Source organism: Mchenga conophoros, linkage group LG3, assembly GCF_057382185.1.
Source record: "Mchenga conophoros isolate Kocher_MC1m ecotype Shallow Benthic linkage group LG3, M_conophoros_male_GT1.1, whole genome shotgun sequence".
NCBI classification, from domain to species: Eukaryota; Metazoa; Chordata; class Actinopteri; order Cichliformes; family Cichlidae; genus Mchenga; species Mchenga conophoros.
In genome coordinates, this window is record NC_140528.1 from 79,425,769 (window position 1) to 79,645,195 (window position 219,427).

A 219,427-nucleotide genomic window follows, 5' to 3' on the forward strand; every position below is an offset into this window, starting at 1 on the left:
CCACTACCAGCTCCACCACCATCATCAAGTTTGCTGACGACACCGTCGTGGTGGGCCTGATCTCTGATAACAACGAGTCGGCCTACCTGAAGGAGATTAGGAATCTGGAGAACTGGTGCCAGAGGAACAACCTCCTTCTAAACGTCAGTAAGACAAAGGAGCTGATAGTGGACTTCAGCACTAAGCAGGAGAGGAACTACCAGACCCCCGTCATCAACGAGTGCCCAGTGGAGAGAGTGGACAGCTTCAAATACCTCGGAGTTCACATCACGCAGGACCTGTCATGGTCCTGTCACATCAACACCGTGGTGAAAAAGGCCCGACAGCGTCTCTACCACCTCAGACGCTTGAGAGACTTCCAACTGCCCTCCAAGGTGCTCAGGAACTTTTACTCGTGCACCATAGAGAGCATCCTGGCGGGAAACATCTTAACCTGGTTCGGGAACAGCACCATGCAGGACAGACGAGCTCTACAGAGGGTTGTGCGGTCAGCTGAGCGCACCATCCGCTCCGAGCTCCCTGACCTTCACTCAATCTACAGCAGGCGGTGCTGGACCAAGGCCAGGAAGATCGTGAAGGACCTCAGCCATCCCAACAACAGACTGTTCTCTCTGTTGAGGTCAGGAAAGCGATTCCGCTCCCTGAAGACCAACACAGAGAGACTGAGGAGGAGCTTCTTCCCGCAGGCGATACGGTCTCTCAATCATACCACCACACAGTACTGACCCACACATATGGTTCTTACACACACACTGGACTTTCTGGACTTTGGTTTTGCACAACACTGGTCACTATATTCTTCATTTCCAGTTAATACTTGTACAGCTGCTGTTATTGTGTATATATTTATTTATATTTAGATTTCTTCATACATTCTTATATAGTTCTATATTGTGTATTGTGTATTTTGTTGTACAGTTATTTTATTTTCAACTTTAATTTATATATTTATCTTTATCTTATTCTTCCCAGTTAAATTTACCCTTCATTCTAATTTGTGTTGTACAGTTATTTCATTTTTAACCTTAATTTATATTCTATTCCTTCCTAGTTAAATTTACCCTTTTTAATTTTTCATATTTATTTCCTATCTTATTCATAGCCTTTTCCTTTTTTTGTTTTCTTTAGGTCACGAGCAGTTGTCCAAGCATTTCACTACATATCGTACTGTGTATGACTGTGTACGTGACAAATAAAATTTGAATTTGAATTTGAATTTGATTTCTGCCCCCCGCTGTTGGGGACTTCTCAAGCTAAATTAGTAGCAAATAGCAACTGTTTCGGCCCATTTTTGTCACAACAATGAAGCATGTAATTGTTCTGTACACATGCACGAAGGCCAACCGCAATATTTATCCTGCAAACACCTCTCCCTCACAAGTCTTTCATGCATGCAGGCACATTTATTCAGGGCTCTCTTATCGGGTGCCACAAAACAGGCAGGTTTTGTGCCACCGTTGTTCTGTGTAATTGTTTGCGCACTGCTGGCGTGCACTTCACAGACCTATCTCGGACATGCTCCTGTTCAAGCGGGTTAGTTGTGAAATCAAGTGAGAGGACGGTTGATTTGCTGCTTTTTTTTTTCAATGTAACACTGTAGGCCTGTCAAAAACAACCAAGAACAGCGGCCAATTTGGCACAGAGACAGGTGCGGCATGTTGAGACGAATTGCAAAATGAATTAGTGATCGGAAAGAAGCCACTGCAGCAAACATCGTCACCTCAAGGATGTCTGAAGTGATCCTCATATTCTAATATGTGTTTGCTTTCACAGTGCTCATGCAAATATGGTGGCTTTTTTTCACGCTGACGTTTTTCTGTCTTTGATAATAACTCATGGACTCAAGACTGAGTAATATTTGAACTCTGAATACATTTCCATAAATACCTTTTGTCTGTAATTTCCATGATCTCAATCTGTCAATCAGCTCTCTTCAGTTACATGTGCAGTTCTGTGCAGTGGGAGGGCCCTTCTCTCCCTATAAACATCATTAGTCAGCCCCAACTGTGGAGAGTTATTTCTGAAAGTAGCTCGTCAAAAGGGCTCCTGATGAGAGAGAAAAAAGGGAAACACATGCTCAGCCTCTGACCTGATGCACTGTTGATATAAAATTCCCGGCAGTGTTAAGATGGGGAAACCACGGTGGCAAAATGGCAGACTGTGAGAACACAGAATAGATTAGAAGTCTCATGCAATCATGTGCTGGAGTAGCAGCACTTACACATTGCCCTCTGGTGGCCAGATCAGCACAAACATGACTGAGTGGATCCTTGGCCTGGTAAATGCATTAGGGAGGGGATTTATCTTTTTACATTCAGGGCTCAGCTCAGTCTGTTTGGTTTAAGAGATATGACATTTGTATTAGCATTAGCAGAGATCTATACAGCATAATAGGCAGCCACATTAATCTATTAGCTAATAGGGGCTAAATTTGGTCTGTGTTATCCTCATCTTGATATGTCTCGGTTTTCCATTATTGCAGCATTGTTCCAGCATGAATTTGCTCTAAACCAATCTTATTATGCTACTGTTTTTCCACTCTTCTGGCTTACCCACTACCCTCAGTAGAACTTTGCATGATTTGGCTGCTGGAGCGCACAGGCTGGAGAAACAATAGACACTATGTTTTTAGGTATAGCTCTCCTACACATTGCTTAGGGGTTGTTCTTTTTCAAAATAACGCTCACACACAGAGCCAGTGGTTTTAGTTTTCAAATTTCACTGGGGATTATGTGTCGATCCTACAGATTTTATGAGATACACATCAGAGATAAAAAGGTAATAGCACATAAGATAATGCTGACAGTTCAAAAATACACATACACACACTTTGGCTAGCTGACTGCTTAGCCCTAGGATACGGGAAAGAATCACTCTTAATGCTCAAATGGCTCATTCAGCACCATCACCGGGGTGGTCGTGGCTCAAGAGTTGGGAGGTCGCCTTGTAATCGGAAGGTTGCCGGTTCGAGCCCCGGCTTGGACAGTCTCGGTCGTTGTGTCCTTGGGCAAGACACTTCACCCGTTGCCTACTGGTGGTGGTCAGAGGGCCCGGTGGCGCCAGTGTCCGGCAGCCTCGCCTCTGTCAGTGCGCCCCAGGGTGGCTGTGGCTACAATGTAGCTTGCCATCACCAGTGTGTGAATGGGTGGATGACTGGATATGTAAAGCGCTTTGGGGTCCTTAGGGACTAGTAAAGCGCTATATAAATACAGGCCATTTACCATCATCAGTTTTCTTACCCAAGGAAACTCCTCAGTTGGATCCAAAATGATGACGCAAATGTTAATTTTGCCATTTTCAATTCAGGAAAAAGCAGCTCAGCCTCAGCAGCCATAAAAAAACATTTGTGAACCTGATTAGAACCTTTTCAAATGTTTTTGTATTTAACACGAGCTGGCTGATTGGATTAACACCGCCTACATTTGTGAGTTTGTGACCTTATGAAAATTACCTGCATTCCTGCTGGAAACACTTTACTGAGGAAACTGTATGAGCACAGAGAGCCTTAGCTTGAAAAATAAAAGGTGAAGCTTTAAATATCAGGTCCAAGCATGAAAGGACAGTTTTCTGTTCACTGACACTTCACAGGGACGTTTTGCATTCAGGGCTCATTTTAGGTCATGACACAGCAGCGGGGGCTGTGGGAATTGGAGGCCAAGCAGCGTAGTTGAGTCGGTACCCAGAGAGCTTCTACCCTTTATCATCTTTATTCATCTTCTTCCTCCTCCTTCTGCTGTTTGGGCTTACTGCAGCCCCTAGGACCAGATAGTAAAATGTTGTGAAATTTGGCACACTGGCTGCGGACAGTCCCCTGATTCTTTGCACCAACTTTCATGTCTACATCTAAAGTTTACTTTAAACAAATAGTCTTTTGCTGCCGTGCTGCCTCTTTACTTTGTGTTTAAAGTAGACCTGTTGTTCTTATGACTTTTATACACTGTTACACTAATGTCACATAACAATGACGGTATTGACAAGGATTCACTGGAGGATTTTCTATGAAGAGAAAATCTGCCCTCTTAGATGAGGGTGTAGGGGTTCCTGAAGTGCCAGTCCACAGCTCTGCCAGTGGTGAGGCTGGACCAGGTATGGAGGTTGCTACAACACCAGGCAGCAGGACCTCCAATGGCTGGTAGGCTGGAAAGCTGTGAAGCGAAACCAGATGAAGCTCTTGTTCTATTAGTCCCAGGGCCTGGGTCCAGCAGAACTGATGTCAGCTGGTGTAGGTGTTGTTCCTAACAATGTCAAACCACTGCTGGTCCAGGATCAACATACCAACTGCCCGATCAAAGCATCTGAGCATTAGGCAAGAATTTAGCTAATTTAGCTAATGCTATTAAAAACTATTACTACAGTTTTATTTATATATCCCCAAATCACAACACAACAACAGCCACCTAAAGGCACTTTACATTATGAGGTAAATATCCTACGATAATATAAAAATACAAGAGTCACCTAAATTTGGTTAACAGCAAATCTTGTGTAAAACCTGTGTAAATTAATAATAAATTAATAACAAAAACACATCCTTACCATATGTTCCAGAAGACATTTTTACATAAACAAAGACTGGTCAGTTGCGATGTTATTATCATTATGATGGTGCAGGAACAGCAGCAACACAGGAATATCAGATGCACCTACTTGCTATTCAGGTGCTGATTAACCGAGTAATAAAAATAATAGGGAATAAAACTTAAACACAAATTTCATTTATTGTTGGCAACACAGAGAGACTTTTATGTGCCATGAATCCATGTTGTTTGGGTACAAAATTCAATTTAAAACATGCCAAACAGTAAATGGAGTGCTTCTTATACAGCCCTCTTCTACTCTACTGGGACACTTTTTTTGCAGAGCTATATCCAGATGGATGAATAATATTTATTTTGAAATCAGCCCTCTCATGTTGTTTTGAAGTGAGAAAATATCCACAGATAGGTTGTAAAACACGAGTTTCATTTCTGTAAAGATAGACATCTTATAGGGATTGACTAACTTCTGGAGTCAGCCTCCAGTGGCTGCAAGAGGAACTACAGTTTTTGGTACTTTCTGTGTCACCTGTAATCCTTATAACAGGTCAGGAGAAGTAATATGAAATGAAATATTGCAAAAACAGTGAGCGATAAAATAAAATACATCATCTTAGTCACATCCATGCTGTTTTTATATTAAAAGCACACAAACAAGACACAGTCAGAGGAACAACTTCAAGCCTCAGAGAATAGACCCGTCCAAGAGGCACATAAATGCAGGACAGGTCACTGGATGAGAGCCTGGTGCTGCTTGAGATTTCTTCTTGCTTGAAGGGAGTTTTTCCTTCCCACTTTTGCCACGTGCTCACTCAAAGAGGGTCATCTGATTTATGGGGCTTTCTCTTTATTATTGTAGGGTACAATAGGGTACAATATAAAGGGACTTGAGGCAACTGTTGTTGGGATTTGGCGCTATATAAATAAAATTGTTCTTCAATTGAATGAGTGGATTTGGGGGTCCTAGGGCAGAGGCCATGGCACGTCTCTCCTCACAACTTGCTTTATTTTTCTTATCTTCCGATGTTCCTTCAGGATTTACTGCTTTATTTTGGTCATTGGTTGCTCAGTTTCAAAACAGCTCCAAACCTTCATTCTCCCCCCCGCCTCACACTTTTCTGCCTGAATGAGTTTGGACAGAAATCCATAGTTTCTTCTTACTCTGATAACAACGTCATTTTTCTTTGCCAAATGTTCAGCTTTGGCTCATGGCAGTGTTCGCTGGGATAAATCCAGGAGCACTTTTGTTCAATGGCTGTCTCTCTGTGGACTCTGTGACAGCAGATGTTTGTACGTGCAGAATATTGCGAGACTTACACAACTTAGACATTCACATTATTCACACTCTCATTACACATACATATAGGATCTTGGGGGTGGGCACAATCACGGAGTCCAAATCACCATCAGGGTGTATACCTCACCCCTGACGTCGTTGCCCACCTCTCAATTTTAAATACACTTAGTCATTGAGGGCTAGCAGGAGGGACTATGCGCTTACCTGCTGCTCCTTGGCAGGTAGCTCCATGCCCTCCTGGGTTTTAATTGCACCTTAGAACACATATGCATCAACACTACAATGAGCGGGTGGAGGGAGGTTTGGAGTCTTCTCCCACCCCCATTCTCTGCGGCCTGCTGGAGCGGGAGGGCTAGTAGGAGGAGTTGGCCGTCCGACTGCGGTCTGGGGTGTGGGGCCTCCCTGCTGCTGCGGAGTCGGGGTGGTCTGCCTCTCCCCACCGCAGGGAAAAGGGTAAACCACCTGGGTCTGGGTGCAATTCCCCCCTCCAGGGGCAAGGGTACCTAGACCCGGTTTGTAGAGTACGCTTGGGGAGTGTGATTGTGTGTACAGCGTCTCTTTATGTCTGTCTCCATGTTGGTTGAGTGTGGAGTAAGTGCATATGAGAGCATGAGGGTGGGAATGGATGTTTATCTGTGTGTGCCTGTATGTCTGTGTCTATATGTCAGGTTGGGTATCAGACGCCACCTCTCTGGGGACACCTCAGGCCCTCCAAGGTTTGGAGGCCTATCTCCACCCACCACCACTTCCCCTGCCGGTGGCGGACTCCCTCAGGTGTCGGTGTGTTGGTGGTTCTTTGTGTCTGGGGGTGGGCGTCCGGGTACACACCGGCTCACTCCTTGGCGGCCGCTTGTCGGGGCCTGGGGCCTGGGGCTCGCTCGGGCCCCTTTGGAGGTGGGGTGCCCCCGGCCTCTCGGCCTGGGGCTCGGTCACTCAGGCGCAGCTGGGGGCCGGCGGAGCTCACGGGCGCGTCACTGCAACTCCCCCTGACTTCTGCTCCGCGGCTGCTGGGCGAGCCCTCATCTGGGACTCTCCTCAGCTCTTACTGGAACAGTGGCGCGGCTGCCCCTCTGTTGGTCTTCCATGGTCTCTTGTGTTCTGGGGGCCTCTGGATGTCTGGAGTTTTGATCTCCTCCATACCCGCTTCACACCCTGGAGGACGGGGCTGTGGCCCCCCCACACTCCCTAGCAGATCATTACATGGAGAAACCTTTGGAATGCAAGCATGCTGATCCACACAGGTATGCACACATGGGTATTCACAGACGCGGACTAAAGCTTTCTTGGCTGCTGCCTCAAAGCACACTGTGCGCTGTCTATCTTGCGTGCTGCACAATATCGTTTATTATTTAGTAAATATTGATATCTATGACTAGCTAGTTTATTGTGATGGTGCTTTGTTTTCTCTATTATTATGTTACTCTTTGTTGTTTGCTGTTTCCTCTGTTTGTTTTTTTTGTTTGTTTGTTTTTTTTTCTCCATACAGGTGACCCAGGAGTTCTTTTTTTTTTTTTCTCTCTCTTCCCCCCCCTTCTCACTGTCTCTTCTCCCCTTTGGTTTTCTTTCTTTCTCTCCCCCTCTTTCTCTCATTCATTCCCCCTGTCCTATTTATTAAAAAAAAAAAAAAAAAAAAAAAAGACAAAGGATGAACTGAAGCTCTGCCATCACGTAATGTCGCATACTGCTGTTTCTGATGTTATTTAAAAAAAAAAAAAAGAAAAGAAAAAAAAAAAGAATATTGCGAGACTGCAATTGCGAACGACATGCTGCTGAATTTCCTGTTTGTTCGTGTGACTTCATTGAAATCTGTGCAGAAATCTCCTTTCTGTTGAGAGCACGTTTACTCTCTCGGTACATTTAATAGACAAGATGGCCTTCAGCTCATTTCTAAATAGTATTACTACGTAATGACTGGATTTGCTTGACATCAAGTAGCTGCTTTCATTTAAAAAATGTCCTATTGCCATAGCTACAACCGTCCATCTGTTCTTTACACATCTTGGTGAAGATGAAGGTCAGAAGATATTAATTCAGAGATACGAGCATTCAATGTATCATCAACATTTTTATAGCTGCATAAATGTACTGATATTAATAAAAGTTTTCTTCATTTGCTATGGGTGGAATGATTTAGCACAACCCCGGGCTAAATGTAACCATTCCTCTTTTGTTTGCCTCGTGTCTAATCGATTTGCGACAGATAATGAATAGTTATCGAGCTGACAGTGCTCTGATGGAGAGAGATAAAAGTGCACAAAATAATTATCATCGCTCCAGCTTCATGGAGTAATGAACATCTGAAACACTCATCTTCACTCCTTCAAGCAGCAGAATCACGTTCAATCGGCTCTTGTGGAAACATCAGGGTTTGTTTCTTTTTATTTTATTTTGCTTCACTGCCAGACCGAATAGTTTCACTTCAAAGACAGCTGAGCAGAGAGAGACAGAGAGAAGTTCATTCCCACTGTTCATTAACGCTGATAAGACATTTTCTTTTGGGGAAATAGGAGACCCTGAATAGTGGGAGACTGATTTGATTACAGAATTGAAAAATTACAACATCTGACACCCAGCTGGGGCTGGCATCTGGATGATGCTGAAAGGGATGCTTGGAGCTCTAAAGAGAAAAACAGAAAGTTAACAGTTTTATACTGAACATACAGAGGAGCTGACACAGGCACGTGACTGTTTCATGTATAATTCATATTAGAATATTTTGTTTATTTCTTTTTTATGAAGAGTTTGAATGGTTAATAGGAGGCAGAAAAAATAGAGCTGCATTATTACATTTTTGACCACACGGGGGCAACAAAACAAGAAGTGATATGAAAAAGAAAGTTTCTTTAGGACTCTATTCAGTCCTGCTTAGATGGACTCACACTTGACTCTAGAATACTTTGGACAGAGGACTTCATGCCTGACTGTGATGTGTTCGGGTCCTGTGGATCCAAAATAAGTCCAAGACATCATCGGTCCACGACCGTGCTAGACAGCTGGTATGAGATGTTTGCACGGATGCTGTGTTTGGGTTTCACCAAACGTGGTGCTGAATATTGTTCCAAAAGTCTTTGTTGCTTGCTCAGATGCAACTTTCTATATAACCGTTGAGTGTGACCTTGAATCCTCCCTTAATTATGCTCCAATAAGTCTAGGCTGTTGGACGCTCTATTTCACGCACCTTTTTTCGCTCACTATGTGTTGATACACCACTCTGCTTTTAATTTGGCTATTATTCATCTCTGGCTCACTTCCACAGCTTGTCTTTGTATTGTTTTTCTCCCCTCACATCCAAACAGTCGCAGCAGATGACTGTGCCTCCCTGAGCTTGGTTCTGCTGGAGATTTCTTCCTGTTAAGAGGGAGTTTTTTCTTCCCACAGTCACCAAAGTGCTTGATCATGGGGGGGTCATCTGATTATTGGAGGTTTCTCTGTTTTCTCTGTACAATTCTCCTATTAGGCTCTCGATCTTACAATATAAAGTGCTTTGAAACAACTGCTGTTGTGGTTTCTGTTATATAAATAAAATTAAACTGAACTGACCTGAACTGAATTGAAGAATAAATTGTATTTGAAATTTTAGACTATGATAATTAAAATGATGCAGTGGTTAACACTGGCACCTCATAGCAAGAAGGTCCTGGATTCAGATCAGTTGGCTGACATGCATAGGTAAGGTCAGAGGTCAGCAACCTGCGGCATGTGACTCACAAAACATGGGTTAGAATTAGGGTTAATGATGGTTAATGCATAAACAACATTTATTATTTTATCCTATCGTAAGTGCATCTGTCATCCGCCCGTCTGTCAGCCAATATTTTTAGATATTATTTAGCTGATGAAAAAGTCGATGTTTCCCTTGAGAGATGATGGAGAGCAGAAACCTGACTGGGGTTAAGAGGCAAATCAATATTGGACATATTAAGCAATAAATGAATGAATTAAGTCTTGATGATTATGCTGCTCAGTGTCTGCTGTAAATATGAAATTGTTTGGAAGCACAGCTCTGCTTTGCAAAGAGGCCGGAAAAAATACAGAATACATTACTGCATGTTTTTATTAAATGTTCCATTATGTTTTATTTGTGTATACATATACGTGTGTGTGTGTGCGTGTGTGTATAAAGAAGTGGAAAGGGATAGCAGAGCCACACCAATGCACTTTACAAACTCTCACTCACAGTGTCCATGGCAACAAGAGCCTTGGAGACTTGCGCCGGGATAGAGGAGGGTCAGCCATTGCAGAGTTTCTCTGTCATGTCCTCGCTGATGCTGATTCTACATTCTCTCTGTTTTTCAGTTGACTGACAGTCTTGATGAGAAGTGAGAGAGTCGTCATAAAGGGCGGCCCATCTCACCATGTCCATCCACCCAACCTGTCAACCACCCAATGCCGCTCCTCCCGCTCTCTTCAAACAGATTCATATTGGAGATGATGACCTCTCTCAGGAGACATCTGATATTTGAAGTTGGCAGTGTACACTTGCTGCTATGTTGAATTGGTTATAATCTCCTCACAGCCCTTTTCAATTCCTGACATTTTAACACAAACAAGGACGTATATCTGACAAAGACTTGCTGCAGTCTGTGCACATAAACACACCTGCAGCTTTGCAAATACTATTAAGAGTCCCTGAGTCCATGAACATCCCCTGACAAAATGATGAATAGCTTCGCTAGGCCCGTATTAGGCTTGACCTTCACCATCATAACCAATAAAAAAAGATTAGATTAGAGGCCATAGAGTTCTAAAAATAGTTTTACTTGAGGTCAAAAACATCAGAAACACTCTCATTATGCATATCCATTTTGTCTTTATGTCACATGGCACATCACATGCTATAAAAGGCAGAAAAAAGTGCATGATTAGCCCAAAATTTGTGTTGTTTAGGAAAACATATACACACACTAACCTGTGCTGTCCTCACCCTATTGTGACTTTGTAAAACCAGAATATTTCCTTCTGTTTCTGGGCCAGGATTGGCATTATTTTGCCCAAACCCAAGAATGGACATTTTCTAACCTGAAAGATTTTACCAGGTTTGTCCACAACTTTATTCCTCAGTGAAATATATCTGCAACTATGTGGAACCAAAGTTCATGCAGAGATTCATTGTCCACAGGGGATGAACCTGTTTGACTTTAGTGATGCTCTGACAGTAATATTTTTAAATGTAAAGCAACTTAACTTCATGTAACTTAGTAACTATCTAGGTGACAGTCAGAGCATAGGTGGTATTGAACCTCAACAATGAATGCTATGACACCAAAGGGCACCGACAACAAAAACACAATGGAGAGTTTAAATTCCACGCCGTCTGGTAGCAGAGTTGAGTCCGTGTTGTCCGTACAGCTGTCCATGGCAGTCTTCCACGTTAAAGCACCCAACTTTACAGCATTAAAAAGCACATTTACAGCCTGGATACCTGGATAAAGTATGGGGTCACGTCTGCTTTGACTGGCATGTATCCTAACACGGACAGCTGTAGCCTCAACTCTGCTAATTGACAGTTGAGGCTGGTGGTGGTTGTGTAATGACATGGGGGTTATTTTCCAAGTGAGGATTATTTACATACAGCCTACCTGAGTATTGTTCCTGACCATGTCTGGCTTATTATGACCACACTGTGCCAGCTCCTGATGGCTGCTGTCCAAAAGTCTTGTTGCCAGGAAAATAGGAAATAGGTGCAGGGATTTACTGGAATGTGTAAAAGAAATACAGTGTATATGGCAAAAACAGTACAGTACAGTTCTAATGAGGTCAATGTGTGTATTTGGATGTTTGTTTCCTGATCCAGGCGTGTTTTTACTGAATTGACTGTGTATTTGAGATTATTGCCATGCTGAAATATGAAGCTGCTGATGATCAGATGCTTTCCATATGGTCTGCATCACGGATCGAAATCTTCCTGCACTTTCCTGCATTCATAATTCCAGAATTTTCTGCGAGATCATCAACACCATGGCTGAAAAATGCAACCCCCAAACCATAGCAGAGCCTCCAACGTTTTACAGATGGCTGCACACACTTGCTGTTGTACTTCCTTTGTCCATATTGACAATTAATCACTCCATAATATCTGTTGCCAGTGATTTTCAGTGCAGTTGCTGAGTCATTTGGGATACCTTAGCCATTCCTCAAGAATAGCTTTTTGACAGTCGCCTTTCTGCCAAGACCATTTCTAATGAAGTTTTGGCAAACAGTGGATGGATAAACGGATCCGTGTCTGAGGTCCTGTGTCACATCTTTTCTAGATTTTCTTTCTTAAAGACTTGGCTTTTCGATAGCAATCATCTGCTGGAGGTTTTAAGCCTTTAACTTCTTTTTTGGCCCCCAAAAAAGTTGGGTTTCCTCAACTTTTTTGCCTCAAATCTTTCGAAGTCAACTTGTCTGCACAAAAATACAGTTTTATGCCTGTCAGACTGTTTCCTTTGTAGCATTTGTTTTTAGAGTCAACAAAAATGGTAACAAATTATGTGTTTTGGTGACAGGTTACTAGTAAATCTTTTTTTAAAGCCTAAATATAAAATTAATTTATTTAAAATCCCCAGAAAGCCAGGAGAGCTACTGTTAAAAACTGAAAACTCATTGGAAGTAAAGTATAGCAATGAAAGGTGGCGCAAAGATTCACTAGAAAATTATTTTGGTATTTTCTGTTTCTGCCTTGAACCTCGTCCTTCTGGCTAACCACGTGATTTAAATGTGACACTACAGATCTGGTTGCCATCACACACCATTACTGATCATTTAAGATTATAAGTGTGCGCGCCTGTCACCAGGTTTTTTACTATTCTTCTTTGTTCACAAAGAGCTAGAGGAAAGAAAGGTTCAAACACTCCTAAATGGCATCCAGGCAGTGAAGAGAAAGAACACCAAATATAATTGCACAAGAAAAATCACTCAAGTTCAAACATCGTCCACGATTTCACCTGGATGTCTGAACAACAATCATGTTTTTCTCTCATCAAGTTCTCTTTGTCTGTCCTTTGACATGAAAAACACCACAAACACATCACGAGTGTTACATTTTATTTGGTCTTATGTCTTTTTGAGCTTTTTTTCCTTTGTTTTTCTCCACAGGTTAAAACCCATTTTAATAGTCAAGAGAAATAAAAACATTTTCACATAACTGTATACAGAAATAATCCTCTTGTGCACAATAAAAACAGTTGATTAGGCCCAGCCCAGTGCGAGATTTCACAAAAATGCAACAAGAATGAATTTTCAAAGCCCAAGGACTGCAAAACCTCTAACTCGCAGGAGCAGAGAGTTTTGAGAGAGATGTAAAAATGACTGCCAGGGCAATGCAACAGTTGTGTTATCACATCGCCTAGGTTGTAATAAAACACACAATAGACATGGAAATGAATCCAATTACAAAAATAGCAAATAGATACAAAGGCAGAGAGGTGGTTGAGCTTGTCTGCTACCTTAAGGTACTTACAAACATTTCCTCTCCATCTAGCAGTTTTATGCACATAAAAATTCAGTATGGGTGCCCCAAGGGGACATTCGGCTGCAATTTAAGTGTAAGATTTTGCTGCAATGTACATAAGGAAAAGGAAATCGAGCTCTAACAGGCACATTTCTCAAGGCTTTTCAGTAACACAGACAAAGTACTAGGGCTTGCAGAAAAATCAGTTTCGTGCAGATTTGGCCAACTTGGTGAACGGGAACGTAACATTGATCTGTCTCATGTGAAGCACCCATACATCTTAAATACTCCAGTGAAAACCTAGAAAATGCTTTGTTCATATGAAGCAATCAATCCATCATCCTAACGTGGACTGTGTCCCTGACCATCTTGAGAATGAAATAGTTTTAATCCAGTGTGTAAAAAGATGGCCATTTATAAATATCCACATTAACCCCCCTATATAATTTTTATATATATATATATATATATATATATATATATATATATATATATATATATATATATATATATATATATATATAAATTTTGTCAATGTCCTCAGCTGGCTGGCAGGAAACTGTCAGAATGCAAAGTCTTTTTCACAGTACTGTGAAGCTGTGAGTGGGAGAGATTTGACCACTGAGTCATGGGGATTTGTACCATCCAAACCGTTTCAAATTGCCTCTCTGGATCGTTTAGAGTTCAGCCATTTAAGCCCAACCATGAGCACCTGAAAGAGACCACCTACTGTTAAATACCCTCGAGCCTTAGTAAAAGACTTTACCGTCTTATATCTGTCTAAGGAGACGTTAATCAGGTTAAGCCTCGCCAGTTTAGTCACCTATATATCCGTTAATATTGATTTTTTTAAAAATGAAGACGTCTTTGTCACTAAACGTGTCAGTGCTCTGCTAAACCTGCAAACATCCGTGAGCAAACATCAGTTCACTGGAACCGACTCGACCCATCAGTTGATATCACCTCTAGCTAGTGCTCAACTTTAACATTCACGCTACTGCGCATCTTGAAATGATTTATGCTTAGCTGTCCTTAATGAATGCATGATGGGGAAAAGGTGACATTTAAGGGGCTTTACCTGTAGGACTACCCCCATGAATCCAGATATACAGTAAGAGATCACATGACTAAGAAAGATCCCAAAAATATCAGCAAATGTTACAGAGAAGGCCATAAATCAATTCACACTTTCTATATTTAAGAGGGGCTGTTTACTTAACCAACTCACAAGCAGCACAGAAGCATAATTTACAGGTTGCGCAGCTCCTGTCTGAGGAGGATCACGAGGTAATTGTGTGTCAATAGCAAGACGGAACAACAATCACAACCGCAGGGCTGTTGTTTGCTGTTGAGTAGAGGGAAGGCATGAGTATGTGGGCCTTGGACTTTATAACCTCATAGATAAAGTCTGTGTTTACTTTCTGCACTGAGCGGCAGCTTTCTCCAGGAGCCATCACTGAGGTCTTGAACGTGAACTGGTCTTTCTTTCATTTCTCCTATTCACTGGCTTTTTGTTGTTACTGAAAAAGGGACAGCAGATGGTGACCTTGGATGCACAGGCTAAAAAGAATTAGGAATAATATTCACAGTTTCAGAGCCTGAGCGTTAGCTTACACACCGGGCGGCGCCTGTCACAGACACAGCTTTTGTTCCCGTCCCTATTGGGATGTGCCACACCAGTACAGTTGATGAAAGATCATATTTGATCATTCTGTCTCGGCCTATTAAGGCCAAACAAAGGCCCAGGCAGGTGTTTCAATTTAATATGAGCCAGATCGAGCAATAATGCGTGTCTGTCACTGACAGCTAGCTGGGGGACAACTAAACAAGGGTGAAAATCAGGCATATTTGTAACATCCACTTAATTGAACACAAACAAGCAAAAGCAGCAAAGGTAAATGGAGTGAAAGCCGCTGAAATGGCAGGCCATCTATTTTGTTGTTTCAGAGTGTGCTCTACTGACCTGCCAAGGTAAAATTTCATCAATAAAGCAAATACAACACACGTTCAGCCGTAGTTTTTTTCCATCCGGCCTTATTGAACCATTCTCCAATTTGCCTGGTAACCATGAAGGAGAGAAAACATACTTTAACCGCAGCTGCAGCAATTCTTCACTGGACTTCCTGACTTTCTTCAAGTCAAACAGTGTTCTCTGCCACTGTACGTAATCATTTCAATTCAAGCCTTCAGACTGTTAAATGAGTTTCTTTTTCATGCCAGAAAACAAAACAAAACAAAGCTCCCATATTCTCCATTTAGCTTTCTTACTTTAACTAGAACAAAGTGCATTAATAACACTCAGCATTTCCCTCACTGTCACACACTAGTCATAAAAAGACAAAAAGAAGGAACACAAGTAAAGACAATATCAGTTAATATGTCCTAAAGAGTGACCAAAAAAGAGAGTTTATTCCGCAGACTGCTTGGGTGATTTGCTTCATGCCAAAGGTTAGCGTTAGCTATTAGCTACTGACGGCTAAATAGGCTGCTATTTAGTTTGTTTAACCATCTGTGTTATCAGGCTCCACCTAGCTGAGCTCACAGTCTTATCAAAATGAAGACTGAGCAGATAAAACTATTGAAAATTAAAAAGTAAAATAACTTACATTCAGAAATTAATCATTTCAGCAGCTTTTTGTTTTTTCCGAGCTGAGCAGGAGCAACAAACACAAAAAAGCACTTTTATTTCTTTTCAAACTCGAGTTTAATCACTTCTGTCATTTCTGCAATATGTTAAGGTTTGCCAGATCATTTTATCAAGTGCTTTTTAGTGGTTTTACTTTATAACCTCTTGCACAATATATTTGACTATAACTAATTTAGGGATTTTCTGGTTTCCTAATTTTGCCTTAAAGATGACAAATATATTAGCACCTGGCACTATTATTTATAAAGCTATTACAGGTGTCTCGGTCTCCCTGAATAGCATTAGTCCCATGGAAGTCTTTGCATGATTACTGCTACAGCTGAATCAATGGTTTAATCAAGGTAAATCAGATAATAAGTATGCATGTAAACACATCTGCTGCTCACAAAGCAGCCAAATTAAACCTGTGAGTGCAAGTGTAACCTGAACAAACACAAAAACAGCACATTCTACTGTTCCTCTTTCACAAAGGGTTTTGTTTTCTTTTTTTAATCTGGTTAATGGCTCTGATTTTTCACCTTTAAAATTTTAAAACAACACCACCACTCACAGGTGGCCTCTTGGCTTGATGAGGGTCAGGGCCTTAGGGGTTCTCCACGGTGCCATCTCATTAGATTTCATTCATGTAATAGCCAGTTGCCATTCAATGATTAGGGGTAATGGTCTGAGCTTGAACTCTGAATGAAGATCATAGACTCTCGTCTGCTCGCTGCCACCGAGCGGCTCAAAGCAGCTCACTGGTGGCCAGATATAGGGCTCGCCTTTAGAGATTTCAGTTCCTTTCTCCCTGTCAGTTTGTACTCGGGGCAGTGATTTGCAATGACGGATGGGGCGATGCCTGAAAGCGCAGAGCATCACAATCAACTCATCAAGACTTTAGTATTGGAGTGCTGGGTGTCAGCTCCAGCAGATAAATGGCAGCTCTGGTTTCTAAATCTGACAGCCAAAACCGAGAATCGGATGTCTTTGTCCACAAAAGGCTTCCTAAAATGTGTCCCTTTTATCCCCTCAGCGAGCTGACTGTACATCTTTCAGATTACACATTATGAACTGAAGTAGGAGTATTTTGTCTATGAATAACAATCCAATTGCAGCCTAAATAATTCATTACAACAAAGGCTTCTAACCACCTCGAGAAATTACGAGCAGGAGTAAAAACATTGTGTCCCAGGTAATAATGTAATCATTTGTGTAAAGCACTGCAGTTATTGAAAATAATATTTTATGTCACTGTACACACACACACACACTTGATGGAGAAGGCCAAATTGTTCTTGTCATCATCGGGGCTGAGAGAAAATTAAAGTCTGGCTCCCAGAGAACGTGCAGACATGACGTGACTGGCAGGTTGAAGTGGATACTTCACACACGGACAATTTATGACAGAAATAACCTGCCAGACGTTTCAATCATCTCGATTTCCTTCATGTTTTTCTTTTTTTTAATAGTGTGGGGGCTCGCAGAGCATCTGTTGACAATAACAGCTACCCAAGTGTAATTACTATCAGAAGATAGCTGTCGTGACATTGCGTGTCGACGTGAACAGACAAGGCAATAACTCGTCACTTGTCATGTCTTTAAAATGTCGGTGGGGAGCACAAGAGAGCGGAGAAAGGTGGGGAACGCTGCCGAAGGATAAACTATTTTCTATACTCATGTCCACGTCCAGGTGGTGGCAGGTGAGTTGTTCAATTGGAGAACAGGTTGACATCACGACAAGCACGCTGTCAAACACTGCTTGGGTAAACATGTCAGATTTGGAATGGTGGTGGTCTGTATGTAATCGCTTTTACTCGAGTGTTCACTGCAGTGGAACTTTGTAACCCTCCAGGTACATACCAACTACACAGTCATCTACATGACAAACTGCAGCCTTGTTAAAATCAGGCTCAAGGATTTAAAAGAAGCCTTTGTCACCTTGTCTAACAGCACTCATATCCTTCTTAACCGATTCATAATCCAATGGGTTGGTACGACTATTTTCTTTTTATTTCCTAATCAGACAATTTGACATTTACGCCCACTTTCTGCAGCAGTTGCCAGATGTGCGGAGGCGTGACAGTAGGCAGCGTTCTGAACTAGGTCTTATTTCCCTTTTTCCTTTTTTAAAATTCCTGATATGACTACCTCCATCTAATTTCAAATCGCAGAAGAGTTAAAATGTGCACTTGTGCATTTTGCCACATCTCTGTGACAGGAGGCTGTTCACTCAATCTAAAAAAATCTGCTATCAAATATAGTATAGAAGACACCCACACGTTAGCAGCTAGCACATTCAAAGAATTAAAAATGAGATCTTTACAAGCTGGCTATAGCTGGTATACACAGTAGAGGACACACGTACACGTTATTGGGCCAAAGAAGAAGACAATACACCTTTCAATTTCAAACCATAATGCCTTGGTAAAATGAGCACTCTCCTGCAAATGGACTCTGTCCTAGAACAAATGCCATCTCTTCTAGCTGCATAGAAACCTGGCTGTGACTGAACTGAACGCTCTGCTGTCAGGACAAAACTGCCCGCAAGAAAAACTTTCCAGATACGAAAGCAGTGAAGGCAGAACAAAATGAAAGGAGCAGAACTATCTCCCAAATCACCTCAGGGGTTAAGATGCAAAAAATAAAAAAATTGAGCTTTGACCGCGAAGATGAAGTCCGGTCAGGAGCTGTAGCCAGTGGCAACAGAGAGACAAAGAAATGGAAGACAGAAAAGGCGGCTCAACCTGTCTTTGAAACTTTATGCATGTGATAGTGCGCAGCTTAAATCTACACATAAGCCGGAGCGGGGCGCAACTCGATATGCGGGGCATTTTTCTAATGTCGGGGCAAATTAATTAACCAAATATCTCAGCGCTTTGTTATGCTCCCTGCTCTTATCGAGAGGCTAATTATCACTATCAGCTTCCTCTGTACGTCAGTGGGATTATTAGGCTAATCACAAAGCTTTTCCCTTTGGAGACAAGGTTTTCACTCTTCGACAGAACAAAGCTGTTATTGTCCTCCAATGACACGGTGACAGCGATGAAGCGAATCAGCATTTGTACTTGAAATGTTAGAGTAAAGCCATCGTTAACAGGCTCAGAGTTTGTGCTAGGTAGGTGGGTCTCTCAGGTGCTTCCCCTGCACTGGTTTAGTTATGTTGAACCAGTGCTTGAGCTGACTGTCAATTTAAAAAAAGCAAAAACACACCCTCAAAAGCTGTTGTGCATTGGTAGTCTGGAGCTATTTTGTTGCTGCAATTTTCCCACAACCTGTCTCACACCACTACATTCCTCGGGATGATTTTAGAAAATAAACTAATCCCTGAGAAAGTGTGAACATGTTACATTTAGCATGTACACTTATATACCACAACATTAAAACCACCTAATACTGGGTAGTGCTTCCGATTGCTTTCAAGAGTGCATGCAGAAACATGCACGTTTGCATGCGCTGGGAAGTTAGCAGTGGATCGTTTGGGGCTGGTGGGTTGTTCAGGATTGTTGCGGTCCATTTTGCTAATGCGGGTTTTGATCCGAGTCCAAATCAGAGCCTTCGATTTTTGAGAAGAGGGTTCTTGGTCTGAAACAATGCTAAGGCAGGTGATACGTGTCAAAAAAATCCACACATTTTACAGCAGAAAATAGCAATTTAAAAATATTGTCAGTCTTATTCACTTTCCCTCTCTGAGGCTTTAATGTTGTGGCTGATAGGTGTAGAATGTAATGTAATGATAATGAACCATGAGAAAGTTATTGCTGTAGTGCATTCTGGTGTGCTGAGGCTAAAAACATGATGTTGCCACATCTGTACAGTGAGGTTCTCCCTGTATTCCTGTTATTTTTTTTGTTTTTGTTTTTTTACCAAAACAAAAACCATTAAATTGGAGGGACGCTGCTGTTCTCACAACGCTAAAAACATCTGCTGAGCCAGGGAATATTGGACATTGCCGATCAAGAAACTTTAGCAGATATTCTGGAGAGTTAGATGAGAACATCAGTAGCACTTTCATTTCAGTGTGGAATCCATGAAGCCAGGTAAACTAAGCAAAAACAAAATTGCTCCTGTCAAAGGTAACAAGTCCATCTAGAACTTTAAGTGTCAATCAGCATTAAATTCGACTGGAAAAGCACCAAGTTCTTCTTAAGTCATCAGCTGGTAGGTTAACAACCACTGAGTGACCAGACGTCACTGCAGAGGGATAAAACAGAAAATGCTTTTTGTGTGGCCTTCACAGATCTCTGGAATGTTTTCCTTGGACTAACTTTTCCATATTGTTCCATGTTAAGCAATCTGCTTTGCGAATGAATGATAATAAGGATGGTTTCAATCTTCACATGTAACTCTCTAGGGAGGGGGGAAAATGAAGCATCTGGCTCATATTTACTCAGACATTAAATTTTGGTACATGAAGAAACTCAGAATCATGGGTTGTGAGACTGATAACGCCTACAAATTAAGCAGACTTTTTTTGTAAAGTACTTTAAAACACTTTTAAAGTACTTTGTTGAACCTCTTATAGGTGGCGGTGATTAGACAGTATTTCTAACAAAATCTGAGAACCATATGTTCAAATACTCTGTGTGATTGTGTCAGTTTGCTCTGTGTTGTTCTGTTCTGGCACTTTGAGGAGGTAAAAACAATGCATTTGCAAACAGCCTTCGTCCCAGGACTTACACAGTCACAGTGGCATTCTTTGGCATATGACGGGAATGCGGAGGGCACCCCTGTCTTGTTTCCTGTGCTGTGTCGCCTGCCAGCCTGAATGAATCTGCCAATTCCTGGCATTTCCCACAGAATGTGACTGGAATGTTATCTGCTTCCAAGTGGAATGCCTGGGTCACGGTTTCATCTCGGATTTCTTGAGCGACCTAGTATCCACTCAGAGTGCTTTCTCCCATAATGCAACACGCAGACGCAGTTAAAAAAAAAACAAAACAGTAAGCTTTCCTTGAACAATGAGTCTAGACATACATGCAGACGATATTTTTCTTACACTGCAATGCTAAGCTGATTTGCAAATTTAAGCCAGATTCGTAGCATCTTCCCTACACACCAGATTAACCATTCAAAGAGCCTTGAAAAGATATATATTAAAAACACTTCACGAAATAAGGCACTCCAATTTTCCATTGTCCTGAAGGCGTTCAGTCTGCAGAGAGGTAGAGGCAGATGAAGCTGTGCAAGTCGCCTTATCCACCTCTGCATTGTCACAATGCTTCAAAGGTAAGGGGAGATGAAAGCAGTTGATATGAGCAGTCTGATAGAATCTGAAGATGGGGCTAGTGATCTGTATCCTGCTCCTTCAAAGGGATAGAGAAACAGAGGAAAAAAGAGAGAGAATGAAATGGGCACCAGCTATTGGTTCACAGGCAGCTATCCCACAATTCATTGTACCACCTTTCACTGGCTTTCTGGTTTCCAAAGCAGCAGGCTGGTGTATAAATAAGACCTGTGATGATTGGTGCTCCCAAAGGGGAAAACCTCCCTTGGTAGGTTGAGTCATGAGTGTGCATGTTTTTTTTTATTTTTTATATAACATCCGAATCCTTGTTCCGAAGTAGGACATAGTAGTGGAAACGGTCCTGGACTGTGCTCCTGCAATCAAATCCAGGCTCATATCATTGAGAATAAACCCCTTGTCGGGGCAAGGCTGGATTCAGAACCTGTCGTCTTTGAGTTGCGTCGGGGACTTGAATGGCTTGAGCCCCAGTATCCTGCGGGGGTGAGCCCTCTCTTTGGTGCCATCCAGAGGCTTGTTGCAGGCCCCGCAGCCAAAGTCAATAAGGGCCGAGTCAGCTGAGTTAATGGGTGCTATACGGAACGAGGGCAGCGTGGGAGAGCCGTTGGCAGAACATGGGGCAGAACGCGATGTGGGAAAGGGAGCTGAGAAGGGGTCAAAGGGTGAGGCACCATCCGAACCACTTGACGGATCAGCCTTGAGGGCAAAGGGGTCGCAGTCAGGAGAGGGGAAAGGGTCACAGTTGGTGAAGGGGTTGGTGGGTGACGGCTGATAGCTCAGTAAGTTGCTTTCTGAGCGGTGTGGGCTGCGCCCACCACCTGAGTTTCCACCACCTGCTGAGATAAAGCTCCAAGGGTCGATGCGGGGGCGGATGGGAGATGGGCGGGGCCGAGGAATGACGCTGACCTCCAGGCGGCGTGTTTTGGGGCTCCAGAGCGCAGGGTTGGGGTGGAGAGCCTTGTCATCAAAGTCCTGTGTGTCTTGGCACAAAGGCAGGTCTAAAACTGAAAAGCACATAAAAGGAAAGAAAAACATTAACGAGGCACTGAAAGACAGTATCTGTCCGAAAAACACTGGAAACATTTCAAAACACTGTTTTTTGTCAAGTATATGTAAAGTGAATATAATGTGGTGGGGTGTGCAATTTCAACTGTTTGCAACTGGAGTACAACATTTTGACAAGGTGCTAAAAATTCCATGTGCACAGCAAGCTGCTGGCGACGATTCGTCGCTGAGCGCCTGACACTTTTTCAAGGCATTCAGAGTTCATAAGCAGTCAGTACAACACTGTGCTCATTACTGTCCCAGTGGACCCCAACCAACAACACACTTCCTTCACTGTTTGTACAAGTGCTGAACAACAAGTGAGCAGAAGTTAATGCTTGGAGGAACATTTTGTTCACTGTAGGTCTGCCAGTTAAGAAACAATCAGTAGCAAGACCCACTTCAAGAAGGATTTTGACATTACCTCTGTGGATACTCAGTATCGTAGCAACCAGTGTCTCAACTGAAAAAATATTGTTGCAAATCTCTCTGAAAGCTCTGATTTTTCAGAAGAGATGGCAAAACTAAAAACCTTTTGGACCCCGTTGGACAGAGGCCCTAACTTAAGATGACCCTGCTGACATCATGAGCGTTAGTGAATTGAGGAAGTTGCCATTTCCTCATGCGGAGCTGTACTCTCCTTAATGGCTTAACCTTTTCACAAATACACAATATGAGAAAAAGGCTTCATATTCAACATATTAAACATCTTCATCATTTTGTCTTCAACTGTCTTGGTAGAAAAGTTTAATTGTTAATCTGCAAATGACTCTCAGAGTACTGCAGAACTGCCCCAGTGCGCTCTCAAACACTCCTCTCCAACCAAACTCTGCCAAACCGTGTGTGATGAAAGTGATCCAAACAGTAATATGAAATCGGTACATTACTGTTCCAAGAAGAAATGGAACAATTACCAGCACAGAATGCTGATGCAATTAGTTTAAATTAAGTATAACATAGTACAATGTAGCTCTTTGACAAAGCAGCAACAATGGCAAGCAGAGTGTAAATTAGTACCGACAGGAACATTAAACTCAGTATAAATCAGTCTGAATGAACATTTGCTAGTTCCAAATGTGATGTGTCTGCCAAATGGCATTATTTACATCAACAGCAACTCTCCAAGGCTGCTAAGCTATTCAGCTGACAAGAAAAGAGCAATCAAGAGTCACATGAGAGCAGGAACAAAAGTAAAGAAAAAAGCAGAGGAAGGAATCCTCTGAATTTGTCTCTTTCACATGCACATTCTCCGCCAATAACCTTGTGGCAGTGTGTCTATGCATCTGAGCCTGAGTCATTACAGCCAATAAACATAATAAGATGTTTAGCTAAAACACTCGCTGTTTAATTATGTGTGGCTTTTTAGCCGGATATAACGGGCGCACATGTTTCGGGAGATCATGGCTGTTAGCAACGGAGCAGGCGAGGCTCGTCTGCTCAGTACCTGCGGGTAGAACTGGGGAAAAAAACCTCTCTGTGGAGAATCCAAGGCTTTGTGACTCAATCGGACCATATATAGAGTGTGAAATGTTACCCAGGGGCACTCTTAAAGCCTTCCTGAAGCCCACTCGCTCACAGAACAACCAATGCTCATGCCTCCGTCATTACAGATCTGAAGTGTGTCAATGTGTTTCTGATGCATATTAGCCTTCGGAGGGATAAAACAAAACGTGACTATACTGTAAAATTAAAACGCTGATTAAACACAAAGAATTCATTTAAACACAAACCACGACACGTTTCATAATGAAGGATACTAATGCTAACTACCGGCACTACTGGCCAAGCCTGAGAAGCGATGCTGAACTTCAGCCAAATTCCCAATCTACCCGAGCCAGTGAGGTCAAGAATAGATTAGTGGGAATTTTGAATGTGCTGCGACCTCAGCTGTGATGCCTCATGTTTCCCATTCATCTAAAGAAAACTGTCTGTCTTGGAAAGGGGTGGGCAACAAGAGAGGACTGGACGGTAGCTTTGCTTCGCAAGTATTAGCAGTGAAGGATGAAGGGCCAGCTGTTACCTGAGATATGCAAATAGGCAGAAGAAAAAGCTTTGATGTAAATGAAAAAGCTCATACAGCACTGAAGCCTCTGTTGTGCCAGAAAGATCTTGCTAAAGAAAAAATAAAAAGGCACAATAATTCTAAGGAACTGTGAGGGAACATTGTAATGCTGAGGCGGTACATTATTCAAGGCAAAGGCTGGATCAGAATTGCAGGCTGTCCTGTAGACACACTCTGAGGAATGCAGATGAATTATACAGCTAAATTAAAACAACAAACAAATTATTTTACCAATCTGGAGACGACACTGCTTTAAAAACTGCACTTTTATCAAGCAAAAATATGTACAAGATGCAATTTGCTTCCTACATGACCCATAATGAAGCTTTAACGTAAGGTCAATATGGGAGTAATCACATAATGTGTTCGGCTACTTTTCTGTTTACATGTCTAACACTTTCCCACACTGTCCATCTGATTACTGACATCATTACTCGAGTCCAATCATCTTCTCGCCTGCCTTCTTGGAACCAATCAGCCTGGTTTAAATCTGTGCTCTTGGTCATCCTCCCTTTCAGACTGTCTCCTCCCCATCTCCACCTCAGAAACCTCGGCCAGAGCTCTGCTTCAGCCTCAGTCTTCATCTTCACCACCATCAGTGTCTAGACTCCGGGGGGTCCTGTCCTAAATCCTATCACTCCTGGGATTCTATTCTGCCATGATGGGTCATCGGAGTCTAATTGCCAAATAATTAATTTCTCTCTCCCAATAAATTACGTTCAGTTCTTCCAAGTTATCTCTTCTTATTGAAAAGCAACTTAAAGAAGACCAATTATGCTTTTCTGTATTTTCTGAATATGTATAACATTATGACTAGGGATGGGTACCGATTTCACGGTAGTAATCAGACCGAAAAGCTTTATTTATGCTTTATTTCTGTGCTTTTTTTTCCCTGAGATGTCATACACTTTGGATTCTAGCCAATCATTTTACCTTTCCGAGGATAGTAGGCGGGCCCAGGTACGTACGTTCTTTTAGAGCAGAGCTACAGATTAAAAATGCCCAAGGCGAAGCGATCAATGTCTGGCTGTACTTCACAGCAAAAGATGCAAACTCAGCAGCCTGCAACAAGTGCTTTAAGCTGATACTGTGCAAAGGAGGTAACTCCTCGAATCTGATGAAACACCTGGCGACGCATAGCGTTTCTTTAAAAGCCGAGAAATGCACCGCATTTGATAGCTTGCTGCAAGACCTCACACCGAGCGCATCTACTGCGGGTGTGTGGTGCCTGTTACCGGACCCGGAGTTAGCAACATCCCCCAAGAACCCGAAGAGGAGAGTCCTGGCCCCTAGCCCTGCCAGTGTAGCAGAAATGATGAGGATGATGATGGCAGCAGCAGCCATTCTTCTCTGGGTGAGTAGTTTAATGTTGTTCCTGTGTAATTTATGTTGAGTAGGCTAACCACATTATTAAATTAATGCATGTAAGGTGAACTAGCAAACACCGTCGTAGTTACATGCGTCTGCCTTCTTGTTTGATGGCAGATACTCCCTGCACCCTGGCCAAAAAGGCTAAAATGACCAAAGAAAAAGAGGGAAACAGCTGAACATGAGAGGTTTTTGGACAAAGTTTGTGTTTTTTCCATTGTTTAAGCACTGCTTCCAGCCAAGAGTGATACCATTTATGCCCCATAGCTGCAGAAAAGGCTAACATTGTTATCTTTTTACAAAAAAAGAAAACAAAACAGCTAAACAGGAGAGGTTTTTGGACAAAGTTTGTGTTTTCCATTGTTTAAGCACCGGTTCCAACCAAAGGAGGTATCTTGTATCAACAGAAAAGGCTAACTTGGTTATCATTTTGCAGGAAAAAAGAGACTGTTAAAAATAAAAACATAAGAGGTTTTTGGACAAAGTTTATGTTCTCCATTCTTTAAGCACCGGTTCGAGCACAGTTTAAACACCGGCACCGTTTCAAAAGTACCGGTTTGGCACCGATATCGGATAAAACCTAAACGATACCCATCCCTAATTATGACCAGTGACAGGTGAAGTGAATAACACGGATTATCTCTTCGTCATGGCAGCTGTTAGTGGGTTGGATATGTTAGAGAGCAAGTGAACATTCTGATTTCAAAGTTGATGTGTCAGAGACAGAAAAGTATGCAAGGGTAAGGATTTGAGCGAGTCTGACAAGCACCAAACTGTAATGGTTGGACGACTGAGTCAGAGCATCTTCCAAAACTGCAGCTCTTGTGGGCTGTTCTCAATCTGTGGTGGTCAGTGTCTATGAAAAGTGGTCCAAGGAAGGAACAGTGGTGAACCAGAGACTTGGTTACAAGCAGCCAAGGCTCACTGACACAGATGTGGTCCAATGCAACAGATGAGCTGCTGTAGCTCAGATTGCAGAAGAAGTTCATTGTAGATAGAAAGGTGTCAGAATACACAGAGCATCGCAGTTCTTTGCCAATTTTTGAAGCAAAAGGGGACTAATGCAATATTAGACAAGTGGTCCCTTTCCCACCGGCTACTCAAGCCTTTTGTTTTGAAGGCAAGCCAATCAGAAGAAAACAGATAAAAGCAAGGGGGGCTTAAAGGGAGAGGAGCTAAAAGACGGCATACGAAACAAGATAAATATAAATAACATTGATAAATATAATTATATATTAAGTGTCATAAGGACTGTTTTGATCTGTGAATCATACAGCTCTAGTCAAATCAAGAATGCATATAGCAGGTCTCCTTTAATCCAGTTTTGTTCATTCTGTACTTTCTGTCTCACAGTAATAAAAACATCTTCTTTTTTTTTTTACTTTATTTTCTGATGGGGTTGCCTGTGTAAAACAAACTCGGACCAACCTAGCTGAGAAGCGTGCAGGCCTTGGCTGGACCTCCTCCTCCTGTCAGCTCTGTGTTCCCAGGAGTCACTGCTCAGCTCCCCGTTACTGGAACTGTAAGTGGGGGTCCACTCCCCTGGGCTGGTCCTGTCGTGCTGCATGGAGGCACTGCTGGGACTCTGCGGACTGTGTGGCGTCCGGTGGCTGCTCCTCTCGCGGGGGTTTGGTGGAGGCGGTGTCAGGGGTAAAGGCTTTAGTTCTTGGTATTGCAGCGCTAAATCCAACAGGGGTCTGGGGAGCGGCTCCGAGGTGGAGAAGGTGATGAGATCGTCCACTACTGGAGGGTCTGAAATGAGGGGCCTAGGATGAGAAATCTCAAGTTCAGAGAGGCTGCGGCCCTCTAAGCAAGGTGGGTGAGTTCGAGGTGGCACTCTTGGGGGAATATCCAGGCAGCGACCAAGTCCTATGGAGGCAAGCAGGGAGCCGCTGCCCAGCAGGGCTCGGTGGGTGCTGTTAATCAGGCCACCGAGAGGCCCCCTCTCAGGCCTTGGAGAGCTAGCTGGGGAAGAACTCCCTTCCTCACTGCCCGAGTCTCCTTGAGACAGAGGAGGCCACGGGCTATCCTTCACCGATGAGCCTGCGGAAAAAGAAAGGTTTTAAAAAGACACAAGGAGAGCCCAAAATAGAAGAAGAGGAATACTCAATGTATTTATAATTCATTTAGCTTCGATTCATAATTCACGGTCATGGCAGAGAGAATTAGAAAGGAGGCTAAGTGGAAGATAAGGTGGTAAAGCTGGTGGTGAAGGGCAGTGGATACCATTCTGAGCAGGTGTAGGGGTTGGCGTGATGGGTCGGTACTCCTCAAAGTCATCCTTGGAGTCTCCATTCTCATTGCTGTCTGCCTTCAGGAGCTTAGCTCTCATCGACAAGCTGAAAACAGGAAAGATTTCAACTTAAGCATGGTGATGGTTAAGCATATCAAATCCATACACACAGAAGGAATAAGCAATTCTGCCGTACCTGCTTTCCTGGGGACTAAGGCGCAGGACTTTAGGACTTTTGGGACTTTTGGGGCTCTGTGGCCTCCAATGAGGGCTCAACCTGAGGTCTCCGTTGACTTGTTTATGAGAAGAGGTATCCAGGGAGGGCCGGACTGGGCTGAGACCGAAAGTCCTGCTGTTGTCACTGGGTACTGCAGAGAAGAGGGGAGAGAATACAATCAGTATGAGCTCGTTTATTATCAGCTTAGTTGCGTTCTAATCGGGTGAGTACGATCATCTCTAACACAGTTGACTTTAGAGCTACAATTCATGAAACTTGAATTTAAATGAAAGTTTAAGCTCCAGCGGACTTTAAAACAGATCATGTGACCACAGCCTATACCACAATAACAGCCGAACAGTCACAGGGCAGAAAGTGTGAAAAAAGGTGCCAAAGTTATCTGGGGGGTGAGCTCCAATGCAAACTTCTGATTAAAGCTGGCACTGCACCTGCCAGACACTGGCGGCACACCAGCGGGCTCGTGCTGCTAACACAAAGTGTGCGAACAGCGCGTGAACTTTCAGCCAGCCTGGGCTCTACTGTCACAACACATATGGACTCCATCACACCCTTCCTAAGGCCTCGAGGATCCTTCTCAGCATGTCAACACCCAACAAGCCAGAAGAGCTATAAGTGGAATGGGCACCACAGTTACATACTGCACATGTCAAGGTGAAAACTTTGAAGCTGTCAGTTTATTCCATTGAGTTGTGGTTCTGTTTTTATCCCCAGTGTTTTGCGCTACCATTTCATTTCAGCTTCAGAAATGGGAAAAGTAAATATGCTCTCTGATTGGACATGCTGTATTATGTCCTTTGGCCTGTACTGCGGCAGAGGCCTGGCTGATGCACTTTACCGCCCGTCACTCTCCAGCACTATGTTTTCAAAGCAAGCACAGGAGGCAGATGATAGTGCTGGCGTTACGATTTTATAAAGATCACACTGTGGCTCCCCATTCCCAGCCTTTTCCTCTCTGAACTCTTTTCCTTTTTCAGTGTGCCTCTATTAATATCAACATGCTTTCATAGAATATATTTTCTCATCATTTTGTAAAGCTCACAGGTTTTCTCCTCTGCCCCACGCTGATCAAATCTTTCTATTAACAGTGAAAAAAATTAAGAGAAATGCTTCTACTGTTGTTCTGACAGGAAATATATTTTGTTAACGTATTAAAAAAAATCCACACACTCCTCCACACTGATATATTTTTATTTAACAAACAAAAAGGCCAAAAAGGTAAGCCTTTTATGGTTTTTGCACACATTTCTGCAGTGCTTCGGAGCCTAGATGTAAAAGTAAATGATACATTGCTTTCAACACAAGTTGGTGACATTGTGACACCGAGTTGATAACGGAATATTCAGAAATAGAGGTGGTTTTAGGTGTGAAAGTAAAATTGTGGACATCAGGAACTCATCAGAATAGTGAGCAGCTGCCTTTTAAAAGGACACATCTCTACATATGACCGAAAAGGCTCTTTGCCTTTTTCCAGCTTGGGAGGAAAACACAGGGAATGGCGATCGCAGAGGCAACGACGTCTGCCTCGGGTAGATGTTGGAAGATGAAAATGTTTTATTGTTACAGTATATTTAACCTTTGCTACGTTGCACATTTTAAATGCTTTGGGATTTTCAGAAGCTTCTGAAAGGCGTCAGTGTGATCCTGACTGGATGCTATTGTAACAAACGTTAGCTGGTTACAGGCTACAGGGCTGCTGCAACACAGCCAGCACAATCATCTTCATGCTTTTTCCTTATTAACCTGACTTCTATCAATGTTTTGATTTTGCGCAAACGACAGCGTGGCGGCGATTCCCACGCTCTGTAGCATTTAGATCATCAATTAAAAGTCCAAATTTAGCCTGCTGTACCTCAGGTACTGGAACTGGAAGAAGGAAAAGGACTAATAGAACCAAATCTAATCCTGCCCCCGCAGATAGAAAAAATAAATAAATAAATGATGACAGCAGTATCCATAAGCTGCCAACACACATGACACAGCCAACCTACTGAGATGCTAAAAACACAAACTATTACAATCTCAGAGTTCAAAAACTCTCTAAAAATAAGAGGCAGTTTAATTTTCAACATATCTATTCAGTAAAAATATGGCACAGTGGAATCTAGCTCTGTGGACTAATGCAAATCAATTTGGCAGTTCTCTAGACAAATCAGTACGGGAGGCCCTTGCAATAAATCACTGCTTGCTACCGAGAGGGCAAGCATAAATATCCACTAAACACATTTTAATGACAGGCACACTCATGGCTTAGTGACTGCCATTAAGCAGAGTCATTAGGAAGTAAAGAAAACCAGCCCGCTACTTAATGAATAAATGAAGCTGGCAGATGTTTTAGATTGACTAACCACTTTATAGATAAATGTTTCACTGCAATTTGTGCTTTTATGTTAACCCGCGGTGGTAATTGTTTTGTGAAGTCTCTTTTATTGCCTGTTGCTACACCACAAAATTTCCTTTTGGGTTGTATTAAAACGCCCCGTGACCTGCTGGCTACAATTTCCCTCCGAAGGGAAAAATCTCGGGCGTTTGTCTAAGAAGCCGACAAGCAGGCGAGCAATGTAGATCTCTGGCGCTGCTGCAACCCTTTTCTCCTGGAGCAGTGAATTCCTCCCTGCTTATTTTTAATTCAGTAAACCGCACTGTAGCCACTACATGCATATAAAAACTGTAGACGCTTAAGTGCCTGGAAAACATAGCTGAATAGCTCCCCCCACTGCAGCACTGATGTAACTGCAATCAGCAGGGGAGCAGAGCAGGGCAGCGGCGGAAAAAAAAAAAAAGCTGCTGAGAAGTGCTGAGCTGCTGAAAGGAAGTCAGATAATATTTGGACTGGAACACACTATTGAAAAGGGAAAAGGGTGTGTGTGAGAGAGACAGAGCAGTGAGGGGGAGAGAGAGAAAGGGAGCTGGGGCCCACAGGGAAATGGGAAGACAAAAAGATGAGTGGGTGGTTGAGAGCACATAAAAGGAGTAAATTTGGAAATGGAGACGAGTAATGTCGCAACAGAGTCTGTGTGTGCATGCAAGATGGTGAGAGACGTTATTCTTTTGCTTTTCTCAGCGCGTTGAGAAACGCCTCCACATACACTCGATATATATGTACGTAAAAACGACTGCACTCACACTGGATAGCGCGGAACCGCGGTCCAAAGGAAGGTGAGGAGCCCGAACCCAAATCGGGAGAGTTCCGCCTTTTCTCCAGGCCTGGGGATGCCTGCACCGTAATTTTATGTATGAAATCTGAAAGACACACAACAGGATGTAAGACATTCATAAAGTCAAGAAATGTCAGCTGTTTTTGAGGTTGCAACATTTTTTTTAGCTTCCTTATTTCTCTAAAGAAGCCAAGAGTTTGCTTTTGTAGAAATCGAGTGTTACACAAATTGTGATAGCAGTATTTCATTACATATCTATAAAACGCAGGAACTGAAGCAGACTTTAGCTGTCACACCTTCCACAGCCGATTTGTGCACTAATATGAGCCCCAACATGGCATTTCCCCCACGTTCTTTCAAATGCAATTGTATTTATCCTAGTACTCCTCATGTGTTCTTTGCAGTTATTACTGTCATAATAATTCCAAGTGATAACACATCAATTTGAAGTTTTCAGCGTTGAACCAAGCCAACCAGCAATGAAAGGACTCGTGACCATAAAAACATTTGATCTAGATAAAAAATTAATAAAAAAGAAAAGGTCAAAAATGGAAAAGGCACAAGACTGTTGAAATAGTTTTTAAAGTGAAGGAACTATTCATCCCACTGCAACCCACAGCAAATCCCAAATTCCACAGCAAATAACTTCCAACCCTCTTGAACTGAGTCCTTTTCATTAGTTTTGTATAACAGCTTTTAATACACTTTGCAGTTTGTGGTGTGTGTAAAGCTTTGTTACTGATATGGTACAGTGCTTTGTTTGAGACTGCAATCACTGTTCTCACACTTTCTGAATTTTTCCCGCTCACTAAGCAACCTAATATTTGCAGTTTAAACGTTTCCATGGTTACGCCTCCACCAATCAGGGGCATTGCTTTTTTGATTTAGGATTGTGGGTAGAGTAGTTTTTTCGAGAGAGAAAAGAAACAAGGTTGATATCGTAGAGACCTGTGGTTTTTACAGGGGCATATATGGTATCACAGTCTCGCAGCTCACATCAAGTCTACTTTGGGTGCTTACAACATTATGGCTCATAATCAAAATCTCTCTGCAGAACACAAACAGGATTTTTATTTTTAAAATCTCACTGATGAGCTTTGATATAGGCAGATACATAATTGGAGGACTCACGAAAGACCTTACTCTTTCCATGTATCAAGCATTAAGGAAGCTACTAGTGGCAATGGCTGATAATGGCATGCTGATTAAAGTCCGTGTTTAACTACAACACTGATATTACTCAGAAAGGCCTGCAGGCCAATTAACACTATTCTATTCTACAGATAAACTGTAAAATTAATGAAAGACCTACATGTGGTGTCAGAAAGGAACTGCTACTGTTTGCTAAAGTTTGCTAGTGCATGTTGCTATGCTAATAGAGGTTAAACTAGCTAGCTAATTTAGCACATGAGGCAGCTAGCTTTAGCTAGTTAGCAAAAGTAGTGATTTTATGCAGAGTAACTGTTATGCAGTCGATAGACATGGAAGATAGGTGTATATGTTAAAAGCAGGACAAATTATTTACACTGTTACTATCCCAAAAATTTCACATTCATCTAAATTATTGCAAATCAGTCACCAATCTTGCTAGTGCTCAACTTGCTAAGGCAGCCTATCTGTTAAAAGGCCATATATGCAAAGCTTAACGAGTCTTCCTTAGTGAAGATTTTATGTTAAGATTGTATATTTCTGAAATGTTATGATTTAGATGTCTTACTTTTGTGTTTTAACACAGTTACAAAGTATCCCATGCTTTACTTTCTCAGATATTTTTGAATATGTGTGTATGTGGGGAAAAAAATATCCCAAAAAGGACACATAAGTATGTTCCAGCTACTGAACCCCCTCCAAAAAGCCCACAATATATATGTTACTGCAGGGTATAAAGTGCAAGTTTAATATAGGATGGAGAAAAAGACAATAATAATATTGGTGGGAAAAGGGGAAAAAAAGAGAAAGGGATTCAGGCACATACTGTAAGAAGGAAAATAAAACCAGTGGCCAGGGAGCTAAAGAGGAAAAGGAACAAGACAAAATGGGTGAGGAAGGTATGCTTAAAAAGAAAGAGGGAGAGAGAGGCACAGAGTGAGAGCAAGAAAGTGAGAGAGGCCAGCCAGCAGTCTGTCCATGGACAGGAAGTGTCGAGGCGTGGTTGGCTCACTCTCCCCTCTCATCAACCCCCCACCACTACCACCACATCACCGCCCTGCTGCTGCTGGGAAAGGCCTAACCACAACACACACATACACAGCGCGCATTTATGCATGCTTGCTCAGCCCAAAATACATGCTTTGAAACACTTGATGTGAACTGCTGCAGACTGTGTGACTTTGTGATAGCTCAGGACAAGAAACGGCAGTCAGGTGAGTAAGAGAAGAAAAAGAGGAGGGCAAAGTGAATCCTGGTCAGAGTAGATATCAGCAAGTCAGACCTGTGATCCACCTTTAAATTATTTATTTATTTTTAGATGGGGAGGGGAGCTGCTGAAAAAAAGATTTAAAAATGACAAACTTTTTTATAATAGCGCAAAACTGCACCTATCTGCAGCCTCTCTTTCAAAATGTCAATCTTTACATGAGTTCAGCCCTGATAGCAATTTTCCAAGGAGCCGTGCTACAAAAATACCAGTCGTGCCACAAAAACTCTCCCTCACTTCCTTCTCACTGCTCTCTTGCATGTGTTTTTTTGGACTGTTGTTATTTTTTGCTTGTTGAGACTGACCAAGAAATCGAGTCTGATCTCTGACAGAACAAATCAAAGGTAGATAAGATGGATAGATGGATATAAGCCGACGCACCTTGGGGCATGCTGATCTTCTCGCCGTTCTTGGACTTGAGTTTGTGCTTTTTGAAGGTGCCCTTCCTCTTCTTGACATTAGGTTTCTCCTGGTTCTGGTTCAAGTGGAGGATGAGGAGGCTGAGCTCACGCTCGAACACATCCTGCTCCCACTGGGCCAGCTGTTGCTCACGCTGCCGCAGGAACTCTTCGTGAGATTTCTGCTCCAGAGCTGCTCGCTTTAGCTCCTCTTCACGGCATCGCAGCTCCTGATGGAGGGCGAAAGGCAAGTGAAAGAAAGTATTTAGAAGTGAATTAATATCAGCAGGTCTCGTGTGTGTGACTGAGGTTATGCAAATTTACAGTTTAATGAAACAAAATTCTGAGAAAATTGGTAGCAGTGAAAGCTATTATTATGCATGATGACTCACAGCTGCTCTTTGACATTTTATTTGATGGGTTTCTCCTCCTGGGATACTACACTAAATACTCTGTTAAATACTGTGCTGCTAAGAACACGGCTAGAGGGGCTCGGTGACCCCCAGGCCACAGAAATAAGGGAGAATAACAAAGACTGGCAAGACACCTCAGCTGCTGTGGCTCTTAGAGTTAGGGTGCTTTTCCAGAAACCCCTGAAACATACAATATTTGTTGAGGACTTTGGTTGTCCTGAGCTGTGGGATCTGCTCAAGCAGAGGGGATGAAAAGCCCACCTATGATGAGGCTGTGCTTAAAAACCAAAAATCCCACTATAATCCTGTTGTCATAAACAACTGTAGGCCTGACAGCTCCACCCTTCAACATTCATTGTGGAGTATATCCACTATCTCTCCTCTGCACATTTCCAAACCATCTCAACGTGAGCTGTCCGTCTGATGTACTTCTTTCTAATCTTGTCCCTTCTGGTCATCAACATCTTGATCGTCAACATCTTCAACCAGCCACCTCCAGCTCTCGCTCCTGTCGTTTTGTCAGTGCCACATGCCACAGCGGGTCTCACTACCACGTTGTAAACCTTCTTTTTCACTCTTGCTGCCATCCCTTTGTCACAAATCACTGCTGACACTCGTCTCCACCCACTCCACCCTGCCTGCTCTCTCTTTTTCATCCCACTTTTGCAGTGTCCATTCCTTTGGCTGGTTGACTCCAAGTATTTAAACTCACTGAGTGAAGTAACAAACTTACTGCCCCCAAAAGACCAATTCAGAGCCAGAATAAATCTCCAGCTGATGGTGTGTTGAACCATAATAAATCAACGAAACACATTAAAAGAAAAAACTGCACAGAAATGTCAACATGAACATTAACCCGGATCATGTGGTTAATGAAACATGTTCCGTTAAATGTCAGGAGTGGGCTTTGTGGATGACTTCATTTTAATATCAGTACCATCAAGTTGTTATTATTTAAAATGACATTTTCTAAATCAGAAGCTAGCCCTGGCAAGGGCATGGCTTAGTGATTCAGAGTTGAGGGCCTCTTACCTTCTCTTTAGCCCGGAGTTCATCAAACATGTCCTGGATCTCCAGTTTCCAGTCCTCCTGCAAGGAGTGGAACGAATCCTGCGGCATCTCTTCCTTCACCTGCTGCTCCAAGGCCATCAGCTGGGCCAGGATGGAACTGAAATTGGGTCTGCGATGGGGGTCCTGGTCCCAGCACTCTGTCACACATACAGGGGATACAGTGAGTCACAGGGATGCAGTTGGTGCTACACCAAAGTGACGTGCATATGTAGCTGTCCAGAAGTAATGGACCAATCAGAAATACAGAGCGATTAGAAACGTTACAGTTGGGGGAAAAGATCAGAGGTTACTTTAACTGACAATAAGACGACAAATTTACTCATTTCTAGGACAGCTTCACATATTTTGAGCATTTTCTTAAAATCAAGGGACCTGAAAGTCCCTCATTCATTAATTTTAATCCTCAGACAAAATGAAAAAAAAAAAAAAAGAAGAAGAAGAATTTCATCATCCAACTGAATGCCGTCACCTGAGATTTAAAGACTTAAAATTAGGTCAGATAACTACATGAGGCGTATGTCTTTGCACTTATTACATGTAATATTGAACAAGTAACCTGCAAAGCCTCTAACTTTTATTTACACATGTTTCAGGCACTTTGTGTGAGCACAATTTAGAGTCAAGCTGATCACTTATTCAAAGTGTCATGCTTAATTAACTTGCTGCGGGGACTTTTGCATAATTTGCTTCTAAACTTTAGGCATTACAAGAAGATCAAAAACCAATCCAATAATTAATTAATCCTCTGAGGTGGCTACTGGTTGTTTTGTGCACTGATCCTGACTTAGGAAAAAACAAAAAAAACGACAAAATGACATCAAGGGAAAGGGAATCCAAGTGTCTACTTTTCTGGACCAGCTGGTAGCTTGACAGCAAGCACCCAGGTGGCATTTCTTCTTACTTTAAAACCAAAAAACAGAAGATAAATGGGCACAAATGTATTGCATAAGATGGCTTCTGCATAAAACGCTTCCTCTCAATTAGCCACGTTACTGACAACATGCAGGGATTTGGGGAAATGGAAAAGAACGCGTGCTCGGGACAGCAACCTGATGGCACGCTAAAGTCCTGTCACACCACTGAATCGAACGCCAAAATTTCGTTACATTTCTGCAGGAGTGTACCACCTGACATGAGCTGCGCAAAAGGTTCGGGGCACGTGGAAGGGATGGGCAGGGTGAGCTTGTTGACGGCGACTCCATAGGCGACAGCGAGTCCATCGATCCCTCTGTAGGGTGCCTCTCCTGTTAGCAGCTCCCACAGCAGAACACCATAGCTGGAGGGGAAACAAGCCAGACAACGAGGCATGACACAGTGAGCTCGAGCCAAAATTAGACACAGGATGTTGGAACACTTCATTATGTTTACGCTGCATATACCACTTATATTTACATTTCTATGTGATATCAACCAAATTACCGTCGCATTTAAACAGCAAACAAAACCTCTAGGCTTGTGTGTTAGAAAGAAAATGATTTTTTTGCCCCCAAGCTGCCATGTGAGGATGTTTTTCTATCTGGAAGCTGTTAGTGCAAACTACATTTCATTTATTTAACAGTGATAGCGAACAACGATCAAAACAAGAAGAAGATTAAAAAACTCACAGCTAGGGTGTAAATGGACTGGTATTTATGTGCAACCCCAACTCCAAAACAGTTGACATGGTGTGTAAAATATAAATATAATACAGAATGGAGTGATTTGCAAATCTCATAAACCCAGAAAAGAGAAAATACACTAATTTAAGAAGAAAACAGTTTTTAGGATTTTATTTTGAATTTGAGTTGGGACAGAGCCATGTTTCCCACTGTGCCACATATCCTCTTCTTTTAACAACAGTCTGTAAATGCCTGGGAACTGACGAAACCAACTGCTGGACTTTTGGGGGAGGAATGTTGTAATCTTACTCGCAGTGATGACATGAGGAGACCAAACAACTAATGTCGCTGTGAGTTTGGAGTCTATTCATGAGGTAAAAGGCAGACTGACAACCTGTTCAGGGGTAACACATTCCTGCCTACGGCCAATTTAGAACCAGCAGTTTATCAAACATGCATCTATGGACTTCAGAAAGGAGCAAGCAGAGATAACCAGAGAACCCACACAGCAGGCGGGGAACTTTTCACTGCTCTTCCGATGAGCAAATGAGCTGTTCTACAAGTTGAGCTAGACTTACACTAAGTGGGATATGAACATTCAGCATTAAAGACATTTTAATCTCGTGTACCCAGACAAGCTACTCCCTGCTGCAGCCTGGAGTAGACAGGAAGAGGGAGGAGCATGTAAACGGTGTTGTGGATAAAGTGGTATAATTGAGCTATTTCGACCAGCGGTGGATAAAATCAACACACCTTCTGAGAAAACAAAATTATTTAAAGAATAATTGATTAAAATATGTTTCAGCTTCAAGAATTCAATACCAATTCAGTATACAATGACTTGCAAATCAGTGCATTCTGTTTTAATTCACGTCTCAGGAAAGAAGGTAAGAAGAAGGTAAGATGATGACTTTTAAATCCGGGTCATCTTTCATTCCAATTCATGCTTTGTACAGCAAAGATTATCTTTTATACCTTCTCTATGACAGCGGTGACAGAGAACCAAGAGGTCTTTGTGCAGTGGAATATTTCTGCTTGATGAAACACGTGCTTACATAGCACTGTGAACTCATGCATGCAAAACTTGCGCAAACACAAGTACACAAAGACACACACACACACACAGGACTTTTGAGCCCACACAATGGGATCAGCCCTGTGTCCTAAGAAGATGAAGTGTGGCGTAGGACTTGGATCTCCCACACTGTCAATTAGCCCTCGCCCGGACCTGACTGAACACACACTGCAGGCTCACTAAGTGGAGAGCGCAGGCCGCAGCCTTTTTTTATTTAGTTCTTTAATTACAACTTCCACACACTGTGACTATGCAGAAACGCCGCTCGCCGGCTCGCCCCGAAGCGGTCGTCGTCTGCGCATGGTGGCTTTGGAGACGAGCGGCCGTGGACAGATGAGAAAGAATACAAAAACAAAGATTAGCCTTCATTTCTTCAGAGCGGGGCTGCCTGCCTGTTTGCTCGTTTCACCGGTTTCCAGATTCTGCAGTGAAATTTCACTTTGTGTGGGTTTGCAGTTGATGGACAAAGGCTATGGAAACTGCCTGCCTGCTGAGCTGGTTTCATATAGGATCTGTATGTAGAAGTTCACATCTATAGGATTACAATTAAACCACAGCACATTAGAGTTATCATGCTTTTTTTTTAAATAGTTTTATCTGTTGCTCAGTGAAAACATCCCTGCTGCCTTATTCCAAATGCAAATTCATGTACTGTGCACTTCAATCACAAATCCCCTCTCAACAAATCACACAGTTGTTTAAGGCATTATTATAAAACCACAAGCCATAATCAAGGGACTCTGTGTAGATGTGGCCAGACACACACACACACACACACACACACACACACACACACACACACACACACACACACACACAAAGATATTCCCAGATAAAGGGCTGCGGTTAGGTCGGGTGTGTGGCCTCCTTCTCCGTCTATACTGGAGACAATGGGACAGTGTGCAGCACACATGTCCCACAACAAAGCACAGAGCAGCTTTTTGAAGAGACGCCATCACATGGTCGTGGCAGCCTTGCTGCAATCCATCACTCTGTCCCTCCATCTCTTCATCACAGAGTCTCCCACTATCACTTCTCTGTTCTTTCACCCTCTAATTCTAACCCATCACTTTGTCCTTTGGACGACAAGTCTACATACACACAAAGCTTCAAAAGACCAATTTCAAATTCTTCAACAATACCAACAGAAAACACGGACATATATGAGCTCCTTCAGTAAAGTCACCTTGCCGATGATTAAACTGCTAACAATTTTAAGGATTTTGAGATATCTCAAGTCTCCTGATACCTCCCTTTCCTTTTACCAGTAAATTTCTTGCTGAAGCTTGCTTGAAGATTCATTAGCTAAGCTTGGCATGAAGGCTGTAAAAGCGGAAACGGCTAGCCTGGAACAATGCCAATTAATTAACAATAAGCTTTAGCCATGGTGGTGGGTGGATGTTATAAACTTTCCACAAAGCAAGGCTGGGCGCTTCCCTATCCTGTTCTCCTTTATTGCTAAGGTAAGCTAATAGCCTTCAGGCCTTCCTTTATATATACATATATATGAGTGAGAGTGGTTTCCCCTAGACTGGGTGCTTTGGGAGGATGGGTGTTACTCTTCACCTTTAGTTTTAGACAAAACAACACTTGTCAAGAAGCTTTTCTTGCACTTTAAGTTGGCCAACAAGTTGTGGGAGTCATCAACTCCAGTAACACCATCCTCTCCTCAGCTACTCCCTTCCCTGATGTGCTCCTCCCTGCCCTCTCACTGTTTCGCGCAGGGAAACAAGCCTGACAATGACTGATTGCAAAATGCAGAAGAGACTGTGACACTGTATGAAAAAGGTGAACTTTTTGTAGTAAATAAATCACTTTTTAATTTTTTGTGTTGTGTGAGTAGGCTGGATGGCGAAGGCAATGGCGGCAGACAATCTTTTGCTAATTTAATGTCTGCAGGAAAGGAAAGAATCATATTTGCTCAAATGTAAAACTATTCTTGTAAGGTGTTGAGAATTACATCATCTCTTTTCCCAGGCCACAACAGTCTTTTAATAACAAACTGTTTATAAGGACACACATTCACAGACTTACCTCCAGACATCACTGCCTTTGGAGAACGTGGAGGACTTGATGACTTCTGGGGCCATCCAGGCATAGGTGCCAGCGGTGCTCATCTTTGTGGTCTTGTGCCATTCTCTTGCCAGGCCAAAGTCTGTAATCTTCAACGTCAACCCCTCCATACATTCATTTTCTATGGGCTCAGCCAGAAGAACTTCAGGAAGACGATGTAGATGGTAGGTAGAAAGGAAAGGGTGGGGGGGGGGGGGGGAGACAAATTAATAAAAATGTTTACTATGCAAGTCGAGAAATGTGTTTTGGTTAAAAGTCATTGAAATGCATCGCTGCAGAGATGCACTTGTCTTGCTAGTAGCAGGGGAAAAAAAGACAAAACGTCACACTAAACTGAGCAATGTCTTCAATACGCACATTCACACATTGTCAGTTTCTTTTTCACTTCCTCTTCCTCTTATTTTAGGCCTCTAAAATTCAAGTCGACAAACATAATTTGCTTCAATTTGACCAATCGATGGAACTACATAAACCTCTGCCTAGTTAGACTGGCAGTGGTAGGTGATTGGCAGCGTACACAATACGCTATATAGTACGTTAGCACGTCAAGCTGACCTGTGCACGATTGGGAGCTGGGCCAGACTCTGTCTCCACCCTCAGCTGAACTGAGCTGTGCTGTCAGTGAACTGGCTCGACATGTTGGCCACATGAGGAAATATATAGAGGAAGCACCATTTCTAAAACAAATGTGTTCGGTGACTCCAATAAAGAAGTATTTCTTTTAGGAGCTATTATGATACCCAAATTAAAAGTCTTCCAGCCTTTCTGTTTTTAATCATCCCCCCCATTAAATTTTTTATCCTCAAACTAGCCTGTTAGCAAAATCACCACCGCATTTCTTAAGCTAGCTCAATAACTATTCTCAAATTTAGCCAGCTAGCTCCTGTTAGCTAAAGGAGCAGCAATTATATACTATATAGACTGTTTTAATAACAGTTAATGATATACACTTTAAACAATATCAAACCTCTTTAACTGTTAAACCTCGGGCAACTACTAAATGGGTTATCACACAGCCAAATACATTAAAAATACAAAATTGTTCTGTATAACCAGCTAACGTTAGCTACAGCCACTTCACTTTGATACTTAACTAATAAAAATGTTACCTATAGAAATAATTATTGGCTTATTTTATATTTACTGCATTTTATGCAGCTTCTTATTGCCAAATTCAGAATGACTTACATTTTCTGAAATCACTCACTACTCACTGTATAGAGGGCCTGGATGCATGGTTAATATTGCGATACCCTGTTAGAATCACTTATCCCACAGAGACTTCTGAAAATAATAATTTATAAATGAGCAAGGCCTTAATAGTTGCAGTAAAATGTATTTTCAATTCAATTCAAACACCCATTTCTTTTATGCTGGTGCTTTTGCCTGATGTGGATCAGTTTTAAAAGGTGCAGAAAGAAATGATAAAAAATATCTCCTTCAGCCTATTAGATGAAGCGCAGCATTTAAAAATGCCATCGCAAGATATTTATTTGCACAAACTCAACAACTCAAACTCAAAAAAAGAAACATCTTTCATCTTGCTGCCCTTACACACAGAAGAGCATTACAAGAGCTCACAGTGTGCACCCATCTCAACTGCACAAACAAAAAAATATTACTGCAATATTGCAAGTAAAGCTTATTCCTGTATTCTATTTTCATTAGTGACACTCATTTTTCCAGCCTCTTATCTGGCGCCTGCAGACCGCCATCTGACTGCTGAGCTACAAGTATGTTCAAAGCAAGCAGAACCCACAGCTATAAGTCTAAACAGCTCTTTAAAAGATGTAATCTTGTGTTTTTCCTTACTGGCTACATATAGCATTACAGTGTTCATATTAAAGAGAGCCAAAGTAGATTATTGAACGTTTTAGAATTTAAATAATACTCAGACGTAGGACCTGTTCTGATATTTCGTGCTTTAAAAATATGATCTTTTTTTCCCCCCATTTCAGACACACAAAAAATAAACAGATTTCCCTGACATTTATCGTGTGTAGTTATTTATTTACTCATTTATGCTGTGCCCAACTCTGGTCAGATGATTGCTGTGTTTCCAAACACGAGTGCAACCAACAGGGAAGTGGCAACGTGCCCTCTGTTAGGAAAACTGAGCAACATTAATGCTCATAATTTAAGCGGTTTACTTTTTTAATTTTTGCTTTTCAACTGTTGCAAATGCTGATACTGATAGTTCGGAAAAAGCTAATAGCAGCCGATAATATCAGACTGTCAGTAATGTCGGCGCGCTGATAAATTTCTCGGCTCTATTAAAAAATATCTTATCTTTGATTTGGTCAGTTGTAATTTGATACAGAGGAAGCTTCCAGTGGGTTCCTGTTTTTGTCCTCTCAAGTAAATTAGGTAATGCACTTTCCTGTCAATCCAACATTGATTTATTTAATATAAGGCAGCACTACTGTTCCTTATTGCATTTATCATAGTTCTGTTCATATAGCCTGTTTATACTGCGTCTACATACATATCGGCTGACATATCAAAATATCGGAGCATTGGTGTTAAAGGTTCTGGGCGATGTGGGGAATTTCTGTACATGGGTTTTAGGTATTTTCATAATGATGCTAAGGTGTAAGGTTAAAATATTAAATACTTAATTATTATTAGAAAATGGTAAAATGTATATGCTTATTTATTAAAGTATGTGTTGTATATAGATGGTGGAATTGAGGTAAACTCACCTGTGAGTAAATAATGGTTTAGTCCTATAATAGCTGAGAGTATTTAAGGCTGCCATTTGTCATTAGACACCGATTTGTGCTGCTGCTTGAAGGCTTGACCTGGCATTCATTATCCACGGAGTTATATTATATGTGGACAAATAAACACCTCTTGTTTCCAAAGTACTCTGCCTCAGCCTTCATCTCCAGCCACAAAAGGCCACTTTGTTACAATCGGTATTTGTACAGAACCTAAAAACACCCATTTCACTGGGCTCTAATTTTTAAAGCCTAAAATGTCCAGTGAATTGCTTCAATGACACTTTGTTTGATAAATTATCTGAAACTTTGGCTTTCTTTAATATGAACATAATGTAATGGTCTAAAGGTCTTTTAGTTCTCTGTTTCACATAAGTTCCTTTTTTACTTTAGATTTATGCACACCTGACAATGTTGGTAAAAAACTGTCCTTATTGTTAATGCCTGTGTGCTTATAATGACTAGTGTATGTGTGCATATATTAGAGCAGGGCGATATGACCATAAATATTTATCACGATATACATTTGAAAATTTGCGATAACGATAACTGACGATATAATTGACACTAGACAAAATACTTTACAACTCCTCAACTTTATTAGTGCAAAAAAAAAACAAAAAAAAACAAACATAAATGTATTTTCACTTAAACGAGCAGCTGTTTTTTTATGTGCATTAAAGTTATATAAAACTTTAACAGTGCAAATGCAAATTCCTTGCTGACAGTTTAAACAAAAGGCATTTCCAGTGAAAATTGGCCGACATGTCCTCAGCATAACCATGTATAATATCCACAAAACCTAAAAAGGGGTTATGCACACACAACACGGTAATATTATGTTGAAGCACAGTACGTATCACTCCGCGAGGCGCCTGCCTACGGTAGCCATAATGCTCCGACAATCCATCAAGCGGTGCCGTTTTGTAGCTTAGCAAAGTCGTACTAAAACATTTGACAGATTTTCAAGCGCCGTGTACATAAAATCGTTTCGAGGTCAGTAAACACAACCAGAATTCATACATAAGGCACACGGGATTATAAGGGGCACTGTCGATTTTCAGAAAAATCTAAGGATTGATTTTAAGTGTGCTGTATTTTCCAAAAAACACGGTAATAACGACGGCCCGCTAGCATGCTCTACCAAAAATAGTGCTCTGTTGTGTATCTGACAGATGAAAGCCAAACCAGTTCCACACCACTGAAGTTGCAGCATTTTTACAAACCAATTCTGGTTCATCCGTTTCATTTAACGATCCACTTTCGCTCTTCTCATTCTGCGCGTTTCACCCATATTCTATCGCGATATTTAATTTTCCTATCGTTGCCCAATATTACACCGATATTACTGTGTAGCCCAGCCCTAGCATATATCTTCAGTATTGCCAGTATGAGGATATTATATTTTCTACATGCATGAATCTGAGGTATATTTACGCTTCAGGCAGGGAAGAAGGTGCTCAATCATAAGAAAGCAAATGTGTGGCAGGTTCTTATAATTGCATTCGAATGCAATTATAACATGCAGTATAATTGCATGGAGTATAACTAAAATAACATGTAAAACACTCAGTAACGCACAGCTTTTGACCTACACATTACCAGAACTCTTCATACTGGGATTGTGTGAAACTCTAAGCAAAGTCAAAGTATAAAATGCAATAAGTTCTATATTTTGTTAACCAGTCAGTGTCAGGAAATCTTGCAGCACCGAAAGCCTCGCCAGGCAGGTTTCTATGAAAGCAGAATATAAAGCTGAGGATTTCTGTCGCTGCAGTGTGACTCTGTATCACATGTCTCAGTGAGATCGGCAGCCGTGCCTCTCTTCCCCTTTGCTGGCAGAGTGGGCATCGCTTAGGGCAAGGCTGGCTGTCAAACTCAGGGAGGAGAAGCAGCAAAGAATTTCACTTATTATAGGGAAGTAAGACTCCAACTATTTGCAGTCACTTTCCGACTCTCTAGGCTCGGCTCTCTTTCCCTTTTTTTCCTCCCCTCGACTTCACTGAAAAATCTATTTTCTCCTCTCTCTGTTTTCTTTATCCACAAATATATGAATTTTTATCATTTTCCAGATATAAAACCGACTCTCGCCCTCCCTCTCTCCGTCTCTTTTGTTCAGACATCCTGTGCTGTGCCTCGTAGCCCAGAGGCAGCAAGTTTGACGTCACAAAGGAATGCATCACAAGAGGTTGTGTTGTCTGCTCTGTGTGTGAGAACATTGGAGGGAATAGGAGACACGGTTCTTTCATAATGTACTTGCATGACAAATTGTGCTCCCTGGTCATAGAGACACCATCCACAGCCGTGCATATTATTTTGTCCATTCTGTCTGTAAGATGATGGGTAGGTGCAAAGCAAGACGATAAGTTGAGGCTTTTACCTTATATTCTTATAGACCGAAAGCTTTTTAAATGGGGGGGCTTTAAAAGCATGTCGACCACCAACTTTTTTGCTTAATTATCGACTTCTGCCTCACAACGAAGACCCAAACAATGAAGTAGCAAAAGAAGCCAACAGCCAAAACAAAAAAAGCCTCTACTGCTGCACATTTAACCTTTCTGCAGAAAATCAATTTCTGTCCATTCTTTGCCTGAGTCACTGTTTCTGTCAATTCCACAGGCCACAGGGAGGGGTGGGGGTATTTACTGCAACAGGCCCTGATCCCTTGCTCTACTTCTTTTGTCCTACTGCTGGTCAGCGTCTAGTGAAAACAAGCCCTGGTCAGTCACCCCCATTTCCACCAGGATGCTCGATCTCTGTGCCATGACCCTACTTCCGGGCAGTGACGTTGATATCTGTCTATTAGCCTGCTCTAACAAGGATCTGGCTTTTTTTGAAGGGGGGAAAATAAAGTTCCCACCGACGGCTGCTTATTGCTATTTTAGTAAACAGAGGTTAAGAGGGGTCACATGGCTGCAGACACAGAGTGAGACAGAGCAGCGGGAAGTGTTGGTGCTGTGAGGGAGCGAGCAGAGGTGTCACAGAGAGAGAGAGTAGCTGACTGTTGATTGTTATCATATGATAGAGGAACATGGGGCACAGCTGTAAGTGGCTGGGCTAGAAAGCAGAGCTATAGATAACTGTGTACACACACACACACACACACACTACATTTGCAAAACGATGCACACACAGGCACTTAACACACATTTGCCACATTTGATTTTTAGCAATATTCCCAGATGCACACAAGCATTCAAATATGAGAAAAATGTACACACACACACACACAAAAATTAAAAGGAAGGCATGAAAACACACCACTGAACTAGTTCACACAAACAAACCGAGGTGCAGAGTAAATCCCACGGGTGCGCTACGACAGGTGGACCAATCATCAGCCCTTGACACGACACCAGTCCTCAGAGTTGGCGGTCACAGGAATGAAGTCATTTATCCAATGGAAATGAGGGGGAAACGAGATCTATGCAACAGATCATTTATTAATAACTTTTGATGACAAGTAAAGAAATTTTTAAGATTATTCATGCGTCCACAGTTTATGAATTTGATGTCTCACTCTGTGTCACATTCACTTGAAATCACGTAGGAGCAGGTTAGCAGTAATGTTACGACTTTTACTTTACACAAATAAAAGTATAAACTATACATTTCATTCTAGATTCCCAGTAGCAGTGTCACCATTTATTATATATTGTGCAGTAGGGAGAGAAGAAGGCCAAAGAAGTAGTCATTTCCAAAGTCTGCATGTACGTTGCAGCTGCATGGACGATATGTAGAAACTTCTAGACTGTTATTTAGCAAACATTCCATCGATTATGTGATGTTAACAGGTCTGAGCACAGAGGCATTCTGTAGGGGGGGAAAGTAGGCATGAATCCATCACAATCCTGCAGAGATTTACTGCAAAAGCCAACAGGGCCATAAATTAAAAAAATACATAAATAAACAAATAAATAAGTAAATAAACACACACACCAGAGCAGAGGTGATAGACGGTTTCATAACACACACAATAAACAAACAAAACTTATGCACATAAATGTGCTTGCACTTACAGCTATACTCAAACTCACGCGTGCACACATGCAACCACACAGAGAAACAAACACACGAAACAAAGTCTCAGCACATGTACACATGACATCCTTCTTCCACTTCCTGATCTGAGGCAGAGTGCATTCACAGTTTAGCTCCTGTTCGGCCATCCTCCTCTGACCACCACCGTCACACTGACGGCAAATGGCGTGCTAGTCAGCTGCTTACTGGACACCGTGTGGCTAAACTCCGTGTCCAAATCAGCCACTGACCCACATAATAATAATTGTGCTGCTGATATCTTCAAAACTATGTGAAGCAATAAATTCATTAAGAAAGGAAGTCTACAAATAAATTGTACTGAACTAAAATCATAACATGGAGGGATACGGGAGTGCTTTTATCTACCTCCCCTGTTGTCTCCCATATTAATCACATTTTAAGGAGGTGTGTGAACCAAAGAGGTAAAAAGAGCAGGAAATCCAGCTCTCCTTCAAAGGATAACGGCAAATATCACGACTAGATCGGGCTTGCCCAGTCAGAGTGTCTTCCTGATTGAGAGGCACGAAACCAACAATGTCACCACAAAAAACACCATGACTGTTCTCCATGGCAACGGCACTCTGTTTAGCATTGTTTGTTGTTCAGAAACAAGAGTGTGTCAGTTGCAGACATGACTCCTACCAGCGGTGGCCTAGATATGATAGCGGCTGTGGGAGTGAGTCAACTCTGCAACAGAATCCCAGAGTCATGGCTTTTTTTCAGGGGTCTTTCCAGCACTGATTAAACATGTGCTTACCTGACTGATAAAGGCAGCGGTGCCTCATGGACAAATATGGGCTATTATACATTCCCCACATTCTTCACATGGCATTTAAGAAGCAAGGCTTCTTGTTCTGCTCACATTTACTGACATTACCCCAGATTTACTGGCAAATACTAATGGGAAAGGGTCTCTTAATATTCTGTCACAGATTAACCATCAAGCCTATCAAAAAACATGCTTTGACTTTTTGTTGTAGTCCAGTTTTCAGTAGAGATGCACCAGTTGCAGTTTTCTTGGCCAGTAAATTGACAGAGTATACAAACAAACATCTATTTTTATTCAATGCAGCAATATTATTTCAGATTTTTATTTTATTTTTTTAAAGGTATTAAACTTGATAATTTTACCCAAACTGCAACAAGTTATAGTGTCTAGGACTGGAAATAGAGTGCTACTGGACTCTATTACTTTATTACAAAGTTGGTGCAAAGCCTGCTTGCACCAACTTTTAGGTATATTTTACCTTATAGAACAAAAGCAGGTGCAACAAATTTATATAACACAAGAAATGTTGGTCAATTTATATCATTTCGATGGGCATTTATAACTTCACTGGAAAAAAAGGCCACCAAGCCTTTTCTCTTTTTTCTTGTTTTCACTCATCTCCATAATTTTCCTCCTCCCCGTTTTGATCCCTTGCTCATACCGAGGCTGCGGTTTGTGGTTGGCTAAATACACTTGTCTACCATAGCTATATGAAGCAGAATGTGTTATGAAATTTACTTTGTTTTTCATTGACAGTATTGTTTCATTTAGTTCGTTTTTGAATTTTTATTATTACACTCAAATAATGACAAAACAGGATATTATTAGTTATCCTTTATGGATCAAGTGTTTCAAAAACTACTATGAACGGAGCACATTAGATCCACCACAGCTGCTAATGTAAACTGTATTATGCGACGTTTGAAAAAAAGGACGTTTCGCAGGCATAGAAAAATTCGCTAAAGTGGACTTAAACAGTCACTGGCAGGTACTGACATACAAAAAGCAACGTCTGGCTTAGGCTCACGCCCTCGTCAAGGACACTGAACATACAGTGCATGCAGCGACAAAGGCTATAAACTTTCACATCCAAAAGTCTGCCTCTTCACTCTGCACCTCACTTAATTATCTTCTTCCCTATAATTCCAAACTGCAGCTACATCTCCATCTCTCACCACTTGTTCCTATGTATGGTATGATTCCTCACCCCTGTTAGTTTCTGCTAGAGTTGGACTGATAATTACCCGAGGATACTAAGCCGGCATTGACTGAAAACTCGCGCCATACTTGGTGTGCATTTTTTTAAAAGGAATAATAATCTGGACAACACAAAAAAACTAATTCTTTTCAACAAAAAGCAAAAAGGTCAAATGAAAGAGTGCATAGTATCGCTCCATGGCCAAAATTATCTGTGCTGGTCTTTAAATGCCGACATCGGGTCGACCTCTGTGCTCTCTCTACCTTCCTCCCTCTCCCTCCTCCCTGCCCTGCAACCCGTAGGCGAGGGGAGAATTCCAGCAGGGTGGGGGCTTTCCCCAGGAAGAACGGGAGCTTTGTCCCCTGAGGGACGAAGCCATAGCCTGACAGACAGTTTGGCAAGCTCTGACCAGGCAGCGAGCAAAGGAGAGAGAGAGAGAGAGGGAGAGAGATCGGGTACAATCATAGTGCAGATGTCAACTCACGACGAAACTGGCGCTCATGCCACTGGAGTTTCGCCTTAGCTCAGGGGTGCATTCAAAGTTGCTCGCTGAGCGCGAGAGTTAAGCAACGTCAGCAGTTTAAACACTAGGCCACAACTAACCAATGTGTGCTGTCCGTCTGAGGCGGCACATCTTCCTTATTTGATATGTGTAAAGATAAAGTTGTGATTGATGTGCACTTTTGGTTCACACACTGCACCACAGGGCTGTCATTAGTAAAACCTGAATTCCCTGATCAGAATGCACTCATGCTATCACTCTGTATGGCACCTTAAAACATCACCCATTTCCTGTAAGACGCAAATCACGCTCAGCTGCAGAGAAATATTATATATAGTCATGATTAGTTTGACAACCTAACTGCTGTCAGAGCCTTGGTGGGGAGGATGATGTTTGCAGCAGTTTGGGGAAAATCAACCCTCGCGAACTCATCCAAGTAAGTTGGAAGATAATGTTGGTGAACCTGTTGGTTTGCGACATTTGCCCTGTTAGACTTGTTTTATAGGGAGAGTCTTAATAGATAGATGCAAACCCTGAGAGCGGGGTGATGTAACTTCTCAGAGGGAGGCAGCCACGTCCCCTTTAGCATGTTTCTGTTTTTACTACAGGCCATGAGAAGGAGTCAGCCAGTTAGCTAGCTTAATTTGTAGTTTCATATCTAAACTGAAACTTATCCTTGTTTTACATCTGAATTTAAAAACCTTTTAACGTTTCTATTCATTGAAATTACAGAAATAAATTGTCAGAACAAAAATATCACTGCTAGCTAAAATCTTTAAATAAATATAACTTGCATTCATGAAAACTGGGTAAAAACATATCTTTGAGAGATTAAATTTTAAATTCACTAAGCCTAAATAACTTAGAAGTTGGGTTTTTTCTGGCTCACAATGGGCTATTAAGGGGGAAGACTAGGTATCTATCAATGCACCGTAGAAGCAGTAGCGCTACCAGAAATCTATCTGCCGCTACTTTATGTTCCAAGTATTTTGTGACAAATAACTGAGCAATATACAATTATTATTTTACCCATTACACCATATTGGACTGCAGTTTCTGTTCTGCAGTCCAGCCTATGAACCTGGAGTAGCTCCGCTTGCTGTAGCTTCTGGAAGTGGACCTAAAGCATTCAAAGATGGAGTACTGTCAGCAGCTCAAGCCCAAAATGGTGAAGTGTGAGTTCACCCAACAGCAGGAGGAGATCCTCTTTGGGAAAACAGCTAAATTAAACTGTGGTTGGCTGTGACAGCAAAAAATGGCAGGAGGCCAGTCAGTAGGAAAAATAAAAGCTGCAAAAGGTCTGGGGCTAGCTAGTTAGCGGCAACTGAACTTTCTAAATAAGGGCAAATAAATCCTACTAAATGGACTGCGAATGGTGCCAGTCTCTCAGACAAATAAAGAAATTGCTAAAATAAGTAAACAGATATATATATATATATATATATATATAGTCAGGAAGCTGTTAATATACTTAGCCCAACAGAGTAGAGCTGATGTGCTGAAAACAAAACCAATCGACAAAACAGTGTTATGCTTGAGTAAATGAAACCCCCATTAACAAGTCTGCTTTATGCTTTTCTAACAAATGCTGGAAATCATCCACTGGCTCTGGCTAGACCTGTCTGGGAGGCACCAAAATGCATCTATGCAAAAAAATAACTCTAAAAGAACTTCTGAGACAAACTGCTATTAATTATTAAAATGACACACACGCACACACTTTTCTGGGGGGTAAAGAAGAAGAACGCAAAGAACAAAATCTTGCCTGGCTTCTTAAGCATGTCTTTAAGCACATAAGCTAGAAGCGAATCATCATGAGAGTTTCAGTATGAAACACACCCTCCAAAACAAATACAAGGGAGTATTCTGTTTCTGGGCATCCACATTAACGCTGATGAGGGGGGTTTATAAATGATTCCCTGCGCCAGGTAACTGCCTGTGAGTGCCTGAAAGCAGTGACTTATTAACAAGCATCCAGAGGTCCATGGTGTTGAAATTTACCCTACATTACAGCCATTTCATCAGAAGCTTAAATAAGGGGTTGTTATGAGGTTGACCCCAGAGGTTTTCGGGTCAATGTAGGTGGTGGTGGGGGAAAGGAATTATGCTGGTGGTAAATTTGATTAATGAACCAGAGCCAGCTAAAAAATATATATATTATGTGGATTCTACAGTATAGATATGCATATCTATAGAGCCCCTTTTTGAAAATATTTAACAATTTAAGGACTTTTTGTTATCATTTACAGCACACGACCAATCGGAGACAGTAAACACGTCCATTGCCAAAGTATTTTCCAAGCCACAAACTGCCATTAAAGAACCACATTTAAACTGAATTCAAAACCCAAATGTAAAGATTTTGTTTAAGGGAACTAAAAGTTCTTTTAGTTGTTGAACTTTTTTCCTACCAACTATATTTTGACGGCTAGTTTAATCTCCTTTTAATATTCTAAGTATAAACTGTTGAAATTTTAGTTGTTTAAGGGAACTAAAAGTTGTTTAAGGGAACTAAAAGTTCTTTTAGTTGTTTAGTTGTTGAACTTTTTTCCTACCAACTATATTTTGATGGCTAGTTTAATCTCCTTTTAATATTTTAAGTACAAACTGTTGAAATTTTAGTTGTTTAAGGGAACTAAAAGTAGTTAAAAAAATTACTATGAGACAATGAATATAAAATGACACCAGCAGAGTTGACACTGCGACAATAAGAGCTATGGCATAGTGTTGTTCATCCCATCTTCCTGTTTTGCAGATAGAGATAGTATAGCGCAGCTAAAAACTCCAAAATTAAAGCAAGCTAGGTCATTTTAGAGCTTTTGCAAAGATTGGCGGTCAGATGACTGAGACTGTTGGGCTGAAGTGTTGAAGGCTCAAATGTTTTCAGAAGTTAACCCAGTGTTCCTGCCAAGTCCAGTGACCTGGTGTATTACAATACTGGCAACAAATTCTTCAGTGCCTTAGTCACTCACCATTAGGAAAGGGTTACATAGCCTCAAAATTATATGATGATATGAATTTGCAAAAATATTTCTCATGATATAATAATCTGAAGTGTGACTCAACATTGTAGAGCATAGTAGTATATCAAGCATCACAGTATAAGTCAATGGTAAGCACAAAGTAGTCTAGGCAGTTTATTCCTGGAAATATTAAGTAACTGTTTCGCACTTACCAATATCTGAAGAGACCTTGTAAGAGCGCATCGGATGTTAACACAGGGCTCTCAGACATTCCTGGGCTTGACTTGTTTTTGCACACATTAAAGGGATGATATTTTATATCTTGTAAAAATGGTACTAAACAGGCCTTCTGATCACAGGAACAGGGAGTGCTCTGTATAGTGCCTCACAACAGCACTATAGCAGACTGATACTGCTATACTAATTGAGTGCAATGTTGAATTCCATCATGCTGGTCAAAGACAACACAGGTAACGATATTTTAAGTGGAAACCCTGCAACTAATAAGAATTCTTTAGAACTGCAAGCCTAGATTAAAAAAAAGCAAACAACATTTATGTATTATTATAAATTTAATCTTTCAATTCCTTAATTTCTTTTATCATATAAACATGTTTTAACCCATGCATTTGGTTTCTCTTCCACAAACATATCTTATGATCTGTGAGGTGAGAAAGAGGACAAGCTGAAACTATATTTCAGACTGGAGAAGGGGAAAAAACAACAACAGATTTCAGTCTGGCTGAGTGCTGGAAACATCTCTACTTCCTGTGTGTTCTGACCTTCCAGTATCTGCTTTTATTTTCTTTCTGTTTTTTCCTCTTCCTCCCCTGCAGTTCTGTTGTTTGGCCCCCCTCACTCATCCTGCTCGGACTACACACACAGAGACATAACTCTGCAGCCTTCATGACTAAGCGTGGGCGTGCAGTCATTGTGTGGGTCTGTCTTGCTTTGCACCTACAGTACGTAGTGCATAATGCATGTGAATACAGAGGTTATATGGTGCAGATATATACAGTAACAACTAAATACGAAATGCCGAAACAATGCACCGAGCAGCATTTTAATTGAGACACCTAAAACTATCTGCATACTAATTTCATATGCTACCATTCAGACCACCACACCATACAAATCATAACCTGAATATTCTGACTGCAGCTATTTATGTGCACAACATTTATACATAAAATACTAAAAGGAGATTAAACTAGGAGTCAAAATAGTTAGTAAAAAGGTTTTAATGGCAGTTAAAACTGAAGGGCTAAGAAGAACAAAAGAAAACATACTTAATAACTAATAACTCACACAGAACACTTAATTTTAAGAGGTAATTGAACTCAGGATGTGGTTATCCTAGCTTAGCACAATTCTACATCCGTCAAAGTAACAATAAGATATTAGTGGAAGTCAGCAGTGCTAGTACTTTGCTTTTGTCAGAACAAGGCTAGCTGTTTTAATCAATTTCCAGTGTGTATGCTAAGCTAGTCTAATCAGCTCCTGACCTGAGGCCTTTCTCACTCACCATGTGTAAACAGACCTCTCTGCACTGAATCATACTTGTTATTAATCTCTGGCTCACTTCCACAGCATGTCTTTTATCATGTCTTCCTTCTCTCTCCCCAACCGGTCGCAGCAGATGGCCGCCCCTCACTGAGCCTGGTTCTGCTGGAGGTTAAAGGTCCTGTTAAAGGGCGTTTTTCCTTCCCACTGTTGCCAAAATTCTTGTTCAAAGGGGGTCATATGATTGTTGGGTTTTTCTCTGTATGTATTATTGTAGGGTCTACCTTACAATATAAAGTGCCTTGAGGCAACTGTGGTTGTGATTTGGTGTTGTATAAATAAATACATTGAAATAAATTAAAATTTAATTTAATGGATAGGATGGACATTGATAAAAATCTTACGTTGTTACATAAAATGCTCAATACTCCCCAAATAATAAGAGCCTACTTGTGGTGGTCATTTTGAGCTGCAGATCTTCGTGACCCTCTTTTTGCCCGTCATCAGAACAGAATCGCGCCTTAAGTCTTTCAAAATATTTTTCAATATTTATTTGGATGTACCATCAAAGTTAAGGAATAAAAGTTACTGTTATCTACTTTTACAGGAAATTAGCAGTAACTAATTGTTCAAACCCTGTCAACCTAACAAGTGCTTTGTGCAGTTATGTGACCAGATATGTATCAGAGATTGACAGCACAGTGTTAAGAAATGAGACATCTAAGATAATGTGACTGCATCACTTTTGGTAGTTTCATTAGCTGTCAGCGCTAACCATCTGTGAACTCACAATTGACTCCATTCAAAAATTTGACAATTTCTAGCACGCAACTGCAGTCTACAGATTTCTACAGAGTGCCATGTCACATTTGCATATAGTCTCTCTGGTGTGTGTGGGGGGAAAATGAAAGAAAGAGCAGACAAGTGGTTGTTTTAAACAGTAAAGAAAATAGAAAATGTATAAGTGGCAGTGTGTTGTTTTTATGTTGCGGCCCACATATGGTAAACAGTGGCCTGGTCATCAGATATATTTAGGAGTCCGTTAATATACCTGGGCGCCCTGCCCAAGTAAAGTCTGAGTCTGGGAAACACCGTGCCCCAACATGGCATGAATTTATTTTGAATCTCATCCGGAGGACAAGAAAATGGTCAAAATTCAACCTGGAAATGATCAGTTTCTGGAAGCTTTGATCTAAAAAAATATTCGTATTTGCTCTAGCTTGAGAAAAAAAAAAAATTCAGCTCAAGTCTGTCCTCACATGTATGAGTCTCCAGATCCAATCTGCTCTTCATTATAAGCCTCACTGGATTGAGCAAGGCTGTTATTTCCAACAACAGCACAGGAAAACAAAGCAGTCAGGTATCTGCCTAAACTGCGCATCGGGTTAGCCTAGCAAACTCCCCTCTGCCTTATCGCCCACTGACACGCACTCTGAGCCAGCAGCAACACAGCTGAGCTCTACCCCTGGTGACCCCCGCGCCGTTCCCAGTCAGGACGCCCCAGGCGTCCCTCGGATATGCCAGTCAGCAATTGGCACTGAAGAGGCAGCCACGTTTATGGATCCTTCAAAACGAGGCACTTTCTGCTCACTTCTGAGGTTACTCTGTCTGCTGAATAAAAACAGTTAGCATGTGCTAAATTTTCTCTTCTCGGTAAGGCAGTTAAGAGGGTTGAGTGCTAGACTCTGCAAGTAATTAAGTAAAGTTTAAAAACAGACACTGTGCAACTTACTTCACGCTATGTATTTTAATACTGAAATATACTGAAACTAAGCTGATGTGACAGCTTTGCTAAGCATCACAGATAACACACACATTTCTCATTTTTACTTTTAGATGATTATGGTTCATTGCCATTTCTATGCATTTCCCAGAGACTTTGAGAAATGAGATTTATTCTTTTCCCCTGTGTTTTTATACATATACATAAAACACTATAAATCAAATCACTATTTCTGTCAAGCTTTAGGGTTCTTTTTTATACCTGAGATAAACAGGCTATAAACACATTCTGTACATATCCTCAGTACAAATTCAATAAACCTTCAAATGTAAACAAAGAAGAACACAAACAAAACTGAAGTATTCACTGAAATGTGCTCCACTTACGCTCCAAGGGAGGGAACAAAGAAAGAAAGCACAAGAAGTGTCACACTGCTTCAATAAAGTGTGCAGTGGGCTCATACATGGATCAGACTTGCAAATTCACAACGGATCCCGTTTCAATTGTCTTTCTACTCACCGTGCAGAGCCAGGAAAAAACAACTAGGAAAAACAGATGTGGCCAATGAGGGTTAAATAATAATCAGCTGCTTAAGTCCAAAATATTTGGCTGTGGTTACTGGTATCGTTACTTGTCATAGTATTAAAGGTAACTGTGTGACCTTTTTGACTGACATTTGTACTGACACAGGGCATTCTGGGTATGTAGGTTGCGTTTGGCTAAGCCAGGGGTGGGCAACTCCAGGCCTCGAGGGCCGGTGTCCATGCAGGTTTTAGATGTGTCCTTGATCCAACACAGCTGATTTAAATGGCTAAATTAGCTCCTCAACATGTCCTGAAGTTCTCCAGAGGCCTGGTAACGAATGAATCATTGGATTCAGGTGTGTTGACCCAAGGTGAGATCTAAAACCTGCAGGACACCGGCCCTCGAGGCCTGGAACTGCCCACCCCTGGGCTAGGCCTTCATAAGAAATGTACCTGTCCATGATGTTTGTGCTTCAGTACTGCTGAGAGAAGTTCTAGTATTTTATTAGTCTGTGAATTAGTGCGTATCGGCAGGTGGATAATCTGGACATGAAGAATCAAGTTTTTGGATGCAGGTTGTACACATCATTTTATAATACTTGGTGCCCCAGTCACGTATGTAAATACGGTCGTTTCTGGCTCCAAAAAACCAACATGGTACCAACCAAAGGACTAACATCAAAAGGTACAGTCAGCCATTTTTGAGTTTGTTGGAATGTCTTCCAACAAATTGATGCATTTTTCTAAACTGAGAATAGTAGCGGGTGCTGCTTTTCAAAGCTAACCTGTTTCAACGCCATCTTGAATACAGTGGCCAAGATGGACATCACCATTCTACCTAATCGCATTTCACGTGTGTAGCTAAAGACCAAACACATAAGTAGTATGCCCAAAGCAGAGGAGAAGAGAATTCACAGGCATCTACCTGTTGTGTCTGCAATGACAAAAACAGCAGAAATATCCTCAACAACTCACCTCAGTATCATTGTCATCAAACAGAAGTGCGTTTCAATGATTCATTAGGCCTGGATACCTGGCACAGCTGAGACAGCAGACTGACAGCCAACGCTCGCTACAGATGATTGGTGGCCAGAGTTGCTTGTCCTACAATGGCCATCCTATCAATCTGTCAATCCTTTCCGTGTCCGGGCCGGGTGAGGTTTCCCGTGTTGAGTCAAATTAAGCCGCAGGCTCCACTCCTGGATCTGAAGGTATTTTTGTTTTTTAAAACCCTGACGTCTAGCAGTGAGACTTTACGTACTTCAACTTTAAGACTTTAAAAGTGAGAAATCTCGACAAAATCAGATAAATGTCTCCAAGTCTTTTGCTGTGACAAAGTCCATTCATCTGATAGTGTCAGAAATTTTCCCTAGCTTTCTCCATCATCTCTTTCTCACTAGACCGTAAAACACAAACAACACCTCTGTAAATAACATGCAGTAAATATGTGGTAAACACTTACTGCACTCTCACACATCCAAAAGAAGCCAGTTCGCTTCCCTGACCGACCAATCAGAAAATCTAAAGTCAAACCACTGCCACACCGGAGTGTACCGAGGGAAGCATCAAATTATAGCATGCTATTAACATCACTGAGTAACTAGTTTGTGCAACGTTAGCAATACATGGTGGAGATTTGGAATTTAATCAATTATTGATTTTACTGAACTGCAGGTTAAAGTTAAATCTAGTGACAGGTCACCACTAACGGTTGAAATAAAATTGTAGAGGCTTGGTGCCATCATGTTGGCCACTGAACATTTGATTTAGTTTTCAATACTAAGGAAGACTGCACACTAAAAAGCACTAATGAGTAGCTAGCAAGTAATGTAAAACCAGTACGACGTACGTTACAGGTATTTAAGGTACCTAGAAGTGAAAGTGAAACATCAAACAAGTCCTGATTGTGTTCGACATAAATGCTTCTTTTTTAATGAGAGAGCGTGCTGTGTGTCAGTAAACTAGGGCATGGGTTAGATACAGGCATGTGCAAGTGCTGCATGATTCGGTATGACACAGCTTTGTGTGAAATTTAATCTAAATGTAATCTAATTTAATTTAAAAAAATGTATGATGTAACAAAGAAGATATATTTGGTCTTCTCTGCGTGTAATTATAAGATGTGGTAATATTTGAACATGAGGAAGACTGTAAGACTGTAAAACATGTAAATGTATCTGCAATTTTGCAAGTGACAAAGTATTTTTGGAAAACAGGATGCTGGTACCACTTGTGATCTGCATGCAAGTAGCGTGCATCAAGTGCTTTAGTGAAACGGGCAACAGCTCAGAAACAGGCTCTTAGGAGCTCCAGCATCTTTCTGAGAGGATTGCCAAACATGAAAGCAGCAGGAATCACCTGGAAAAAGCACAAAATTTAGGCTCGCTTGGCAGTGAAATTATAGTGAGATTGCTCTGCATTTCAAACAGGGAACTGAGCAGCTAAAGGCAGCAAGACAAGGTGAGCAGGTAGGTGCTCAATGGGATTATCAGCCTAAATTAAAACTGTGTGAAACTGTCCTGCCGTTTTTTCCCCCATTGAACATGTAGCCTGTGGAAGCACGTCTCTGTTCACACATGCCCTACACCATGTGTGGCTCAGCTCAGCTGTGTGTAGTCGAGCAGTGATGTAGAGTGTGAGATGAAAAGGGAATTTGTGCAACAATTTAAGTAACATTTATGACAGATCAACATCAACTCAAGCTGCTACTAATTACTGATTTCAACAGAAGACAACATAAATGTTTTTGCACCCACAGGAAACCCACCGAGGCGCAGCAAGGACATGCCAGTGTCACACAGAGAGGCTGCAAAGTGACAGTGCAAACCACTGCACCTCAGATTCCTCTGTGGTTTCACCAAGAGTCGAAGATTCAAAAGTATTCACTTATCTGTAGTACAGGGGTTCGCACTTAAACCAGGGTAGGGCCTTGCTTTGTGGATCTGGGTGTGTATATGCACTCCTGCATCTCTTTTGCTTTTACATCGCTGTTAAATAACATTAAATAAAACTTTGCACTACTAATGTGTCATATGGTGGATTTGTAGTCAGAAGATGTCAATCGCATTTAAGCATAATTATCTGAAGATCCACTAGCTAAGAGGCCGCTTATAGTCTGTCAAAACTAGATTCTGAAAAATGCATTTAACATTTTTACATTACGCTGCAAAAGTTGTTCAGACCGACGTCAAGAAGGGATTTCCCCATTGAAATTAGTCCGTAGAAATATAACACTGATTAACAGTTTCCTCTGCCTCAGGTTTGTTATTGGACAGTGAGAAATGTGCATACGTGAGCTGTCTCAGTTTCTTGAGTCATAAACAATGTTACTGAAGCCTTGCACACAGATTGCACTGAATGTGTGCAGGCACGTTCCTGTCTTTACCTCTAACATTAATCTAATTTGATAAGCAAAAGCCCTGATGTATTAAAGTGTCACATGGCAAGATGTTACTTTTTTCTCAAGACCACATTTTCCCTTCTACAGCTTGCCTTGGCAGCAAGTCCTAAAATTGCTCCATTAGGAGGCTATTATGCTTTATCAAGGGATAGGTTTCAAGCTGTTTGCTCTGACTGACAGGTTTGCTGGAAGTAGCGTGCTCGTTCCACCTACTGCTCCATTCTGCTGCTGTCCTTGACACAAATTAGGATAGTCTGGCACTCGCTACAGCCAAGAAGGCATCTGTGACTATAGTCTCATGAGCTGAAGTCAACAAGAAATTAAATAGCTCCACAAAATTAGTATAAATTCTTCCCACATTCCCAATAGTGAAGTGACGAGCATGCATTTAGCTAACAAAATATTTGACTGGCAAGCTTTTCTTTTCTTTTTTTTAAAAAAAACAAAACAAAAACACAGGTGCATGTTTGGACTTTATCGCGCGCTCTCATTCCCTCCTCTAAAAATTATCTGCACCATCAGGAAAGCAGACTAAAAAGTCTAAATGGCCCTCATATGCCCTGCAGCCACAAAGAGGAATGGTGATGTGTAAATGCAGTGCTAACAGGAGTGCATTTCACTACATGCATGTAAACGCCATACACCCAGCCACCCAGCTACCCACCCACGCGCACACACACAGAGGATGTTTTGAGTGTGCTGCAGTGTGGGCACCGGGGGCCCTGAATGAAAAACATGCTGGTAGAGGACATGTATCAGAGGTTTGTCCACTTGTGGAAAAAAAAACATGTTGATCAAAGATCCAACTGTGGCTTCTTCCTGAAAACGGGAACTGTGAGTTTTAGCACAGCAAATGATTAGCTTGACACTTTCCTCACCGACTCAGCTAAAGCCTCTGCAGTTTGATGGTGCGTGGTGACTCTTTGGTATATCAGTCCGCGGGTGACACTTTGAATGAGCTTCTTGAAAGCCAACAGATTGAGTTTTACTGTAGATGAAGAAAATATGTTGCTGCTTTGAAATTTTAATCACAGAAATGTTGAAACGAATCAATATTTTTCATAGAATCGGAAAAAAAAGGTTCTATGTGCAGCGTAAAGGATGTCACTCGTAATGATGAGCCCACACCCACACATTTTCGGTTAGCCATCATCCACTCTGTTCCACAAGGGTGTAGTCGTGCGGTGCCATGTTAACACTCATAACATGGTTAAGGTCCGTCTGCTGTCTCTTCTTGATTTGGTTATTATAAATACTGATAAATCAAGAAATAGCCAATATTATCCCATAATATCAACCTGCCAATAACTCGATGGGGCTCTAACTCAACAGTCTAGTAAAACAGAAAAAATGCAATAAAAGCTGCAGTGATATGAGAGGCATTGCGAACAGGGAAATAAACCCTGAAGTAAACCTTATCCAAATGGATAATCTGATAAACTGAGACCTGAATGGGACAAAAGTGTCATCCGCTGTACCGAGAATTGCAAAAATTACGAAACCCTGACACACTCAAGAATTAACATATTTTTACAGGGTTTTTTCTTCCTTTTTTCCAAGAGAAACGGGGAGCAGGAGAGCTAACTGTACTGTTTCCCAAAGGTAAACGGTAAAAATAAGAAAGTACTACTGCTTCCCAGGGGCAAATGCATGAATTTTATTTAGTCATTACCCTGTTTTCCTCTGGAAAAAAAAAGTTGTTGATAAAAGTTACACCTCTGACTGTTTTCTTACCAGTGGTTTTATAACGGGGCAGGTTGCGGTAATGTATCATTAATTGAGTTGTTGGTGGCTAAATAGGCAGGCGTTTTTCAAGACAAAGCTTAGAAGAATGAATAGAGGTCTTAAATTTCTCCTATTCTGTGTTCACATGTACAGGCTGGCAGCCGGGGAACAACAAACACAAACATAAACTTATGGTTCTAATTAGAGATCATGTTAGCAGTGGAAATGCAGAATAAGGAACCCACCATTTAGCAGCTAAAACGACAAATCCTGGCATTAACTAAGTTATTAAGCTGCTTAATGTGCGACTAAGTGACCGATCCAAGCCGCAAGCCGATGTTTTTGGTAGCTTAAGCAGACAATGAAGGTGTGAGACAGAGACAGGTGCTTGTTTGTAGATAAGCAGCATGGATTAGCTATAGAGCAATGTCTGCGGCTTTGAACCACTGTGCTGGTTATTAGCCAGTGATTGCTAAAGATGTCGGTTTTTTCATAAAGACTTGTATACAAAGCCCTTAAACCTAACCACAAGATGCTAAAACACCAAAGTGCAGAAGGTGTGAAAACTCTTCGGACGTGCAGACGCCAGAGTGAGAGACAGGAGATGCTGCTCCACTCTCCGGTCCCCACTTGCATTCAGTGGAATTCCAGTTATGGCCTCTGGCTCTGAGCCAAGCGCCCCACCATGAACTCTGATGCTTCTGTTAAATCAGCACCTTCCACCCTACAATTCACAACAGCGATACAGCTGCTGTTTAGAAGCCCTGCAGAGAAAACGACTATTCACATTAATAATCCGTCACTGTAACAAATGTTAACAATTAACAATATTAAACCTTTTGCCCCCCCTTTACCATGACATCATCGTACAATGAGTTATCCTTTCCTCAGCCCACCTCAGCCTCAGTTCTTTCCTGCGTTCGGTCACTTACAGCGACATTTGGAAGCAGGCTTTTTGCCTCCTCGCTGACAGATTCCTCCCTGTTTGACTGCAGAGCGCTGGCGCAAAATGGCAGCTATAGAAAGAAGAACTTGCACCACTATTCTGAGGAACTGACACTACAATCTGAGGGCAACTGTGGATGATTTAGGACATGCTGTACCTTCAAAGAAACCGCCCCATTAAGATTTTTGGTTTATTTAACCGGCGCTCTTATCTCGGGGTGTTTTTGCACCTGTCCGTTAAACCTGTCAGAGTGGCGCTTCCAGCCATGCACATTACTGTCGAACTGAAAGAATGTCTTTTTCGAATGACCCCACCTCCCTCTCTCTCCCCACAACAGGATATTGCTCAGCGGCACGACAGGAATAAGGTCGTACGGAGACATGTAGAGGCAGGCCACAGACAAAGATTCAGTGAAGAATTAAAAAACAAGAGGCAGGAGAGAGATAGGATCTCTCGGGCACACAGAGAGGGATTGTGTTCGCTCTGGCCTGTCTCCTACACAAACACTACATTAAAATAACTCCTCTGGTTTTTTTTGTGTGTGTGTGTTACAGCAGATGCACTTCCAGCTGGGAAATAACCTGACAAGGCAGATGATACGCAATAGGTGAGGGTGAGGCCATTCTGTGGAGCACTGATGATACCGACAGAAACAAAAGGCACGATGGAAATATTGATATCTTAGGATGTGCTGAATCCACTGCTATCAGCAAACCTTGAATCAAGAATATTGCCCTTTGGATGCTCCCATCCAAGGCCACACCCTAAAAAAAGTGTTGCTAGGTGATCTTTTTCTCTCGGTGTAGTTTGGTGACCGGGATCTCTAACAACACAAAGGATGAGCAGAGGAAGGGTTTTTTTTTTTTAGGCCACAGCAGAGTTGATGGGGATTATATGCTGCGTCACAGGAATGATAATAACAGAGAGCAAGCTGCTGCACAAATTCAGCTGGCTCTCTGTTTGGGTTAAAGCTGCCGTTAGATGCTGAGAAAAGAGCTTCTTATTCTACAGAAGAAGAGGGGGGTGAGACAGAAAGCTTTATCAGTGATACATCTCCCTGCATTGTTGCTTTAATTACAAGGTCCAACCCCTACGTGTCTGCCACGAGGCCCCGAAAACACTGACGCAAGACCTTTGATGCAAGAAGAGGACAGCATTAAAGTCCAAAGTGTGAAATATAACGGTGCCGAGAAGTAAAACTCGTCCACTGCATTCTTTCACTGGAAAAACTTGGTATTCTTGTCCTATGAGCAGTATGCAAACACACACAAGCAGGCACACAAAGATGACAAACAAAAGTAAATTGACCCATGCAGTGAAGGGACCAGGAGTTATCCTGTGAGGGAATTTTGCTGGCAAGGTTCGGGTGCACATCCCCCACAAATCAATACAAAGATGTAATGAGAGCGCCCCGGAGAATGTTTTGGAAGAGTGGTGTGTTCAATCCATTCAGTGGAGCGCTGCAGACTGGTTTGGCACACACTGGCCCTGCATTACCCTAAGACACTTTATGTTAGTTTTTCCTGGTATGCATCAGCCGCCTATAGGTCTGGCCTACCTTATATAGCCCAGGAGTCACATGAAGCCTAGATAAATCTGATCTTCTTATCAATAATGATACAGAATCAGAATGAGAGACGGACTAATCTGGCAATGTGAATGATAGCTTAAAAGGCCCTCTTTGTTCTAGAAAGGCTTTGTAAACACTGAGAGATTCCTTTAGGAGCTTTACAGTACAGCCATGTTCATTAGAGCCATGAGGCTTTCCTAAGTAGAAAGCCCTGTAATTATATCCAAACCTTTGATTTCGTTGAACTAACCCCAACAGACAGACTGAAGCTATGCTGATCTGCGCTGCGGGCTTGAAGGACTTACTGTTGTTGGACTTGAGATCCCGGTGGATGACAGGGACGATGGCTTCACTGTGCAGATACAACATCCCTCTGGCTATCTGCACAGCCCAGTTGACCAGGACGTGCGGCGGTATTCGACGGCCCGCCAGAGCACGGCTCAGCGGCCCACCTGAGGCGTACTCCATGATGAGGCACAGGTTGGGCTCCTGCAGGCACACGCCCTGCAGGGCGATGATGTTGGGGTGGGTGAGCATGGAGAACAGACGGGCCTCCTGCCTCACGTTCTGCGCTGTCACACTGATGTCCTCGTCCGGGTCTTGGCGGGCGGCCTTCACCGCCACCAGCTCTCCTCTCCATGTACCACGATACACTTTTCCAAATCCCCCGACCCCAATGACCTCCTCCAGGCTCAACTCCCGGAAATCTACCTCTTCAGGTTCAAACTCACCCACCACAGCCGGAGCGAGCTCATCCACCACGGCACTGCCCGGAAGTTTTCCATATCCACTCGGCTTGAAGGAGCCGTAGTTGGATGGGAAGATACCCACCTTGTTGTTGACCTTTCCCGCCCACCAGCCCTCATCCCCTGATATCTCCGAGTCCAGAGAGAGGACTTCCACCAGATCGCCTTTACGTAAGGTGAGCTCATCTTTACAGGATGCCTCATAGTCAAATAAGGCTGTCCACACAGGGTTGGTGAAGTTCCCTTTTTGCGATTGTTCCAAATTTTTCCAGTTGGACAGCGGGCCACGGCTGAATATATTCTTCAGTGGCTCCATGGAGCCTCAAGCAGATGTTTTGACTGGATATGATTTAGCACCCCAAGGGTTTGAAAATAAAGTACAAAGGAGTACTTTATTGCGCCTCGCTCCCTTTCCTGTCTTTCTTGTTGGCTCATCAGGGACTAATGAAATGTGTTCAAAAGTTGGACCAACGAGTGGGCTAGAGGAGAGCAGTCAAAGACAACAGAAGCGCAAGTGTCTTTTATTCATCATCGCATTAAACTCGTCTCTCCATCGGATGATTCACTAGAGATTGCTTTTGTTTGATTAAGGCTAAGTGTTTCAAAGCTCAGAAAGACAGCACTGCTTCCACTGAAATTCTCTCTGTTCAAGTGATGTGGTGTGTGGTTTCCCAACACATGGTTTAAGCACAATATCATTTCACCGGCCTGTATTTAAGGGCCTCTCGAATCACCTCATTATGGCTAATTTAGCTCTTCTTCCCCCTCATTCAAAACTGCCACCTGTTGAGTCCTGACTTTGTTTTGTTTTTTTTAGAGAGGGAAAGTGTAAGAAGACGAATGAAAACTACTCCGCTTACTGCGAAACACTCCCAGGTACTGCTATTGCAACTGGTAATAAAGGTTCCCACCACACTTAACTGTCCATTTTGAGTTTTTATGTATTTTTAGCCATTAAGTGCAGTGGCCACCACAAGCAGGAAGCGCTGAAAAGCGGAGAAGAATAGCAGGAAAGGAGCATTCAGTCCAGCCAACCAGTGTTTTACGACAAGTTTCAGAGCTGTCCAGTTCGCATTAAGCCCAAAACTCCAATAACGGCGTCTCACCGCAACTTTGCGGCACTTCCATAGGAAATCCCGCATCCCATTGCGCCAAAGTATCCATGCTCACGGTCTTATGGGAAGCACACGAATAGCCAGCCTTTACCATAACATAAAGCAAACTTGGGGACCGCCGACTTTGTAACAGGAAGAGCTCTCCAAACCTGCTCGGCTCTACTTTCCTCAGAGAAACGCAGTAAAAACAAATCCCGTTAGTTCCTGGTGGGAGTTCAGCGCGTGGCCTGGTCCGGCTCGAGTCCCCCGTTCTTACAGTCGGTATCCAAACAACTCCATCATAACTTCATATCACACTTGTCTTCCTCACGCAGAGTTCACTCGCCAGGTTGTCGAACCACTTCTACGTCTGCGCTTACGGTCAGTGGAGAGGGTGGGGTTTCAAAACTTTTTTTCTCTCCCAACAGGAAAAGAGTCAGATGACAGAGCGTCGTCAAGTTACGGGAAGCGGCGTAACGCGTTCTCTTGAAACTTTCAGAATAAAACTTGTGGGCGCCTTTACGTGGTTGCTCTATAACTTAGTTACTTAGAAGTTAGAAGTGTTTAGCTGCCCAGCTATGCAGCACAATACGCTATAATACTAACTTATATCTACATTTACTGTTACTAGAACTACTACTACTACTACTATTATTATTGTTGTTGTTAATAATCTTGCTTTCCAGTGCAATGAAAACCCTGTACGAAGCCCCGTGTAATGTAATTTCAAGTATCACCCCAATCGAGTCAGTCTATATTATATACCTAATAAAAGTACCCATGTCTGAACGGGATACTATTTTGCAGCAGTAACCTGAGATAAGAAATGGTTATTATGACATGTGAGTAAAGGTAAAAGAATAAAGTTAAAGTGGGTTGTGGCCTCCTTTAAAAACACATAGTTTGTAGTTCTGATACTTTTATTTTAAAAGACTTCCGCAGTTCCGGTATTAGCTAACTTCTTGTTAGCTAACTTCACCAAATTAAGCAGCTACTTAGAAAACAACAACAAAGAGGAAGTTTTTGCCTTCGCATACATTTTTTTTAATCTAGTCCCATTAAAATGAGGTTTGACGAAATGACAATAATAGTCATTTAATGATGTGATTCTGAGATACTTGGTAGAAGAGACACATCTTTTAACCGCAGATGTTGTCTTGATCTTACGGGACAGTTTAATCTGATTTTTATTTTGAAACCACCTGGGGAAAAATAAACTCATAAATGCTGCAGTATAGTTATCAGTATGGTAGAATTTTTGGTAATCCTGGCGATGAGCCAATGGAAGTCCATTAGTGCCAAATAAAGATTATGATTTATGCAGTGAAAAGTTCAAATTGTGAGAACTACTTAAATATAGCATTTCATAATTTGGCTTTCTTTAACATAACATTTTTGATTTTGATTTTTTTTTAAATATATTTTATAATTTAATTCAATATTACATGGAACATTATGTAGTGTAGTACTAGGTCACTGAACACTGTACCAGATATTTTTTCAAGGATGTGTGTGGCAGTCTGCTGTCAGCATGTGTCCTATGGGTGGTATACAGTGAAAGGTTTTTTGCATTGCTGAAAATAAGTCAGACCATTCTTGGGTGTCGGACTTTCCCAGGCTGTCCTTTGTCACCGATTGTGTTCATAATTTCTATGGACAAAATTTCTAGTGTTCATGAGAAACGGCAGAAGGGGAAGGTGTCAGGTTCAGTGGTCTCAGGATCTTGTTTCTGCTGCTGCTGATGTGGATCTCTTGGCTTCAGCAAACCATGAACTCCAGTTTGTGCTGGACAGTTTACAGCAGCACGTGAATGAGAATTAGCACCCCTGAGTCTTGGGTCAAGGCTTTCAGTCACTCTGGGTCGAGGACTTGTTACTGCCCCAAGTAGAGGAATTTTAAGTATCAGTAAGCAGGGTGGGAGGGCGGCATCCACAACCATCCATCTGTTGTGGTGAAAAGAATAAAGTTATGAAGCTCATGATTGACTGGTCCATCTACGTACCCAACTGTGTTTTTTAACATGACGAAAACACCCACACAGGGTGCCCACCATGGTGGTGTAGTCACCTAATGTTTAAGAGTTATTTAAAAATAGCCTTCAGTAAAGACTGGAGCATATTTTAGTAATTGACTGCTGGTGTTCCCACTGATGAAGGTGCATTCTATCCATAAAAACAAAAAGACTTTATCTTGGAAAAGGTCAGGGAATTCCTCTTGGTCATATTTTCCCATGTTTGTAAGTCAGTGGCTTCTCGGGAGGTGACGGGAATCAGAGGGTCACCTCTGTCCCCGCTGGCTCCTGTGTGGAAACAGCACGCTTCCTTCTGTTAGCCCTTTGATGGCTCCCCTCCCCTCCCTCCTTCCCTGCACCACGGCTGCCGTTTGTTTGAACACCAACCTCCTAAAGTCAACTACCGACACCCCATCCCACCTTCCTCCCTCTTTACCCCACATACACACACACTGAGCAAAACCCCTCCCTCCTCACAGTGCGCTGAGTCAACGCTTGTGCAGGAAGGATGCAGTTGTTTTCGTGGTCCCGGCTCTGCACTGCTTGGTCGGCTGTGTTTGGAGGTGGGGGTAAGAGAGGCGGCTGCATTTACACGACAAAGGGGACTGTTTAAAAAAAAAAAAAAATAGAGGCAGGAGGAAGAGGAAAGGGGGCTGGATGAACAGTCAGGGCCAAGTGTGCCAGATACTCTGAACACAACGCAAGCCCATGATAACAATCACATCTCTCACTTTTCCACAAACCTGTACTGTCTTGCACTTTTATCTGATTAAATACCAGAAGGAGACTGCAAAGCTGCGTCTTTCAGGCTGCTTGAGTCACCGGTTGGCAGATGCACAGCATCCAAGGTAAACTGCACAATAGAAAATGCAGAGAATTCCAAAGTGCAAGGATTTGGAACTACAAAGGATGTACTCCACGCCCACGAAGGTAAAAAAAATTTCAGTGGAGGGCTTTTGAAATATTAGTAAGTGTACTTTGGTTTTGCCTTTAAGCCGATATTGAATATGGAAGGTACCTTCAAGCTCTCAATTCCAATGCAGAAATCAAACCAATACAAGGACCATTTTAATTGAAATATGAACTTTATTTTACATACAAAATAAAAAGAATGTTAAAAGTTTACAATACAGTGCCAACTGTCTGTTTGCAACCATTTCATACGGAGACTGACACATAAACGGGCGCCCCAACTCTGCTTCCAATCAACACATTTAAAAGAATCTAAAAAGGGGAGGAAAACAGTCAGGATAAAGGAGCAAGTTACTCAAAATTGGAGGAGAGGCCAGAACAGAAATGAGAGAGGACAATAGAAGGGGGGGAAAAAGCTTTTAAAAACAAACATATGGTCCAAGAGTCACAGTATACTTCAGATGGGCAATTTAAGGGTATTAAATGGTCGAGTAAAGTAATAATAATAATAATAATAACAAGATCCAATTGCCAAAGTAACAGACCTCTGCCAGGGTCATGAACAACAAATAATTAACTCATTAACCTGCTGATATGATTGACTTCAGAGCTGTGAAGGTTTACAGTTCTCTTGATAAAAACGTGACTTAAAAATAGAAACTCATTGAAGGGGGGGGGGAGAAAAAAAAAAAAGAGGTGTAGCTAGCTAATGTATAGTAAAAAATACACCTGCTTCCTTATTTATGTTACAGCCAGACAATTGGGCTGCGAGTTGTGACAAAGCCGGGAAGTAGAGCTCAGAGCTTAAAAGCTGTATATCACAGCCAATCTATAACATAGTCATAACACTTCAGCAGCGAGACACCAACCTTCTCGATGATCATCTTCCAAATACTGTGCTGTTGCCTTGAAAGAAAGCTTCAACAACTACTATGTACGGATTCTTTCAGCCAACCTGAGGATCTGAGTGACGACGACTGATATGTTCAGGTCTACAACAGGAAACTGAGGGAAAAAAAAAGTTCCCAAAAGAAAAGAGAAAGAAAAGAAAAAGCTGCGAGGCCCAAGCTTGTTGTGCCTGCAAAAACGGTGACGACCACCATTTTTCCTAGTCAAAAATCGAGCGACTGACTTGTTAAAAAAGATCCTCGTTGGATTCTTCTCTACAATAAAATAAAAGTTTCTTTATAAAAAAAGAAGAAGAAGAAGAAAAAGAAAATTAAAACACATAATGTACAGGCTTTGTGTCTCTCGCGGTGGTGGTGGCTCTTATAGCTGGCCGCCAAGGGCGTTTTGGTCAGCAGGCTGCAATGAAGAGTCTCTCTCTCCTCTGCTTACAGCAGCTGCCAGAAAAACAACTTAAGAATTTGAAAAATAACATTGACTGTGTGTGTGTGTGTGTGTGTGGTAGAAGAGAATGAGAGAGTGTGTGAGCGGAGTGCTGAGAACGAGCTAAGAGTCATAGTCTTCGTCGTCGTCATCGTCGTCCCCGTTCTTGTGCGGTGCAGGGACTGTGGGAGGTGGTGCCATGCTCATCATGGAGGCGTGTGGGGCGAAGGCCACGGTGCCCGGAGGTTGCGTCGGAGCCATGTTGCCCATTGGGACCATGTTGGCCATGTGCATATACTGAGGGGGGGTGTTGGAGCTGTGGGGGCACAGGAACAGGTGTTAACCTCTGAGGAGTCGTGTGCATTTTATGCACAAACTACCTTTTAAATTGAAACATTATTAGTCAAATTAACTGTGCACTAAAAAAATAATGGACTATTTTAGAGTTAAGTATCCAAAATGAATCTTGATATTTACAGGGAACTCCAGGTACAACTTATTCAACTTGGGGCCAGCAAAGGTTTGTCTATCGATTCTAGTAGGAAAACAGCGCCCTCTTCCTGCTTTTGGCATAATTTCAGCCACCAGATTTCTCTCTCTTAACAAGCTACAGTAATAGTCATATATAAATATGCCTTTATGTGCTCTTAATGTGAGGCAATATAACTTTTTGAGAGAAAAAAAACTTTGCTTGTCTGGAGATTTTCTTACAAATGAAAAGTAAAAATGGCAGCACCTTCATGGGAGGCACAACGAAAACAGAGAGCAGCAGCTGAAAGATTATGCAAAGTAAACTGAGTGTTTATTTCTTAAGAGATCAGACAGCTTTGAACTCGATTTGCCGCTGATGTAATTACTGACCAATTAGTGCTTCTTCAGACAAGTCTTAAAATGCCATCCCAGTCAAGTGAAGAACCTAGCCTGGTGCCAGACGGAGTTCTCTGAGTATTTTGAGAAGCTGCTGATCTACTGGGCTTTTCCTGCACAATTCTCTCCGAGTTTAGAGAACAGTCCAAAATTAGAAGCTGTCCAGTTTGCAGGCAGTTCACTGGACGAAAATGTCTTGTCCAGAGAATAATGGGCAGACTGCTTTGAGCTGATAAGAAGCAACAAGAGCTCAAATAACCACTCGTTATTTGAGCGGACATCTCTGAATGCACAACACATCGAACCTTGAAGCAGATGGGCTCCAGCAGAAGACCACACCAGGTGCTGTCAGCTAGAAAGAGGAAACTGAGGCTACACTTCACACAGCCTCAACAAAATTGTACAATACAAATGGAAAAACGTTGCCCAGTCTGATCAGTCTTGATTTCTGCTGTGATATTTGGATGGCAGAGTCAGAATTTGGTGTAAACATGAAAGCATCCTGCCTTGGATCAGAAGTTCGTTCTGGTGCCATTGTTGTATGGGTGCATGGGTATTATATTGGTACACTTTGTGCTCCTTAGTACCAACTGAGCGTCATTACTAGAGTATTGTCACTAAGCATGTCCATCCCTTTATGGTCACAGCGTACCCATTTCTGATGGCTGCTTCCAGCAGAACAACGCAGCATGTCACAAAGCTCAAATCATCTCAAACTGGATTCTTGAACATGACAATGAGTCCAGTGTACTCAAATGGCCTCTACAGTCACCGCCAGTGGATGTGGGGGAATGGAAGATCACAGATATAGAGCCAAATCTGCAAAGTCGATATCATTCTTTGATGTCAGTTTGGACTAAAATCTTAAGAATGCTTCCAGCATTTTGATGAATCTATGCCACAAAGCATTTAGACTGATCTGAAGGAAAAACGGGGCCCAACCCAGTCATTTATACCTAACAAACTGGCATGTGAGTGTAGAGTTGTATATGAGGGGAGGTCACATTGGGTTTCGAATATTATTATATCTGCTTGTAACAGTGCAATAATGGAATACAGCAATAGAAAACACTTTGAACTGCAGACATCTCAGACTCCACAAGCCTCTTAATTTTATTCTGTGCTGGCAAATTTGACCAAATTAATAAAGACTGAAATAAAACACATTTCCTACATTCTTGGTTACTTTTTCAAGTATGCTATATGGTTATTTACTGTTTTTATTACCATTTTCAATATCATAATCTCAGTTCTCAAGTAAACTCAGCATCACAAAGAGCGATTTGCTCTTCAAGCTCTGTAATCAGCAGACTGCAGAACAGTGTAACCCTAACTGCACCGAGTGAATGGTTGAAGCACAAGTCTCGTGATTTGGCTAGTGGGAAAAGCCTCATACACGTCAGGTCCCTGCTAATCATTTCCCAAATTCATATCGATGGAATTTTTGAATTGTTGTTCCATGTTTAGACGAGTCTTCTGTTTTTATCGGTTGATATAAGAATCAAGTTAAAGTGCTAATTCTGCCAGCTGTGATATCTCACAGCACGTGTGTAGATAAATTGCTGAAAGTGTGCTAGTACAGAATAAATGGGGACAGTGGTGTGAAGAGGTTTGAATACTCAGAATACTGAAAACCAGAGATGTGCTGTATAAATGCCAGTCCACACCACTCCATGTTGTTCCAAAGCAGAGCTCACTCAGGGTGCCAGACCCAACTTGTTTAGTTTATTCTGTAATGTGTAGGTATGTAAACATGTTTATGTTGGACTAAATGTGCCTAAGTAACTACTTGCATCTTTTGCTGTATTGGTTTGCCCTCTTGTGGGCATCATGTAGTGTTTGAATGGCTCAAATGTGTGTGGGTTGTTTATAATGATTCAGCAGTTCTCATGAATTCTATGCCATTTTCTAGGCATCTATCTCCTTTGTCATATGCTGTAAATCATTTTACATCTTTGTATCAGAGAGTCTGTTTTTCAGAGGGAAGAGCAGTGCAAGAGCTTAAAAGAAAACACGCCCTCCCTCTCTCCGAGTCTGCAGTCTGGGAGGATATTTCCAGACACACCGTCTCATGTGGATCTGGACACAAACCTGTGGAACCTGGATGGAGCCTGCAGATGTGTGCTAGACTGAGAGCCGTCCTCGTCGTCCCCGTCTGTCTCGCTGTCTTCACTGTCGTCCTGTTTCCATCACAAGGAAGACAACAGTGAGTCGTCTCCCCTCATACAGACAAACACAGTAGACAGGTTCAGGCCTCTACATGCAAATCATCTCACACCTCCTGCTCCGACTCTGTTCCAGATAACTTCTTGTCCTTGCCTTTGGCGCCAGCACCTCCGTTTTTGCGACCAGACCCTGGTTTTCGACCTCTGAGGAAGAAAAAAGATAACCATGTAAGGAAATGTGATAACAGGTCCTACTTTAAAGTTTCAAAAGAATGTTTACGAGACAACACATGAAACAGAACGTACACTTGGGCTACTGTGGACGAGGGAACCAGAAATCAATTGTTTAACTTAGTGCACAAAAATGTTTTAAATGAAAAACATAGTAGCTAATGTGGCTTTTTTTAAAGCAGAAATTCTCTCCTTGCAACTTTAAGATAACTCCAGAGTAGAACAGTGTGACGCATACTGCTGGTGGAAATTACTCTGAGGCACTTGCTGACACCAAATGTCTAAACATTACAAGTTTTACGACCACTTTGAATTGAATATGAATCCAATCAGCCGCAGTCTGCAGAGAAAAGAAACGTCTAATTCCCCGCCAAGCTCTCTGCTACAAATTAGCTGCGGTGCCGGCGTCTGATCTGACAGTCAATACTGCATTTTCTTGTCTACAATTCCTCAACAATTAATTTTCGCTCTGGCCAGTTCTTTCATTTTCTTCTGATAATCTAGAATCACAAAACTAAAGGAACACGGGAGTACGGTAACACTGCAAGGATTATAGACCAATTTACAGCAGTGCTCATTTCCAGAAGAAGAAAAGATAACGTACACAGATTCTGTCTGTTCGTGGAGCGAATCCTTTTTAGTTTAAACCGATGTGTGTGTGCACTTATCAGAGCTGACTGAATTACAAACTGCTTAATGAAATAAGTCCTAATTATCTGCAGCTGGATTGGCTGCCTCATATCACCCTGGAGTGTTTTGATCGTGTATGTGAAATACTCCTTCCATTTCAAAGCATCATGACTCTTTCTCTACGTGTTTGGGTGTCTGTGTGAGCGAATGTTACCTCCGTGGGACTTTCTCTCCTCCCCCCTCGGTGTGGTTCTCTTCCCCCTCTCCCTGCATGTCTGGCACCGCCGCAACCAGGTCTTTTAAAAAATCAAACTGCTGCTCCAGCTCAATGCACTGCTTTCTGTGAATAAATATGAACAGTTTTCTCCTCAGCCTTACTTGCCAAGTGAAATATAAGCTCGTATCAAAAAGACAGCAAGCTTAATGGTAGTACATACTCATTTTAGCAACACATACAGTCTGAGTCACAGGGAAAAATTGTTTTGGCGGGCTGTCTTACTCAGGCCAGAAATACTTTCAGATACAAGGGATTCAGCAGTGTACTGCAAATGTGCTCCACAGAACTATCAGGCTCCCACCACACAGTAAATCATGCTGTGTAACAGGATGCCATTTTTTTGTAAAGACGGCTCATAATGATTTTCCTTACTTATTTATCTTTTTGCAATGTGTAGGGTTAGTCCTTGTCAGTTCATCAAATGCTTTCCCACCTCACCATCTTACCTGAAAAAACATTCCAGGTGGAGGATACACATCCTAAATAGGAATCGTGGAAAATTTGAGGTTCCGGCTGTCATTAGCTTTCTCAAAAATATTTCAAAGGATGATGGCAGGGCTGTTTTTAGACATTTTCCAACATCATTTTTGAGGGGCTACTTTAAAATGACATTATCTACTTTAAAGTGTTTTAGGCAAATTTTTCTTAGGAAGATGAGAAAGAAAACCATCACAATCATTACTTAAAAAGTCAATTTGGATTTGGTACATGTTGTCATGTAAAAACAAAATTATGCTAGGGAATTATTCAAAAACACTCCTATTTTCAACATTTCACTGAGGATTATTTTTTGAGTAAACTAATGACTGAAGTCCTGAAATTTTGCACAATTCCCATTTTGTGAAATTTGATTAAATGAGATGAAAGAACTGTTAAATGTACTGTTAAAACCAATCAGAAGAAAACTGACTTAAAAGAAGTATGTTGTGTATATTACGAATAGTCGTTATTTTTAAATGTGAATCAAGCAAAGCTACTTTAGTAAAGTCCAAGAATGAAATTATCGAGCTGGAAGTTCATCATGAGTCCACTTTAAAAATAAACAAAATAAAGGCCTGACAGCATTTCAGCTACACTCATTAAAAACAAATACTATATAATATACCAGTGATCTGAACAGCAGATGGCTTTGCCTTCCTAAGACGTTCATCTCCAACACAGTGCAACACAGACAGGGCTCTGAATGAAGACAAACACAGAACTTACAGATGTGCCGTTGTCATTGTCTTTGCATTCCTAGATTGGGTGACTTGACAAGCCTTTGTAAGCAAGGACTCCAAAAAAAGCTCCAGTGCTCTTGCTGATATCTTGGATAAGGGAAGTACAGTGAAGCAGTGGTGTGTTTGTACTTTAAATCATCAAACTACCAAACATGCAATAATAGACAACTTGACACAACAACACAACAGACTAAGGAAGCATTTTTCTCTAATTATTAAACAGTCTTTTACAATTTATAATTCAAGACAGAACTTGCACAGTGACGACTGCAGGCAGGAAGGATACATATAATAACAGGCACTGCTGCAGCCACTTTGCCTATTTCTTCATCTGTCTGCATAATCTTCTTAATCCTTGCCTGAAATGAGAAAAGGTCTATTTTTATGCATGTGTCTACAGCAACGCTTCAAATTTTCATTTTCTTAAAAAACAACAACAAACATTTTCAGTGAAAACGCGCTGAAATTCGGGGACAACCTAGTAAAGAGTTTGCAGTACAGCACATCGAATAACGTGAGGTCCCCACAAAGTAACTGCAATCATTACTATTACACTACTCACGTAGTGTGAGGATTGTAGATACATTATCCAGCTTATTACAATAAAGAATGGATTTATTCACATTTATTTACGTGCCGTTTAGCCTAGCTTGAGATGCTAAAAACAACGTCAATTAGTAGACCAACTTAAATAGCACGCCTGCTATGTGTGTACACCACCAACTAATGACATACAGGGGATGTTTGGTCACTAATTTCATGACATCAACTACTTTTCACTAAGGCACGTGCTTTGTATACTAAATGGTTTGGGAGTGTTAGATGGCTTGTATGCTCTCTAAGCAACAAAAGAGGCCGAATTCCACTTAAGCTAGTTACAGAACTTAGCTTTCCATGTTACACTTTGCTAACGTTAGCTTGCTTTGACACCGGCTCAGCACAGTTTAAACTTACCGGAGGAAATCTGGCGTTGTATTTCTTCTTTTTGCTGGGCATAATTAAATTACCTGGGTGGCTAAACTAAAATAAAATACAATATATGCTATATTCGTATTCTATTTCATACAGAAATTCGCCTCCACCGCGCGCACACCAGATAGTGGTGGCTATCCGGCTAACTAGTTAGCACATCGTCTTCGTCACTCGTTCCTCGGTGCGGTCAGTTTGTTTCCGCAGGGTCTCCGTGCCGTCAGGTTGGAGCGCTTGTCGTTCCGCAAATGCAAAGAAAAGAAATACTTTTATTTAACCATAGTAATGGAACATGTTTATTTTTAAAGCTTAACAAAATACAAATGTGGGAAACTTACATATTTGACTTGTACACATACCGAGGAACATGCAAGTTTTTTAAAAGTCGCTGAATCTAGTACAGCATAACTTATGTTTAAAATTATGTTATAGCAAAACGTAAAAAATATATGTTTATATCATATATTTATATTGTTACATACGGTCGAATTTGTGGACGAGGTACGTAATTTAATTGATGTATAAATAATTATTAGTTAAACTGCCAGCCACCTGAATGGGTTTTGGCTCTTAGATACAGAGGAGCTGCTGCGCTTATGCGGAAGATCAACACTGAACAACAAACTTCGACATCTACGGCTAGAGTAAGCCTTTATGTTCAAAGTTTAACATCGGCGTGCGATTATTTACGTTTTGAATGGGAAAACTGTGAATGTTAAAGAGTCAGTTGTATTCAACAGCTGGCTAGAAATGGCTAGCCAGGACGAGTGTGTACATTTATAAAGACGACTAGCTTGTCGGCTAGCTACAACAATGCTAAAGCAGTCAGAAAGCTGTTCTGCGTGTTCTTTGACATGTCAGCTGTAGGCGGTACGCTGGGGTCGATAGCAACTTTCGTGTGAAACTGAATCAGTGGTAGAGATACGCTAACTTTCGCTGTTGTAGCAGGCTAGCTAGTAGCATTCATAAGCAATTCAGTTGTCCACTTCTGTCGAAGTTAGGCAGGGTTGTAAGCTAATAAATAACAGCAAAAGGGTTGTAAGCTAACACAGAGGCTAAACCAGTGGTTTTTTATTCAAATAATAACTGCATTCTTCAACTCAACAGGCAGGCTTCAGAACTTGTTTACTCGTGTAACTGCTATACCATTATGGAGGAAGAAGAGAGCCCTGTTGATGGCGAGATGAGGACCCCCTTTGCTGCAGAGACCTATGCTGCTGAAGCCATGGCTGCAGACATGGACCCCTGGATTGTTTTTGACTCTAGAAGAACTCCCAGATCCGAGTTTGATGGCTGGTTGGAGAGTAACAGGCCCTCCCAAGTGTCCAGATTTGGAGACGAGGAGGGTGGCGTCAGCCCTGTGGGGTGGATTGCTGTGGTGGGCCCAAACCACTGCCCCAGTGGTGCGGATGTCACAGGACTCCAGGAGAGTTGGGAGAAACTTTTGGCGAGTTCCCGGCCCGTCACCTTCCAGACAGTGAGGGAGCTGGCCCTGAACCATAGAGTACTCTCAGGCAAGTGGCTTATGCACTTGGACACTGGTTTCAAGTTGGACCACGCTTGGGAATGTGTGGCAAGAGCAGCCCTAGATGGCAAGATCTCACTCGTTAAAGTCAGCCCATTTGACCGCAAGGCAGAGGGCAAGCAGGTCATTTGTGCCTATAACCAGAACTTCACTGATGAGAATGAGGTCATGAGGCTGGATTCGGTCATTCGTGCCACAGGGGTCAAATGCCCTCTCTCGTACAAGCCAGATGTGTATACATACCTGGGAATCTATCGGAACAACCGCTGGAATGTTTGCCCCACCATATACGAGAGCAAGTTCGACCTGGAGTGTGTGCCCAGGCGTTCCCACGTCATCAACAAAGTTACCAATCTTGAGGTAACATAAGCCACTCAGACCAAGAGAGGAGTTTTGCTGTAACAGTATGTGAAGAGGTGCGTGATGATCCCAGGAGATGGGTTGGACAGTACAGTCCTCTGACTGCAACTATTTAGAACATCATTGGTTGAACTCCGATCACAAATTCATCCTTTTTTTTTTCTAGAAAAAAAAAATCCAAAACACTAAATTTGTCTCTTCTTTTTGTGTTGTAAAATTTTCTGAATGACCTGAAACACTTTCAGATTTTTTTTATTTTGTATTGAAAATATTGTATACAAGAATAGTAGTACTAACAAGATTCTAACAGGCTCGAGTGCCGGGAAGAAGACTAACATCCTTGATTTGTATGCACATTTTCAGAAGATCCACTGAAGTACTCCTTGTTGCCATTTTACATTTGTCTCTTGCGTTCGCCTTTTTTCCCCCCCCTTTGTACTGTATAACAGTTACAGAGTTGCAAAGTAAAATACTCTTTTGAAAATCGTCTTTATATGTTGTGGTATTTATTGCCAAAACAGTGTTTTGTATGTTGACAAAGTCTCATTCCAAAAAAAAAAAAAAGCACAATTATACTACGATCCACTTTCATAATACACGTAAAAACATAATTACATTTCAGTAAAGCACCTTACTGCAGAGTATAGCAAGTCTGAAACAGCTGAGTTAAAATGCAACCATTACTGATAAAATAAGTGTAGAAAAACTGATTACAGAGCAGTGGAAACTATTACCACAAAAAGCACAATCTCTAGTATAAGCACATATATAGTAATGTTGCTTGTTTGATAAATGTACACCTTCATTTTGTTTCCAAGACATTCAGATAGTTTGTGTTAACCTTCAGAAAACAATGGTGCAATCCAAAGAGATTTTTTTTTTTTAAAAACGGACATAATCTGTGTAGACTTACCTCTAGATCTGATTACATATATATGAACCCTTTTGTATAAAGACAAAAAAAGAGACAAAAGCTGCACATTTTTGTGGCCACAGCTACCAAAATTGTTCAAATGACAGTACAAAAACATGCTTAACATGTTCCAAAAATAATCACCACACCGGATACCTTTATCAAAGTACCCATGCTGTCTGTCTTCGTAAAACATTCGCTGGAGAATCTGTCTCCACCATCAATATGTTGACAGTGACCTAAACGTTTAGTCACAGATGCTGGACATGGGTTTCACAGGGCATGAAATCTGATCACCTACATTATGGGTTTTGTAATTTATCAGACAAACTATATGACTGGGCAAGGCGTCAGACTGAATACCATAAAGTCATTGCTGGTATTTTAAGAAGTGTGTCCACAGTGAGCAGTGCTGCTACATTCGGTCTCCTCTGCCTACTTCCTTTTTTGCCTTACAATAATAAAGAAGTTTTAGTCCTGATGGCCACAGGGGAAGATACAATTGGTCTTTGGAAAAATGAAAGAAACTTTTAAGTCGGGTGTCCTGACACAAACCCAGCTTGGCTTCCACTGTTAAAAATGGAAATAAGACGGTCCTCATCAGCAGACATCAACTCATCGAAGTCTTCGAGCATTTGGTTGTTATTGGGTCTGCTGTCTGTCATGATTTCGTTCTGGAGCAGATGCACAATGCTGTTGGGGTAATTCATCCAAGTGCTTCCTGGGTTGCTGGCAGGGTCAGAAGTGTTCTGAGATGCTGCACTAGTCTGGGCAGCGGTAGAGGAGCCCGAAGGGCCAGTCGGCTGACATGAAGGATGATTTACGATTTGGGGGTTCAGAAGATCCTCCAAGTCATCCATGTTGAGGCTGTCCAGGTTGACTGGGACCTGGCCTTCAGTGAAGCTAGGGAAATCTGGGATATCGTCATCAACAAGTGGTGGCTCTCCCCGGAACTGAGTGCTCTGGAGGGCGAAGGAGTTGCTTGTCTGTGAAGAGGCCAAGTTTACTTGAGAAGCTGAGGGCTCCTGCTGGGTGATAGTCGAGGAAATGTTGGGGAAGAATTCATGAAGATCTGACAGGTTGACCGTTGAGTAGTCCTGATTGGAAGTGGAAGTGATGGTAGAGGTGGCCGGTGATGGGTTCATTGAAAAGCTAGACACTGGGTTTGCTTTTGGTTGGGAGCCCAGGGCTGTCATCTTCCACTGGTTGGTAGGAGCTGCTGACATGTTGGAGGCTTCTACTTTTGTCTGCTCAGAAAATAGCTGGCCTGGTTGGAAGGGGTATTGGGGATGTGATTTTGCCCCAGTGGGACCAGTGGGCACCACAGCTGCTGCAAACACAAGCAAGTGATTTGAGAACTCACTGCAGAAAATCCTTATCACATATTTCACATACACAAAGTTCACCGCTAATGACTCAACTGCTTTAAGACAGGAAGACGAGGAGATTGAAACTAACACCAATCTAAATTACTGTTTTATTATTTAGAGTATTACTTATTATAAGCGGACATTAACTATCATCAAATTACATTTGCCAGAAATGACAATTTTTGAATGAATCCATTTGTTAGTTGGTGTAAAAGATATCAGGAAGTAAAGTAAAATGTCTTCAAATGAGTTCAAATAAGGAAGGAACATCTGCAACAGACTCACCAGCTTGTGGGTTCAGTAATTGAGGCTTGGCTGTCAGCTTTCTCCTTGATGGGTTTAGGTGCTGTCTATCTTGTGGAGTGGTCACTGAAATGTCAGAAGACGTCTTTATAATACCGTGCTTAACAACAGTGTAACCATTATCCAATTATACTATGCTCAGCTGACAGAAAAAAAAATCTTATTAACCTACCACTAGATAGCAAGGGCCCTAGCTTCAGGTTCTGGAACATATCTCCTGTCCGCTTTCTCTTCTCACTCAGCCTGTATTCATCTGCCAGGGTGGAAATGATAAAGAAGTTAAATTTGAGAAAAGTTGCACATATTCAGCACATTTTCTGCATATAATATATTTTACCTGGATCTGACGGCAGGTACTGGAAGTCCATTGGCTCACTGACTTCTCGGTCAGAGGGCCGCCGGAGTTGCATCTTGACTCTCACTGGCTCAGTGAGGTTAGTGTCACGGTAGGGCGGAGTGCGAAACACAATGGCCACCTGCCTGTGGACATCAGCTTGGGAGAAAGTGCCCTTCCCCTCCCAAGAGTCTTGGAAGAAACGCACCTCAATGTCCTCTGCAGGGAAACAGAAAATGGCAAATGTAACAACATACTGCAGCTGGTGAAGAACTCAAAAAGAATAATCAGATAATCGGGCACTAACTCGCCGGCTTCGGTGCAAAAGCAGCTCTGATGTTTTTGATTAACAGAGAAAAGACCCCGGGGGTGTTACATCACATTTGCTGCTACGCAACACTCAAGTCTAACAACAACTCAGAAGGCTCGCAGCCAGCTTCAGTTGTTAAACTTCAACCAAAAGGGTTTAATGTTCAAAGCAGATATGTGACAGCGCCGCTCGTTGTGAAAGTAGCTGTGTGACAGGCTCCCAGAGACAGCAGGACCGAGAGATGAACTAGTACAAAATTCAGCCTTCTCACGATCTTTTTTCGCAATGATGCAATTTGTATCCAGTTTAAGATGTATCAAATGATACTCAGGGGAGCACCCACATCCAAATTACAAAGCATATATGTGTGCCATGATCAAACAGCAGCAGATAAGTGAGGGAAGAAAAAAAAGGCTTGTATAATGAGCATAAAGTGATCACTTTAAAAGAAACTGTTGTACAGAAATGAAAAGAACTGGAAAAGAATGAGAAGAAGAAGAAAGCTTTAACTCAGCACAAAAACAGATTAGGTGACTGCTTTGCATTGTGTTACACACAGCAGCTTCCATGAGATGCAATGAAATCCCACACGTGGAACAAAGGCACAGTCTGAACCCAGAGGTTTCTGAAGTGCATACGTGATGCTTCAGTCAACATTTTTTTTTAAATTTCCATCATCACCTACAGCAGTTTCCTAGCAGCTAACATTAGCACTCCCTTGGAGTCATCTTTGTGTCCACCTAAATCAAGTCCTTGTCACTACTTTTCTCTCATTGCTGCTGAGACCTGCTGCCTGCTGAAAACAACCTCAGTGAGTTCAAAGTTTGCAGACAGGAAAAACCAACACACAATAAAATAATTCCTCTGATCATTTTTGGAGACTGTATTCTAGTGGGGAGGTAGAGCATACAGCCCGATCCGGCGGGGCGGTGTGGGAAGCCAGATCGAGCGCCCCCTTCTGGCTCTCCTCTCTGCACTCTCCTATCTTGTCTCTTTTGTCTTACTTCTCTCTATCACCTTTTCTATCCCTTTGAAGAAGAATCCAAGGTCCACTACTGATAATGTGTCCCAAATCTTAATATGATCATTTAGATCAGATCTCTAATCCCCCCAAAAATGTCAGATTAGCCTGGGTAAAACACCAAAGGTTTCTGGGCTGCCTTTCCTCATAACAGCCATCCCTCAAGCTTCTCGCCATTTAACGCAATGCATTATCAGGGACTACAACATCTAGTCCTTTTACTGAATTAGCAAGTTACACCTTTCCCATTTAAGACAGTCGTTTGATGAATTATTAAAGTGTAACTGTAGTGTATTATAGTGCAATATCATGATTAATGTGGCTTTAAAGTCTATTAATGGGAAGCAGTGACTAGCAAATAGAATGATCTGGGATATAGCACTACATGCTATATTACAATATTAAATCAATAAATAAATAACATAACAACAGCTGGTCGAGTTGCTGGTGTTACTTTCATTATGAGAAAAGTGCTTCATCAATTGACTTTCAAGACCGAGCCGTTATTTATCTTTCCTTGTCTACAGTTGGCCCAGACAAATTTCAGTTTTCCATATCTGTCTGACATTAGCCAACATTAATTAGCAGTCAGTGTGCAGTCATTCAAGAATATTCTCATTGACTGTACAATGGGCAGTGTTGTTGACTGCGCTGTCTAACATCTATAAGCTTAATGTTCACTACATGTTTGCTTAGAATATCTAAGTCACAGCATGCCAAAGAAGACGTAGGAGTAACACACATGGTCAAAGAGACTAGTAAATCTTTTTATTACAGGTGACCTGTATTATAATGTTCAAACAATTTCTGTGTTTATTGCTTGAGGCTTCGAGTATAGATATATCAGTATTGGCATATTTGACCTACGTATGTTCATTAAGTGGCAGCTTTGTTGGCTCTGGCATCAGCTAGCAGCCTATTCTGTATCTGAACAACAACAAAAATGATATCACTGTGTAAACTCACTGCTCTGGACAAACACAATCGTGTTATTCCTTAGTTGTTTCTCTGAAGTGGAATCTGTCAGATAATTTGGCAACAGGAAAGGCAGTGGTAGAAGTAAAACTTCCAGATAAAAAAAGCCTTTTTAAAAACCATTTTAGGGGAATGAGGGTAAAGCTGATTTAGTTCATCTGGAAAGAACAGATTTTTTCAGTGTGACCAGTCGAGAAGTTTTGTTAAGAAATACAGAACATTTTATTTGAATAACAGATCCTGAGGTTGACTGTAAGAAGACACAGTCTTGCTCTACTTAAGGTTGGCTAACCACGTATGTCCAGTAAAAAAGTGGACTTGCTGTAACTTAAAGGGGAAATGAGCACTGAAAGCCTCAGTACGTCTCTCTAACACGTGTTTGTAAGTTGCATTATGATATAGGACGGGTCAGTTTAGTGTGTAATGCCAGGTAGTCTGCATTTTCTTTTTAACTTTTTTAATATATCCATTACATGCATAATTAGCACATCTGCTGTTTTGAAGAAGGAAACTAAGCCATGACAGCTGCTGTAAAAAATGGAAACCCAGTCACCTCATATAGTATATTTTATTAAGTGAGTCACTCTTCTATTTTGAGACCACTTGCTTCTAACTTCTTCTCTTCTCACACAATCTTCTGTGGGTGTAAAGGACTTACACCGTTTCCGCTCTACGTGTATTGCAAGTTTTACATCTGCTTACTCAGTCCTGAGTTCTATTTATGGATTATTCAGTCTGAAAGTGTAGGTTTAGTTGTGCTGTGTGCCGCTGTGCTCTTTCGGTATCTGTACAGTAACACTGTACCTTTTTGCACTTTGTCACACAGCAGAAAGATTTCATCCCCTCCTTTGCAGCTTCCAGAGTTGCGGTTGACTCTGCAGATCTTTAGCTCTGCTGTGTTTGGAGCCCCTGCAAGACAGAACAAAAGCCTTTATGTGCCCATGAACACGATAGTAGTGCAACACTTAAATATCACACAGTGAGGCCCGCTCTGGCTGGCACTTCGATACTTGGGTGGCTAACGTCTCCGTTTTATTTGGCTTACTTTGTCTACTTTTTTTGTTTGTTTGTTTTTTGAAACACAGACAATTGACATTTTTCGAAAGTGAAATTAAACTTTTTCAGCTGTTTGGAGAAACACAGATGTATGTGTTTGATCCACAAGTGAGTCTGTGGTGATGTCTATTTCTTGTAAATACCTTCAAACTGAGAGGAAACATTAATTTGCAAAGAGGAACAGAGAATCACTGAGGGCATGGAAGGCTGCAGGACATTTGGAAGTTTTATAGTCGTGATTATACGTGTGAACGTGCTGGTACAGAGAGCTCAGACTGATACTCGTCTCTCTACAATGGTACAGTACTTACTATAAGCACCTCTTACCTTATATTAACATATAAGAAATATTATAGCTAATAGCTAATTTGGTGCATATGCATTTCTGTTCACGTGTGCTGTGTTCAACTCACTGTTGTCATAGATGGGCTGTGATACCACAGGCTCCAGAGGATAGAGCTCCCCTGTAGAGAGAGTGATGGAGGCCTGGAAGCAAAGCCGGACTGAATTTAGGTCAAACTCTTCCTCCCACACCTTAGCCTCAGGAACTGCATCCAAGAAAGAGAAGGAAAAGGGCGTGGTACGCAACACACAATAAAACACTCAAGCAAACCACTGCATCCTGTCGTACTACTTTTCAGCACACAGCCACCACCCGCTATCGTCTCAGTAACAAACATGAAGTAGAATTTGCTTAGTGTTGTTGATAAGAGTTGACCATACAGAAGTTAACGCATAGCTGTTGCATGAGAAGAAGTCAGTAATCCAAATTAAGCACATGATTACAATTATCCTCCAAAATGATGTTATCATATCCTTTAAGGACAAAGGTAGTTAACATAAACAATCACTAAAATCTGTGGTGGAGACTCATCTCTAACTATGGCCACTTACTGTTAAAGGGGTTATTGTTTGTCTGCAGTCTACAAGTGATGGCCTCATTTACATCCTTCTTCTTCACACATTGTATACCCAGGTTCTGAAAACTGAAAAGACAAAAAACAAAACAACTTTTTAGACATCTAGCAACACAGTTCATGCAATCATCTTTTGACCCAGTTTACTTTTTTGGTTAACGAAATAGTAGGCATTGCACTGCTACTTCCTGAAGTATTTGCTGTTCTTGACTTCTACCCCATATCTACCCTTATTCTGGCTGCACTATAATGACTGTGTTTAACTGCTTGTGTCCAGTACCTGCATTATACCTGCATTATAACCTAACCTAATTATTATTATTATTTTTTTATTATTATTATTGTTGTTGTTAGTCACAGTCAAATATAGTTTAACAATTAAAAGCTTGTTAGCATACAGATTTTTTTATGTACTTTTCTGGGTTATTTAACATGATGTTTCATTAATTTAGACTCCAGGGAGACTATAATTAGAAATAACAGTGTAACGGTTTCCCTTTTATAACTCGTGTGGTGATCTAGAGCAATGATCAGGATATAAACTGTTCAGTGTGAAAAACAATTGCCTAACATAAGCACGTGCAGTTGCTCATGTTGAATCACAGTGCACACATCTGTCTGCAGTACAAGCTGATTTGTTTGACTTTTGTCACTGTTTCAATGAAGACAGAAAAAAACTGTCATGTCTTGCCAGGTATATGGGTTCAGTAGGTTTCAACATATCTTATCAGTCAGTATTTCCACTTCAGAACCAAATTGGGAATGATTTGGGGTTTTTTTCCAACTTGTGGAAATTTTGTTCTGGTTGTAATACAGAGGAAATGTTAACTCTTTTGTGCTAAAAAAAAGTATTCTGTTAAATTTTTGCTCATCTAGACACCAAGCAAGGTGACAGTACACACGTCATTTTCCAGAACCGATCAAGGGCTAATCTAGGTCAGTCACTGCAAAACTTCACTTTGCATTAGCCTGAAACTGTAGTTTTCCTCGAGACACCGTAGCGCTCTGTATTGCTTTTTTTCCTTTAGGTTTCTCTGAAGTGTCTAATTTTATCTTTACATACAAACTAGTCCTACCTGTGTATCCGTCTCTCCTGCAGGTCAGCCTCATAGTAGCCGTGTTTGCAGTCTTTTCCAACCAGCTCATGAGGATGAGGCTTGTAGGGTGAGTTCTTTGTCACCAATGAGATGCGAACACGCAGGGGGCCGCTGTAGTTGTGCACCTGTCCATAAAAAAACAGAGTTTTACTGATAGAAGGTTCAGCCATAAGGGCACTTGCATTGTCTGCAGCTAAAACAAACTCACTGCATGCAACTTGCAGAGAAGAATTACAGGTTCTGATACACAAATGTTCGTCTGATGACTTACTGGTGGTGCTGTTCATTTTAGGGTCTATGACTAAGTTGTTTGCAATGCTTCACCCCTTTAATTCAAGTTAACGAACTGGACATCTCAACTATGTTTATAGTACTGATGCCTTCTAGGACATTTTTAATATAAGTTATCTGCACTAACTGCCTGTCAGACAGGTCCATTCTTCAGTTTGGGTTTATGACTTTGTACTAACAGATGTACCTTGCAAACCAAGCTTGTTAGCGTTAGCTGATAACATCCATTCTTTCATAGTCCAGAATTAATTTTGCCGATATTGTAGGAAAAATGTATTCTTCTGGAAATTACGTTTTCAATTGAAATGATCAACACAAATATATATATGATATTATATAATATATAATATAATATTGGATTTCTTTCTTGCATCATCCATCACGCATACACAGTCTGTGTTCCTAACATTCAACAGGAAAAACAGATGTTTCAGCTGCAGAAAGCATTTTTTCAGCACTGACCTTCTCCACCATAAATGTACAGTTGATGTACATGAGTCACTGTGGAAACAGTTGCTGTGGTTGCATGCACCCGTTTTACCTAAATCTTCACCAATGTGTATATTATCTGTAATGTAAATGATATTTAATGAATCGTCGCTAAAACGCATCAGTAAGTTGTGCCAACTCACCTTGATTGCTGGGTGCGTCTTAGTGGTGTCATTGCTTTTTTCTCCGGGAATGCTGCCAGCAGACCGTCCCTCACACTTGTACCTAAATCTCATCCCCCTTTGCTTTGGCTGCTCGATAATCTCTATGTAGGGAGCTGTTGAGGAAAGCAAAGGCATTGTGTCATTGTGAAATACTGCTTTACTTGTGTCAGTGTGTCAACACAGACAGCCTCATCGATCGTCACTACACCCGAGGGTAGAAATGTTTACTCATGAAATCACTGCAGAGAACATCAGTAATTCTTTTTAAAAAGGAAAGTGTGCTTACCCTGGTTGAGCGGGGTAAGGCTCCATCCATATCCAGCTGTGGTGAACAGAAACAAGAAAGGAATTTAACCAACTTATTGAGGAAAAACTGCAGGTTTTCCATCTACGACTTCCACGAGGAAGCACGCAGTGGTGGTGGAGATGACAAAAATAACAGAAAACAGATTTGTTGCATATTTGAGGTTTAGTCAGAGTTTGTCATTTGTGGTGAGGTCAGGGTGGAATTCTACAGGAGAGTGCAGCGTCCAACGGGGTCGAAGGATGCCGAGATACAAGGGCCTCCCAGCTAAATATAATCTCTGGTTGTCATAAACCACTTGCCTGCAAAGCTACCGAGAAGGAGACGAAGTGCAGAAAAAGGCAAACAATGACAGGCAGGGCTTTTAATATTGGTGTCAGGTTACCAGCTTTGTTGCTGGAAGCCTTTAGTGCAGGGTGCACTCCAGTTTCAGGCAGTAAGTAAGGTGTAACACTGGGTGAGTCGATCAAAGCTCCACCCATCAGCAGGCAGGAAAGGTTCAGCTCAAAAGCTTGAGTAGAGTCCTTTCCATGCTGTAACATGTTCGCTTTCTAGCCTTAGCTCAAAGACATTATTCTTGCTTTTTCTGATCATACCTAAAATGCCAGAATAATACTGAATGAAGAGGCTGTGCAAAGCCCCAAAGTGAAGACTAAAAATAACAAACAAACAAAAGTTGTTGTTTGTTAAAATAAAAGGATGACATGAGTCTGTAATGACTGCATTTTGACCACTTATGTGAAAGACAGTCTTTTCTACTTACTGAGTCTGGATGATGTGAAAGTGAAAGCACATACCCACAATGACCGAAAGATCATTAATGACTGAATTAAGAGCATCACAGCTGAGGCCTTCGATACTGTTGCTAGAATCACTTTCAATTTTACTGACCGAACAAAGGGACATACTTTTATGATGCTCAGTCAGATGTTGGCTGTTTGTCGTGCCAATATCGACAACCAAGACAGAGATAAGTGACACTTATCAACAAACATAATCTATTTTAAGGTTTATAACATTTGCATAAAGTGTGGCTGCACTCTAAACATAGGAAGTCAACAGAACTCCATTATAAAATCTCGTTTGTTTATGGTTTAGCCTAAAGGCAAAGGTATATATGGAATAAAATAGAAACGGAGGCGGCTGTGAAATCTTCACAGTATCTGCATACACGTGTTCTCCTGAACACAGAGCTTATTACCACAATTTCCTATCGGAACCGTTTTTGTCAATTAAAGCCGGAGTGGGCGGTTGCTAAACGCGTCGACCAATTAAATACGACTTTTTTTTATTGAAAAGAACGTTATACGGTGATTTTAACCAGGCCGAATTTCAAATACACTATTCACTGTTACTGACAAGCTTTTGAGTGCGTGATTCACAAAGAATATTTCCACTTACATACAGAAAAACATTAAATGGCGAGAGTTCTGAACGAAGTTTCAGTGGCTAGAAGGAAATCTCTCAAGTGGACAAACCCCACAGGCCTCTTGGCAGCGCGAGACTTGTTTGGTTCGCTCCGCTCGTGCCAGTTGAGTTGTCCACAAGCTGAGAAATTCATTCAGTTAAACATCAAGTTTCTCTCGGCTATTTCACATGTATGCGATAAACCAAAGTTAAGTCAAACTTCTGTCTGTACGTTAGCTTACTATTCGGGAACAGACTCCTCCTGTTGGCGCAAAACCCAATGATAGCGGGGCTTTCCCTTGTGCGCAAAACAACTCCCTGTACAGTTTCGCCTCCCGTGTCTGAGATGAGTAAATAAAAGCAGCTCCACTTACGGTCCATGGCTGTGTCCAAGTCCAGCTCACGCTCCTCGATATCCCCCGCTGTTTCTCAATAATTTGTATCTTATTTTAAGCCAAAAAAGAGCAGGAAACACGGCACTACAGACTCCACGAAGTTCTTGACAGAGCCGCTCTGTCGCCTCCTTCGCTCCACCTACGTCTGTGTACGAGAGTGTACAGTTAGTAAAGCCACAGACATAGTTACGTTCGTGCTCACGGGTTTTCCGGTAAGGAACATCTATTTGGGAAGCGATGTGCTGCAACTTTGTTGTGCAACACGCCTCTCGCCAAGTTGCAGCAACTGCACAGTACGTGCTTTATTCTCTTCATTGTTTGATTTTTTTTTTATTTGATTTGATTTTTATTGATTAGCATTCAAATATCTCAGTGAAAACAGAACAAAGATCTACCACAAAGCAAGAAAGCATGAGACAAGGCTAATCAAAAGGTATTGGCTGAAGCATTTGCTTATTACGCCAACCCTTTTAACAAAAGATCTTTTTGCATGCAGCTCCTGTGCACAGGGCTCGAAGCAAATAATAAAACAAAGCAAAAACAAAACAAACAAACAAGAAAAAAAAACTTTCCACCTTAGATAAGTAACTACATCAAAGCAAAAGAATCAAGAGGGGGTTTTTTTGGTTGTTTTTTTTTTGCTCTTTTCATTCTTGATTTATATATTTTTCTAATACTCTATTTTTAAACATATTTTTAAACAAGGAAAATGAACTACACCTTTTTAAATCACTGTCATAACTATTCCACAGGTTAACTCCTCTAACAGAAACACATCTCTGCTTTATTTTTGTCCTCATCTTTTTTTTTTTTTTAAAGAAATCTGTTCCCCTTAAGTCATTGTGATGTCTTTTTCTCACACAGTAGGCATTGTTTTTGTGCCACGTTTATTACAAATGCAGAATCTGAAATTGGATAACCTTTCGCTGATAACGCCTTTTATTGACTACTTAGGCAGCTACTAGCTTTACCCCCAAATGTTAAATTAATTAATCGAATTTATAGTGAACTAAAAAAAATCAAAACATGGCAGATTTTTTTGGGTAATTTTCAAGATAACGGAAATAGGTGTGAACAGAACAATAACTTGGTTTATTTTTTATTTTTTAAAGCCAGCCACTACCTTTACCAAGTCTCCAAAATTAACAATAGTTTATTTTCATGGTTTTCACGCTTTTTCACATTAGTATAGCAGAACTGTGGTGTAATGGGAGTAGTGTATACCAATTGTGCGTTACTTATTTTAAGACTTTCGTCTAGTTGCAAGGGACAAGCAATTGCTCATAAAATACTGCATACTTTTATTTTGAAGAGGGAAAATTGCGTCGTGTCCGGCGCTGTGGCTAGCTTGATCTAGTTGCAGACCTCTGCCTTCTCTCTGCAGTGCAACTTGCCTCCACCCACTCAAAACAGTGCGGAAATACCCAGTGACGCACTTGAAAGAAACTGAAAAATAAGTGAGTGGGAGAGGCAATAACATAACTCTTGGCTTTAGTCATAACCTGGAAGAGTCTTAAGATTAAGATCCAACTCACTTTTTTCCTGTCTGTCGGCTCTTCTCTCTGTAAACAGACACAACATACAGATCTTAAGTTTACCAGTTTCAGTGTTTTTCAGGCCAGTCCTTCACACACGGTCTTACTTTACACGTTTCTGGTCTGCTGGTTGCACTAGAAATCAGTACCTACTTAATACAGTGTGATAATAGTGACAGGGCTTCAAACGCCTTTTTTTAAAACAACGATTATTTCACCATGTTGTTTTAGTCTAGTTGAAGACAAAGTAACGTGAATAAAGGACTGATTTTGCTCTAAGAGACATATCCTGGCCAGAAGGGGGCGCTGGAGGTGAATAAATCAGGCCCTTTAAGACACCTGTCCTTTGATAGAATATGGTGAAAACGAAAACTTATTTTCTTAGTGTAAACGATGTTCCATTATAAATAGAGTATATCTAATGGTAATCTTCGCATCGTTATCATTATGATTATTGCTGTAAGAAGCACTGGATTAGCTGATGCATTCAACGCAATCGAAAATCACACGTAAAAAGCAAGAGTGAATATGCTATTGACCATCTTTTTTTTTGGCTACCCTTCTTTTCTAATACAAATACATTTTTGTACCCTCATATCATGATCTTTATGGTTGAGCCAGGCTTTATATAGCAATGGCTGAATATGAGGATTGAATTAGAAAATGAGGAGGAAAAAAAGTATGTGAAACTTATGAGCAGGATTACTATGTTTTTAAAAAATGTCCACTGTTCTCCTTTCTGTTCTAGAAACTAAAATATCCGAGGTGTAGTTGAATGAGGCGTAATGGCCCTAAATGGGAGGCCGCGAAAGGGAGGCGGTTTCTGTGCGGTGAGGCGGTGTCTGCCCTGCCTGCTTCAGACTGCGGCGGGCAGAGCTGTTCGTTACAGAAATGGCGGAGGGGGAGTTGGACGTCGACTCGCTGATTTCCAGGCTTTTAGAGGGTGAGTTCACAACCAAGTTTTATTTGTGTATTCTTGTTTTGCCCAGTGTTAGCCCCTAATACTTATTTAGGTTTTATTTTTGACAATAAAGGCCCGCTTTACGTGTTAGCGTTGCCCGGTTCTGGAGTGAGCAGGATTGGTCCTCACTGTCGTTAACAACAGGCACACCTTTTTAGTCAGCAACAGTCTTTCTTTCACGGATCTTTTTAGATTAATTTGTAATTCATTTGGATGCAACTATGTTCGAGCTTTTTTGTAAACTGCATTTTGAGGGTTTTGGTGATTAAGTGGTAAGAAAGTTCTTGCTAGTGGGCTGTTTGTGCTTCGATGGAAGATAATGTCAGACCTATCTTACTATCCATCTTAGACTAACTAGCTAATAGTATAGTAATTAAGTGCTGTCTTACTCACGTCACAGCATTTGTGTTATCACTTTGGAATGCACCAAATGAAATACTTGACAAGTTGCTTCTACTGTCTTTTAACCTATTATAGTCTCTGCTCCTTTACAAAAGCTCTGTTCAAAATACACGGTGGAGGGCGATAGCTTCAGGGGCAAATGCTCAGCAAAAGTTGACATTTCTTTAAAAATAAAGTTTAGATTGATGATTGAGTGTAGCCGAAAGTGTCCCAACAGTTGCCCGATCTACGAGGAAGCAAAATCTTGCTTCTGATTTCTAAAAATTGGGTTTGTCTTTAATTCTAAGAAAAATTCAAATTTTTTTAAATGGGATTTGGCTTAAGGGTTTCTGAGCTGAAGACTGCAGCTCTGTTGTTTTCTGGCGCATATTGCTAAGTGGCGATGTTTACACAAGCCACAGGCTTCGGTAGTATTCCCATTAAAACATACTTGTAGGAGTTCAAAACCTAAACCAAACTTTTAGCTCTACTACTCCGTGTGTTTTCTTATCCATGAACCGGTGCATATAGTTTGTTCAGCTGGCCTTTTGATCATAAAGAACACACATTTTGTCAACAGTACTACATTGAATAGGAATCTTTTCAATACTAGCTGTGGCTCAACTTTATCCAGAGAGACACTTGTTAATTCTGTATTCTGTCATAGCTCACATGCATGTGGACTTTTCTGCTGAGCTGTTGTGTAAAAGTGTTTTTGCCTCTACTCCATTGTTATGTGTTGGCTAGCAGCAGGGGATGATTTCTTAGTGCTAAATGAGGGATTCTGACAGACAGACGAGTTGATGTCGATGAGAATTTCTTGAAAATAGATTATAAACAGGGAGATTATATCTCTCTGAGTCAGTGGTGAACAAGCATTCATGCCAGATCATCTCATGCACAGCAACTTCTGCTAATGATTGAACCCAGTGTAGATGTACAGTGCATGTCAGTATAACTTAATCATCTGGACTGACGGGAGCAGTGACATAATGGTGCTTGTTTTCTCTTTGTGCGTGATATGTAGAGTAACACAGTACTGTGCCTACAAGAACTGACTATAGTATACTCGCTTCGTGTTTAGCAGTTAACCTCATTGCAGGAATTTGGAGGGATCTGGTCCTAAAAGCTTCCAGATGTGAGCCCTCAATGTATCCAACTATCAATCTCCTTTCATTCACTTTTCATCAACAACCATTTGAAAATGTCTGGCCTTTTTGTTGGGATGAGCATAGTATCAGAGGGGCATCATAACTGAAGGCTTTTCGTTCTGACTCATAACCAAAACTGGATGTATACAAAAACAGTTTTCGGGTGATGGGTCACAAATACTCGGTGATTAGTAATAGACGGACTGGGTACATTTGAAATGTCTCCTAGTATCGCTGCAATGTCCAGATTTTGTTGAGCATACTTATTTCAGTTTGGATGGTGTGATAATGTTTTTGTAATGAGATTATCCGACATTGTTTCTGTGGGCTTTTTTTTTTTTTTTTTAAACAAAAGGTTTTGAATCTTATTAAAACAGGGCTGCAAGTAAATCCAATGTTCCTGCATTTAAATTACTTGTTTACTCCAAAATGGAGTAGGTTACTTTTGTCCAAGAATAATTTGGGACTCCTTTTAGCATCTTTTTTTTTTTTTTTTCAAATTTCAAAGCCAGTGTTTATTTTCTTATTCATGGCCAATCCAGTTGCTATAATTCTGAGACTGCAGTTGCTGCTAAGCAGTTTGCAGCAACCCTCAATGTCACTGAGCTGCTTCCCCAGAGAGTCTTTCGTCCTGCGATTGGACAGACTCAACACCACCACCGTGGACTGCATCTAGCAACAGTAGTCTTCGTCTATTCTGGAAGTCCTCTGTGAGCTTCTCTAGAATCTGTGGCAGGTGGAGGTGTGGTTTATGTGCCGCTATGCTGAACACCGCAGAGCAGGACAAGGAATACTGTCGCTTCCTGTTGATCTGGATAGTCGAATTGTCTGCTGTATGATGTCCTAACTGGGTAGACAGCTGAATATGAATAATGGTCACAAACATTGTGTATTCCTATTATTTAGATTTGTAGACATAATCATATGCATCAACCTGCTCTCACTGTAAATCCAGTTTAGTTGTGTGGGGGAAAACTGTAAAAGGTATTGGATTTTCTGTTATGGATTGTAAAGAAAACCTTTACACATCAAGTGAATTTTACGTAATTGGCTTTCATAAAAATGACCAAACACTTGGTTAAGTAATGGTTAAGCACCATCAAAGAAGAAGAAAATGTGTATTCAGATTCATGCGAGCATTCACTTTTCTGTCCTTGGTATCAATCATATTTTGTGCTTTACTACAAGTAAATGTTCAAGTGTTTGTTAGCAGGCCACACGTAATTATAGCACAGTGGCAAGTATAAAAATATAATTTATGCTAATGTTAAAGTGGGACTTTAAAATCTGTTTCTTCCAAAAACAAGTGTGGTATTTAGAATTTGTTTTTAGTGTGGAAAGTTCTCACCAGCTAGTATTTTCCATTTAGGAAAAAAAATGTCCCAAAAAACACAATAGTTTGATTCAAACACTAAGACAGATTTAGGCCTAGACTGGGCAGAAATACAAGCCTGAGCACTCAGAATGTCCCTTGTGGATCAGTTTGTCTTCAAAGGGTCACATTTTATTTTAAAAAGTGACCTTTCAAAAGCACAAACTCACACAACCCTTGATAATCATCATCTTTAGTTTACTTACCCAGGTTATATCTACAGGCCGCTTTCCTTTCAAAATTTAGCAAGTTACCCGTCTGTGGGTCTTTTTTTTGTTTTGTTTCCTCCCGATATTCACACGAAGAAGCTTAGAATCACCTCCACGCCAGGGAGCCGTTTCTTCTTTTTCTTTCCTGTGTGAATAAAATTAGATCTTTTTGTCAGTATAGGAAGGGATTTCCTTAAGCACTTTAAAAGTGTGATGGTTCACTTTTTCTGTGAGGGCTGGTGGCAGGCAGAGAGCCACATACTCATGCACACAGACGCACATATGGAGAGTTCGCTGATCTCCTATTAAATGTCAACAGCCACAGCTGTCCCTGGTAGAAATTAACCTACCCTCTGGGTGACACAAACATACAGGGGAGAGGGGAAAATGGCAATAAGGTGGAATTTGTTGCTGTTCTAACTCTTGAAAAATCTTCTAATTTTCCTTTTCATAATATTACATATTGCTTTTTCATTTCTTGGACATGTGTGGAATCCAACTCTTTCATTCAAGAGAGATGTTATAATATTTTTCCACATGCAGTGGCAATAAAATGCTTGTATTTTTTTAATCAAATATCTCAGTACCCTGTATTTGTTTTCCCTTTTCATGTATTTAGGATAGGGCTGTGCGATATGACCAAAATCTCATATCCCGATATAAGAATTCTATCGTCGATAACAATATAAATCACAAAAATGTAACATTTTCTGTAAATTATGTGAATCTCGGGCAGCTCGACTTGCGGGAAGCGTTTCCAGCTGCGCGTCATGTAGCTGGAATCGAGTGTTTTAACAGATGCATGAAACTATACATTTTTAGACATAAGTTGTAACAGCCGCCGTTTTCTTTGTGAGTATTTATTACATGGCGTGCTGCGGGGAAAAGCCTGTTCTAACGTTTGAGTCTAAGGTTTATTTTTTAGCACCTTTTTTTTTTACTTCTCATCCATAAATAATCTGCTCTTTCACATGATTCAGTTTATTTTGAAAAGTCTCAACAGGATCTTGAGCTTTATTGTGAAAGGTTTATGTGGTACATAAACAAGCGGACACGCGGTGGTGTTACCGTCGTTGTTGCTAACCACAATGCATAAACAGTCGCTTGCCCATCCGTAGTGTGGTTATATTAAATATAAGAGAAAGAGAGAGCTTTAAGAAATTAATATAGCCACTACAGTGACCATCAAAACGATGAAAAAATATTGCCGTAAACAGTTTATTTTGGGACACCACGAAACAAACGATAGCGTAAAATGAAACGATAAATGTTTTTATATCGTTGTCCATATATATATATATATATATATCGTTATATCGAACAGCCCTAATTTAGGATATCAAAGATATTTACTTTCTGTGCCATAATCCCTTAAAACTACAGTCATAGATGGGTTCCTTTCCACAGCCAGCTGTTAAAATGTCAAAGTGTGCCAGTTATTGTGGAAGGATGTCCCATTAAGCTGTGCCATTCACTTTCACAGGCAGTTCATTTTGAAAAACAAGCAGACCCAATAACCTTGCAAGTAATCAGCATCACATTTTCAGCTTGATAGTAGTAATCTGAGGGAAATGATGGGTGATAAGCACATTTGAGTGGTTAGGAAGACCAGGAAAATCTATACATGTCTGCCTAATCCGTTCTAAGGGTGTGTTTCAAGTATGTTTTTCTCAGGAAATGACATGGCAAGTCTAAGCCGGGGCAGGAGGATTTCTATGCCCGCACGCAAGGGCGAAATGTTTGGTCACTGTTAGAGACTGGGTGGGGACTTGAGGGGCGTCCATACAGCAGTTAAACCTCTACGAGCTGACCTGCTGGTTGTGTAGAGGAACACAAAATGTTGTTGAGTATCAAATCCTGACTGCTGTAAATCAAATTACTGCAGCATGCCACTTGAATTAACGCACACGTGACTGAACAACCATTTATTACGTCTAGCTAATGTTCGGTGCTGCAGTTAGATATCCAGTTGTGATCGGTAGGCCTGCTTTACTGTAAAATGCAGCATTACATTGTCATATTATCAATCAGGTGTTAGTCAATCGTTCAGTACTGATCAGTCAGCTCCTCGCCATAAATGGGGTTTCCCCTGCTGCCTCTTACTCAGTCATTGTTTTCTTAGAGAGTCCTATAACATGCCTGTTAGGGTTGGACCTATGATGCATGTTTTGTGACAAAGTTAAGACCAGCATCACTCCCAGTTTGTCAAGTTTTAACCCAAACTGCATAGTTGTCCTCAAACTCATCGATCAGCTTGAAGAGAAAAAAAAAAAGGAAGAAGAAAACTCTGAACTAGGAGTCTCTATCTCCTATGTTCTGTGTTCAGGCTCGTCATTTATTTCGTTTTAGTTGGTTTTCGGTATGCACAAATTTATCTGCAAATGTGTTGGTGTGTCTAAAGACAGACACACACTGAAGCTGTGCTTCAAGAGTGGTTTGGTGGAGGGGTTGACAGGAGTTTCTAGCTGACAGGCTAAACCTGATCAACTGACAGCATGACTTACATCACTGAAGCCTCCTCAGTGGCATAGCAGGCAAAGCATGCAGGTTTCTAGCCTCTCAGGTTTCATTTGTCACTGTGTACAACAATGACTTGTGATTTACTGACCTGTGACCAGTCTTCTGAGTCAGAGTAGAAAGGTAAGCAGCACAATGGTGTGTACCTTACTTACTAAAGCTATTTGTCTGTATTAAAATGCCATTTGGAGGTCTGTGTGTCTGACAGTGGTAATGTTATGCAGTCATATTTTGCACTCCTCCCTGAGGACGCGAGAGTCCTGTCTGTCATTGTTTTGCATGTAAGAACGGTGGTATCCCAGTTTGAATGTTTGTATTAAGCCACACCAGTGTGGTCATGCAGGATCAAGCTTGTTGTGTTGCATCAGAGCCTGCATGCATATTTTATTTTTTTTAAAGCACTGCTGATTACTAACACTGCAAAGTTACCCACAGCTGCCTAATGTATTGTGTTCCTGGTTATAAAAATAAAAACAAAAACAAAAGAAGTACGGTTTAAACAGTTATGTGTCTAATCAAAGGGTGGTAATGCGGTATTATTGTGAGGTGAAAAGATCAATAGCAATGCAGCCACATTACACAGGATTGCATGACACCATGGTCTGTTTGAAATCAATCAGCCGTCTACTGTTTTTGTATGATCCACAGCAGCTCGTGTCAGATTTCGCAGCAACTCGCTGTGGTTAGTTAGATCACATCTGAATTGACCCGGAATTGTTTAGAGTTTATAGAAATCTTACATTTGCATTAACACAGTAGCAAGCAGTAGTATGCTTTAGGGCTGGGCCATATCATACTGTTCACGGTAATACCGGTATAATGTTGGGCAACGATAAGAAAATGAAATATCGCGATAGAATATAGATAAAACGCGCATGCGTGGTGCATTTGTTTTCATACTCATCCTTTTTAAGTTTTGTGGATATTATACACGGTTATGCTGAGGATCTGTCGGCCAATTTCCACTGGAAATGCCTTTTGGTTAAACTGTCAGCAAGGAATTTGTCTTTGCACTGTTAAATTTTTATATAACTTTAATGCACATAAAAAACAGCTGCTTGTTTAAGTGAAACTACATTGATGTTTTGTATTTAGCGCTAATAAAGTTGTGGAGTTGTAAAGTATTTTGTCTAGTGTCAGTTATATCGTTATCGCAAATTTTCAAAAGTATATCGTGATAAATATTTTTGGTCATATCGCCCTGCTCTAGTATGCTTCATATAAGTTGCGGTATTCCTTCCCTACATTCCTGTGCACAGTTTACTGGCCAAGCCTTGTGTTTTCTTGTTTGTTTGTTGAGTTCTCTGCACCTGCCCCTCCTCCTCTTTCTCCTCCTCATTAGTTTATAACCATTGCTGTACTGTGTCTCTGTGCTGCAATCGAGTAAAGCAGCGATTACAGGCCCCAGCTTTTCCAGCATACACATGTTAAGCCCACACTGGCTGGCCTTTAGTGACAACAAGCCCTCTGTCTGGGCTGCCAGCACAGGTGGCCCGTAGGCTTTATGTGGCACAATCAACGCCACAGCCCCATGGATCAGCCAGTAAGGGAGAGGGGAGGTAGGATGGAATTTTTATTTATTTTCTTCTTCTTTTTGGTCATCTTGGTTTATGGGCAAAAACAGCAGCCAAGTTGTTGTCAAATTGGGAACATAAAATCTCCTAAAAGGTGTTTGTGTTTAGATGTCCATGTTTCCTGAATTTGAGTCACTCCTTTACCAAGGAGCCACCATTTAGTCCTTACAGTTTTCAAAGATGACAACAGCACAATGACAAATAAGCCAAGGGGGTAAAATGCGCAGTGAGAAGAGTGTAGTGCATCTTTAATTGCATATTGTTTAGATGGCCTCTAACTGTAAGATATTTTACTGTGGTGATGATACCACATACCATATACTTTCTAGACATTTAATATGAGTATACGATAGCCTTTATGAAGGCTATCGTATGAAGCTTGAAGCTATTTTCTTTTCTTTTTTTTTCTTTTTTTTTAAAGAAAAAGCTTTAGAAGTCATATTAAAGAAGACTTTTTGGATATAAGTCATAGTAGTCACTGACTACTGGAATTAACCGATAAATGGCTATTCTGCAATTACACTCAATAAATTACTGTCTGAGATGCTTGCATATGCCAGTCACACCTTTTCCCTGCACTGAGCAATGTGAAGTTTCCTGGATAGGCGTCAGCAATATGCTATAGATAACCGACTAGCCATACAAAAATCAAATGTCTGGCACTGTAAAGAACAAATGCAGTCATCCTGGAAGTGGATCATCATCTGCTATTTGAAAATGCTTTGGATTTAGAGCAAGTAGTGATGAAGAACAAATTCAGCGAGTGCTGTAAAGTTGCCACAAAGCAATATATAACTTATTCAAGTTCCAGAAAACACGTGACGAATCGCAGCATAACAATGGCCAAGCAAAGCAACGCAGTGGTTGCTAATGTGAGTCATTCAACATTAACTCAGACATCTTCTGAAAGACATACTGGAAATGCCAACAGCAACCTAACTATTGCTTTCCACTTGGGTAAAGATGTGTCTGATAAACACAGTGAGTAATGAAGACGGGCATGCTGTTACACCTTGCACAAATACTTTTCTGTTGTGCAAATACCTGTACTATATGCAAAATGTCACATGGCTGTTGAGTACTTCTATGTTACTCCTCTGTGAACTAAATCCCAAAAATAACAAGTTTCAGTGGTATTGATCTCTTTTCTTATTTGCAACAATGTTGCATTTTACTGTTATTTTATTTTTTTTAAAGTATTCTCTATAGATTTTTGCGACCAGCTTTGCATCTTCTGATACCATGTCTGATTGGTGTAGACGACACTCATAGGGATCATTTTATGTTGAAAAGAGTCATGACGTGTGAAAGAGCCTGAATCAGGAAGCGAAAACGGATAGCCACCGTCGTGAGACCTGTTATCTCAAACTTGGGCATTAGGATTATTCGAGCCAGTGTAAATCCTGACTGATGTGTTTTGCTGTATTTAGCTTTGTTTTTCAGGCAGCGTGAATTTATTTGTTTCTTAATTGTTTTTACAAGGAGTTGCTTGTGTTCCTATTTTCAAAATTTCTATCGGTTTGACCAGTTCGGAGGTTTTATCATTTTAATTAGCATCTGGGTGTCTGTGTGAGGAAAGTTCATCGCCGTCTGAACTGAAATTGAAGCACTTTGACAGCCATTTAAAGTAACTTTTTTATTTTTATTTTCCTGGATTCAATTTTTATTTTACAGCTATTCATAATGCATATTTGTTTCCTCGCTGTCACCCTGCTTGTTTGTGTCAGATGTAGTCGACTGCTGCTGTGTTGCGTGGTGTTCAGGGTGCTGGCGTGGCACTCTGTTATGGAAACAACAATGGTGGAGCCTGTGTGGCGGGGAGCGTTCACCCCCTGGCACCAAACATGGCACAGAGAGCTCACCCAGGCTTTTCAGCTGCCTAGCTATAAACCCTCCCTTCTATTCAGTCCCTCGTTTGCAGGGTCTCAAGCTTCAGTGTCAGCCTACATTTTTCTCCCGTTTCTCTACTCCTCTCCATCTCTCCCACTCTCTCTGTCTATAGCTGTGTCTCCTTTTATATCTCCCCCAGTCTCTCCTCTCAATTTCGTCCTTTCTTTCGCCCCACAAAGACTGCCATTCACTGTGGCACTTAGAGACGAACAAAACGTCCTCTGAAAATCTAAAGCTTGCCCAGAAATGCCATCGCAGTTGGATTTCTGAGTTAAGAGTGGCTCCCGCTCCTCTTGCCAGAGTTACTTTGTGTTTCTCGTTCACTAAGGGGTCACTGTTTTCCATCTCTCCCGTGTGGGAGAGAGTGGGATGGAGGAGCAGTTGAGAGCTGCTGGCCTTGTGCCCAGTTGGAGTGAATGGAAGAGGAAGGCTAAAAAAGGTCTGACACGGCATCTTTTTTGGTGCTGCAGTGTCTAAAAACATGCACAGTCATACTTGCTTTAAATTCATGAGTCTACCCAGTAGAACTTTTGAATCCTTTTCTTGAAAAGGAGAGATATTCTGTTAAAGTTGAAGTTGCCAGAAAGTGGCACTAATGAACTGACAGTGTGAATTGTGACATGTGGGCATACTTACAAAACATAGACTTTGCAGTCACCTTCAGTTTTAGCTTTGCACTACCTTTCTAAGCCATAATGCTGATGTGTCATGGGTAATTTTTTTAGTGCCTTTATTTGACAGGTGATACCTTGCAAGAGAGCTAGGGTGGTGAAATTAAATGTGGGACTGTGGTGTTAGACCATCGAGTTGAAAAGCTTGTTTATGTTTTTCAAGTTGATATTGAGATGCGTACTTGCAGCATGCTACCTATTGAGTTTGAAATGGTCATGTGCCAGCTCCAGCACAGAAACCTTCCAAAAGGGCCATCCAATGTTTTGAGTGGTCTTACTACAATGCAAGTTCAACAAAGTCAAACATTCTTTGCCTTTGCAGACTTAACAAAACCAAAAACACCAGCAACAATAGGTATAATGATAATATTAATAATGATAATTATATAGATAATAATTAAACTAACCAGTGTAGAAGACCCAGAACCTAAACATATGAGGGGAAAAAAATGTTTTACTACTATCGTGAAGCCTACCTGTCTTATAGCTTCTGCTGGCTTTGTCGGCTCACCCCCTCGGCCCATGTGCATGATCTATTGGGGAAAAATTGGCTCACGCTAACACTGCAATCTTAAGAGTCCCTTAGAAACCAGACACCATTCGGAGAGAAACTTGAGCAACTTCAAAAGAGCTCCCTGTGTTGAGTTGTGTGAAAATGTCTAATAAGACATCAGAGTCTTATTAGAGCAGCAATACTAGTGGCATGTGCTGTGACTAATATGCTAGGTCCAGGTACTGCAAATGTGCTGTTAAAAGTTCCTTAGTGCTGTGTAGCTGTGGGCAATATGGACTTTATATTTTATGATGATATGTTTACAAACAATGTGATTTAAAACAAAAAAAAAAAACATACCATCATGACATGTTTCCTAATTTGAAGTGTGAAAACCAGGTGCCAGCAGCAGTAGCATTATAGTGGTAACACAGCTAGTCAACGTAAGAACTCAGGTGGCCTACCCTTGGAAGTATAAAATAACTGCTTAACGTTTTAGTTTAAAACTAAAATAACTAAACGGCTCTATTTTCCACCATGCAACCACATCAGTGATGTTCATCTACTGTTTGTTGCTGCTGTCTTATGGAATGAAAGTGCTCCAGCAATCCTCTGTAGAGTCAGTTGTTTACATTTGCGTCACACATCTCCAGCTGCTGGTATCTTTCCTTTATAGCCAGGCTGCATTTGACAGCATGTGTTTGTCTCAAGTAGTGAAACAAGTGTATTGTTTCCACATTTACCTGGAACAATTGTCTTGCATATTTTGCAAAGTTATGTGCTTTGTTGGAGGTTGTTTAAATAGCTACCTTTGTCACTACTACATCATCACCGGAAGCCGAGACAGGGCTCTTGTTGTCAGATATGCTTGGGCTTATCTATTGTTGCACGTACTAGGAAACGTAAACATGTGGCATTGCTGGAGCAATGTTGTGATGACATTTTTTTTCACAGACATTTATATAACTGAGTATATTTACATTTCACTACAAAGTGCACCATTTGTAAGATACTGTTTGAGTCGAGATGAGAATTGTCACAACTGGTACTGTACGCTCAGTGCAACGTCGGGTAAACTGAGGCCAAGTTCACTGATGCCTGTGCCCGATTGTTCTCGGGAAACTCCGCTGTGATGAACTTGGAACAGTTTCAGTTGACAGGGAGTATTGAACAAGTTACTTAAAAAAAATAAAATTAAAACGAAAGCTAATCGGTGACTCAGCACTGATTCAAAAACACTGATTCAGTGAAACAACATGACCACTCCAAACAATCCTTTCAGACCCAGGAAAAACAAAATAATCAAGTAGCACGTATAATAACACTGGGCTATATATAGACCTATACTGAACCTGCATTAAGGATTACAAATGTAGATCTCATGGAAAAATAAGTAGAATTTGCTGACTTGGAGTAGTCACGCTTATGGTTTGCGCTGACATCTGCGCGTGTTTCTCGCTCATGTATCCTACGCAGCGCTTTTCCAGTGCAGCTGACAGCCATTATATTGTTGTGGCCCTGAGTGCGAGCTCTGGCCTGCGCTTCATTAGCCTGTTTCTATTCCCATCACATGCAGCAGAGCCTTCAAGCACTCCCTCTCTGTCCTGACTGACTACTTCCTTCATACAGCAGCGGCCATATATGGCAATGCCTTCCAGAAGGAGAATCTGTCCGTAACTAACTTATCTTTCACTCGCTCTCTTTGGCTCTTTGTTCAAGTAAGCCCTCTCTTAAATGAATGGAAAAATAGTTGACCTCTTTGACGCTTGGCAAGTCATTTACAACCAGCGAAGCAGAGGAAATCACTCTCAACCAAACCCCTTCCTTTAGAGAACGACCACGTTTTCCTTTATAGATTGAAAAAACAGTGCTTTTCTATTTCTTTTTTTTTTTTTCTCAGATATGAAGATGTTCACTTTTGTCAGTGGTTAATATTAGACTACCATCAATTTTGGGCAACACAGTCCACAAAGATTACAGTTGTTGACTCTGCAGATAGCTCTGGCCTTGATATGTTTGCAAAACTGATCGGGCAAGCCTGGCCTTACTATGTAAGGTTTGACTGTGTACTCACACACCCTGTCACGTTGTTGCTTTATGTGGCAACACCTCTCTGGTGTGGTTTATTACGCAGCTCAATAGATGGCTGGGTTTTTCTTAAGATCCTCCCAAATATTTAATGAGTCACTGTCACAAAATGCTGGGCAGGAAGAGTTTTTATTTAACAAAAAAAAAACCCTCCCAGTTTGTACCTAGAAATATGACAACCAAAGAACGTTAGGTTGTTTCTAATGATATGTCCACACAATGAGTGATGTGCTCATCACACATCTCTTTGAAGCTGAAGTGGTCCATCCAGGGTCTGGTTGCCTGGGTAACCCTGTCCTCTATTTACTACTCTGTCAATATGTGAATCGCCAGCATCCTCACCTCTCGCTGGTAGTCAATTCAGTCGTTCGCCTTCAAGTTAACAAAAACTTTCTTAGACTCACTCATTTATAGTCATTAAAATATTTTTTATGGTCTCTTGTTGCCATGTTGCTGAGCTTTACAACTTTATAGTTTATAAGTAACATTTAAATGTCTACCATTCAAACTAATTACTTTTTTAAGCAAAGGGTTCTACTAGTTAGAAGAAATCAAAATGATAACATATTTAAAACGGTAAAAACAAGCAAATGTCAATACTGTTTCAGGTGACTGGTCTCCAGTTATGTTCACTACGGGTTGGGTAAACCATTGCACAGTGTTAACAAGTTTAACTGTGGGTCTGTGCTCTGCTGCTTGCATAAACACAATCCTAATAATGTCTCTAGTATAGCCACTGGAGTTGAAGTATGGCTCGGAGTGCAACCTGTCTGGTTTTTTAATTAGTAAATGTATATTTCAGGCATGTTAGGCCACCCTGTGGAAGGGACACTGGGGGAGTGCCCTGTCCCATATCCAATGCCATATTGCAGTTTTAAGTACAGTGATCCAGAGTAGCTTTCGAATAATAGTCCTGAGAGCCAAACAGGTTTGGACTGCTGCTGGTTGGACAAAACAAGACCTCAATACAGGACTCTGGATAAATTCAGACATCTCGCAGACAATTTTTGCTTCTGTATTTTTAAAAACTTAACTATTGACAACAAGCCTTAAATCCAGAGGGTCACATTAGCTAAACTTTAATTTTTTTCCTTCAGCTTAGTGTATCATGATTTACTTTTACAACTGCATGGAAAGATTTTTATGAAATGTTGGTGAATGTATATGTTTGAAATAAAAATGAACTGAACTGAACTTCTCTAGTGAGCTGTGTTGATGCATTTAGTTTCACAGACGCTTTTTCATCCAAAATTGGTTCCCCACACTTGGTACTAGAAAGGTTCTTTGGGTTTTGGTGGTACGTGTAGATTCCCTGGCTGCATGTTTCTCAGGCTGCAGTAGGCTGAGATGTTAAGGTTTAAAAAGGCCTGTGAGCTGTCTGGTATGCACTCAGGGAGGGGTATGAGGCAGAGCTGTCCTCTGACGTCAGCACAGTTCACTGCTGAGGCGGAGGAGGGTGACCCAGAGAGTCAGCCACAGCCAGGAATGGAACTTGAAAAATAAAGATAATAAAGATGGAGATTAAAGGAGGAAGGGGAAGGAAGAGGTAGGGCTGCTCGATTATGGCAAAAATGATAATCACGATTATTTTCACTGAAATTGAGATCACGATTATTTGACGATATTTATTTAACCCTTTAAGACCTACTATAGAACCAAGTCCACCAGAGCTTATATTATTTTTATTTTATTTTTTTACATGCTGTAGTGCCATTTGTGGGAGCATTTCAAGTTGCTATACATCAATACAACTGTTATAGCCCATATTTTAATAATATGTATGCATTAAGTGCATAGTAATTACATAAATTGCAAAAAAGTGCAATAAACTACAAAAAAAATTGAAAATCGCTTTTGTTTTGTTTACATATATTTCTACTTGGAGAAATTTAAGAGGTTTATCCCTCAAAACTTTAAATACAATAAAGTTGCAAAAAATTGTTTCCCACCACAGGAAATTTATTTTGAGTGTCTTCATAGTTTTATTTTGGAGATACAGCAATTTTTATATACTGCAGGAAAAACAAAAAACAATCCTATGATGCAAATTTGCAAAGAAAACAGCATGTGCATCATTTCACTGTGGGAAGTGTTACGAACAGCTGATAGGAACGGCAAAGCGTGTTTCTGGAATATTATGCTTTTGTTCCTGCAAGCGCTTTTTATGCAGTTTTTGCAAAGCTATATGTGGAACGAAACCGTGACCGAGGACAAGCTGATGGCATCAGATGTAAGTACAGCTCCTCCGGTTTCATATGCAAAACAAATTATTGCGCTAGCTTACACGGTTCAGGTTCTACAGGAATTTAAAAATAGTTACGCAAAACGGAGCGTGCTGCTCTGACTGGCTTTAAAGGGTTAACAATGACTTTAAAAAAATAATATAAAATAGTGTGCAACACCACTGAAGTTTTTTTTTTTTTTTTAACTCTTTTCAACCAACGGCAGTCACTCTCCAAATAACTTCTGCTTAGCTTTCTGAGCTTCCCTCGGGTCCTCTTAATCAGCGGTCTCCAACCTTTTTTGCGCCACGGACGGTTTATGCCCGACAATATTTTCACGGACCGGCCTTTAAGGTGTCGCGGATAAATGAGGGAGGGGCTAATAATCGGCTCAGTCATTTTTAATGATCGTTGAAAGCCCAGATCGTAATCGTGATTAAAATTCGATTAATTGAGCAGCCCTAGGAAGAGGCAAATTGGTGAATAGATTTTGACAGCAGGCACTTGATTGCATGAACTCCTCTGGCATACTGTTTTAAGAGGGTGTGACCAAACTCCACTGTGGTGGCTCAGGCACATGGACCTGAGCTGACCAAATTAGGAAAATGTACTAGAGGTTTCTTGAACATGACATTTACCATCTCTGAGCACGAACATGTCGAAAAGCCAGTTTATGGATGGGCTGTGGTGTGAGTGAAACCAAACAGCTGTTTGAGACCATGTCACTACTCCTTAACACTGTGTATTCATTTGGCTCTAATGTCATTGTGAAGGACCGTGTCCAGCAGGTTGACAACAACTGAATTTTCAGGGGAAAAGATGAGGAGTAGTAAAGTAGCATTTTTCTCAGGCAGATTTAAAAAAAAAAAAAAAAAAAAAGCTAAAATTTAAGCCTAAACTCAAGATTACCTGATGTATTTGAGCACCTCTTTCTGTATGCCCTGAGTTCACCCAAGTTTAATGTTATAGGTTTAGCTTTTAACTATAAATTTTCTTATTTGTCTTCTTGCCAGAGGGGGGGGGGAAGGATCATTCACTGGGTTACTTTTGTTATGGCATAGATCTTCTCTCTCTGCTCGTTACCTATTTCTCTTCGCTGTAAGTGTAGAATTTGGTGAAAGGCTGAAATGCTTTGCATGGGTAAAACAAATGCTGCAAAACACTACCCGTGCTTCCCATCATACCATGTGATGTCAGCAAACACATAACTGACATCTGACGGTTTTTCTGCAAAAATGCAAAGCCCCTAATGATGTGCAAGTTAATCATGGAGGGCAGAATCAAGTGAAATGTGTGGTGGTTATGGAGAAGCCATTTAGAAGGCAAACTTTGATACTGAGTTACAAACTGTGCGGATTTTAAAGAATCTCCACAATGTGTCAGCTGTCATGTTCTCACGTGGTTTGCTCTTTATATTCCCCATGAATATTCACGCAAAAGAACGGCGCACATCACTACCTGTGGCTGCCACGGCTGTTACACGTGTTAAGCAATAGGTTGGACAGAGTGTTTCGTGCAATAAATTACATCTGCATGCATCACTGGTACTCGGTAACTCACTTTAGAGCCTGAGTGTGAGCTGAACATTTAGGATACATTCTGACTTTTAACATATTTTCAAATGTTCTAAACCGTGTGTGTGTGTGTGTGTGTGTGTGTGTGTGTGTGTGTGTGTGTGTGTGTGAACCTCATGAGTAAATTATTTTGAGCTAAGTAATTGACTGGAATCACAAACTATGCGGATACAGGCAGGCCTGTTGTTGGGTCTCCGTCACGGCTGTCGGATGCAGCAGTGTTAGTATGCAGGGCGTGGGCTGGTGGAGGTGACACTTAATCTGCGAATCGCCTCCTTTTCCCTGTGAGATGCAGCTGCTGCTCCATTCGCCAACACCTCTCCCGCTGGAAATTGGTCTTTCTGGGTTGCCACGGTAATCAGATGTGGGTGCCACATCCTGCTCATTCCTTCTCTTGACTGGTGAAGCTGCAGTGCACAAGTGATGGACCAAAGGATGCTGGGATACCTCCCCACAAGCTTATAATGGTACAATCTGAAGTCAAGGTCACTGGATCGCACTCTCTTTCTGTGCGAGCGTGTGCTTGCGTGCGTGCGTGCGTGTGTGTTTCCTGCTCCGCCTCAGCTTAACCCTGTGATGAAGGGTTATCCTCTCGGGCAGGTGCTTCTGGTTTCGTGTTTGTGTCTCCATCCTATATCGGGCCTCCCTGACCGAGCTGGAAGGCAGAGGTGTGAAATCACTCAACACTAGACACACAAACACATCTTGCTTGTGTGTGTGCTTATGGAAGGATCAGTGGCAGAGAATGTGTTTAGTATTTAAACCACGTACAGTCTTTGCATGGTATTGCTTTTCTTTTTGCTCGTTTACTAGAAAAACGTTCACCTTTTGGGCAGTCATAAAAATAGCCCTTCAAGTGGGGCGTGTGTGATCACAGGATGTATTTGGCTGCAGTGCAAGAGTGTTTATAGTCCACGCCTAAGATCTCCAGGCAGAAATGGCAGGGTCATGCAGCACATGTGCACACATGCTGCTGCTGCTGCTGCTTCTCCTTCAGGATCACAGGGATTCACCTGCAGGACACACACACGACACCTTTGATACTCAGCCCTTTCAAGCCACTTCCTCCTTAGAAAAACGAGCCTTTCTGGCTGTGTTATTGCTGCATCCTTCTGACCACATTCTTGGGATCCACTCATGGACTAGTGTTTTACACCGGCTTGGATTTCCTTCATGTTGCCGTGGTGTCACCTGACAGCAGCAGTCTTGCTCAGCTCTGGTCCTTATTGTTGCTAAGCAAGAAGAATAAATTTGTCTATGTAGTAGCTGTTGATCTTTTTGTAGGAGAATGTAGGATGGCAGCAAAATGTGGAAATGCATTTCTACTCTTTAATTTATCTACGTGTGTGTACATTAATTCCTGTAATCTTAAGACGGTATAGTAAGAGTAAGTGTATCATTGTGTAACAGTGTATTGTTCCAAAATAATGCTTTTTCAAAAATGATGTATTTGTATTTGATTTAATTAACAAGTCATCCTCACTTCATCTGCATGTAATATTGACCTGCTGGCTTTCATAATAGTTATGTGTACATCTGCCGATTTCACGAACTTTCAGGGCTTCTTGTCACTTGACCACTGTGACTGCCCCCCTTCCCCCTTCTCCTTCCTTCTCTTTTCTGTTACGCAACAGGAAGTGTATCCACAAACACTGACATCAACAATATCCACACAGGCTATTTCTGTCGTCCTCCTGTTGACTAAACACGGTCCTCCCATATTTAGTTTGAAGTTAATTCAAAAAGTTATTTGACAATCATAACCCTGAGGAAAAAATCAGGGGAGTCCAGTCTCCTTGGGAAAGCTTACTCCTTAAAACTGACTTTCACATCATCAGAAAGCTTGGTGTCGAAGTTTAGTTTAAGCTCACCCAGCTTTTGCTCTCCCTTCCCCAGTGCGAGGATGTCGTCCAGGGAAGATTGTCCAGATGACGGAGGCGGAGGTCCGCGGCCTCTGCATCAAGTCCCGGGAGATCTTCCTCAGTCAGCCAATCCTTCTGGAGCTGGAGGCTCCTCTCAAAATCTGTGGTCAGTACTATCAAGAACAGCAAAGGCACAAATAGTATAGAGTGTGATGCCTATTGCAAATAAACAAACAGATATAACAATGCTTATTATTACTGGAGAACGTTCCTCTTTGCCTTCTGGATCAAAGTGTTCCCCTCTGCTCCCAACCCCAGGTGACATCCACGGACAGTACACAGACCTGCTGAGGCTCTTCGAGTATGGCGGCTTTCCTCCGGAGGCTAACTACCTGTTTCTAGGAGACTACGTGGACAGAGGGAAGCAGTCTCTGGAGACCATCTGCCTGCTGCTGGCATACAAGATCAAATACCCCGAGAACTTCTTCCTGCTCAGGGGCAACCACGAGTGTGCCTCCATCAACCGCATCTACGGCTTCTATGACGAGTGTGAGCATCCTGCTCTCATAGTTACACTTTTTATTTCCTCTTAAGTTCTTTGTGGTGGCTGCCGTTCCATTGTGCGTGATTTAACACACAAACACTTTTGAGTGAAACAAAAGTGGTGATCAGGAAGCAGGCAGGCAAAAATGGTAATTTGATGGTTCATGTTCCCAATCCTATCCCCCCCCCCCCCCTTTTTTTCTAGATATTTGAATTGTTTCACTATAAAATAGAAATGTAAAATTAAATGAGTGAAAGTAACTCATAAATAGAGCTCCTACTAATTCCCCTATTAACTGCATTTTATTTTTTTTTTATTTATTTATTCTTTAAAGGGGTTCTGAGGCCACTTCCTGCCACTTGAACTGGTCTTGCAGGCTTTCATGAAGGAAAGTGTTTCCATGCAAATGCCACAATAACAGAGTATTTTGTGACAGATGACAGTTTTAATAGAGTCAGATGTCTCTCCAGTGAGTCGCTCATCCCACGGATGGAGTCCCTTGGTCACGGTGTTGGAAGGCAGCTAGAGATGGTAGTACTTGTTATGCTGCACAGTGGCAGACGAACCAGTTCACTCAGTTTGATGGAGAGCGCAGCGGGATTTAAGGAGGTTTAAAAAAATGGCATTCAATTCTCATCATTACTTTAAGTAAGTCAGTAAGCTGCCTCCATATTAGCCTCCGATAGCCAGTGTTTTCATTCCAACAGCAGCACCTGATGAGTAGTCACAAAGGTAGTTTTTTGTTACAAATTTTGTGTAAAGTGTACATTCAAATCTCAGATTTCCTTAAGCACAGTAGTCCTTTTACCCAAATGAAGGAAAGAAGGGACTACTTGTCTGTGAAAGCTTTTCAGCATTGAGATGGAAAAATGTTGTTACTGCAAGCAGATCTGCTGGCTTGCAAGCACTGCTCTTGGTTGACGGGCACTTGTAAACCAATAAAAATCAAAAATCGTCTGTGTCTTCCAGTGTAAAGAGGACTGTCTTAAATCTATTAAACTGGAGGCGGAGCTGGAAAACCTTTGAAACAGCCTTATATGGTCGTGCTGACACTGTCGTGTTGATGTTACAGGTAAACGCAGATTTAACATCAAACTGTGGAAAACTTTCACCGACTGCTTCAACTGCCTGCCCATCGCCGCCATCGTGGATGAGAAGATCTTCTGCTGTCACGGAGGTATTCATATTGAAACAATGTAACTACTGTTTAGTCTCCAGATTATTGCTACTTTGAAAAATACTTTAGAAAGCCCCGTTAGGAACCAGGCAGCTTTTGGGGGTAGTGGAAGGTTGAGCATATAGATGTGGAAAGACCCTCAAATATTCAGTCTTTGCATTAGTGTCACTGTGGACAATCCTACTCCATGAACATTACATGCAGGGTCCCACAGGGCTGAGTACTTGGACTTGCTGTATTTTGTTTTATCGTTTGCCACTCGGTCAGGTAAGCCAGAACAAGGCTTATGCTGATTGCTTGTTTATGCTCTGTTCAGTCAAAGGAAACACAGACAACTAGATTCTCTGCATTCCTGCATCATTGGCTTTAAGAGCTGGTGGCTTTAAATGCCTTCAACTGAAATAAGACAAAACTAAAATCCAGTCTTGCTTGGTACAATTAGAAATACTCCAACTAGTTGTGAACAGCTTATTTTTGTAGGTCATTGTGTGCATGGCAAAATGATGCAGCGGGGACAAACTTCCTCTTACATTTAGATCATCACAATCTGTTCCCCATTTGGCATTTACAAGCCTGCCCTTATAGACGGGCTTCTGTATAATGTTTTGTCATGTTTTATCATTGTAACAACTCTTTAGTGTGACACTCTTATTTGGTCCTTGGGGCTTTGTGAAGACTGTGGGTCAGCACTGAGCTCTTCTCACATCACTTACCCAAAATGAAAGATAAAGTCCACGGCTCTCGTGAGCTTCTGGTATTTCTGGTTTACTAATCGGATGTGAAGTAAATGGTTCAAAACAAGTTTTGGCTGCGCTGATATGAGTTAATACCTCCATCCTCGCAGGAGTAGAGATTGAAGAGATTTACCCAAGGGTGTTTGTGTCGCCCACAGGCCTCTCTCCTGACCTGCAGTCTATGGAGCAGATTAGGCGCATCATGAGACCCACAGACGTGCCAGATACAGGTAGGTCAGCACACTCTCACACAGCAGGCCATTTTCTCTTCTTCTCTCTTTTGTCAGAGGAACTAATAACCCTCTGATGATTACTTTTACCCAGTGTGAAATGGACAGGTGTACATGCAGTGGATACACAACTTAAACTGACCCGCATGTGAGCCTTTTTACTGTTGTTTCTCCCGTACTAAACAGTCTAAAGGTACAAGTATATCTGGGATTTACATAAGCACATGATCACTTAAATCACACATTTAAACATGAGCAGAAGAGTTTCAGTAACATGTGTGTCTATATGCACATCAGCTACAGGGATTGATATGTTTGAACTGATGTATGACACGCACATTTAAACAGGTAACTTAAAATAACAAGGATTCAATTCAATTCAGTTTTATTTATATAGCGCCAAATCACAAAAACAGTCACCTCAAGCCGCTTTATATTGTAAGGTAGACCCTACAATAATACATACAGAGAAAAACCCAACAATCATGTGACCCCCTATGAGCAAGGAAAAACTCCCCTTTAACAGGAAGAAACCTCCGGCAGAACCAGGCTCAGGGAGGGGCGGGGCCATCTGCTGCGACCGCTTGGGGTGAGAGAAGGAAGATGGGATAAAGACATGCTGTGGAAGAGAGACAGAGGTTAATGACAGATATGATTCAATGCAGAGAGGTCTATTAACACATGTTGAGTGAGAAAGGTGACTGAAAAGGAAAAACTCAATGCATCATAGGAATCCCCCAGCAGCCTACACCTATTGCAGCGTAACTAAGGGAGGATTCAGGGTCACCTGATCCAGCCCTAACTATATGCTTTAGCAAAAACGTAAGTTTTAAGCCTAATCTTAAAAGTAGAGATGGTGTCTGTCTCCCAAATCCAAACTGGTTCCATAGACGAGGGGCCTGAAAACTGAAGGCTGCCTCCCATTCTACTTTTACACGAAAGCAGGCTGATGTCAGACTCACTGGATGTTTGGAGCCATTAACACAAAAAGCTGTGTTGCTTCAGGAGGAAAAATGAATGAGGGAAATGTTTAGACTTGGTAGTGTTTTCCAGTAAACACTGAGATGTCAGCTCTGGCCTTGTTTGGGTTTTTGTTTTCATTCACTTAAATAAAAGGATTTCCACTCTATTAATAGAGAAAAGTATCAACTGTTGCATAAAAATGCAGCTAAATGCAGGAAATCGCCAACACCTACACTGGACACTATTTATTTATTTCTGCATTTCTGCACAAAGTGCAGTGACAGCCTGTTGAAGAAGCAGTCTTCCTAAAGGTCAGACCTTCATCAAGCTTCATAAATAACCCTCAGGATATGACTGCTTGCTCTTAGCCCTCACTTTTCTGTTGCTTTATTTCTCAGTAGAGATTCTGCCACTGCTGATAAACACAGCACTGATTAAGGTCCCTGTAATCCAGTTAATGTCTGAATATTCTCTGGTCTTCATGTCAGGTCTGATCAGATCTGCTGGCATTCATCTATCATCATCACCTCATGCTCTTTGTGCTGCAGCTCTCGTTTCAGTAACTCTTTAGCTAGACTTGGGTTCAGAGTTTTTCAGAACACATGAGGCTGAGTCTCGGTGGTGGTGAGCCAAGGCAAGCAAAGCTTCTTTTTGTGCCTTTGCCCCCCTCCTCATTAAAGCTGCTGCCTCTTGTCCTTTTAAGGCAACCAGTGTTCAGACCCTGGCAGCGGCTGTCTCTCAGATCCTCTTATGGTCTTTCAGGGTGACTCTGTGTGTCTGGATGAGACATTCAGACTATAAATGTGACAAAAAGTTGACTTCTGTGGTCTAAGAGAGGCTGGATTCAGAATGAAGATGAATGTGTGGCAGCTGAGATGTTTCACATTGTGAATTATCCTCTCCAGGCCTGCTGTGCGACTTGCTCTGGTCTGACCCAGACAAGGACGTCCAGGGCTGGGGAGAGAATGACCGCGGCGTCTCCTTTACCTTTGGAGCTGATGTGGTCAGCAAGTTCCTCAATCGCCATGATCTGGATCTCATCTGTAGAGCCCACCAGGTAACATGCACATCGACTTGGTATAAAAATCATTAAACCGCACAGAAAACAAACGCTCTATCCAAGAAACTTCTGGAAATGCATATCCATTAGCAACATGTGCCTCAGCTTTCAATATCTGCATAAAGTACTACAGTACTTTAAATCTGATCATGATTATGATGAGTGTTTGTATGAGGGCAGTGCCAGTTGTTCACCTTCAGGTATCTGTGTGTCTGGCACCCCCAGGTGGTAGAAGATGGTTATGAGTTCTTTGCCAAGCGGCAGCTTGTGACGCTCTTCTCAGCTCCCAACTACTGTGGAGAGTTCGACAACGCTGGTGGCATGATGAGCGTGGATGAAACCCTGATGTGCTCCTTTCAGGTATGATGACATAATACTGAATGCCAAACATGGATATAATCTGTGGTTACATCTGAGAAGCCCCGTTAGGAAGCACAGTAAAAATCATAATGTCTTCTCATCCATCCATCCTGTGCTTTTCATCCCTGTTTAATGAGTAATCAATAATTATATTAGAAGTGATGGTTAAACACAGCCAGTGAGCAGAGACAAAAGTTGAGATCACACTATGGTGCTAAATGATTCAAAGCAATTTTATTGATGTTTCCTGCTTTGCACCGTATGACTGAATAAATGACATTATCTGCAGAATTAAACACATCCACAGAATCCCCCAAACTCCAGCAACCTACCGAGGAGCTAACTGGAATATAATTGCAATATACATAGCTGTGCAAAAGTGTGGAGTCAACACTCATTTCTGTATATTTTGTTTCTAAGAAGTCAGGCTTTCCTGTTAGTTTTTTTTTCTCAAAGATATTTTTATTGAGTTGAAGCAACAAAGAAAAGCAAATACACGCAGAATTGACAAACACCAAACAAGCAAGTTTCACAGCGACTGTTAAAACTGAAATATCAGAATACAGATTAATGACACACTCACATGTCTTATAATTGCTTCCAGCAGTTTATCCCCTACCCACAACACTTAGAACCCCTATCCCTCAGACCAGGAAGGAAAAAACCAAACAAACAAAGCAAGAAAAAAGAAGCAAACAAATAAAAACAACATCGCAGATAAATCAAGAACAAAATAAGAAAAACACACAAACGACTAACAATAAATAAATAAATAAGTAAATAAATAAAAAGAAGAAGAAGGGGGGAGGATTTACTGAGCAATGCTGGAAGTCGGGTTTGTAGCCTGGAGGCTGGAAAAGTATTTCAGGAATTGCCCCCACACCTTGTAAAACTTACCGCTGTTGTTGCTAATCGCATACCGGATCTTTTCAAGGCTCAGATAGTACATAAGGTCCCTCAGCCACTGAGCCTGGGTGGGCAAAGGGGCACCCCTCCATCTTAGGAGGATTGTACGTCTAGCTACAAGGGAGGCGAAGGAGAGCATGCAACGCTGTGACGAGGTCAACCGTGCATCAGCCTCTCCAGTGGTGCCAAAAAGCGCAACTAAAGGATCAGGATCCATATGGTGTCCAACAAGTAGGGATAAGGTCTGAAATATATCTCTCCAGAATCCTTCGAGGCTAGGGCACTTCCAGAACATATGAATAAGGGAAGCCTCCGCACTCCCACACTTATCACAGGTGGGGTCAACGTTCGGATACATACGGGATAGTTTGACTTTGGAGAGATGGAACCTATGCACAACCTTAAATTGTAAAAGACAGTGGCGGGCACATAGGGACGTGGAATTAACTAATTTGAGTATTAAGTCCCATGTATCCATAGACAGGGACTGATTTAAATCTTGTTCCCAGGCCGTTTTAATCCGATCTATCGAAGAACCGTTCATGCTCACCAGCCTGTCATAAATAAGAGAGATAAACCCTTTACGTGTTGGGATTAGGGTGAGGAGCATATCCCCTGGGCTTGCAGCTGGTGCTACCGGAAAGTTTGGAATCTGAGATTGGAGGAAATGTCTGGTCTGCAAATATCTGAAAAAATGTGTACGTGGGAGATTAAATTTTTCAGAAAGCTGGGCAAAAGATGCAAAAGTATTGTCAAAAAATAGATCATTGAAACATGTAATGCCCCTATCATGCCAATCTCGAAATATAGGATCAGATAGTGATGGCTGAAAAAGGGGGTTAGAAAAAATTGGACTTAGAAGGGAGAAACCTGTTAATCCAAAATGCTTCCTCATCTGAGCCCACACCCTCACCGTGTGCCAGACAACTGGGTTATCGATTGTCTTGTTTGGGGGAAGGGGGAGTGAAGATCCAATCAGGGCCAGGACAGAAGAGCCTGTGGGCGAGTTCAACTCCATGAGCACCCAGGATGGGCAATTACCCTTGTTGTGGAAGTAAAGCCAAGATATAATGTAGCGCATGTTTGCTGACCAATAGTAATATCGAAAGTTAGGCAGTGCCAGGCCTCCACGACTCTTGGGTTTTTGGAGTTGAGCCTTGTTCAATCGAGGGCGTTTACCCCTCCATATATAAGATGAGATAATTGAGTCCAAGGAATCAAAGAAGGATTTGGGGATAAATACTGGTAACAATTGGAAGAGATACAAAAATTTAGGAAGTATATTCATTTTGATTGAGTTGATTCTTCCCACCAAAGAGGTGGAGAGAGGGGACCACTGTGCCAGATGTTTTTTTGCATTATTTAACAGAGGAAGGAAGTTCGCTTTGAAGAGACACTTATGTGTCCTTGTAATAATTACACCTAGATATGTAAATTGATTCCCTGCTATTCTAAAGGGGAGGGTAGTATAGTCAAACACTGGTGCCCCTCCATCCACAGGAAACAACTCACTTTTGCATAGGTTGAGCTTGTATCCTGAAAACTGGCCAAATTGGCGAAGTATGGATAACATTGCAGGTATAGATATTTTGGGGTTTGAAATAAAAATTAAAAGATCATCGGCATACAAGGATACTTTATGTTCAGCACCTTTCCTCCGGATCCCATTGATCTCCCCACAGCTGCGGAGTGCAATGGCGAGTGGTTCTATAGCCAGATTGAAAAGAAGAGGACTTAAGGGGCATCCCTGACGGGTTCCTCGTTGGAGGTTGAAAGGCCGCGACTGTATGGAATTAGTAAAAACTGAAGCGTTAGGGCACATATATAATAACCTTATCCATGAAATAAATTTCGATCCAAAATTGAATTTATCTAGGATCGTGAATAAATATTTCCACTCTACCCGATCAAATGCCTTCTCCGCATCTAGGGAGAGAATGCACTCAGGACCCTGACTGGAAGGGGTGTATAATACATCCAATAGTCGGCGGATATTGGAATAAGAGTAACAATTCTTAATGAAGCCTGTTTGATCTTCGGATATAACTGAGGGCAAAATATTTTCCAGCCTACGCGCCAAAACCTTGGCCAAAATTTTAGTATCAACATTTAATAGAGAGATTGGCCTAAAGGATGAGCATTCCACAGGATCCTTACCTTTCTTTGGGACAAGAGCAATACTTGCCTCGTAAAAGGATGGCGGAAGTCTACCACACTTCCATGAGTCGGAAAGGGTTAAATGTAGTTGAGGTAAAAGCAAGGGTGAGAATGCTTTGAAAAATTCTACAGGAAAGCCGTCAGGGCCAGGGGATTTCCCAGGCTGCAATGAGGAGATGGCTGCGCTCAGCTCCTCTGGCGTGATGGGTTCATCCAATCTGTTTTTACTATCAGAGGAAAGCATAGGTACATTCAAAGTCTTTAGAAAGTTATCCATTAAAGTGTTTTCCTGCGGGAATTCGGAGGTGTAAAGTTGGGAGTAAAAAGCCCTAAACGTATCATTAATTTTGGAAGGGTCCGAAGTGATATTACCATTAGCCATTCTAATCTTCGTGATATGTTGTTTTGCCTGGAAGCCCCTTAACTGGCTGGCAAGCATCTTACCCGATTTATCGCTATGAATATAAAACAAACTCTTACTCTTCAGGAGCTGACGTTCAATTGAGTGCGTTGAGAGGAGCTCAAATTTAGTCTGAAGCTCCACGCGCTTATTGTATAGGTCTGGGCTTTTTACCTTAGCATAGAGCAGATCTATTTCTTTGATTCGGTTGACTAAATCGAGTCGTTCTATACAGGCCTTCTTCTTCATATTAGCAGTATAGGAAATAACCTGTCCCCTAAGAAAGGCTTTTAGCGTATCCCAAATTATTAAGCTAGAAGTTTCTCCTACGGTATTCGTTTATTTGTTCTTTCATGAATTCCAGGAAGTTTACATCTGCCAGGAGAGTCGAATTAAAACGCCAGTGTCGTCTGGATTGAGGGATGTCTGGGAAACTCATTGATAGCACAACAGGGGAATGGTCTGATATCACTATGGTCTGGTATTCACAGGATCGGACCCATGGAGTCAGCTGCTTATGAATAAGAAAATAATCGATCCTAGAATAAGTGTGGTGTACCTGTGAGAAAAAAGAATACTCTCTTCTGTGGGGGTGTAGGCAGCGCCAAACATCAGAGACACCACAGTTAGATAAAAAGGATTGGATGAAAAGAGCAGATTTACTGACAGTGCAGGGATTCGGGGAGGATCGGTCTAACACAGGGTCCAGCCAACAGTTGAGGTCACCACCAAGTAGAAGAGAATATGAGCTCAGATCAGGCAACAACGAGAAAGCACGCTGGAAGAAAGCTACATTATCAATATCAGGGGCATATATGTTGGCCAACACAACTTTCTACCCGAAACAAAAACGTACCGGCCACTCGTATCAGAAATTACATTATGTTCCTCAAAAGGAATATTTTGGTCAATTAGAATAGAAACGCCTCTGGCCTTAGCCTGAAAGGTGGAATGAAAGTGCTGCCCTGCCCATCGGGACATAAGACGAGAGTTATCCGAATCACGGAGATGTGTTTCTTGAAGAAAGACAACAGCTGCTTTAAACTGCTTTATGTGTGAGAGCACCTTCCTTCTTTTAACAGGGTGGTTTAAACCTTTGACATTCCAGCTTACAAAGTTCAAGCGACTACCCATAGTCCCGCACTGGAAATGTAAGAAAACAGGTGCAGCTGAAAACAGAGTACAAAAAAAAATGACAAGCAAGCGACTAAAACAGAGAGTAGAATGGTTCCCGGATCCCCCAACTTGACAAAACAACATAAAACCACCCCGGCTCTGAAGGATGTCTCCCCCCTCCCCCCATTCCCCAGAATTTCCCAGAGGAACCCACCCGGGGGATTAATAAAGTTCTATCTTATCTTATCTTATCTTAAAACACGTGGCAGGATGTCCTTAAAGGAGCCTGGAGAAGTTTTCCTGAAAACTAAAGAAATTACAAGAAGCTTCAGGCTGTGTTGAACCATAAAGATGTTCATACAAATGTTGACTTTTTCATGTTTTTCATCTTGAAAAAATCGTTTTTCACGTTGATCATCGTTCATCTGGGACAATCTAAAAATCCTATAGTGTCGTGGTTAGCGCCATCACCTCACTGCAGGAAAGTTGAAGCTAACGCTGCTCTGTTTGCGTGTTGTAGATCCTGAAGCCGTCTGAGAAGAAGGCCAAGTACCAGTATGGAGGGATGAACTCCGGTCGACCCGTCACTCCTCCCCGCACAGCCCAACCTCCAAAGAAACGATGAAGCAGAGGCACGGAGACGTCAACCACCGTTTCGTGTTTCACCACACAGAATAAGTAAAGGCAACACTTGGCAGAAGAGGAGCGGATCAGTGCAACTCTTTTAAAAGACACACCCAAATCAGACTTTCATTTGCATCCTTATTTTTCATCCCCTGAACTGCTGTCACCCTTCTTCCTCCGTGCACCCCCCCAGCCCCCCTGCATCTGTGTAACATTTTTAAAACAAAGTGTTAAGAGAAATGAGAAAACAATACAAGGGGTCATTCTGCAGCATATCGGAGTGCTTTTTTTGTTTTTGTTTTGTCCGTGTCGTTTTTCTTCTCCTTTTTTTGAGAACAGAATGACTGCTAATTTAGTTTACCACATCTCCTTACCCCCCCTGCCTGTACAGACACAACAGGTATTAATGGCAACTGCTGGGTTTTCAATAAATAATACAGGGAAGAAATGTTTGCAGGCTCTGTGTGGTTCTTGAAGTCTAACCAGCTCACGAGAGAGCCCATTAAACTCTCAAAGGGACACAAACACCACAACAAGGGAGAGATCCTCAAATTTAATATATCGGTGAATTCAAAGTTACAGCGATAGTCTATCTCGTTGGCTTAGCCAGGCTAAGGCTAACTTTTAAACTGATCTGATAATGTCTCCTGCTAAACTGGTTCTTCTAACACAGATTCTGTTTATTTTTAAAGAACAATGAGCTCATTTTTCTGCAAGTAAAGGCTTCTCTCAAGTATGAGGAACCCAAGTTTGTCTGGTATGCCACTTCTTTATCTGAAAGTTGAATTGTTGCTCGTCCTGGACTATAAAACCTTTACAGAAATATAAATATGCCTTTATTTTATTTCAGCCGTTAAAGTCAGCTCAATCTGAACGTTATCCATGAAACAAAGAACTGGTTTGTTTGTTTCAACTATTTCAGCTGAGTAAGGCATTCTTTTAAAGCCACATGTTAAACTATACCACCGAGGCCCACAGATATAATCTGACCTGGGGCCCGTTCTTCGTACGTCGCTCACTACATCCAAGATCAAATGACACATCCAAGACCAAACCATCGCGCTAACCGTGAGCTCGCTAATCCGGTTCCCCGAACACACCTGTTGTTGACGATTAGTACAGCTGGACGCAGTAATGTGACATCACTGGGTGTCGTAAAAGGGGCTACGCATCGATAGTAGAAACATTGATCGGCAACCCGCTGATTGGTCGGCGAAAATGTCGAAGGGGCGCGCTCGGTATTTTCCGGCAGCAGAGCAAGAACTCTTGATTGAGGGATTTCAGGAGTTTCAGAGTTTAATTAAAACGCAAGGGAACACTGCAAAGGCTGCAAAAGCAAGGAGAGAGGGCTGGCAGAAAGTTGCTGACAAATTAAACTCGTAAGTAATTTAATAATAACAATAATAATGGAGTGGGTTTATATAGCGCTTTTCCAGGCACCCAAAGCGCATGACAATACCACTATTCATTCACTTTATTATTTATTCATAGATTTATTATATTACACTATATTATCCAATATTATATTACATTATATTATATTGTTATATTATATCCCCTTTCACATTAGAGCCACAACAGGACCCACTAGAACATGGGAACAAGTAAAAGTGAAATATAAGAATATTCTACAGAATGGTAATATTTATCACTTATATTGCTTTTCGTCTCTTGGAAAGAGACCCTGAAATAATCTGTTTGTTTGTTCATAACAGCAACCAAGAAAAGGGCAGAGGAAAAAAAAGACAGGTGGTGGTCCTGCACCCCCTCGTCAACAAGTTGGTTAAGTGAATAATACCCTCACGGGAATATCGATATCTCTCAATGAGCACACTGTCGCGCTGAGCTAAAGGATCCTGTCTGTCCCACAATATACGCTGAATTCTGAGGACTCTCCTTATCAATCTTGCACCTTCCGCAATGGGTGGCTCGCGTAAACGGACAGGACATGGCTGCGACAGGCTTCCCAAATCCACCTTCGCTTTTATAGCCGTGGTCTCTCATCTTGATTACACGAAGTAATTTACAATTACTACTCTGAAATATGAATTACATCTGTAATAATCACATACATGTAATAGAATGTTAATAGTACATTTCCCTTTTTTAGGAAATGACCTGTATGTATCTGTGTGACATCAATAAAAGGATCAGGTGCTGCATTATCTTTAGTTACATTGATGTTATTTATTTATGGTGAAACAGTGGTGGAATATCGCTGTTGCTTTCGTATAAATGAAGCGGACATACCTGCGTGGCCGCGATCTAATCCTGTTTACATAAAGTAAACCTGCTCCCGAGCAGGTTTACGCTTACGGCTCTGTTGCTATGACAGCAAGTCCCGGATGAGCTTCGGGGAACCGAACGATCCAAGATCACGCGAAATCGTCAACAATCAAATCCAGCTAACTTACTTAGCGAGGTACGAAGAACGGGCCCCTGCTCTACTTTAATCCTCAATCTGAAAGACTTGAGATGCTAAAATGTAAATAAAAAGATGACTTTTTTTCAAATCTCACAAACCCTTATTTTATTATTATAACAGAAACCGCATTGGACATGTTAGCATTGTGATCTGAGAAAATGAAGCATTTTAAGAAGAAGAATGCCTCCTTTTGAATTTAATGGCAGCAATATTATCTCAATCGTTTGGTTAGCTTACCGCTGTGTAGCATCCCTTTTTTATTCTGCATGTCTGGAAACATGTTGAAGACCAGCTGCTGGGCTTTTTGCCTCGGTGAGAGAAGATGGTGGTGTTTCTGGATCATTTTTACACATGACTCCTTTGCATGACAGAGCTTTAACCTGCATTTGTGGGTGGAATCACTGAACACTGAAGCCCTGAGCCCACGCAGAGATTTCCCTGATGGAGTCAGGCCTGTTTTTAATGAATTGTTGTCTGTGGGCCAGAAGAGCAGACATCCAATATTGGTTTTTGACCTTGTTCCTTTTGATATTATGTTCTGTAGACGATATTCAGTCTTTAAAATTTTAGACTGAGGAATTTTATTCTAAAATTATTCCACAATTTGTACACATTTTGGTGAACGTCCCTGCCATCTTTACTTCTGAGAAGCTTTGGACTTTTTTTTTTTTTTAACCGTTTAAGAGAAGCAATCATGTTACTTACATGTTCCCAAAGAAATTTTTGAACAGACAAAACACTTACCAGCCTTTTGTTGCCACTGTCTCCAAATTCATTTGTTTTGAAGTACTAATACCTCAAACTCAAAGTGAGCTTATATTTCGCTTAAAATGGGAAATTTTTCTCAGTTTAAACATTAAATATTTTCCACATTGTTGTAAATAAAATATGGGTTCAAACTTTGCAGATGGATGCCTTGTTTGTATTTATTTTTCCACGATGTTCCTCCTTTTGTTTGGATTGTAAACTTCATGCCTCACTTGGGTTAATTTTTATCATTTACTACAAAACGTTCCTCCTTTTTCTGCCATGTGTGATGTTTAACCAGAGGACTGGTCTTGAGTCCTCCCCCAGTAGACTCCAAATCCAAATAGAGTCAGAGAGGGTTTAACAGAGCACAGACAGATGTGCTTTCATGGCACATGTAACTAATATGGAAAGACTTCCTGAATAAGCTGGATGTCATTGTTTACAGACAACCTTTATTTCCCCTGCTTCTTCCTTTTTAAAGCTCTTCTGCTGTAATGTTTATTTTTCAGTTAAAAAAAAAAATTGGCTACTTTTGATTCAGTTGCTCAAACACAGGCTCAAAGTTGCCTTCACGGTCACACTACTGAGGTCCATGTTTCTTACATGTATAAATGGTTAAATAGCTAATGTGTCTTCTTCCAGACTTCAAGGGGAAATAAATAGACTTTAAAAGTGTAAGATTTATCAAGATTTATTACCACGAAGCATTGTTACAACAGACAAATAGGGACCTTGTGTGGTAGACTTACTTTTCTTTTACTACATTTACATGTACACACACTGTAGCAAATCCCTTACCTGTTATTTTGGATGTAGAAAAAGATCCTGCTGACTGTAACTGTACATACAAATGAACAATCTACACCAAACGCACAACCTGTCAAATAAGTTTATTCTCACACACACACACACACACACACAGGCATGAAGTCCCTTCCCTCATGTAATTCAGTAAAAATCTGTTCCTATTGAGCACATCATGTACCAATGTGTCAGAGAGAAGGATGTAGAACACAAAACCAAATGTATTGCAGAGCAGACATGAATATTTTAGAATAGCAGAGAAATACGCACGCCTTCACTTCAAGTCAGTTTAGATTGTTTATAGAAAACAGTAAAGACATTCTTGTTCTTGATTGCCACTCTTTGCTTTCCACTGCAACACAACGCACACCTGCTGAAGTGGCATTGGCGCAACGTTGCCTTATTTTAGGTTCCTATTTAAAGATGACGACACGGCCTGTGTTGGTTCATTTCCCGTCGGATGTAAATCCAGCATAAATCAAGTAAAAAAACAAAAATAAAAAAAAATAAAAAACGTGAATATTTCTCCCAGCTTGAGCTCTCGGCCCTTCGCTCACTTTGAAACGACACACATTTCAACACATCATTGTTCTATAGTCTTCAATTACAGAAAGATAACAAAAACAGACTTGTCGAGCACTTCAGTGCACGTAACCCAAGTGTAACATTAATGTTAATTTTTTTTTCACTTCGATACATTTGAGCAAAGAGCAGTACTATAAAATCAGTGTGCAAGCGGAGCATGGCACAATCGTCTACAAAGGCCAATATCTGACCGTTCAAATTGGTAAAAAGTAACAAATAAAATGACGAATCAGCATTAAGAGTAAGTTTCTCGTCATTTCCCTAACAATCACATCTGATTCCTATGTTACAGCTACAGAAAATTCATTTACCTGAAAAAACAAACAAACAAACAAACCACCTCCCTGCCATTCAGTAGCATTTTACATCCTGATTGCAATACAGATAAGTATTTCCTATGTTTAGAACTTTTCAGGTTTGTAAGCAGGAAAAAAAAAAGTCAGTTCAAACTTTTGACCAGCAGATGGCAGCATCAGCTCAAACTATGGAGTTGCTGGCCTGAAGAAGAGAAACTACAGAAATAACGGAAGGAAACAAAAAAAAACTCATCAGCCAAGTCCTCAATACAAAGGAAAATATCACAGTCTCAGCTGTGGAAAAAAAATGACCTACAGTATATCATACAAAAGTCTTTCTGACCGCCGTAAAAATTTATCTCAGTCTCCCTTTATCTACAAGTTATTGGCACAGGGTAATGCCCAGAAATAACTTTGACTGTTTTTTTTTTGTTTTGTTTTCTTTCAAACATAAATAAACCTCAAAATGTAGAAATGCACAACAGTGATCAGAAAAAAAATAAAAAAAAGACTTCCCAGGGAGGAAATGTTTCTAACCTGTTTCTCAGATTAGCAGCAGGTAACATGAGCAGCAGTTCTTTTCAGTAACATGAAGCATTTCCCCTTCTCTTTTCGAAGTGAAGCTAACAATTCCCAAACAGTAGCAGTTCTTCAGCCATGATTGTTCCAGTCTCACTGTGGGGCACATTTCCAGGCAAGCAGGAAACAGGAAGAAAAAAGAAAAAGAAAAAACAGAAAGGTCGGCCAGACGGGGGCATTCGTTTTCCTCTTCGTGTGTGTTTAACTAGATCAACTTCCGCAGGGGGAAGGACAGGGCGGCTCCTATGGACAGACCCAGAGCCAAGAAGAAGGTCATGAGGGCTCCTGCAGTCTCTGCGTCTTTAGGCTCCACCAACCTGAAGGCAGACATCACGTATTTAATCCACAGGAACCACAACAACATTGAAAAAAAGCACACAGTGGCTTCACTACATTCATTAGTGGACATTCAGCTTGCTGTGCCCTTTGGTCATGTGATCCAGGTACAGCTCAAGAACGCTTACCAATTCAAGTGTGCATAACGAGGTGCAATCATATTTCTGTGATTTCACCTTAAAATTTGTACTCGTATCTCATTTTTTCCTTGTTGTTATTTGTTACAGTTTTTGCTCCTGGTACACAAATAAGTCTTCATGTCTTCCTTCCTTACAGCATCCTCGCCACTTTCTCCACTTCACCTTAAATGAAACCCCTACATGGGTACATGAGGCGTGGCAGTATGCTGATTGCAGACACAAAGCACAAACCCGTGGATTTAGAACGACTCACTAACATAACAGCATGTTTCATAACTCAGGGGTAATTTTGCATGTGTGAACATTTCCATATGCTTCCACATACAAAGTTGTGTCCAAAACGGGCATACAGATTTGAAAGACTACACCACAGTTATGCAGATGAATTTCAGAAGCTGTAAAAGGCGATTACACTAAGCTGTTACAGACTCAAACACAGCATGAGCTCCAAAACAACACAAAAACACAACACTGTTTAATAAACTGTAAATCTTTTGGTCCCAAATTTCAATAATAAGCAACCAAAACATGTCCACATGACAAGAATCAGAACACAGTCCTGCAGCTGTCTGCGGAGTGATCGTGCAACCTCTGAATGTGTCGACGCTGTACTCACTGTGGCGCGTAGGACATGGACAGGCAGACGAAGTAGCCGCTGGACAGAGAGAAGAAAACCATGATGACAGAAAATGCTGCGTCGTGTTCAAATAAAACAGGAAGGTAGTTGCGGCTCTGGACATTACAGAACATCAGCAGAGGGATGAACCCGACTCTGGAGATCACCAGCACCGGGAAGAGACGGGACTCTTTAGAGGGCTGCAGAGGAGACATGTAGGAGAATACATGAAGACGTGAAACTGGTTAAAAAGCGTGCTAGTATTCTGATTTACGCTCATTCAGGAAATCCAAAATAATTTCACTAAAAGAGGATGCAGTGCACCTACTGCTGTCTGAAGCTTACTGGAGCAAATATGTGGCTACGTCATTTAGCACCAGTGACCAAAAACCCTAACAATCAAACGACCTCCTTTTAGCAAGCGTTTGGTGACAGTGGGAAGGAAAAACGCCCCTTTTAACAGGAAGAAACCTCCAGCTCAGGATAACACATTCATCTGGATTCAGGAGTCGCCTCAGAATGACAAGTGTTGTGGTGAGTGCGCTCTGGGCATTTGTGCTAAAAGCTTTTGTATAACGTGCTAAAATCTACATCTAAGCACAATTTTGTGCATCAATACACAGTAAAAGAATTTCCTCCTTGTTTTTTTCATATTTGCTATATATATACACATACATGTTTGTCATATTAAAAAAAAGCAAACAATGAATGAATGAAAGAGAACAGCTCAGTTTTTTGCTGATGAAATATATAATAAGTCCAGTCTGGCATCAGACAGAAACATAAATAACATATGGAAACCTACCCAGCGTATCTTTGTGGTGATGGTCCGGCCGAGCCAGTCGTTAATATTGAAAATGAGGAAGCAGCACACCGAAATAAAATAGCTCTCTGAAGAAAGAATGAGTACAAAGATACATTTTTATATCGCGATAGGAAGGCTACAAAAGAGATGCACTGTATTTGTTGCCATCCGCTAAATGAATGTTGAGCGCAGCTGTACTGAAGCGAGTGTTCGGTCTTACCCCAGTTTTCTCCTTCGGATGTAGTTTTCACATCTACGGTGATGGCAGGGAACACAGACAGAGTGACTGTGAAAACGAAGGTGACGCAGAACGCCATCACCCAGATCTGAAAACGAGGACATGGATTTATTTATTTAGTATTTTAATATTTGCAGACAATGAACTGATCTAAATAGTTTCAACTTAAATCAAAACGACGACTAACACGAGGGTACCTTTTTAAAGACCTCTATAACAGAGGCCTTGGCTTGCCCCCTCTCAACCTGCTCCAGGGGCAGGAAGGCCTGCTTGGTTCCATCAGACCTCGGCTCGGCCTCGGCGACGCTGCTACCTTTGGCCGAGTTGCCGATTGCCGATCCGTTAACGTGCCCGGCCAGCTTGCCATTTTCCACCATGCTGCTTTCTGCAATTGAATGTATATAAAGCCTCACTTCCGCTGTTTCACTTTCACACAAAAACATTATTATTCAATATGTGCTCAAAGGTAATGTTTCAAATGTGGGATCTGGTTGAGTGAATTATGACTAATTGGACCTCTATGGGCTTTTTAGCATTCATAACAAGGCAGGAGGCTGTGTGAGCCTCACAAACCCATCTTTGTTAGGCACCGTCTAATTGGATAAACAGAGGGTAAACTGACTTAATGAGATAATGTTCCACTGAATTGATTTGATTCAACCAGACTGCGAGGGACAGAATTGTGAACTGAGTCGAAAAGCAAACAAACGTTCGCTCACTGTCACAGTAACGTCTGACAGATTTTAAGGCTTCTGGTGTTCAGCGTGTGGCGCAGCTTGGAAAGGAATGGCATTAATTCAGCGATGGTGAAGAGTTGTTTGTGTAGCCAAAGCTTACCTTTCAGCAGCTCGTCTGTGGTGTCTGCCTCGTACGTGCTGCTTTTTTTCAAATAATACTGAGCAAACCCCTGCATGAAAACAAAAACACAACACAAAAGTCAAGCAGCTGAAATATCAAAATATAATAAACATTAGGTTTTGTAATCAAGTTTATACTATAATGGATTCACTTAGGATGCCAGTGAGCACTTGTGATACAAAGTCCAAAACCACTGTGTGTTCAACATCCATCTTTATATACTTTATATATTCTGTTTACTCAGACGAGACAGTTTGCAGTCGAAAAATGCTACAAATGCCCACATCCAGGTTCATCTGCATACAAACTTATGTGTGGAGAGTTTGTATAGGTGAGGTCAGATGGATTGTGGGTAATGCAGTTATGCTGAGAGGACAGCTGACTGACCAGGCGTGGCAGCACCAAGTAGCTGAAGAGTGTGAGCAACGTCCCCACACACGGTGTGATGAAGTAACCCAAAGCTGCCGTTTCGTGGTCCGTTTTACCTGAGTGACAAACACACACAAAGCAGAGTTACTGAAGCATTCTGGGACAGAAATATAAGAGAAAAAAAAAAAAGCGTTCAACAAAACCAAGTGTGCTCAGGTTTCTTTGAAAGCAGTGTGCTGTGCGGTGTCATGCTGATTGCTCCCGTTGATTTTCAATGCCCTTGGTTACCAAGCAACTGAGGATTAGGAGCCCACTGGAAGCTTGTGTGGATGTAAGTGACTCACTTCCTATGGCTATTAGCATGGCGATGGCAGCGAATGTCCCAGCGAGGCCCTGGCCACTCATGAAGATGCTGCTGTACTTCTGAGGCAGCATCCCCACAAGACCGAACAGACTGCCCTGCAGCACGGCACCAAACGCTGACGAGGGAGGAAAAAAGGGGGGGCTTTTCTTGTAGCATCTTATCACTCAAACACATCTGTCTCCCACATATACATAGAAGCACACTGACTTACAGTTGATGAACCAGATAGTAGCCATGGTGACCGAGAAGAAGCAGTCTTCCTCCATGGGCACTTTGACCAAAACCGCTGTGAGGATGAAGAGCAGCAGGATGAAAACAAGGCTACCTGCGATACGTATCGCCTCCGATATCCTGAAACACACACAGTTGCAACACAGTTAACCATGAAGGATCTAACAGATCATAAAATATACCACAGAGCAACAGTCTGAGTATACGTTTACAGCGCACCATCGGGAAACAGACATCCTGTAAGGACGACGATGTGTCGAAGCAAATCAACTTCAACACATCGTCGTCCTCTAATAGGCAATAAACATCCGTCTGTTAGAGCGGCAGACATTCACGAAAAGTTCACGTGACAAATAATATAGTATAGGATCAGAGATTTCTCACGACACCATGGCAACAAGGCTTTCTGTTATCTGTTTTTTGGGCTAAAGATGTGTTCATTAATGTGACTGCATGACCTTCAGACTTGTGTTATGTTAAAAGAGAGAAACGTGTTATTAGGTATAATCAGATTCCTACTGCCATTACTTAAAGACCAATAACTAAGCTGCTGATTCAGACATAAAGGTGACATGTTCAAGTGCAGCCAGATCATCAGAAAGGATGATCTGCATGTTTGAAAGCGCTTTAACACAGTCACTGACCTCGGGTAGAGGAAGGAGTTGAGCAGGGTAAATAGCAGCAGAGGCAGCTGAGACAGCAGAGTCATCCAGTTGTTGAAGTAGTACTCTTTGCGGACGACCTCGGTCCCGTTGCTCGATTCATTTGTCTCCAGTCGACGTTGGAAGTACTACACACCACAAACACAGGGCTTTTCATTCAAAAATACGACAACAAAGCTACATCTGACGTATAAAATACAAAATATACTATCACTGAAAACCCAGCATATGCTTCATATTGTGTCAGATTTTGTGAAGTCTTGTTTTTACCAGTGAAGCTGTCATGAAGAAATTCCATGGCAGCAGCGTTCCCAGGCCCAGAATGAAGAACATGAGTCCCACCGTGTAGTATCTGTAGATGGGGAAAAGGGATGGTGCATGAATATTGGTGAAATCTTCTGTCTCCTTATGCAACAAAACGTGTTTAGGTGTCACGCAGAAACTGTGGCTGAGAGCAAAACGAATGGGAACTGAAAGCTGCTGCTGTTTGTGTAACTCACCGGTCCTGAGGGGCGTCTGTTCGTCGTTTCATCCTGGTGTCGGAGTTTGTTTAGACTCTACGGGCAGTGGGAGAGAAAAAAGGGTCAGCCACGTTTCCAAAAGCTGTGAGGGGCTGGCCAAATACAACCGGCTCTCGAGACGCTGTATAGTACATACATGTCACACATTTACATCTTATAATTTAAGCCTTACTGACAGATTTTTTTCCATTTACTGCAGCAACATTCGGTTGACACACTTCTTTCTACCTGTGTCAGGGGTTAAATATGTAGGTAAACTTCTGTTTGTGACATAAAGCAGAGTTTCACTCCCACTTGAGATCAAAGTGGGCTGCAGCATGTAAAATGACTTTGACATTCCTCGTTACTTTCTGGGTTAAAGTTACTTTGACTTGCGTCATGTGACATAAGAATGAACCTAGCAGCATGTAAGCAGCCATGAATGACAGGAGTGCATACATCTAATTAAACAACACGACTAAGTGCAATTTCAACGATTTTCAATAGAGGCGATGGAAACAGCAGCAGCTGGAACAAGTTCAGCCTCTCTCCTATGTGTCCACCGTTAGTCATGAATTTGACTTCACACCTTGTGTACACACAAATGACTGCAGTACAGCCTCGGGGAGGACAGACAGGTATTGAGTTCTCACTGGAAAAAGCCATTTCCACTCACTCACAGGAGGACATGTAAGGCTGCTCCACTGTTTGTTTTCTAAACTCACTTTTTTAAATTCAATAAACACAAAAAATATTAAACACAATATTCATCTCTTTTCTGTAATGGTAATGAAAATGTACTTCACTGGCTGACATAATCATTACCACATCACTCATGCCGCTACTAAATTAAAAGCAGAGCTGTAAATATTGGGCGGGCATATCCAAACGATAAAGCAACAAAGACGATACTTTATCTTTTAGATACAGTATCATTCATCATGGGAGGATAATAACAGAAACAGCACTAAAGACTATGAACCTGCTGGGATTTGCTCTTCATTTACTCTTTCCGCACCACCTGCCCACCTGGCAGTGTGACAACAGCAGCCATTTACGGCTGAGAGGTTACTGGGTTGTGATGTTGAAAAAACAACAACAACAATAAAAAGGATACCTCGTTTACATCAGGATATATTTGGTTTTATTAAAAGGCCGCATACTGCAGATGCCATCATATTCAGGCTTTAAAACTGGCTGCATGAGAGACTTTTTATGAGTGTAATCAGAATGCAATAATGTTGCTTAATAAAAACACTGATGGCTTCTGGATGACTGGCTGAATGCTTTACCCAGACCACAGAGTACATGACAAAAGCAATATGGGTCACACATTTCACATGAAGGCAGGACAATAAACTACATGTGTGACCTCCGACCTGATTCTCAGTTCCTGTTGGGCCCCTTAGGGAAGTCAGTCTAACACCCTGTGCCTAATTAAATGCCTGTTGTTGCCGTTTGGACAGACTGTGTTTCAGTGGCCCTAAAATCTGACACTGGCATGTTTAATTTCTCTCTCACTGCCATAAATACTCGTAATGTTCCCCTAATCCAGTCTTGACTAATACTGTGTTGTATCAAGGATCAGGGTGACTTTGGCGATCCTTATGACAGGATGTCTTATTCATACAGCTATAATTCTTAGTTTTACAGCACAGTCGTATTTCTTTCTAATAAGGCAAGAGACAGATTCAGAAGCAGCTTGCGTTGATTTCCTGGAGGACCAGGCCGTTTGTTATGCAGCTGTGAAGGAGGATGTAGTATGGTCTATTCTTTCCCCCCCCCGCCGAGTTTCATTTACACTTCTTTGTCATGGTTTGGTTTTCATCTGTAAAACTTGTTATTGACACCTCCTTCCAACAAAGGCAGGTGTGACAGACCAACAAACCACTGTTACAGTTGAGTTATAGGTCCTCACTATTATGAGTGTCCTTGATCGTCTATAAATGGCTGGGTTTATACGCCGGTCTACTCCTCGCTTTGTTAGATAAGCTAAAAATCCATGTGTGCTTCCTCCCTGGTGAGACAGTTGGTTGTACACCCTCTGCCCTCTTCCCTCAGTGACAGAGCTTTCAAAAGCCATCATTCACTAAATCAGCCTGGTCAGAGTCGTTACAGTCCAACCAAACAGGACTTTTTAAGCAGCGGAGCAGAACTAATTAAACTGAACTGGTAAATCATGAACAAGGCTAAAGTCATGGGGCCATAAAAAGCTGCCAGCTTCATATTTTCAAACATATTGCGAAAGACATGCAGGTAAAAATGCCTCAGATGATCACCATGCTGCGGTTCGACAATGACTACCTGGCGGCACCTTCAAAGTTATTTAAAAACATCTAGAGGTACAATTTACAAGTACACACTGTTCTCTGCACACTCTGTGTTGGGTGTGCCACGTGTCCCATCAAGGGCACAGTGATACAAACACGTCCAGGGGTCATTTAAAGTCGAGGCTTGAAGCAGACATACAGCAATAGGGTCACACAACCTTTTCTAGGTCTACATGTCTCATCAGCAGCTCAGCTGGTTTCATTGATAAGCTACTTCTCAGCTGCTGAAATCACGTGTATGCCCACTGTTGAGAAATTTAGTCTGGGCTGATGTTACTCATTTCTTTAGATGAAATAATCAATTTCCACAATGAGCAGGAAACAAAAACACTAGGTGGCTATCAAACGCTCCGGTCACAGGACCCGATCAATGAAGAGACTGCAGATCACTCACAAACACGATACTGTCAGCGCCTAAACTTGTAAGACTAAGAAAGAAATTACATGTGTAGGGCGACGAAAGGACAGAAACACTTAAAAACAGCAAACATAAATAAAAGCTGGACGTCAATTAGTAAAATAATTTATAAACCCCAAAAACAACCTAAAGAAATGTTTTGGCAGGTTTACATATAAGAGCTGACGACTCATTTAATATTCGTCTTTATTAAGAAGGTGTGCCCGGCCCTCTTTCACCTTCAAAAACAAGTAGGACAAGCAGGATAAGAGGGACATTTTGCTCAAGTCGCAGACACTCCCAGGTCTGTGAACTTTAAGTAAATAACTGCCCAACACAGCTCACACACAGCTAGGCTTCAAATCCAGCAGCTACAATGAGGCAGTCACTCCCTGGGGTGAAGCTATAATTTGAGTATTAGTCAGAAGTTGGTACCAGACTCTGAGTGTTTAACTTGAGAGCTCGGAGGCATTTAAACAGGATATGAGTGTTGAAGATAACAGCTGATGTTGGCTGACAAGCATTTATTCTGCTCCTAGCAACGCCAAAGCAATATTTGTGTCCTTTTCATTTTGGGACAAAACCTAATCTGTCTCCAGATATCCAAGTTACTCAAAACACTGTAACGAAGGCTTTCCAATATACGTAATTTACTTAAGTAATGCATTCACACGCGCTTTATTTCTTTCACTGTCAGACATCAATAAACATCTTAAAGACACCTTCGGGCTAGCTATGTCGAGATGCTGGGGCACAGGAGAAGCCATGAAAAAAAGCCGTAATGGTATTCTGTCCTGCTCCTTCACACACACCTCCAGAGTTATACAGCACAAGGAGCTACTTATAAGCAACAGCTGAGGTCAGGTGCAACTAAGCTCTGTAGGTGAAATGGTGCAAGCATGAATCTTTTTTAAGTCAAGAATAGAAAAAAATGCAGCTCTTCCTTATAAATGGTCACGCTCAGTGAAAACACATCAAATAAATGAAACCAAACCAATCGGGCCAAATTAGGTCAAGACATTTGGGAACTACAGAGTCAGTTTTATTTGTCACGAGCTGCTTCTGTTGTCTGTAATAACAAATCCTAAGTCTAGACAATCTGGCCCTTAAACCTCACACAGGATAACATTCATCTGTCAAGTCTCGTCTTGTATTTAAGTGTAATCAACGTACAACAAACCCTGAGGGAACTGTATCCCTTCTGACACACAGCTCCCAAAATGTAAGAGTTTAAAAGCAATTAGAACCATAACTATGGAAAGGAAAGGACTGATGTGTCTGTCTATTGAAGTGAAGTATGTGTCTATCGAATAGGCGCATACTTCTCTTCTTCCCTGGACCTCTTCGTGTTGACTCACAGGGGAATGTAAATCATTTGGACTAAGAGCAGATTCCTCAGACAGATGAAGATATTCCACCGTCTCACCATCAGAAGCTCAGACACTAGATTCCTGCAAGGTGACCAATTGTGGTCTTTCAGGGTATCTAAAAAAAAAATCTGTTTAAAAGGCTCCTAACTTAATATAAGGAAACAACAAAGACAAAAAGGGAAAACCTAATCAAACTAATACTCTCATACTAACAGTAACTGCAACGAAGAGTACTAAAGAATCCCACAAAGATGATAACACAAACTTACTAATAATCAAACAGAAAAACAAACAGAGAATATTCAATTATAAAAAACTGAACAGAAAATTTCACAGTTTATTAAATGCTGACATAAGCTAACTCAAAGTAGAGACGTGCTATTTTTATGTACCCATTATTTTATTTTATTTTCAACCCAATGGGCTGAAACACAAAGCCCGAAGGTCAATACGCAGACACACTATCGCACAGTACTATAAGGTGTAACACCTACATGGCTTCCGTATTGAGTCACAGGGGCATTCTTACTGTAATCTGACCATGTGCGCACATGGCAGCAGCCATTCACACCAGAAAACCAAACGTATGTGCCCTTGTCACCCTCAACTAAGTACTACCTGGTTAAGTTCGGTTATCACGCGATAACGCAGATTCAACCACTTTTACTCAAAGACATTCAGCCCGGGTTCATTTCACTCCAGACTGTAAAACACATTTTTCTTCATTATCTGGTTCAGTAGTTACTTACTCCGCTGTAGTAACTACATTATTCAAAGAGGTAAACTCCCGTCAAATATGATCTTTACTGGACGAGGGACTCCGCTTTTAATCCCAACAGATATGAAAATACACCTGCTCGGTTTACCAGACACACCAAACGAATAATAATTTTAAGCTTAAGAAAAGATATTATGTTGAACATTGCGGTTAGTCTCGATAGTGATGCATCAGTTTGTACTCGGTAGACGCACGTTTCAAGGTGTACAAGACACAAGAGGAAAGCTGCTATCACGGCGTAACTACAGAGACTGCGAATATCACGTCTCATCACAAAACAGCAGTAAGCTAACACAGTGCCAGCTAACGTGACCTACAAGCGTGAAACACTCACCGAAAAACCGATGCTGCCGTCACGCTGTTAACATAATGTGCCTGCTGTTCGCGGAAAGGTTCAGTGAGCCAGAGGGTCCAAACATATGTTTGCTGTCCATTCACATGGCGGGAAATGTAGAAATCGTGCCACTATGCATTTTATAGCACAATAACCGGCACAACCCGCCTCCTTAAAAAAGAGGCAAAAAGCACTTCCGGTGTGCTCTACTGCGTTTCAGCTCTACTGTTTCAGCACATTTTGTGCTGAAACTCGTTTGACACGCTGAATTAATAGTGCTGTTTTAATAAAATTAATTAAACAAAGAGGCTCAATTATTAGTGCTACTCTGATTTTTCAATTTACAACTGACTTATATTATTACAGGGTTTGTTGGGGAGGGGGGGCTAAAGCAGTCGACACAACTTTAAATCAAAGCTCAGTTTAGGGTGGATGAGAGCTTTGCAATTTTTTGAGACCGTAATATCTATTTCACGTTTATATGAATAAATGTACAGAAAAAATGACAAACACAACTGCGATGGTAACACCCAGCTCTTAGCTGATCTTTTTTTCTTCCATGAAAAGAGGAACGACATGTCCGGGTAAAGTATTATTTTAGTTTATTTCCTCTGGTTAACTTACATGCTATAGCTGAAGAGGCATGTTTTATACACATATATATATACTATCAGTCAAACGTTTGGACACCTTCTCATTTAATTTATTTTCTTTATTTACATTGTAGATTCTCAGTAAAGGCATGAAATCTATGAATGAACACCTAATTATGTAGCAAACAAAAAAGTGTGAAATAACTCAAAACATGTTTTAGATTTTCCAAAATAGCCACCCTTTGCTTTGCACACTCTTGGCATTCTCTAGATGAGCTTTTGGGGTCATTGTCCTGTTGAAAAGTAAATGATGGTCCAACTAAATGCAAACTGGATGGGATGGCATGTCACTTCGAGATGCTGTGATAGCCATGCTGGTTCAGTGTGCCTTTAATTTTAAAATTTTGAATCCCCAACAGTTTCACCAGCCTCTAAAAAAAAATAATTCCCTGTCCTTCCATGGTGGTGCCTCCTCTTCCTCGGGTTTGCCTGAGATATTCACTGAGCACGCGGTCGGTTGGGGCCATCTTACTTTGTGAATGCTTGTTGTCTCATCCTGAACCGTAGTGCTCACACTCATCAGTCCCCGGCCTCCTTCCTTCCCCTTAGCATACAACCTCAGGGTGCTGGACTTGGGGTGAAATCTTGTTCTTACTGTTCAGCTGACTTCTCAGGACTTGCCTGGCCCTCTGCAGGTACTTGGTGGTTTTTGAGCGACCTCTTAATGGTTCCCATTTGCCTGTGGGATCCTCAGGTACTTGTAACTGTGCTCTATGTCTGCAATGTTGACCCAGGCGGGTGGAGGTGGCCGGCAATGGAGATGAACCCTTTCAGGTGGCAAGGCAGGAGGCTGGAGCTGACAGAAGCAAAGGAACTTAGGTGGTCCCACGTTGGTGACAATGGAAGGTCTCCGTGTCAAGCATCTGGTGTCCGGAGTAAGTGTCTGGCCGTCTGGCATCCAGCAATGGCGTGGCAGACGACAGGTGTCTGCTGCCCGGCATCCATCAGCATGTGGCAGCCATCAGCAAGCATCATCCAGCGGCAACGCGTGGCAGGCAGTAGCAGTCCAACATCTGGCATCAGACGACATTGTGGTAGGCAGCAGGTGTCAAGCGGCTTTTGTCCTGCGTCTGGCATCGGCGTGGCAGGCAGCAGGTGCCCGGCGTCTGACATCTGGCGTCTGGCATCTGGCGTATGGCGCCTGGCATCTGGCGTCTGGTATATGGCGTATGGCGTCTGGCATATGGCGTCTGGCATCTGGTGATGGCTTGGCAACCTGCAGGTGTCTGGCAATGGTGTGGCAAGTCGCAGGAGTCTGGCTTCTAAGATTTGGCGTCCAGCAGGTGTCTAGCGTCCTATGTGCCAGGTGTCTGAGCTACTGACAAACTGGGCATTGCCAGTGGGGAGCTTGTGCAGCTCAGTACGTGGATGCCCCATGAACAGAGCAAAGGAGTGCAGAGGAGTGAGCACACATAATCCTGATTACCCTGATGTGCATTAAAAGCTCGCCAGCAGGAGGACTGTGTTGACAGAACCAAATGAATTTAGGTGGTCTCTGGGGAAAAATAGGTGTCCAGCGTCTGCTGTCTGGAGTCCCATGATGGCGTGGCAGGCGGTAGGTGTCCAGCGGCAGGTGCCTGGCATTCAGCGACAGCATAACAGGCGGCAGGTTCCGCTGTCCGGCATAAAGCTACAGTGTGATGGGCAGCAGTGTGGCAGGTGACATGCATCAGCCATCTGGCATCTGGCCACTGAGTGGCGTGTGGCGACGACGTGGCAGGCAGCAGGTGTCCAGCTTCTGGACCTAGACCTATGGCATTTTTTGCATCAGTCAATGTTTGTCTCCGGACTGTGGAGGACCAAGGGAGAACCCACATAGGCACAGGTAGAACATGCAAAGACTACACGGACAGTCCCCAGATGTCTGCCAGTTTGAAAATAAAAATGTTAGATTTAACACCACAGAGCATGTTATAAAAGTGCACATTATCAGCATTCTCAAAACATCCTCAAAATGCTACCCTCAAAGCATCACGTCTTGGTTTAACTTCTAACTTTACAAGAACATTATCTGAAATGATAAGCATCCCTCTAGAGTACTTTGACAAATGATTAAAACTTTCAAAAATAATGTTAAAGCTCGTAGATCATGTTTGCCAGTATGGACCGGGACAAGCCTGACAATGAAAGTTCTTGAAGTCCACACAAAGTCCTTCTAAAAAAACTCTTGTTAGTAAACCAGCCTCTCACTGATTAGGTCTCAGTCCATGACCTGTTTTGTGTTTTCTACAAACTTGACCAGATATTGGGTCTCTTCCTCTGCAGGTTGTCTTGCATCAGTTATAAATCTTATTATAGTGGTGTAATCACCAAAGCATGGTTTATTGTGTTGCACATGGGCAGCAGCATCAGTAGATCTGCTGGCTGGTATGTTTAGATTCAATTGTCAAAGGAGCTTGCAAAGAAAAGCGTCTGGACTTCTTTAAGTTACTTGAAGACGTTTCACCTCTCATCCGAGAAGCTTCTTCAGTTCTAAGGTCAAATGGTGGAGAGTCCCAGATATAAACATAGTGGGAGTATCCCCCCACAGAGGGACAAAAGGACCCCCTGATGATCCTCTAATCGCCTGAGCCAAGGTGTGAAACTGGGTGTGGGTCCCAATCAGCCAGGGTTTTAGGTGAGCTCATTGTGAAACCTGGCCCCACCTTATCATGCGAATTCCTGAGGTCAGATGGCCCAGGATGTGAGTGGGCGTTAAGGCGTCTGGGGAGGGATCTCAAAACTGGATTATAGATGGCAGAGAGTTGGTGTCGTAAACCCCCGCCTCTGTTCAAAGATGGTCGCTCACAGTGGACATAGATGGCTTCTTTCACTCCTCTTTCAAACCATCTGTCCTCTCTGTCCAAAATGTGAACATTGGCATCCTCGAAACAGTGTCCTTTATCCTTAAGATGCAGATGGACTGCTGAGTCTTGTCCTGTGGAGGTGGCTCTTCTGTGTTGTGCCATGCGCTTGTGAAGTGGCTGTTTGGTCTCTCCAAAAACTACGATGACCTGGATAACTGAGAACCTTCACAGACATATTGCCGTACATTTTGGGAGGAACACCCTTCAACTGGTGCGGGAGTATGAAAGGGAATCAAGAAAACTGACTACGATGACCTGGATAACTGAGAACCTTCACAGACATTTAGATTCAATTCAATTCGATTTTATTTATATAGCGCCAAATCACAACAACAGTCACCTCAAGGCACTTTAGATTGTATACAATAATACACACAGAGAAAAACCCAACAATCAAATGACCCCTTATGAGCAAGCACTTTGGCGACAGTGGGAAGGAAAAACTCCCTTTTAACAGGAAGAAAGGCTCAGGGAGGGGCGGGGCCATCTGCTGCGACCGGTTGGGGTGAGAGAAGTTAGACAGGATAGAAGACATGCTGTGGGGTTTGAATCCACATATATTTCCATTATACTTTCATGCAGCTGTTTTTCTTAAATTTATGGTGTACATATTAGTTATCAATGAAATTCACAGTTCTCTCTTGTTGTGCATATATATTTTTGCAGTCTCTCATAGTATTAAGTGCCTGTGACCCTTTTTCCTTTAGTTCATTTATTTTAGGCTACTGTACTGTTTTTATTTTTTTCCCTTCTGGGATCAAAAAAGGAACTTACCTCCCAGTCCAGGGGGCTCCCGGTCCATGTGTACATCATCATCATTGAAGAAGTGGCTTTAGACTGTAGGTGTAAATAGATGAAAGAGTTGTGGCCTGTGATTTGCTTAGCCAGAGATTGTTTGGTTTCCCCGATGTATACGTCGCAAGAATCCTCTTGACACTTAACCACAAACATTTTATGTTGCTCTGTTTGTGCTAGTAGACCAGATCCATGGCCTGAACTAATTTTTGTCATGAGTGATGAAAATACAGACTCTAAATGAACAGAATCATTTTGTTTTATTTTACTGCCTGAGTTTCTAACCACACATCACTCACTTTGGCGAAGCCTACCTAAAACTACTATGCCAGTACAAATAAACAGCATGTACGATGACAGAGTACAAGAACCACCTGATTCATCCTCAGATAAAGAAAGAACAAGATTACACCTAAAAGGCTTCAAGGGAAATCATCTCTTAAGGGCCAATGAGCTATCAAAAGAAGATACTGGGCATGTGCCCAGGGACCATGTCCCATCCAAAAGGCAAACAGGGCAAAATAACAGACTTTTATTCAGTCAAACTTTAGCTCTCAAAAACAATAAACTATCAAAACATTGATATATATGTTTTATCATATCAAAATATATTGTGGTTGTACAACACTCAATTCGTAGAAGATACAGTTTTCTACTTCTATGAAAAAAGGAAGGACATGCCCAGGAAACTGAGTTACTTCAGTTGATTTCCTTTGGTTAACCTAGTTGCTGTAGCTGAAGGTATAGCAAGTCCCTCAAGCTCAGGTCCTCTACCAGAGGAGTTTGAAAGTCTTGTGCAGTATCTTAGCTGTATATAGGACAAGACTGTTCAGGATGTCTCTGTCCAGTACCTGGAATCCGCTTGAGCCCCTCTTCCACTTTGGAAATTACAGCTCATAAAGCTTCTATAACCACTGAGACCACTTTGGACCACGTCTGCTCCAGTTGTTACTTTAGTTCCTGATAATTCTCTATTGTCCCATGCTCCTTCTTCCTGTTGCTGTCCACTGGCATTGGTACATCTTGTCAACCACCATTATGTTTGGTTGGTTGGCCAGCAGCTGCATGCCCAAATGACCTTAGCCCTGGTTTTCTGAACCCCCTTTGGTGCTGTCTCCCATTGGAGCTTTGGGGACTTCTAGTCGATATTTAGCACAGATGTTCCTGTATACCAGCCACTCCCAAAGTCAAAAGTACTGTGGCCCACTTAAAAAACAGAAAAGCACATGGGGCCCATCCAATCTTAAATCTTAACAAGAAAAAGTGACGTATTTCCTTGAAAATTTTTTCAAAAAATTTGAATAAAATCTGACTCTTCACAAGGTTAATTATGGAGTTCCACAAGGACTGGTTCTTATATAGTGCTTTTCTACTCAATCTGAGCACTCAAAGCGCTTCACATAACTTGTACATTCACCCATTCCCACAAGCACTTTTTTCTAAGGTGTTTCTAAGTATCTTGCCCAAGGATATTTGGCATGCAGTGGTAGCACTTAAATGCTTCTTTAAGTGCTTGATGATTTGGTATGTGGCACGCCCCACTAGTGGGGCTCAGAATTCTGACAGGTGGGGTGCAAGTCAGCTGGCAGAAAGGTCATGCAGAATGAATGTTTAGCATTGGAATCACTTTTTTGGCAGAACTAAGAAATTCATGGCAGTTATGTGAATAATATGTGCATCCACTGAAAAGGTGCAGCCCAGTGTGTAACGCAACAGCCGCAATAAAGAAGTGTACTGAAAAGTGCGAACATGTGGTCAAGTCTGTCAGGCATCATTTGCAGTGGTGCCAAAACCCAGGATTGGGCCACTGGTTTCGGCCCAACCGAAGTTTCGACCCAACCACATGTTCACACTTTATTGCGGCTGCCAACTTACACACTGCAGCTTTTCGGCTACAGCCTACACACATCAAGAACAACAGAATCCAGTTCATTCTGTTTTAAGCTGGCGAGGCGTGATTGGGGATGGTGTTCAGGTGCATCCATCCCCTCCGCAACTGCACCGCAGACCACGCCCGACTACAGCTCTGCAGTGAAAAACAGGCTCACTGTAGCCACAAAGAGTGAATAGTACTGTCACTAAATTATATATTTTTAATCTCTGTTCACAAGTTTCTGGATTTCTTTCTTTTTTTTAAAATAAGATTAAGACTGAACTTTATTTTCCATGTTTGGAAATGTTCACATTCTGTTTAACTTGTTGCTTTTTTGAAGAAGTGGTGCAGACTAATGAAGCAGTCTAGTGACAAAAGTTACAAATAGTTGTTTAAAATGAAAGTTGTTTGTTTAAAACAAAAAATTACTGAAGGATTCATTGTCAATGACTTTATCTAAATAAAGTTGCAGCTAGGCTTTTCTGTCATTGTTTTGGCTGGGCCCCACTAAAAGTTTGAACCTCAAATCTCCCCTGCTTGGCCTCCAGTAACACTGTGAGGAATCTTGTAGTCGTCTTTGACCAGGATATGTCCTTCAGTGCGCATATTAAACAAATACATAGGACTTCTTTCTTCCATTTGTATAATATCTCTAAAATGAGAAATATCCTGTCTCAGAGAGATGCTGAAAATTAGTTCATAAATGTATTACTTGTATGTTGGACTAATTCATTATTATCAGGATGTCCAAAAATCATTAAAAAGCTTTCAGTTCATCAAAAATGCTTCAGCAAGAGTACTGACAGGGACTAGAAACAAAAGAGCACATTTCTCCCAAATTGACAACTCTTCTTTGACACCCTTTGAAGTCCAGAATTTAAAATACCATCACATACAAGGTCTCAAATAATCAGCTCCTATATTGTCTTTAAAACCTCATAGCACATCGTACCCCATTAGAGTACCATGCTCTTAGACTAGTGGTTTGCTCGAGGTTGCGGTTGATGTCTCACTCAATTTTGGCATAGAGCTTGATGTCATCTATTTACAGGAGGTGGCTGATGTCACTCCACTCCTAAATCACTGCTGAATCTATATCTGTATTCACTCTTAGTGTTGAGAAGGTTTTAGGAGGTTGAGTCCTTACAGAACAGCCACAGGGTCAGTGCATCATCTTGGTATATTCCACACTTAATGGTGACTTGTGTCACTGCCTTCAAGTTGGCCTCCAGTGTTGTATTCCACAGTCCCACTGAGTTCCTGATCAATGTTATTGGCACACTATTAGCCTTATACAAGGCAAAGCACCCCAGTAACCATTTGTAGGGTATTGAGTTCTTGTAGTTGACGGTAATGCTCAGGTTGGTCTGCCTGGCTTTAGAGCTCTATCCACCAGGAGCCGCTGTTTTGACCCTTTGCTGTTATTTTCAGTGCCTTTCGGAGATGTGATCATGTTCATCTTGATTGCTACCATGCGATGAGATGAGCTTCCATGTTGTGGTGAGGCAGGCAATCTGCTGGGAGTTTGATAATGCTGTACTTTTGTGGGGATCCACCATGATTATGATTGTTCGGCCCTGTGTTAGCTAGTCTGTTGTTGGCAGCCCTCTTTGTGTCTCTAGCCAAACATGGTGTACCATTAGCTTGTTCAGCCCTTCAGACCCAGCCAATAGGTATGGATCATCAGGTCCTGGTTCTTAATTCAGGACACTAATTGTTGAATGTCTGCCTTTGTAATCTTAGGTGTTTCTTCCTCTGGGCGGTTGCTGCGGTCTTCTCTTAGGTCCACCAGCTGAAATGTGGGGGTATACAAGTGTGGCCTTAGTCTTTTTTCAGAAAACTGCAGCAGTAAAGAAGTTTGGTTAACTGTCATTAATCTATAGTTTTACCTGGCAGGTAAAACATTACTCCATTGTGACAACCAATCAGTGGACAGTCAGATCTACTCCAGGACAAAAGGTTGGGGTTTTTTTTGGTGTGGGGGGGTATCTAGCCAAGACTACTTGGATCATCTATCCATGGAGAAAAAAATGGAGAAATGAAGAGAAACTATGAATTTTGTAGACTTGTGATCCATATTCTGCCCCAGCAGCTTTATTTGAATCCCTGAAAATAGCAACGTCTCTCCCAGAGCTCCATTTCGGTGACCTCTACATGTAACTTGTAGAGAATCCATCACCTAACACTGCTGCCAGGATGCAAGCTTTCAAAGTACAGACAGCTAGATGTATTTTCAGTCTGGATGGGTAAAATAATGGCGCTGTGTGGGAGGTGAAGAACAAGAAATTGCTTATTTAATTAAAGCAAAGTTAAGGGCTACATATCTACCTTAAACCAACTACCACACACAAATCTTATCTTTTGTTGACTTGGACTTTGACCAGAAAAGTTCCAGTAGTATTAATTTATTACTTTAATGTCATGCCATGAGAGTTGAGTATTTTTACACTGCAAATAATTCCTACAGTTTAAAGAAGCTGCCACTGACAGAAGGGGTTATTGCGCAATTTGACCTGTAAGGGAGGTACTCTGTACTCTGGGTCCTTCTGGTAGCTGCAAATAAACATTGATGAGTGAATCTGATAGCAGAGCAACTATGTGACATTTCGACTAAGTTAATCTCAAAGACATTCAGAGGATGGTTTGAGGGCAGACCTCACTACTGTTTTTGACCGACAGGTGGGCGTGTCCCAGAAGGTCTGACATCACGTGCATACTATGGACAGAACACATGTGTGTGTGTAGTAAACTAGCAAAGTTGTGAATAACTACATAAATAACAATAGCATCACCTTCTGCTGGGGTAGCTCATTCATCACAAGCAATATTTCAGAATGTCCACAAGAGGTCTCTGTAGACCATAAACTGGCATCCACAGGACATGGCTTACAAGGCCGTGCTGAGCGCATGGCCACTGATGCAAAGGATCTTTGGGTCTATTTGATTATTGTATATTGACGTTCTGAGGCTAAATCAAAACAGATAAATTTGCAAACCCTTCGGCACTTCAGTAAACCGGCGAACATCCTTCAGGATTTCCCTGATTGTGGCTTCCAGCCTTCTCCACAGGGGCTTCGTCTATATGCATCTTTGATCTTATATATAATTGCTTCTGGGATTACTGTGGCAGTGGCCTGTATGAGCTCATTGGTTTCAGTGATACTGGTAGTTGGGATGGTTGGCCAGGTTGGCTCATGATATTTATAATGGTCACTGTTGTTCCCACTGTGCTGTAGCCTCGGGATCTCTAGCTTAGATAGTAGTTTCAGCTGATGTTGCTGAGCTAAAAGGATGCTTCTTGGCCATTTTGGATGTTTGGTTTCTACTCATCTATAGTTCTCACATATATAACCTCTCTTATTGGGTTGGCTGGCATAGTAGCATTTAACCAACTTCATATTATCAGTCCTTGTAAATATACGCCTTGTTCCAGTAGTCGACCCAACCAAAACACCTGACACAGAATTTGTTAAGCCTGGCCTATTGTTCCGAAGACAGTAATGATACCACTGCACTATCCAATTAATGCAACTTGAGTACGCCACAGCAGTACCTTAACACTCTGGCTATTGTAATAATTTGCTGTACGGCAGTGAAGGTGAAGGCATGCTACACTAGATGGCAGCAAAAGCTGCAGGAATTCTTACTATTAGAGGATGTTTAAACTCCAGAAAAACTTGACCCCAACGCAAAATCTGCTCATGTTCTAAAGGAAGATATTTATGCATTGTGCAAAGAATCAAGAGTGACAACAATTGCAAAATATTGAAAATAGGTCTGCCGAAATACTTGTACTTGATTGCAATAAAATATGTGATGTAGATACACTAGAAAAGAAAATACCTTCATATAATAGTTATAAAACCCCTCATCATCAGTGGCACGCCAGTGGAGAGAGTGGACAGTTTCCGATACCTGGGTGTCCACATCACTCAGGACCTGTCATGGTCCTGCCACATCAACTCCCTGGTTAAGAAAGCCCGTCAGCGTCTCTTCTTCCTCAGAAGACTTAGAGACTTCCATCTGCCACTGAAGGTGCTCAAGAACTTTTACTCCTGCACCATCGAGAGCGTCCTGACGGCAAACATCTGCACCTGGTTTGGGAACAGCACCAAGCAGGACAGACGAGATCTGCAAAGAGTGGTGCACTCAACCGAACGCATCATTCAATCAGAGCTCCCTGACCTGCTGCCCATCTACACCAAGCGGTGCAAGTCCAAAGCTAGGAAGATTATGATGGACCTCTCCCATCCCAACAATGGACTCTTCTCACTGTTGAGGTCTGGGAAGCGCTTCCGCTCCCTTAAGGCCAAAACAGAGAGAATGAGGAGGAGCTTCTTCCCCCAGGCTATTCGGGCCCTGAACCAGGTGTAGGACTGGACTCTCCCACACACGTCACTATAAGACTGGACTCTCACACACATCACCACACGCACCACCACACATTTCCTATAATCCTATAATTCCTATAATTTATAATCTTTATAATCTTTATAATCTCTTCTGCTATTTGCACATTCTTTACTGTAAATTCCTAAGTTAATTTGTAAATTTTGTAGTAAACTGTAAATTGTAAATATTGTAAAACTTTTCTTCTGTCATTTAATGGTCGGGCATTGTACAGCTACAAGCATTTCACCCCCATGTCATACTGTGTATGGTTGTGTGTGTGTGACAAATAAAATTTGAATTTGAATTTGATTTGAATTTGATTTGAATTTGAAACCCATATAAAATATAAACCCATGCTTGTGGAACTATCTTGTGTATACTAAAAGTTAATGTCTCAAAACTGTTTCACTTTTAAGCTGACAAGCAGAACACTCTCTTCCTTGTTGCAACAGCTTTAGCCCTTGGCAGTTTTGAAACATCCTGTGGTTAAACAGCCAATACCCACATTTAAAAACAAAAACTGAAGAGTGTAAATTCTCGTCACAGTATCTATGCTAAACACAATCCAAAGAAGGAGGCTACAAATCACTGAAAATGAGAATTACCTGATTTCAATGAATTAAGCACAATGAAATGTAGAAAGCACTCTGCTGAATCCTTTTTCTTACCATAAAAGGACCATTTGAAAACAGCTGTAAACTGCTGTTGAAAGGGCAGCTGGTAGGTGGAAAGTGTTCACATTTACCCACTGCTGTGACTCATTCACAAAAAAATATTAAAAGAGACACAATCATCTCCAATAGCTTATTTTAGGCATAATAAATATTTCCAGAGGGGAAAAGAAGGTGTAAATGTCATGACAGTCTCTTGCTGCAGCTATGAGAACTATATTTGTGACAAAAATTATATTCGTAAGCCCACTCTCTGTGTAAACTGCGCATATGACAGAATGTGATGCACCTTTTGAACTGTGAACTGCACTTCAGCTGGGACAAAGTTAACTTGAAAAAGAGCTGCTTGTGTGTCAGCACGGCTTTAGTTCTGTGGTGTTGATGCTCTTCATCTGATTTGGCTGTTGCGTGCTGCTAGATGTCGGTCTGTGGAGGTCTATTCAGGCCAAAATTATGTTTACACCATTTACTATGAGCTTCAGTTAGTCTCAATGTGTCTTTCGGCTACACGCTTCTGTGTGCCTGTTGTCACTTGACAGCGCTGTTCTGTTTGCTGTGTGCACAATTACATTCAGGACTACACAGCACACTCAGAGGGGTAGTCAGAGGGGAAGACGCATGTCAAGATAACAGATTCACAAAGAGAAACAAAATGCCCTATAAGTGGGGACAGCACGGTGGTTAGCACTGTTGCCGCACAGCAAGAAGGTCCTGAGTTCAATTCTACCATCAGGCTTTCTGTGTGGAGTTTGCATGTTCTCCCTGTGTTTGCATGGGTTCTCTCCGGGTACTCCCCGGGTACTCCGGCTTCCTCCCACCGGGGCTTGAACCGGCAACCTTCCGATTACAAGGTGAACTCCCAACTCTTGAGCCACGATCGCCCGCTACACTATAGTGTAGTATAGTGTAGTTAGGTACTCAATTCTAATTAAAACTGGGGCGGTGTTACCTTCTAAAAAGGACCTTAGCAAAGATCCAAACAGGAAGAGTACTGACTATTTATACTCTAGTTTTAACTCTTTATATCAGCTGACTGAAAGCAGTCCTTCCTCTGTGAAACCAATCAGAATTAGCTAAATAAAAAATAAAAAAAGACTTTAAGGCAAACATTATTTCTGTTATTTGAACCTTTTCCTTCCTGCGGTGATGTCATGGATGTCTACCATTTCAAAATCCCACTGTTGCACCTCCCATTCACCACATTCATTTCCACTTCTCATTAAAAGCAATGTTGCAATGTCTATGGGGCAAGAGTCTAGACCCCACTGCGAGGGTGGGGGTAGAGGTGAGGGGGATCTTCCTGAAAAGCTAAAAGTCTCACTGCCTTCAGAAAAGGATGATGCCATAATGGATGGTCTAACAGCAAAAAACACCCTGTTTTTACAATTTTTTCAAATGTAATTTTTTTGTACTATAACCTGTTCATTCCTATTGTAATGTAATCAAAAGGAGAATATTTGTAGTTGTTCAGAGTCCCACTAAGTATTCTGAGAGGGGTTTGTAACGTACACCGGGCATCCACATTAACACAGTGGGACAGACGGCTCCTCTGCAGATTCTGTATACAGAATATAATAATAATAATAATAATAATAATAATAATAATAATAATTTATACTTTATATAAATATATATATATATACTGTACATATATAGAGGGCATGGATGGCATGTACGATCTACTGTACAATGTAAAGCACCTTGAGGTGACTGTTGTTGTGATTTGGTGCTATATAAATAAAATTGAATTGAATTGAATTGAATGAAAGTATACTCTGCGTATGTATATGTGAGTATATTTGAGTATTAATGTGTAATAGGATACTGCTTAGCAGTGTACTTAGCAGTGCGGTATGATGTGCCCGGAGCACCTCATATCACCTCACTAGTGAACAAGACCCCGAGATACTTAAACTCCTCCACTTGGGGCAGGAACTTGTCCCTGACCCAGAGTGGGCACTCCACACTTTTCCCTCTGAGGCTCATGACCTCAGATGTGGAGGTGCTGATTCTCATTCCCACCGCTTCACACTTGGCTGCGAACTGTTCCAGTGCGAGCTGGTGGACAAACTACAAGACAAAATACAGACTTACTATATAATATATACAAAGATGGAAGAATTAAGGATATATAGGTATAACATGCATGTTGCATGGTGTGTGTAATGTTCGTGGTGACTTAGTGACTTAGTGGTTTGTGGCTAAAGGGCTTCCTGTTTGTCATCACACTGACAGGCCAGAGGAGAGGACTAGGCCACTTCCGTTTGGTAGACTTTAAACTACACACTACATACGAGTCTTTATGAATACGAAAAGAAACAACTTCCATTTGTTATCACTTAACAGTAGAAGTGTGTATTGTTGTTTAACGTTCATGAAAGTTCCCCAATAGCGCTACAGTTTCAAGGGGACTCATATACAGACTATCTTGAACTTTGCTGCACTATGATTGTATGCTATGGAATTTACTCTTCACCTTCTGTTGTACGACACTTTTTGTTCAAATGGATCAGAAACATGTTAGTAAGAACACGTTACCCTAAAACTACCAAGTCTGGTATGATGTTTTGAAAAATGCAAATCAGTATTACAGTAAACTCACTGGATTTTCAATTCAATTCAAACCCCAACAATCACGTAAGCCCCTATGAGCAAGCGCTTTGGCGACAGTGGGAAGGAAAAACTCTTTTAAACAGGAAGAAACCTCCAGCAGAAGTAGGGCCAGTAACACTGCACTCTCTGTGTTTCCAGTTTTTGCACCTTTGGATCTGTTAAGAACCAGATTTCCTCTGATGCTGATCCTCCTTCCTGTCTCACTGCCTGTCAGAAACTTACCTGCCAACTACTGTTCCTCTTACCTCAGGTCTTCGTGGAATACGTGGAATAAGTCTGAAATCTCTGTCTGCCCTTCTGGTTGCTGCAACATACCTTAGGTCTGGAAATGGAAAGGAAAGGTCAAACATCTCGTTCTACAAGTTCCATCTCTCAGACACTCACTAGGGGAACCACCCCTTTCTATGTCCTTGCATCGCACTGCTAAAAATAAGCAAACCTTCTTTCACTCCTTTTGCAATCATACTTATCTTCAACCTGAGCTCTGGAAGTAACTCATATTCTCCCGCTATTGCAGTGGGTCCCGCTCCTGTGACGTTCTCTCTCTGCCACTCCTTGACCTTAGTGATCCTTGTGTTAATTAAAGTTTTGTCTAAAAATAAAAAGCAGTGTTTTGAGTCTGCTTTTGGGCAATGCCTTTGCACGCTGGCCACTTGGCCTTGATAGAGAGGGTGTCTGTCTCCCTGAATCCAAAATGGAAGCTGATTCACAGAAGAGGGCTTGCAAGCTGAAGGCTCTGCCTCCCATTCTACTTTTAAATACTTTAAGGGAATGCATTACACACCACTTGTTACTTTTCTTAAAGATATCACAGTACGTTACTTAATTAATCACCAGAGAAAGTAATTTGTTACTTCTCGATCCATTACTTTCACGTTACTCCATAACATGACCTGAAATGCATTGTCACATAATTACCAGTTAATAGTAAAACCTGGGGCTACACATATTGATGGAAATCTCAATCCCAATGAGCATAAACACAAACCGACAACACAAAGCATTTGCAGAAAACCTGCCCAAAGAGACTTCAAAGCAATTACCATAGTGATTCTACTTTATTTATATGTAAGAGTAGGACTGAAGGCTACAAGGCTACTGGACTCCTAACTCATCAGTACTTCTGTTAAGTGCTGAAGATGAGGCTCTGGAAGCAAGACTCAGCTCAGCATACGCTCAGTTTCAACATCACTCTGGGTTCTTCTGTAGCTTCCTGTTAGCATGTCTGAAGTTGTGTTGTTTCTGTCTTGGATGCAGTTTTCATTTTACCATCCCTCTCTTGTCCCTTCTCACAAAATAGAAGTAGTGTCCATGACTGCTGCTAAAAAATTCTTTGCTGCTCATTTTTTGAGATTCTGAGGGACAGGGTTGGGCTTTTCTTTCTTTTTTCTAGTTGATAAATGGACGAGAAAATGGCACAACAGGGATATATTTAATTAAATTCACAAGTATGCTACATAGTGCCTTAATATTTTATTAAAGACAAGTAACATACAATGGGAACAAGTCTGGAAGTTTCAGTTTACCTTCTGTATTGATCGTGAACCAGCTGAGCGATGTAGCCACAGGTCAGCTAGCTTTGTCCTATGACCACAGCCTCTATAGGAAAGACACAAATTTAACATAAATATGTATGAAAAGTATGAAAAGCTCTTTTTATGTTTTAAATTTGCACTTCTCTGCACAAAGACTTCTTGTACCAAATAATTGTGACACTTTCTTCACCATCAGGTCTCCATGTAGAGTTTTATTTTCCCACACACTCTGAATACCTGATGTGTGACATGGGACAATGTACCCAGTTATTCATTGTGTTCTATATGTTTCCTGTGTACTACCTACATTAATGACCGTAAAGACTAATGGACACATTATACAGTTTAAATAAACTTACCACTTACCGTAAATATGAGATAAACTGCACAGGGTAAAACAGAAACAGTCTGGTAGTTATTTCGGTGCAAAGTGTTTTCAACATGTGTTGATGTGCAATTGTGAACGAACACTTTAAATATGTTAAAGAACACGATCTTACCTAAGCGCTAAATACAGCGCCATATAGCTGTCTGATTTTTTTGTTAATACTAATTAAAGAACAGTTTTAATGGTGTTGTCTTTTGTGTTACATTTTCTAGCCTGTGACTTTTAATCTAATGCTCCGGGGAATCTTTTGTTTTCATGTGTTTGAGTTTTGACAACAATGACAATATTTTCTTATGTACTGAATTTTGCATAACAAAATATTAATTTGATTGAGTAAAGGAAATGACATAACTGCTGTATAAAAACCTAAATTACATCTTGGGGTAGTGGGGGTGGGGAACAAAGGTGATATCTGTAACTCTCTAGGGAAGTTGTCACAAGTATCAGTATTCAACGGTGAATTGTACGAGGATGAGTCTTCTGCTGGGTCGTCTGCTACTTTTGTTCCTCCATGCCCTCTCAACTTGGTGTGAGTAAAAACATCAATATTAATGTAGGATCATGTGTGCTTCTAAAGATGCAAACTTTAAAAACTTTAACATTTTTAAATTAACTTGAGAAAATAAGTAAAAAAATAAACCAAATCTAGATTTCTGGGCATAATCAAAATCTAATGGGTGCTAAGCTTTCATGGAATTCTCACATAACTTGAAAACTAAAGTTTCTAAAAGTACTCAGATTATACAGAATTAATTTTTAGCATTCAAATTATTGTTGACTTTAATCATCCTACTTATAATGCACAGGAACTGGACGAGATAAAAAAAAAAGGGGGGACCTGCTTAAACATAAAGCTTAATGAAAATAGCGAAATATAGACATAGTTGAATGTAAGTGCTTTTATGCATTTTTAAGCCCATCACTTTCATTTTCATGACAAATTTACAATGCATGGCTAGTTCTGAGCAGGAAACTGAGTGAAGTTTAGCTGAATTCACATGAAGGAAGTGACTTCACATGTTAAGTGACTGAACATATAGTGAACCACATTAAACAACTTATGGACATCAAACAACAGTTAAAAGGAGAGTGAATAGATTTCTGACTTAGACTTTGAATGAAGAAGTTATATTTATTCAAGGTTTTTGAAACGATAGATGTAAAAGACAACCTAAAAGTTGTCAGGAAGTTTATTTGAGTTTATTTTTTATGTTTCTTACCGTATTACCGTAATGCTAAGTTCTAGTGTTACTATAAATATGTCTTAGTTAGGTTTTGTTTAGTTAAAGTTTCATCCATGCTCCCTTGTTTATGTGTCGTTTTCTGTCACTTGTCCTCTGTGCATGATTTTTAGTTATGCCTGTGCCTCGTTCCCCTTATCTCTTTCCGTGTTCCTCTCCTTGTGTATCATTCGGTCTCCCCAGTCTGTTATGTGTTTCATGTCTGCGTTTTCCATGTCATATCGTCAAGCTTGTGTTGTCATGTCTACGTCTCACGATGTTTCCTATGTTATTTTGACAGTCTGGTGTTCCATGTTCAGTGTGTTCAGTTTTGCCTCCCCTGTGGGATCATGCTCATTTGTGTCAGCTGTGTTTGCCAGGTGTTTCCACTTCCCTCAGTACTCTTCTGTGTCATGTCTCCATGTTCCAATGTGTATGTGTTAGTCCCCGTAGGGAAATTACTCCTTTGCATTTAACCCATTCACCCAGTGAAGCAGTGGGCAGCCACCAATGCAGCGCCCGTGGAGCAGTGTGTAGGGACTGTACCTTGCTCAGGGGTACCTCAGGGTAGCCGTTCAGTGGATTCGAACCCCTGACCTTCCGATCATGGGGCAAGAACTCTATCTACTGAGCTATCCCTGCCCCTGCCCACCTATTCCAGGTGTCTATGTATCCACGCCAAGTTTCACATTTAGGGTTTTTCATGCTTAGTTTTCCCAGTTTAGGTTATTGTTTATTCTCAGCTTGGTTACCTTGTGCATTGCTTTGTGTTTCTCCGTCAGCCATAATAAACGACTCGCTTTCAGTTAATATTAAGTTTGTTTCCATGATTTGTTTTGTCTGGATTTAGGTCTTCTGTTCTCAACTCCACACAGTCTTTATCCACTGCCCTTGACAAAAATGATTGTCATGTCATCTTTATTTCCAATGTGCAATCACTACTTTATATTATTTTTAAATAACTTACAATATTATGTTCCACTTTATCTCTTACAGGTGTTTCATCAGGCACATTTGTTGTGACCCAGAGTCCTCATGTTTCTGTCATGGAGGGCGAGACAGTAAACATCACCTGCTGCTGGACAGGGAAGTTTGAAAGATTTAGAGTGAACTGGCTTAAAAATCAAACAGAAATTAGGAGCGACTACTTTATTAATCAGCCTAATGCGTCTCTGAAAAAGGAAGAGAAGAAATGTTCTTTTTTGAATATCTCAAATGTTAGACCAGAGGATTCAGGGACGTACATCTGCAGGGTGACTGTGGAGATACCATCTTTAACTGAGGCTAAAGGAAATGGGACAGTCATCACAGTCAAGACGATGGGAAGAAGTGGGACATTCGACATTCAAGATAAAAGAAATCGTGAAGAAGTGAAAAAAGTGAAGAATGATGACAACACAGGTCAGCATATTGCTCGAGGTAGGTGACAAATCACCAGAATGCTGACAAACATGTTTATGTAAGCCACTGGGTTGTCTAATATAGGTTTACCGAGACATGATCAGGTCTTATGAGCAAACATCATTTAAAAAAAATATTGATTGTGTCTCGAACGTTATTAGTAATGTTTCACTAAAAACATATGAATGTACACTCACAAATCAACAGCGGTGTTATACATCTGCTCTCACATGGTTAGCAAACCGTGCACTAAGACGATGGTGGTTCATAATCCCATATGCAAATGTCTGATTGTGTAGATTTTTAAAATGGCACAAAACCGCTGTGGAACCAGGATAGCAAAAATTAAGTTCATATTTTGTCAAGTTGTGAAGAGGCAGTGTTGGGGAGTAACAGGATACATGTAGCGCCGTTACATATTTAAAATACAGAATATGGGTAACTGTATCCCGTTACAGTTACCGTTTTAAAAGGGGGTATTCAGAATACAGCTACTCTGTTGAACTAAATGGATTACGCGCGGTCTTTTCCTTTTTCATATGTTAGGCTATGCCCTCTCTATTTTTGGAAACCCAAACAAAACATGCATTAAAGAGGCTCAAATGCCTGTGTCTCAATCTCACTGCCCATGTCACCTCTACTTGCCGTGATGTCACATCGCTTGACGTGAAGAAATATTTTTAAAAATTATTTTTCAAAAAATGATTTAATATGAAGGCAATAGGCAGAGTGTTACAGGCATGGCCCTAAAGAATGTAGCCTCATGGACAGTATAGTCCGTGCTGCAGGCAGAATGGACTGCTATACCCGTGATGTGTCTGTGAGTGCGAGGGAGGGAGAAAAAGGAGAGTCAAAAAGTACGAGTTGCCACCGAGCAGAAGCAGGAGCTGGAAGCATGTAAATATAATAATAACCACTGCAGCCAAGAAGAGTGCCTGACAAGCCCAGTTGTAAGTAAGCTATTAAAACTCGACTGTACTCTGTGTTCGTGTTTTCCTCTGAAAAAATAAGTTCCGTTGGAGCAGCCTTTCAACGCCTCTCTCTGTCTCTCGCTAGCAAAGTTGACCCAGGCAACAAAGTAAAGCTAGTTTTCGGCTACGAGCCCGACACGAAACCCGACATATTAGCCAGAGGTCCCTTTACGGTTTGGAGCCGCGGACCCATTTTCTATAAGCGCGGAATAGTTTTCTATTCCTGCAAAAAGCGCAGCCTTACCTAATGTCAACCTACTGTTGCGCATTTCTTATTGATATTTGAAAATCCAGTTGGTATTGTTATGTCGAATAACCTTCAGTAATGTCAGTGAAGGTTCTCAGTCATCCAGGTCATCGTAGTCAAAGGAGCTTGCAAAGAAAAGCGTCTGGGTCAAAATCAAGATACAAGAAGTGGAATCCTTCACTGCGCACATTAACGCTGTGGATAAAAACATCAAGTTCACCAGGGAAGACACAAAGGACGACTGTTTGCCTTTCCTGGACTGCGCCGTGCACATAGAAGAGAACGGCAACCTCAACATCGAAGTTTACCGGAAGCCCACACACACGGACCAGTACCTCCTCTTTGACTCCCATCACCCTCTGGAACACAAACTTGGAGTAATTAGGACCCTACACCACCGGGCAGAACATGTTCCCTCTAAGCCTGAAGGAAAAAAGAAGGAACACACACATCGTTAGCTTCATAGCATAATTGCCTAAGTCATTTGACTAAGTCAATGACTTAGGCACTTATGCTATGAAGCTAACGACATGTAAAGGAAGCACTCAAAACGTGCGGCTATCCCAAATGGGTGTTCTTAAAGTCAGCAAAGAGGCACAGAAAAGAAGACCAGACACCAGCGAGGGAGGATGAGAAGGACAGACGCAACAACATTGTCATCCCCTATGTAGCCGGTGTATCAGAGAAACTCAGGAGAGTTTTCTCCAAGCATGACATCCCAGTGTATTTCAGACCCAGCAACACGCTCAGACAAAAACTGGTTCACCCGAAAGACAAAACGCCAAAACACAGACTTAACAATGTGGTGTATGCTGTACAACGCAGCGAGGAATGCTCAGACCAAACAGCCACTTCACAAGCGCATGGCACAACACAGAAGAGCCACCTCCACAGGACAAGACTCAGCAGTCCATCTGCATCTTAAGGATAAAGGACACTCTTTCGAGGATGCCAATGTTCACATTTTGGACAGAGAGGACAGATGGTTTGAAAGAGGAGTGAAAGAAGCCATCTATGTCCACTGTGAGCGACCATCTTTGAACAGAGGCGGGGGTTTACGACACCAACTCTCTGCCATCTATAATCCAGTTTTGAGTTCCCTCCCCAGACGCCTTAACGCCCACTCACATCCTGGGCCATCTGACCTCAGGAATTCGCATGATAAGGTGGGGCCAGGTTTCACAATGAGCTCACCCGAAACTCTGGCTGATTGGGACCCACGCCCAGTTTCCCACCTTGGCTCAGGCGATTAGAGGATCATCAGGGGGTCCTTTTGTCCCTCTGTGGGGGGATACTCCCACTAGGTTTATATCTGGGACTCTCCACCATTTGACCTTAGAACTGAAGAAGCTTCTCGGATGAGAGGTGAAACGTCTTCAAGCAACTTAAAGAAGTCCAGACGCTTTTCTTTGCAAGCTCCTTTGACAACCTTCAGTAATAGTAATACATCACGCAACAATAGTACATTCATGTAGTTGTAAAAAGCATGATAATATATTAAGTAATCCAACGTATTCAGAATACGTTACTCTCATCGAGTAACATGACGGAAAATGTTACAAAATGCATTTTGTAACATGTATTCTGTAATCTGTAGTGGAATACATTTTAAAAGTAACCTTCCCAACACTGTGAAGAGATGAGTGGTATGGACCTAAAATGCACAGGAGTGGATATAGTGAACAAAGGACAAGCCCTTTATTTGGCCAACAAGTAAATAAAAAAATATAAAAAAATATATAAAAGGGGTGTCAAATGTACGGCCTGCGGGCCACATCCGGCCTAGGAGATAATTTCATATATCTGTTATTAAAGATCCGTCGTTATGTGGGAGCCGAATCTTCAGCCTTGCTGAGAAACCGTGCATGGGAGGGTAGGACTTTATTTTAATGGGCACACCATGCGGCCAATCACATGCGAAGGCAGAGATCACACCATTATGTAAAAGAAGGAAGGGCAGCAGACATTCCTAAGACACAAAGAGACGTGAGCCAGTGTTCCAGGTTAACTGGTTTTTATCCTAGCTGGTTAGATCTGTTTGCACAGTCCATTCTCCGTGCAGCAGATGTTGGATTTTTTACTGAATAGTCTTCTCTGTCTGTCAGCGTCTCGTGGAGTTTGACAAGATTAATGACGTTGACCAAGAAAGGTCTCCATCTCCAGCTCATGCAAATATAGGCACGTATCAATATTATCCTCAGACAACAATGAAATTATGTTAAAAAAAATTAAATCAGAAAGTCTTCCACCTGTCGTCGTGCCCGTGTCTTTCTGTAACATAAATAACAAGCCGAGATTTTCCTCACAACACAACCGATGAGCTTGACTGACCGTCGGGTTTACCTGCATACATCCTGTTCACCTGTCAGCAGTTTAAAACCTGCTGATATAGGAAACACGCCCACGTTACCTGGTGACGATCACAGCTTAATATGGGCAGCTGCTGATCAATATAACGTGAAGTTATTCTGCACAAAATAAGCAAATGTATCTTTTTTCCTCAGCGTAGAGCTGCTGGAGCTCGTGCTTCCGCTCAAAGTGATTGATTGTTTCTCTTTTTCACTTTCTACTATAGACATTTCTGTTGTTTTTTTTTGTTTTCAAAAAACAAAACAACAACAACAGTCTGGGCAAAGACGAGAAGGCACAGGGTCATGACATTTTTAAGTCTCATGCTGACTGTTTTCTTCCTTTTCAATAGCAGCATTTTCTTCAGTATGTAGAAAAACTGTTAAATATGTAACTTCTTTACACTGACAGGAAGGAGAGTTTCACTAGTCGGGCCCACTTAAGTGGGCACCATATGGCCCGCAGTGTAAAAATGCATTTGATGCTCCTGCTTTAACTGAAACCTATACTGGGAGACTATACTAGAACATTAGGAATTGGGGACATCAGGGTGACTAACGGTCTGAGGGATAAAGGGAGACAATACATATGATGATGAGGGGAAGTGGACATATGGGAACACAACTGAACTGAACACACTAAATGATTCAAGGGGAAGTGAAACAGAACACGATGCAAACAAGACAAGTGACTATCAACATAAAACAGGAAATAACACAGACAGCAGACAGCTAGGGAGGCAGAACACAGACAAACCAAACAGACATGTGGACACAACCAGAGAGACAGGGATCACAAAAGGGAACCCACAACCAAGGAACAAAACTACAAACAAACTCAAAAGTGTGGGGAAAACCTACAACAAGTCATAAATCCACAAAACTCAAAACACTGGCATGGAGTTATCACTCCAGCCTGTGGACTGTGTATAACCTGTGTGCACCTGATCAGATGCCTCTGTCGATGAATTTCAGAAGCCCGAAAGGAAGAAGTATTCACTTATCTCATGAGGACTCTGCCCGTCCTCGCCTTGATCACAGCCTTCTTCTGGCTCTACTATGTAGGGAGCAAAGCTCAGCAGAACTCAAAAGGTACAATACAACACAAAGCTCCAGTGACAGCCAGTTGGTTACGCTGCATAATGACCGGTTGATTGTCATATTTCAGCTTCTTCTGGAAATAAACCAACTTCAAGTCAAAAACAAGAGCAAGACGAGGAAGAAGAAGAAAGAGATGGAAGAGCAGTAGAAGCAGCAAATGAATGTTAGATTAAAGTGTCTGATAATAAAATCTGATTACAAATAGAAGAACTGTATTCTTTTGTTACTGATCAGTTAAGAGTATGTATAGTTTTATTCTTCATTCATTCAAAACAACAAATGTTGGCACAACAAAAAGTGACTGCACATGTAAATAGATTGAAAAGTGAGTAATACCACAACGCATGAGAAGTAAAGTGGGTAGATGGTGTCTGTGTGGAAGTATTGTGTCCGAGTGACACTTGTCAGTTGACTGTTGATTCAGTGTGAAAGGTTTATCCTGTGCCCTCACATCTTGAAGTAAGTAAAAAAAAGAACCTCTTTGCTTTCAGATTTGTTCCTATTCTTTGTTTTCATGTTCAGTTAAACTTCAGGTAATTCTGCCATTAAGCTACTAAAAAAATTGGAATAAAACGTTTCTGTGTTTTCTTGCACATGTTTTAACGGCACATTTGTTGTGACCCATACTCCAAATATGTCTGTTCTACTGGAGAGAAGTCTGACAGAGTGAGTGTGAACTAGCTAAATAAGACAAAGGAAATGGTAGACATCAGAATTATAAAGATGGTTGATACAGATAAGCTTGTTGCTGGGGGTAGGTAACAAAATGTCCTGCCATACTTCATGTTGATACCGTCCCGTTATGGACTGTATGATATTATCTTGCTAGTAGTAAAAGTCCGAAAAGCTCCACTTGAAATGAGCAAAAACCCATAAAAATCTAGGCTGAGCACCTGATCCTGTTTACAGTTTTAGGATTATTGTATCTGTACAAAGTTATAGACCTGATCTCAAAGAAGTCTTCTTTAGCAACTGAAGAAAATACAGTATTTAAGAGCTGCTACAGCCTGTGCAGCTATATCAGTGTCATCCATGCTTGTTGCCACTTTTATGTTTTACTTTGCAGATCACATTAGCTAAGTCTGCTAAAAACTGAACCACAGACTTGCTTCACCAGTAAGTATGAGAGCTGATGGCTAGAGTCTGTAAGGTGTAAGGTCCAGCCGATTGGAGCACTGGGGATAGCAGTTGTTATAATGTAGCAGTGCCTTTCAATCGTGTTTTCATCTAACAAGAAGCAGTTCTTGCTACCTGGTAGTGAATAACTTGTGTTTACCTCATCAGATGAATTTCCCAGGTAGACATGTTCATTTCAGTCCTTAGACTCTACCTATCCTTACCCTCAGCACAGCTTTCCTCCACCTAAGGAACAAAAAGCCACATAAGGCTGAAAATAAGCTAGTTTTCAATATCAAAGTGTAAATGGAAAATTTATTTATTTACTTTCTTTAGCCTTCCATCTGTAGCACTAAATGTCTGTCCTTTAACTATTTGCTCAAAACAGTATGATTTTGCTGTTATGAAGAATTCAGCGAAGCGAAGGAAGATAAGCTGTGGCTTTGAACTCTGCAAAAACTGTAAAAGACGAGACTAATCTGAGCTTTGGGTGCCAATGTTTGGTGTGAATAATTTGACCACAGATGTAGGCGTCAGTTGCTATTGTTGGTTCAGTGTGAAGGAATGAAGCTTTTATTAACTGGCCTGCTGTTTTCCTGTATATGCATCCTCTCTTGGGGTAAGTAAAAAAAACCCTCGTGCATTTTCTTTTCTCTGCTTGTTTCAGAATTTTATAAATCATTTATAACGACTGGTAGTTCGGTCAGGTACTATTTAGCTGTAGTAGTGTTAAGGCTCAATTTTACAACTTATTTTTCTGTATTTCTTTGTAAAATATTGAACAATTTTATGTCTGTATGTCCAGTGTGATCTGTGACCTCCAGTATATGTTTTTCTATCCAGGTACTATTTTACTGTGTTTGCAGTGTGTTTGGAATCATTGTAATGCTGAAAAATGAAACTGTTGTCAGTCAGACACATTTCAGATGGTGCTGCATAATTGTTGGTACTTTTCTACATTTAGAATGATTATATGTCGTAATGATTTGTCCTTTGCAAAGTTGTCTGTTATGTGTAGACATAACACTTGTGTCATGTTTGTGTGCGGTGTTCAAGGGATTCAAAGGTCAGTATTAAGTGGCTCAACAAAATAAAAGCTAAACAAAACAAATAAAAAAACAAACAACATTCACCTGAAAATGGCCAGATATGAGGACTGGACTGAAAAAAATTAAATGAACTTAAAAGGAAAGAAGAAAAACTTTGAACTGTTGCTAAGACTGAGGCATGGCTCGAGTGTTTTGCACAGTACTGTACAATGTTGTTTGGTTTTTGTTCTTTGTTTTCTGTGTCTTTGTTTGTGCAGCTTTTCAGTCATCCAGGTCATGGGAGTACTGTCGTATTTCAAATGCAGTTTCATCAGCCTGAAACACACTGGCTGTTCAGATGTCTTGCTTACCTCATGGCACACAGGTTGAGAACTACTGGTCCACCAAACAATAAATCTAAATGCTAAAGGCTATCAATTGAAATGTTATAGCTTTAAGTTGCTCAGCTTTTGTTCCATTACTGGGAGAGGGAACAGCGGTGATGGCTGCTACTAAGTTTCCAGGAAGTTGGATTGTTAGCATGGTAACCCTGTAATTTAAGGTGATCAGATGAACTCTATCTACTAAATGCCAGCTTGACAGCATTTAGCTCAATTCAGTGCTGTACTAACTTTCAAATTCACACAGAGTACAGCTATGCTAGTAGCTCTTAACAGCATATCCTACAAAACACAGACTGTATATAAGATGGATTTATATTCTGATAATTTTAAGTGGGTTTTCATTAGATAAGTTGAAACCATAGGTGATAGGGAACTAGTATTTTCTTGGTACCCATGCTTAAAGGTACAGTGTGTAAAATCTCACCACTAGGTGTCAGTAGATTGCACATTGAAGTGAAGTGAGTTCTGTTTTCTTATAAGTCTATGAGAATGCATCAAATTCTTGGAAAATGTTACTCCACAGTAGACCATGTATATTCAATATTCAAAACATTTCTGACTCACTAGCGCTTTGAGGGCTCCAGAACAGTAGAAAAGCGCTATATAAGAATCAGTCCATTTACTATTCCCTAGTGATAACTGACTTGTGACTGACAAGTCACAGATGAGCTGGTTGTTACACTGTTACAAAATAACGTTGCAATTGTTACTGTACGTTCTAAAACTGATACAATTGATAACACTTTAAATAGCATGTTTATAGCAAATACATGTATTTACATTGTTTTATGTCGTCACTGCAGTGTTACAATAAAGTCTTTTGTGACTATTATGTTTTTCACTTTCTTATTCATGCCTATCCTGTTGCTCACTGATGAGGTTTTGGCACTGAAAACTACTCAGCATGTAAAGCATGTAGTGTGTTGTCACTTTAACAGAGCCAATCAGGGGAATTCACAGCACACTCTAAATAACAACTCAGGTTTTTCTCTGCTTGGACTGACCCAGGCTGTGAGAGCTAGTGTGACTGGCTGCTTTGCGGTCTGGCTCAGCTCCCAACATGCAATGGCACGTATGCAGCAACTGTGCCAATCAGCTCCACCCAGCACCACAAACTGCTCCACCTTTCCTCCTGCAGGCAAAACAACAAACCACTATCACAGTTAGGTTTAAGCATAGATGCTAAAAGACACCTTGTTCTTATGTAAGCCGCACTGTTTGAAAATATGTGACTCCCTCAGAATGAGACTGTGATAGGGTAATAGAAATCTCTAGTATCATCAGGTGTGAAATCAAAACATGTGGATGTGTCGACTGCTTCAACCCCTTGGGAAACATAGTAGCAGCAAAAAGTAGCTTCAGACTCTGAGGACTTCACAGAATGACAATTCACGTCATTTATGAACTCTCAATTCACGTTTTCAGGTGACCTACATCAACTTCCTCCCGGATGTTTTCAACAAAATAATAATAATAATAGAATAAAAGCTATACCACTACAATAATCTGGCAACGTAAAACCTCCAAAACAGTGCAGTTAAAAAAATAAGTCAAATATTAAAATAAATTAATGTTAACATGTAAACTTTGTATGTATGCATGTGTGTAAACTTGCAAAGATTGACTTTCAAACTATTTTAATAACAATTCTTGAACAAAAATACAGTTTATTACATTATCTGTCCTTAATATGTATTTTATTGTGACCCCATTTCAGCATCTCTGCATAAGGATAAAAAAAGTGTCCTTTTCAGTCGGAAGAGAAAGGTCTGAGTCTTAGTCACAGCTTCTACAGTTTGTCATCTGTCTGAAGGAGGAAGCAGCAGCATCTGTGGGTTTTCACACTTCTCTAGAAAACAGAAGATCTTTGAAGAAAACATGGTGCACAGTGTGTGTGTGTGTGTGTGTGTGTGTGTGTGTGTGTGTGGTGGGTGGGACTAAGAGAAGATGTGACAGATGAAGCGATTGTAACTGTTCAGTAGTGAATCAGTGTGGCAAGATGAAGATCTTGCTAAGTAGCTTGCTTTTCGCCTCTCTCTGTACCCTGTCATCCTGGAGTAAGTAGAAACACAACTTAGCAAATTATTTAGTTTTTATACCATTCCTCTCTAAATGGAAAAGTTAAGTTTTCCTAAATTTGTTTGTGATAAGTATTCAAGCGATAAATGAATGTCTGATATTATTTCTTCTCAATATGTCAGTGTTTAAAGTTCTTAGTTCTAAGAAGTGAGACTAACTTAGATCTAGAATGATTTATAAAGATACAAGGCTTTTTAAATAACAGATGTAAAAGACAACAAAATTATTATCATGACATCTTTATTCCTGATGTGCATTTACTACCTAATATTGTTATTTGTTTTCTATAAAAATCACTATAATGTTTTTAGAAGCATGTCTGTGTCTGTGTAGGCTCTCAGCCATCCAGGTCATGGTAATCCAGGGGTGTCGGACTCCAGGCCTCGAGGGCCGGTGTCCTGCAGGTTTTAGATCTCACCCTGGGTCAACACACCTGAATAAAATGATTAGCTCATTACCAGGCCTCTGCAGAACTTCAAGACATGTTGAGGAGGTCATTTAGCCATTTCAATCAGCTGTGTTGGATCAAGGACACATCTAAAACCTGCAGGACACTGGCCCTCGAGGTCTGGAGTTTGACACATGTGTAATCTAAGGATATGGAAGGAAAAGTGACTGAACTACTTAAAGTTTCTTGAAGACATCAGAAGCTTCTCTGATGTGAGCTGAAACATCTTCAGGAAACCTAAAAAAGTTCAGTTGCTTTTCTTTTCATGCTACTTGAAAACATATCTGCATACTGTATTTGTACCAAAACCCTGATGCTTTTAGCTTTAGAAATCATGCAATATGTGTGGTCTTGTAATGACTTATGTTCCACTTTGTCTCCTACAGGTGTTTCATCAGGCACATTTGTTGTGACCCAGAGTCCCGATGTTTCTGTCAGGAAAGGAGAGACAGTAAACATCACCTGCTGCTGGACAGAGAAGTTTGAAAGATTTAGAGTGAACTGGCTTAAAAATCAAACAGTAATTAGGAGCGACTACTTTATTAATCAGCCTAATGCGTCTCTGATAAAGGAAGAGAAGAAATGTTATTTTTTGAATATCTCAAGTGTTAGAACAGACGATTCAGGGACGTACATCTGCAAGGTGACTGTGGAGATACCATCTTTAACTGAGGCTAAAGGAAATGGGACAGTCATCACAGTCAAGACAGGCAACGATACTGGGAACAACTGGCAAAGTGCACAAGGTTCAGTATGGTGACATGTTCAAATCCCTTTTTACGAGTGTAGTTGATATTTAATCAATATCAACTGTAGACTGAAATCAACTGTACTGTCACTGTCATTTTAGGTGGCTTGGTAGTCTTAATAGACAATTAATACAGTTTTTATCCCTCTTTTTAAAAAAAAAATAAAAAAATTACACAACATTTTACCATGATAGTACCAGAAGGCATTGCATTTTTACATGAGATAGATGGATGTAATTATTATTATAATATTATTACAAATTTAACAGATTCTTTATATCCTGGGAATCCAACCAACGTGATCATTTCCCTGGCTGTAGTGGTTCCTTTGCTCCTCGTCACACTCGTCTGTTACTGCACTCTGCGAAGAAAACAAGGTACCAACTTTAAATGAATACTAAAGCATCAGAGACTCAGTTATGAGTGGTGGACTGAACAAAAATATTTCTTTGTTACTTGTGTTTTTGTCTATACATAAAGACACGTTGTATTTAACTCTTTTAACCAAAGAACATGACACAGGTATCACACACAGGAACACAGGTTCATTTTAAACAATAAACAAAATAATCACTTGACTATAAATGTGCAGTTGTTTTATGATGAGATAGTTCTCTGTGATATACCTCAACCACTGTACCTTGACATTATTGCTGGACTATATTGGAGCCAATTCAAACAAGTTAGGAGCTAATATTTCCATATACGTAATAAAAAGTTGGAGCAGGAAATGCACGAGGATTTTAAAAAAAACTGTGTGAGTTTCTGTACATGCTATTTGAACAGCATTCATTTAGTACCTTCTGCAGTCCGCATTTTTCATCACGCAAAACTATTCCTGAAAAAGAAAAGTTCCAAACAATCTGCATCAAAAGCCTTGAAATTAGGACTCGTAATGTGGAGGCTGACACTTTCCTCACTAATACATTTGCACAACTGTCAGTTTGCATGGCAGCAAAGTTTAAGTGTTGTGGTAAAACCGATGAAAGAAAAATAGTAACTGAGCCACAAGGTGTTTGTACTTACATTAAACTAAAACCAGGTGTGAACAAACACGTCTGTTAAACAAAATAAAACTAGGCTTTAAAAAAGTACTAACTGAAACTATAGTGTACACTCACAAACTAGTAAGTAAAAAATAAATTAAATAAAAAATATATATGAAATGTTTTTAGCTTGATTCTTCGACCACCTGTGTTTACTGGGACTTGTTTAAGATAAAGCGCTTTGAGTTCTCAGATAGAGTAGAAAAGCGCTGCATAAGAAACAGTCCTTTTACCTGTTGGCATCTTCATGGCTGTGACTCAAAGACCTGCAAAAAGTGCTGCTTGTTTTGTAATATCTGTCACTCCTGACACACATCCTACTCATTATATTAAATACAACAAAGCTGACCCTGACATGAGAACATCAAAATATTTTCAAATAAACTAACTAAAAGGAAGAAACTAACTGAATCTAAGAATCTACACTTAATGTAAAAGTTCTTTGAGGGATCAGAAAGAGTAGAAAAATGCCTTTTATTTATTTATTTGGTATCAAGTCAACTAGTATACTAAATAACAAATGTAATGGATTTTAATGCTCCTGACTGATAAGTTTTTCAAGGGTTTCATTAGAAGAAATATCTTGGTACCTGGAAAATAGAATAGAACCGAATAGAATAGGACTTTAATGTCATTGTCCATGTACAACGAAATTATGGGCGTTCCACGCCAACTGTGCAGGAGTGTAGAAGACAGCAATAAATAGCAAACAGAATGATATAAACAGTGTAGATGAATACGTAATAGAAAAGCACACAATCAAAGAGCTTGGAGGTAGTTCAAAATGAAAATGGCGATTTTCAGAAAGTTCTCCTACAGGATCCTCTGTATAAACAACAACATAGACTGTCTTACAGAGCACCAAAGTCTATCATATATGTTAGTGGCGGAAAACAAATGTGAAGTATATTTGAATGTAGTTGTAAGAAACCAGTTGGAACACAATGAGATTTATCCAGGTGCTAGCTTCATCTCATCACCTTAAACAGTCAATATGAAGAAAGTAAACACATCTACTTTTTTTTATATTTTAGAAAAATATTTTGACACTATCAGTTCAAATTGAATTGTCAGTTCTTGTAACCTTATATTTAAAGTATGTACCACAACGGTGAAGTTCCCATAGACTCTCTTTAAATACCAAACAGCAAACGATTGTTTGCAGCAAACAATTCTATACACATCACAACTCATGTGGCGCTCTTACAGGAAACATTAACACATTGTGCAGCACAATGTTAAACTATAATACTCTGTGCAACCCACTGTAATGAAATTGGATTGGGTAGGAGTAATCTGTAATTTTGAACAATCTGTACACCTGATAGCAGCTTTCTACTGACTGAAAGATAAAAGAGCTGCTAACAGGAGGCCTGGTTGTGATAACAAGCAGAAAACTTTGGGTTTTTGGATCACATCACTTTTTTTTTCTTTTTGTAAGTACCCTACCACTTTATAATAACATGCGTTTTTACTTTATTATATTTATAACACTGAAAACTCAAAGTCGTTCTACACTACAAGCTGCATTCATACATTCATTAATACTTGATTCACTAGGAACAATTTGGAGTTCAACCTCAAAAGAGCAAATTTCCTCTTGATAGATGATCTACTCATGAAACAAGTCTACATTGAAAAACAACAACAACATAATAGTGTTTCAATTAGAAATATTTGGGGCTGAAATTGAATAGCGTTGTGTGCCAAGGATAATGTTTTAATACACTAGGGTTGTGAAAAAGGCTGCAAAATTGTGTTATCAAATAAAGAATGCAATAGTTCAAAATGGTTTAGTTTTTAAACTGACTGCTGGCATCAGATTAAAGAAGAAGCACATGTAGATATGGGCAAATCTAAAGTCTGATTTAATTAAAAAGAGGAAGCCAGTCACTGAAGAGCAGATGGTCAATGAGCTGAGACTGGCACACGATGATAGCTGAAACAGCTGGTTCAGATACTGCTGGAGGTGAGTAATTGATGCAGATATGGAAAAACAAAACACTGTGGTTGGTGCCGTCTCCTCACAGCAGGAAGGTTCTTGGTTTGAGTCTCCACAGGTGCAGAAGTGAAGTAGATAAAGTGTGAATTATTGTAAAGTCCATTTCATCCCATAATAACAGGATGCCACAGTTTAAACACTGACAGAGATAAGTTTGTTAAAATAAAATGAAAATATAAGGAGGGATGAAGTATTGTAACATGTTTGTAACATTACAGTAACAGTAACAGAGACCGAAAGGATTAAATGCGGCTCCCAATTAGGTCATTATTTTAAAAAGAAAATGCAATTTAAATCCTTGTAATCATTTCTATGTGGACGTGTGTGTTTTCAGCACTAGCAGCCCGAGTCATCTACGAGGTTCCCCACGTAGAGATGGCAGATGCAGACAAAGACAGCACAAGCTCCTCCAGAGGCTCGTCTCAGTGGGTGAGAACGGGGTTCATTTCAGGGTGATGTTTTAGTTAGTTTAGGGGGACAATAGGAAACAGTACTGAAAATCATTTTTAAACAGTCCAAATACATGTTGATCCATTTTCACTGAGTTATTCACGGTGACTTCAACATTGAGACATCATAAAAATATAACTGACATAATGTTTCTACCTAACTATGTGTTAAACTCAGATTGCCTGTTGAGTTTTAGGTTGTGCATTTTAGGAAACACTGACCTGTGGAGCGCCTCGGTCTGTGATGTCTGACTGATGAGCTTCTTCTTTATGTCCTTCTCTTTCAGCGGCAAGTGCCTCTGTATGAATCCTTCTACTTCGAGCATGTGGATCCCAAAGAAAGTAAATGAGTGTCGGCTCCAGAGTTTTCTTGTGTACTTTCTGTCCTGTATATAGCATATTTTTCTTACATTTTTGCATGATTGCAAAAAACCCCATATGTGGTTGTAAATATGTATGTATTTTTCTATAAACTACATCTTAATTAAAATTAATTTCAGTGATGGGGTGTTAGTCCCATAAAGCCTGAATCACAAAATAATAATATGTTTATGTGTTTATTTAACCTTCTGACAAATAAAAAAATAAAATAAATGATGAATTTGCATAGTTTTTAATTTGTGGCATCTTTGCTATATTCAGGATTTTTGTGTAATTTCTTGCTTAAAAATGTTTTGTGCAATTTATTTCGGTATTTCAGGGGGAAAATCACTCTGATCATGCAGACATCATATAGGATACACCCAAAATCACAGGGTTATACACTGATAATGGTACCAGGCAGAATTTGATCGGGCTAAAACACGATCAGCAACAGTGAGGGTTAAAAATGCGACACTGAACACGCAGGTTTCGTAATGATTACAGCTTACGATTAGGATGCTGAATGGAAAGTGTGGTGTTCAGGGGTGACTGTATAGTAGGTCAGTGACAGGAAGTGGAAAGTACGCCTGTGACGGGCGAAGGTTTGCTATGTGTGTGTTTGTCGTATCAACCATACAAAACTTGTACATCTCAAATAAATCTGAGACATTAAATGCATGTCTCTGATATTATAAATGTGTCCTCATCATTCAGTACATCTTCTCTGTATTCATGTAATAAGGTCAACGTTTCAGTGTTTTCACCATGATTGAAGGCAGAATCAGACCAGTTAGCGACGAGCTCCTAAAATACCTTTTCTCTGAACACTGACCTCCAAGTTGACTTAGCAACCCATACGTGATGTTTATAACTATAAACATTTTTCTCATCCTGGTTCTTGCTGGCTCAGTGCTCCCACAGTACAAGCTACAGTCACACATTTATTCAAGCATTCAGAACAATTTGACAACAATTTAAATTTGCCCAAGGAAATCAAACCAGCGGGTTTCCTGTTTTTAGATGACCTACCTAAGCATCTGAGCCAAATGTCCTAGTAACATTTGGTGGTGAGCAAAGACTGACAGACCTCAAACTGCAACATATACTATTGCAGAAAACACGAGATGCTTACATGCAGTGCTCCGTCTTTGGGACAACGACGGCATGACGATTGTCACTGAAGCATTTGATGTGTAATTGAAGTGCAGACTTTCAAGGTTTAATTCAAACTATTTAAGAATTACACCTATGCTTTAATCCTTGGATGAACGAACAGCCAATGTCTGCCCAAAGTCTTTAGCCATTGGGCTGAATGTCTGCTTATTTGCTAAATGTTCTAACAACTGAAGTCAAAGTCAGCTATTGTCAAAGAACATATGTACAGTCATACACAAGAATTTGCTCCCATGGTCCTAAGTGTAGACTCAAACAATATAAAGATTAAAAGATGAAAAATAAAACAGGAATCTTATGTAAAACACCATACAATACAATACTATCTTATATAAACAGCAGTGTCCAACTCAATCATAGTGATTGTGGGCAAGTTCGCGTGGGTGTGCAAGTGGGGGGTGGGGCAGTCAGTGAAAGGGCAATGGTGGTGGTTCAGAGTTTTATATGTTTGGGGGTTGGGGGTTTCAGAGGAACGAGGCGAATGCAGGTCTGGGGTTCATGTGTGTGACAGCAGGGAGTGAATTCAGCATCCCGACAGCCTGACGGACGGAGCTGTCTCTATATCTGCTGGTTCTAGCCCGGAGGCTCTTCAGTTTCCTTCATGATGGCAGCAAACTGAAGATGCTGTTGGACGGATGAGTGCAGTCACCTGTAATACAGAGGGCTTTCCAGATTAGGCAGATGCAGTAGCTGTCCTGGAGAGAGGGAAGAGAGGTACCCACAATCCTCTCTGCTGCTCTCACTAGCCGTTGTAACTTTTCCGGAAGGACCCAGTGCAGGAGCCATACCACACAGTGATGCAGCTGGGGGTTGAGGCTCTTGCTCTCCTCAGTTTGCAGAGTCGCTGTTGGGCTTTACTGACCAGTGATGCTGTGTTTTTTGATCAGGAGAGATCTTCTGAGATGTGCACACCCAGGAACTTGGCACTGCTTACGCTCTCCACAGCAGCACCACTGATGGTTAGTGGGGTGTGCAGGTTGTGAATTCCCCTGAAGTCTATGATGATCTCCTTAGTTTTCTCCACATTCAGGGACAGGTTGTTGTTGCTGCACTACTCTGCCAGAGGGTTAACCTCTCACCTGTAGTAGGTTTTTATCATTGTGGCTGATGTGACCTACCACAGTTGCATCATCTGCAAACTTGATGAAAAGGTTGAAGTTGAGTGATGGTGTGCAGTCGTGGGTCAGCAGAGTGAAGAGGAGGGGCCCCAACCCACATCCTTCGAGAGTCCCTGTACTTGTTATTGTGCTAGAAGTGTTACTGCAGACCTTTGCTGTCTGCTTTCTTCCTGTCAGGAAACCCAGCAGCCAGTTACAGCCAGTAACTGAATAGGCCTGCAGCTGTCTCATGAGTTGGTATGAGTCAATGACCACTGCGGATATTATTCCCCTGTAAACTTTATACTTTATACCGTCCGATACCAATACATAACCCCCCATGGACGGTTCCGATTGGATTAGCCCACACAGGTGGCTCATAACACACAAATGGTGCATTTAACCAAATGATCTACAGGGCCTGTCCGTATAATTGAGCTGTATGAGATAACAGAATAAAATGTTTTATGGATAGTTACAATAAAAAAGCAAGCTAGCATTGGATTAACCCCCTTTTTAAAGTCCGTCTATAATAAAACAAGAATAAATGGTTTGTGCAGATGTCTGCACAAATACTGTACACACTAAGAACATTACTTATCTGCTGTACAACATTTACTGGTAACTTTGTTACTACTTTGAGTAAATGTTTTCTCATGTGATTAGTTAGAAGAAACACAAAACTACACCAATCGACGACGATGCCGATGATAAAAGGGTGTTTCCTCAGTCCTTAGTATAATGAGTAACAGATGCACCTTGCTCCAGGCTGTTAACTCTGCCTGTGAAACCAAACACTAATATCAATAGTTTTAAAAGTTTAAACACATACATTAAGTGGTAGGAGACCAGACTTTTTGTGTCAAGTCCCTTCAAATGTTTTGTCTGTAAACCTTTTTGCATCATAAAATAAAAACAAATATGTGTCAGCACCAGAGATGGGCAGTAACACATTACTTGTTACTTGTAACTTGTAACTTTTTTCAAGTATCGAGTAATGTAAGGGATTACTATTGCAAAAACGGTAATTAGATTACCGTTACTTTCATGTAAGCACTGTGTTACTAAAACCGTGTTTTTTTGCGCGAATGTCTCGTGACAGTGACGTAAGCGAGTGCGACGTTCGTGACAACAGCTGTGTGCAGATCAACAATGGATAATATATCGAGTGCGGGAGAGAGTGTGAGCGTGCAGCGTTTAAAGCGTGGAAGTACTGACCTTACTTTGAGTTTGATTCCATAAAAAGTGACAAAAACATTAGCATCCGTTGTGCGTGGGAAGACAACTTCTTTTTACAGCGAAAAAACCCCTAAACTTCCAAGCAAGCACCGAGTGCGCAACGACGTAATGAGAAACTCACAGAGAAACTTGCGGATTCTTCCACTGACCGCTGCGGCACACCTGCACCAGGATAAACCTCCGCCTACGCCACTCCTGCTTTACAGGTGAAAATAGAGCAACAGGACCGCTAGTCTTTGATTTTATTTACTTTCTGCTGTGTTTTACTTGCATCTATTTGAAAGAGTGAGTGTAAACACAAAAAACTATTTTATTTTATGAGCTGGAATGTGCAGAAAATAAGTTTAAATGTTAAACAAGTTTCGTCCAGTCAGAGAATGTTGCATATAATAAGTATAATATAAGTCCATCCATCCATTCGCTTCCGCTTATCCTTTTCAGGGTTGCTGGGGGCGCTGGAGCCTATCCCAGCTGTCATAGGGCGAGAGGCGGGGTACAATATAATATAAGTACAATATATAAATAATAAGTTTTTGCTTGATGCATAAAGTTAAAAGATTTAAAGTTTAAAGTTTTAAAAAGAGACTTTTCCATTTGATTACATTTTGTATGATGGATTATGCAGAAAAAGTAGAATTGGGCTGAAAGATCTATCACTTTATTACCTATTCAGGTTGTAAATCGTGTTTTTAAAAAGTAACTAAGTAACTAAGTAATTAATTACTTTTGAAAATAAGTAATCAGTAAAGTAACAGGATTACTTTTTGGGGGAGGTACTCAGTAATTAGTTACTGATTACTTTTTTCAAGTAACTTGACCAACACTGGTCAGCTCTACTTGCTCTCAGGGTTAGTGGTGTGTCACTAGTGCTATAAAATAGAAATCCATTTACTGTTACAATTTAACAAACTAGCCGTTGTATTCTGATTTACCGGCACCTTATAATCAACCTCGTCCTACTGTAGATGTGCACCCAGAGAAGTATCACCTATGGTGCAGTCGTTAATTCATTTCCAGTTTCTTTGAACCTTGACACTCTCTTAACAGTTTTTATAGTTTACAAAGGCAAAAGTAGCCCATCGTAGGTGTGATAACGAACTAGCCTATGTTTGAAGTATGGGCAGCACATACTGCCCATACTTCAAACACACGCGCCATGAGAGCTCTGTATGTGAGAGTGTGCTACAACACTGCTATAAATATATAAGTTGTAATAAGTTCTCTGAAAAAGTTTTCAAAAAGAAAAAAAAAAGCTTTATTCACAGTGAAACAAGTGTTATTTCCTGTGGCTGTAGCTTCAGATGTGTCAGGTTAGAGAGCCACAGGCCCAATCTCACCCTTTACAATTTCACACCTCCAGTATCTTATAGTGTGATCTACCTTCTTAATCTGGAGGTTTGCTACTTGGTCATCTTTCAAAACATACTCTGTTATAAATTCCAGCAATTAAAGAAAAACAAGAAAGGCGGAAACATTTTAAAATTGGTTAGAAAGGCCTGAATGAAATTAAAAAGGAATTGGTGCAACAGCAGGTCTAAACTGTCCCATCCTTACATATAATCATTTAGGATAACTCTTTATTGTCATTGCACAGTCACACATAGTACAATAGTACAATGAAATTGGAAAACTGTCCCACGTCGGCACTACGTACAACACAACACGACACATCACAACACAACACAGTAACTTCACTTAGTAATAAAATGAACAATAAGTGCATGTGTATTGCACACTGTTATTATTGCACCTTGTCTGTGAAGGTTCTCAGTCATCCAGGTCATCGTAGTCAAAGGAGCTTGCAAAGAAAAGCGTCTGGACTTCTTTAAGTTGCTTGAAGACGTTTAACACAGTCATGTGTGTACAGAGTGTACAGCAGGGGACTCAGTACACAGCCTTGTGGAGAGCTGGTGTTAAGGCAACAAAGAGCAGCCCGGCGTAACGCCCCTGTTGTTCCAGGTGAGAGAAGGTAGTGTGGAGCATTGTGCCAAGGGCATCTTCAGTTGATCTGTTATCTCTGTATGCGAACTGGAGCGGGTCGAGTGTGGGTGGCAGGCGGGACATGATGTGACGTCGGACCAGTTTCTCGAAGCACTTCATTATAACAGGTGTTAGAGCAACAGGTTGGTAGTCATTGAGGCTGTCTGTACGTTTTGGCAGTGGGACAATTGTGGCCAACTTTAGGCATGGTGGGATGCAGGACTGGGAGAGTGAAGTGTTGAAGATCTTAGTGAAGACCCCAGCCAGCTGGTCTGCGCATTCTTTTAGAACCCTTCCCGTCACACCATCTGGACCAGCGGCCTTCATGGGGTTCTCTGCCCTCAGTGTGCGCCTCACCTCATATCCCTTAAATTGCTGCTGCTGTCTGATGTTTTTGCTGCTGCCTCTGGTCCCTTCACCTCAAAGCGTGCAAAGCGTGCAAAGCTTGCAAAGCTTGCAAAGAAGTGTTTCAGCTCCTTAAAATTATGATATTGGATTATGCAGTTGTTTAGACATGAGTCCAAGACTCCTTCCCAATTTACATAAATCCACAATTCCTTCCTAGATCTTCACTGAGTTCCCTGGACTTTCCTATTGTTCTGAGTATTGGTCAAGCCAATAAGCGCTATAAAAAAATGCTGGCATGACAAACTACCAGTCGTACTCAATCATGTTTAGTGACAAGAAGTTAATACGCCTCGGTCTTATCAAGTTAAAACACACTAGAACTTTCAGCTCCCCTTGTGTTTCTATACTTTTGACCCCGTGTGACTTAAAGAAAATCCAAAATAAATTCAAACTTATGAAAACTTGAAAAAGAACAGTTCAAAGCAATAATTAAAACTGAAACGATGGCAGTTATGTCCACAATGAGTGATTATGAACACAACTGTAATCATATTAGAAGTAAATATTTGGTTTATAATGGTGGTCCCCCACTAATGTGTCAGTAGTTGGTATATTCCAGTTACCATTCCCTGTTTTAGGGAGTGCCGCATTCCAGAACCGTCTTTTGTTCATATGACTCAGGCAATAATCTTGTCTGAGTCATATGACTGTACATGATAAGATAAATACAATACACAGCTCCATGTGCTATAAACAGAAGCAATGCATTGTAAATGGACTGATTCTTAAATAGCAATTTTTGAGTACTCAAAGCACTTAATACAACATGCCAGATTCCCCCAAGCACTTAATTCTATGATTTTTGCCAACTTACTTCTGTCACGGTCCGACAGATCTGCCTGAGAAGTTCTGCTTTGTTCTCTCTCTCCCTCTTTCTCCCTCTCCCCCTCTGTCGCCTGGGCGGAGTTCATTGTGGGCTCCCGCCTTTGGTCTACATACCTGGGAGATGATCAACACCTCCGCCTCATTAACTGGCCTCTACTAAAGGGAAGAAGCGAGACTGCTCTTCGCTGGATCGTTGCTTGACCTGCAGTGTTGGTCAAGTTACTTGAAAAAAGTAATCAGTAACTAATTACTGATTACTTCCCCAAAAAAGTAATCCCGTTACTTTACTGATTACTTATTTTCAAAAGTAATTAATTACTTAGTTACTTTTTAAAAACACGATTTACAACCTGAAGAGGTAATAAAGCGATAGATCTTTCAGCCCAATTCTACTTTTTCTACATAATTCATCATACAGAATGTAATCAAATGGAAAAGTCTCTTTTTAAAACTTGTTTTGTTAGTTTTAATCTTTTAACTTTATGAATCAAGCAAAAATGTAATTATATGCAACATTCTCTGACTGGAAGAAATTTGTTTAATATTTAAACCGATTTTCTGCACATTCCAGCACATAAAATAAAATATTTTTTTGTGTTTACACTCACTCTTTCAAATAGATGCAAGTAAAACACAGCAGAAAGTAAATAAAATCAAAGACTAGCGGTCCTGTTGCTCTATTTTCACCTGTAAAGCAGGAGCAGGGTAGGCGGAGGTGTGCTCTGGTGCAGGTGTGCAGCGGTCAGTTAAAGAATCCGCGAGTTTCTCTGTGAGTTTCTCATTACATCGTTGTGCACTTGGTGCTTGCTTGGAAGTTTAGGGGGGGTTTTTTCGCTGTAAAAAGTTTTCTTCCCACGCACAACGGACACTAATGTTTTTGTCACTTTTTATGGAATCAAACTCAAAGTAAGGTCAGTACTTCCACGCTTTAAACGCTGCACGCTCATACTCTCTCCCACAATCGATATGTGATCCATTGTTGATCTGCACACAGCTGTTGTCACGAACGTCGCACTCGCTTACGTCACTGTCATGAGACATTCTCGCAAAAAAATCACGGTTTTAGTAACGCAGTAACGCAGCGTTCCTACGGGAAAGTAATGGTAATCTAATTACCGTTTTTGCAATAGTAATCCCTTACTTTACTCGTTACTTGAAAAAAGTAATCGGATTACAGTAACGCATTACAAGTAACAAGTTACAAGTAACGCGTTACTGGCCATCTCTGTTGACCTGTACCCCTGGACCTGCCCTTGTTCCCTACTGAGTTTCTGGTGTGAGAGAGGAGTAAATGACTGGTGAGACGCCAAGAGAGACTGAGGAGGAGTGAGAGTGTTCCCCTGTTTTTCCCCGTGGATTCCCTGGAGCCCTGATCCCCGCATGCTTGTATATAGCACTGAGTCACTGTCACACATTTCACCTGGTGTTTGTAAATAAAACCCTCCGTTCTTCCTTTGAGCAAGGAGTCCCGCGTTTGAGTCCCCCCAGTGACCGTAACAACTTCTTACTAACTAACATTTACATACATTGATACTCCAATAGACGCACCGGAGAGAAACTTAGGGTTAATATCTTACACAAGGATATTTGGCATGGAGACTAGGGGGAGCCACCCACCTTCCTGCTACAGCCACCTTGAAGTGAAAGATTATGTTTTGTTTGTGTGTATCACAATAAGTTGTTTAAAGTGTTGATGCATTAGGTTTGCAGCCTTAAGACTTTAGTTCTCTGCACCTGTTTATCCAGTACTCCACCCAATACACCGCATCGTGTGTATACGCACACTGTTGACTTTGGCATAATGCCAGTGTACATCACACATTGAACATATTTTATGTTATATATTGTATATACCACTGTTCGTTTTTACTCCTATTTCAAGATATTGTGCTCATCTTCAGCTTCTATAAAAATAATGACAATGTTATAATATCATATATGATTTTACAATAACCAGGGAAGGCGCTCTAATTTCTTTTTAAACAGCAAAAGTCAAGGCACCGCCTTTCATAGGAACCCCCGACGGTGAATTTCCAAGAATCACTTTCATGTTTGTAGAGTTGGCATTGTTTAGCATGTCTCCAGGTCAAACTGCCTGTCAACAACACATGAATAGAGCAGAGCTTTACAGCTTACAGTCAAAATCAGTTTGGTTACCATACATGGAAAACTAACTGCTGTGCAAAGGAAAGATATTATCTCTTAGCATCTCTTTCATGTCATAGTGAAATATACTCAGTATACTCAAATGTATTTGCAGGATTTGTTGTTTAATACCTAAAATATTTGTCAAGTTTTTGTTTCACACACAGAGTTACGCATGGTGGACAATAAAAAGCATTTTCAGGGTGCAAATTTAAACAGCTGCGCACAAATAATTTAATCATCACGTTAAGGCTGAGGGATTTGGCTGCTTTAGATGGCAGACGCATATAAAAGGAGAAAAGAGCAAGAGGAAAGAACCTATAAATGGAGAGCCACGTAAAGATGTTTTATCACCTTTCACCACAGTGAAAAAAACAGTGACACAATAGAAACAGAAGCCATGAGACCAAGCTTAGTTTTCACCATGAAGCACTGAGTACTGACAATATACAATCTGTGGTATGAAAAGTCTACACCATTTGGCAAAGCTGCAAAATGTGCTGTACTGGAAAATATTTAGAAAATGGTTTAATTTTCAGGTAAACTTAAAATTGCAGTGTTTTTTACACCCTTAAAACAACTCTGCCTCAGAAAGTGATACCAACAGCTACAAGACAGATCAGTTTTAGTGTCACATTACTTTGCATTAACACATTTGGGTTTGTGATAATATCAGAAAGCGGTGATTAACATGTACTAGACGGACAAAAGCAATGCAAATATTTGACCTGTTGAGTCAGCCAGGTTCAGACTGACAGAGGGACAAACCAAACTTACAGTGTGATACTAGACCTGGCCTGCTTGCCATGATGTACCCTCCAAAACGTGTTAACCGCTACTGAATGGCCAGGTTTTTACAGTCTCAGAAGCTTTCTTCTACTTGCAAGCTTGCACCCTTGCACTTTCACCACATCCACATGCTTTGTTTTTAAAATAAAAAGTGAAATTCGAAAGTATGACTCGGGTACTCGGTCCACTGAACGCCATCATCTTTGATTCCTCCTTTGCCATCCAATCTGCATGAGGAACTTTATTTCTCATTGTGTTTGACATAATGAAGCAAGAGGCATGTTGTGACATGTTATCTGACCACAAAAATGCTTTTGATGTTTCATGCATAGATATATATATTGTAAGAGAGCACAATTTCCACAACATCATTTATGAGAGAGAACAGATTACCGCCCGCGTGTACTCAGTTTTCGTAACTTTCCTATTGTGGTTTAAATCCGACCCTACATAGACACGCAGACAGCCACCAACCACAGTAAAAGCTGCACTGACAGCAGGTTTAAACTTGTTTCATTATCGTCTTTGGATGATAACGACAACAGACTTTGCAGCTCAGCTTGTATAATAAATCAATCGCTTAGTTACTGCTTTAAATCATAGAATTTATTACCTTTGTTGTTCTGTTAATAGATCGGCCTCGCCTTAAGTCAACAAGTAAATGACCAAAGCTGCATATGGCCTTTCAGGTGATGCGAATATTGGGCGATGCAGGTCCAAGGTTGTGTTTACTAAGTTGGAGTCAAACATTTGAGGAAGCACTACCTCAGCAATAGAAGCTGGTCTTATCAGTGGTGCCAAACCTATTTTTTTAAAGGTATAAAAAGAATCCCCTCTCTAACCCTTCATTCCCTGTACAGCTACTGCTCTGTCCACCTCCAATTTTTCCTCTCTACCTGAATAACCACCTGTCAGACAGCAATCATGACACAGCTGGAGACGTCCGTGGCTTGCATGATGAAGGTCTTTGATACATATGCAGGAAAGGATGGAAAGCCGGACAGCCTAACAAAAGCCGAGGTCAAGGCTCTGCTGGAAAGCGAGCTGCCTGGACTGCTCAAGGTACTGTTCATTCCTTGCACGCATGTGCTGGGCCATGTACATGTCACCGCTGGGTACAGTGCTGATATCTGCTCAGCGAGGATCAGCCACATAGGCTTAAATTTACATAACATTATGTATTTAAGTATATTTATCAACTAAATATACTGTATGCAAGAGTTTATCATGAAGTTAGAAAACATCCTGACTCATGGTAGGAGTTCAAGTACAATAAAGACACTGAATGATTACAAAAAATTTGCATGCTCGGTTTTGGTTGGTAAAACAGTCAGCTGTTTGCTTTTTGATGTTTTTATACGGTGTTTCAATTTTTTTGAAAAGTAAAGACAATCAAATACATCTCAGGGTTGTTTGTCATCGAACTGGAACAACGTGATCTTGAAAAAGGCTAAATTTGAATAAAAATGATACTGACAACAACACTTTTGGCAGTTTAGAAAATGTAGCACTAGTGACACAATCTTTTGATTTATACAGGGAGCACAGAATCAAGAAGACCTGGACAAGTTGTTCAAAGAGCTGGACTTCAATGGAGACGGTGAGGTCGACTTCAACGAGTTCATGGTGCTGGTAGCTTCTATCACCTGCGTCTGCCACGGCCGCCCTTGCAAGAAGTGAGCGTAGTGACCACACCCTGGGAACAACAGCAGCAACTGCCTATTATCTCTGCAATGCCTCTTGTTATGTAACAGCTGAATAAAGGGATTTATCTACCTGCACATAGTTGTGATTTAATATAAAAATGCATAACCTAGAATGATATTTACACAGTGTACTTTTTTTTAAATACAGGGTTAAAAATGGTATGGCTTTTAGCGGCTTAAGTCCAGCCCTATGCAGAAGCACAGACAAATGCCAAACACAGGAAATGCAGTGGTAGAAAAGTTAAACTCATATCCAAAGCACAATGTTTATCAACAATTAAATATTCATTTAATTTTCACCAAAGTCCACTAGCAAATGACTAAAGCTGCATATGGCCTTTCAGTATTTGCATACTGGGCGTTGGGAGAATGAGGTTGTGTTCTCAGAGTATTTAACCTGATATGTGCAGCAAACACTGCCACACCTTTAGAGGTTTTGTCTTCCCAATGTGGCCAAGCCCATTTTTAAAGGTATAAAAAGAACCGTATCTCCTCTTTTCCGTCACTGCCTGCACAGGTATTGCTCTGTCGACCTTCCATTTCTTTTTCTCTACCTGTTTAATAACTACCCATCAGCCAGGAACCATGACTCAGCTACAGGTGTCCATGTGTATGATGCTCGACACCTTTGAAAAGTATGCAAAAACTGATGGCGACCCGAACAGTCTGTCCAAATCTGAAGTCAAGACGTTGCTGGAAAAGGAAATGCCTGAAATGATCTCGGTAATGTACACCCCAAAGGGCATACCTGTGTTTTTACTATATGCTGCAAAATATACAAATTCATGTGTTGGTGATTGGTTTTGGTGGTTAACTTGCAAAATGAAAGCAGTAAGGACATATCATCCTGCAGCTGCATGCTTCTAGTTGTTTTTAAAAGTGTTTCCGACAAGTTGTGATGTAAAATTTAACAGAAGGTGTCAGCCTAATGGTGTTTTCAGACTGATTGTTTAACTTGAACAACAACATTTTGTTTAGTTTTAACTGTTTTTATTCGACTAAAAAGTGAGGCCCTATTTGGCAGCTTGCAGACTGTAGCTTACAGCACTGGTGTTCTGTTGGTCTTCACAGGGAGCAAAGGACAAAAAAGCAGTGGATGACCTGGTCAAAGCTCTTGATTTTGATGGAGATGGCGTGGTGGACTTTGAGGAGTTTATGGCGGTGGTAGCTGCTCTGACCTGCTGCTTCCGTGGTGTGCCAACTAAGAGCAAGAAGTAGAGACCACACCCTGGGGTGGAGACAAAAGCACCAACAGCTGCATAACACTGCTGAAATTCCACTTGTTTTGTAACAGATGAATAAATTGGTTTATCTTCCTGAACATGGTTGTAAAGCGTTGTTTATATGGAATTGCAAACATTTAGAAGATTTTTACACCTAATACATGGTGTAACAGAAGTAGTAAACATTAGCTGTAGTAATAATAATAACTCAGGTCCAGCCACACAGAAGCACAGACAGCTGCAAACCAGAGTAAATGCAATGACAGAAGGTTAAAACATGATTCAGGATTATCTTGTGGCAACAAACATCAACCAGTGAAAATGGATTGACAGTGAAGTTAAACCAAAATGATGGCACAGCAAGGTTTATATCTCAGCTGGCACAATTATTACCACATGTAATAATTTAATAACTATAATAACTATAATAATAATAATAATAATAATAATAATAATAATAATAATAATAATAATAATAATAATAATAACTTCATACAGAATTAAACAAATTACAGAAAATATCTCCAATAAATGCACACAAATGCAGTATATGACCTTACAGGGAATGTGCATGTAGGAATTGTAGGTTGGCACAGTCTGAAACACCAGCTGTATGAAATACTTCCGTGAGCCCTACCTGTAGAAACTTGTCTTATTGTTGGGGCCCAATTTTACAAAAGTAAGAAAACAAAAGGGACATAGCTGTGCTTCACTCTAACCACAGCTATGTCCACTTCCCATGTTTACTATTTGCTTGATTAACCTATCATGCAGTGGCATTGTCAGAGCTACAGAAACCATGAATTATGGATAAAGAAGATGTGTGATTAAATCCAGGTACATGTTTTTCAAAATGTTTTATTGAGATGTTTGAGATGTTTTTTTAGCAGTAAAGCTCAACATAACTTGTAGAGCACATAAATACAAATATGTTGTGCTGAATTTGAGTTACAAAGGACAAAAATGGACAATAACAGCTTACAATGCTGGTGTAACCCCCCCCAAATCGGATGTAAGAGTGGTAGCAGTAACATTTTATAAATTTTACAGCATTATACTGTAAAACTGAGTCTATACAGCAAACAAAAAGTTACGAAACAGTTTAACAATCCCAAATATTGGAAACAACAAAATGTAATTACAGTGCAGTTTCGGCTTTACATGCATTCTTTGCATGAATTCTAAACATTTAGGGATTACCAAACCTTCTCAAAACGAATTGTGCAAGTACAGGCAAGTATAACATAATCATCGAGCTTTAACTGAAGCACATTTCAGTTCCCGAAATGCATTTCCTGAAAACCTTGGGGCATTTTCTCAAGGCTCTTACATAGGGTAAGAAAAATCAAAACCAAAAACAAGAACGGCAACGGCAGATTCACATTTCCGTATGTGTGCAGAGAAACATGACCTTTAGAAATATATCTGCAGTGGATGGAGAGTTGTTGGAAGGGACAGGAAATGACAGAGTTAAGACAGAGGTGCTTGTTACGACTTAATTTAGCAAGTCGTAACATACTTTCCACACAGACATTTGTATAGGATCGCTTCTTACATGATGGCATCTGTATTAGGGCAGATGGGGTTATTGGGGTGGCTGTGCCTTAGGTGGTAGAGCAGATCAGCTACTGACTGGAAGGTTGGTGGTTCGATCCTTGGCTTTCCCAGTCTGCATGCCAAGTATCCTTGGGCAAGATACTAACCCCAAGTTGCTTTTCAATCCGTCCATCGGAGTGTGAATGTGTGTGAATGTTTAGATTGCACTTAAGTATAGAAGGAAGTGGTTGTATGAGTGGGTGTGAATAGGTGAATGAGGCATGTTGTATACAGCGCTTTGAGTACTCCGGGGGAGTAGAAAAGCACCATATAAGAATCAATCCATTTACCATGCCTCTGCAAGATGCAAGATGTTAGAGTGGGTTTGTGCTATTGTGATTATGTAAGATTCTCCTGTGTCACCTGATGTCATTAGACAGCAAGTCTATGAGCTTGAAGTGCTTTGATGTGATAAAATCATCTGAAGCTCAGAACCAATCGGTGACATTTTCCATGTATAAGGTTTTAAATCACGTTGCTGAGTGTAACTTTATTAGAGTATCACCGATGCTCGGAAAAAGTACCTCTGCCAGGTACAAGCAGGGGAAGAGGACACGTTCAAAATCTCAAGCGAGTGGTCAGAGTTGCGGTTTTGGTTCTTGTGCAACAGACTTACAAGTAGACAAGCTTGTTGTCTGCTCACAAACACATTTTCAAACATGTGAGTGGTTTCAGAGTGGGCCTGTTTTGAACCTGAGTGGGAGTTTAAAACAATGCAAAAAGCAAATCACGATCTACACAAATGCTGAAAAGGTTGTGAAGCAGTTACACTGCTCACTATCGCTGACCTGCATTGTGTTTACACCCAGTCACTCAGACATCACAACAACAATTGCTGCAACAATAACAGAAGGACATGGAGCTGCAAAGATGCTGCATGGAAACGCAGCTTTTAGTTAATCCTCTGACCAGAGGCATCTTAATCCACCTCTGTGATACTTTAGGTCAGGTCATTGCTGTATCAGCCCACCAGGAAGCATAGGCCAAGTAACACACTTTCTTCAGCTACGACTGAAGAAAATGAGAGGCTCTGCTTCCCTCTAGTGGCAGAGGAACACTCTGCAACTTCACGTACACAGTACAGAGGTCATACATGTCCCTGCCCTTAACCTGACTTACATATGTCCTGATTTGTGAACCTTTCTTTTCTGTGTCAGCTGATTTTGGTCCTCAGGCTGCGCTCAAGGCCGCGCAGAGCCGTTTTTGAACCCTAGCCGACCTGTAATCCACTTGCAAGGTCATTAAACTTGAACTTGCCTTTCTTCACTTCCTCTACTCGCTCACCCTGGCCAGGGCATTATGCAGGCTTATGGGGATTAGATGTCCAGAGTGGAGGAGGATGTGGCTCTGGATTTAGGACATATAGGAGGAGAGGGAAAGTGTATTATGGGGGAGTTTACTGTGTTTGCTGAGGTTCTTGCCTTCTTTTGAAAAAACAAATCATATTATGTTTTGATTTGCATTTGTCTAATCATATACTTTTACTGCATTAATAATAATAAAACACAGACACATAATATTTATTCAATTCATTTTTATTTATAAACCACTAGATCACAACAACAGTCACCTTAAGGCAAGTGAATTGTTTATCTGAACACTGCATCTCCATATATATTTAGACACTGACACAAGTTTTTTTTTTTTTAACCTGTTTACTGACACATACATGTATTCCACCGACATAATGTGCAGACTCTAAGCTTTCATTTGAGGGTATCCATATTCAAACTGGATGAAGCGTTTAGGCCTTTCAGTTCTGTAACAGGGGCCACTGTTTTTTTTTTTAAAGGAACTAAAAGGCTATTCAATGGACAGGTGTGGGCAATTCCTTCATTATGTCATTATTAATTAAGCAGATAAAAGAAATGGAGTTGATTTGATGTGTGGTGCTATCATTTGGAAGGTTTTGCTTTGAACAGACAACATACGGTCAATATTTTTAGTTATATATTTGTCCAGTTACATCTGAAATGAAGTGATTGGGTTAAAAAAGCATTAGTTCATCACATTTTTATGTGTTTGTTCAAACCCACTGAATTAAAGCCAAAAGTCTGCACTTCAACTGCATTTGAGTTGTTTCATTTATAATACATATTGTGCTAATATTGTGCTAATGTACAGAACCAAGATTATACATATTTATGGAGCTAACTGTTTATAGTTTTTGCCAGAGCTCAAGGACTAGACAGCTGTGATAGGGAAAAGAAATGCACACTGTGTCCACAAAACAGAGGTTACAAAGTTAGAAGGACAGCAGAAAATCTGTTTACTTTAAAAAAAAAAATACTGCAAGAGGCCATTAATTCTATATAACTAATAAGCCTACACATTGGGCCACCTGCACAACAAATTGAACGTTTAAGATGCTTTATCATGATGTGGCTTAAAGCATCTGATATGCATTGATATGCAGTGTTAAAACCACGTATTTAATGCACTGATAAAGGAATGTAACCACAATTACCAATGTGCAAACAATAACTGTATAAGATAGCATGATGTATAAAGCCAAAGAGACACAAGTGGTCTAATGAACTCAACATACACACACGTATTAATCGACTGTGAGTGCAGAGTCTGGTTGTTAACTAAAGTGATACTATACTGAATTTTACAGCTGTAAATGCTGTAAAATTAAATGGTGTAAATGGTGTAAAATGCTGTAAAATTAAATGGTACTACAAATATAAAAAGACCATCTTAGAGAACCAGCGTTTTTCAAAAGTAAAGATTGGCGGTGGTTCACTGAACTACAAAAAAGTGCATCTGCAAACTGTGGAAAGTTTCAGAATAACATTCCTCATCATAAAATTGTAAAGATTTCATTATCTATAATACATAACATTATTAGAAGAGTCCAAGAATCTGGAAAAATCTCTGGGATGAAGGGCAATCATTGGGCCTCTCATGCGGTACTAAAAAACAAACATGATTCTGTTGTTTACATTTGGACCAAAGCTCCTTTAAAATGGACTGAGGCGAAATGTAAAACTGTCCTGTGGTCAGACAAATTGAAATGTCTTTTTTAAAAACATGGATGCTACAACCTCCAGAGGAGACCAGAAGGACCATCTGGCTTGTTGTCACTGCTCAGCTCAAAACCTTGCGCCAAGGAACCAGAAGCGTGTACATCTGAAAATGTACCATCAGTGCTGAAAGGCGTATACAAGTATTGGAGTAACATATGCTTCCATCCTGAATGTGCATTTTTCTGGGAAGGCCACATTTCAGCAACACAGTGTTATCTACATAGTACAGCTACTACAACAGTATAGCTCCATTGTAGACAATTTTGGGTGCTGAAATGGTCTTCAGTGCAAACTTTTCACCAGCTGAAACATTTAGGGCATGTACGACTAATTAGACCCAGAACTGTTGAACTGCTAGAGTCCTCTGTGCCAGACCTGTGTTAACACAAAGTTAACCAACTTTACTTAGATGTGATCTGTTAGGTCATTTCTGTTTCTGCTGCTCCAATGTCAGTGTGCTCCAGGAATCAGCAAAAATTGGGCTAATAAACAACAGCATGCATTAATGACCCTCCAGGGGTAAATGTACACAGTTCCTATTAAACCATTTTACTAAATTCAACCTTTTACCAGCTGGGGTATATGGAGAAATTATTTGCATTTTAAGGGTTGAAATCTGTTTTGTATTTCAACGTGCGCACAGCTGCGAGGACTTTTGATTTCCAACCACTGCAAACTGACTGACTTTGCTTTATACACTCAGTACAACTGTAATATTATAATTTTGTGTCTTTTCGTCTTTGACTTTGCAGTTGTAGAAATTCATCGGGTTTCCACAATATTTAACCCCACAGCAAGAGCTTGTGAAGTTGGAGAGTAGTGTTCTCTCAGCCTTCTTCCAATGATAAATCCCCATGGCACACATGATTCTGATATTGTATATTATAGCCAAAATATTATGACATAATAATTATCCAGAAAAGCCAATCTCACTTTAATAAGATCAACAGAAGTCTCGTCCCGCCTGTCCCATCACCTCCAACCCTCCCACCCTGCCGTCACACCTCACTCATACGAATTGTAGTGACCGAAAATGAAATGAATAGTCTGCAAGGAGTTCATAGAATGCAGAGAGATGTGTGAAGTGGGCTTTTAAACCAGAGCAGTGAAAAACATGGAACGTTTCTTTATACTGGAAATGGCTGCTGAGAGAGCCTCTATAGTTATACATGGGAGGGTACCCGCGCCCTGGGATTGTTTAGCTAAACGGCCTAAACCGTTTCCCATTCATTCTCTATGGTAGTGCTAAACCACTACGGATGTAATATATTTTTGGCCACTACGGTCTTCCGGCGCTGTTGGGAGTTTGAGATGCGGCGGCACTTTTAAAAAATCTCCTCTTTTACGTTTCGGGAGAGAAAACAAGTAACTCACCGCTCGCAACACATCCCAACGCTCCTCATTCATTGATCAAAGGTAAGAAACGTCGTTTGAAATAACAGTAAACCAACAGAATACATTTACAGGTGTATATTACAGGTAATAGGCGTGTTGCGATTGCATTTACGAAGCATCCATCGCTCAGTTAAAGACGGTGGGAGTTTGCATCTGCTGTTGTAAAGTGGCACGGTAAAAAATGAATGAACGTGATCCTTAAATAAATTGCGTGTTTCATTGACGTGTTTTGCCATTAAATAAACTTTGTAGGTTTCCGACTGCTGTGACACTGACATTACTATAATGTGGTACAATTAAATAACCAATAAGTGTCTTGTTATGAGATGACATGCTAAATGACTGAACCTGCTTTAAAAGAAAATGTATTGCTTTCATGTTGTAATGGTCAGTCACCTTATCAATGCGAAAATCTGTTTTGATATCTCTAACATGAGCAATGCCCACTCGTGTATGAATAAACACGATAGCTTAAATACATATATGTTGTTAATCTACCAGCAATTCTTATGTGCCATGACTACTAAGCAGTTACCACAAATTTTGCAGATATGCCAATAATCATTCAACCATGAAAGGTGTTTATTTACAGACAGAACAGTTTGTTGTACCTGGAGTAAAAAACACTTTTATCCCAAATGTTGTCAATGTTCTTTCAAATTGTGTCTCGTTATTGTTCTCCTGCATCCTGCTGTGTAAACCCAGCAGCAAGATTATAACCTGAAATGTCTTTGTTTGTGTTTGGAATCAATTTTGTTTAATATAATTGTTTATTTTTTCACTGCTTGTTAAGATGCAGAAGAAAGTTGCACCATATCCAGGGAAAATCTCTGTGGTGTTCCGCAAGGGGCCACTTGGATACCTTCTCCAGGACCCGTCAAAAGAAGCTCGACGGATTAAAAATGACCCCAAACTGCAGGACAAGTCTGCACCTGTGAGGGAGGATGTTTACATCGGAATGCTCTGACTGTCATCTATCAGAGAGGAGGGGATGAGTCTGACATGAAGGAAGTGCAGGGAGAGTACATTCTGCAGTTTGGAAAGCATAAAGGGAAATCTTTCCGGTGGCTTCTGGGGAATGATGTCGGGTACACCATGTACCTGATCAAAGATCTCCAGAAGGAAGAGGCTGCAGGGACCTCTGTGGAAGAAGGGCATGGCAAGGAGAGCTTGCATTCATTTGTACAGTATGCCCTCAGCTTTACAGAGATAAAGACTCTTCTGAACTACAAGACCAGCAGAGTGAGTGTTGCTGCAGAAGCCTCTGAGAATGATCAGCTGGTTGGCTTTGGCTCACGAGCCAAGAGCACCTGGAAGGAGATTCAGGAGTCTCCTTTCTACGAGGCAGAGAGACAAAGATGGGTGGAAGAAAAGAGGAAATAGGGGAGAAACTGTTGATATTGTACATAAGATAGTTTTGTTCTAGTTTTGTAATGTTTATTTTGTTTATATAAATAAAAACTGATTGTAAATATAAAAATGTGAATAAATTGTGTTCTGTAAAAATAGCAGCACAGCTCTCTTCTTTATAACCTCTTAGAGTTCACCTGTATGTTTATATACCTGTGTGTGCTCACCATCAGGTAATCAGTTTTAAAAAGCTGTGAGTGCTGCCCTGAAAGCTTACATATTATTTCTAAATCACTTCATGTAATGATAACAAGCCATCCTTTCTCTAGTGGGGTCTCACAGCTTTTATCTTTATAATCTTTCTGGTTGATTTGTAATATTAGAAACATGACTGCTGTCTTTTATCTGTGTGACTATACAGCCTGTTTCAGACATGACAACCAGACAGTGTCTGAAGTTACCTTTAATACATGCAACACAGCTGGAGATAGTCCAGACACTGTCTCACTTCTGATGATAATATTTTTGGTTTAGGTATTGTTGCTTTCTGGCTTGAAGCTTATCTACAAAAGCAGTTCAATAAGGAGAGATCATGTGGAAAAACTGAACATGATTTATTGAGATACAGAAATAAATGTAACTGTTAGGCAGTTAGACTCCAATGACCCATCATAGCAGAAGAAATCTCAGCAGTGACAGGATTTTGCATAAGCCACACCCCAGAGTCAAAATGCTGGTAGTGATGAAGATGGAGGCTGGGACAGGGTTCTGAGTGACCACAGTGAGGAGGAGAAAGGAGAGGAGGCGGGCTGCATAGCTGAGGATCTGAAACGCAGAATGGCAGAAGCAGAAGAGCAACAGATTTAAAGCATGCAGAGTGGAGGCTGGCAAGAGCATGACTAGAATAAAGTAATGATGTCAGTACTGAGTTTGTGCTGGAAAATGAATAGATATAAACCAACAGCCACCAGGAAGCAGACAGATGACTTATTACAGACATGCCTTGTTTAAATTATGTATAAGCTTCATTTTCTATGTCATCAGAATGTATTGTAGTTTTAGCTTTAGTCTTTGTATTAAAAGTTGGATGTCTGCATAATTGTAGACTATATGTCTGGTATGTATCATCTCAAAACTGTGATGATACAGTTTAGTCTGAGTTATGTACTTTGTGACAGTATAGGTACGTAATGCAGAAAAATTGCTCCACAGGCCATAACACTATATAATATAAATAAAATGATAATGAAATAAAAATTAAAAGCAAAGTGAAAAATAAATGTTATCCACAATAAGTAAATTGAAAATGGTGTTTAACTTTTGATAATGTAACACAACCTTTGTCCCAACCAGGACTCGAACCCGCGCTCAGACAGTTCAGTGTAAAAAAAACCCCATTTTTTTCCAATGCCCGAAAAGCTGCGATTTGATTGGCTGTTTCTCCGTTACACCTATACGTGATGGGCCCCCGCGAGGGAAGCTCGGAAAGCTAGGCAGAAGTTATTTGGAGAGGAGAGTGACTGCCATTGGTTGAAAAGAGAGGTAAAAAAAAAACTTCAGTGGTGTGGAAACATTATGCGTTTGTGGAGTCAGACGTGGATCAAGTAGACATAGTGTGTAAACTTTGCTACAGTGTCGTAGCTGCACCACAGAGCAACACTGCAAAGTTCACTAAACATAGATGTTTACATTTTTCATTTATTTCTTATATTGCAAACATTTGCACACTATTTTATAGTATTTTTTTAAAGTCATTATTCAATACATTGTTATTGTTAACCCTTTAAATCCCTGTAGAACCTGAACCGCATAAGCTAGCGCAATAATTTGTTTTGCATATTAAACCGGAGGAGTTGTACTTACATCTTATGCCATCAGCTTGTCCTCGGTCACGGTTTCCTTCCACATATAGCTTTGCAAAAATTGCATAAAAAGCGCTTGCAGGAAAAAAAAACATAATATTCCAGAAACATGCTTTGCCGATCCGATCAGCTGTTCGTAACACTTCCCACATTGAAAAAGACATCAACACGAACTATCTCATGTCCCCCATTTCCTGTCCAAAACCGGAAGTGACATCATTTTTGCGGAAAATGTAGTTTTTTACTTGTAGGCCTTAAAAGCCTATACTGGTGTTTTTATAAGTCATGTTTGACTTTTCTGAATAGTTTCTGGGATGCTTGGAACTCGAATTGCACTGCTGGAAATAGTTTATTTTGATGAACAGGCTGTTTTATTTGCAAATTTGCATCATAGGATTGTTTTTTGTTTTTCCTGCAGCATATAAAAATTGCTGTATCTCCAAAATAAAACTATGAAGACACTCAAAATAAATTTCCTGTTGGTGTAAACTATTTTTTGCAACTTTTTTGTATTTAAAGTTTTGAGGGATAAGCCTCTTAAATTTCTCCAAGTAGAAATATATGTAAAAAAAACAAAACAAAAACGATTTTCAATTTTTTTGTAGTTTATTGCACTTTTTTGCAATTAATGTAGTTACTATGGACTTAATGCATACATATTATTAAAATATGGGCTATAACAGTTGTATAGCAACTCGAAATGCTCCCAAAAATGGCACTACAGCATGTAAAAATATAATATAAGCTCTGGCGGACTTGGTTCTATGGTAGGTCTTAAAGGGTTAAATAAATATCGTCAAATAATCGAGATCTCAATTTCAGTGAAAATAATCGTGATTATCATTTTTGCCATAATCGAGCAGCCCTACAGAGAAATGTGGTATGTTTGGAGTAAACAGCAACTGACTGTTGTGGAACAGTCTAAGCTAACAATTGCTGACGATCAGGCTCCATTCAGGCACCTGACTGTCAGCATGTGGAATACAAGAGGCTCAAAATAAGAGTCAGTAGCAGAAAACACTGATTTCCAGAGAACATTTGGCAAGTTTCTCATGGGTGTGACCAAAAATGAATTTTCCTTACAAATGTGACACCATTTAAGGGGGGAAAACGGTATAAGGTTAACTGACAAAAAGAAATTATCAACAAAACACACGTTTCCTTACCTTTTGTGCAAATTTATTAAAACCTTTTAGTTCAGAAAGCTGATCTGTTTTAACTCATGCTCATTAATACTGCAGATGCTGAAATTGAAACAGGCTGAAATGTTTTGCGCTGTTTTCTTAAGCAGTCATAGTTTTTCTATTTGGTTGGACGCTGAAGTCAGTTGTGTTGGGGTTGTGGAAGTCCTTGGTATAACAAATGAACTGTAATGGATACCAGTGAAAAGCTTGAGAAAAAAGGGGGTTGATGCTGGTAGTAGCATGTTCTCTATTTGGCCAAATGCCATCTCCAACATACACAAAGCCTAATTACACAATGGTTGCCTGAACCTATTCTTGTTAAATGATGAAAAACTCAAAGGCACGTTTGGGCAGTGGATGAAAATGTGGGCTATTGATTCTAAAAACAGAAATCACAACAAGGTTCAACATTTACTAAAACCGCAATTCAATCATCTGACAATCTTTACTCATTAAATTATAACAGTTAGATGAATTTATATGCAGTGATTTACTGATCAATGATCAAAGGGGAGATTTATGCCACAAGGAAGATTGTCATGAAAAGTAGGTGGCTTTGGATCTCCTGTAACCTGTTGAGCTAAGCTGTGTTTCCAGCTCCACTCTTTGATTTAAAAAACTTTATGTTGTCAAAGTTACTTGATTGCAAATGTATATTGGAAATCTCGCCATACATTTTTCAATGTCAGCAGTGCAAAAACCTGCACTGATCTGACCTAATTTCTTCCTCATCCTGATTCCTGACCTTGGAAGGGAGAGAAAAATATTTTTGTTTTGTTTTTGTTTGTCTTCTTGTTTTATTTAATTCCTTGTAGGATATGGATCCAACAAGTAAAGTATGCATATTATACACACACACAAACACACATGCAGCTATTACCCATTACTTGTATTCTTGAATAAAGCCATTGATCTGACACATCGGCAGTAGTGAAAGAAGGAGTGTTCTTCCTCCAGAAGAAGCGGAAGCGTTTTTTCTTTTTCTCCAGCTGCTTTATCACGAGCACCTTTTTCTCGAGGATGAGGATTTTCAACTCCTCGATTGTTTCTGTGTTCTCCTTCTGCAGCTTGTTGCATTTTTTCTCCACTTCTTCTATTTCAGCTTGTTTTACTTCCAACCTTTCTTTCAGCACTTTAGATGTTGCCTCCTGTTTTTGCAGTTTTTCATATAAACACAACTGTCAGCCCTTCACTTTTGGTGCCGACAACATTTTGAGCATTTTCGACAGTTTGTGAAATGGTCGTCATTGGCATTACATGCCAGTAGTGTTCGCTAACTGACTTTACCGGTGATTATATTTATTATTGTTATTATAATTACTATGTATTATGATTAGTTTCCCCACCGGAAGAATGCGACGTTCTTGCCAGAACATTCCCAAATAATTGACCACGTTTATTAACAGATTAATTTTATCCACAGTTTTAGGGTGAGCTAGAATAGATATATGGTTTCAGTAATACGAATAAGGGCGCAACAACATAGAGACAATGACGATCACTCTCATAATTTCATTACGTTAGTGCACCCATCGCTCCGCATCCTTAACGCTACATTGATGTCAAGAGTCTCTGACACAGCTGTGCTCTGCAGCACAGACACCCTGCTTATCTGTGATTCGGCCAGACTGGTGTTGAACTCCAAAGACATGCGCGGGGTTAGGTTAGTTGGCTGTTGGTGTGAGTGGTTGTCTGAGTCTCTCTAATAACCCTCCAACAGACTGGCGACCTGTCCAGGGTGTACTTTTGCCCTATGACAGCTGGAATACAACCTGAATAAAATAAGTAGGAGAAAATGAATGATGTTTATGAACTGTAGTTAATGTAGTCAGACAATAAGTTACCGAGCAACAGGCCACAAGTCTTGGTGCAGAATCATACTAAGATTTAAAAAATAAAATGTTGGCACTGGTGTTTGAAACAGTATACTGTCAGTAAGACTGGAGCAACTGCACACATCTGGAAACTAATAACTAGAGTAGTTAAGTAACATTTTGTTACTGCATCCATTTAGCCAGGTATAATTAGCATGTCTACATACATGTCATTTCTAATGTGGTCCTATGTGGTATGTTGTAGGACAGTGAAGTGTCTGACACTGACCATGTACCAGTGCCTGAGAACACTGGTATGGAGGGGGAGAACGCACCTCTTTACTGTATTTGTCAGAAACCAAACATCAACTGCTTCATGATGTAAGTATATATCAGTTTTATATTTGCAGTACGCGCAGTAGGGGTGGGCGCTAGCTTCAGCAATGTTATCAGAGATTTTCTTTTTTAAAAATGAAGATCTTCTATTTCGAGAAAACTACCAATAAGGATATATGCACAGATATAGAAAACAATACTGTAACATTTTATTGATGCTTGCAGTTTGGAGGCAGCAGTATTTGCAAGTGTAACTAAATTCCAGGCATTTTCCATCCTTCTTTTCATATCAGCTTTTTTCTAATTGTCAGTGTGAACCAAGGTGTCAGCAGCAGCATTATAGTGCAAAAGTAGTGACCCAGCATAGATCAAATGTAAGCACAAAAGTAGCCAAGGTAGTGTTTTTCCTGGAAATTTTAAGTGAAAGGATAAAGTAACTGCTTACCACTTTAGTTTAACAATGACTAATGAAATGTAACCGTGTAACTCATCAGCAGTCTGCACAGTATGGTCACATATTAAAACTGAAGAATATGTTGTACTTGTTGTAGTGTTTCATCATGGGTCCAGTTTTTACCCAGGTGCTTAAAGCCCTTCTTTACCCTCATGTAACGCCAACAGTAATTTCCAACCACTATTTCCTGTTCCTGTCAGTCAAACAAACAGACGACAAACATCTTCTATAAACAGGAATAATGTCATTTTATCGGATTAGAAAAAAACATCTAATCTAGCGTTGATATTACACTGCTGTTTAGTGTCTGGCTAATCTCAGTGTCACCAAAATATCTGCCCTACATGTCAAACAATGAGAGAACTTGAAACGGTAACATCACCTAGCAGCTTATTTTAATTAGTGCTAACGCTTTGTTTGCTGGCTAACATTGCTATTATTATAGTCACAGTTAATTGACTTTGAATAGCTTTATTTCAAAAGTAATTTTACAATTTCACAGCCATTTAGCTGTGTTAACTGTACATGCTGTAGGTCATAAGGCGTGCATGGATCATTTTTATAATCAGCCTCTTATCTTTTGTCCACCACAGACTTTGCCATGATAAATTGGTCAGTTGACAACCAGGAGCCGTACACCTTAACCTCAGAGGCCAGGACATCCAGGGGCAGTGTGAACACGCACTTGTTTAAGTGGGACGCAAGATGGACTATAGAGGGCCAGCCCCTTGCCAGACAACCAAGTGCTGTCCCTGTCCACGGCCAGTGTGAGAAGGACTCTCACTAAAGTCAACCCACACAAAGTTGCTGGACCAGACAATATACCTGGACGCGTGCTCGGAGCCCGTGCTGACCAGCTGACTGATGTCCTAGCGGGCATCTTTAACATCTCCCTGAGTCAAGCTGTTGTGCCACAGTGCTTTAAAACCACCACCATCATACCTGTCCCCAGACCTTCCCAAAGCCTAATTACACAATGATTGCCTGAGCCTATTCTTGTTAAATGATGAAAAACTCAAAGGCACGTTTGGGCAGTGGATCTGTGTGAAATCAGCAGCTTGCAAAACTAAATCAAAATGTGTGCTATTGATTCTAAAAATAGAAATCACAATAAAGTTCAACATTTACTAAAACCGCCATTCAGTCATCTGAGAATCTTTACTCATGAAATTATAACGGTTAGATGAATGTATATGCAGTGATTTACTGATCAATGATAAAAGGGGAGATTTATGCAATAACGAAGACTGTCATGAAAAGTATTTGGCATCTGATCTCCTGTAACCTGCGGAGCTAAGCTGTTTTACCAGCTCTGCTCTCTGATTTTTCTTTTATCTTTTATGAAAAAACACAAGTTGTCAAAGTTATTTGTTTGCAAATGTATTTCAGAAATATCGACATACTTTTTTTAATCAGCAGAAACTTTATGTCAGTAGTGCAAAAACCTGCACTGATCTGACCTCATTTCTTCCTCATCCTGATTCCTGACCTGGGAAGGGAGAGAAATATTTGTTTTTGTTTGTCTTCTTGTTTTATTTAATTCCTTGTGGGATTTGGATCCAACACGTAAAGTATGCATATTATGCACACACACAAACACACATGCAGCTATTACCCATTTCTTGTATTCTTGAATAAAGACATTGATTTGACACATTTAATTAGCAGCCAATTGTTTTTAATTGTTCAATTGTTAAGAAAAAAGAGAAGGTGGGTGGGATGTAAAGGGAGAGAGGAGAGAAAACCCCAACAATCCCCTCCGAGCAAGCACTAGGCGACAGTGGATAGGAAAAACTCCCTTTAAAATTAAAGGAAGAAACCTATGACAGAACCAGGCTCTAGAGGGGGCAGTCAACTGTCGGGACTGGTTGGGGGGTGACTGTGAAGAGAGGGGAGGGAGATGGGAGAGGTGTTAGTAGTTAAGGGGGGGGGGGGGGGGGGGAATTAAGCTGGAATAGAGGTGGGGGAAGAAGAGGTGACATTGGCAGTAGTGAGAGAAGGAGTGTTCTTCCTCGAGAAGAAGCAGAAGCGTTTTTTCTTTTTCTGCTTTTTCTCAAGGATGAGGATCAGCTCCTCGATTGTTTCGGTGTTTTGCTTCTGCAGCTTGTTGCATTTTTTCACCACTTCTTCTTTTTCGCCTTGTTTTTCTTCCAACCTTTCTGTCAGCACTTTAGATGTTACCTCCTGTTTTTGTAGTTTTTCATTTTCTCCTTCCAGCTCAGATGCTTTGAACTTCAGTTTGTTGTAAAGTTCTTGCAGGTTTTGGTTGTTCTTCTCAAACTCCTGGAGAAGAAGTTTTTCTTCTCTCTGCTTACTGACCAGCTGTTCTCTTTCTTGAAGCAGGTCTTGATATTTGTGCAGTGTCTCATTGAACTTTACCTGCAGCATCCTGTCGTTTCCCTCCATGAGCTGGAGTTGGCACTCCATGTCTCCCTGCTTTCTGTCCAGCTGCTCTTTCTCTTGAAGGACTGCTTTATTTTGTCGCAGAGCTTCATCGAGCTTTCCTTGCAAGCTTTCATTTTGTTGCTTGATGCTCTGAAGATTGGAATCCATTTCTTTTTGTTTGCTTTCTTGTTCCCTTTTCTCTTGGAGGAGCTTCTCATTTGCTTGCTCTGTGCGATCAAGCCTTTTTTTGTCAACATTGTACTTTAGCTCCATGTCTCGGAGGTTGCTGTGCAGCCCTCTCTTCTTCAAGCCATCTTCTTTCTTCTCTTGGAGGAGTTTTCTATTTTGTCGAAGAGCTTCATCAAGCTTTCCTTGCAAGCTTTCATTGTGTTGCTTGATGCTCTGAAGCTTGGAATGCATTTCTTTCTCTTTTAACTCCTGTTGCCTTTTTTCTTGGAGAAGCTTTTCATTTTCTAGCAGTGTGCGATCAAGCTTTTTTTTGTATACACTGTACATTAGCTCCATTTCTTGGAGATTGCTGTACAGCCCTCTCTTCTTCGTGCCGTCTTGTTTTTTCTCTTGGACAAGTTTTTTATTTTGTTGCAGGGCTTCATCAAGCTTTCCTTGGAGCTCCTGGTTCTTTTTGTCCATGTCATGGAGATCTTGTTGTTTCTCCTCAATAATAGCTTCCTTTTCTTGAAGCTGGTATGACAACTTTTTTAGCTGAGCGCTCTTTTGCTCATTTTCCTCCATCAAGAACTTAATCTTCTCGGTGTTTCTGAGCGCTTCATCCTCCATTTCTTCCAAACGCTTTTCCTCTAGTTCGACTTGGTCACACCAAGGAAGAGAGGAAAGGGAAGAGTCTAGTGGCTCATCCCAGGGAAGAGTGTAGGGGTCAACTTCTTGTCCCTTTGGATTTGTTTGAGACATCTTGGGTCTGGATACAGTTAGAATTGCAAAGGATCCAAATATTTCAAAAGGCTTTTCTGGCGAACGGTTCAATGCTGCACACATCAATGCTGCGAGAAACGGACTAAAAGTCGTTGCTCTTCACCGCTATTTATAGATTTTTGGATCAAAGGATCAAAGGATCAGAATGGTGGTAAGATTCTACATGTGTGTGACGTCATAATTCTGTAAGGCAATGAGGTTGTCACGTGATATTTTTGGAGGAGGGCATTTTTCAATTTGGACAAATTATCAATAAAGTTTCAATCTCTGTTATTTTTCCCCAAAAAACGTGTTGTCGCAATAATGTTTTCTACTGTAATTTGTGCCAACAGATGGCGCAGTTTAAAGTTGGCTGTTACTCTGCCCAGGCTGCTACCACAGAAGAAGAATGTAGACCAATAGTACTTTAACGATGTCCGCTGATCGTTTCCGTGTAAATCTTAGCATTGCTTTAGCCGTCAAGCTAAAGGTTTAGCTTCATACTGCCATATTTTCAGAGTAACAAAATATTTAAACGGTCTCAGATCATGGTGAGTATTTGAAAAAAAATGTTTATTTAATGAGAAGCCTGTGATGTGGAAAGGTTAGCAAGCGTAATTTTGCCTATTGTGTTATACACGGGTGCTTACATCCGAGTATTGTTGATCTTTTCTAAGGTCCATGGGTTTATCCAACGAGCAGCTAAGTCACCGTTATATCTGTAATTTTGTGGGCAACGTCTTAATGCAAAAAAAAAATCCCAAAGCAACGAAGCAAAGACTAATAAACCACACAATGCGTTTTTAAGCTCTCTCTGCGTTCACTGCCTCTGCAAGTGTCAAACTTCCTCGCTTTAGCTGATGCTAACCAACATTAGCGCTTACGGTTCGTATATAACACAACTGTCAGCCCTTCACTTTTGGTGCTGACAACATTTTGAGCATTTTCGACAGTTTGTGAAATGGTCGTCATTGGCATTACATGCCAGTAGTGTTCGCTAACTGACTTTACCGGTGATTATATTTATTATTGTTATTATAATTACTATGTATTATGATTAGTTTCCCCACCGGAAGAATGCGACGTTCTTGCCAGAACATTCCCAAATAATTGACCACGTTTATTAACAGATTAATTTTATCCACAGTTTTAGGGTGAGCTAGAATAGATATATGGTTTCAGTAATACGAATAAGGGCGCAACAACATAGAGACAATGACGATCACTCTCATAATTTCATTACGTTAGTGCACCCGTCGCTCCGCATCCTTAACGCTACATTGATGTCAAGAGTCTCTGACACAGCTGTGCTCTGCAGCACAGACACCCTGCTTATCTGTGATTCGGCCAGACTGGTGTTGAACTCCAAAGACATGCGCGGGGTTAGGTTAGTTGGCTGTTGGTGTGAGTGGTTGTCTGAGTCTCTCTAATAACCCTCCAACAGACTGGCGACCTGTCCAGGGTGTACTTTTGCCCTATGACAGCTGGAATACAACCTGAATAAAATAAGTAGGAGAAAATGAATGATGTTTATGAACTGTAGTTAATGTAGTCAGACAATAAGTTACCGAGCAACAGGCCACAAGTCTTGGTGCAGAATCATACTAAGATTTAAAAAATAAAATGTTGGCACTGGTGTTTGAAACAGTATACTGTCAGTAAGACTGGAGCAACTGCACACATCTGGAAACTAATAACTAGAGTAGTTAAGTAACATTTTGTTACTGCATCCATTTAGCCAGGTATAATTAGCATGTCTACATACATGTCATTTCTAATGTGGTCCTATGTGGTATGTTGTAGGACAGTGAAGTGTCTGACACTGACCATGTACCAGTGCCTGAGAACACTGGTATGGAGGGGGAGAACGCACCTCTTTACTGTATTTGTCAGAAACCAAACATCAACTGCTTCATGATGTAAGTATATATCAGTTTTATATTTGCAGTACGCGCAGTAGGGGTGGGCGCTAGCTTCAGCAATGTTATCAGAGATTTTCTTTTTTAAAAATGAAGATCTTCTATTTCGAGAAAACTACCAATAAGGATATATGCACAGATATAGAAAACAATACTGTAACATTTTATTGATGCTTGCAGTTTGGAGGCAGCAGTATTTGCAAGTGTAACTAAATTCCAGGCATTTTCCATCCTTCTTTTCATATCAGCTTTTTTCTAATTGTCAGTGTGAACCAAGGTGTCAGCAGCAGCATTATAGTGCAAAAGTAGTGACCCAGCATAGATCAAATGTAAGCACAAAAGTAGCCAAGGTAGTGTTTTTCCTGGAAATTTTAAGTGAAAGGATAAAGTAACTGCTTACCACTTTAGTTTAACAATGACTAATGAAATGTAACCGTGTAACTCATCAGCAGTCTGCACAGTATGGTCACATATTAAAACTGAAGAATATGTTGTACTTGTTGTAGTGTTTCATCATGGGTCCAGTTTTTACCCAGGTGCTTAAAGCCCTTCTTTACCCTCATGTAACGCCAACAGTAATTTCCAACCACTATTTCCTGTTCCTGTCAGTCAAACAAACAGACGACAAACATCTTCTATAAACAGGAATAATGTCATTTTATCGGATTAGAAAACATCTAATCTAGCGTTGATATTACACTGCTGTTTAGTGTCTGGCTAATCTCAGTGTCACCAAAATATCTGCCCTACATGTCAAACAATGAGAGAACTTGAAACGGTAACATCACCTAGCAGCTTATTTTAATTAGTGCTAACGCTTTGTTTGCTGGCTAACATTGCTATTATTATAGTCACAGTTAATTGACTTTGAATAGCTTTATTTCAAAAGTAATTTTACAATTTCACAGCCATTTAGCTGTGTTAACTGTACATGCTGTAGGTCATAAGGCGTGCATGGATCATTTTTATAATCAGCCTCTTATCTTTTGTCCACCACAGACTTTGCCATGATAAATTGGTCAGTTGACAACCAGGAGCCGTACACCTTAACCTCAGAGGCCAGGACATCCAGGGGCAGTGTGAACACGCACTTGTTTAAGTGGGACGCAAGATGGACTATAGAGGGCCAGCCCCTTGCCAGACAACCAAGTGCTGTCCCTGTCCACGGCCAGTGTGAGAAGGACTCTCACTAAAGTCAACCCACACAAAGTTGCTGGACCAGACAATATACCTGGACGCGTGCTCGGAGCCCGTGCTGACCAGCTGACTGATGTCCTAGCGGGCATCTTTAACATCTCCCTGAGTCAAGCTGTTGTGCCACAGTGCTTTAAAACCACCACCATCATACCTGTCCCCAGACCTTCCCAAAGCCTAATTACACAATGATTGCCTGAGCCTATTCTTGTTAAATGATGAAAAGCTCAAAGGCACGTTTGGGCAGTGGATCTGTGTGAAATCAGCAGCTTGCAAAACTAAATCAAAATGTGTGCTATTGATTCTAAAAATAGAAATCACAATAAAGTTCAACATTTACTAAAACCGCCATTCAGTCATCTGAGAATCTTTACTCATGAAATTATAACGGTTAGATGAATGTATATGCAGTGATTTACTGATCAATGATAAAAGGGGAGATTTATGCAATAACGAAGACTGTCATGAAAAGTATTTGGCATCTGATCTCCTGTAACCTGCGGAGCTAAGCTGTTTTACCAGCTCTGCTCTCTGATTTTTCTTTTATGAAAAAACACAAGTTGTCAAAGTTATTTGTTTGCAAATGTATTTCAGAAATATCGACATACTTTTTTTAATCAGCAGAAACTTTCTGTCAGTAGTGCAAAAACCTGCACTGATCTGACCTCATTTCTTCCTCATCCTGATTCCTGACCTGGGAAGGGAGAGAAATATTTGTTTTTGTTTGTCTTCTTGTTTTATTTAATTCCTTGTGGGATTTGGATCCAACACGTAAAGTATGCATATTATGCACACACACAAACACACATGCAGCTATTACCCATTTCTTGTATTCTTGAATAAAGACATTGATTTGACACATTTAATTAGCAGCCAATTGTTTTTAATTGTTCAATTATTAAGAAAAAAGAGAAGGTGGGTGGGATGTAAAGGGAGAGAGGAGAGAAAACCCCAACAATCCCCTCCGAGCAAGCACTAGGCGACAGTGGATAGGAAAAACTCCCTTTAAAATTAAAGGAAGAAACCTATGACAGAACCAGGCTCTAGAGGGGGCAGTCAACTGTCGGGACTGGTTGGGGGGTGACTGTGAAGAGAGGGGAGGGAGATGGGAGAGGTGTTAGTAGTTAAGGGGGGGGGGGGAATTAAGCTGGAATAGAGGTGGGGGAAGAAGAGGTGACATTGGCAGTAGTGAGAGAAGGAGTGTTCTTCCTCGAGAAGAAGCAGAAGCGTTTTTTCTTTTTCTGCTTTTTCTCAAGGATGAGGATCAGCTCCTCGATTGTTTCGGTGTTTTGCTTCTGCAGCTTGTTGCATTTTTTCACCACTTCTTCTTTTTCGCCTTGTTTTTCTTCCAACCTTTCTGTCAGCACTTTAGATGTTACCTCCTGTTTTTGTAGTTTTTCATTTTCTCCTTCCAGCTCAGATGCTTTGAACTTCAGTTTGTTGTAAAGTTCTTGCAGGTTTTGGTTGTTCTTCTCAAACTCCTGGAGAAGAAGTTTTTCTTCTCTCTGCTTACTGACCAGCTGTTCTCTTTCTTGAAGCAGGTCTTGATATTTGTGCAGTGTCTCATTGAACTTTACCTGCAGCATCCTGTCATTTCCCTCCATGAGCTGGAGTTGGCACTCCATGTCTCCCTGCTTTCTGTCCAGCTGCTCTTTCTCTTGAAGGATTGCTTTATTTTGTCGCAGAGCTTCATCGAGCTTTCCTTGCAAGCTTTCATTTTGTTGCTTGATGCTCTGAAGATTGGAATCCATTTCTTTTTGTTTGCTTTCTTGTTCCCTTTTCTCTTGGAGGAGCTTCTCATTTGCTTGCTCTGTGCGATCAAGCCTTTTTTTGTCAACATTGTACTTTAGCTCCATGTCTCGGAGGTTGCTGTGCAGCCCTCTCTTCTTCATGCCATCTTCTTTCTTCTCTTGGAGGAGTTTTCTATTTTGTCGAAGAGCTTCATCAAGCTTTCCTTGCAAGCTTTCATTGTGTTGCTTGATGCTCTGAAGCTTGGAATCCATTTCTTTCTCTTTTAACTCCTGTTGCCTTTTTTCTTGGAGAAGCTTTTCATTTTCTAGCAGTGTGCGATCAAGCTTTTTTTTGTATACACTGTACATTAGCTCCATTTCTTGGAGATTGCTGTACAGCCCTCTCTTCTTCGTGCCGTCTTGTTTTTTCTCTTGGACAAGTTTTTTATTTTGTTGCAGGGCTTCATCAAGCTTTCCTTGGAGCTCCTGGTTCTTTTTGTCCATGTCATGGAGATCTTGTTGTTTCTCCTCAATAATAGCTTCCTTTTCTTGAAGCTGGTATGACAACTTTTTTAGCTGAGCGCTCTTTTGCTCATTTTCCTCCATCAAGAACTTAATCTTCTCGGTGTTTCTGAGCGCTTCATCCTCCATTTCTTCCAAACGCTTTTCCTCTAGTTCGACTTGGTCACACCAAGGAAGAGAGGAAAGGGAAGAGTCTAGTGGCTCATCCCAGGGAAGAGTGTAGGGGTCAACTTCTTGTCCCTTTGGATTTGTTTGAGACATCTTGGGTCTGGATACAGTTAGAATTGCAAAGGATCCAAATATTTCAAAAGGCTTTTCTGGCGAACGGTTCAATGCTGCACACATCAATGCTGCGAGAAACGGACTAAAAGTCGTTGCTCTTCACCGCTATTTATAGATTTTTGGATCAAAGGATCAAAGGATCAGAATGGTGGTAAGATTCTACATGTGTGTGACGTCATAATTCTGTAAGGCAATGAGGTTGTCACGTGATATTTTTGGAGGAGGGCATTTTTCAATTTGGACAAATTATCAATAAAGTTTCAATCTCTGTTATTTTTCCCCAAAAAACGTGTTGTCGCAATAATGTTTTCTACTGTAATTTGTGCCAACAGATGGCGCAGTTTAAAGTTGGCTGTTACTCTGCCCAGGCTGCTACCATAGAAGAAGAATGTAGACCAATAGTACTTTAACGATGTCCGCTGATCGTTTCCGTGTAAATCTTAGCATTGCTTTAGCCGTCAAGCTAAAGGTTTAGCTTCATACTGCCATATTTTCAGAGTAACAAAATATTTAAACGGTCTCAGATCATGGTGAGTATTTGAAAAAAATGTTTATTTAATGAGAAGCCTGTGATGTGGAAAGGTTAGCAAGCGTAATTTTGCCTATTGTGTTATACACGGGTGCTTACATCCGAGTATTGTTGATCTTTTCTAAGGTCCATGGGTTTATCCAACGAGCAGCTAAGTCACCGTTATATCTGTAATTTTGTGGGCAACGTCTTAATGCAAAAAAAAAATCCCAAAGCAACGAAGCAAAGACTAAAAAACCACACAATGCGTTTTTAAGCTCTCTCTGCGTTCACTGCCTCTGCAAGTGTCAAACTTCCTCGCTTTAGCTGATGCTAACCAACATTAGCGCTTACGGTTCGTATATAACACAACTGTCAGCCCTTCACTTTTGGTGCCGACAACATTTTGAGCATTTTCGACAGTTTGTGAAATGGTCGTCATTGGCATTACATGCCAGTAGTGTTCGCTAACTGACTTTACCGGTGATTATATTTATTATTGTTATTATAATTATTATGTATTATGATTAGTTTCCCCACCGGAAGAATGCGACGTTCTTGCCAGAACATTCCCAAATAATTGACCACGTTTATTAACAGATTAATTTTATCCACAGTTTTAGGGTGAGCTAGAATAGATATATGGTTTCAGTAATACGAATAAGGGCGCAACAACATAGAGACAATGACGATCACTCTCATAATTTCATTACGTTAGTGCACCCGTCGCTCCGCATCCTTAACGCTACATTGATGTCAAGAGTCTCTGACACAGCTGTGCTCTGCAGCACAGACACCCTGCTTATCTGTGATTCGGCCAGACTGGTGTTGAACTCCAAAGACATGCGCGGGGTTAGGTTAGTTGGCTGTTGGTGTGAGTGGTTGTCTGAGTCTCTCTAATAACCCTCCAACAGACTGGCGACCTGTCCAGGGTGTACTTTTGCCCTATGACAGCTGGAATACAACCTGAATAAAATAAGTAGGAGAAAATGAATGATGTTTATGAACTGTAGTTAATGTAGTCAGACAATAAGTTACCGAGCAACAGGCCACAAGTCTTGGTGCAGAATCATACTAAGATTTAAAAAATAAAATGTTGGCACTGGTGTTTGAAACAGTATACTGTCAGTAAGACTGGAGCAACTGCACACATCTGGAAACTAATAACTAGAGTAGTTAAGTAACATTTTGTTACTGCATCCATTTAGCCAGGTATAATTAGCATGTCTACATACATGTCATTTCTAATGTGGTCCTATGTGGTATGTTGTAGGACAGTGAAGTGTCTGACACTGACCATGTACCAGTGCCTGAGAACACTGGTATGGAGGGGGAGAACGCACCTCTTTACTGTATTTGTCAGAAACCAAACATCAACTGCTTCATGATGTAAGTATATATCAGTTTTATATTTGCAGTACGCGCAGTAGGGGTGGGCGCTAGCTTCAGCAATGTTATCAGAGATTTTCTTTTTTAAAAATGAAGATCTTCTATTTCGAGAAAACTACCAATAAGGATATATGCACAGATATAGAAAACAATACTGTAACATTTTATTGATGCTTGCAGTTTGGAGGCAGCAGTATTTGCAAGTGTAACTAAATTCCAGGCATTTTCCATCCTTCTTTTCATATCAGCTTTTTTCTAATTGTCAGTGTGAACCAAGGTGTCAGCAGCAGCATTATAGTGCAAAAGTAGTGACCCAGCATAGATCAAATGTAAGCACAAAAGTAGCCAAGGTAGTGTTTTTCCTGGAAATTTTAAGTGAAAGGATAAAGTAACTGCTTACCACTTTAGTTTAACAATGACTAATGAAATGTAACCGTGTAACTCATCAGCAGTCTGCACAGTATGGTCACATATTAAAACTGAAGAATATGTTGTACTTGTTGTAGTGTTTCATCATGGGTCCAGTTTTTACCCAGGTGCTTAAAGCCCTTCTTTACCCTCATGTAACGCCAACAGTAATTTCCAACCACTATTTCCTGTTCCTGTCAGTCAAACAAACAGACGACAAACATCTTCTATAAACAGGAATAATGTCATTTTATCGGATTAGAAAACATCTAATCTAGCGTTGATATTACACTGCTGTTTAGTGTCTGGCTAATCTCAGTGTCACCAAAATATCTGCCCTACATGTCAAACAATGAGAGAACTTGAAACGGTAACATCACCTAGCAGCTTATTTTAATTAGTGCTAACGCTTTGTTTGCTGGCTAACATTGCTATTATTATAGTCACAGTTAATTGACTTTGAATAGCTTTATTTCAAAAGTAATTTTACAATTTCACAGCCATTTAGCTGTGTTAACTGTACATGCTGTAGGTCATAAGGCGTGCATGGATCATTTTTATAATCAGCCTCTTATCTTTTGTCCACCACAGACTTTGCCATGATAAATTGGTCAGTTGACAACCAGGAGCCGTACACCTTAACCTCAGAGGCCAGGACATCCAGGGGCAGTGTGAACACGCACTTGTTTAAGTGGGACGCAAGATGGACTATAGAGGGCCAGCCCCTTGCCAGACAACCAAGTGCTGTCCCTGTCCACGGCCAGTGTGAGAAGGACTCTCACTAAAGTCAACCCACACAAAGTTGCTGGACCAGACAATATACCTGGACGCGTGCTCGGAGCCCGTGCTGACCAGCTGACTGATGTCCTAGCGGGCATCTTTAACATCTCCCTGAGTCAAGCTGTTGTGCCACAGTGCTTTAAAACCACCACCATCATACCTGTCCCCAGACCTTCCCAAAGCCTAATTACACAATGATTGCCTGAGCCTATTCTTGTTAAATGATGAAAAGCTCAAAGGCACGTTTGGGCAGTGGATCTGTGTGAAATCAGCAGCTTGCAAAACTAAATCAAAATGTGTGCTATTGATTCTAAAAATAGAAATCACAATAAAGTTCAACATTTACTAAAACCGCCATTCAGTCATCTGAGAATCTTTACTCATGAAATTATAACGGTTAGATGAATGTATATGCAGTGATTTACTGATCAATGATAAAAGGGGAGATTTATGCAATAACGAAGACTGTCATGAAAAGTATTTGGCATCTGATCTCCTGTAACCTGCGGAGCTAAGCTGTTTTACCAGCTCTGCTCTCTGATTTTTCTTTTATGAAAAAACACAAGTTGTCAAAGTTATTTGTTTGCAAATGTATTTCAGAAATATCGACATACTTTTTTTAATCAGCAGAAACTTTCTGTCAGTAGTGCAAAAACCTGCACTGATCTGACCTCATTTCTTCCTCATCCTGATTCCTGACCTGGGAAGGGAGAGAAATATTTGTTTTTGTTTGTCTTCTTGTTTTATTTAATTCCTTGTGGGATTTGGATCCAACACGTAAAGTATGCATATTATGCACACACACAAACACACATGCAGCTATTACCCATTTCTTGTATTCTTGAATAAAGACATTGATTTGACACATTTAATTAGCAGCCAATTGTTTTTAATTGTTCAATTATTAAGAAAAAAGAGAAGGTGGGTGGGATGTAAAGGGAGAGAGGAGAGAAAACCCCAACAATCCCCTCCGAGCAAGCACTAGGCGACAGTGGATAGGAAAAACTCCCTTTAAAATTAAAGGAAGAAACCTATGACAGAACCAGGCTCTAGAGGGGGCAGTCAACTGTCGGGACTGGTTGGGGGGTGACTGTGAAGAGAGGGGAGGGAGATGGGAGAGGTGTTAGTAGTTAAGGGGGGGGGGGGAATTAAGCTGGAATAGAGGTGGGGGAAGAAGAGGTGACATTGGCAGTAGTGAGAGAAGGAGTGTTCTTCCTCGAGAAGAAGCAGAAGCGTTTTTTCTTTTTCTGCTTTTTCTCAAGGATGAGGATCAGCTCCTCGATTGTTTCGGTGTTTTGCTTCTGCAGCTTGTTGCATTTTTTCACCACTTCTTCTTTTTCGCCTTGTTTTTCTTCCAACCTTTCTGTCAGCACTTTAGATGTTACCTCCTGTTTTTGTAGTTTTTCATTTTCTCCTTCCAGCTCAGATGCTTTGAACTTCAGTTTGTTGTAAAGTTCTTGCAGGTTTTGGTTGTTCTTCTCAAACTCCTGGAGAAGAAGTTTTTCTTCTCTCTGCTTACTGACCAGCTGTTCTCTTTCTTGAAGCAGGTCTTGATATTTGTGCAGTGTCTCATTGAACTTTACCTGCAGCATCCTGTCATTTCCCTCCATGAGCTGGAGTTGGCACTCCATGTCTCCCTGCTTTCTGTCCAGCTGCTCTTTCTCTTGAAGGATTGCTTTATTTTGTCGCAGAGCTTCATCGAGCTTTCCTTGCAAGCTTTCATTTTGTTGCTTGATGCTCTGAAGATTGGAATCCATTTCTTTTTGTTTGCTTTCTTGTTCCCTTTTCTCTTGGAGGAGCTTCTCATTTGCTTGCTCTGTGCGATCAAGCCTTTTTTTGTCAACATTGTACTTTAGCTCCATGTCTCGGAGGTTGCTGTGCAGCCCTCTCTTCTTCATGCCATCTTCTTTCTTCTCTTGGAGGAGTTTTCTATTTTGTCGAAGAGCTTCATCAAGCTTTCCTTGCAAGCTTTCATTGTGTTGCTTGATGCTCTGAAGCTTGGAATCCATTTCTTTCTCTTTTAACTCCTGTTGCCTTTTTTCTTGGAGAAGCTTTTCATTTTCTAGCAGTGTGCGATCAAGCTTTTTTTTGTATACACTGTACATTAGCTCCATTTCTTGGAGATTGCTGTACAGCCCTCTCTTCTTCGTGCCGTCTTGTTTTTTCTCTTGGACAAGTTTTTTATTTTGTTGCAGGGCTTCATCAAGCTTTCCTTGGAGCTCCTGGTTCTTTTTGTCCATGTCATGGAGATCTTGTTGTTTCTCCTCAATAATAGCTTCCTTTTCTTGAAGCTGGTATGACAACTTTTTTAGCTGAGCGCTCTTTTGCTCATTTTCCTCCATCAAGAACTTAATCTTCTCGGTGTTTCTGAGCGCTTCATCCTCCATTTCTTCCAAACGCTTTTCCTCTAGTTCGACTTGGTCACACCAAGGAAGAGAGGAAAGGGAAGAGTCTAGTGGCTCATCCCAGGGAAGAGTGTAGGGGTCAACTTCTTGTCCCTTTGGATTTGTTTGAGACATCTTGGGTCTGGATACAGTTAGAATTGCAAAGGATCCAAATATTTCAAAAGGCTTTTCTGGCGAACGGTTCAATGCTGCACACATCAATGCTGCGAGAAACGGACTAAAAGTCGTTGCTCTTCACCGCTATTTATAGATTTTTGGATCAAAGGATCAAAGGATCAGAATGGTGGTAAGATTCTACATGTGTGTGACGTCATAATTCTGTAAGGCAATGAGGTTGTCACGTGATATTTTTGGAGGAGGGCATTTTTCAATTTGGACAAATTATCAATAAAGTTTCAATCTCTGTTATTTTTCCCCAAAAAACGTGTTGTCGCAATAATGTTTTCTACTGTAATTTGTGCCAACAGATGGCGCAGTTTAAAGTTGGCTGTTACTCTGCCCAGGCTGCTACCACAGAAGAAGAATGTAGACCAATAGTACTTTAACGATGTCCGCTGATCGTTTCCGTGTAAATCTTAGCATTGCTTTAGCCGTCAAGCTAAAGGTTTAGCTTCATACTGCCATATTTTCAGAGTAACAAAATATTTAAACGGTCTCAGATCATGGTGAGTATTTGAAAAAAATGTTTATTTAATGAGAAGCCTGTGATGTGGAAAGGTTAGCAAGCGTAATTTTGCCTATTGTGTTATACACGGGTGCTTACATCCGAGTATTGTTGATTAGTTGAATTGATGAAGCTTCATGAAGCACTGAAGCTTTTCATCCAATTGGTTCATCCCAGCGCAAAGCTTCTTGAAGCTTCATTTGCTCTAGTAGGACACCTACTGGACGTAAAAATATTAGTTGGCATGAATTTGAAGAGTGTGGCCTTTTGCACACAGCCTGTAAATGTCAACAACAAAAGGAGTGTGTAAAACATGTATATTGTAGTGATGGCAGTATACTGTGTATATTTATACTGGCAGTATGGAAAATGATTATTTGGAAATGCTTAAAATGGAAATGATCATTTACTGTGAGGTGAGGTGTGGTTGGGGTGTGGACAGTGGTTGTGCTTTTGTAACGTTTAGGTATGGACAGCTACACACTGAGGCTTTGAGCCTCAGTCCTGCCTGTTCACATTTCATTCTGTAAAAACTGAAGTTTCACTGCTTTTATGACCTTTTTAGTGGGGAGAACATAGCTAGGATTTAATGATTTAACAAATCTTTTGAATCCTTTGTCCTCCACAATGCTAAATGGCTAGGAGTCCTCAATCACCATGCTAACCAGGTCTTCAGCTATTTGAGATTGTTCTCCTGAGGAAAGACAATAAAGACAAAGCACAAATATAAATATCACACACAGGGGCAGGGATAGCTCAGTAGGTAGAGTGGTGGCCCCTTGATTGGAAGGTCGGGGGTTCGACTCCACTGAACGGCTACCCTGAGGTACCCCTGAGCAAGGTACCATCCCTACACACTGCTCCCCGGGCGCTGCATTGGTGGCTGCCCACTGCTTCACTGGGTGAATGGGTTAAATGCAGAGGAACTATTTCCCTATGGGGACTAACACGCACACTTTACACTTTACTTTACACTTAACTTATAACAGTTGTATAATATTGTTATATCATTTAGTAACATTACGGCATGCTATATTATCATTGCATTTGATGGCTCACCTGGTCTTGCTCCACAATTGGTGTTCCCCTTATTCTCATGCAAAGCTCTGTAGTGCCTAAGCATGGATGAGGTGTTGTTGTTATATCCCAGCTCCCTGGCACATAGCAAACACTTCACCTTGTACAAAAGTCAAGACAGCTTAACATAAATTGTATTGCACCATCAGTATTATGAAAATACATCTTCTGAAATTTACATACCTTGTTGGGAGGATCAAAATGTTCCCACACAGGGGAGGACATCCTCTTCTTAGCTGGCTCCATTCTCTCCTGACTTTCTCTCCTCACTCTCATAAACCTCCAAACTGTCTCCAAACTCTCACTAACCGCAACTCTCCATCAAACACCCACATTTTTGAATGAAGTCTGAGGGGTTTATATCGCTGTCATATCTCGCGGCAAAGTTCGAACCACTTCATGAACCAGTCACGTGGTACAGCCGGGCAGTGAGGCTTCGGACGTCATCATTTTCAGCTCCTCCCATAAATGAAGCAAGCCTCGATACGTGCATCGCGGAAACGCTCCCTCAATTACTCGACACAAGCTTCGAAGCCTCGATACAGAACGTCACATCACTAGTGTTGATCTTTTCTAAGGTCCATGGGTTTATCCAACGGGCAGCTAAGTCACCATTATATCTGTAATTTTGTGGGCAACGTCTCAAAAAGTATAGAAGTTATGAGCACCAAAAGTCATAGCACACATTAGCAGAAAGAGCAGAATTTTTTAAAGTTTGAATGGCGAAAATCGGATAAAAACTGTGGGAGTAGTTGAGTGCCAAAAAGTCTACGGAAGTAACTAGTAAATAGTGGAATAAAGAACTAGAAAATTTTTCATTTCCTGCGAAAATGCTGTGTGGATGCCTTAACGTTAAAGATGTCTGCTGAAAAAAGCTGAAAAGGTTGAATAAAGAAAAAAAACAACAACATTGCCCTGAGCAGGATTCGAACCTGGCCCTTCAGGTCTCAATGCGGCTATTCATCTCATTGCACCAAACTCTTTCTCACAAAGAAGTGGTGGAGAGACTGACAATTGTGCTGAAATTAGCAGAAGCGGCTGAGAATTGTGCTGTTAAGAGGTGAAAAGGCTGAAAACTTTGCAGAAAAGAGGTGAATCAGCAGAATTTCTGCTGAAAAGAGTTCAATTAGCAGAATTTCTGCTTAAAAGAGTTCAATCAGCACTTACACTCAATTAAATTCAGTTGAACTGCATCATATTCTCATCACTCTCTTTTAAGAACTAAACTAAATAATAAACTAAATAATGTCCCAAGCCCTGACTGCATTCTTTGTTTTCTTGAAATGTCAAACAGTGAGTTCAATAAACAAATTTTTACAGGTGCTGTACATTTTTACAGGTGTCACACGCTTTGATTTTTAACAATGGCTCAGAGATCCATGACGTCATGAAACACCTGAGCACTGCTGTTTTCAGGAAATATAATTTCAACAGGAGGAAAAACTGCAACTGGTCAGGGCTATTTTTAACAGCAGTTCGATTTAGAGGAAACAAAAAGTAAATGGTTACTTCTGACTGTAAATGGCAGTAGGTTTTGCTTAAACATCAAGTGAAGCACTCAAAGAGGACCGTTCCTGCATCAGTTTATGTTAAAAATATGTTTACGGTCATGAAGGAAAATTCCAAAATCAGACACTAGTCAAAAATTCCATTGCTATTTGAATTATATTTTTAGTACTATGTCTAATGAGTCAACACAGCAACACAGTGGCAGAGCTGACTTACTCTTGTGTCCTCTTTTGTGTCTCCCTGACTCAAGGCCTGAGGGTCAGAGTATAAAACGCTGATGTAATTCTGTCTTTTTTTTTTTTTTTTGCCTCTGTCTTTTATTTGGCCAAGCTGCTTAAATGTGCCCATGTGTTCAGACCCATGGCAATTTATTTTTACCTGTTAACCAGTGAACTTTAGCAGGTTGGATGTGATTCAGCAAGCTTTTGGCCCACATTTAACATACAGATGCCATATTTGCATCTGTACTACAGGTATGTTAAGGAGGCACACTAAAAACTAAGTGGTTAGGAAACATTACTGTAAACATAGCTACTGTGACTTACAGCTTGGGTTTCAGATTTATTTCAGGACTAAACCTTCCACAGTTTGTTGACTTTTTGGCTACTCCATCGTGTTCGTGAGAGACCCACATAAATAACCATGAAAAGATACCACAAAGTCATTAACTACATAAACCATTTTGGGAGCAAAGTAGACTCAGTCCTGAAGAGAAGAGATTGAAAGCTATGACTGTCTGACTGAGTCACTGTGCTACAAATATGTGCTGTAAATACTTCAGGGATCTTAAGTATAAAATGGTTAAACATTATGACGTATTGCAAAAATGCAAACAGCATGAAGGTTCTGGGCTTGAATGCTCAAGTCAGCTGGGGCCTTTCTGTATGGCGATGTATGTTCTCCCTGTGCCCACATGGGTTTCTCCTGGGTGCTTCTGTTTTACCAAAGACATGCTAGGTTATTTGTCCTACCTTCACCTTTGAAGTATTATCACAAAGCTGACATGAAAGTTGATAATGAGTGCTCATCATTCCTCATTAAGCTTGGCTTGGTTGGTGTCTGCATGGAGTGTTCTTTGCTACTAGCTTTGTGTTAACGTGCTGCATGCTATCATGCAGGTGCTAAGTGTTAGCACCAGTGGGTAATTATTTGTGACCTGGGCCTGTCTATCACGTTCTTGTTTTATCATGCAATAAACATTAAAGAGCCTCTCATAGTAAAAGTTGTAGAGTTCTATTATTTACCTCCTTCCTTCACATGAACTAGAGTTAGGTAACTGTAGTGTGAGTTTGCAGGAAAAGGCACATCTTGTCATCTTTCTGATAACCAAAGAACTTTCGTAGCATGAGTAACAAAAAAAACACACAATAATTGTTTTGTTAGTAACTGTTGCACGATTGCGAAAGTTAGTACAGTAACACAATAATAACAAAATAATCTAAATACAACATGGTTTGTACCAAATCTTTTACTTTGTATGAAATTATGGGTAAATTTACTGTAAATCTGCATTTTCAATAATTTGTTGTTAAACTCGATCTGATCAAACAGAGCATGAAAAAGAAACTGTAAACCTGTTGAACTGACTATCAGTTTCATCATTTGCAAACAGCAGACAGGTTGACTGAGGACTGTGAGGCCAGGGCATTTGCATTGAGAGCACATTCATGCCTGTGCTGTGCTGATAACAGGCCCTCTGTGGAAAGACTGTGACCCCGTGCTGTAATCCACATTTTCATTGCTTTCACACCCATTTGCCTCTGACGTAATTAAAACCAGCAATGTATGTGTGCTTTCCTTACGTGAACAGGGCCATTCTCTGTCTTACTTGTTCATTCACTGACATGCAGCCAACCACATGACAGGAAGACCTTGTTCGCCTTTATCATCAGCGGCCCAAGAAAAACCCTTCAGCAACAAGACACATTTACACACTGTTATCTTAGCGTCACATCACTCTCAGCCAGCACATATCTCAAAGCATCCAAAACCATTAGCACACATAAAAGCCTTTAATTGTGCCTTTGCTTTCACAGTTACTCTCCCTGCAAAACATGTGCTGTGTTTAACATCTGCAGCTTAAATTCCTAGATATCATCGAAGATCATTATCTACAAAGTCCACAATCAAGAGTGAAACCATTCAATCATCAGCTTATCAATTAGCATTTGCTTGTGTGCCAAATTGTGCTGTTTTACAACACAAACTAGTCTACTGTTGATGATCAAAATGTAATAATCAATTACATTTCACCACTTCTTTAAGCACCTTAAGTTAAGGGGCTCCATGTGATCACAGGAAGAGGCCCAGAGCTGTCAGACACATTGATCTGCATTGAATGACTCACTGAGTGAGCTCTCTGGTCAAGTCATAACTGTCAATATTGCAAACAGCTCTTTAGATTATGTACTGATGAGTTTTCCTACAGCAGAAACCAGGCTGACCTTTAACATGAATGTCGTCATTACAAAAGTATCCTCAGACAGCAAACAGTCAGAGACCTACTGAAGTGCTATTTGCTGCTGCTGCTTGGCTCACTGACAGAAATCCATATTTACAAATTAACCCACGATGATATTTGGAGAGTAAAGTTATGACGTGGTCTACAGTTGCCCTGTCTCACATGTAGCACCAAATAGAGGAAGTCTGCATCAAAAGCATTCTCACTGCTGAAAATACTCTGTGTGGTTTAAGTGAGGGAGCTGCAAGGGTATTTGTGAGATAAGTAGACATATAAGGATTAATGCATTGCACCAGTCAGGAAAGTTGTTAAGCCTCCACTCAGCTAGTTTAGGTGAACTACAGGAGTTTCATCTGCATCAGTATTATTATCATCACATTTTCTTTTCAATCTCACAGCTCTTTATCAAACAAGACATAAGCAACAAAGGTCCCCATGGCAACATATATTTGGCAAAACAAAGCCCATCTATTTTACATGAATTTAAAATCAGCATTTTAATGCTAGAGCTGTTGATACATATTTGCAAGCTGAGGCATGATTACAGTAGGATGCAAGGATTCTGGATTCTGGAAATAGGAAGCTTTCCTATTTCCAGAATAGGAAAGCTGAAAAGACTGCAGTCAGCACTGCAGGTAAAACAATGACAAATCGAGAGAAGATGATGGATTTGTTTTTATTAATATCTCTGTGAATGGCCTGAGGAGAGATACAGTGTGCAGGCTGAGTGCTAGCAGGAGCATTGTGCAAGTTTGAGCACAGGAAACAAAACATCACTCAACCACACTAGTCACAGTTAGAGGAGTTGTTGTCAAAGCACATACAAATGCATTTATGCAATTAGTGGTCAGAAAGAGCACAGACAGCGGTAAACATGTCTGGAGATGAGAAAAAAGAATTTAAGTCACATTGGTCTTCTAATTATGCTGATTGGTCTCTTTGAATAATGCATCAAGCTGTGATTGGTCTCTCCATGAGCATTTACATTCTGTAAATAGATTAGCGTTGTAAGAAGTGTGTCACCCTCACAGGAGGTGAGAATTAACTTGCCGTTTGTGGCACATGTGAGCTATAGTTTCTACAGTCAGCACTGAATCCTAACATGTGATTAGATTTTTATAATAATGAGGAATATGTTTCATAAATTCAATCCGATTATATGGATAACACATAAATAAATTCTCTGTCTGAAATAAGCCCTATAAAAGAAAAATACACTCGATACAGACAGTATCAATATGCTCTTACTGATACTTACTGAACAATAACTGACTAACTGCATTGTGCAATTGATAACAGTCCTTTAATAATACAGTTATTAGTGACATTAGTACTCAAAATAAAAATAGAAAGTATTTTACTCTACATAAATGCATACTGGTAATGACTGGTGTTTCTTTTTTCTTCATTTTCCATTACTGTTTGTAGTTGTACTGGTGGCTCAGGAGCTAGTAGAACTAGCTATTTGTAACCAAGCTAATACTTACTTGACCCAGTTATACCATCTCTTACCATGTGTGTTACACAAGTGCTCATAAAGCACAGATAATCTGGTTGCAGCACAGGAACTAGTTTTTATATAAAAATTTGTTTTTACTAACTACCAGATGCATTTGATGCTGGGCTGACTGCGCTAGTTAAAATTCTTTCTTATATTCTTTGCTTATTTTTGTTTACAGTATATGGAATATGATCATTAAACTATTAGTTTTGTATTTTCCATGTTTTTTTAATAATATATTTTAGTTTAGTTTCAGCATTCATTTTTTCAGAACATGGTGTGAATTTCTCAAACCTAATGAAGTCAAGTCCCTATGCTCATTGTGTTTACAGATTTGACTGAAATTAATTTTGTTTATTTTTTCACATGCTACTCTCAGCAGCAATAGCTAAGTGGCTAAATCACACAGTTAAATTAAGACATTAAGTATAAATCATTAAACTAAAAGGGCTGCACAACCCAAACTAGTTGTTACTTGAGGATTAACTGTTACTAGTATTTATTTACAAAGGAAAACTACTACTACTGTTGTGTTGTTAGTGTTGCTAGCAACAAAACTTACTTTAGCTTATTAATATGAGCTATTTTGAATAGCTTTAGGTACTATAAAATGTATAGAGTGGTTTACTGTACAACTGATAAAGTGCTACCTAATAATGACATAAACGGGGGACCTTTTCTTATACAATTTAACAACATAGCTTACCTCAAATTACAAAATATCATGACTCAATATTAGCATTGTTAGCAGGTTCGCGAGGTAAGCACAAATTTTTCAATTATTCTATATACTTTATCTGAAAGATGGTCAACTGACTTATCTTTAAAAAGCGTAAACAGAACCTCAGAAAAGCTGTAATTTCTTGAAAACCCACAAAAGTCTTTATAAAGACTGCTATACTCTCTACACTATTTTATTTGAATATCTAGGTTTTGCACAATTAATAAAATGTTGGGCCCTGAAAAATACCACAATGACATATGTCAATCTTCTAGAATATTCTCCTTAAAATACTTGCCACTTTATGCTGTAGGTGCGAAGGTTACTACAGGTGACAGCAATAATAATGGGGACTAGTCTTTGCCCTGTCTCTCTCTCATCAGCCCCAGACGGTCATGGCAGATGGGTCTCCAAGACCCTGGCTCTGCCAGAGGTTTCTTCCTGTTCAAAAGAATTTTTTTCTTCCCACTGTAGCCAAAGTGGTTGCTTATAAGGGGCCCATCTGATTTTTGTGGTTTTCTCTGTTGTCTCTTTATTATTATAGGGTCTTTACCTTACAATATAAAGCGCCCCTAACTGTTATTGTGATTTGACACTATATAGCTAAATTAAATTGAAAATACACAGCGAGTATTGACCTTTAATGAGGCAGTCAGGTGTAGTAAATCACTTCACCGAAGGGAGCTAGTTGTTTCCAAGAACGTGAAATGTATGTATCCCATTGTATATAGTTTCTTTGAATGTTCATTGAAGTTTTCAGTTGTGAGATTGTTTATATTTTTTTACAGCATGAAAATAGAGAAATTTGCAGGAAACTTCAACTAATGAGATTATATTTTAAAACTCAAATCAGTATCAGCTTTGGTTGCTCTCATGCTTGTGACAAATAAAAGGTTTGACCCACCATGTGAATGAGAACCAATTTCACTTTGAAATGCTACTGTGTGCTCTGTTGAAAAGCAAAGCTATAGCATTATGAGAAACATTTTACTGTCATAACATTGTAGTGCTATCACCCAGAGGCATACTTCCCTACCCCCACTTCCCTAACGCCTTTTGCTGAGAGGATTATGGGGCATCTTTTAACTCTGCCATCTGTTCCAAATTGACTTTCAATTAACACTGGCAAATGAGAAAGCTGTCAGAGCAAAGAGCAGAGCAGATTGAGCTGTTGCTCTGTGAATGGAGGATCCTGTACCACATCCAGTTCGTATTCAATTCAATTCAATTTTATTTATACAACGTGAAATCATAACATCAGTCGCCTCAAGGCGCTTTATATTGTAAATTAGACCCTTCAATAATACATACAGAGAAAAGCCCAACAATCATGAGCAAGCACTTTCGCGACAGTGGGAAGAAGAAAACTCCTGTTTAACAGGAAGAAGCAGGCTCAGGGAGGGGCGGGCATCTGCCGCAACCATTTGGGGTGAGAGAAGAGTGGACGATTTACTAAATTTACTAAAGAAACCAACTTGTAATAAGACAAAAATTAGGCCAAAATTGATATATATATATTTTATTACATTTGATTCTTGTTTCTGTAGATTACATTTGATTTCAATTTGCACACTGATACATCTAATTTAGACTGCCTGAGTGATTGTATTGATTAGGCTATCAGGATCTGCTAGATTTTTTTTAACCTGACTCTGTGCTTTGTATTGGGAAACTTGTGGTATTACAAAACCGTACTTTCCACAAAGCCCAACGTTGTGTATTTTAATCCTCACAAATCGTTTGGGCAGTGTATAGTTGCTGCTGAGCAAATTTGGTGATGAGATACGTGTGAAGATGTCAAACAGCCTTGAGCTAAACTGCTGCCGTGCTCATGGCTGAGGCTTTCATGAGATGTTATCATGTAACAGGAAAGGCAAAAAAAAGTGAACAAAGTAAACAATGAAAAAAAAAAAAACATCTTGAATTTGCAGTGTGCACAAAATGTTGATGCTGAAAACTTATAATACTTCATCATGGCTTTAGTCTCCAGGTGACAAAAAGTCAATATGAATTTGACTTTTTAGCCCCAGTGCTCTTGCAGACAAAACAGAAATTCATATGTGGCTGTTGTGCATTAGCTTTGCATACCTGAATTTTTACAGGACTTCCCTGGTAAAGTTATGTATTACAACACAGTTCTCCAACACGTTCAAATGGGACATTAACTTGCCAGCTGCCAAGTTCACAGTCTGATGTTGAATTGTGCTAATTTTGGAATATTGTGGTGGTGATTATTACGATGTAGTCACAGTTAGCAGTTTGGGTGCTCCCTCACCATTAGTGCTAACCTGATTGAAGCAGACTGTGCTGTGTGTGTGTATCTGCACACATGGTGGTAGAAACAGCTGGTCAATAGGCTTTGGCTCGTCTCAGCACAAAGGTCATAACCCCTGGGGTCAGATAAAGAGTGCCACACTATAGATCCTTATTAGAAGGCAGTCCATAGAACAAGCACCATCAACCCCTCTCAAAATACACAGTCTTATGATTATGTGATTGTATTTGCCTACAGAGAGGGGATTTGTACAAACATGAGCATGCTCTCAACTGTATTGCTTAATGTGGACAACACTGCGCATTGGTTGAATACTTGATTGACACATACAGTAGAAGAGA

The 219,427-nt window shown here is 40.8% G+C and overlaps 12 protein-coding genes across 16 annotated transcripts; 7 read left to right on the forward strand and 5 right to left on the reverse strand.

Annotated features, from left to right (window-relative positions):
* Window positions 1-15,891: 15,891 nt before the first annotated feature.
* LOC146580657 (mitogen-activated protein kinase kinase kinase 11) lies at window positions 15,892-66,126 on the reverse strand. The gene is made up of 10 exons (XM_085267419.1): window positions 64,166-66,126; window positions 40,238-40,418; window positions 36,658-36,806; window positions 35,492-35,667; window positions 34,030-34,276; window positions 31,201-31,317; window positions 28,036-28,207; window positions 27,833-27,945; window positions 27,035-27,649; window positions 15,892-22,136 (listed from the first exon to the last, which is right to left on the reverse strand). Exons 1-10 carry the CDS (start codon window positions 64,920-64,922, stop codon window positions 21,550-21,552), a joined length of 3,114 nt encoding a protein of 1,037 aa, XP_085123545.1. The 5' UTR covers window positions 64,923-66,126; the 3' UTR covers window positions 15,892-21,549.
* Window positions 66,127-68,777: 2,651 nt separating this feature from the next.
* Window positions 68,778-76,543, reverse strand: drap1 (DR1-associated protein 1 (negative cofactor 2 alpha)). Its single transcript, XM_085267425.1, has 7 exons — window positions 76,297-76,543; window positions 75,629-75,701; window positions 75,329-75,422; window positions 74,060-74,185; window positions 73,098-73,188; window positions 72,911-72,999; window positions 68,778-70,268 (listed from the first exon to the last, which is right to left on the reverse strand). The coding sequence occupies exons 1-7, from the start codon at window positions 76,336-76,338 to the stop codon at window positions 70,076-70,078; spliced, it is 708 nt and encodes a 235-aa protein (XP_085123551.1). The 5' UTR covers window positions 76,339-76,543; the 3' UTR covers window positions 68,778-70,075.
* On the forward strand, window positions 76,502-78,689 carry lg3h11orf68 (linkage group 3 C11orf68 homolog). 2 transcript variants are annotated; one of them, XM_085267423.1, is made up of 3 exons: window positions 76,503-76,812; window positions 76,886-76,955; window positions 77,419-78,689. In XM_085267423.1, exons 1-3 carry the CDS (start codon window positions 76,761-76,763, stop codon window positions 78,203-78,205), a joined length of 909 nt encoding a protein of 302 aa, XP_085123549.1. In that variant the 5' UTR covers window positions 76,503-76,760; the 3' UTR covers window positions 78,206-78,689. The 2 variants fall into 2 exon arrangements, with proteins under 2 accessions (XP_085123550.1, XP_085123549.1); XM_085267424.1 differs by lacking the exon at window positions 76,886-76,955 and having other exon boundaries at window positions 76,502-76,812.
* rela (RELA proto-oncogene, NF-kB subunit a) lies at window positions 78,681-89,687 on the reverse strand. 2 transcript variants are annotated; one of them, XM_085267421.1, is made up of 11 exons: window positions 89,522-89,687; window positions 87,723-87,758; window positions 87,416-87,549; window positions 86,472-86,617; window positions 85,373-85,464; window positions 84,892-85,026; window positions 84,227-84,331; window positions 81,120-81,335; window positions 80,955-81,035; window positions 80,765-80,848; window positions 78,681-80,436 (listed from the first exon to the last, which is right to left on the reverse strand). In XM_085267421.1, exons 1-11 carry the CDS (start codon window positions 89,526-89,528, stop codon window positions 79,640-79,642), a joined length of 1,833 nt encoding a protein of 610 aa, XP_085123547.1. In that variant the 5' UTR covers window positions 89,529-89,687; the 3' UTR covers window positions 78,681-79,639. The 2 variants fall into 2 exon arrangements, with proteins under 2 accessions (XP_085123547.1, XP_085123546.1); XM_085267420.1 differs by having other exon boundaries at window positions 78,681-80,439.
* Window positions 89,688-91,886: 2,199 nt separating this feature from the next.
* LOC146580661 (serine/threonine-protein phosphatase PP1-beta catalytic subunit) lies at window positions 91,887-120,761 on the forward strand. The gene is made up of 8 exons (XM_085267422.1): window positions 91,887-92,020; window positions 110,077-110,208; window positions 110,361-110,591; window positions 111,659-111,763; window positions 112,656-112,727; window positions 114,596-114,747; window positions 114,976-115,110; window positions 120,210-120,761. Exons 1-8 carry the CDS (start codon window positions 91,969-91,971, stop codon window positions 120,312-120,314), a joined length of 984 nt encoding a protein of 327 aa, XP_085123548.1. The 5' UTR covers window positions 91,887-91,968; the 3' UTR covers window positions 120,315-120,761.
* A 3,402-nt stretch (window positions 120,762-124,163) lies between these two features.
* LOC146580662 (equilibrative nucleoside transporter 2-like) lies at window positions 124,164-136,262 on the reverse strand. Of its 2 annotated transcripts, XM_085267426.1 has the most exons (13): window positions 136,081-136,261; window positions 130,872-130,928; window positions 130,642-130,723; window positions 130,354-130,499; window positions 129,690-129,829; window positions 129,459-129,593; window positions 129,133-129,230; window positions 128,725-128,794; window positions 128,085-128,272; window positions 127,870-127,975; window positions 127,650-127,735; window positions 126,845-127,044; window positions 124,164-126,069 (listed from the first exon to the last, which is right to left on the reverse strand). In XM_085267426.1, the coding sequence occupies exons 2-13, from the start codon at window positions 130,901-130,903 to the stop codon at window positions 125,958-125,960; spliced, it is 1,395 nt and encodes a 464-aa protein (XP_085123552.1). In that variant the 5' UTR covers window positions 130,904-130,928; window positions 136,081-136,261; the 3' UTR covers window positions 124,164-125,957. The 2 variants fall into 2 exon arrangements, with proteins under 2 accessions (XP_085123552.1, XP_085123554.1); XM_085267428.1 differs by lacking the exon at window positions 129,459-129,593 and having other exon boundaries at window positions 136,081-136,262.
* LOC146580663 (uncharacterized) lies at window positions 127,034-161,376 on the forward strand. Of its 2 annotated transcripts, none has more exons than XM_085267430.1 (4): window positions 127,034-127,378; window positions 154,063-154,485; window positions 159,009-159,125; window positions 159,202-161,376. In XM_085267430.1, the coding sequence occupies exons 2-4, from the start codon at window positions 154,113-154,115 to the stop codon at window positions 159,300-159,302; spliced, it is 591 nt and encodes a 196-aa protein (XP_085123556.1). In that variant the 5' UTR covers window positions 127,034-127,378; window positions 154,063-154,112; the 3' UTR covers window positions 159,303-161,376. The 2 variants fall into 2 exon arrangements, with proteins under 2 accessions (XP_085123556.1, XP_085123555.1); XM_085267429.1 differs by lacking the exon at window positions 127,034-127,378 and adding an exon at window positions 152,297-152,375.
* A 2,227-nt stretch (window positions 161,377-163,603) lies between these two features.
* Window positions 163,604-169,514, forward strand: LOC146580664 (uncharacterized). The gene is made up of 5 exons (XM_085267431.1): window positions 163,604-163,739; window positions 164,596-164,955; window positions 165,228-165,335; window positions 168,341-168,435; window positions 168,743-169,514. Exons 1-5 carry the CDS (start codon window positions 163,682-163,684, stop codon window positions 168,803-168,805), a joined length of 684 nt encoding a protein of 227 aa, XP_085123557.1. The 5' UTR covers window positions 163,604-163,681; the 3' UTR covers window positions 168,806-169,514.
* A 9,789-nt stretch (window positions 169,515-179,303) lies between these two features.
* On the forward strand, window positions 179,304-180,249 carry LOC146580665 (protein S100-G-like). The gene is made up of 2 exons (XM_085267433.1): window positions 179,304-179,536; window positions 180,014-180,249. The coding sequence occupies exons 1-2, from the start codon at window positions 179,399-179,401 to the stop codon at window positions 180,152-180,154; spliced, it is 279 nt and encodes a 92-aa protein (XP_085123559.1). The 5' UTR covers window positions 179,304-179,398; the 3' UTR covers window positions 180,155-180,249.
* Window positions 180,250-180,669: 420 nt separating this feature from the next.
* Window positions 180,670-181,501, forward strand: LOC146580666 (protein S100-P-like). The gene is made up of 2 exons (XM_085267432.1): window positions 180,670-180,903; window positions 181,252-181,501. The coding sequence occupies exons 1-2, from the start codon at window positions 180,766-180,768 to the stop codon at window positions 181,396-181,398; spliced, it is 285 nt and encodes a 94-aa protein (XP_085123558.1). The 5' UTR covers window positions 180,670-180,765; the 3' UTR covers window positions 181,399-181,501.
* A 5,849-nt stretch (window positions 181,502-187,350) lies between these two features.
* On the forward strand, window positions 187,351-188,809 carry LOC146580667 (uncharacterized). The gene is made up of 2 exons (XM_085269659.1): window positions 187,351-187,447; window positions 188,220-188,809. The coding sequence occupies exon 2, from the start codon at window positions 188,429-188,431 to the stop codon at window positions 188,807-188,809; it is 381 nt and encodes a 126-aa protein (XP_085125785.1). The 5' UTR covers window positions 187,351-187,447; window positions 188,220-188,428.
* A 6,976-nt stretch (window positions 188,810-195,785) lies between these two features.
* Window positions 195,786-198,079, reverse strand: LOC146580668 (uncharacterized). Its single transcript, XM_085267434.1, has one exon. The coding sequence runs from the start codon at window positions 197,823-197,825 to the stop codon at window positions 196,371-196,373; it is 1,455 nt and encodes a 484-aa protein (XP_085123560.1). The 5' UTR covers window positions 197,826-198,079; the 3' UTR covers window positions 195,786-196,370.
* Window positions 198,080-219,427: the final 21,348 nt, after the last annotated feature.

Coding starts and splice junctions, on each gene's coding strand:
- LOC146580657 (XM_085267419.1), bottom strand. CDS start 64,922: ATGGAGCCACTGAAGAATATATTCAGCCGTGGCCCGCTGTCCAACTGG. Junction 31,318..34,029: donor GAAGATCAGCATGCCCCAAG/GTGCGTCGGCTT, acceptor TGTGTCTTTCAG/ATTTCATACATAAAATTACG. Junction 28,208..31,200: donor GCGGTTCCGCGCTATCCAGT/GTGAGTGCAGTC, acceptor TCTTCTCTGCAG/TACCCAGTGACAACAGCAGG.
- drap1 (XM_085267425.1), bottom strand. CDS start 76,338: ATGCCCAGCAAAAAGAAGAAATACAACGCCAGATTTCCTCCG. Junction 75,423..75,628: donor AGCAGTGCCTGTTATTATAT/GTATCCTTCCTG, acceptor CCAAGATATCAG/CAAGAGCACTGGAGCTTTTT. Junction 73,000..73,097: donor GAACAGAGTCGGAGCAGGAG/GTGTGAGATGAT, acceptor TGATGGAAACAG/GACGACAGTGAAGACAGCGA.
- lg3h11orf68 (XM_085267423.1), top strand. CDS start 76,761: ATGTTTATATCATATATTTATATTGTTACATACGGTCGAATTTGTGGA. Junction 76,813..76,885: donor CGGTCGAATTTGTGGACGAG/GTACGTAATTTA, acceptor TTTGGCTCTTAG/ATACAGAGGAGCTGCTGCGC. Junction 76,956..77,418: donor CTTCGACATCTACGGCTAGA/GTAAGCCTTTAT, acceptor TCAACTCAACAG/GCAGGCTTCAGAACTTGTTT.
- rela (XM_085267420.1), bottom strand. Junction 85,027..85,372: donor AAACAATAACCCCTTTAACA/GTAAGTGGCCAT, acceptor TCTTGGATGCAG/TTCCTGAGGCTAAGGTGTGG. Junction 81,336..84,226: donor GTGTGACAAAGTGCAAAAAG/GTACAGTGTTAC, acceptor GTTTCCCTGCAG/AGGACATTGAGGTGCGTTTC.
- LOC146580661 (XM_085267422.1), top strand. CDS start 91,969: ATGGCGGAGGGGGAGTTGGACGTCGACTCGCTGATTTCCAGGCTTTTA. Junction 110,209..110,360: donor GGCTCCTCTCAAAATCTGTG/GTCAGTACTATC, acceptor TCCCAACCCCAG/GTGACATCCACGGACAGTAC. Junction 114,748..114,975: donor TCATCTGTAGAGCCCACCAG/GTAACATGCACA, acceptor TGGCACCCCCAG/GTGGTAGAAGATGGTTATGA.
- LOC146580662 (XM_085267426.1), bottom strand. CDS start 130,903: ATGAAACGACGAACAGACGCCCCTCAGGACCG. Junction 129,231..129,458: donor CATGCTAATAGCCATAGGAA/GTGAGTCACTTA, acceptor TTTGTCACTCAG/GTAAAACGGACCACGAAACG. Junction 128,273..128,724: donor CACAGACGAGCTGCTGAAAG/GTAAGCTTTGGC, acceptor ATTCAATTGCAG/AAAGCAGCATGGTGGAAAAT.
- LOC146580663 (XM_085267429.1), top strand. CDS start 152,318: ATGAGTCTTCTGCTGGGTCGTCTGCTACTTTTGTTCCTCCATGCCCTC. Junction 152,376..154,062: donor CCATGCCCTCTCAACTTGGT/GTGAGTAAAAAC, acceptor TATCTCTTACAG/GTGTTTCATCAGGCACATTT. Junction 159,126..159,201: donor AGCTCAGCAGAACTCAAAAG/GTACAATACAAC, acceptor GTCATATTTCAG/CTTCTTCTGGAAATAAACCA.
- LOC146580664 (XM_085267431.1), top strand. CDS start 163,682: ATGAAGATCTTGCTAAGTAGCTTGCTTTTCGCCTCTCTCTGTACCCTG. Junction 163,740..164,595: donor CTGTACCCTGTCATCCTGGA/GTAAGTAGAAAC, acceptor TGTCTCCTACAG/GTGTTTCATCAGGCACATTT. Junction 168,436..168,742: donor CCAGAGGCTCGTCTCAGTGG/GTGAGAACGGGG, acceptor CTTCTCTTTCAG/CGGCAAGTGCCTCTGTATGA.
- LOC146580665 (XM_085267433.1), top strand. CDS start 179,399: ATGACACAGCTGGAGACGTCCGTGGCTTGCATGATGAAGGTCTTTGAT. Junction 179,537..180,013: donor AGCTGCCTGGACTGCTCAAG/GTACTGTTCATT, acceptor TGATTTATACAG/GGAGCACAGAATCAAGAAGA.
- LOC146580666 (XM_085267432.1), top strand. CDS start 180,766: ATGACTCAGCTACAGGTGTCCATGTGTATGATGCTCGACACCTTTGAA. Junction 180,904..181,251: donor AAATGCCTGAAATGATCTCG/GTAATGTACACC, acceptor TGGTCTTCACAG/GGAGCAAAGGACAAAAAAGC.
- LOC146580667 (XM_085269659.1), top strand. CDS start 188,429: ATGAAGGAAGTGCAGGGAGAGTACATTCTGCAGTTTGGAAAGCATAAA.
- LOC146580668 (XM_085267434.1), bottom strand. CDS start 197,825: ATGTGTGCAGCATTGAACCGTTCGCCAGAAAAGCCTTTTGAAATATTT.